Genomic DNA, 285,880 nt, shown 5'->3' on the forward strand with positions numbered 1-285,880 from the left:
CCTTCTATGGGAAAGGACTCGCGATCGAGATGAAACGGACCATTCGTAAACGATATCACCGATATCTAGGGCTGTAAGAACGTTGACGAGTGACAGATCGTTGACATGATCTACAGGAGGAATGCAAAAGGAGAAAGCCGCTGAGAGTCGGTGACAATCGAAGGATCGAAGCCGACGGCTACTAGAGAGGGCTCGTACCCTCTCGAACGGGTGGTGACATTTTAAGCGGGTCATTAGTTTACAACCGGTGGCACATTAGTTCGCATTAGTACACGTTTGTTTACATTACGTATGTCAGTCCCGGGCCGACACACACAGAAATCGACGATCTCACGATCGGACTCGTGCAACAGCTAAATGGAAAAATTATGCCCCGTCGAAATTCGTTTCAGTCTCCTTTTCCACTCGACCGCGCCTCCTTTACCACGACTCTTGAAATTCATGAACCACCGCGAAGATCTCGATCGCACGATCGAGAGAGGCGCGCGAGTGTCGCCGCGTCGCATCGCATCGCATCCGACATTAGTCCGCGCACGGAAATTTACGTAATACCGGTGTAATTCTCAGGCCCGATCCGATTTGGGATAAATATAGGTCGCACGCCCCCCGCGCTTTACGGATGACCATTATTTCGACGCAATCGCACGACGCATTAGTACGATGAGGCAATCGTACGACTGTAATAAAGCGTAATGTGTCAATTAGAAAACCATTAATCTTGTAAATTTTAAATGTGTGTTCAACTAAAATCTTCACTAAACTCTATAATTACGCGGTGAAACAATGTGCCATTTATCATGTAGAATTGTAAATAAACGAAATGCGATAAAAGTAGTAAAAAAAAGTGTCGATCTATTTTACTCGAATATTGATCTGAGAATTCTCTAATTTATTAGAAAGAGAATATACATTCTATTTTGTCTTATTTCGAATTAAATTAGGATGATTTGAGGCGAGATTACGGATAATCATGCGATCTCATGTTATCGAATGCAAATTAGAAGTAGATTAGGACGAATTACAGCGTCCGGCGAACGTAGTTCCAGAATGTCAGAGGGCATAAACGGCTCTTTGCGGATTTTAGACCGACATAAGCCGGAAAAGCTGATATCATTGCTGATAAAGCAACCAGCTATAGGTCAAATAAGTTCATTCTTGCATTTATGCATTGAAAGCGGTCAAGTGAAGCAGATCTTACTTTTATTCAAATCATAAGAGCAGTACGTAACATTGCATACACAGTTATCAGATAGATTATTTTGATAGAAGATCTTCATCAAATATAGATAAAAATTTAAAAATTTTTATAAAAAAAAATCGTTATTGAAATATATTACACATTTGCAAACTTAAATTTAATTTCCTAAAAACAGTCTAAAGATCATGTGTATATATGCGTGTAAATATAACTATTACAATAACAACTACTATAACTAATACTACAACTACTATTGGAAAAGGTAAAAGTAAAAAATAAAATGTAACATGGCACAGAAACGAGTGAAATCATGAGATTTTGGCAGTAAAATCTTATTCATTGTTTTTAAAGAGAACAGATCGAAATCTGTTCCAGCGTCGTCGGCGAGGTATTATTCTAATATCTACGGTTCCGACTGAGAGATTTGTCGCAGCCGATTAAAAACGGCCGTGCCGCACCGCACCGATGCGCGATGCGACGTGGCGCGGTATCAAAAGGCCCGTCGTCCAACGCCGCCGCCGCGCCGACGACGTCCAAGCTTAATGCATATGGAAGCAGGAAGCCGGCGACGTCGAAAGGTCACTCGGCATTTCGCCGGGGTGACGAAAGGTTATCTCTCGTACGGCAGACGCGGATGTGTCAAACGCCACGAAGTGGCGGCCGAGAAATTCCTCCCTCCCTCTCGTGCCTGCTGCTCCTCGACCCTTTCTTTCTCGGTGCGCCGCCGGTAGGCATGAAATTAAATTCAATCTTTGACTACGCTGGATTTGCATACTTTCCCCGCGCTTCGGAAGCTCGAACGACTGTCAACGCATAAACACGGGATTACCATAAGCGGGATCTATTCCCGGAGCGATCCATTTTTTCGGCCGGGCCGGACCGGTCAAGCTGCCAAGCTTGGCTCTCGGCGGCCTGGATGATGGTTAATGGATCGTATAAACGATGTTCAAACCTGTCCGAATTTACACGGATATCTTCTGAGATTATGTAAAATGTTATAAAACGATCGACATGATTGATATTTTTATCACGCGCGCGAGCATACCTTTCATGATCATTAAAAATATCTTGGTTAATTTGATTTGTATACAATAATGAATAAATTGTAATTCTGTTGCCGTGTATCTTATTCTTTCTGTTTCTTATTCTTTCATATAAAATTTAGCGATCACTGATGTTCCAGTCATGAAAGACAAAAGCTGATGGCCCGAGGAATAAAGAGAGAAGCAAGTCGATTCGAAGGATATGGCGAGGACGATGGCAAGCGTGAGACAAACAATCGTGAAAAAAGAGGAGTAAAGAAGAAGGAAGAAAAGAAAAAGAAAAAGAGAGAGAGAGAGAGAGAGAGAGAGAGAGAGTGAGAGCGAAGGATCGTAGGATCGTCGTTCTTGCGGATGATGAAGTGGCCCTCTTGTTATCCCTAAATACCATGCGCGGCTCATGAGCAAACAGCGACCGCAGTGAGACAGCCCGCCGGTTAACACCGCCGGTCCCTATGGGGGCCCATAAGACCCGCGCCTTAGGGGGGCCGGAGCCCCCACTGGCTTCTAGCACCCTTGTTCAACCCATTATAAACAAGGCCTGTCTGGACCCCAATGCATTATATTCCGATATTCCTGCATCAGCGCTGGATTCGTAACTCGCGCGGCGGCGGCGCCCATACCCCCTTTCTCGCCTCCCCGACCCTCCCCCATCTTATAATTCTTCTATCTTTCGATCAAACAGCTCGTCCAAAAAAAGTGTGCGAGATAATCGATATGCCGATCATTCTCACAGCGCATTGTTAATTTGTGATTATACGCTGGCCGCGAATTAATTGCGGTTATAATAGAATATCCAAGCAATAAAAGAGAAATAAGTTTAAGAAGAAGCAAGTGCAACAAAAAAGCTATGCTTCTTTGACGTTAAACATAATGAATCAATTCATTCTAATCCGCCGTGGCATCGAAACATGTACAAAGAACTACTCGTTAAAATCAAGTTACAAAGTGATTACAGCGATTGCTTATTGTAACGAGACGATAGAGGCTCATCGTACCTGCTAGCGCGTCACTGGAATAGAATGGACCGAACTGGGCCCGCCGGTGCCAACCAATCATTGACCTCCACCATTCTTCTGTGACCCACGAGGGGCCTGTCCGATATTTACGGAGGGCGCGCGAAGAGCGTTGATTAAATATCGTACTAATTAAATAATTTATTACACCCGCGCGCCCACGCCCGACTGATAAACGACGGTCCATTCTTCTGCGGACCGTGGCGGGCCCACGCGGAGCGCTCTCTCTCCCCCGACTCCAAATAGGATTTTCTCTTTCCTCGACGTTGGCAGTCGGCGGGTCGTATCACCGTTTAAGGGATAAAAGATCATCAGCCCGTGGAATTAATCCTCCTCGGACAACGCGCGCGCTTTAACGCCGAGAATCGATATGTCCGGTAAAAAACCGGCATAAAAAATTGTTCAAATATATCAAGCACATTGTGGAAGTCAATTTAGTACGAGAAGCTTGAACAGTGTCAAACGTTATTTATAACTATCGCTTTCCCTCAAAACAAAATCCTTTTGTTGACGCAACTTTTGATTAATTTCTAGTCGAAAGTTTCTAATAAAAAAATATTATATAAACGAGAATATCTCTAATCAAAAAACCTTATGAGCAAGAACATTTCTAATAAAAAAATATTATAAACAAGAGTTGAACAAACAAATATACTATAAATGAGAAAAAAAATTCGGTTAATACGATGCGCGATGGCTATTATTCTTAGCCCTTTACTCTAAATTGTCCTTAAATCCTCTCTTCAGTTTCGACAGGCAGATGCGACGTACATGTAGACCTGATCTTGTCATGCCAATCTTCAACGTATAATCCCGGCTTAGGAACATTGCCTACAGCAATGTGACAGAAAGTGGCATAACGATCTTTAGGCAGATGTCGTCTGTCCGAATTGTTTGCAAACGAAAAGCAACCGCAAGCGAAGGCTCTATAGAATAAACTCTCACAATAATTACAGAAGAAGATATTTATCTCACGAAAACTCACTACCAATTACTGCAATATTAGTTATTTAGTATTTTTTTATATCCAAGCCAATAATTTTAGAATTAAAATTTAGAGTCCAGAATAAAGTTTTAGAATTGTAATTAGAATTTGGCATTAAAATCTCAATGTATTTTTTAATGTATCTTTTCGCTTTAAGTATGTGATAAATATGGTACAAAAAATCACACAATATTTGCTATTAATAAGAATAACGGAGCAGTTTGTCACGGTTTAGTAATATATGTATCCCTAGACGACTTGTCAGTATACTCCTATTCGCTACAGTAGTATAAGCTGCGTCATTTATCGAACGATAAATTAACAGTAACAGTAAAAGGAGACCCCGTTCCTGGATTGAATCGTTTCCGGTCGGCGCGTGTTTCTTCCCCGTCATATTACCGAGCCATTACTTCCTCGTGGACGACCCAACATCCAGTCCCCATCCCGAGTTACTAAAGAAGTCACCCTTCAAAAGATCGCACGAAAGTAAACGCACACTCAATTCATTGATAAGTTTATATCATCAAAATTTATCAATCGATATCTGAGACATGTTATAGTTATGAGATTTTTTTCTAATTTTTCAGAAGCAAAGAAAAGATAAAAGAAATTTATTCATAAATCTGTAATAAATTTTTCTTTAGCTAAAAATATTTTACTAAACTTAAAACTTAGACTTTTTTTCTCAGGAATACCATTAAATAAATTTTGAAAATCCATTAAAAAGAAGCGCATGTTATATTTCGTGTGTGCTCCGCTGTGTCTATATGTAATAAAATAATATAACATATGTCTCCTTCTTTACATCTTCAGAATTTGATTTGCATCACTTCTAATCTAAATTTATTCATAATGTACAATATCTTTAATGTTAGTTAAAAGCACAAAGATAATTTCTAGAGGCAGCACTTTAAAAATTGCTGCCACCTCGCCAGAGAGTCACCCTAGCTGGTGACGATCCGGCCTAATAAAACGTCACGGGACTCCGACGGCGATGTTGCGGAAACGGTCTCCGAGAGAGGGGTCACACCGGATCAGAACGAATCATTAGTGCCATCGCGACACAATGGCACGGCCACGTGGACCCTCAGGAAGTTTAGCGCGGCGGAGATTGCGAAACGCGCCGGAGAGAAAGACAGAACTCTCCGCTCACCCCGCTTTCCTTTTTTTCCTCCTACAATGCATACACGTGATATCTAAATCTAAGTATCCGAGATCCCGGAACGAAAGCGGATCCCGGACATTACCGGGAATAATTTACGATTTGTTATTCCGTTCTGATGTGCTCCAGTCCCGGGGGCGCCGGATGCGTTCCCGGCTTTTTAGCTGACAAAAAGCTCATTCAATATCACGATAGAAGACAACGTGTATTTTCTTTAATACAATTAATTTATCAGAAAAGAAATCAAAGAATCTTCTTGTTAATCAAATAAATTGAGAATAAATAAATCCATTGCTTCAGTTAAACTCAAAGACTTTCAAGAAATTGTATTTTTTAGAAGCAAATATTTGAAAATAAAAAAGTTTTATTATTATTAGTTTCTTAAATATTAAGATTAGTGGCACTTCCAAAGATAGCGTGTGTATAAAAATCATTTCTGTCCAATAAAATTATCACTAAGGAAAAATTCAATGCATTCTCCGCACTTCTTGACTTCGACTTCGACCACAACTTTCTAATTTTATTTAGTATCTTGGTATTCAGCGCCCTCGCGTTCGCACGATTCGAAATTGTATGTGCGCGATCATCATGTCCAGCGCTAACCGAAATAGGAGTGCATTCAGAGGCAGCGCTGGACCGTGAAGACGTTCGAGGCGCTCGATGCATCCCATCCCTGCCTCCAGAGGATCCCGGCTTCGAAATCACGGTCGGAGACTAGAAAATATTTCAGTATCCCACGTTTGACGTGATGGTTTCGCGCGCAACTACCTTCTCTATCTCTTTTCCAATGGTTACCTCCGCGACGCGTCGCCGGCGGACAAAAATGTACGCCGCGTGTAAACACAATGGCGCGTTGGAAAGCGGTCCTCGATTTTCGGGCATTGTGATCGCATTCTGGGAACAACTTTCCCTCCCGCTCTTCGCCCTCTCGTGCGGTAACCCCCGGAGCAACACGTCAGAGGGACAAATTTCACCCCTAAACGCGCAAATAAAGGATAAAAGCCGCTAAATTAGCCCAGCGAAAGCGGCATAAATCAAAATATTAGAAAACAGCCGCGTGGATGGAAACGGTCGGTGCTGGATGAAGGATTTATGGGGTCGGTTCGGTATATCGAGTCAACGCAAAAGCGAGGGCGTGCCTCCACCATCCCCTCCCTCTCTCTCTCTCTCTCTCTCTCTCCCCCTCTTTCTCTCGCGTCATCTCTTTCCTTTCAATGGCCTCTCTTTTCGTTTACACCCCCTGCACCCTCTCTGATGCATCCTGCAGCGCGGATCAGCGCGACTTTTGTTTAAAACATGATCTATCGCTTAAATACCTAAAACCGGACTATTTATGGGTCTGCCACCTAGGGAGGAGAGACGTCACCCCGGCAGGACAGTGGCAGGATCCTCCTCTCCTCTCCTCTCCTCCTTCCTTTTTTTTCGCCAAGAGCGATGCGCTTATGCAGGTGAAATCCCACGCCTTTGAATTCTCTCTACGAACGTGAAACGTTCCCTCGTCCTCTCTGTCTCCCTCCCTATCCTACCCCCTTTCGTCCTCTTTCATCGACGAGGAGCGCCCTGCGACTCCCCTCGAATGCAATGAAATTTGACACGTTCCCTTTATAACGGCAGATATTCTTTTATCATTTGGACACACTTTCCTAGCGACGCGATCGAGGGTTTGGGACTCTCTCTCTCTCTTTCTCGTTTGTTTATTCTTCACAACCTTACAAAGGTGCTATCCACAGTGATAGCAATGACAATATGGATCCTCGAGCTACAATAAAGCTATACACAAAGCGCGGTCAAAGAGCGAATAGAGATAATATTTCCTTGGACATGCAAATATCTGTCGCGCAATTACGCGCTACTGCGCATTTTTTAAGTGCATCGAATTCTAATCTCGATGTGTGGCTTTCAAGTACCAAAAATATAACATGTAAAAAATACCCGGTAGAAAATTTCTGTTTTAATTTTTAGTTAACTCTAATATTAATAAAAATGTGAGTATGCGAGGGTTCGGATAAAGGAGTGTATATTTCAAACGTATAAATATTTGGCATAAAATAACTTAAGTTAGTAGACTAAAGCGTAAGTGTAAACGTAGATGTCAAGTCGCGTATGAAATTGTCAAGTTGACAGATCATGCACCAGCTGTTTAGCGATGATGCTATTTTCTCTCGAAAAATCAGTGGTCACACGATGTCTACACACAAACGCCCAAGTTCCGAATATGCCAGAAATGCATGTGTGGGCGTTTCTGGCACCTGATCTACCTACTCTCTACGTTCGTTATTTTCCCGTTTTCTACGGTAGATTTTCCGGGCGATACATGTCGATTCTCGTGGCGCGATAAACAAGATGAGGAAGATCGTTGTTTCTGCGACAAGAAGCGCCATGCACACGTATCCTTTCTTTCTCTCGCCCCTTCGCTCCTCCGTTTCTTCTCGAAAAGAGAGAAATGAGGAACGCACTTTAGATGGACGCGTCGATAGATCAACGAGCTAACGAACGAAGGGATCTCCTCCGCGACCGCAGCGAAATAAAACTGTCGAGATTTGCGGCGCAGATTGTGTCAACTTGACTGCGGAAGCTACGTTCAGATTCATAAATTTCGGCCGCTTAAGTGCTTGTTGCATCGACCTCGTTGAACGCATCATGCGCATCTTTATGTCATGTCCTGCCAATTAATCGATTAATATGTTATGACGGTGCGCGCGAGACGGCAGGAAACGGAGCGCGGGGTGGCGGGGTCTTTGCATCTCGGCGTGCTTTATTTGCTGAAAAGAAATCGCGAACGCGAACATCTTTAGACTTTAATGCGTCGCTCCGAGGTGTAATTTTACAACCGCAGATGCGTATGCGCGCATTGCGTCGAAATTATACAGGAGATCGTCCGCGGGCAAGCACGTCGCGATTGGTATTGCCAAGTAGGCGTCGTAAAATTAATATTATTGCGCAGTCATTAAAGCGGATTAATCGGCGTTTGCTAACGGCGGATATTGTCAAAGTTAAATTTCAAAACAGGAACCAGTTTTATGAATTTTTTCTCACCGAGAGGTGGAATATTTTTAGAAAACTTTAGGTAAAAATTACAACGTTTTTGGAAGAATGCTGTAAAATAGAATCATATCAAGTTGCTATTGCGAAAGAATATTGATGTACATACAAATAATCGAAGATATTGTTATATACTTTTTGTTTATAATGTCAACAATGCAACTTGCTAGAAAATGCCTATAGAACCACATTCACGGATTAAGAGTCAATACAAATTTACCTTCATACATAAAGTGACGGACAGCTGTTATTTTAGACAAATGTCGCTAAACTGCGTAAAAACAGATTGCGTGTCATTCGATTGCGGTGCAATGTGCAATCGCTGCCGTATATCTCGTTTTCACGAAGTTATCGCAAGAGCGCGGCGACAACAACAGCAAGCGACGTTCGCCGCGTTGACGGGCCCTTACGTAAAGGTACCAAAGAAGCGATACGGCGACGCCGATAAGACTTCGGGCCACGCATTGTCGCGGCGATACGTAATATGCGCGAGCGCGGCGTACTCGCGTGAATAATGTATATAGCTCGCCGTTATATACGTGGCGACCGTTCGCCATCGACGCGGGATATATAGCGCGATAAGGAACGACAAAATCGGACAGCGGCCCGATGTCCCGGGCTACCGCGAAGATAAGCCGCGAAATAGAAAAAAGATCCGGAGGCGGCGAAGCGCAAGGCGCGGTAAAAAAAAAGATGAGGAGGAAAGTTGAGGAGGAAGAGAGGAGGAAGAGAAAAGGAAGGCAAAGGACAAGGAAAAGAAGTCGTAAATGCATTTATGTATCTCGCGTGATTGTGATCCATCGATGGTCGTCTCCATTCTACACGCTTCAGCAGAACGTACGTCTCACCCAGGACCGCTTCGGGCGACAAACGAGACTTACGAGGCATCAGTTAAAGACATCCAGCTAGTCACGGTGGCATTATAAAAAAAAAACTTGCGTGGCATAAATGTCATTTTATATTAATCGTGATTTAACGAATCCTCTTTCCTCATCGCACGCGTAATAGAATTGTGATTGAATGATAAATCGAGATCGTTTTGATCATGGTTGATTAATTAAGATTATGATTATAACTTTCTATATATAATATATAAAAATAAAAATATGCAAACTTATAGAAATATATAAAAATAAATATCCAACATAAATATTGTAACTGCTGCAAAAGATAAGTTCGATCAAAATAAGTTCGAGAAATATTAATATAATAGGTGTCACAGAAACTGCGACTCTGCTCTCTCCTCTCTCTTCGTTCTCCTGACCGGGTCTGTCTCGCACTTCGATTTTTTCCCCGTTGGCAGTGCGACGTGCGATCGCGTTTACGAACTGCGTCGAGAAACCGCGCGGCATCGATCGCTCAAGATGTATTCACGAAGGCTCGTTTTACAGCGCAGGATACCAGGTCGACACGAATCTACATTGCGTATCGTGATACGTGGTACACGCGGAGGAGAGGACGGATCGTTTTGGGCGATCGATCTCGGGAAAATACAGAGTACCGTCCATGCGCGAGACCATCACACAAGTATATAGTCACTTCGATAAAGATCAGTCCAAACGTCATTTGCAACGCAAGTTTCGTACTGGCATTTCAAAATATCAAGCTTGAAAAAAAAAAGAGATAAAAAATCTCAAGAGGATTAGGTTTTTTAGATATGAAAAAAAAGACGTTGAAAATTAATTTTGTGGCAAGATTCACAGATAAGATAGAATTAAGAACGAATACATTCGTATCACAACTGACCGTAAACGTTCACGGCATCACGTACGGCCGTCTTCATGGCAAAAATCCATTTTTCACCGAGATCGCGTTAGGATATGGCGCGCGTTTTATCTGATTCTGACGGAGAACAGGCGAGAGACAAAACCGGGCAGGTTGACCGCGAAGAACGTGCCGTTCTCGCTTTCCGGTATATATCGGGAATCGTCGGGTGCGCAACGAAGTCGGGTTCCCTTTTTTTTTCTTTCCCCTGTTTTCCTCCGACTCTCGCTACCCCCGGATAGGATTATCTGATCTTTGCTCTCATCGCCGAAAGAACAAAACGCAAGTGGCCCTATCCGGCCACCATCGTGGTTATGGTACATGATCTACGCGCCGCTGTCGTTATCCTCTGCCGATCGAGGATACTTACTCGTTGGTTCCGAGAGAGAGAAATCTCTTCTGTCCCTCGGGACCACGGCTACCATCTTGCCGAGATCGTACCTTGCCCGACGTGTCACGTCGGAGTCGCAAGCTGGTGACAGATATAATGGATGTTCCGCTCGCATACAATCCGTTGTTCTACAAGAACCACCATGTTAATTGCTCCGATAGAAACAAAAACACCCGGCGTTATTGTCGAGGTTGCTTTTCTTTAACAATACTTTGTACGAAAAAGAGAAACGAGACATCTTTCTCGTAATAATTGAGAAAGATCTTTTATTTTTCCCTAAGATGTAAATAATTATTTAATTAATTTAAAGTTAATTAATGTTTTAAATGACGACTTATATAAGAAAAGCGGCGGGACACACATAATACATTTTTAAGCGATGTATAATTAAACACGAAAGGTGACATCAGAATATCAATAATTAATAAGAATGGATAACGTTCGATATATGAATGCGTTACGTTTAAGCAATTCGCGAACGTTTAATATTTTAATGATCTGTCAGAGAGCGGTGAGACTCGATTAATTTTAATAACACGCTTCACGGCGATACCTGTCTGACAGTGTTAGCGCTCCGAGGGTGCGACGTCGCATATCAGCACCGCCAGCACCGCCAGCGCACGACAGGTTATCCTGGGTGCTTTCCTTCACGGATAAAGGCAGCGTCACGGCGTGATGCGTAAAGCCGGAAAAGTTCAACCCACGTTGTTGCACCCCGCAGAGAGAAAAACGATCCGTACAGGTGCGTCGGAAATCGCACCTACCACAGGGACGACAAGCGCGCCCGTCAGAGATGTGATAAGGCCCGTGATAAACGCTTTCTTCGTCCCATTAGCGGATGCAACCCATTTAAGATATGTTTAGTGACCGACCATAGTGGTTGCAGTACGGATTAAAATTATCTCTGATAATAGATCTAGTTCTACGGGAAATTATATTATCCGTCATGTTTTATGGCTGGTGAATGGCTGACGGAAAACTTTTAACTAATAATTAATAGTTCGGCTTATTTTTATCTAACTCTTCCTCGTTTCTTCTCTCCCTTCCCCTCTATTTTTATAACCTAGTTTTTAATTATATTAATAGAAATATTGAAAATAAAAAGTATAGATTATTCTGTTTTATTTATTAATGAAAGTGTTTCTCAATTGCATCTTATGCATTTCTTTGAACCAACATCGCCACAAAAGCATTTTTTTAAAAGCAATCTTGAACGTCATATAATATATCAGAATAAAGTAAGTAGCGGTCATGTCAATCCCGCCGCGTCCTCGATGCCGTTAATAAAATAAAATAATGTGAAACGTGTAACTTGGAGGAGGACAACTGGCAATTAAATGCATTTTGGAACAAGATTGCTCGAACGTGCCTTTAAAACGGGCACGTTTCGTACCGCCACGAGACACTTAAATGACAACCACCGATACGATACAGATCGTGGAAAACCGTCGCGATGCGCCGACTGCCGGAGGTGAAATTGATGCAATGACAAAGTAGATTGTCCGTTACGCTGCAGAATTCGGAGCTACGACAAAGCTATCTAATCTTCTTCATGGGTCAGGTCGATCACGGTGGGATCGTGAGAAATCGCGACGGAGGACGTGGGTAAGCGTGGAAAGGAAATCCACGAAGCGAAATTAAGCCCAACGGGATCGGACGTTCGTCGAATTCCGCGGGGTCACTTATCCGAGGCGAGCTATTCTGTATCTGCCACAGAATTCAACGTGTTTCTTATTCGCATTATCCGTGGGCATTTCACGTTTTCCTGTTCACGCGAGATTTTCAGAGTTTTCCCGGCAGCGAAGTAATCTCTCGATGAGACTGCTAACGATTAGTAATCTCGTATATTCTACAATCGCGCGATTATGGTTAAGGAAACAATGTTGCTTTTAAAAGAACGACTGCAGTCACGTTTGAAATAAAATAAATAGATCGAATGTCGCTATCTCGATGTTAAAAATAGTTATTATCAGTTTCGGGAACTATTCGGTCCAAAAGACAGAAACTTCCCACTAAAAGATATCTTGGCCATACATATGTATCAATTTTTATAAATTATTATGTACGTATTAATCAGAAACAAGCCAGTTGGGAACTAGCCGCATACATAATGATGAACGCACGGGTGCAGTCGAGCGATGAAAAATGTTTAAGCTCACTTTTCGAGGATTATCAATTTTTCGCTAAGCGCACGTACATCGTACGTCAGTCACGGTTTTATCTAACGACCGTTATCTGTCGAACATTATCTAGCCAGTCTATTTCAGTACGACGCGACCCTGCATAGTCGCAAGTTGAGTCTTCCGCCTTTTTTCGCCTTCAATGCGAAATATTCTTTTTTTTTTCAGAATGGTATTGTATTATATGCATAAAATACTGGAAAATATCGAAAGCAAATAAAGCCAGTCTTTACAATGATCGGGGGCTTCTTTTTTCGATGCCGTTAAAGACACGTGAAGATCAGGTTAAAAGTTTTAAAATCAATTGACGGTTTCCACGAGACTCTACCTGCGGTTGAACGATACTTCATCAGCGTCACTAATTGTAAGTGCCTTTTAAGACTTCGAGAAGGAAAGCGACTAACCATATTTTTTGACGAAATTATTTTAAATGAGCGTAAAAAGAGGATAATTATGTCATTTTTACGAAGCTATTAGCATTGTAAGCGTAATCAAATATAATTAAACTAATGTAGATAAATGTTTATGTAAATAAATATTATAGAATAATGTACAATAGAGAAGCATATCTGTTACTCATTTTAAATACCCGCTAAAATTTGTCAAAAGCGTTTTTATGCAATGTTTCCTCTCCTTTCCTTGATGATTCAAAAAATTACGTACACACAGAATAGAAATTTTCGTTTTATGCAAATAACTAACTCAGGTTAAATATTCAAGAAACCGATTACTAAAGATACATTTTGACAAAAACAGCGCATAGATAGAATCGATTAATTGATAAGAAAGAGACTTTTAAAAATACACTGAATATGTATTTGTACAAAGCACAAAAATATTATGTTAAGAATGTTAGACACTGTTTTGCAACAATATTAATGCTCTTAAAGCTGTACAAGTTTCGGTTAATAAAGAAATTTGATTTTATACATATCGGAGTATCACTTTTACACTAATCAATAGCGCACGGTTTTCTTAGTAATAATTCCGTTCTGTTAATGAGTAATATCTTAAGCCGAGATTTCATTCGGAACGTAAGACCGAAGATCTTTTTAGCCCCTAAACAATAGCTGCGTCGCATCAATTTTCTCATAAATTTTCCCGCTCGCCTCATTTAGAGACCCTGAGGTTATCAAAATCACATAGACCACAGTAAAATTTTCTGTAGCAAATACAATCATCCTTTGATTCTAAAAAAACCAACACTTTTCTGGATAAAACATATAATTTTTTTATTCCTCATAATTAATACAACACAATTTTGCAGAAATTTAAATTGTTTCACAAAAATAGTGTAAATTTAGCGAGTTACGCAAATGTTTTATATAACGTGGCTGTTCATCGTAAAGAAAGGGAGAATAAATTTCATGCACTTTCGGAAAAAAGAATCGATGGCGTTAAATTGTCTGAGAAAGAACGAAACCTATATGACGAGTAATGATACGTTAGGACAAATCTTTCTTACAACGTAGTTTCGGCAATAAAGGACCAACCAAAATACAAATAGAAAAGCAAAAGGGAAGGGAAAAAAAGGAAAGAGAAAGATGAAGTAGAATAAACAGCGATAGAATCCCCAAAGGTCCAGGTAGATGCTAATAAGCGCCTATTGTTTTTTCCCCATCGTTTCCCTATCCGGCATTGTCCTTACAACGGATTCTCAGCTCCCTGCTCATCAGTTAACATTGTCCACAGCATTAGGTTGTCCTTGTTCCAAATTCGAGGTGGAGTCGTGTGTGCGCGACCTACCCGCTTTCGCGGAATGCAACGGCTTGCCCTCGAAGGGCCGTACGACCGAGAAAAAAAACACGAACGAGAAAGAAGAAAGCGGGGTAGGAGGGTGGGATGAGAGCAAGACAAAGGTAGAGGACAACAGGCTCGTGGAACTCATGTAAACGAGATCGTACGAATAGCGAACACCACCATGGCGAAGACGAGGGTTGTGCCACGAGTAGAACACGCTTCCGTCTCATCTATTGCCTGGTCGGTTTGTGTGTTTACTTTCGCCGCGGTAAAACAAACAAGTTCATTTTCATACCGCGTGAAAATATTTCACGCGTCGATGCAAATGCGAGAATAGACCGATTCGTCGAGGTGTCGTCCCCTGATCCCCATAATTAACCCTAACGCAACGGGGATCTGAAAATATTGTGACTTTATGGTGATACAAAGGTGGCATTTAAGTCAAAAGGTATCATAAAGATGAAAAGATATTGTAAAGATGAAGTTTTTGCTCAAGATTTTAAATATTAACGTTCTGATCACTTACCTAAACTGTCATCAATGACATAAAATTTAAGAAAAATATCTAATACATTTTCCTTATTCGATTAATTTCCATTATACTTTAATCACCACCAAGAAAGAAAGATTATTTAACTTTCATATTAATAATTGCAAAAAAAATATTTAAATTTTATACTATTAATATGCTTTTTTATATAATGCACATCCTTAAGAGTATTCGAGTAAATCGATTATGGTTCTGTCTACGAATGGTACAGAACGTGATAATCGCGGCTGTGGTGCTAATTCGCAACGCGCAAGATTGATGTCTTATCTCAAGTCAGTCCCGACGAGATGAGACTGCCAAAGAAGACGAAGTGGGTTAGGAAGAAGAATGAGAGAGCTAAAGGATGGCAAACGTGCTTCGGGCGGCTTCGGGGAAAGGGGGTGGTGTAGTTGTCTTTTAAACGGAGCAACGTTACAACCCCCTGACGAATGGACAGGAGGAGGTGCCGATATCTCAACCGTAATTTATCACCCAGCTAGACCAGCTAGAAAATCGACGGGCCCCGCCACACGGGCCCACGGGAGGAGAAGAACGCGAACGGAAAATAGAGAAAGAGGAGAGACACGAAAAAGGGGGACCGCGCTCCGTGCTGCGCTGCACTCTCTTAGGGCCCCTCAGAGCCCCGGGCCAACCCTCATTACCACGCCTCCAGACTTCCTAGTCATTATCTGGTGGTTCCAATACCGAGATCGAATTTCATCAGGAATCCTGACACTGACATTCCACAGAGATAATCACACCCATCCTTCGCTCATATGTGCAAAGTCTTTTCCCGTGGAATCTCGATTTTTTTATAATCGGTGCACAATGTGCATTACATTTCATAGAATTATGCTTTAAATAGCATCGTTTAAATAGTTCGCCATTAACGTTTACTCGATCGATGTAAGCCATCAAAATGAACCATTTTTTAATATTGTAAAGCATTGCAAATAATTGCGAAATTAGAATATACAAAAAATGATAAATATCGATATAAAATATAAACATAAAAATTCAAAAATTTTCAAATAATTTTAGTAAAAAATAACAGCAAGAAAACAAACTTACCCATAATAATTTAATATTGTTATACACTTCTACAATATTATACATTTATATACATTTCTTTCTTTTATAAAACAGCTGATCAACCGTACGATACAAATCAGACCGGTGATGAAAACTTAATCGCTAGTTGACGCGCGATCTCAATTTTCCCAAAAATTCCTGAACGCCCCGAAAGCAGCAAAAATTTCTCGGGATAGGTCCCGGAAGATTCCGCTCGTGGGCTGGTTGTAAATAATTAAGGAGGTCCGACAAAACAAATATATCGTTTCGCGCAGTGTGATAGATGATGTTGCTTATTCAGCGTCCTGGGTGAAAAGGAAGAAGAGATTGGGAGGAGACGGAGACGGCAGTGGGATACGTGAAGGAAAAGAAGTACCGAGGAGAAGAAGAATCAAGACTCGGTAGGTTTTTAGGGGCCTTACGTAGACCCACGAGAGGGTTCAAGGGCGTGCTGGATGTGGATGTTGCCGAGGCAAGGAAGGCGAGGCAATTAGGAAGCGCAGCAGGGTGCCAAAATCTCTGCCCTCTTCCTCCTCCTCACCCAAATCGAACCACCACCTACACCCACAGACTTCCTTCTTCTCTTCTATTATACTTCTTCGACGAGCTGCGCCTCCTCGACGAGCTCATCTCCGCCGTTGAGATAAGTCGTCGTTATACCTTCTTCGCGCGAACAGTATCCTTGATACTGTCACTTGACTTTTGATAAATTGAATATCGTAATATCAATATAGAGCTATTATTCTACATTAATATTCTTGCATTAATTCAGAATTCGACACGTCCCGGAAATTTCAAAGCTAAATTATAATTTTTATAAAATAGTATAATATTATTACCAATTTCGATTTGGCATCTATCACATACAAGTTTTGTTATTCTTAAGTTTGTATGCCAAAATATTAATCTGATTCTGTTTTATGACGAATATTTATCTTACCACAGTCAGTCAAACATAAAGTCAAATAAAAATTGCAAAAGTAACCTAAAAAGTAACCTGAAACATCTATATATTAAAGAAAATAAAAAACTACGTGTCAACTATTCAATGTAACTCTTCTGAATTCAATGCATCTATGTCAGCGGGAAATCAATGATTGAATAATATGATAGAAAAAAAAGATTTTTTCTGCTTTCAAGCCATTCGTACCTGACATCATAAACATTCTGATGACACGTGAAGTAAAATTGTATAGTATTGTCTGATACAGTAATTGTTAAAAAGAAGAATCATTCAGACAGAAGATTACCGCGATTTTCTTTTGATCTTTGACTTTAAACAGTTTTGTCGGAAACAATAGCTTGGTCGGTGACTTGATACCGACAAAAGAATTTTACTTCCTTTGACATCTAATCATTAATTTTCCGCTGGCACCTCAGAAAGGATTATATTGAGCAGTTGATATCCCAGAAAAAATTTTTTCATATATAATTATACTTATATGGTCCATATACGTTTTCTTTCTCTTATATAATCTTCGTATATATGTATAAGAAAAATAATTTTAAAAATAATTATAAAAATAACGTTTGCCTTATTTTTTTATAAAAAGTAAAATTACGATAAGATTATACAATAGTCTACATATAATCACATTTTATATACATTATTATTACATTCATATATGATTAAATATAGGCAATTTGTCTCATTTCTTCAAACTTTACTTTTTTGTAAAAAAAAAATGCAAAAATTATTCTTTTAATTATTTTTAAATTCTTTTTATTATTCTTCTTGTATATGTATAAACAGAGATTATACAAAAAAGAAAACTTATACAAACATATTTTATATATAATATATATAAAAAAATTTTTCTCAGGATGTGTCATTTTTTACCTCCTTTGATATACAAATACTTCAGATCACTTTTGTGGTTTCTGAGTCCACTTTGTATATCAAAATATTTTCAAAGTAATATTTACTGCCTAACTTTGATGCGCTGCTATCGGCAGTAGACGCAACCTGATGCCTAACTCGGTAAAGTAGAAAAGTATTGGTTAACACCCGGTATATAAGTATCGATTTTGTCTTACCCAGTATAGGTAAACTTATCGACTTGACTCAAGGTAGAAATCAACCTTTCATAGAGCAGCTTTGATAAAATAAAGAAAATAATTTTTTTAAATTATATAGATAATTTAATATACGACGACATAATTAAACAAAATTAACAACTTTAAAAAATATTACATGCATTAAAAACTATTTTCAGCATTAGTTTAATTAAAGTTACTCCGCCAGATTACGCCACGGTTACATTAAAGAACAACAAAACAAAATTCTACATATACGTATATTTATATATTAAATTATTGAATTATGTTGAATCATAGTTGAATTATATATAAAAATATATATAATTTTAATAATTTTAAAATTTTAATTTAATTTTAATTCTTTAATTTTGAATAATAAAGTAAAAGATAATATCCTTTCCCCTTTCATAAATAATAAATCAAACTTTAAATTTGCATACATAATAATTGAGAATCATGAAATGCAGATTACGTATCTTGGATACGAAAAGTAGCAAGTCAATAAAGGGAATTTCAGAGTTGATCCGTTTCCATAACGACGGACACAAAGAGTCCAGTAGCGAACAAGAACAGTCCTGAGAAACCTTCTTACGAGAGGCTAGAAACGCGGGGCACGACATCAATTTCAAAGAAAAATTTCTGCGCAATTAAATTGTGCGAGAAGAAATTAACAATGATTACAAGAACGACGGAGCAATGCCGAATGTGCAATCGGGGATTGCAGTCTTACAATATACCCTTCGATACACACGAGAGGAAGGACACCTACACTTTCGTAAAGAGTCCAAGGGCGATATTACACATTCAAAAGAAGTACAGAAATCCTCCAATGTAAGTACAATCAATCACTTTTGATAGCAGATAATAATGTTATGACATAATAATGACATAACGTTATTTAAAGAGACTCTTCTGAAACTCGAAAAATTGCTTGGCAAACATCGGCAAACTTGTAAATCTCGAATAATTTTCTAAAGTGCTAAATAAAACAATTTATCTATAAAGAAGAATTAAGGAAATATGCATAATTAAGATTTTATTGTCGTCCTTGTTTAAACACACATTAAACACACACACTTTTTTGCGATTTCGTTTCTAGGCAGCTTAATTTGTTCCTTTAACGTAATAAAGTGACACAAAGATCGTAATTTCGCGATAGTAATAATTGGTAGTCACTTTACGCGATTAATAAAGAATATCTTTTTATATTTATAGTTGCACATAAAATTGTCATGTTGTTGTCGACGCAACAAGTGTACAATATACATATATTTGTAAACCATTTTATCCGTTTACGATCTTGTGCAAATTTATGCCCTAAACATTCTCTGAATTAATGATTGTGAACATTGTAAGTGACGGAAAACACAGATTATTCGCTTCTCTACGTAACCGCGGCGGTAAAGCAAGCTCTACATATTTAACACTATGCTAAGTTTACGCGAAAGTGTGAACTTTCAACTTTACAAAAGATGTACACACATATTAACGTCAAAATCTTATTCTACTTCTCGCAAGTTGTTTATTTATAGCTTTTTTTTCACTATTTCTCAATATTTCTCAAATATCAATGTACCAAGAAAAATCCTTTTTCTGAAATTTTTCTACCTTACAATTCTCAATAAACTCATTTAAAACAATCTTGTTAAACTAAAAAAGACCGTCATTATATATCGATAGTAATATATATTTTATTAATTTCTCGAATAAAAACTTATAGACAACTTATAGAAAACACTTTTTTTTCTTTTCATTAACTTACATATTTCGAGAAAATTATTAGGAATAAGATTTAGAGAACTAGAAAAAGAGAATATATCAATAACTGGAAAAACACAGCACACATAGATAATGCAGCAGCCATTTAGTCTATAGATCATGCTTATAGACGACAAAGGGAATGACCGCGGCGGTTGATTTTATCGTTGACTATCGTACACGGAAGAATACAAAATGTGTGATGCTATGTATTCGCTTCACGCGATTTCTACTTCTATCAAAAGAAAATATTTATGCTGTACAGAGTGTATAGCTTAGAAATAGAAACGCCTCTTTCGTGACAGCTTGAGAACTTAAAATAACTTTTTTTATTAAAAAACTCAACGAAAATTTTTAATGGAAGCCAGGATAGGATTTGCTTTTGTGCAAAATTTTAAATTTCGTACAACTTTCGGAATTAAGATTTATCATGTGCATTTAATCCTATATAAATATATTTAATTATCAACCAATTTGTTATTAAATAATATCACTATCAACTGAAAAAATATTAAATTGAACAAAATTACACGACTATTATTCTAGCATAATTCAATATAACAAATTAAGATATCGTTAAATATGGTATAATTCGTCATAAAAAACTCAAAAGCAACCCATATCTACCGTTCTGTAAAATAAAAGTGCAATAGTATTATCTAAAATAACGTTTTTCTGGTTGCTCTCATTGCGCACTATATTTAGCATAAAGCCATTTGCATGTTGCATAATAAATATCCAGCAAGTCATATTGATTAGGATAAAGAAACGCATGCTTTATATACAGACGAGACATTCAATCATAAATTAATAATAATAATCTCTTACATAAAGCTGTCTTGAACGAGAGAATGTCAATTCTCTTGATAAAATAATTAAGAGATAAATCAGGTATATATCTATATATATGTACACATACATACATACATATATTATACACCATGTGTTATTAAAGAAATTGTAATATTAAATAAAATTATTTCCCTAATTTTTTTATTCGGATGAATTAGAAAAATTAAAAAAAAAAACATAAATTCATATATGTACATGAGTGTCCTACTTATTTTATTGATTTTCTAATGACAAATATCGGCGCCCTAAACACATATAATCGCACGCGACGTTTCACGCAAAACGCGAGAAACCAAAGAGAAACTTCTTCAAAGATTTCTGCAGCGTATTAATACAAAATACAAAAAAAAATGACAGCTTTCATCGAACTACAATTTAACTTCTTCTAAATAAAAAGATTAACAAACAAATTTTTTATTTACCTGACACAGTCAGCAAGGAATAAATCTTTCTTGTCAGAATTATATGAAAAATAGACTGGTGGTCTATCTAAGAAATTGATGGAACGAGATAACGTTTTAGTACCGTAAGCTACTACCGACGATCGTAAACAGCCGTAGATCGCTATTTCCGATATTATTCGAGTATAGGTTGACCAATCAGACGATTACGCGCTCATGCAAGGACGAGAAACACTATCCCATTATAACACCTTCTACAAACTTCGAGCGAACTTGGACATAAATTTCTACATGCAAATCTTTTTTCCGTATTATCTGTTATATTTTACAATATAGAATCTGTAAGATGTATTGAAATTATGCAATCTGTGATTGTGCGAGAATTATGTCTAAAATTGTTTGTACGAATTCTAACACGATGTCACTCATGTAGGTCACTATTTCCGGCATTATTCGGGTATAGGTTGACCAATCAGGCGATTACACGAATTCACTCGTGCAGAATTCATTATACAAACAATTTTTATAGAATCTTTTTGAAGAATAAACTACTTCAGCCCGCTTCGTTTGCTGAGATTTTACAGTTAGATTAATAAGCGTAATAGGTAAACGTCGGATGGAATATATTTTCGAGCAGCACGAAACTATACTGCTTATCGCAGTGATAAATGCGATTGCGATACTTATGATATAAGAAATACAATGGAGTTGTTTAATTAAAATTCTTCAAAAAGACTAAAAGTAATACAATGTAATTTACTACTATATGTTGTAATTTACTATAATTTAAAATATATTATTGTAAAAAGTGTTATTACACACGTTATTACAGAATATATGTTTTATATTCATATTATGTCTGATTATATTCTGAATCTAAATTTTTATGTACTTTATTTGCATAAGTCGTGTGGCAACAAAATGCCTTACTCATCTCATAATTCATTTTTCTACCTACGTCTATCGCGCGCACACATGTACACACTTGCATTAGTAAATAGCTACCCCTACAAACCAGAGCAACTAGCAATATATACCTTCTCGAAGAATAAGAAACCTCGACGCCAAGGTTACCCGAGCAACTGCAATCTTTTAGATGCAGTAAAAAAACATACATATATATTTTTTTATTTTATTAAAAAAAAAAGAAGAACGAAGGAATATATATATAAAGAATGTCGCATGTCTGTATCTGGAACATGAGTGTCGTGTTTTCGCGACAGGCCGACGCGACGTGATCAAAAGTGCGGTTTCACCTTGAAGTGTTGCCAGGGTTGGAAGTTCCCGAGTAGGTTCCCTAGGCAGGTAAAACGGCAATATTCCACCCTTTGTCGGTGGACTTAAGCATGCGCAACGTTCGCAGTGGTCAGCGTTATTGAGTGGCCGGTCGCGGGGTGAAGATATACGTGCAACTTGGCCTATGCGGTCTATATCGGTCGATTCTAAGGACATTGTCCAGTCTCTGAACTCCCCCGAGCCAGTCAGTAATGCCGCGGCTACACTCGGCGAACGATCACGGCGTTTTTCCTCGATCTTCCGCGGCCAGCAAAACCGCCGGTTTGGCGTCAGTTTTGCACAGTACGTATTGATGTGAAGCGATTGTAAGAGGGATTGAAGTTGATATAATTTCAAAGAACTCTAACTTCGATATTATAAACACGCGAACACAATTTCTGCGTTTATGTAACACGAAAACGCGATTATGATATTTTCTTGATTGTAACTTCAAAACTTTAATATGCGTCCCTAAATTGGCCTGATAATAATAAAAATGTTTTCGAACAAGTTGTTATCTAAATAATATACATGTATGCAAATAACTCACCAGATCTTATTACGTTTTTCACAAAATTTGCAAAAATCTTCATATCTTATTATTTTTATCAGGATTAATAAAAATATTTCTTCTAACCATGACTTCACACCGTTAACTCTCGCAAATTGTTGTTCAATTAGATAAACTCGCTTATATAGCTACACCTCTCGTGACTTCATCGGTGAATAATTAAAAAAATAATTGCGAGCGCCACGATCACGTTTCAGCAACTATATATCGTGTTCTCACTTCGCGAAAGTACAGACAACAATAAGCGATCAATAGACTCTGAGCTCTGAGATAATAGCTTCTGAGATTTTCGAGGCACAATTACTTTTCTCTACACAATATAAATGCATAATGAAAATGTAATCTTCAAACTTTTGAAGGGGAGCGCTTGAAAAGTTAAACACGACGCGCGATTTTAATCCTCTTCGATCGATTCACCATGTCCGCCGCAAAATCGGGCGTCTGAAGGAATCGGAAAAATGCCGGCCGGTATTTCGACTCTGGCACCGTCGACGGATGCGGAGTCTTTCGATTATGAGACGAAGGACCCGCCGGCCTTCACGATCTTACAGAAGGATGGCCTGGACTCGAGTCTGCCGCTCTTACACGTCAACGAGGACGATGAGATAAATGCGTCGCAACTCACCAACTTGAGGAACATGAAGAACGCGATAAAGAATAATCTCTGTAATCGCAGACGCATCAGCAAGTCCAATGAACATCTGGTCTTGGCTAGTCTACAATCGCATCAAGTTAATCCTCTGAAGAAAAAGCATCAGAGTAAAAGTCAAGATAGCTTAGAGTTGTTAGCTGAGGAGAGACCGTTTACGGCTAAGCCCAGCATCGTCTTATCAACGGAGGATTTCAATGAGGTGCTGAATGCGAAACTGAAAAAGATCCAAGAGCAAGCCGAGGCGGAGCAAGGCCGCAAGTCGCCCAAGAAATCGATCCAGAAGAAGCCGTTCATCACGACCGTGAAGACGGGGGAATTTCTAATGCCGCCGCCGGAGGTGGCGGCCTTGCTCGGCATCGCGCCCAGCAAAAATGAGGAGGAGGCGGCGGACGGATGTCCTCTGAAGAGCAGATTCAAACCACTGATATCGCTAGCCGGAGACAAGAGGCCGGAGGTACGTCACAATAGCCACAATGCCCGATGTCCAGCCGCCCTAAAGGCTACCGTAAACTTTTCCCTCGGTATGATGAACGCCACTACCATCGCCACCGCCTCGACCTTGAACGAGCAGGCGAGGAGGTTCAAGAGGAGCGAGCCAGCGTAAGTGACGCTGAGATGACTCAGTATATAGCTGATGCCTTTGTAAACACCGTTTAATTGGCATGTCGGTGTCGTGATTGTTGTCTTAAAATCAGGAGCGGATTTTATAGAGAGAGAGAAAAAGAGAGAGAGAGCTGCCACGATGTTTCAGAAAAGCGCAAAACACTTTTATTTGCAAGAACATTTGTCGATTTTTTAAAAGTTGTATTACATAGAATAGGAATATTACCTTTTTAATATCTTCTAACTTAATATTATATTCTTAAAGAGCATTTAAAAATTATTTATCTCAAATCACAAAAAGTAATCCGCCCCTGTTTCTATTTCTTTCGTTCAGAGTGACGATACAAATTTTCCCAAAGAACATTTTCGTAGATGCAAATTGCAATATATGAATCTTACTTTAATTTTGCATCGTTCTCATCAAAAATTAAATATTTACGAAATGAGATAGATATTGCAGAAATGTAATCAATCGGTCTACTAAAAGAGGCTCACGGGAAGAGCTTATCGCCGGCACGCGTCTCAAATTTAAAAGCGTGAAAAGTGTCTCTGTCCCAAAAGGCAAAATGCGATTATAAATTCAATTAAAGCGCGTGAATGAAGATAATGAATTCAATTGAAGCGCATGAATAAAGATAATGTGAGGCATTCCGAGAGTATTAGAGAAAAAGGGTGTGTAAGAAGAGCGGGAATTGTTTTTCTAGCAGATTCCCGCAGACGCCGCGAGCTTTACCAAAAAAGTTGGAACCGATCGAGGGCATGATGAATATGCTGCCGAGCCTCCGCGGGTAACGAAAATAACCTTACAAGTCAAGTGATACCACACTTATCACTGCTGGTCTTTTAGTTGATAGCAGCTGCTTTTTCCCCGCTTTTTTTTCTTCTCGTCGGCCCGACGATTTATTCTCGTGCGCTTGTGGTCACGTTCGAGTTTCTCTCTGTCGTCGCTTCTGGTGCACCACATTCTTGAACGAAAATCGCGTACAACGTGAAACAACTGTTCTCAACCAATAATATTAACCCTAGAGCCTCACATTGGGGTCCACTAGACTCAAACTTCACGCATATATTTTAAATTATGTAATTGAAACTGTTGTGTGAATCTCTTCATTCTACTATGTGACTAGTCATTTTGTTTCTCCAGTTGCTTACTGTGCGAGTGAATAAAAAAAATTTGAAAAGACCAGTATAAAAAAATAGGTAGCTAAACAAGTAGACAGAGGGTTAATTTTTACTTTTCTTCTATTATTAAATGGTTTTCATAACCATATGGCAACTACTCTGCATTAATAAAATATAATCGGATAAAATACAAGACTAATCTACTCTTTAGTAATTTTATTATTTTCTTCTAATCAAATATAAAAATTCAATCTTGAATCTTCAAAAATCTTCTTTGAATATGGGTAGATGGGTTCAGCATAATGTTGCAAACGTTTTATTGCGTTCACGATAGAGACTGTCGTGATTGTTATCGAAACCATTAGCGTGCAGCAGGGTCGTAGACACCATCATCGTGATGTTTTGTTACTAAGCGATTGAAACGCATGCTTCATTAAGTGCTAGTAGATAGATATATCTCGAATATAATCTTTAATATAATGGATTATTTAAATTATTTCTTTTCTATATTATAATTTGCTGCGTAGCGACACGTATAATCTATTTTAATATATATCATATAAAATTATATTACATATATATATATACATACATATATATATATACTATTACATATATATATATATATATATATATATATATATTATTTTATCTCTCTAAATCTAAATCAGTGAATAGTCACTGATATCAGTTCACTGATTCAGATTTAGAGAATATATGTATAAGAGCTGTATATATATTTTTTTCGATAATAGTCGATGAATTCGTTTTTGAGATTTTCTTACGTAATTAAATTAAAATTGAGGGCTGCGCTCCTACACCCCAAAGAACTAATCTAACCCAACTTAATTTGTATCAGTGTGATAATGATACTGCTTATTAAAGCAATATCAAATATAAATTTAAAATATGAAACTTTTAGTAAATATGTACATATTGACTAGTAAATGCATACATTGACTAATAAGTGTATACATTTACTGATTTCACGTTTTTACTGTGTGACATATACAATTTTTAAAAATTCATTATTTTGTAAAGTTTGTCGATGCTTGCCTAAGAGATGGCCGTTTCATAATAATTGTTTCTCAGCATGTTCAGCTGAGCTTTTTTTAAATTTGTTTAATGTTACCATTAAGAATTGAATTTTACTACAAACACAACGTTATTTTGCAGCGATCAATCGGTTCCTTTCGGAAATATTATGTTTGATCGCCGGGTGGCTCGCGGAAGCACAATCGCTTCCGTTCCTACTCTCGTAAGTACCTCACTAATTTTTCGAAACAAAAGATCCGTATTTTTTTTCGAGAAATTCGTATTTATCTAGATCGATGAAGAACAATCGATAGCAGCGAGGCAAGCGGAAGCGAGACGAAGACATTTGGCAAAAAAACGTGCTCAAGTGCAAGCTTGCAGAGCCGTCTGCAGAACGGGTTCGCCTCCTCCGGTTCCTGGAAGAAAACACGAACCGGTGCAAACTGAGATTTTTCTCGAGGAGGTTAATTGAGAAGTCTTCATTTATATATTTCTTTATTAATAAATTTTTGCTTTGCATTAAGGCAAGCTAAAGCATATATCAAATTTTTAAATGTATATTCAAGCTAATAGAGAAACCGGACGAATCCGAGGTAGCCACACAAACCGATTATTTCTTGGAAAAACCAGTACTGCCGAGCTATTATCCAGGCAAAGTTGGTCGGGATGTGTGCACTCAAATCGAACCCGGGGAAGTACGTGCTCTTAATATTTTATTGCAATAGTGATGTTTTATTATAGTCAGATCGATCTGTAGAGCAAATTTTTTGCATCGCGATATTTCCAGCTCTTCGATTACGACACGGAAGTCCAACCGATTTTGGAGGTGTTGGTAGGCAAGACTATCGAACAAGCTCTAATCGAGGTTCTGGAAGAGGAGGAAATCGCTGCTGTTAAGGAGCAGCAGAGAAGATTCCTCGAATTGCGCATGGCTGAAAAAGCTGAAGAGCAACGACTGGCGGAAGAGGAGAGGAGACGTAGAGAAGAGAAGGTATATCGACTTTCTATTTTGATCTTTTAATATTTCGGCACTCTAATCCTTCAAATCCTTCATTTACTTTCTTTACATTATCATAAATAGAGAGCAAGAAAATGTGTGTGTAAAATATAATAAAGTAAATTCGTTTTCAACCCGCAGGATCAACGCCTGAAACAACACGAAGAGGCGGTGAAGGCTCAGCAGGAGACCGAGGAACGAGTCGCGGCTGCGGTATTGTTAACAGGATACATCGCCGAACTTTTGCCCGCGGTTCTGGAGGGTCTGAAGATGTCTGGCTATTTACTGGACGAGATCAAGGCTGGTTCGTGAGCTCGCAAAAAACACGATTTTTCTCTTTAATAATTGTAAAGGCTCTTTAACTTCTATCTATATATTTATCGATTCTATTTCTATTAAATTTGTGTTCATTTCCTCCCTCCCTCTTAATTGCCTTGCTATTTATTTGGACGATAATGTATCGCGCATATATTTCCAGACGTCGAAGAAGGTTTCATGCCGTGGTTAATGAAAGAAGTAAAAAAAGAAATGGGTAATATGATTGAAAGCAGAGAATTGTTAATGGGTAAGGCTGAGCTTAAAGTAAAGAATCTTTAGAAGGCATTCGTAACTGTACTTTCTCAAATTTTATTTTTTAAAAACCAAATATGGAATAGAAAAGAGATTTATCTAATAGCTTTCTATAGGCAATAGACATATACAAATGTATAACGATCATTTCACAGAAATTATTAGAGAAATCTTGGAAAACCGCGCGCAGACGTACAGGCAGCTTGGTGAAGAATATGATATTTCAAGAAACAAGAGACTAGCAAACGTATACAATTTGGAAGGAGGTGAAACTGATAGCGATTTTGTGAACTACGAATCACCCGCGATAGAAAGTCATCACGCAGTTTAGCGTGATAAATAATTTGGTACGATATCCTGTATATATTTGCGACATAAATTAAAAATTTATTTTACCAGGCAAGTTGCTGCAAAATTAAAATCTCAGCAAAATTTTATTTAACTATTAAATTAAAATGAAAATAAAAGTAAAATATGAAAAAGTGAACGGAGATGTAAAAAATGCATATTATTATTAAATCATAAATATTTAGTAATGGTTCGGTAGCAATTTTTTGATATGTAATTTTTGTTATCGCTAACTGCACTTTCGTGCAGTTTTAAGAACGTTAATGATGCTGAAAAATGGGCAAACCCATAGTTAACTTTTAGATAACGGGATTTACTTTAACCAGCACAAAGCAATATCCGAACCCGGTACCTTCTACATTAAGCAGTATACACAGCTGTGCAACAAATCCATCTCCTTCGCTTGCACCCTCTGACAGGTCACCGCAGTGCTCGCAATCCCTATCGCAAACAGTAACCGCCGAAAGAACGAGAAAGGCCCATCAGAAATTAATTATCGATTCTCGAAATCAACGCGGTATAATCGCTCTCGCTGTCATAGAAAAGATGCAAGAGCTAAAGATAAGCTTTATCCAAATCAATTTATCTTAAATCAAAATCTTTCTAAATTATACAAGATTTTTCTTTTGCTGAGGTCTTAATGTGTACTGTGACGTAACACGTATTATGACATTTGTAGAAGACAGATATTTTTCTTATACAATATTAATGTATTATTTGTAATACATATAATAATTCGTCATTTATTTGTTTGCAGTTTAGATTAACATGGAAACGCTGCACAACGCTTTCAAGAATGAGAATAAGAAGCTGATTATATTCTAAAAAGTAATTTGTAATTCCAGAAATCTAAAAAAAAATTTAAGTACATATTAAATAAACAAAAATATAGAAAAATTCCATACGCGCAACGAATATTTCTCACATTAGAAATTACTCCTGTTTACCAAATTAGGATATTTTTATTTTTTAATAATAATTCACGATCTTAAGATAAAATTTGTGTCTCCCTCCCTCCCAAATCAGTTATTTTAAAATTCGCTTCCATTCTCAATTAATCAGACAGTCGTGAATTGTCGTCCTAACCCACATTGAAGAGCTAACACAGCTGAGAATATTTCTCCTACGTCGAAAATAACAAATGCACTGTCACTAAAACAGGATGTGTTTTTACAATCGTTAGTCAGGCTAAACCAGCACGCTAAAGCAACACCGCCCACAAAGCCAACTACTCGGAATAATCCAAGCCTCGTAGGAGAACTTGCGAAAGCCTTAAAGTATAGAAAGATACCTGAGATTGATGAACTACAAAACGAGCTGATAAAGTATGGAGGGAAAGAACTATAATCGCAATTGACGAAGCTGTTCCAGAAAATACTAAACAGCGAAACTATCCCAAATGCCTGAAAGAACATTACAGACATTCAAAGAAGAAGATAAAAAGCGGCTAGAAAACTATAGAGGAATAACTCTTCTGCACTCTAGTGCAGTGATGAAACTGTTCATCAGAATCATTAGAATCATTCTTTCGGAGCTGATATACATGAGTGAGACCAACAGGGTTTCCAAAAAAATAGATCACGGACACTATATTCGTTGCCTGACAGATAATAGATAAATCAATAGAGAATCAATAGATTCGACAAACCATTTATGTACCTACCTTATAGACCTGACCGAAACATTCGATCAAATTAGGTTTTATAATATCGCTGACAAACTAAAAAGAGCGAACATGCCTATGGATATCAAAGTAATTGAAGCTTTGAACTCTAACACGACTCGTATATTTGTCAATAATAGACTGACAGAAGAAATATTGATACCGACGGGAATAAGACAAAGAGACTCTTTAAGCTCGTTTTTCCTCTTCAGTCTCATTATGCACAGATAATAGCAAAAATAGCGGAAATGATAACGCAGGCCATTCAGAACACATGAAAGGAAAACACCAATCTTATGTTAAGTAGATGACGCTGTAATAGTATCCGAAAATAAAGACGAGCTACAAAGATTACTACATCAATTCTATAATCTGACGGCTACGTACAACATAGTGAAAAGCAAGAAAACTGAGGTTCAAAGTTAGACAACAAAACGGTAAGAATGTCGGGATGTTTAAAAGACCTTATATAGCAAAACAACTACATGAAACGAGAGGCCAAGATCAGAATATACAAAACCTGTGTTTGACTAATAATGACTAATGAAAATGACTTATGCAGCGGAACTTGAGCCGATACAAAATTAAAAGCATAGTATTGTACAAATGAGGAAAAATCTGTGATATTCAGGACATCGTCAGGTAAATAAGACAAAGAAGAGAAGCCTGGAATGAGCATGTATCAAGAATAGAACAACAATAGAATTGTAAAGGCAAGGGACGAAAAGCTACAGTTCAAAAGACCACCAGGCAGAAATCCACTAAAACGCTGGAAAGACAGATGAACATCAACATCGCAAGAAACGCCATAAAGTCGAAAACAGGATTCAAGAGGATAATTCCAGAGGAAGAAAGAAAAGGAAAAATTAGCCTATTATTTCAACTAACTGAGATTTCAATATGAAACGTTCGTATTGATCGAAGTCTTTGTTATTTGAAATAATGTCATATGCACATAAATTAATTACATCGATAAGAACAATTAATAAAATTTTCTAATAGAATTTGCTAAAACGTTCACAAAATTAATATATATTAAGCATTTATTCCAGGAAGAAAAAATGTGTATGTGTAATCCTATATTAATACACACATTTTGTATTTCTCGTACGTATTTATTCGCAAAATATAACATTTATTAAAACGTGTTTATCATTAATATTAGTGCATTTTTGTGTTTATCTAAGGTACGACAAATATTGAACAGAGATTATTTCTGAAATTCACCCCCTAGACACGATCATAGGCCACCGATACACCGCCAAAGTAAAAAACCTGTCCGCTCCAATCAGGATTAGACCGATCGTAATGGGATGAGGTTTCACGCTGAATTGAGATCGGCACAGTTTTAAAAAGCCACCCACCCTCTTTAACTAAGCCCTCGCGGGTGAAGGGTGGAAGCGGAGTGAGACAAGGGGACATATTGTATTGGATTAAATTAAGCAAGGGGAAGAACTGCTTTCTCGTACCGTGCATTATATGCACAAAAATTGTGTGCCAAGTGAGTCGTGTTTTTGGAGGAGAGGGAGAAGGGGTGGTCTACCGCACGCTGAACAAAGAGGGGTAAAAGATGTCCAATGCACCGGGACTGGTACGTCACGAGGGCCCCGACATTATTTTGCCATGTGATTCGTGTCACCTGCATCTTCACGTAATTTTTCTCGTTGCGAATACGACACGTGCAAATTTAAGAACTACTGTAAAAATACACATCAACGTAGTTTTTGAAACAAAACATATTTTAATTTTTTTTTTTAAATTTAACTTTACGGCTCTTACAATAATTTTATTTGCGATAAAACATTTTTACAATTTATTATATTATGTAATTTTATATTTTATAAAAATATTTTCCCGCTCTCTGGGGCTGTTGGCTTGAGTGAAAACGAAACACTATCGTATTTTAATATTTACCCGTGGACAATCATGTGAATTTGATTGACTCTTAAAATCAAGTAAACAGTTCCTAATGGTTAAATACTGCCACGCCCGGGGCGCGTGGTCGGAATGGAGAATATCCGTGGGGTATTCGGTGGTCACGTGTCGTGTTACATGGCACTCGTTTCTGCGGGACGCGAGCAATATGTCGACGTGGCACGTGGACAGCGGAAGTGCACTTTGACTTTTCTGGCATGGAATGCAATGCAGAAAAATTTGCGAAGCACATCGATTAAATTAATCTAGATTAGATTATTAAAATATAATAGAAAATTTTCTTTATATGTAAAATTTTACACAAAAATTATCAACAATTTATTATTTAATTATTAATAATAATTACAGTTGTAATAATTGTTAGCAATATTACAATTATTATTATAATAATTGTTCCAACATATTTTCACAATACAATAAATAGATATAAAAATTCAAATAAAACAAAAAATAATATAAAATTAAATTAAAAAATTCCAGAAGATAATTATTGGCAATCTTTAGCTTGCTGTAGTTTATCCGACAAAACTCGCCAGCTAAACCAGTCTGGCCAGCGCAATTTGCAGCGAATATTAATAATACATAAGCCACCGTCTCGTTCGAGGCAGCGTTAGACTTTTGACACTTGCAGAACCGAGACGAATCACCTTTATGACTGCCTCCCCGCAAAGGCGACCATAACTCAGGATTTCAGCAAAGGGACACAGAACAATGAGATTGGTTCCGTCTCCCCGTGGCAAAAGGTTCCAAGTCTACGCGCATCTCTCGTCACCGACGATTCGCATGCATGTGTCTCTATACGCACATTTAAATGTATGCAAAATATACTTATCGTTAATGATTATATAATATAGAAAGTTCATAATATATATGGTGCACGGCTATATCAACGTGTCATACATATCACCGATATTATAAAATATCTTTTTTTAAATCCCACTTGTTCACGAAAGAAAAAACATAACAATGCGTACATATCGAATAGATTTAAGATTTAAGATTTAATATCGTCATAATGACTGTACCCAATAATAATATAACATGCAAAGAATTTGTACATTGTATGACATTAATGTATTATTAAAAATATCTCATCGGTACGCGAAATATCATATTTATAAATTATTACTTTTAAAAATTAATATTGTTTCTCCTTTCACTATAAAAAGCTTTTCAATTTTTAATATATAAGGTAGAATTTCCTAGTTAGAACTGAACGGTATATCCTGTGCAAGACCGAAATGCACTTGCGTCTCCTCGTGCATCGTCACACCGGGTGCTTGGTGCACGGCTTGGTGCGCGAATACAAGATCGCGGAGGGGTGCTTCCGCATAGGCTTATTTTGAACATCCCACCCAGGAGGGTGCGGCGATAATACGTAGATGATAATCGCGATATTAATATCGCATTGGGAAGCGCACACATGCGTGCAAGGGACCCATTGGTCACGGCGGAACACTTGCTCGCTTGCTGGCTCCGCGGTTGTCTGAATTGCACCCTGATTTTAGAAAGAGACGACTAAAGGGAACGACCCTTCGCCGCAGTGCGAGCAACAAACAAAATTTATCAGCAAACTGCGAGAAAGGTGAGTAGGTGTAATATTGTTAGTATTCTGTGCGATAATTTGTTTAAAAACGAGAAAATCTCGGCAGATAAATATCATAGTCAGAAAATTAGGTAAATTTTGCGATAGCTACACCTTTAACAGGGCCTTTACAAGTTCCCCGAATCTCTCATACTTCTGCTTCCTACTCACGAATCGTGCGCAAGGGACTGAAACACTTGCCGCGTACATTTTAGGGCGCGATAGAATGGTGAAACACTCGTGCTCGAGTTTCCAGCGATTCGGGGAGGGGTTGGTGCATGGGATGGTGCGGCTTGTGAACACTCGTGTCATTCCCTGCTCCGACATCCACACACGCGGATGAATCACGTCATTCATTGAAAGAGATTCGCGGCCTGAAGGAACCATGCCCCTTTTCTGGTCCCGAATCAGACTGGTGAGCTACGTGTAGCTTCAAAAACATATCTTAAGAATTCGTGAAATATCGTATTCGCGAGAGATCATATTTAAAGTCGATAGTGGTTCACAAAACATTTAAGCAATTAAATACAAAGTCAAATATGTGTATATGTAAAATTCGTTTTTATCCATTTCCAAAATAAAATATATACGTCATGCAAAATGTATTGCTTTAGCATTTGTATATATCAATATTCAATTGATGTGCATAGCTAATTCATCACATAGACGATTAATCTTGTCGTTAAAACGATAAGTACCGTCGTGTCCGGCGAAAAGCGTTTTACGAGATCATCTATTGCGTACATAAAAAAGAGAGAGAGACACGCATTGGCAAGATAGCGCCGAAATGTACTAGGCGCATCGAGATCGACGGACGATTAGACAAATCCGAACGATATCGCGCCTACGCGATCAATGGCATGGACCACCGGGAAGAATAAGCCACTTAATTTCCTAATCAACCGTTGATTCAGATGCACCTTTCGGTCGATCCCTCGCATTGGTAATACGGAGACGCGTAGTGGGCCGCAGCTGAGCCAAACAATGTCTTTTCACATGAAGCTTTTATAGCCCTATCGAGAGTACGGAAGGTCTGTCTGCTCCTGGTCCTACCCTACCGATCCGCAAATTGCACGCGTCTTCATCAAAATCACAACTATATTTTGCACTATACACTTTACAATAACACGAAAAGTCACGACGCAATTAAAATCAAGACGCGCAATACGTTGGTTACTATTTTTACAAAAATTTTACCTAGATGTAATGCAATCTGTATTTAGATTAATTTTATTAATAAATAAATATACATATACGTATACATATCAATTTTTAATTGTTGCTCCTATATTAGCAAACGTACAAGGCGTCCTTACGGTAATACCACGTGACGAGAAAGTAGCACCTGCCACAGCAGGCAGAAAATCCCCGAAAGCGAACCTACGACCAGCTAGCTCCTCCCATTCCACGCGGTTGCACCAACGACATGATTCGCAAGCGACCGAAGGGCCTGTCTACTACCGGCCCTAAATACAATTACGTATACGTATCTACTCGTACGGGGAAGGGTAGAGGGGAGAGTACATGCAGCTAAACCAATGACCAAAATCAGGCACCACCTCCAGTACAGATTTAAAGCATGTATGAAATATACCTCTATCTTAGTTGATATCTTAACTCGCGACTATGCGGATCGGCGTACAACGATTCAAGGTACGCCTTGAAAAGACTTGGCACTGTGCACTGTGACAATCGACATCCGCGAATGTTCTGCAATACTTTGTGAAATGTTATAGTGCAACTTCAATTTCATCGAATATATTTATTGTAATCGGAAAAATATCACCAACGTTCTGACGCGTTTTCTGAAAACATAGTTTAAAAAGAGGACTGATCGATGAAGAACTAGAGTTTGTGAGGAGAATTTCAAAGTGTCCAGTACCTATCGAAATTTCAAAAAAACTGCCCTACAGAAACTTTTAAAGAACGCGCAAGTGATGTATCCCATAGTATCGGAATACGAGGCGATAACAAGAAGAAGAAGCGAAGAACCAGAAAGAACTAGTTTATCTCAAAGATACCAAGTACAAAAATACTTAGCGCAAGGATATGTCAATTTATCAATGATTGGAAGGCCCAACTTCCTCACGAGCAGACCGTTCGTTCGAGCCGCTGGACTTCTTAAAGGAAACTCCACGACGGAAATTATCCCCGTCAATACGTTGCCCGAAGGAAACACATCAGTCATTCAACATGTATGTGGTGTAAAAACTTTTGTACAAATTCTATATTATTTTATTTAAAGAACTAAATTTCTCTGTCTTGAGTTTCCGTTTTAAAAAAATATTTCCGACGTTTGTGATAAACTGATTTTAAATGCGCACGTTAGAGTATAGAATATCTCACAGAATTTTAGTTTTTTACAGTTTTAACTTAAAATCTATTGAATATTAATGTTCTAGAGTGTCATTGAAATCATCGACATTGGCGGTCGTCTTCACTGTCTCAATGGATCTATAAGCCCATCTTGTTGGCTGAAAATCATCACCTTGGCGACGGATTTCCAAAATTACAACGTTCTGCTCACGATTAGCAATGGCGGACTCGTGTTAAAAGCAATAAAAGACATAGCATCAGGAGAACCATTATTAATGTGGTTTGACGACTGTATTTCGACAATGTTAAACATTCCATTTTTAACACCGATAAATTGCAACATTCAAGGTAAGAGTCTCGGAAGAGAATTTTTATGCATGGTCTAATTTTTCCGCATGATGTCATCAATACTGGTTAGAATCCTTCGCTAGTTTTCCGGCGATCATTAAATATCATAAAATACAAAGTTAATTACAATATTAGATTTCTTACTATATTGTTTCAAGAATCTAATCATTTCATATAATACATTATTAAAAAATTGAATATTAATGAGCAATTTCGCTACTCTATTTAGTATTTTTAAATTAGTTAATAAAAAATTAAAAAATGTTTTTCAATAAAAATGTTGTAGTCTATCAATGTAAATTAGTGATGGCACTTCTTTAATTTAAACTTGTATTTATCATAGATCTCACCATTAATTTTTATTAAAAAACTAAGTTACAAGGCTATCTCTAGCAAACAGAATTAAACAATAATAATCTAACAATAAGTCCACTATCTCATGGCTAGGCACTAATTCAACTCAATTTTCATTCAAAACAGATCTTAATGGTCTCACGGTACGGTACTCAGAAATTATCAACTTTAATGATTAAATTTAATGATAACATTTGCAAAAAAAGTAAACTCTTATAATTATAACTTACAACTTACATAATTCTAAACTGCATTAATGTACTATAATAATGTAAATTAATAAACGCATATTATTAAAAAATTGATTATTAATGAACCCCATTTATTAATAGACGATTGATTTAATTATTGCAGGTCAGGTTTACATGTGCCATAACTGCAACAGCTGTTTCAATTATCCAAATCCTCTGAAACTGCACTTGGCGTTGGATTGCAACCGAATGGACAACAGTTACATTTGGATACTTTTGGCGAATAAGATTCTTAATTCCCCGAGAACGGATTTATCCTTCGGTCAAGCAGGCAGAAGCTTCACATTTGAGCTGAAACCCTTGCCCGTTTCCAAGCCGATAGCATTGCCGATCGGTATTCCAGCGTACCCGGTGCAAACGATTGACACTACCACCCGTTCGTTGAGGAACGATTCGCCGTGCTCGTCGAATCAATTATCGTCCGTGTCCTCGAATGGTCCCTCACCGGTACCCCCGTATTCCTCGGTAAAATCCCCGCCGGCAGAGATCTTACCGAGCACATCGACCTACGAATCGTCCATCAAGAACATGGAGAGAAATCGCTACTTGGCATTGAGGCCCTACGAAGCCCTGATGCATCGAGATGTCTACGGGAGTAGTTTCATACCCTACGACATGCATTCTAACATGCAAGCGGAATCCAAGAAGAAGGATCCCGCGGAAGTGGAGACACTTGCCAGCGACATGGGCAAATGCGGTGCCGGATATAGATGCATATTTTGTGATAAAATATACTCGAGAAAGTACGGGCTGCGGATCCACATTAGGACGCATACGGGTTACAAGCCTCTGAAATGCGACTTTTGCCAGCACAGATTCGGGGATCCCAGTAATCTCAACAAGCACGTGAGATTGCACGCGACAAACGACAGTCCTTACAAGTGCAATATATGCGACAAAGTCTTGGTCAGAAGGAGAGACTTAGAGAGACACATAAATTCCTGGCACTCGGAAAAGAGCGACACTAACGTTTCCAACGTCGAGGTCAATGACGGAAATTAGAAGACAGCGAATTTTTTGCAACGTCTTTTATAATCTTTGACGAGTGATTCAGGCTTTATCTCACGATACTGAAGAAATGTCATTGTCTGTGATAAATAGATTATTTAGAGAAAAACCGATAATCGTAAACAATGACATTTTTCTCTAACTTTAAACCCCGATTTTATATATTAAGATGTTAAATAGAAAAATATATTATTTTCAAACTAGTCGTAAAAAATAATATCGTTCCTCGCTATTTCTTAACACATTCACAGCAACTATTAATCTTTCATCTCATTGAAAATTCCCCCGAATATAAATAATACAAATAAATAATTATAAATGTATTTTTGTAACTTAAATCAAACTATAAATCACCACTTGTTTATGGATATAGCTTTATGCTATGCGCATGTTAAAAACCGATTTCTCTATTATATACAATATGTCAATAAACAAAGTCAGCGTATTTTATTATATAAGATTGTTGTTATTGAAAATAAAAACTTATATGCATCATAAATTTTTAGATGTTTTAAATGTATTATTTTCTTGCATTGTTATACGTTCTTTAAAGTTAGTGTTATTGCTACAATAGTATATTCTCAGTTATTTGGGATACTGAAGAGAGTGCCCAGGTAGAACGGAAAGTCACAATGAAGTCAAAATAACATCCAAATGATGGTATAAACAAAAATCGTCATTTTGCCATCATTTTAACATTATTTTGATTTTATTGTGACTTTCTGTTCTACCTGGGGCACTCTCTCGCAGTCTCCCAAATAACTGAGAATACTACTGGGGAGTTAATAAATGAATAAGAGCTCAAAACCGTGTCTTGAAATAAGATACGCTACTATGAATTCTCCCTATGTTTAATTCCTTATTTCTTATTCCTCTCATTACGCATGGGTCCTAATCGTATGAAAATCTCCTGGTGCAGCAATACGACAATCACCAATATTTTTTTCTACCTTCTCGATGGCTACACGCCAATTTTCTCACAAGTAATTTAAAATCATGATCCGAATATGACAAGACTAGTGATTTTCATAACGTAGATATATTGTATTATACACTGCATTATAATTAATTGCAATCGCGGTTTTAATCAGAAAAATAAATATAGGTAGTGACCGCGACTGCGGCAGAAAATCATCGCGAATATCGTTAGTTACTATCGCACAATTCGATTAATTCATATACGTAATCGGTTTATAAAGATTCCATAAAAAAATGTAATACGATCGCACGAAGCTCTCACTTGACGAAACCATCGCGCACTATTGCAATATGCCATATCTAATGGATTCCACGTCAGATTTTCAATCGCATTTGGAGATTTCGAAGTGGCAAATCCACCATTGATACATATAATTAACTTTCGTCTACACGCTTATAATTAATCATGTAATAATTATAAATTCACTCACCAATCGTTGCGTCGCCTGCGTTGTCACCGATTGCCATCGCTACTCCGGCGCCGGATGCTAGAAAAAGGAAAGAGATAAAAGATAAGTACTATAAGTTACGGAATAAGGCCCAGTTCAACAGTGGCCAGTTATAGCTTAACTAATAGTTAACTCTCACTCCCCGTCTCCATCCAATAACCTTTGAGTTAAAAAGAGACAGAGAGTGAGAGTTAACTACTAGTTAAGCTAACTGGCCACTGTTGAACTGACAATGAGCCTAAAGAGTATTAAATCTTAAAAAGCCATTCACATCGACCGTCAAGATCCTTTTTTCATACCACATCAAATATCGCTTCAACACACACAGACGTTTCACTTTAACCAGAGAGAAGCCGGGGAGAGGCCATATATCTCGGCCTTTTTCGTGGGACTGTCTCGAAAGCCCCTGTACACTACCGCCAGTATACGTCCATTTTCGAAATTGGTACTACGTAGCCACGTTCATTTTCCGACGCTATCGATAAAACATCATTTTGGTGCGCGTCCGTGCTACATCTGCAAATGTAATATACGTATATATATATGATGTATACACACATTTGCAGTTTGCAGATGCAGCACGGACGCGCGCGCACCAAAATGATGGTTTATCGGCATTGTCGAAAAGAGAAAAAGTGAGAGAGGGAGAGAGAGGGCTATTTATTTTACTCCTATTAGATATTTAAAAAAAAATATATATATATATAATATATATATATAAAATATAAATATATTAATATATAAAATAAGTTAATATTTATCGATACATGTAAAATATAAATATTCTCGATTGTAATTAATTGAGCAATTGATTGTTTTATATACCTATTTATATTATATGTTAAATATCTAACAGCCCCATCTCTCTCTCCCTCTCTCACTTTTTCTCTTCTTTCACTTTCACACTTCCCAGACGGCGCAATGCCCAAAATCGGGATATAAAAAGTTAGCCATGCATTTTTCCGTACGACATCTGAAAAATTATCTAAAAGATATCTTTTTTTTTTAGACGGCTCATGTCCCGCTTTTGTACGCTGTCCGGGTTATTTCAAATAAAAGATATGTATCTCCTATATCAATTTAAAAATCCGAATACGAGACGATAAGCCTTTATGGAAAATTTTGGAATTAAAACGAATAATATATTCGACCGACGGTTTATCGTCTTTTACGGTATATGCGCGATCACCGCGCTGCAAGAAACGATCGCGACGAAATTTTTACAAACGACGATACAATTTAATGTTGATTTTCCACAAAGTTAGATCAGGAGCACATACAAATAAATTTGAAATATTTGTAAACGTAACGAATTAAAGTACGTGAACGAGCAAATTACGGGTCAGTTTTTGAACAACGTACACACACGTTCGAGCTTGTGTAATTCGCACTCTCGACGTTCGACGTTCATATCGCGCGTTTTGGAGCAAGCTCGCTCGCTCCCTCGTTCGCGATCGTTCGCGATCGCGACAAGCAAAGTGAGAACGCCAAACGCGCGATCATTCTCTTTAATTACTCAATAGGTTATCAATTCCCGTGCTTGACGAGAGGTACGAGCTATTCACCGAATAAGCGTCTTTCCAACGCGATTCACTCATTCGAAGTAGAAATCGAAACCGGAGGCAAGAGATCCGAGAGGTTGTATCGTCGCGCCGCGACACGCGGGACAACGATTCTATTGAAGATTCGGATGTAAATCGCGCTTCCGAATAATCATTTGTCTCTCATGCACGATTCACTTACCGATCGGCGATCAGTGCGATCACGGCACATTGCGGGAGACCCGTCAAATCACAACCGGGAGGAGCGGGAGGGTGGATACGTACGGGCTGCCAGCACGGCACTCGGCGTTCATTTCGGCCATCCCACTCGTTGTAGTCGACGCGAGAAGAAACAGAATACTCGGCGTACATTCAGCTCGCGACACACGCACTCTGTAACCGGAGGATTTCTTTTCGCTCGCGAGAAATATACTATTGCACGAGCGACAACGACTCGCCGCGACTCGTATACGTACCGACGTTCAACGAGCTTGCGTATTTACTTGCGCGCGCGCGCCGCGCGACGAGTCGAGCCGGGAGCCCCCGAATTCGGCCGAATCACGTTCGGCGTTCGGGCGCCTTCGGCCGCTCTCGCCGGCGCGGCACGCGGCACGCGCGGCACTCGGCACTCGGCGGCACTCGGCACTCGGTTATTCGGCCGCGGGCCGCAGGGGGAAGTGATCGCGCGGTTCCTTGTGGGCCCAACGAACCTACACGGCTTCGTCCCGAGTTCAAGACACCGCGGACATACGCGTACAATTACACATACGCACATGCATATACACCCTGGCCATTATTGCCTACGATTGAGGCAGGTGCCAGTATTAAGAAGAAGAAAAGAAGATGCCACGACCGTTGAATGAATCCGCTCCGATTTCGGAGCAGCGATACGTTCAAACGCGGCGCGCGGACGATTGTTTCCATCGGCGAGACGACCTTGCTACTTGTTTTCGTCGACGCTCGGAAATACACCGTTACTTAAACCCGCGGATATGTTACTCAATTCATTCTCCCGTTTGTGTTCCGTGGGTGCTGTTATTCGAAACGCGCGCTCGTTCGCGCGATTGGCATTCCTGCTCCTCGTTTCGCGGGAATAATCGACGACGCGCTCAATGATTTGCATCAAGTGTATATCAAGTGTCCGCGAATGAACGTGTCGCGCGAGTCGAATCGCTCGCTCGAGGCGGAGATGTCGAGGCGAAGGCACCCGCTGGTACGGCAATATTGTGAGTTGTGAGTGCGATTTGCAGTTTCGTCGTGATAATCGCGGGTGATGATCGCTCGACCCGCTCCGGCGGGCCGCCGTACGTTTGGACTATCGAATGCGTGCACGACATACAAAACTCTTGTTCCGCTTGGATAAAAATTCAAAGACGGGGAAGCTAACGTATACCCTCGTCCGCCGATTTAATATTGAATGAACGAACCCGCAGCCGGTTCGTCGCGTTTGCTTCGGGAGTGACGTTTCAAAGTAATCGGACTAAAGGACTTTTTTAAACGCGAGTGCCGCACAGTATCGCGCGGAGAAAGACTTTTACTGAAGTTAGTCCGCGCGCGATTGTATAGTTTATTATCCGCGAGTGTTTCTCGCGAGTGTCCTGTGCGGCGAGGAGGTGAGAGAGGAGGGGGCCTGATGACGTCCTGAGAGGAGGAGGAGGTCTGGGAGAGACATCGGGCCCCGGCGGAGCAACCTTGAGGTGAATATAATCTGCATAATAATTCTTTTTCATTTATTTAGATTGTTTTATTTTGAGATAAGTTGAAAATAATTAGAAAAAGAGAGAAATTATATATCTAAAATTATGTTTTTGTAAAAGATCTTTTTCGGTGAATAGATAATAATTGTTACGTATTGCTAAATATTTCATTGAAAGACGAATTAGAGGCGCGTAAGAATTATTTTTTAAAATATCGATAATTTTGAACGCTTCTTTAACTTGAATCTTATGCTTGTATGTTACAGTAGGATCAACGTAGCTATTACGTAGCTGCATAACTCCGCCCGTTGCGCATCGGATCGGTGAGTCAATGAGACATTTTTTAATTGAGGTGACGAATCTATGAATAATCAAATATAGAGCAAAAATATATCTCGATACATGTCAAATTACAGTAAATTATAGTATGAAAATATTACACATCTCGTAGATCCGTTGCCTTAAAATGGATAGGTTAAAACTGATTATGGCAAATATTTAATCTTGGTCACTTTGTTTGTTGATGTATTGTGCGATTTTGCTTGAGGAAATCCTCGCACATGTATAGCTTGCAAAGAGCTCATTATTGTTGAATTACGTTGACAAACCTTCGCGTTCTATATAAATATTTTTTTAAATAAAATTTTAAATTTTAAATAAAATATTATATCGAATCAGAATTTTATTTCGCGAATTTAAGTTAGTAAATTACACAGTAAGTAATACATTTTTGAAATTTTTTTACGTAAATTAATTCTACTTACAATTAGAGTAATAAAGTAAGAAAAACACAAAGAAATAAGAAGTAAAGTAATACTATCGCTATCACACACACACACACACACACACACACACACACACACACACACACACACACACACACACACACACACACACACACACACACACACACACACACACACACACACACACACACACACACAAAATTAAAGTAATGATTTTAAAAATATAAAATTTTTATTTAGATCTTTTATAAAATTATTTTTGTCTTATTTTTTTTAAACAAAAAAGAAAAGTATAAGATATTTTTTGTGTAATAATAAAATAAATAAATAAAAATTTCTGTAGATAGGGAAAAATTATGAATTAGTTAGGATTTGTGTTATTTATATACCCTTCTATTCCTTTCCATATACTTAGCCAAGATTAAATATTATAAAAATCGATGCAAGGAAGCAATATATAATGAAAAAGATAAAAAATATATTTTGGTTTTATTATGCAATTTATTTTATAGAAAACGCGATATAATGGTTATTAATTACTATTTATTTTAACAAAGCACCGATTTTACCCTAATTTTTTGTAGCCTATTCATCTATTTTTGATTGAGAAATTAGCTTTGTATCAATCAAATAATATATGACGTGAGATTCTAATTGTTCTGTTGAGAAACGCTGAACCTTTTTAAATTATTTTAGACATGATCGTATAGTACGATTATTTTTTCAATTTTGCAGTAATATATATGAATATACATATCAAAAATAATTTTGGTAAAAAATGAAAAATATAATGAGATATATTTATATCAATATGTAAGTTTATATAAAGATTTGCATATATTATTCAATTAAGAACGCGATTACTGATTAATTGTAATATACAATTATATCAATTGTGCCGGGAAGTTACTTTTTTCGGATCTCACGTCATTTATTCTGTATATAGTGTATATCTTATTTGATATATTTTCAACATGCGTGCCGCATGAATAACATGCACAATCACGCATCTTTGTATTTTCGCGATCGGTTTTCGCGGTCAGTTTTTACATCGAGAAATTTTCTCTTATTAATTTTTTAATTTCGCTTACATTATTCAATTTTTCGCGGAGTATAATTGAGATTAATATTTATAACGCGAAGTAAAATTTTTTCTATACTTGATTACAATTTCAAATTAAAAGAACGAGCCACAAGAAACGGTCAATCATTAGTATTCTCATAAGCAAATAACGGCATTAGTGCACGAAATATTTTTTATCAATGTTTTACAGTCAATTTTTATAGATTAATATTCTTTTGTAAATTAACTTCTTGTTGTGCATTTTTCGATACAATTAATGCTCACATATAATTCGAATCGAACGTAATGATATCTGTCAGCGATGATAAAATAATCGTCATAATGGAAGGAATTTTTCTCCTTCATTGATTTGGTCGAAATACGACCAGATTGTACATGGCCAGGAGTAACAAAAGTAAGTCCGATCTGGCCCGACGAAAGAAAATTGGATACGATGAAGGTAAGTGATCAATATTGACCACAATGGTGTAATGCATAAGGTAACATATAAATTGATTTTATACAATATGTATATACATATATATTTATTTGCCCACGGTAGGGCTATTTAGAGTATTTTCTCTATATTTTGTCGCATATATATACGAGATTAAAAAACCCCAATTAAATTTTAATCGCGCGCGTGTTAAAACTTCCAATTTCACATTTCCCATATCTAAAGTGATCGTGTCACTTTCAGGTATCCCGCTGGATTAACCAGCAAATCAGGCTTGTTACAAATCGCGATCTTAATTAAAGACTTGTATATTAAATTGTAACACGGGTAGGTAGGAAAATGGATAGGTAGGACTATAGATCGGAATACGGGTAGGTAAGTAAGGATACGGGTAGGCAGGGACAAGGGGATGTGTAAATCAGCGCTGAAAGCATCGCTCCATCTTTATTTGATATTCAACGTGCAACGAAGACAGAATGATGCTACAGCGCGGAAAGCGTTAAAAAGGAACGCAGCCTTATAGTGTGCAATGTCTAATTTAAATACTTTAAAAAGTTTAAGAGTATGTTTAATACTTCTAATAAGCAATGTGTTAGCAATAAGCTAGCAATTTAGTAACATATTTAATGAGACATTTCGATAAATTTCAATCAAATTGCATCTGCATTAAGCTTATACCTAATCTACTGGTGTAAAATTTACTGATACTCGGCAACAAAAGAAGTGAGAAAAAATATCACGAATAGGTTACAATGTAACTAATGCCTCGAAGGACAAATGAGTGAATCTAATTAATAATGCTAATTTTTTTGTGTGCTTTAAACTTATTTTGTGCTGTCATGTCTCTTCTTCATGTTACAGTCTAATTTGATACATTTATTTACTTCATCTTCTGAGATATCTCTGAGATCTCTGATGATAGAAGACAAATAATTTATTTGAGTCACTTCTTGAAAACTTTTTGTTTAGCTCGCGCGGAAAACAAATACGTAAATGATACCGTTAGAATACAAACAAGTATATATATACAGATACACATCATATATATCACAAATAACGTAATATTTAAAGAGATACCTACGTTTTAAAATTAAATAATTTTAATGCAATTTAATCTAAAAATTTAAGAACATACGAGAAACCTTTTTAGTATATAACGAGTTAGTAACATGCTAGCAGTTTGATAGCTGTCAAATATTTAAATAATTAACGACAAATGTATCCGCAGTAAATATTCTAACGCACGACTGAACCGCGCAAAACAATTATAAGTTTATATCTACAGAATATCCAGGATAAAAAGTTGTTTGTTAAATGTGACATTTTGTATTTATAATAAGATCTGTTATTATCGTTGTTAGTTTGCGACGACCTTGCAAAAGAGTGAGATCGTAATCGTCAAAGGTATATTTTCAGTAAATCTTGGACCATCGTTTGTTTAGCTCGCGCACGTACGGCCTTAGACCACGATTTCAGTAAATTATCTCGACATTATCTTGTTTCGCGGTAAGTGGTAAAATAATATTAATTATGCCTCAAAAAATGATATAACTTAAAAAATATAATAAAATAATTTTAATAAATAAGATGAATTGTTAAAACTGTAAGGCTTACACATAGATTCTTTTGAAGAATAAATTGTCTGAATTCAAAATTGTCATTTAGAGTTATCAAAGTCTATGATGTTCCAATCAACATCAGGAGTCATATATTGCATGTTTTAGGTAGCGAGAAAATGATCAGGAATACATGAAATCATTTGCGAGTTTAGTAAAATACAGAATTTTAGATCAAGGTAAATTGCAACGAGACAACAGTAAACACCATTTTCAAATCTGAATCTAAACTATTATATTTCATTAATATAATGATTAGAATATAGTAGAAAGGTTATAAAATAAATAATTAACATGTTCGTTACTATTTTACATAATGGTTGTCTATTAATTGGACAAAAACTCTATGCTACCTTCATTACTAATTGTCAATTTTCTGTGAAGTAGAAACGTTTCTGCAAGTTCTTGGATGAAAAGTTGATGCAACATGAATCTGAAAAACATGCGCAGCACTTTAATATTTGTCATCGCGGCAACCATTCTTGCCGGTGGCAAGTCGCAAAATAGTTTCAACATTTCAATCAAATCCATCCGTTTATCTGTAAACTACATGGTACCGATCCACTACAACATAAAGCTAATTCCAAATACCCACATACACGATTCCAATAAGGCGAGGCCGTCAATTATAATAATAAATCATGGCCATGTTTTATTTGATGGCGAATCTAGTATAACTATAAATATCTTACAATCTACACAATATATAAAATTACATGGATTAAATCTGCTGGTATCTCTTTCGATAAAGTTGTTTAAAGGAGATGGCTTAATGTATAAAATGAGTAAATTTACATATGGTTCTGAACCAGACATTTTAGTGTTTCACTTTAACGAAATATTATTTCCCGGGCTTTACTGCATGAAAGTGGATTACGTTGGTCGAATGACAGACGACGACACCGAAGGCTTCTTCAGATCTTCCCACGTAAACAAAAATGGAGATACAGAGTAAGTAGATGTGTTAAAACAAAGATTATTACATCGCAATGTTATCTACAATGTAATTATTACTTATATTTTTTACAAATTGTTCTCGTAACAAAGATACAAAAAAATTTAAACTATATATGTCTTATAAAATATAATTAATATTATTATTTAAGGACTCTTTAAATCAATTTGTTTACTTCTATAACAATTTTTAATACCAATCATATTGTAGTTAAAAAGTTAATTATTTCACAATAATATATATATATATATAAAGGAATTATAAAAATTAATAAAATGTGATAGGAACATAGTAGCAACACACATTCAGGCGACTGGAGCTCGACGATTATTTCCCTGTTGGGACGATCCGCAATTAAGAACCACATTTGCCATCTCTGTGAAGCATCACCGTAATTTTACAGCTTTATCTAATATGCCGATAAGAATGAATTATACAGATCAAAATTATACAGATCACAGTTTAAAGTGGACACACTTCTTAACTACTCCTCCAATAGCCACTTATCACGTTGCGATTGCAGTGACGAATTATATCCCCATTCGCATTAATAAAAATATTTATTTGTGGTGCAGAGAATATCTTAAAAATTACTTTTTTAAGTTGGCAAAGCGAGTTATTGAAAACGTCACGTGGCACTTGGAAACTGAATTTCCAAGAATAGAAATTCCAAAAATGGATCATGTTGCAATTCCAAACTTTCCACGAGATGGCACATCGAAGTGGGGACTCATTTTTCATAGGTAATATATAATTCAGAAGACATAATAATCTATCAAATGACTAATCTGTATTATTCAAAATTTCCGGAAATAACCATATATACATTACTTTCCTGCGATCAATGTATCAATTAAAGTCCATAATACACGTTTACAATTTAATATAATTGTACAAATTATTGTGACATATAGGGAAATGGATCTTATCCATGATGAGCAATTAGATCCAGTTATGCGTAAAATAGAAGTCGCACGTGGTGTAGCACTTAAAATAGCATATCAATGGTTCGGTAACGCAATTAGTCCATCACGATGGTCTTCTTTTTGGCTACATGACAGTCTTGCCACTATATTCGCAGAAGAAGCTGTCGATAAGGTTTTTACATTTATCATCGCAGAAATATTAAAGACTATTAATTTAAAGTTTTCATTCGTTTTTATTTCTACAAACTTAAATGTGGATATTATAAACATTCAAACTTTTACAAAGTCTGTATTAAAAGAAATTTGAGGCAAATTTTTATAAATACATTTAAAACAGAATAATACAAAAATATCTTGTAAAAAATTTGTTTATTAATTAATTGTTTTGATATTTTTTATATTTATATTATATTTTAATAATTCCTTATTATTTCCAAACTTAGTTATAGAAAGTAGAAAAACTTGTTAACAAAGACGTATATAGTGTGCAGCAGTACGCACTAGACCATATGGATATATCATTTGATCTAATACTGATATAAATATATTCACTTGTAAAACTTTGTTTTTAGATCTTTGTTAATTCTGGAATAATGGATTTTTTTATAGTTTGGAATCAATACGAGTCTCTTCATTTGGATTTTTACTTTAATATGAATCCTCTATTAACGAATAATCTGTCGGAGACCAATTCATTTTTGAATTTTCTTCGTTACATCAAAGGTAATATTACATATGTAATTAAACAATTATATTTAAATTTGCAAAAATAAATGTTGAATAAGAAGAAAGAATGTAAAAAAAAAATTTAATTTTATTATATTTGAATATACTTTATATATCTTTTTCATTGTGTGTGTGTGTGTGTGTAGCACCTATTGTTTTACGGATGCTCCAAAATGTAATAACCACTGAACTATTCCAAAGTGGTGTTCGTTTATATCTATATAAGTAGTGAGTAACAATTATATTATAATAATTACATATTATAAAAACAGAAATAGCTATAATAGCTGCCAAATTTCCACAAAAAATTTTCTCATTTTTTGTTGCATTTTTTACTACATCTCTGAATATTCTATAGTGTTATTCCAACACTTTTTTTCTCTTGATTGTAAGTAAATTATATCTAATTCTACTGTTTTGTATCCTTCTTTCTATTTTTAATTTTTCAACATTTTTTAACATTTGAATTTCTTTCTCTCGTCTTTCTATTTCTATAATTTTTATATCATTCCGAATTCCAATATTTTTTAACAAACTATTATTTTCAAAAGTTAAACTGATTAGAAATTAAATTGCAAATTATTACAAATCATACTATTATAATGTTTAACACAGATATTGTACAACATATGTTATATGTATTTGTAATATGTATAACTATAGTACAGACTACAAAGTATAATATATACAATGTATAGAAGTTAAGTTGTACTTTTATGTATTTTTATACTCAATTAATAATATCATTAGTTGTCAATAAACAAACACTGTTAATAAAATTTTTAATTTAGCGTACATAGCTCACTGGCTTCTTATCAATTTTGGTCCATACAAGAAGACCTAGCTAATAAATACCTGTTTAACATATCAAGATATGATTTCTCAGCTTGGATAAACAGCAGGCATTATCCTATCTTGACTTGGACACAAAAAAATTCTTCCTACGGAACGATGGAGCAATATCTTAATAAAACACATTACGGTAAATGGTGGATACCTACAAGGATAATTACAAAGTCTATTTTGCCTAACAACATCAGAATACAAGTAAAACCACAAACGTTTTCATCTTTGAATTACAATTTTCGAGATGATTGGGTAATGGTCGACATTCAGCAAGCTGGTAAATATTTATCAAAAAACTTACACACATTTCAATATTTTTCGTGATCATATTTCCGCGTATTGAGTACATATTGCTATTTACTTATAAATATCAAAAGTATTTCACATGTTGCGTGAATATAGTAGATAGTATATGATATAATTATGTATAAAATATTATTTTATATGTATGTGAAATGGTATACACATATTGTGTACTGTTTCAAAATTATTTTTATAATACAAAAAAATAAAGTGAGTAAATAAATTTATACAAAATGCTATACATTTACACTTTAAATCTCCAATCAAGTTTTTTAAATTATCAGTAAAATAATCATTAAAATAGTAAGACAAATGTGCATAATATGTAATCATTTCTATAGTTAGGTATACTGCTTTGACGTTCTTGTAATATAAAAAACTGAAAGAAAATAATTGGGAAATATTTTTTTAAATTTAATCGCGCATGCATATAGATCAATACAAATCTGCTTATTATACAACAGGATATTATCGCATTAGCTATGAGGATAAAAACTGGAACAAAATTGCACATTACTTGAATTCAGAAGAATATGAACATATAAGTGTCATCAATCGTGCTAAAATAATTGATGACGTGTTTCACTTCGTGATTGCACGCCGGCTCAATATTTCTATGTTCTGGAAATTGACAACTTACTTACGGCAAGAGACAGATTACGTTGCATGGTATCCTGTGATCAAAATGTTTGAATATGTATCGAATGTGATTCCATTTGATACAAACGCAACTGGTTTCAACATTATGGTAAAAAACGTATATATTATTTAATAATAAACATAACTTATTAACTATTGACTTTGTATATAGACGTGTGTAATTTCAAAATTATTTTTTACTTCTTGTTTTATACATTGTATATTAAACATTTTTTGTACATGGATATTAATTTTAGAAAAGATTTGAAAAACATTAAACGCGCGCACAGACATTAGGTACGTTTCTTATAATTCATGTTATTTTAGAAAAATTTGAAAGAATTGTTGGATGGACTTTATGAAATACTAAAATCAGACAACTTTATACCGAAAAATGACCTTACTATATGTTTAAGACAAGAAATCCTAAAATGGGCATGTACTTTCCGTCATGTTCCGTGCTTGGAAATGGCCAAAAGAAAGTTACTATCGCATTTCGACAATCCTCTAAGCATGTAAGTATCTGCAGTATACTAGCTCATCGCTAATTGAGCACATTTCTTGCATTTCACACCGTGCTAGTTACATTTTCTCACCGAAATACAAACAACCAGCACGATTATTTTATATACGTTTTTTTCCAAATTAATAGAGATTCACCAGAGTGGAAGGAATGGGTATTTTGTAAAGGTTTATTAAAAGCAAATGTATCTGTGTGGAACATCGTAACGCATAAATGGATGGAAGATAAACGATATGAGCTTCTACCATACCTAACTTGTACTCGATATTCTTCTATTCTTTTAGAACACCTTCCGTATATGTTCGATAAATGGAATCTTACGACACATGAAGATACTGCAATTATCCGTTCTTATATAAACATTTTTCATACATTTGTTACGAAGCATGTTAACAACTATTCTATCCTTACGAAGATTTTAGTGAATCTTGAGCGAATAAAACCAAAGTAATTATATGTTTTAATAAATAAACACTGCTTTTTGTAATAGATACATTTTTAATATAATTATAAACATCTCTGTTGCTCTTACAGAAATATCAGTATAATCGTAGCATTAACGGACATCATTAACCATGTGTATTCTAAAAAACATCTTAATAAAGTAAGTAAAATAAAGCCAAATATATATACCACACGCATGCGACGTACGCACACATATATACACACACAATCAGAAGAATAAAGAAGAGAACGTGCGTACGTATGAGTGTGTTAAGACGCACGTGTGTGTATGTATATGAGAGGGGGGAGGCGTAGATGTGGGAAAGAAATTTGCTTTTTCGTATAAATATATGAATGTGCATATGCATGTTCGCAAAAATATCATACGTACGTGCGCGCTAGCATCACGTAATTTACGTTAAAAACATTTTTGTGCAATAATATGTTAAATTTAACTTTTATTGTGAAATAATTGTAAATTATTTAATGTAAATGTAAAAAAATAAATTTTGTTTCAGATACTCATTTATTTGGAACAACAAAAATGCATAACTGATCAACAAATTGCAGAAATTCAACGCAAGATACAAATACGTTCGTCTGAAATTAAAGATCAAATAAATCATTTTCAATTTTTAGTTTGATTAATCTAAACTGAAAAATCATATATGTATAAATTTTGGTGTATATAGTATCTCGAATCATTTGAAAACAATAATGCGGCTAATATATTGATGCCAAATATCTCTTTCAATTTTGAATATTTTTGTTACATTATTTTTGTTTATTCATAATTAGATATTACTTGTGAATGTTACTTATTTTCTTTTTATTAGTTTCATTAGTTTTATTAGTAGTTTTATTAGTTTCATATTATTAATATTACTATTGTTCTTGTATGTATTTTGGTATATTTCATATTTATATATTAAAATCGTTAATATTCCAAAACCTACAACGTAAAAAATGCATGTTATAATTAATAATAAAATTTTATAATAATTCTCTTATGTGTCTTTGTTCTTAAATATTCTTGTCAAATTTATATAATAATCAATGTTTTGTTTGCATATATAACAATTATAAATTACATTACAAATTTTATATTTTTTACAAAACCATTATTAAAAGTTTAAAAGTAGTAATAATAACTTATTATTTTAATAAATAGATTAACTTTCTGTCTTCATATTATTGTCTCATAACACATTTCTGATAATAGAACAAAAATTATTTATTAAGTCAATATTCAAAAGGTTCTTGTTCTACCTGTGTGGAAGGCATGGAAAAGATTCCGTTAAGACACAAAGAAGTGTATATGCTATAAATAATATAGATACATATTTAAAAAAGTAGATAACATTTAAAAATTAAATAAATGTAACATAATTTAAATTCCAAAATTTGAGAACGTTTAAAACTTTTCTTGTATAACAGTTGATAACAAAATTGAAATAAATTTAAAAGAGTTAAATATAAAGATCTCAATTCAGTCTTCTAAAAAATACAGAAAAAAATTTCATTAAAAATTTTTTATAGTTTATGTATAGGTACCTATATGCGAGTACATACTTCGAGCCAAATAAAAGCTTTTGAGCTTTAATTATTAAAAATATTTTTGTACCGTGTGTAAGGGATTTAAGAGACACTGTCTTACTTCTATTATATCTTTTTACAAAACACAAAACATCCGCATGGAATATTCATTGGAATATATTGTTATTAAATCGTTTGAATGTATGCTGATTCGCAGATATTAATTTCTCATTAATTATATTGAGAAAATTATTGTCCAATTTTTTTTACTCGCTCTACCTATCAACGAGAAGTAATACAGTTATTATCAAACATCCTATGATATGAATATCATAAATAATGTATAAATATTTAAAAAGATAAATACATTTTAATATAAAATAATTGTAATATAATTTTACTTTCAAAATTTTAAGAACGTGAAAACTCAAATTTGAATAACCATGTTCAGCATTCGTATTCTAACGAAAAACCCAAGGATATTATGTGACAAGGAAAAACGACGCGCGCGTGAGAGGGGAGAGAGTGAGAGTTCTTGCAAACCGACTAGTGTTATATCGACTAATGACATTCTGTATTTATTATGAAATCCATTCCCCACGACATTGTTAGTCTGTGGCGACCTACCGAAGAAGTAAGATCGCAACAATCAAGAGCATATATTACCAACGTTCATATTTCAATTTGCAATAATCACAATTATATAAATTATAGCCGAAAATTATTTCGTAACAGATCATTTTTAATCAGTAACCATATATTCACTATTTTGAGTGCTATACCTAGACTACAGACTGTGAGGAGTGTGCAGCATACTATCTGACAATGCTGTGAGATACGAAATTTAAGGTAAGTAAAATAACTGAGGGGAAAGAAACGAACTCTTTGAAATTCAACATTTTTGCAACAATGTGACAAACGCAACTGACACAATATAAAATATTACTAAAATTGAAAATGTCAAGTGTCATTTGAATATGTGTAAACAATATGTATATATGTTTCAATTCTTATTGTAAAACGATTTCTCATGTAATAATTCCAATGGTATCTGAGCGTGGCTAATTAATTGCTACTATAACCCTATTAGCCGAATTATTCATTTAATATAAATGTTCTGGCACAGATACTTGCAACAGAAATTGATTCAACATGAATCTGGCACTGACAAGTAGCAGCTTAATATTTATTACTGCAATAGCTATTGTTACCGGTGAAATGCTTAATAATTCCAATATTGCAAAACACTTCCGTCTACCGTCGAACGTTGTCCCGAAGCGCTATGACATACGGATAACTAAATTTATCGAACAATATGATTCTACAATGGCACAGCCGTCAAATGTAAAACAAGAATACGGCAATTTTCTTCTTTATGGAGAATCCAATATAACCATCGATATCGTGCAGTCTACCCAAAGTTTACAAGTGTACGCAATAAATATAAGTATAGGATATAATACGAAGGCAACGTTAATTAAAGACAATACAAATTATAAGAGTTATACATCAGATTATTCTATCGCTGAGAAAGACGTTATAAACATTTATTTCTCCGATGTATTACATCCCGGGCTATACATCCTAACATTGGAATTTGAACCTCAAAGTACGGATAATAACTGCACAGAAAACTTCTTTGGAACTTCTTACATAAACAAAGAAAAGAGTATAATGTAAGTAAATATCGATAATATACATATAATACATATAGCTAACATATGTATACATCCACTCAGCACTGTTCTTTAGCATCGACATTATATACTACTGAACTGTGCCATCCAAATTTAAACAGTGTACCAAAATGGTCCGCGTCACAGAAAAGGATAGAGCGTATGTGCGGCCCAATCTCTGACTCTTTTCAACCAATATTACAATGTTGGATGGAAAGAGATATAGATATCATTTTCACGTGGTATGCGCAGTCCAGTAGTATATGTCGATGACCGACCGTACATCAGTGAACAGCGCACCAGCTAGAACGAGCGCACACTCAGGCACGCGGCTAATTGACATACGCTCGGCTATAAAAGACAGTACTGGTTGGATTGACTTTACTCATTAATTACTATTTTACTAAGCATTATATAGAAAAAAATGGCTCAGCACTTTTCAACTCAATTTTTGATAAAGAATATTGCTGTGTAATTAGTGAGCACGAGAATTTGATATATATATATATATATCGGTGTAGATGTAGATTACGCTGGGTCGATCTCATGTAATGGCGGTCGAAGAAGCAATATTATGTATCTTCAAAGAGTATGACTAATTCCGGAGTCATCATGACGGTAGAAAAAAAAAAACAGAAAAACATACCTTATAGATGCAAAACTGTATCCTGAAAATAAATGAGAGCAGATCCCATCAATCTGTTAACGCCTTTAACGTTCTCAATAGAGATATCTTGCACACACACACGGCGATCGTTGTAAGCGGCATGTCCATACCATTTAATCTTTTGCCTGATGAACCTGAATAAAAAAGCAACTCGTAAAGAAAACCGAAGAAGATCGAGACTCGCGCGATCGTACCTCATGAGAACTTCGCGTGTATTTCACTCGACCTCTCGATATATGTCTCGAATTCTCAACTCTCTCAGTATTTTTAAACAATTTTATACTTATCTAATACTTACTACTTGTAGCACATAGAGTTTTATATTGCGGTTGCAGAGATTGAAATAAAAATATTTTTGAGGCCGTCATCAGCAATTAATTTTTTTATAATAATTTATATTATATTATATAAATTTATATTATATATCATATTATAATGTAAATATTTATGAAGATAAATATCTCATGATTTCTATTATAGTTATACATGGTACAAATCATTGATGGGGTTCTTCAACATGTGGGATACGAAGAAAATCCTGATGATGACGATATCACAAAAATGCTAAGGTTAGATGCCACGAAATGGGCATGCAGGGCATGTACCGTCGGTCACGCGGAATGCAAGAGAAGGGCCGCCGTTAAATTAAGCGAACATTTCGCGGATCCTGATACTCACAAGTAACTCGTTTTATGATCATGATTATCTCATAATTTATATTTGTGCGTGTGTGTTGCGTATGCGCGCGCACGTATATGCATATGGATGTAATCGATTCCTTTTAATTCTTCGAGTCGTCGAAATCAGACAGTCTCTTTATTGTTTTTTCTCAATTTTTATTCTTGTTTTAATACATAGAATAAATACGCGAAACAAGTAAAAATATAAGTATATAATAACAAGAGACGTTATCGATGGATTCATCTTTCATTTATTTATTCATTCACTGTGTTCACACGTAGTCTTATGGTCACGTGGCAAATATAGAGTGACAGAACAGCGCGCGACAGACACTTAATTTTGCAAAATAAGATTTATCTAACAGAACGGAAAAAAATACGAAACTTGATAAAATAAACCGTCGGCTATGCGTATGAAGTGCATGTACCTCTTTTCCATAGACACATATGTATTTTAGAGTTCCACAATGGTGGCATGATTGGACGTACTGCTTTGGTTTGGCGGTAGCTAATAAGACTACTTGGGATAAAATGATGGAACTATATCAGCGAACATCTGATAAGAAACTTTGGAAAACATTGAATTGTGCTGAAAATCCTGATATCATTATCAACTATTTGAATATTACAGCATCGAATAATACATTTCAATTTAATTCTTGAAAACCATGCACGCAACGATTTGGTCCTTGACTACATATTAGCAAATTTTAATAAAATAAAACCCAGGTAATACATATCTCTTTACAAATATATATTCTATTCTTTTTAAATAAATTTATCTTATGCATTAATTATACAAATATATTATTTTGTTCTTACAGATTATTTGCTCCAACACAAACGATATTTAATATATTTCAGAATGTTTATTCTAACGAACAATTGTCCAAGGTAGATTTTATGATTCATACTTATATTTTTTTATTGATAATTTTTTAACTGTAGCGCGCTTAAAATCAAACGTTCGTCGTGTTTGGAATTATAGATTAATGCAACTTTACATAATTAAATTAATATTTATAATTTATTTTGTTCATATTTTTGGGTTATATATTTGTATCTTATAAAACTGTGTTTAAAATTGAGTAATACTAGCGCGTGGTTTAAAACTAAATTTTTATAATATGGTAATTAATTCTAAGAATATTACTGTGTTGTGAATTGATAATTGAGTACTGAATATTAATATACATGTACATATATGTATGTGTGTATGCCTTCTTTAGTTAATAATAGATTTTCGTGGATGTTAATGTATATATTTTCTGCACAAACAGAAGACAATTTTATATATATACTTCCACAGTTAACCCTCGATTAGCACACATGTGCTAATTCGCACCACTTTTTTTTGTTCAGCACTTTATATATTTCAATTTTTCATATAAAAATAATTTTTTTTTCCTAAAATAAAGTGCACTACTCGATTGCCAGGGAAATTTTACATACATTTTTATTAAAAATGACTGAGATACGATAGTTAAAAGTTGTCAAAATCTCAAATCGCACTAGTGTGGCATTTGAGGTAGCCCAACCGAGGTGTGCTAATTGAGGGTTAAGGGATTAAATGTATTTATATGCATATCATGCACTGTTAGTGTTATGTCAAATCAAAAATTATATTTTATAAGATCGTTGTATAAGAACAAATTACTACTTATTATTGATAAACATCTTCAACTAACCTGTTTCAGGTGAACACATTTGCGAGAAATTATTTCCATCGAGATCCAGACGCTTCGGCACAAATTACATATCTGATAGAAAAACGTAGAAATATACTTAAAGCGTCCGTAGATATTTTTACAAAGCGATTTGGAAAAAGTTAAACTTTAATAAATCAATTACAAAAATATTAGATTATGATGAAGAAGACGTCAATATTGGGTTGATCAATCAAGACGTAACAATCAAGATCGATCAAGACTTATCTGCATAATTTTTTGAACAATACTATTTTTAAAGTAATTTATTGTAATTTACGTTATATTATTGTTATACTGTTATAATATGACATGTTACTGTTCTGTAATTAAAAAATAATTTATAAAGTATTAGACTTGATGCTGTTTGATATCCTTCGTAAAATATCTTTCATAAACGCATTTTAGTTTTATTACATTTGATATAGAGCTCATGCGGATGAATTTTTTAAATTGAATTTATAATACCTTGTAGACATTATGTAATAGTATTATTTGCTAATAATGTACTTAAATATTAATTATAATTATAATTATAATCGTGTTGCTAAACTTTGAATAAAAGACATGAAATAATAACGTCGTATTGTACTAAAAACTTTATTTAAACATCAGTATTTATTACTGTATAGAATAAAAATTTCTGTTCATTCTTCAAAGTTTAATATTATTTACAACCCCCATTCTCATTATTTTATTTATTGCATATATTTTCATAGCTGTGTGTGTGTGTGTGTGTGTGCATACAAATAAATTTATACTACATATTAATGATAAACATCCTTAACATTCTAACCTGTTTCAGGTGAAAAGATTCGCAAAAACTTATTTTCATCATAATCCAAACTCTTCGGCAAACATTGTAAATATGATAGAAAAGCGTAAAAATAATCTTAAAGAGTCCGTAGATATTTTTACAAAGCGATTTGGAAAAAATCAAACTTAAGTGACCAACTGATATGATCAGTAAAAAATATCAAAGGTGATGCAAGACATACAATTACCTACATAATTTTTCTAACAGTATCATTTTTATTTGTTACTACCTTTTTGTAAATAATTTTTTGGTAATTTTTAATTATTTCTAATACTTTTAATTTTTTATATCTAATATTTAGTATTTTATTTTTTAATAGTCTGGAAGCTATCGATAAAATCATCTATGAAATTTTACTGTTTTATAACAAATAATTTATATATAGTATTAGATTTGATGTTGTTTGATATTTTTCGTAAAATATCTTTTATAAACGCACTAACATTGATTTATTACTCAGCATAGGAGATTATGCGAATGAATAGTTTCAACTGAATATATAATATTTTGTAGATATTATGTGATAGTATCATTTTCTAATAGCGCTACTTACATATATGTTAATAATAATTATATAGTACAATTATAATATATACCTTAGACTAAATTCGATTTCTCTTATTAGTTTTGTGTGAATTTCTGACATTAAATGGCTACAAGTTATACAATATAAATATATTTTTTTCAAAAAATGTACTATAACTGTAATAATTATAAGCTTAATTCTCAATAAAATTTTCCTTTCCAATCGTTTATAACTCAGGGACTCTGTGCGCGTTTCGATGTTTATTATCGAAAACAAAACATTTTTATTTCAAAATTTGATAAGAGACATCTTCTATATCGACATGATCTTACAGCTAGTATTTAACGACAAATGTATTATACAAGTATTATCTAACTGATTCGAAGAAGCACATCAACTGACGAAAACGACTTTTTAAAATTAACATATAAACAAACACATATTATTTATTATCTATGATCTTCTTGTAGATATCTTTGACCACAAATATTAAAAAAAATGTGTAACGGTACGAGTCAAACAGTTGCGTGAGGCACTGTGTATTTACATGACATACCTATATGTATTTATCAAAACTTCGAAGATTGACATTGGGAGCAATCCAGCAAGCGACACAAGTGTTGTTTTGTTCGTTACTCATTGCAAAAAAGCAAAATAGGACGACGTTAGTGTCGACTTGTGTCGTTTGCTGGAAAGCTCTCATATTTTAGTCAGTATTCGGTGTTCTTTCGAGATGGTCGAACGGGTCGAACGGCATGCAGTTACGCTGAACTATCCTTCATATTAACGGTTTTCGTGGCGAGAGCGCATAATTAATTGCTGCAAAGAACTGTAGCTTAATCAGCGTACAAGTGTAATACACAAGGTAAGTCATTAAGAGCAATAATAATTATAATTAGTTATTATATTTCGTTGAAGAGATACAAAGAAATGTATAAAACGTAATTTAAATAATTTCGACAGACAAATACACGATGAAATTTATCTTTATTTCCTCAACATTATACTTATACTCATAGATTGCAGTAAATTTTCATTTTAAATAAAGTATTTTTTTAATCAGTCAACATATTTGTTTTTATCGTTCTGCATAATGAAAACTGGAAAGCGAAAAATTTAATATAAATTTTGAAACGATCTTGATACACATAACGTTCCGAACGTAGAAAAAATGTTAAACAAAAGACAAAATTATTATTGTTATTAACAAATAAATAGAATTAACGGTCATGCGATAAAAAATGTTAATTACTTTCGTTCTTTGAAATAATTCAAATTCTACATATTATAACAATATTTACGTTTTTTACTTCCAATGAAATATTCTATATAGCCAAATCAAAAATATACACACGTCGCGTTAGATGCGTAAATTCCTTCTCAAAAACTGAATAAAATAATTTTCTCTTAATTCTAAGAAAATATAAGAATAACAGAATAAATTTATTGCGAGTACACATCAAGATATACATCCAATATTCTATTAAAAAATATTCATAATTTTCCGTGAAGTAGGTCGTACATGTAATCGCCTTGATAAAAGTTGGAATTGTGTTTTTCTTTTTATTTTCTTCTGTTTCTTTGATTTTTATATAAAAATTAATATTAAATTTCAATAACTTGTACCGCATTGTATTATTATTTGTTTTCTTTTTAACGAAAAGTTACAGAAACCTAAGACGAGTATAGACATGAAATTCCCAAAATTGTTATTACATATCGGTTTAATATTGGCCACAGTCACAGACTTTTCTATCGCCGATGATCCAGAACATTTGCATCGTTTACCCACCAATTCATTTCCATTTGATTATAACATTAGTCTGATTATTCCGGATCTCGAAAAAAGCAATACTTTTCACGGTGAAACCAGAGTCACTCTCACGATTGTTCGCAAATCGTTTACCATAAGCTTACACTCGCAAGGATTAGAAATAGATGAAACGGCGACAACATTGATGAACGACACAATCTATCTACCATATAAACCGTGGAAACATGCTTATGACTATAAAACGAATATATTATCGCTACATTTCGAAAAGCAATTGTATCCTGGTTCCCGATACACCCTGAACATGAAGTTTGCTGGTGAATTCTCTCAGAAGGATTTTGGCAGTGGTGGTTTTATGAAAATTCCGTACACAGACGAGGCAGGAAAAAAAAAATATTACAGGACGTAAGCGCAAATATTAAAAATATTAAAAATATATACTTTGTAACGCGTACATACGTAAATACTATTGTTGTTACCTTATTTATTTGTTACTTTTACTTATTACCTTTTTTTATTTACTATACTTTCATCGTTCTCGACTTACAACATATATAAACCACGGCGAAACACAGTTTAGAATGTGTATCCATTTTATTATTATAAAACCGTTTTCTAGTATGTAAGTATATTTACGATAAAGTATTTGCAAAAAGTGGATGTAATGTTTAAAAGAATATTTACTTTGGCTCAAAATGAAACGACAGCAGAGTACAATACTTCTGTTTCTACTCTCAACAAAATAATAATTACATACAATATAATAAACATATAATATATAAACAATAACTAGTGTTCCTTAACTTCTCGTGTCCTTCTCGCTATGAGTGGTAAGTTTGTACTATGAATGATATTTTTGTCCTTATTTATAAAATTGTTTAAAATCACAGGTTGGCCGCAACATACCTCCTGCCGAATAAAGCCAGACAAATATTTCCATGTTGGGACGAGCCAGCGAAAAGTGCTTACTTCATTATCTCCGTGATGCATCATCAGAAATACAATGTATTGTCAAATTGGCCGAGCCAAAAGGACCATTGGGAGGACTACGTAGCAAATGACATGAAATGGACACACTTTAACCGCACTTATCTAATGCCCACTTATCTTGTGGGAATTGTGATTATATCAAATTTTGTTCGCGTTACTAACAACCATTTCGTTAATGTGTGGTGCAGATCGTCTTTGACATCGCAAGCAAGATTCGTGCTAAGCATTGCCGAACGGTTCACGCCGCTCTTGGAGGAGTATATCGGTATAACCAAAGGGGTACCGAAAATAGATCACGTCATGGTACCAAATTATCCCAACAGCTCCATGGGAGATTGGGGAATTATCATTTACCAGTAATATTCATAACTAAAGACATTTATTAATATGTACATGAATAAAAAAAATTAATATGAAGCTATTAGAACTGACGAATAACTTCTAGCATTCAAACTTTGATAATTAACAACGATAAAAAAAACACATGTGTATTTTACGGATATTTAAATTTCATTTACATATATACATTCTTAGGCTGTTTTAAAACAAATTGACGTGTTTAATTGATGTGAATGTCACCCTTTCTTTCAATGATATATATATATATATAAACACATTAGACTGCATGCTAACGATGAAAAAAAAAACTGAGCATTTTGAATATTATGTTATGTTATGTGTTATGTCTTTTAGAGAATCGAAAGTTGTCTACGATGATAGCAAGAATCCTACATTTCAGAAAAGGAATGTAGCTTCTTTTGTAGCGAATGGAATCGCACATCAGTGGTTCAACACTTTCATCACCCCATCTTGGTGGACTGACATATGGTTAAATGAAGGATTTGCTGTGTATTTCCAGGCGTATTTCCTCGACAAGGTTGTTTAATATTACTAATGCAATGAATTGCTCGTTAAATAGAAAAGTTGGAAATGCACTTCATTCTCTAAGATCAAAATAACATCCATTAAATATTTCTATATTCTTATAAAATGTATCAGGACAAAGCTAAATAACTAATGGCAATTCTTTAATTTAGAATTATAAAAAAGATTGTAACACTGTTCTCTCCGCGAATAACTAGAACGAAACATTTAATACCAATTTCTATTAAAATTCGAGAATATTATGTTCTCAGCACTTATCTTTTCCCAAGCTCATATTAAAAGATTTACTATTTTTAATCTCTTATGTTTCAACATTATTTTCATATTTGACGATACAATGATTATTATTGTAATAGTTTTATTAGAATTTCAACGTATTTTATTTTTTGCATCTATATAACAATAAATAATTAACAAAAAGAATTTAACTTCTAGAATTTTTATATCTTGATTTTATCTTTGTATATTCAGTAATGTACATTATCTTAAAAAATAATTGAAGTATGATCTTCTCAAAAGAATTTATATACGTGAAACGCGCGGTTAACATTTAACATAAATAAATTATAATAAAAATTAAAATAGCGAAGTTATTAAAAGTGGCGCACAGGTAGGTTTGTATCCCTATATATATATATATGTATATACATATATATATGTATATATATGTAGGTCCAGAGGTATGTTCCGGGACTGTTTACGTTTTTTGAAATGTACAGTCCTGGAATATAACGCATATATGTAATCAGTTTCAAAAAACTGTCCCGAAAAGAGCTGTAGGACTTCAATTTTTTCCAGGACAGTCCTGGAAACTGCCAAATGACCCTGCATATACCGATACCAAAAATAAAAGTCCCGGAACATACTTCCAGACCTACATATATATATATATATATATATATATAAATGCGAATTTATCTTTGAATTTTTATATTTAGTCATATAAAAAAATTGTTTTCTTGTGATGTTATAGACATTTAAAGGCTGGCGGACAATGCACTTATTCGTTACTGGAGCCATGCATCTTGCTCTCCAACTAGATGATGGCTCATCGGGTTCTGTTACATTGAACTTCGGCGATCACTTGAATAACCAACTCTTTGTTGATCAAGTTCGTAAAAAAGGTAAAATTATGTAAATAAAATGAAACATCGTCCATGATTAGCTTAATGTAGAATAGCACGAAGGACAGAGGCGGAACAAAAAGTGACTAGACAACAAATTCTCGTTTTGCGCAATACGTTCACATATGTCTTAATTTTATGTATACAAGTATATAAAATATACTTTATATGTATTATTAATCAGTATTTTATGCTGTGTATCGTAGCTCCAGCTATATTGCGCATGTTACATCATGCAGTGGGCGACCAGGTATTTCAAAAGGGTATCACCAAGTATTTCGCTACACTGTAAGTATGTAGTCTATATATAGTTATCACATATAGCAACATTAAATATCATAAGTATAATGTTTCTTGCATTTACGTTGGAAAATATAGTACGCCATATCAGAAATATAAACTTGTGCGTTCAATACCCAATGCTATTCGATTAGAAGAGATCATACTTTGTTCCTTAATTATAATTTGACTAAACTAGTTTTAAGTTATATTTTTAGTTTCCACATGTGTATTAATTAAATTGTACATTAATACTCACGTTTGATTATGTAATAGTAAATAAATACCTACGACGTATGTGTTATAAGCTATAATGACAATGTCATATTTCAAATTCAGGCAATATAGGGTGGTCGTTCCCGATGATCTCTGGAGCGCCATACAAAGTGCTAAAGACGAAGCTTCTTACGACCCTTATATGCGAGATCAAAAATTTGGAATAAAAGAAGTAATGGATACATGGATAGTCCAAAATCGTTATCCTGTGCTGCATGTAACGATGAATTACAAAACTGGTGACTTAGCAATAACGCATCAAAAAAATTTCCACGCAACTGAAGATATCAATAATAAATGGTGGATACCCATATCCTACGCTTATGAGGGCTCTCCGTATTTTTCCAATACTATGCCCCATGGTTGGTTAAAACCAAATGAAACTTTTAGAGTGCAAATTATTACGAAAGGTTGGATTATCGTCAATCTACAACAAACTGGTATAAATCAATAAATTTTTCGCTCTTTTGTATCTATCTTATTTGCTTTATCAACACAAAAGTTTAAGTTCTTAGTATATTTTTTTATTAAAAAGAAGCTTCAAAATTTTTATAATTATAATATTCTTTGATACATTGGTGAATTACATTGATAAATTCATTGGTGAAGTACATTGGTAATGTACATTTTTTTGTAACAATTGTAAAGTGCAAACATGAAATTTGTTTATTACATAATCAAAATGTCAGTATTTGAAAATATACCTTGATAATTTCAAACAAGAAGATCTATAATAATAAATTTAATGGATAATTCGACAGCATACTGTCGTGTCTATTACGATATCCTAATTTACGAAAGAATCATACCTTACTTGGCCTCTCAACAACACACGAAAATACACGTTCTCAATCGTGCTCAAATTATCGATGATGCATATGCCTTTTTGCTAAAAAATCAACTAGATAGCTATATATTCATAGATCTTATAACTTACTACGAACTAGAGAGAGATTATGTGGCATGGCGTCCAATGTTCCGAATATTAAAATGGAATCAGAAGTACTTTTCACTGCCAGAGAGTAAAGGTTTCAAGGTATGTAATAACAGATTTTATAAAAATGAAAAAAATATTTGGCTCTTTAATTTGGCCAGTTCTGCATTTACACATTCACCGCTTTGTCATAAAGTCTGTGGCGGTCAGTTTTATAATCGTACAATCGTAGGAAACGTTTTAATTAACATTAATACGAATGGACATTAGGGAAACTTAGGCGCAAACTCACCAATAATTCTTGTGAATTCTAGTGAATGTTTTAACAATTAAGGCACTAACGAAATATATATATATATGATTCACGTCATTTCGCATGTAGCAACAAACCAATATAAAATTCAATATTATCTCATGATTTCTAGTTATACATGGTACAAACCTTTGATAGCGGGGTTCTTCGAAATGTGGGATACGAAGAAAATCCTGATGATGACGATCTCACTAAGTTACTAAGGCTAAATGTCCTGAAATGGGCATGTACCGTCGGTCACGCGGAATGCAAGAGAAAGGCCGCCGTTAAATTAAGCGAACATTTCGCGGATCCTGATACTCACAAGTAACTCTTTTTATGATCATGATTATCTCATAATTTATATTTGTGCGTGTGTGTTGCGTATGCGCGCGCACGTATGCATATGGATGTAATCGATTCTTTTTATTTCTTCGAGTCATCGAAATCAGACAGTCTCTTTATTGTTTCTTCTTAATTTCCATTCTTGTTTTAATACATAGATAGAATAAATATGCGAAACAAGTAAAAATATAAGTATATAATAACAAGATTTATCTTTCATTTATTTATTCATTCACTGTGTTCACACGTAGTCTTATGGTCACGTGGCAAATATAGAGTGACAGAACAGCGCGCGACAGACACTTAATTTTGCAAAATAAGATTTACTTAACAGAACGGAAAAAAATACAAAACTTGATAAAATAAAACGTCGGCTATGCGTATGAAGTGCATGTACCTGCTCTTTTCCATATAGACACGTATGTATTTTAGGGTTCCACAATGGTGGCAAGATTGGACGTACTGCTTTGGTTTAGCGGTAGCTAATAGAACTACTTGGGATAAAATGATGGCACTATATCAGCGAACATCTGATAAGAAACTTTTGAAAATATTGACTTGTGCTGAAGATCCTGATATCATTATCAACTATTTGAATATTGCAGCATCCAACACTACATTATTTAAAGATGAGCATCATGCATATATCTTCAATTTAATTCTTCAAAACCATGCACGCAACGATTTGGTCCTTGACTACATATTAGCAAATTTGAATCATATAAAAAGGTAATATATTTCTCTTTACAAATATACATTCTATTTTTAAATAAATGTATCTTATACATAAATATGTTATTTTGTTCTTACAGATTACTAACTCCAAGTCTGACGATAAAAAATATCATTTCGAACGTTTTCTCTAACGAACAATTGTCCAAGGTAAGTTTTATGATTCTAGATTCATACTTATTGATTTTCTATTGATAATACTTTGGAATATATACGCTTCATACACATATGTGCTTCCGCAGTTAAGGGATTAAATATATTTGTATGCATACCATGTATTGTTATTATGTTAAACAAAAAAATATATTTCAAGAGATCGCTGCGTAAAAATAAATTACTACATATTAATGATAAAAATCCTTAACATCCTAATTTATTTCAGGTGAAAAGATTCGCAGAGACTCGTTTTCATCAAATCCCAAAATTTTTGTCAACCATTATAGATCTGATAGAACAGCGTAAAAGTGATGTTAAAGAGTTGTCAGATATTTTTGCAAAGCGATTTGGAAAAAGTCAAACTTTAATTGATCAATTACACAAATTTGATTATGATGAAGAAGACGTCAATAGAGGGTTGATCAATCAAGACGTTGCGTCTGCTACAATCACGATCAATCAAGACCTATCTGCATAATTTTTCAAACAATATTATTTTTATTTATTATTACTGTTTTGTAAATAATTTTTTAATCATTTTTAATTATTTCTAATATTTTTATAATACATAGTATTTTATTAATAGTCTGGAAGCTATTGATAAAATTAATTTTTTTGAATATAAAGTATCAAGTATGAATATTTTGTATCACTTTTATAGATCACCTATGTTACAATCGCAATATTGAAAGGCTTTATTTCCAACCTTTATACTAAAGAGTACAACTTGACAAGGTATATATTTTATAATCACAGATTTAATATTTATCGGATTTTTATTAAATTTATTTTTCTCTGTGTATGCTTTATATTTATGTACTATAGTTAGCTCAAACTACTTGTACCGTACGAATCTAAATTAATACATAATCTATTAGCGTTAAAATATCGAAATAATCTTAGGAATATGATTATAATGGTTTCATTAGAATCTGAAAACATTTTATTTCTTTTACAGCCGCTACACTCAACAATTAATAATATAATAATATTCGCCACACTCCGATCAGTAAGACCGCTCGACTTCATCAATTTGTCACATTGTCGTTTTCATTCTAATTAATATTTTTAAGCTTGTACTGTGTAACTTAGGATAAAATATCATAAGTATAATGTTTCTTGTATTTACGTTGGAAAATATAGTATGTAATCAGAAATATGAACCAATGCTACTGCGTTCAATATCCAATGTTACTCGTTAGAGGCTATATATTTTGTTCCTTAATTATAATTTGACTAAGCTATATAGTTTTAAGTTATTATTCTTATAGTTTCTAGTTATGTATTAATTAAATTGTACAATAATGCTTACGTTGATTCCATAATAGTAAATTATATTGTAAAGTAAATTGTAAGAGAAATAAAAGAAATGATGGAAATGTGAAAAAAACGTATTGTAAATAAAAGAGGACCGCCGATCGAAATTGGCGGGGGCGGTGGAGGGCCTCTATAAGTTGACCTGTTTCTAGCGGATGTTAGTTAAAATCTAAGATAAAAATAACTAATATTTAATTTATAACTAAGAAAATGCGAAGTCCAAAATGCATTTAATCGCAATGACATTATTCGGTACAAACAGAACGGGCCTTTAAAATATTGCTTATATACATATACCTTTTCCTTGATACTAGTACCAGATTAAATAAAATTAAATTGTACATTATCAGATGAAACCGCGCAATTTGCAGATGTAGCACCAAAATGATGTTTTATGTCGGCAGTGTCGGAAAATAAACGTGGCTACGTAGTCCTAATTTCGAAAATGGATATACTGTCGCTAATATATGTACAGGGGGTTTCGACGGTCCCATGAAAAAAATAAGACCTGGGGCTCGATTCTTGAATTCATTCGCGAGAGAAACGTATGCACGAATGTTGTTCTTACAAAAAAGTTGCAAGTCGATTGGCCATTGCATATAGCTTTTAGCCAATCAACTTGCAACGTTTAATTCCTGTAAGAGCAGAATTTTCGCATACGTTTCTCTTGCGATTGAATTCAAGAATCGAGCCCCTGGGGATGGCCCCTCTCTCAGGCTTCTCTGACTTTACTCAGCACTCCACTCTAAATACTAATTAAATAGTCTAAATTCTAAATGTGCAGAAAGTGGCGGGAATGTGCAACAAATAGTGCAATGTATTCCTGAAGCGACGTCAACGGCATCTGCGGCACAATCTCCGAATCTCGTTATCGACCGCTTCGTTACTTACGCGCGGTCGATCCCAGATTCCAGACCAGATCCCATCCCAGTTGATTCGAGTCGCGGACGCGAGTCGCGAGAATCACCTGCGCTCCTGCAACACATTTTATGATACTCGCAGGATTTTAAACACAGGATACAGACAAAATCGCACACGGTGAGCACAATAATCTTATTGCGAACGAGAAACGTGAGACCTCGTGCGAAAATTCGAGGCCGCTCGCACCCCGTCGTACAGCAGCGAGAGCTAGAAAAATGAGGTTATACTAGGTTATCCGGGTATCCCGTAGTGTCCCGTACTTGTGATGTAACAGCCTCGCCGTAGTCACTAATGTAAAGGGCGACGTATTTCTGTCTGTGAAAAAAAGATCGATCGTTTTCAGTGTGCCGAAATGTCCAACCTCGCTCGCACTTTACGCCCTTTCCTGAGATGCGTCCGCAGCCAGAGGAGAACCTACGCAGACGCGGCCGGTGATCAAATGAAGTTTACGTTCGCGGGTGCTAATCAGGTATGATTGAATGAAAATTGCAGGGAGTGATAAAAGTATCGTGATTGTGCAATGTTTAAATATCCTCTTTCTTGGACACCAGGTGTTCTACGATCAGGCTGCAATCCGTCAAGTCGATGTACCTTCCTTCTCGGGTTCCTTTGGCATTCTACCAAAGCACGTGCCTACACTGGCGGTCTTGAAGCCTGGTGTAGTTACAATCTACGAAGAGGATGGTTCGACCAAGAAAGTTTTCGTCTCCTCTGGTACCGTTACCATTAATGAGGATAGCAGTGTACAGGTATATATCGAAAGTTTCAGTAAGCTCAGTATATTAAGTTTTTTCATCCGATTCTAAAACAGCTTGTTATTCTGTAGATTCTAGCAGAAGAAGCCCATCCAGTAGAAAACCTTGACAACTCGGCAGCAAGAGATATTCTTAACAAAGCTCAACAACAGCTTTCCTCGGCATCGTCGGACGTAGATAAGGCTGAAGCAAGTATTGCTGTTGAAGTTGCAGAAGCTCTCGTGCAAGCTACACAATAAGTGTTATATATAAATAATATGGAATTACATATATATACACATATATACCTCGACACGCTATCAGTTAGAAAGAGGCATGTGTTCGACACATTCTTGTCATAATATATTGTTGTATGACAGTATAACAACAATAAAAATGTGTTAAATCACGTATATTTATTTAATTAAAAACAGTGTGCTAAATTTTATTTTTACATTAAAATTAATATAGATGTAAAAAGAAGGAAGTATAGAGGATGGTTGTTATAGATTCTTTATTGAGTTAGCTTTTATATTTGTTCATTAACAACATAATAAATATGCTGCTATTTACAAGCTATTTTAGGTACATTGATTTTATTGCAAGTACTTGTAACAGCCATAAAAATTTCCACGCTAAAATTGTTAAAAATTAACATTTCTCCAATCTATTCGTTACAATAATGCAACATAAAATACTAAATTCTAGTTAAAACCTAAAACTTAGTAACGTTATAGCAGTAACATTATAAATACTTTAGATGTTTATAAGTATTTGGCACTTCCTGATTAACTGAGGAAATATCAAGTTCTCCTTTACTAACGTGCACTAGCAAAAGCTTTTTCTCGGAGATATCGCGAATATTAACACTAAAGTAAAATAATATTCCTAGGGTTAACGCTATACGATCTGGAAACAAACATTCACGAGTTAAATAAATAAAATTCTTAAACATACAACTATTACATTATTCTTGTATTTATATAAATAAAAATTAAAAAAGAAGATATCATTAATATGCTGTACATATTTTAACACTCTTAAATTTGTGACAAGTTTCTCAGCAATATTATAACATGTTGACTTATAGATCAAAACTATATAAGAAACAGCATACTTGTGTGATTTAGATATCAAAAAATTATACTATCTATTCATTTTTGCGTTGCACAAAAAATTATGAAACCGGATATATTTATAAAACATCATTTGTTCGTGTCAAAATAACCTATTTTTATAAAAATAATTGTATCGCACGCATTTTTCCTAGCATTCCTTGCATATGTATGTTGTCAATTGTCAATTTTCTTTTTAAATTACGTTTGTGAACGATTATTTTGAAATTGCGGACATTTTGTTTATTATTATAAATTATGCAACGGTAATTTTATACGTATAAACACTTTTGTAAAAAATCTACAAATATTTGGCACAAAATATATATATAATGCATAGAATACATTATATATAGAATATGCAGAATCCCTTTAACAGACTCTCAGATATAGCATGTATATGTATGTACAGTCGCATATTCTCAATTCGTCCTAGATAAAATATTCGAAAGGCAAAAGTTGCCTAATATTTAAAGCTATCGGGTGTAAAATCACAAATCTTTTTTGGGGATTAGCATAGAGATACAGCATTATTTTTTGCGTGACTAGTTAAAATTAGTAAAGAATATTTATGAATCACTGATTCTTGGCTAGTTGACATTTCATCAAAGATGGTAACAACTTTTCCCTACAGCATGCATTTGTAGCAGCATTGCTAGTATTCTTACAACAGTTGCTAAATATTTTCTGTAGCTGCTGCAATGTCTTTAGACAGATTACAACACAGCAAGAATCACAACCACCGGACTCGGCGTTGCAGGAACATTTATTTTGCAAAGATGACACAAAGTCGTTTACGATTTGTGCCGTGTCTTTTTTCGTTACTTCCGCCGGGTTATTTGTGCGGTTTTGACAATTTTGTAAGTTGTCACATTTACAATCAATACATTTACATATATCAGCATCTGCCGTGATCTCCTGAAGAATATTTCTATCCTTGTTCTTTACATTACCTGTCTTATGTTCATATTCTGCAATTTTTTGGCTTTGTATATCGACGTTTGCCGAAGTGTGCTGCGTATTCATCGCGTCGACATTTTTCAAGTTTTCCGTAGGTAATTGAGTCTCCATCTCTAGCGGATAAGGCTCTGGACCTACTAAATCCACTAGAGAATGAACGGTGGGAAAGGCATTTAACTCTGACCAAGATTGTGCTCTCAATGCGGGTGCGGTTGCCAATGCCATCACATCTATCCAAGAAGAAGGTAATTCCTCTTCAGTCGCTATCGCAAGTTCAACGGCTTCGGACTGAGCGTTTGTAACAGCGTTCGCGTGCAAATCATGATTTGAAGCCGCAATAAGAGACTCATTTTGCAAATTTGTGTCATTTATGAACGAGAGAGAATCCATTCCGCTCTCGAAAAGGTGGGCTTCGTTCGAGGAACTTATAATATCAGTAATATGACTAGTAATGCAATTGGCATCGTATAACGCATTGCTGCTGTTATCAGATATATTTTCTGCATTTGACCGGTTTGTAAATACATCGTCAGAAGCAGTAATAGGTTTATTTTTAAACTGTTTCATATTATTCGTGAAACTTGTCCCCTCAGAAATATGTGCTATCGCATTTTGTAAACCATCTTGCATAATCTTCTGTCCTAAATTTATCGGGATAGATTGATCCTGTCTAGTTATACTGTCACTGTGCGCTTCTGGTAACGAAGCTGACTTGTGCGGATGATTCTGATGCCCGACTACATCCATTAAATTATCATGCTGCGCATTTGATTCAGTCATTTGATTAAATACTTTAAATTCGTCATAGTTCTCATTATTGTTAAAAACGTTGACTGCGTGTTCGTTGAAATTATCTAAAACGATATCCGGTGCAAGAAGCGCAACTCCCGTAGTTCCATTCGAGGCTTCTTCGTCTTTGGTAGAAATATATCCGAGCTTTGCATCCAACTTGCGATGGGTCATAATATCCATTACATTAGTGGAAGTTACTTGTTCTGCTAAATTTTTCGCAGGCACATATGGCATGTTTCCATCATTTTGCATAAGATCTGTGGATATTGGTATGACAGCGTACGATGGTATAGTGGTGTTGCTTGCGCTAACCTTTACAAGTTTCAATTCTAATTGAGTTAACTTCTTCTGCTTCTCAGCCACATCATTACTTCTGTTATTCTTATGTTTCTGTAAAATTAAAAAATTAAGATTTAACATGCTTAATGTGAGATACTCTATTGTTAATACCTCTATTATTAATACTTACCGTATCATTATTCACAGTTTTGTTATGTGTTTTTATGTGGCTCTTTAAGCTATGAGGAGTAGTAAAACGTCGTTTACAACTTTCAAAGGTACAAACGTACGGCCGTTCGCCTGTATGTGTCCTCTTGTGCGTTTTTAAATGGTGTGAAGCCGTAAAGGCCTTTCCGCAACCCTTTTCTCTGCATCTTAAAATAAACGAGAAATGATAATCTTAAATATTTGTAAAATATACAATGTGTAATAACTCTTTTAAATTAGCCGAGTTTTATGATTTGTTTTTCTGTCGATTTATTTAACGTGTTCGAAATAATGATTTTTTTGTAATGTCTTTTTTGTTTTTATAATCATAGGTAGTAATCGAAAAACATACTTGTACGGTCTTTCTTGAGTATGAGTACGTATATGTTTCTTGAGATCGCTTAGAGTAGTAAAGAATTTAACGCATCCAGTCTCTTCGCAGTTGAATGTGTTGCCACTATGAAGTCTTTGGTGAGCTCTCAGTCTGTAAAGGGTATTGAACGCTTTCTCGCAGCCTTTGTGATTGCATTCAAATGGTTTTACTTTTGTGTGTACCCTAATGTGGATCTTTAGACTGTAGGACGTGAGAAAGGCCTTGCCGCAACTCGGCTCTGCGCATTTAAATCGATACTCGCCTGAAAGTTTTGAGAATTCCCTCCGCATAAAAAGTTTGCAGGTCTATCTATCTCTTGCAGTATCTGAAAGCCATGCAGGTCAAAGCGTTCCCTTTATGCCACCATTGATGAATTAATAATATCAGTTGCAGCAGAAATATGTAAACATATTTTTATTGCTAGTGTCAACACGTGATAATGTAGCTTTTAAACTTACCTAGATACTTTCACCCATGGAATATGCAAAAACAAGAGCACATACAATTTGTTAGTATAGCGTATTGAACAAACTGCATATTGGACAAGCACAACGTGCAAAGCATGATGATTATAATCATATCAGGTCAGACATTTTATAAATGAGACAACATAAACAGGCCTGTTCTTGTTAACTGAACTTCTTGCACGGTTTATCTTTCCTCTTTTTCTTTTCACGTTGAACCGTGCAAGAAGTTCAGCTAAAAAAAAACAGGCCTAATGATATAATAAAACTTATTGCCGAGATGAATATTCTAAACAGGATGAAAAAAAAAAAAGACTTAAAAAATATTGAATATATAAACTGAAAAATATATAAAGAATAATTGTATATTTATAATTCGAAGTATAAGTTCCAATGGAAATCCGCACGAATATGGAAAACGGGCTAATCAAGAACCAGGCGCTGTAAATAATGCGCAAAAGTTTTATTTTTATTTCTATTTTACATATCTCAAGTGTTTGAAGTCTGACAAATTTAGTCGGCACGCAGTCAAGGTTGAAAGATATGTAAAATAGAAATAAAAATAAAACTTTCGCGCATTATTTACCGCGCTTGGTTCTTAATTAGCCCGTTTTCTATATTCGTGCGGATTATATATTCATGATCATTTTTATCAAGTTATATTTTTCAAAATAAATGATATGTTAGACATTTTGTCATGAAAGTTTTCTATTCTAATTTTATCACATCTATTATTGAAAATCCCATAAAGTATATATTGATTCTTCGTAAAAAGTTACTCTAGAAACTTACCTTTGTGTGTTTTCATGTGAGTACGCAAATTTCCAATGGTACTATATGTTCTGGTGCAGCCTTCGTATTGGCAATTGTAACGATTGATATGCTTTTGATTAATATCTGGTTCTATACTTTCAATCATGACAGTTTCGAAGGGATGTCCCAAGGTAGCACGATCCTCAAGTAACGCATCATCCTGACCTCGATGAATTCGCATATAAATTTCATCTGAACTGGCATGATGGATACGCCTGTAAATATAAATATGTACTTACTGATATATACACATATGTACATACGAGTACACATCCTTTTTACATTATATATATCCCCCAAATTATATCCTTTTCCGCTTTATACAATTCTGTACAATTCTATACCACTCTACATGACTCTATACAACTATATTATTTAAATAATATTTCTTGTTGAATATATATATATATATATATATATATATATATATAAAGATAGAACTGACAATAAATTACATTAGCGTTACTATTTCTGAGACTTAACAATTTTTAATAATAAACAAAATGATATGTGGGCACTTGTGCCAATTTTACTATTGGATTTTGCTAGCAGGTGGAGTATATATAGTAGGGTAGTATGAGTAATACATTTGGTATACATATAGACATCATCGAAACTAAATTTGTAACAAATATAGCATCTCGTGTTCAATAGGACGACAAGAGAATGCAAAAGTGTCAAATTGCCAATAACATCGTGATGCACGTACAAATAATGTTCTTACAATAAAATAGAAATAAAATATAATTATTAAGTAATATAAAAGAATAAAAAATCACACATATTTACAAACTTGCGGTTCTCATTGCCCGTTTCCATGAATATTAAATTGTCAACAAACAGAGCAAAACACAACGCGGTTCTATACTATTGTTATTAAATGCGTAACAATACATACGTGACATATGGCTTATTTTGAATTTGTTACAAAGTAACCAAAATTTAAAAGGTTCCCGGAAGCATAGACGATGAAATACATCGGCGATAATAACCGTCCCAAGATATATCCGCGCATTGTTCCAACGACGATTCTCCTCAAGCGCGATTTATGAATTAAAGTTGCCGTTTCAAAATTCATATAGCCTTATAAGGCAGGGACGAGAAATACCGACGAGGGTGTGCGAACGAAATATCGACGGGACGAGTAAACCGATTACAAGAGCGACTCGGCGACGTGGAGAACGTGCGCGCGATCGGGAAACAAGAACGCGTGAAAAAAAAAAAAAAGGTAAGAATCGTCAGATCACACACCCGGAAGATTATTTTTCGAAAAATTCGTCGGGACTCACTCGGCCGTGTTGTCATCGACAGGTAGCCCCTCGTTGATAGCAGCATCGTCGTCGGAGTACTTCCCGTAATCGAACACCGCGCTCTGCTCGTAGACCTTCTCGAAGCTGGACAGGTCCAGCGAGGTGTCGTCCAGGCAATCCTGCAGATCGTGCGTCACGAGGATATTGTCGAAATTGCCCCCGATACCGTCCGCATTCTCGTCCTCTTGGAACTTGTCGCTCTCCCACATCGCCATACTTTCTTCGGGGCCGGGGGCCGGGGGGCTGCGCGACAAACAAATCGCGCGACGAGCTTGCCGTCCGTGCTCTGACATAACCTATCAGCCTGCGATGCGATCGGCAAGACAGGCCGCTGCGCGCTGATGAAAACTCGTTATCTATATGCCATGCGGGAAAAGATGTAGCCCCGCGATAAGCAAAGGGAGAATATGCCATTCGTGTGAATTCCTGATTTCTTATTACATTTTTTCAGAAAATGTTGAGTAAATCTATATACATACTTATACATATATATTGTCCTCAAATACAACAAATACACTTATCAATAAATTATATAAAACGGTAAAAAATATATACTAAAAATTGTAGTTTTAAGTATCGAAAGAGCCTCATATATAAATAATCATTATGATTAGAAGAAGCAAAATTTTTTTGGATCAGATAATAACAGTAATTTTTATTAATCGAATTTTAAACTGCAGCTGTGTAAATATAGTCCATAATATACGGATATGCGATGGATCTGATTCGAAAGAAATCAACTTCGAGTGATACCTTCTGTATAATACATTATACAAGTCCGGCTCTTTGTAGCTGCACTCCGTTGCACTTTCCGCACTCGAAAATGAAACAATTCACACCTTCAGGCAGGAGAGGGAAAGAGAAAAAAAAAGCTGAAAAGTACGAGAAATTAGATGCAGCTTGAAAGGAACAGACCTTGCCCGTATCTTTTTTCCCTTTCTTGAGCGAAGATAAAGGGAACAACGCGAAAGAAGGGTACAGTGCCACTCAATCGGTACAAAACGATGGTCTCCCTTTTGACATTGCGACTTTCGCGTTTTATCATGCGTTCCGTGTGAGAAAGAAAGAGTACCTTCTTCTTCGTACACGTATTTTCTACAAATTTTACGGACGTCAACCTGCGTCAACCTCGTCTTGTTATTTTCTATTGCGTACTTTAACTTGAGAATGGAAGACGCAGAGTGTTTCTGACGAGTAAAGAGGATTCATCGGAAGACATCGAGAAATTTAATATACCCTTTGATAATAAGCATTTTACAAGATTTCTGTAACGCTCCAAATGGATGAGAAGCAGACAGAAAATCCGTAAGTTTGAGAGGGAGACTCCGCCTCGAAAATTTCGCAGGAGTAAATTTTTATGATTCTGTTTTCCTTTCATGATTCGTAATTCTTTTTACTTGATTATTGTAAAGATTATCACTCCGTTCCAATTTACCTTCAAATATTAAGATATAAGATTATTTTTTTTAAGTATGAGACCGTTCTATTTTTCAGAATCTCTATCGACCGTTTAGACAATACTAATGTACCTGTGATAACAGCTGACTTAGAGATGCTTACCATAGACACTAATCCTCCGCCTACAGAAACCAAGAGGGTTCTTAGGAAAAGGATGCCAAAGCCTGTTTCTACGGAAATCCTTAATCGAAGGTAACGAATATAATTTTATATCGGACTGTGGTAAGCTTTCACGTGTGTTTCTCATAATACCTCGTGTATCAATAAGGTGTATCCTCAGACCAAAAAAGAGGAGGATCTCTGAAGTGGAGGCACAGGAAGAGACCATCAAGGAGTATTATTTGGACAGAAACATAAGTAAGAAGTCAAATAATCTCGAAACGATATACGAAGAAAACGACACTGCAAGCGATGATACTGCGATACGTATGAGTGCAAAAAGATTTAAGAGAATGTTGATGTTCTCTCCAACAGCTTCCAAGCTGAAGAAGAGACGCGCGAAAATACAGAGAGTCTTCGGATCTAAGATCAGGTATACGAGACGTGGTTCGATGCAGGCTCTTGTAGATAAGTTAAATACTATCAGAGAGAGCTCACCAATGAAAATCGATAATGAACTCAAATGATACCAGATTCTTCTATGACACGTTTAAATGTCAACGCCATTTTTTCTAAGATCTCTGAAGATACATCTGCTTCAGGATTTCGTGAACAACCGTTTGCTTCTATATTTCTCGCACATGTAAGAATATAAAAAAAGATTGCGTTCGAAGCATTCAAAAGGAATCAAGAAATCGTTTTGTAATAATATTTAGATGGAGAAATCTGCATTTCCATCTATTATAATGTTATACCATATGGAATTCTACAGGCATTTTACTCGATTCTCGCAACATGTTCTGAAATACATCAACGCAAGCGTATAAGGACCATAAATGATGTGTGAACGTATTTCTATTTGAGCATGTTTGAGATTTATCTCGCTTATATTATTAAGAGCAATATACATGTCATATTATAAGGAGCAATAATGTATCTTTTAGTCCTTTAGAGCTCCTACTTCCTCACTGCAGCTGTAAACTTGAATTGTGCCATGAAAAAAGGAATAATTTAACACTCAAAAAAGAATTAGTATCTATTATTTTTTATTTATGTAATTCAACCTGGTAATGAGGAGATAGGAGCCTTCAATATGGTTCGTACCACATATTGCATTTGTAATTCAGGTTCAATTCAAAATTTATATATATATATATATATATACTATTAAGTAGCAATGGGGGGAAACAAACATTTTCATAAATATATTAAGCTCTTTTATGTGTAATGTGTGTCCAAAAAAATCACGTTTTCAACATTAAGAATAGAAGCAAAAAGACTGATCATTTGAAGATTTAAGTACAAAACTTCATTCTTTCAGGAATAAAATCTTTTTTTTTAGTATATGTTCCATTATATATATATATATACATCATATTGTCTTTATGTATTAAAATAAATAAAACTTAAAAATTTTATCTATTTTAATATTAGCGCTCGTATCATTGAGTTTTATACAAAAAATATTGTATTTATCTGTACTTTCATAAAAGGCGCTAACCGTAATGAATACAAAATTATATAAAGTTAATAACTTAAATCTATATATTTTCGCATTGTGATATTATATAAAATATGAATATATCTGAAATTCTGCAGATAAAGACACTGCATAATTTTTCTCATGTCATGTCTTATTCCTCAAAACGCATTTTGTCGCGTATTTCTCGCAGTCATTGTATTCCCTCAATCTAGCTTTATTATCTTCGTATTCCTTACTATCCAGGTTAACGCAAGCGCATCTAGACGATGAGCCCTGCGCGCCTGCAGTCTCGAACAATTATTCTTGGTACACCCGTCCAGTCTCTTTCAATCCCACCGCTGTTAAACAGAAAGGAATCATAATTGCACGTTAGAAAATGTATTCATCATATATCTCTAATTTTTCTTTGAAGTTAAATCTGCTAATATGAATAATCGTTGAATGATTTCCTACCTTCTTTCAGTACACCAGAACACAGTACCAGTATCCCGATTCCATTCTATATTACAAAGTGGAAACATCCTTTCCTGTTTCTCCTCCATTGCTTTCTCCCTTTTAGCAAGCAACAGCTTTTCTTGTACCTTGTGAAATTCTGCGGTTGGGCTACCATCTCGATTATAGTATCTACCGTATAATTTTCCTGAAGAAAATACGAAATATTTTAGAAAGCGTCACATGCGAGCTGATCCATCTCGTACATCATCCACAGATCACACAAAAACATAAAATGTTTCTTTTGCAGTAAAAATTAGAATAGAAGTGTACCTTTTCCTTATCCTTGCTGAGCAGATCGACAAGATAACACAAAATTATTTTGGCTTTTAGGATAAAGTTCTGAGATGGATCAACTGCTTCTACGTGTCCCATGGCAGTTTATTAAGTAATTGTACCTTTGTAGATGTAGTTAGCGTTATAAAATTGTAGCCAATCGTCCAATGACTTGACTTGTCGCTGCGATAAACTTGATATGTCGTCCGTTAAACCTTGATCGTCAAATTCTCCAGTAATAAATGCCAAGGAAGCATCACGGCCTACAAATAAACAAATAAATTATACATATATATATTTTGACACATGTCTAACTGTCTTTTGGCATCTTTATTAGATTCTTTAATCTAATTACCAGTGAAGGCGTGATAAGTTCCTCCAGGTCCGTAATGCTTTTCCCCTTTCGTTACATCAAAGACTTGGCCCAAGATTGCGAGATACAAGCCGTTCTCCAGATTCGTATATCGCTTCAATTCGTTCGTAGTGAACACCTTTGGCCCGCCAGAATTTTCATTTAATCCGAAATATATCGTGTCAGCTATGTTTAAATGTTCTTTCCGTCAATAAGTGGGACTTAATCTCCTCGATAAAGCCGCGCGAATATAAGAAGTACACGATTATCAATAACAGCGACAGCCAAAGGTATCTGGAGATCATGATAATGTTGTTTACAAACGCTCGGAGATCTCGGATCCCAGCATAGGTGGATCACGTGAATTTCTGTTCTGTGAATATTTGTAAACATATTTCGGATTTACTAGGTTTATTCCTTTTGCACCTGAACTCGGCAATCGTTACGGATGATACGTGAGGGGGATGTTTGTTGCGGAAGAACACTGATGTTTGCCGCTTGGTCATTTCAAATTACATTTATCACGCAGTTTCATTGTGGTTGCGATCTCGTCGCGTGTGACAGACAATCTTCTCCTCACATTTCGCCGTTTTTCGCGATCCGTTGAACCCTGAAACGGACATCGAGCGTAACGTCGAGTCGAAATTCCAAATCCGTTGTGAGTGTCGTGACCGCGTGACAGCGTCCATCGATCAGCGTGGTTGTCGGTCGTAAGTACGCGCGTTTCCCTAAACGCGATAAAACTGTGTAAGCTGATTGTGTACATATACAAAATAATAAGCCATCGATGCGCTGTTTCTCGATTTTGAACGCTCACGTGTCTCAAGCTAACTCGGTAACTACAAATTTTTTTTAGCCGTATTGTCCTCGGTAAAGAGGCAGGAGCCAATGACAAAGAAGGAAGGAAGAAACTAGTTTTAGATCGCGTAGATCCTGAAAATAGTCGGCCCGAGCTCGTGCGGAGAATTACAAGGTAAATATGGCGGTATAATTCCTGGGAAGTTTAACGCGTGGTTCTTTTCGTCATATTTACGTTCGATCCCGACGACGATAGTTTATCAAGTGTTCCTTGGATAAATCCAAGCCAAATAAAAAAGAAGACATGCTCGCTTTGATTTCCCAAATCTCAATAATTATCCCGAATCATACTGCCCGTAAATAAAAGGTGTGTTCGCGGAACGCGCTGTTAACGCTATTGCATCGTTCTATTTATCTTTATTGCTCATTAGATGTAAAACATAGACACAGAATGACGCAATAGCACTAACAGCGGCGCTGCTCCACAAACGCATTCCAAAAGACGATCGTAAAATCGAGGAATTGTAGTTAATCTCTAATATTCGTCACGCGTGAAATGTAAAGTAAGCAGCAGAAAGTTCTTCGTGATAGCGTCTTTCTTATGCGTATATGCAAAATTAATAATATATTCAGTTGCAAAGTATAAATTATAAATTATTGCGATAAATATGTAAGTTGTTAGATGTGTTTCTCGTTTTTTATTTACCTTTTAAAACATCGAAAATATATCATTTTATGAAAACTTGTGAAATATTGAATGATCAGATAATTGAATTACGAGTCGTTTTAGACTAGTGCAAAACTAAGGGGCCTATTCTGTAAACGTTAACATCATTACGTTAAACGTTCACAGAATATGTAGTCTCTTATATATTTTAAGTCCATTTTTATTAATATAGATGAATTTTGATCTGGGTTTAACTTTCTTTTTACTTTTTTCTAATTTTAAGCATCGATATTGTGCATCAAATATATTTCTCATTACATTACAACTGTTACAAGCATATAAAAAAAGGTGCAATAAACGCTATTGAATTTAATAATTATCCAAATAAATTCACGTAAAAGAATACAAAGGAATTGGTCAACCAAACTTTCTAATGTAAAAAATGTTACGTTGCCACGTTCGGTGCATAATATATAACAATAAACAATATATTACATAATGGTTCAGCGTAATAAAGATAAGAGTTGTCAATTTTTGTCCGTTGTGATTGTTTTTTCGAGCCTTCAGATTTCGGGGTGGCGTACGTTTATTTTACCGAGATCTTTGGTCTGTGATCGATTGATTCGTTTTTGACATAAATATTTGTCGTTTATCAAAATCTCTGTGTAATCTCACAGATCTTGGCTTTTGTAGTTTTTTAGCGTAAAATGGAATGTAATCTATCTCTCGGCCATGCAAAGGTGATGTAAAGAAATATGAATGTTTTCGCCGTTCAGTTTGCAGCAAAACAAGCTATGGCGAAGAATGCGCACAAGTCTGAGAAGGCAGTACCCTGTTGTTCAGCAGTGGAACATCCTGAATTAATCACATTGTCAGAAGAACGTCGTAATTTAATCTCAGTGGCCAATAAGGTTTTCGGAGAGGGCAAATGGAGTCATACTGTTGTCAAACAAATATTAGGTATATCTGTCGTCAGCTGCATAAATTCTTATAAGTATTAATAGTCAGGTGTATAAAAATGAGTTCGCAAATTTTTACAGACTTAAGGGGGTCATCCCGTGTGATGACCGTTTTTTTAAGGTTTTTTCGCATTTTTTTGCGGCGAAATGAAAAAATACAGAGCTTCTAAATTTTTACTATATATTTATTACATCTAAAACTATATGTGTAAATTTTTTTATTTGAAAATATAGCGTCGATGGCGAGTTACATCACTGGAATGGCACCCATGTAAAAAAAAAGCAGACAAACGGTGTCCACGATTCCGGCAGACTGGTTTATCTGAAATAAAAAAGCCAAATTGCATTTTAATCTATAGATAAATGGCTATCGCGGGAACTAGGATTATTTGAAAATATTAAAAATTCAATTTTTTGCATGCTTTTAAAAATTATAACTCAAAATAACATGATTTTTTGCGACTATTTTTTTATGCGGACAGAAAACGGTTCAATATTTTTTAAAAATTCTAGTTCCCGCGATAGCCACACATGTGCTGAATCTACCATTCAAATTTTATTTAAATCCATTGAACCGTTTTCGAGAAATCATGGACACCAGTTTAAAAAATACAGTTTTGAGAAAAACGCGTTTGAAAGCGCCGAGCGCTCAACTGCGTGCTTAAACACCTTACCTTCTCACTGCTGTAACTTTTCAATGACTTCGAATTTCGGAAAATTACTTTGCCAGTATATTCTATGCATGCTCTAGATTAGATTTATGCAAAAAAAAAATCGATTTTTTGAAGCCGTCACACGGGATGACCCCCTTAATTTCCAACGGTGCAATTGTCGACGACGAATATTTCGACGATGTTATCAATCAAACATTAGGTATATCTGCGTCATGCTGAATAAATTACTTTAAATATGATTAGTCAGGTCTATATAAATAAGAAATAAACTGGCGAATTTTTGTTGCAGAATTCAACAATGTAGATTCCGACGAAGTAGATTCCAATGATGAAGATGAGATAAATGCTCGAAATAAATACCGTATTATATGCGTCAGTTACATCAGGCTCCAGCTTGAGAATGGAAACTGTTACGAAAACGATGGTTTTTACATTGCAAAGAAATCTACAGGAGGCTTGGCGCAACGTAGCGCCAGGATTGTATGCGTTTGTCACTTGGAAACAATATGTAGTGTATTCTATTTTGGTTGAATAATTAAGACATTTTTGTTTGCGCAGGGTTCTGCTGTAAGTGTCTTAAAAAAAGTTCTCCTGTCGTTTGGAGACAAAGTAGAAAGAGAGCTGCAACAGCTGCAAAGACAGATTAGTTCTGAACGAGGTAACTATAATGCAAATAGATGTAATACAGTTATTGGGGTACGCCAGATTTCAGAAAAATTAAATGTTTTAGTCAACACGTTTGGTACTGCAGAACCGATGGATTTAACAATAAATTTTCACGATTTAATCTCAGTGGCCAATAAAGTTTTTGGAGAGGGCAAGTGGAATCATACTGTAGTCCGCCAAATCTTGAGTATATCTGTCATCAGCTGTATAAATTCTTACAAGTTTTAATAAGTCTATAAAAATAAGCTCGCGAATTTGTTGCAGATTGCTACGAAACACATGACGATATTTCAATTGACGAGGATGATCGAATGAAATACTGTGTTGGCTGCGTCAGTTACGTTAAGATCCAGCTCGAGAATGGAAACTTTCACGAGGATATTGGTTATATCAACGCAGACAAATTTACAGAAGGCTTGTCGATACAAACAGTTAGAATTGTATGTCAGTTATTTTGGAAGAATAAGCAGTGCATTTTATAGTTTGACTGAATGATTAAGGGGGGAAATCACTGTGACGGCCGGAAAAAAATGATTCATGAATTTTTTTCCACGAGAAATAATAAATTTAATCAAATTGGTCAGTCATTTCTTTAAAATACATATATTAAATATATTGTAAAAAAAATCATTGAAAAATATTAATATTTGCGCCTTCAGCGTGTGGTGCCGTGTACATCCGTAAAAAAAGCTGGGCGATTGCATATTTCGGTCAATTTTTATCTGAATGACTTGGAACAGAATGTTTATAACAAAATTGTATTTAGTTAAGCGTACAACTTTTTTGATTGGACAATTAGTTTTTGGATAACAATTTAAAGAGTGGCAAAATTTTTGTCTAAATCTCGAATTTTTTTTAGAACTGCGCCATTTCATTAAAAATGAATATTTCAAAAAATCCGTACGCTTAACTGATGACAATTTTGTTATAAACATTCTGTTCAAATTTCAAGTCATTCGGATAAAAATTGACCGAGATATGCGATCGCCCAGCTTTTTTACGGGTATACACGGCACGCTGAAGGCACAATTATTAATATTTTTTAATGTTTTTTTTACAATTTATTTAATATATGTGCTTTAAAGAGAAATAACAAACCAATTTGATTAAATTTATTATTTCTCGCAAAAAAATTCATGAAAATAGCATTTTTTTTCCGGCCGTCACAATGATTTCCCCCCTTAAGACATTTTTGTTTGCACAGGGCTCCGCTATAAATGCTTTATTTAGAGTGCTCCTGTCGTTTGGAGACAAAGTGGAAAGAGAGCTGAAATTACGAAAACAGATTGGTTCTGAACAAGGTAACTATAATACAAAGAGATCTGATATAGTTATTGGGTAAGCAGATTTCAGAAAAATTAAATGTTTTAGTCAACACGTTCACTGCCGCAGAACCGATGGATGTAGCAATGAATTTTCATTATTTAATCTCAATGGCCAATAAAGTTTTTGGAGAGGGCAAGTGGAATCATACTGTGGTTAACCAAACCTTAGGTATATATCTGTCATTAGCTGAAGAAATTTTCATAAGTGTTCATAATAGTCAGGTCCATAAAAATGAGCTCGTGAATTTGTTATAGATTTCATTGACACGTATGACATAAATTATGCTGCTATAGAGAGACATGATCAAGATAAATGTCGTATTGGCTGCGTCAGTTTCGTTAAGGTTCAGCTTGAGAATGGAAACTTCCACGAGGATGTTGGTTATTTCAACGCAGAGGAACTTACAAGAGGCTTATCGATATATAACGCTAGAATTGTACGTGACAGTCACTTAAAAAGAAAATAAGCAGCATGCGTTTTATATTTGGGTTGAACAATTGAGGCATTTTTGTTTGTGCAGGGTTCTGCTGTAAATGCCTTAAAAAGAGTTCTTCTGTCGTTTGGAGACAAAGTGGAAAGAGAGTTGCAACATCTACAAAGGCAGATTAGTTCTGATCAAGGTAACTATGTACAAAGAGAAGTGTGTTACAGTCATTGGATAAGCAGATTTCAAAAAAATCAAATGCTTTAGTGCTGCATGTTTGCTACCACAGAACCCATGGATTTAACAGCGGATTTTCCTGATTTAATCTGTACGGCTAATAAAGTTTTTGGAGAGGGCAAATGGAATCATACTGTAGTCAGCCAAAACTTAGGTATATCTGTCATTAACTGAATAAATTCTCATAAGTGTTAATAGGCAAGTCTGTAAAAATAAGCTTGCGGATGTTTGTTATAGATTTCAATAGAGGCATGAATTGGCAAGGTGCCATACATATTTCACACGGATATTGTACTGGCTGCGTCAGTTTTGTTAAGATCCAGCTTGAGAATGGCAACTTTCACGAGGATATTGGTTATATCAACGCAGACGAATTTACAAAAGACTTGTCGATACAAAACGCTAGAATTGTATGCGTCTGTTACTTGAAAAGAAAATAAGCAGTATGTTTTATATTTGGGTTGAACGATTAAGGCATTTTTGTTTGTGTAGGGTTCTGCTGTAAATGCCTTAAAAAGAGTTCTTCTGTCGTTTGGAGACAAAGTGGAAAGAGAGTTGCAGCAGCTACGAAGACAGAGTAGTTCTGATCAAGGTAACTATGTGCAAAGAGATGTGATACAGTCATTGCATGGGTAAGCAAATTTCAGAAAAATAAAATGTTTCAGTCAACATGTTTGCTACCGCAGAATCGACGGATTTAGCAACAAATTTTCTTGATTTAATCTCCGTGGCGAATAAAGTTTTTGGAAAGGGCAAATGGAATCATACTGTAGTCAGCCAAACCTTAGGTACATTTGTTATTAGCTGAAGAAATCCTCATAAGCGCGCATAGTTTAATCTGAAACTAAGCTCGTGAATTTGTTCTAGATTTCATTAGCAATTATGACAAAAATTATGGTATATTTACCCAAGGTAAATATCGCGCTGGCTGTGTCAGTTCAGTTAAGGTCCAGCTTGAGAATGGAAACTTTCATGAGGATATTGGTTATTATAACGCAGAGGAATTAACACAAGGCTTGTCAATACAAAACGCCAGAATTGTATGCGCCTCTCACTTGGAAATAATAACCAGTGTATTCTATATTTTGGTTGAACAATTAAGGCATTTTTGTTTGTGCAGGATTCTGCTGTAAATGCCTTAAAAAGAGTTCTTCTGTCGTTTGGAGACAAAGTGGAAAGAGAGTTGCAACAGCTACGAAGACAGATTAGTTCTGATCAAGGTAACTATGTACAAAGAGACTGAAAAAGATGTGTTACAGTCATTGGGTATAAACAGATTTCAAAAAAATTAAGTGCTTTAGTCGGCATGTTTGCTACCACAGAACCGATGGATTTAGCAGCGGATTTTCCTGATTTAATCTCTGCGGCCAATAAAGTTTTTGGAGAGGGCAAATGGAATCATACTGTGATCAGTCAAACCTTAGGTACATCTGTCATTAACTGAATAAATTCTCATAAGTGTGAATAGTCAGGTCTATAAAAATAAACTCGCGAATTTATAGATTTCGAGGACGCGAACTACGATGCTTCTAATGATCCACGTGTATATCATACTGGCTGCGTCAGTTTTGTTAAGGTCCAGCTTGAAAATGGAAACTTTCACGAGGATGTTGGTTATTTCATTGCAGAGGAACCTACAAGAGGCTTGTCGATACAAAACGCCAGAATTGTATGCGCCTCTCACTTGGAAATAATAACCAGTGTATTCTATATTTTGGTTGAACAATTAAGGCATTTTTGTTTGTGCAGGGTTCTGCTATAAATGCCTTAAAAAGAGTTCTTCTATCGTTTGGAGACAAAGTGGAAAGAGAGTTGCAACAGCTACGGAGACAGATTAGTTCTGATCAAGGTAACTATGTACAAAGAGATGTGTTACAGTCATTGGGTAAGCAGATTTCAAAAAAATAAAGTGCTTCAGTCAGTATGTTTGCTACCGCAGAACCGATGGATTTAGCAGCCGATTTTCCTGATTTAATCTCTGCGGCCAATAAAGTTTTTGGAGAGGGCAAATGGAATCATACTGTGATCAGCCAAACCTTAGGTACATCTGTCATTAACTGAATAAATTCTCATAAGTGTGAATAGTCACTATAAAAATAAACTCGCGAATTTGTTACAGATTTCGATAATCACATAAATTACGCTGGTAGAGAACGTGAATATTGTGCTGGCTGCGTCAGTTTTGTTAAGGTCCAGCTTGAGAATGGAAACTTTCACGAGGATGTTGGTTATTTCAACGCAAAGGAACCTACAAGAAACTTGACGATGTATAACGCCAGAATTGTAAGCGTCACTTGAAAACAATAAGCAGTGTATTTTATATTTTGGTTTAACAATTCAGACATTTTTGTTTGCGCAGGGTTCTGCTGTAAATGCTTTAAGAAGAGTTCTCCTGTCGTTCGGAGAGAAAATTGAAAAAGAGCTGCAAAAACGTGTTATTCCTAAACAAGTTAGCGACATAAAAAGAAATGCGACACAGTCATTGGGTAAGTAGATTTCAGAAAAATTGAATTTTAAAAGACGCGATTAGTGTCTCGCGCCAAGTCTAAACGCAGCAAGACACTGACTTTGTATTTATATGCGTGCCAAGGGAGTTGAGATACCCTTAGATTATCGAATTTCAGTAACGGCTGAATTTGTTTAGTTTCCGGCTCATTTGATAGAGTGGATTTGAGTTACATAATAAAAGTGTTTTTATTTTTCGTCTACGTGTCCTGCGGGCAGAGATATTACGATGCAAAGTCTAAAATGTATATAAATTTTACATTAAGACACGTCACCCCTAAGAAAATCCAATACAATGCGGCTCTCGCAAGCGCGTTTTCTCTCTAGCGGTGCATTGAAAGAAATTGTTGACAATGGACATTGTCACCAACGTCTCTATATCAACGTTTCTATATGTTAACTGATGTTGAAGGCTGATGGCAGAGAACGTTTCCGCCCTAAAGGAAAAATTATGTGATCGACCCCCTGATTTCTTTTTTCCTTCACTATGTTCCCTATCACTTTTCTGTTTTCCCTACATCGCTCTTTGTAGAAAAAGTATCTCAGTTAACATATTTCTGCCCTTCGTTCTTGGCTTTAACTTTCCAATGGGAATGCTCTATTATATAAGGAGCGAAACGAGGGAACGTGTGCGAGGGAGCGAAAAACAATTTTAACATTTTAAAATTATGAAATGTTGAACAGCCTTTATTATTTACCTAAACATTTTTCTTATGGAAATTAATATCATTTATGTTGCAATGCATAATTATTTTATATGTTGATTGAATGTATTAAAACAATTTTGTACAACAGTTTTTCAATATATGATTGTTTTTCATACTGGCTTGTGTACTCGGTGACTTTACATTTTTTTAAGAAGATAATTTTTTAATAATTTTAGTTGACACGTTTGTTACCGCAGAACCGATGGATTTAATAGCGGAACTTCCTGATTTAATCTCAGCGGCTAATAAGGTTTTTGGTGAGGGCAACTGGCGTCATACTGTTGTCGAACAAACATTTGGTATATCTATCATTAGCTGAAAAACTTTTCATAAATATAGTTAGGTATATAAAAATAAGCTCGCGAATTTGTTATAGCTAACAATTATGATGCTCGAGGAGAATATCACACTGATTGCGTCAGTTACGTTAAGGTCCAGCTTAAGAATGAAAATTTTCACGTGGATGTTGGTTGTTGTATCACAAAGGAACCTACACGAGACTTGGCAATACTTAATGCCAAAATTGTATGCGTCAATCACTTGAAAAAATAAACAGTGTATTTTATATTTTAATTGAACTATTGGGGCTTTTTGTTTGCGTAGGGTTCAGCTGTAAATGCCTTGAAAAGAGTTCTCATGTCCTTTGGAGAACAATTTGAAAGAGAGCTGCAACAGCTGCAGAGACAGATTAGTCCTGAACACACTGACGACGTGCAAATAGATGTGGCATAATCATTGGATAAGCAGATTTCAAAAAAATCAAAGGTAACACATTTTTCAGGTAACACATTCGGTTCTGCAATGTGGTTCGGAAATCAATAATAACGAACGTTTTAAAGTATTTGATGTGAGGCATGTTAACGAGTATTTACCACTTCGATTTGTTTCTATCAATAAACTTGCTTGAAACGATAATTCAAATCTGTTAATTACAGTGTTAATTACAATGTTAATTACGGTTTGTAGGAAATAAGTACGGAAGTATGAGTTTATCCTGTGGACAATTTTCAAAAAAAGCTTCCCTTAAAATATTTTATGTTTAATTTTTCTCTTAATTCAATTGTTCAATACTTTAGAAGAATCTGCCTTTTCTTTTAATGATTTTATATGATATATGTTTGTTTACAATATAAATGAAGTGTATTAAGCATATTTTAAAGAAATTGATTTTAAAGAAAACTTACTGTAATTCTAAATAGTTTTAAGAACTTAAAGAAATTACAAATATTTGAAGATTGAGTTATTGCAGTTTTATTATAAATGTTGTCTATCTTTAAATCGTTCTCAGCTTCTCCGTTATAATGAAACTTTTAATGCATAAGCAATATTTAATTATATATATAGGTAACTCTCAAATAACACGATTAATTGGTTTCGTGTTGTTGAAAACTGTGCAGTTCAAGACGCAAGATCTGTATGAAATTGGGCATTTAGTTTTAAGGGATTATTTAAAAAAGATTTTAAAAAATAGCCTAACGTTATTACATATTTTTAGTCCTATAAAAAAGACGTTAATCGAAGAGATAGTGTAAATAAATTATTTTTTACTTTGGCTGTTCGAGACGCGTGCAATTCAAGTATCGAAGTATGTTATTCGTAGGTCACCCTATATTTAGATCCTACTCTCGTATCCATCGTGAACGCGCGCGCGCGATACAATTATTGAGACTAATCCATTGTCATCTGTAAAGGAGTTTCAAGATTTGTTGAGTCCTCGCCAAATAAAACAAATTTTATAAGTGAATAAAAGTCGAAACCAGGTAACATTGAAAATTTGTTAGTCGTTATTAAATTTTTCCTGCGCAAGAATGTGTTTTATTTTTAAACCCTGACTGTCTTAATCCTTTGGAGTATTATCTAGAAATTCTAGAAGCGAAATGCTATGGAGAGAAAGAAGAAACGAATGGAAAAACAGATGGAATTTAGAAGACGTATGATGGAAAAGGAGAGACTGATTAATATCCAACGGTGATAACAAGCCTATTAATCCTCCGTGTGCATGTGTGGGTCTACGGCGTTCTAACCGAAATTATATCTGCTCGTAACTGTAAAACTTGCAAGCCTGCCAGAAAACATTAAAAAAACAATGTTTATCAAGATGACTATAAATTCGTCAACTACAATGTAGATAGATGTTTTGTGAATTTTTTCAGATTTTTTAAAGTACTTTAAGATAGGGAAAAATAGCGTCGAACATGAGAGACTTACGTATGCACTGGGAAGGTACCGAAAAAACGTATGCACACGGAGGTTTGAGATATTGTAGGTTGTAAATCTAGTATATTATGCATAGAATTATCGTAGAAATGTCATTATGCACAAAAGTTGTCTCTGCTTACAATTAGTGGGGCGATTTCTTCGATTCATCGATCTGCAATACAACTGGAAAGTCAGTTTTTTTACAATAGAAATAAATTATTTATTTATTAAAAAAACTTACAATAAAAAAATAAGATTTGCTGGCATGATCAAACAGCAAACAGCTAAACGGCGAAAAACTGACGGCAAAATTATGCATGGTATAATACGATGGTAAATTGGTACAGCATAAATATTGAGCAAGAATTGCCATTATACGCATATAGCTCGATATCACATAAAGGTAAATGACACACCTCATTTATCTTTATTCTTACTTCATTTATTTTTAAATATGGTATACTTAAGAATATAATAATACTAGAATATTTTCTGAACATTAAATTACGTGGATTTTCTTCAAGAAGAACGAAATTGTTTAATGAGAATAAAGTCGAGGTCTAAAGAACTACATAAAATAAAGATAAATATCGATATATTAATAGTCTGAATGCCATAAGCATTATAGGTATAGCGGCGCGCGTCAAGTATCACTTCCATACCTTATATCAACATTATCAAGAGATACAGTATAGTGTCTCGCGCCTAGTGTACATACATGTGTAGCGCGAGCCGTATTGTCCTCTGACAAGAGGCAGGAGCCAAAACAAATAAAGAAGAAGAATGTGTAGCGCGAGACCGCCGTGACTCTTTTACGCGAACGCACGAGTTTCCAAGATTTTGAGATCTTTATCATAACGCGCATTCGTCAGGATACCTAGACCGCATTCGAGGAGCGACGCAGCCCTAACGGGATGAAAGTACAGCATACGTACGTTGATAGCTTCATAGTCGCGCGGTAGAACGAGTATGTCGTAAGATCATAATATTATGACAGATCCAATTAAACCGACCAAAAGTGTTACGAATGAAAAATAATATTAGCTCTCAGTGAGATACCTACGCGGAGACAGTGAAGTTCGCGGACCACGGAGCTTCAACTCTGTCTTCCAGCTCGCATCAGCATCAGAATTAAATAAATAATTAGACATCAATTTCAGTTAATATAATTAATTATAGTAATATATTAATTACAATAATTTTTTTTCTTCTACTCCTGTGTTATTACACGCATAGTTTAGGTGATCGGTGAAAGTAATTAACATTATGTCTACAACCTAATAAATCAGAACCTAAAAAGAGAAGAAAGCGGTCTGAAAAATCATCTAAGGATTTCGGGCGAAGAAAGAAGAGAGAAGGTAATAATTTGTTTGACAAACTTAACGTGTTTGCTCCGATCGGATGAGTGATTAAATAATATATCGAGTCTGTCAAATAATTAGAAATATATAATAAGTTTTTATCTATTAAATTGAGATCATTTTATTGAACTCAAACCAGCCAAGACCCGTTTTTCAGATTTTCGTCCCGCTTTCTGTCAGCTTTCTGGATCGCTTCCTCCGGTTCAACGCTGCCAGGAAACTCACATTCGATCGGCTCGAGCGCTTTATCACGATCGATAAGCGGCGCACATACATGTATGTTTGACGTTTGAGCCTACAAATCTTGTTTGTACCAGCTGATACTACGGTAGCACCGGCAGGTCCGGGCGACGGTGAATGACGTCTAGAGGCAGGAGGACGATGGTCACGCTTGGCTAACCAAGACAATCGGGATCAACGGTCAGTCGCGCGCCGGCGTGTATCCTTGTTGCACCGGGAGTCGTGCACCCGCGACTTTCCTCGTGCTTTCTATCATCCGTGCGCCTCGCGTCATTTCGCTCTTCGCCGACACGGCATTTAAGTGGTCTGTCCCATCGCGTCCCAGTTTGGAGATTGTGATCTATCTGGTGCGATTGGTTCTCGTTATTAATAAATTGACGTGTTTTGTTTATTTCAACGCGCGCGACTGCAACTCTATTTCGCGCAACTCTCGTTTTATTGTTGTTTGTTGTAAAATCAATTTGGAGTTTACGACACATAATATGGTTACGTGAAAAATTAGTGAGACGCAACGCGGAGAGTTTTTTCTGCTTTGGGATAAAATTTGTAAACACTGTACGAATATGTGATTTCCCAAAGAATCTGCTTAATTAGATTAAATAATAACTTCGCATTTTGTGATAGATAGCGATATTTAGAGAAAAAAAATAAGGAAGAAGTTCAAGATCATGGAGAGTGTTTCTATATCTGCTGAAATATATGATGAGGAACAATAATGTCCAACTTCGTCCAAAGAAACAGTTTCTCGGCTCTTCCTTAATTTCTTTTCCTCAGCAAAAACCAATAATGCAATTTAAAGAAACGGTCTTTGTGTTTCTTAATTTCTATTTCTGAATGTACGAACTGTTTCAGGTCTTTAAAAATCAAGCTCAGTAAAATTTAGAAAATTGCCACTATAAATACGTCCTGTTCGAGGCACGACCTTCGCGATATATCTTCGTACGGAGACATCACGAAGAAAGGCAGCATCAGATAGGCGCCGATAAGAATTCAATCTGTCCCGATCAGTATAGTTGCTTAACGCACACTCCAGGATAGAATGAACGACGGCGAGCATTATGCGCAACTTACCGCGGCTCGTGTTTATCCTGTTCACCGGTACGGTGACTGCGATTTTCTGCATGCTGTTACTGTCCTCGGGTTTTCTTGCCGCCGACAAAAGGCCTTCCGTATCGCGGAAAGAACAGATGTCCATAAGAGAGGAAAAAGAAGAAAATGGAAAATCCGTTTTTGCTCCTGCACTACTGGCGCAACAGCAGTTCGCAAGGACGGTACATTTGGATGCGCACCTCCTGGGGAGAGGTTTCACCGACGAGCAGGTAAAATGTCGCATCACCTTGTATTCAGTCCTTTATCCTTTTCGGACCAAATTTATAATGCCGAATGTTCCGTCTTAAATATACGAAAAATAGATTAACGATAACGATCAATTTCTATTGTTTGAAGCTTTTTACCACAATTCTTTAGAACATTACGTAAAAAAAGCACTATATGTGGAATCTACATCGATATAGAATAGAATTGCGCAAAAAGGGTCGACAATGATATAAATTTTATTCGCCACGGGAAATTTAAATAAAACGTGCGATTATTGTAGGAACGCGTGTTATGTTAACCGTTATTATTACTTTCGAGACGTGTCCGTATTAATTGTTTTGGTGGACATTCGATCGAACTCAAGGTTAGAGTGGTCGTTAATTGAGACACGCTATAGTGAGCAAGACAATCCGAGTAATAGTAACGGTTAAATAGACGTGGCGCACGTTCGCAAATTTTTTTTTCGAAATACTTCTCTTGCAATAAATCGTTCCTTTCATTAATTAAACATCTAACAATTAAATAAAAGTCATCGTTTTTATTTTTTTGACTATCTTTCACATTCTGCCGACCCTATTATTTATTCTTTATGCACTGTATAAGGAAAAAAACCTGGATAAGTTTTCTCCTTGGATAAGCTGCGACGCGTTTTCCTCAGGTAGGGAGTATGTCTCCCCTCGGGAAATGGTTATTGGCGCCGAAAGGGAGTCCACCTCCGCGGTTAAACGCCGCCAATAAAACCTATTTGATCCTGATTTGGAAGCACGGGCAGTTCCTAGAACGCAGACACCTCAGACGTTTCACTTCCACCAAGTCAGCAAATTCTAAATTCTCTAACGCTTTTTTTTTTTAACAAGTATAACTCTAAATATATAAGGATACTCAAAGTAATACGCGAGGTAATATACGAGAGCCGGTATGAGGGCATGAATATTCATGCGATGTAATATTTATATACGTATATTCACGTGCTAATTTAATTTATACGTATATTCGTAGTGCTAATTTCGACCGTTACTTATTAAATCCTCTACAACGTGATATCAACTATTTTATCTTTTCTCTTTATCTATTCTTATCTTATTAGTGGGCACTTTATTTATACAACAGCACACATTTAGCTTGAAATCTATTTTATAAAGATAAATTCGTTCTATCGGTAGGAAACCATATCGGCCTTTAGCCGAAGAAAATATAGTATCGATAAAAAGACGATTTACACATCGACAGAAAATTTACGTAGAATCGCCGCGTTTTAGGTTTTCACCGTGGGACCAATGTTCAGTACGGAATTGTATGCTGAGTTACGACGAAAAGGATCTGCATCGAGCGGACGCCGTGGTGTTCCATTTGCATTTCACGAGGAGTCCGTCCGAGTTGCCAGCGAGAAGCCGTACGGATCAACGGTGGATCTTTCTCACGGACGAGTCACCCTTCCACACGTTTTTGCACGGCCATCAGAGACTGTCCAGCTACGACGGTCTGTTCAACTGGTCCATGTCCTACCGGATGGACAGCGATGTGCCGGTTCCCTACGGAAGAACGATACGAGGCAACTTTTCGACCGAACGTTATTGGAACGCTGTCGTGAGAACCTCCAAGACCAAACTGGTCGCCATAATGGGCAGCAACTGCGGCGGCCGTAACGGACGGTGGTCTTACGTGAGAGCGCTCAAGTCGTCGCTCCGCGGCGACCTGGACATCTTCGGCAGATGCCTGGACGGCAACAGAACCGTCTGTCCGGGTCATTTCGATCGGGACTGCGCCGCCCTGGGCGCGTACAAGTTCTATCTGTCGCTCGAGAACTCCAATTGCCGGGAGTACCTGACGGAGAAGGTGTTCTGGAACGCGTATCGCAAGTTTGCGGTCCCGATAATAATGGGAGCGTCGCGGCAGGACTGCCGGCGACTGTTGCCGCCGCACTCCTACCTTCACGCGGACGATTTCGCGAACGCGAAGGCGCTCGCCGACTACCTCGGATATCTGGACCGCGACGACGTGCGTTACCTCGGGTATCACGAGTGGCGCGATCGCTACCAGGTGATAAACGAGCACGGCTACTTCGGCAGCGTCTCCAAGCACTACTGTCGCATATGCGAGGCATTGCATTACAATCCCACGAAGCCGAAGGTCTACGCGAGGCTCGAACGCTTTTGGAGCAAGGAGAGGGACTGCGCTCCAGCGAGCGCTTAAAGTTTCCTGCGTTTATCTAGTCTTCGTAAAATGTAGATGAATTAACATAGATGAACCTTTCATCGGTGACTTTACGGATGGCGTCGGTTTAACGTTGAACCGTCTTTTAAAAGCATTTTAAAGTTATAGAGATTGCAGAGAAAAAGACAAAATAATTATTATTGTAAGACGATATAATAATTATTATATTGCCTCTCGTTATTCTTAATAACGATGAAGAAAAATGCATTTTTTAAAAATAATCAAATACATATTAAAGAAATTTAAAACAGCTACAAGTTATAAAACTGTTAAACCTTCGCCGAGATGGGAGCTTTATTTTTGTTCTATTTTCAATTAATTATGAACCTTTAAATTAGGTAACATTATTTCAATAAGACTTATTTAACATATGCACTATTTAATATTTAATAAACGCAATAAATGTTGCAATATGTAGTTAATAATTGACACATTGTCCATTATACAAAATGCGTGTAGTATGTCCGATGAAAATGCTCGCATGCGTAATACCTAGATTCATACTTGCCGCCTGAAACGGAAGTTCTGAGAAGCTTCGAGTTCGATATGATATCTTTTCGATTTTACCCGCGTGCTGCACCGAAGGAAATCCGCATTTTACCGAAGCTCGCGGGGAATCTTTTTAGATCGATGCGAAATACATCCAGAAAGATCTCCCCTTTCATTCACGCGGCGTTCATTCAAAAAAACGAGGCGTTCGTTGATCTCCTCTCTCTCTCTCTCGAGGGTTCTTCCGCGTCAAGTCTCGGCCGAGATTTCGAGAAATCGCCGTCCGCCGCGTTCACGATCGAGGAGAAAGATCAAAGATGAGTGGAGACGAGACGAGTCAGACGAGCCGTGATTAGGGAAAAACGAAAGAAGCGACGAGGGAAAGAAAGGAGAGAACGGGGACTCGTGGTGCCGCGCGAGAGACGATGATGACGCGTCTCGACGTCGTCACCGCGGGGCGAGAGGGGGACGCGGTGCACGAGGGGCGGAAGTAGAGGAGCGATGAGCGATAGACGGCGACTCCGTACGTTCGTACGTTGCAAATGGCAGATGGTGCGCGATATACCTGGGGTACAGAGCCGTCGCATTTCGCTTGGCGTCGCGTCTCGTCGTGATTGTCTCTTTATCGGCGTGTAAGTCGCGGACAGGAGCCCATCCCATCCCGTAGCCGCCCCGACGCGTCGCGCCGTCCACGTAGGGTCACGTCAGATCGGGTTCCGCCGATCTTAGCAAGGGGCGAGAAAGCGGCCGGCGAGCTGAGCGGGCGAAAACGCCTTCGGCCTTTTCGCGGGACGACGGAATTTCACGGCACCGGGAACGGGACGACCCTGGGCGGGGGAAGGCGAACGATGGCGAGGCTGGTGAACGTTTGGCGGGACGACGATCCGGTGGAGCTGGCGAGCAAGCAAATGCCGCTGATCGTCGACGAGAACCTGACGGTGAGCGCGCGCGCGCACTCGCGCCCGAACGCCCGCGCACACGCGACGCCGATTTGCCCCGACACCGTCGTCGACCGGCGCGAGTCCTGGAATTCCCAGACGACGAGGACGACGGCGACGTCGTCGCTTCGCGTTAACGGAGCGTCCGTGCTCCTCGCTGGATCGGCCCTTAAAAAACACCTACAACTCGGAAGTCGGAGGCGGGGAGAGAGAAAAAAAAAATGAAGCGAAAACGTTGAATCGCGATTCTGGAGCTCGCCGAGTCGTCTGTCACAACTGTCACGAGCAATCGACGATCGTGACAGTCGATTGTCCAACGTGGAGCGGACGCGCCGTTAACCCAATGATTTATTCTCGTAGCATACCTGCGTCGTACGCGCACTGCGCACACAGACACATTGGGTCTGTTTTCTATTGCTGAATTGCTGGCTGCACTAGTTAAAGAGTTTATCTTTTTTCCTTTCGATGTGGAGTAGAAATAGAAAAGATGAACTCTGAACTAGGGCAGCCAGGTTCAGCAATAGAAAACAGACCCATTTTTCTTATTTCTGTAATTCGATTGTCTCTAACTCGATTGTCAACCTTTTTAGGCAAGGGAGACGAGAGAAGTAGCATTATTGCTTATTGCAGATTATTTTTGTTATCGTTGGAATATTCTTAGCCCCGGCGGAGCGTCGAGCGAGAATGTCTTCGAACCGAATGTGATTTATTATTACTCGATACTACGATTTATACCGTGATACTTATCTGTCATTGCGTTCTTTTAGATGATTATGGACATAAGTGATTTGGGAGCTATCTGTGATAATCCCTTGGTCAACGGTAAACAACTAGAAGAGTTCACCAAGAAATTTGCTTTGCTCACTACGGAGGAGATCAAAACGTCCTTCGAAGTTACTTGCAAGCATATAATTGACATTTTGAACGAGGCAGAACCATGCGTCGGTTGCCGAAGAAGGTGATTATCTCTTTTATTAGACTAATTGGATGCAGTTGAAAAACAATGAGAAACCAACTCCAAAACCTTACTTTTCCGCTAGAGCAAATTTCGCGAAACATTAGAAACAAAATTCTGTACAAACGTAATCTCAAATATAATGACCGAGCTACAAATCCTTCTCGAATACAATTCCATGTGTTATACACATTTTCAGAAAATCTGTCCACGTAATGTATTAGGACAAAATAGAAGCACTTCAATGGCACTTGGTTCCCTATTGCACTGTATTCAATTGGAAATAATTTTTTATTAGAATGATATATATCATTGGTAATATCATTAAGTGATTGTAAAATATTTTGTGTTCAGCGTCGAAAGATTGTTCTATGATCTAATGAAGTCGGGGCATCCTGCATTGGATCCACTGGTTATCACGTCCAATGGTATGCTGTCTATAAAAGATGACGTTTTGAAATCGCCTCAACAGCTCTGTACACTATTGCACGGACATAGGTATAGATATACAGGACGCGAGAATGTTACCCTAAGACAGGCGTGTAAAAGAATTATCATTATTTCCATCTCCGCAGCACTAGGTTAAATAATTTAATGGAAAAACAACAAAGAAATAGAAAATCTCAGCGATGCGTACTGCATACCTTGGAGATCCAGCGGTTGCCGCCGATATGGAACTCTTGGAGGGAAGTGTGGGATTGCATGGAGCTACCATGCCGGCAGGAATTGACTTTAATAGAGACGGATACGCTTGACGAAGCTTTAGATACTTATCTACGTAAACATAGGTATGTAGCTTCACGTAGATTTATTCCGTAATTCTTTCATAACGCGATTGTGATTGTCAGGTTTTGCGCCGAATGCCGTAACAAGGTATTATTGGCATCGTCTCTTCTGACACGAGAACCCGAACCTACGAAAGAAAAAGGTTACGTAGCAATTTTATATTCTGGAATTAAGCGTTGCATAGCCGATCATCACGTTCATCTGCCACCCATCACGGAATACATGACTACTCTTCTTGGTCGCGCGCAACCGTGGGCGCTTATAGGAAGGTACTGATTTTTTCAAGATTATATAGAATATATTTCAAGAATATATATAGAAATACATTCTCCGGAATATAGTGTCTTGGAAGAAGTAATGAGAGAGATATTTCCGAATTTCAGGGAGCGCCATGCGAAAACGCTGGAAATTGCTCAAGAAGAAGTACTTACGTGCTTAGGTATATGTATCGCGGAACGATTGCACAGAATACATCGACGAATGAAGGAGGAGGAGACTGTGTGCAAAGTATTGGCCGCTGTTGCGGTGGACGCGTTGTCTAGAAATTTTCGGGTAACAGATTTTGTACAATAATATGCTCTGTTTAGTGTGATATTAGAAAATTACATTCACGCAATGGATCATTTTGCAATGAAGCTACTATTTTGTCTTGGTTAGGTGGCGGTCGAAAAGAAACAAGGTATCTCTCAGTTGGAATTATTGTACGAGGAACTCACGAGGGAAGAAATAGCGAAACAGAACAAGCGTGAAAAATTACGCCTTAAACGCAAGAAGAAGAAGGGACGTCGCAACGAAACAGAGGAGAAAGAAAACTCTTGTGATGTACGTTGTACTTGTATGCAAGACGTTTCTTCATAAACTTATTGATTTTTAATTTCTCTTTACTGGAAATAAAGTAAATTTACGTAAATGAAGTTAACGTGTTTGTGTCTACGCATGACTAAGTTGTATATTTTACCTTAGTGTTCAAATGAGAGGCAAAGTGAAACCCCTTGCACTTGTGCGGACTCAAAGCCGACGACGCAGAATATCAACCGACATAAGGTGTGAGACCTAATTTTACATACATATATGTATGCATACTGTATACTATCGCCTCTCTTTGATCTTAGTTGCAGGTCCTAGATCCAAAAAATAAAGGTCCGCCGACGTGTAAATGTCCGGATTGCTTAAACAAGTCGAAAACGCCTAGTATATCGCAGTCACGAAGTAAGACAGAATTAGCATTCCCTGTGAAAAAAGGTTCACAGAAAGTTATAATTAAAAAGGAAGTTATAGCGAAAACCTCCCAAACAAAGAAAAAACTTAATGCAAGTCAATCGAAACAGAATAGTACGACTTGCAAACAATTATCTCAGGAGGATTCATCCGATGTTTGCGAGTCGTGTAAGGTAACTACAGTTGTCAATTTCGTATAGCTATAGTGGATGTGTCGAGCTTTCTAAACTAAAACGTTTCGATTTGTTTCCTCTCTCTCCAAGGATGGTGAGAAAGTCGATGAGAATCAGTGGCATTATACCGATAACTGCAAAGATTCCGTGACTAACGAACTGGTAGATGCTTGGATAACGGAACCCAATGAAACTAAATACATGTGGATAGAGATGAAGAAACGTTTCGAAATGTCCGGGAGAAAAAACCATTCCTTAAGCGAGCAATCGTCTCAGGATTGCGGATACTCTTCCGAGCACAATATCAGCACTTCTTCTCTTCCTAGCACACCAGAGGGTTCCGAAGTTGCTTGCAACGATGAATGGTGTGACGGGGCTTGTCATGATAAACTTAATCATTCCAGTTCTAGCATCTCTTTACTGCAAGAGGGAGGTCCGACACTTACGCAAATGTTAAAGGTAAATTCGAGATAACAGAGATATATAGGGTGCTTTCTAGCAATAGAACACAGTCATTCGCTGTGTGACTAGTAGCTGGGGAACGCTGCTTAACTTTTTTACTACACTAAAGTGCAGAACAGTCATTTACATAGTTTTTTCACAAGAAGAAGAGACAAAACGACACTGTCAAAAATTGCATTTTAACTGTGTACGATTGTGTCTACTTGTGTCGTAATGATAAAGCTTTGGGTTGTACACTATGTTACACAGAGTCACCTGTGTGTATTGCTGGAAAGCACTCTAAATATTTAAGAATTTGTTTTCTCTGTAAAGAAGTTTAATATTTATGTGACAATCCTGTTTGGTCCTCAGGATTCCTATTTTTCTGACGACGATGAGAAGGAGAGTTATATTCCAGCGGAGGAAGTATTAGAATTCAAATCGAGGGTATGTCAACTCACGGAGAAGCGGCTAAAACTCCGACAAATGCTTAGAGAACGTTTTGCTATGTTGTGCAGCCATCATACACCACTTAGCATTCTTCATTAAGAATTCCTAGCTATGGTAATATGATATCTCCGTCTTTTCCCTCTTTTTTTTTTACTTTTATTTACTGTCAGTAGTGAGACACGAATATAATAGATGTATTTTGAAGGAATTGTTATCATTCGAAGTCGACCCTCTGATGTGAATAAAATGCTGAATATGTGTATACCACAGAAAGCCAAAAATATTATACAATAATATCTATTATTATCTTTACGAGCAGAAAAATTGCATCTAATAAAAAAATACCGAGGAATTAAATAGTTTCATATTCGATAGTTAAACAATAACGTCGGCTTTGAGAAAAACGCAGAACACAACGCAAATCAAGGTACTATGAAACTAGTATACGGAGCAACTTGAATATTGATGTATATTTCGAAATTGATTGTATAGATTTTTGCAATTTAAGCAAACGTAGGTATCTTGAATGAACATGCCTTGGCCGTGAAAATATGGCAGATCCGATTTTGCAGTAAATGCAAGTTGTTAAAGACAAGTTTTTCAATGATTTGAAAAGTAATGTATTTTCTTGAAAATTTTTATTTTCAAGATTGTTTGCGGCGATATGACCATGATGGATTTCGTGTCGATGTGTTGTAATAAGCAGAGGATGCGATGTAATATTGTCGGAATCTTAATATTAAAATCAATGTTGCATTCCATTATAATATATATATATACATATATTTTATTATTCCGATGTATATCCTTTTTGTGTAACTTCCATTACACGCACTGTAAAAATACTTTATGAGAAGAATTGTCGTAAATCTCATAACATATATATTGTATGTTGCATAAAAGTTATTAAAAATATTTAAGCCGCTATTCACTGGTGATCAGTTATGTATGATTCAATTCGTCACCGAATTTCTTCTCTTAGGCCTTGTTGGTTTTATACATACATATGTACATACAGGAGCAGCGTCTCCATTTTTATCAATTAAACCGAAATATCAAAGGATCCATAGATCATCTGCTTTCTAGGATTCTATGTGTTTCTCCTTGAATATTTTTTCACTTCGGTCAATGCGTTTCAAGGAATGACTAGTAATTAATTCTATTAGTGTTATGTTTTTCGTAAATTCCAAACCTGATTAATTGACATCTTTTCTCTTTTTCCTCTTGGACATTCACATCTTTAGGGAGATACACACTTTATTTTTTCCAGACTATGAGAAGATGTGATAAAATATTGTAAAACACTCTTTCATCTTCTTAAAGCGGGCTACACACATACACACACAGAGATATGTATCAATAGGTGGTATCACGATATCATTTATTGATACATATCTCTGTATGTGTAGCCCGCTTAAAAATTATAACTTTCGTCCTCCACCAATTTCGTAGATCGCCACTTTTCAAAAAGTTCATTCTTGAAATCCTTTTACAAGCATTTCAAAAAGTGAGTACGATATTCTCTCACCGAAGAGATAGGAATACACATTAAGAGGTTCTTTTCGGACTCAGTCGACGTATTGCGTGAAGCACAAGCATGCGTTCGTTCCACCGAAGCCGAACGCGTTTTTCAGGGCCGTTCGACGCGCCGTCGTCGCGTTCCACTTAACTTTCGTATGCGGCGCAAATCGCAAACGCGTCTCCATATCCAAGTTGTGCAGATTCAATGTAGGCGGTATGACGCCCTCCTTGATTGCCAGGATCGTGAAGACAGCCTCCAGATTACCGGCGGAACCCAGGAGATGACCGTGCGCCCCCTTCGTGCTCGTTACCGTCACACTTTTGCTGTGTTCGCCCATCAGCGACTCGATCGCCTTCACCTCGATCGCATCGCCCAGCGGCGTGGACGTGGCGTGTGCGTTTACATGCGTCACTTCCGAGGTCTCGATACCGGCGTCCTTCAGTGCCCGGTCCATTGCCAATAACGCACCGGTGCCGTCCTCGCTGGGCGCCGTTATGTGCGATGCATCGCCAGACAGACCGTAGCCCAACACCTCGGCGTAGATGTTTGCATCTCGGGCGAGCGCGTGGTTTAGCTCCTCCAGAACCAATATAGCGGCGCCCTCGCCCATGACGAAACCATCGCGATCGCGGTCGAAGGGCCGTGACGCCTCTCGCGGCATATCGTTTCTCGATGTGCTCAGCGCGCGTAACCGGCAGAACGCGGCGATGGCCAATGGACTGATACACGCCTCCGCCCCGCCGCATACCATCACGCTTGTCTCGCCACCGCGAATAAAGCGGAACGCATCGCCTGGAACGATTCGTTACTCTCAGTTATGGAAAAAGCGTTAATCACAGAGTGCATTATAGGAGGGTCTGTTTTCTATTGCCAAACTGGCTACACTGGTTCAGAGTTTATCTTTTTTTACTCCACATTGAATGAAAAAGAGACCTGTTTTTTTTTTAGCTGAACTTCTTGCACGATTCAATTTCTTTTTTTTTTTTTCATGATGGAGAGAAAAAGAGAAAAGGACTGTGCAAGAAGTTCAGCTGAAAAGAACAGGCCTAAAGATAAACTCTGGACTAGTGCAGCCAGTTCAACAATAAAAAACAGACTCAATGTCCATTGTTTTCACTGATCAATTACCAATAGCATCCGCGCCTGTCGCACACGCAGTTGACACCGAACGATTAGGTCCACGGAAGCCGTACTTGATGCTGATCTGACCAGCTGCCATATTCGGCAATATCCTTGGCACGAAATATGGACTGACTTTGCTGTATCCCTTTTTCAGAGCTTCATACGTCATGCACACGTCTACCAGGTCTATCATGCCGATCCCTACTGAGACCCCAGTGTCGCGCTTATCAGCTTCATCGGTTGGTTTCCATCTCGCGTCCACGAGTGCCTCCTCCGAAGCTATCAGCGCAAATGCGGTGGCGGAACACATTGTGCGTAGCTCGCTCTTCGTAAAGTGGGAGTCAATGTTGAGCTCGCGAGATGAGTTTCCTTTCGGCACCGGTGCAGCTGGTTAAATACAAATCAATTGTCATTTAATTATTTATCCACAACACAGTTTTGGGCAACAGCAATTGTAATATTAGATACCCGAGGTTGATAAATTCTGTTTACGTATAGAACAATTATATGCAAATCCCAACATAATATATCATTGTACACGTTTGCAACGATGAATGTCAGAAATTGCTCACCTACTTTACACGGTAGCTTGTCGTAGTCCGGCTCGGAGAGTCGCGTGATTCCGCACTTGGAGTCGACGAGAGCCTCCCAAGCGTTTCGCGTCCCGACTCCCAAGGGGCACACGGTCCCCATCCCGGTCACGACGACACGCCGCTTGGACCTCGCGGCGGTCGTCAACGACCGGCTAACGTGCAGAAGTGGAATGGACATCGTGATTTGTGAAAGAAATACTGCAGCCGCTCTTCAATGATTAACGCGAAATTCTATGTTTCATTGATAATAATCCGTTTGTCATGATCGTCCAAATATAAAAACCATTTACTGGGCACACCGTGAAAACAATCACGTTGAGGTTGAGGTTATGTCACTGTGTAGCGTTGTGTCTGTGTATACCGAAACGAGAACTGCGAGAAGATGAATGATGAATGATGAATGAAAAATTACAGGCGCCCTACTTTACCAACAATATATTTTGATATTTTGCAAAGTGTCTATATTTAGAATAATTAATTGTAAGAGATAAAAAAGAAATTGAAAGCCTTCTCGAGTGGAAATGCAACAAATTTATAACATTGCTGACGCTTTTTTCCGCAATTGCATACTATTTAGCTATTTTAATCTCGGGAAATAAGACAAGTTATGCGAAATGATTGGATAAGCGGTCAAGTTGTATGGTTTCATTATTGAGTAAACGGTATAATAAAATGACATAGGCGAGAGAATACGATTAAAAACTTTATTTTGGTTTGCTTTGTAATTGGGAAAAATATATATATATATTTATACATATATATATGTTGTATGTACCTGTAGGAACTTTGGGCTACAGATTATGTCAGGGACAGTCATCGTCTGGGGTAACATATCAATTTTAAAAAATGTAAAACATGCGAATATATGTCACCAACGGAATAAAAAAAACATCTTACTGCTAATGCTAAAACTAACGGTATTTTTTTTTTTTTTTTAAATTTATACATACGGATTGGTAACAAATATAAAATGTTGTTGCATTTGTGGTAGATTCGTCTCAATATACACAGGCCCTGAATCGTGCTTACATGGTCTGCGTCTTATACGCGGAACTCATGTAAATCGCGAAAGATAAGGAAATAACTGGACAGAGCTTCAAGTTCTTGGGAAAATGGATTTTAAGGGAACTGAAGTTATACATGCGAGAAAGAGCGAGCGAGCGAACGAACGAGAGAAAATGAGAGAGGAGACTGTCAAATATTTCATTCTGATCATAATACACAATTTGTCAAATAAAATAAAATTAATTGCAATATATCTTTATATAATCTGTATACAATATAACAAAATTGAAGAATTTATATATATATATATATATATATATATATATATACACACATATATATTTGAAACAAGATATATTATACGTTACTGTGTAATATGCAAATATATGTATTGGATATTTAACAAGGAGTACATCTATTTAATATTTGTTTTTTGTTTCTTGGTTAAATGCTCTGTCCAGGAATTTCTTTTACTTACAATGTAAAAAACAATGAAAAGAGAAGAAACCAGAATAATAATCCATGATTGGATATAAAAAAATACTCAAGTTATTTGTCTAACTTGAGCATTAAGGTCAATTATGGAAAACGAATCTTATATATAGGGGCGGATTGAGCAAGCAGAAAGTATCTATATGGATACGCATACGTAACTTGAAATAATTGGACATTAATCATTTGCAAACAATAATGTCTAGTAATATAAAACTTGTCATAGTAAATGACAAACCAATTTTACCTGAGAACTGTCAACAGTGATTTTGTTATAACAAGGTAATCTTGTTATTGTAACAAAATAATCTTGTCATTATAACAAATCACACCATGTTAATAAAATTTGTTCTAATAACAAAGAAATCTTATGATAAATTTGCTTTATTTATTATATTTGCTATGACAAATTTTAATTTCACATCGCTCGAATTCCTTAAATTTAAAATATCTACAATTTCTCGTTGAAATATTCTCTAATAGAAAGTAAAAAAAGTAAATACCTTTCGATATCTCTTTCGAAACTGATGGTCTCAATCCACCCCCGATCTTACGCATGGCACGCGATTAATCGACGTTCTAAAATCCGACGCTGTATGATCAATTCTCTTAAATTGTATAAAATTATATACAGCATCGCGTTACTTAGTATTGTGCTTCACTTCCACAAAAAACGCCTTGGAAATTACTTATTCCTTTTCCTGCTCGTTTTTCGAGCCCTCAAAAACTTTCGACTAGTGTATGTAGTAAAGTCTAAAAGAAAAAGAATTATACATAACACACGAGGCTCATTAACCCAATGGCATCGAATATCCTGTTAATTTTCGTCATCGAAAGAAGACAATTTTTCTTCATCTAAAGCTCGAGTAAAGTGCAAGAAATTTCACGAATTCGTTCTGCAAAGAGCAGGACGTGGTAGCGTGGAATCTCCTTCGAGATGGGAGATCAGTAAATGCTTGTGATAAATAGGACAATATCATCCATTTGCTTCGACAAGAATCTTCCCGATACTATATCAATACGACACACACACACACACACACACACACACACACACGCACACACATGCACGCGCGGTAATCCCTCTTCGATTCTCTCCGCATCTCATTTGTCGCTCCATCTGAATTACACCCTTGAACCTCCTTCCTTGACTAGATTCGTACTCAGTTATGCTGATATCTCTCGCCTGATGCCATTGTACACACCGGGCGTCCAGGGACCTCGGGCGTTAAACGTTGGTCTTGGTTTTGTTATTCTCGGGCTCCGGCGGACAGTGATCGGAGTGTGTTGTCCACGCAGCAAGCTGTCGATATTAATACAATCTTATTATCATCAATGATCATTAATGTAAATCGTAGATATGTGAGAATGGTATATCATACGTAACTGTGCACTTGACATGACATGTACCTGACATGAACGACTACAGTACCACTGATTTCCGCATCCGGCGCAAACGAACTGTGCAGGTCGAATTATGCATCCCTGACATTTCGGCGGGGCGCTTGGTGAAGGTGGATTGTCCTTTACTACTTGTTTACCTTCTCTTCCGACCATCGAGTTCCCTTTCCTATCCCTATCATCAATTACCGTTGTTTCTTCCTCTACATCCTCCTAAGAATTTAACAGAATGGTCAGAAGTCAAACACGCGCAAGAGCATGCTATTAACAAATTGAAAAAAAAATTTACCACTTGAATTAAATCGTTGGAGTGAGATTGCGCGGGAGTGTTAACAACAGGGGTTATAGTTATCTCTGTGCGAGCCTGAAAAAAAAGTCTTAAGTTACTAAAAAAAAATAAAAAGATAAATCTATCTCTCGCCTAATTGCTGATTTAACTTAAAGTTTTTCAAACTCGCATCTCCCGAAAAAAACTCGTATTATTTATTTATAGATTATTTATATACTTATTTCTATTTATTTATGTAAATTATATAAGATCAAGTTACACTGCTGACATTCGAATGGTGCAATAGTCACATTGTTTAAAAGAAACTGCGGTGTTCTGTGTTGAAGTAAATTGCGAAAAAAGTAATAATTACAAGAAATGAAAAAGTAAAGAACCTTGGAAGAAGATAGGAGATCATTTATAGAAACCAGATTAGAGCCTTGGTATGCCTGCAAAAGGTGCTGGGTCGTGGCGCTTTGCTGCGACATAGACGCTGACGCTGCCGCCGCTGCCGCCGCTGCTGCGACTGCCGGAGAACTCCTTTCTCTTTCAGGCGCGGTGAGTAATCTCGCTAAAGTAGGTGAAAAAGTCGTGGATCTCGGTGTTTGCGCTTTTGTTAGAATTCCGTGGAGCAATGAGCTGGTCGGCTGAGACGTATTCTGGGCAGACGAAGGTGTCACAGGATGAAGCGTCACGTCTGGATAATTCTGCGGGACCTTGATCGATTCACCTAAACACGAATAATTGCGAATTGTTTTTTCGGTGTTCACGATATAAATTCAATCAATTAAAAAAAACTGTTACTGATGTTACCTTGCTGACTTATCTTAGCAAATTGCACTAGCATGTCTTTGTAGTTCATAGAATCGCTCGCGCTTGGATTGCTCTTGCACGATTCTGTGCTAGACGGTCTCGAATCGGCATTGTGCCCAGTTTCGACCATGGCGCCGCCAGCACCGAGGTTGATATTCACATTTGAATTCCTCATTCTTCGACCTCTGCAATTGAAAATTATGCTTGACAATCCAAAAAAACAAAGTTGTTTTCACAAAAGTTTATTTTTCTTAGCCCAATATTCATAGTCGGATCTTATATTTAAAATCGTCTATGAATACACCAATCTTAGTGTTGTATAAGTGTTCATGGTATACAATAAGAGATCTCTGTTGTAGTATAATCAAAATCTGTGTATACTTAAATAGCAAAAACAAGTCTGTTTCTTTAATTGTCAACTTAATCTTATCTCTTTATTTGAAATTATATTTGCTATAAAAATGTATTTCAACCGTTTAAAAAAGTGATTGTGAAATATCCCCTTTTTTCCATTCTCTTGCTTGTAATTAATTACCTTCTTGGTACAGTTTCCGGATGCTTGAGTCTATGGTCGGCGATAATAGATCTGACATCCACTATCGCACCTTGACGACCTTCTCCGATCTGCCGACTTTCCGGGCTCAACGCGTCATTCTGTTTACGATTGCTTTCGCCATTGGTTTTCGGAGGAGTCGCCCGTTGCTGCGAGCTAACTCTCCTGGTTTTCTCTTTCTTCGAGCCCGATGAGTCTGAAGATCTCTCCCCCAGATCCTCCTTACATCCGAAAGATCTCTCCTTCGATATCGAAGTGGCGTTGGCGATGTTCTCCCATTCGGCCGAGCCCAAAAACGACCTAGTGGCCGGCAAAGTCTCCGACAATTGACTATCGTTTTCCATGTAGAATGTTGTTTGTATCTTCCTTTCGATCCTCATGTATGCCTCCTCCTTGAGCTTCCTCTTCCGCAAGATCTCGTTCCATTCCATTTCTTTGTCATGTGCTAAGTTTTGAAGAGCCTGTGGATAGACATACAAATATACTGTTTAGGCTTTAAGCATATATATGTATATGCTTAAAAAGAAGTGATTTCACTCTTAATGAAAGATCGCAGCTCCGAACACTCACCAAAATATCGGCTCGCAGTCGATCGGCCTTTGCCACGAGGTCAGCGATGCTTTCATTGTCGCCCACGATCCTCGAAATGTACTCCTCTCGCGAGGAGTTGTCGCGAAACTTCTTCCTGGGATTCCCGAGGGAGATCAGCTGTCCGTTAGTGGACTTTCGTTTTCTGATCTCGACGGGCTCGGACGCCGCTTTAACGTGACGCGGCTGCACAATGTCACTCGGAGTCGTCGTACTCTGCCGCGACGTGCTCGCAAGCAACTGCTTGTCTTTCGTGTCGTTCGGTGTCTCGGTGTCGCAGCGCGACTCGTCCTTCTTCTTAGGGCGTCCGCGACCCACCGACGCCGCCGGCGCCGCCGCGGTTTCCTCCGGAAGGGCGGCGCCGTTCTGCTGGCTCTGGGGTACTTTCGGCGACGGCGACGATCTCGATGTCTTGTCGTCCTCCGCGGTGTCCACCTTTCGCCTGCTCTCGGCTGCACCCTCCATCGCGTGCATCTTGTTCAAGCTGCGAACACACAACGGTGTTTTCATCAGTAACAGAATTCTTTATTTAAGCTCACACTTCAAATATATTATTCGTATCGGAATGCAAGATAGAATTCCGTTTATAATTTTGTGTACCGTATAACACGAAAAATATTCGCAAAATTTGAAATGCGCAAACAAATGTAAACTATATATTAAAAAACACATACATAAAACATACAAAATTTTGAATAGACGTTTATCCTAAAATCTAAAGTAAACTGTAGATCGTCATCTGGACTCAATATGTATTTTATGCGTGCGTTTTATACTTCAAATGCTCTTCGTATTACAATTGCACATGAAATTATAAATAGTATTCTGTCATACATCGTGGATTGTTCAAAGTGAACGTCAAAAAGAGGATCTGTAATCTTCGGATCAAATCGATTGTGTCGAGTCACTATCACTGGCAAGAAAATAAAACTTGGATTGTACCAGAGTTTATTATAAATATAGCAATAGACTATGACTAGAAATAATATATAATGTTAGAAACATCATGAGAGTTTTTTTTTATAAAATGTCTCTGGCCAGGAAGATTAACTATGAAGTATGTATGTAGTCACTTAAGAGGTTGTTTTCTCCGACTTTCTTAACACAAAGTTCTTGAGAGCGCAATATATTCATAGTTATTCTACGATCGCAGAATAAGATGGGTCGAACGACATTTTAGGTTTTCTCACAAGAAAATGAAATATTTCGCTTTTGCTTGCAATAATAACATCTTGTCTGCTCAACGAATTCTTGTATATGTTTTATCGTGTACGATATACTAGGATTTTCATGATCATAAGCATGCATAAAATGATAAAATATTGTATATGATTAAATAATATAATGTAGATAGTGCTATTCAAGGTTGCGTTCAGAAATTCAACTTGGGTAACTCTAAGCTCTAAGCTATAGTTTACGTCACGTACACTAACATTAGAGTTACCTAGGTCTGCCTAGACGTAATTTCTGAACGCACCTCGATATAACATCCTTGAAAATACAGTCTAATGTTTATTTCTACCAATGTAGATTAATTTTAATCTCGGTTTGACTTACCTTCTATCTTCTTCTAATCTTAGAACTAGAAAAAAGATACAAAGCAAGTTAAACCGAGATTAAAGTTAATCTACATTGATAGAAATAAACATAAAACTGTATTTTCAAGGGCATTTCAATTATAATATATTGAATAGCACTATTTATATCATATTGTTATCTATGCTATTTACGATACTTATTGTTATGGCCAGTTTCACCAACGTCGGTTAACTGTAACCTTCGGTTAAACTCACTCTTCATCTCTTTCTAACTGCTCTTTTAGAGAAAGAGACGAAGAGTGAGTTTAACCGAAGGTTACAGTGAACCGACGTTGGTGAAACTGGCCCAAAATTTTATATTATATTGCGTTTATCTTACAAATGTTTTGAGAAATTTTGGTAATCCCGGTCATCAGTGATCACCGGAGCGTCGCTAAAAAATCAGGCGTCCACCACCGCGACAATCGTCACGGCAGTTAACAGATCAATCGTGCAAGACCAATAGGTAGCAAGTATTGTGGAATACACCGTGCATTACCTTGGTTATCAATTAATCCGAGTGCATTGAGTAATAATCGTCTGTGATTATTTTTCGATCAAATCTATGATTCGTATTTTCCAGATCCCAATTGCCGTATCCCCCCCTCTCTCTCTCTCTCTTTCTCGGTAAGCGGTGTCTCATGATTAAAGAATTGTCTTACCAAGAGTTTCTATATCGATAAGATAGCATCTTATTCAAGGGAAATCGCGCACAGCGCACAACTATATGAGCGCTCTTTTTCACACTCCTAATAGCGTTTTTCACTGGGAGAACTAGTGCGCACTGAGTGCGCACTCGTCATGGGCAACGTGTTTCACTGGGCATTTCGGTGCGCATGAAAACGGTGCGTGCTGTTTCACTGGAAAGTCTAGTGCCGAGTTTTCGCACTTTAGTGCAAGAATTCGGCACGAGCTCTGAGAGACGGTGCCAGTTTAGTGCAATATGGCTGGGCGGGATGCACGATTAATATTTGAGCTGTTAGATTTGCTTTCATCATCATCATCTAGCAGTGATGAAGATAATTTTTTACAAGAAAAAAATCCGCGAAAAATTCCAAAGATTGCAAACTTTCTTCAGGTAGTACATAACCTTACGGATAAGGATGTAAGCATACATATATGTACATTTTATTATCTTTATATTGTGACGTGACAAAAGTCGCGTCCCTTACCCCAGATGGGAGCTCGGCCGAGGGAGGCGTCAGGGATGGTGCCTCCGCCCGAGGCGGGCGGAGAGCGAGCCTTTAGGTTAGGATTAAGATCTTTTGCGAGCGTTACAGGTCGAGGGAGTGCGGAGCAGATGGCCAGGGTCACGACGAGTGTAACGGCTTATGCCGCGTCGAGGGACTTACGGCTGGACAACCAGGAGCTTCCGAGGGCGTACGATCGGCGGGCGGGTCACGCTGGGGCCTACAGCCGGCAGATCAGATGACCGGTCAAGGCGTCACGGAGGGCACGAGAGCACTGCAGCCCGGATACGGGGGACGCCCCGACGAAGGTCCCCGTTAAGGAACGGGGCCACCACCGCTGAGTACCGCGCCCGGTCGACGAGCCATGGCCCGGCCAGCCTGGCCGTCGAGGAACCGGACGATGAGACGCGGCCTGGACAGCCGGTCTCAAATAGGCGGACTTTAAAACTACCGCCGGCGGATGGGCGCAGTGACGAGGGGCGCTCGCGAAGGGCGCGACGATCGCCTAGAGGGATCGCTGGCAGACCAGGGCGCAGCACCGATCAGGCTAGGGAAACCGGCGCGCGCGGGCGCGCGCGGGCCCTGCGTGGTCCCGCCGGATCAAGGAAACGCCACTGTCGAGCGAGCCGCCATCCCGATAACATCCAGCCCTGAGAGCGAGTGACGAGCCGCCGGAACGAGACGAATTTGTAAGGCCGCTGCTCAGCCTTCCTCGAAGTAAGATCGCGAGAATACCTAGGCCCTCCCGGGAGTCGCGTTGTGCCGCGGTAAAGTATGAAATCGGCTGTAACGAAAGAATATCGAGTGCCATACCGCGGGAGGGCCCGTGCGGCGAAATGATCGCGAGTGCCCGCCTCGGGGATGAAAACGTACGGCCGCCGACAGTCAGCGTGCATGTAATTTCGTTGTGATATCGTTTCGTGTACTTCGTTGCGTATGATTTCGTGGTGAGTAATTTCGTTTGCGTAATTTCGTTGCGGGTGATTTCGTCGCGTGGAATTTCATGAACGCCGTTGGCTTAACCGTGCCGTAGTTTTGAGAAGTGGCTCTCGCGCGTGAGAGAGCCTCGTAGTTATCGTTGCCGGTTAAGTTCAGGCCATTTGTAAGTAGCTATCCGTGCGTTTCATCGGGATTAACGGCCCACGGTTGTGTCGAGTTAACGGGTGGGGCCATTCGTGCGTTTCGAGGGGAGAGAAGATCCCCGGCGTTGTCGCGGTAGACCGTAGGGAAATTGCGTAATTGTTAAGGGAGATTGCGTTGGTTATTTGTTAGCACCTCGCGTTTGACCGTCCGGGTGGAATTCGCTGCAACTTATGTTGGGGAATACTTTTGTGCGAATTCAATCGGGATTGCCGTGCAGCTCAGCGACGGAATGAGTATCGCGCTCGTGGGGTGACACGTGGCGTGTACTCGAATTCTACTTGTTCGCCGTGGAACTCGCTATCGTCCACTTGTTATCTGCCTTAACCGAAATATAATTTAATGTTTATGTATTTGAGTGTGATGATTGCGCTACGCTCCCTCTCCTATTCCACCCGCGGTTGATCAAAGAAGCCCACGCCTGAGAAATACTGCGATCTCGTGAATCGTGGTGCGAGGAATCGCACCTGGCGCCCAACATAACATCTCTAAAATACTCAGTCGAGCTACCATCGGGGTTTCGGAGAGAAAAATAAAAATTTTTTTTTTCCTTAAAAAAAAGGGGAAACCCCCTGGAAAAAAAATTTTTTTTTTTTAATTCAAATTTCCCCCGGTTTTAAAACCAAAAAAAAAAATTTTTTTAAAAAAAGGGTTTTCAAATTTAATTTAAAAAGGGGGTTCTTTTTTCTTTTTTTTTTTCTTTTTCCCAAAAAAAAAAAAAGGGTTTAAGCTTTTGGGGTTTTCGGGTCGAGGGAGGGGGGAGAGGGCCGGGGCACGACGAGTGAACGGCTTCCGCGCGGGGGACTTGGGGGGGAAAAAAGGAGCTCCCGGGGGGCGTAGATCGGCGGGCGGTCACGCGGGGCCTACAGCCGGCGATCAGATCCCCCTTTCAAGGGTAGGAGGCACGAAGACGCACCCCGGGAAGGGGGGGACGCCCCACGAAGGCCCCGTTAAGGAAGGGGGCCACCCCCTGAAAACCCCGCCCGGCGACGAGCCTGGCCCGGCCCCCTGGCCGGGGGAACCGGACGATGAGACCGGCTGGACGGGGTCTAAAAGGGGATTTTAAAAACTCCGCCGGGGATGGGCGAGTGCGAGGGGGGGGCGGAAGGGCGCGACGATCCCCAGAGGGTCGCTGGAGGCAGGGGCAGCACGATCGGTAGGGAAACCGGCGCGCGGGGCGCCGGGCCCCGGTGGCCCGCGGATAAAGGGAAACGCCACTGCGAGGGCCCGCCACCCCCGGAAACCCCCCAAAGGAGTGACGACCCCCCGGAACGGACGAATTTGTAAGGCCATGCTCACCCTCCTCAAGAAGATGCGGGGAATACCTAGGCCCCCCGGGGAGCCCCTTTGGGTGCCGCGGTAAAAGAAAAATGGGCCCCGGTAAACGAAAAATTCGGTGCCTACCGGGGGAGGCCCGGCGGCAAAAGGATCCGAGTCCCCGCTCGGGGAGAAAAAGTAGGGCCCCCGACAGTCCGTAATGATTTGTTGTGATATCTTTCTGATCTTGGTTGTTTTCGGGTGGTAATTTTTTTCTTAATTTTGCGGTGTTTTCGTGGTTGGAATTTCGAACCCCGTTGGCTTAACCCCCCGAGTTTTGAGAAGTGGCTCTCGCGCGTGAGAGAGCCCCATGTTTTCTTGCGGTTAAGTTCAGGCCATTGTAAGTAGCTATCCGTGCGTTTCATCGGATTAACGGCCCACGGTTGTGTCGAGTTAACGGGTGGGGCCATTCGTGCGTTTCGAGGGGAGAGAAGATCCCCGGCGTTGTCGCGGTAGACCGTAGGGAAATTGCGTAATTGTTAAGGGAGATTGCGTTGGTTATTTGTTAGCACCTCGCGTTTGACCGTCCGGGTGGAATTCGCTGCAACTTATGTTGGGGAATACTTTTGTGCGAATTCAATCGGGATTGCCGTGCAGCTCAGCGACGGAATGAGTATCGCGCTCGTGGGGTGACACGTGGCGTGTACTCGAATTCTACTTGTTCGCCGTGGAACTCGCTATCGTCCACTTGTTATCTGCCTTAACCGAAATATAATTTAATGTTTTATGTATTTGAGTGTGATGATTGCGCTACGCTCCCTCTCCTATTCCACCCGCGGTTGATCAAAGAAGCCCACGCCTGAGAAATACTGCGATCTCGTGAATCGTGGTGCGAGGAATCGCACCTGGCGCCCAACATAACATCTCTAAAATACTCAGTCGAGCTACCATCGGGGTTTCGGAGAGCAGTATCGCGAAGATTGATAGAGATTATAGTGAAGAAAGCGACGGCGCGCTCCTCCACGGCCGGCGAGACCGTGAGGACATCGTCGTCGTCGTCATAATAGATTATAATTTGTATTATTATTGTATTATTATGTAAAACAATAATATGTTTTGTATAAATTAGTATCAATATTACAAATAATTATATTATTATAGTTTAAAAGTCATTTTCGCGTTACACGAACAACAGCCTACAAGATAATAGAGATGTATGCACATTCTGGATTCTATCCATCTGATCGGAGCAAAGGAGGTAGCGAACCTACCACTCCAGAATTGGATATTTTGTCATTTTCACAAATTCTTTGTAAATTATCATTGATGTCCGATAACTTTAAAACTCATGAATCATTGATCTTTCTTGGAATTTCAGTAAAGACATCAATCAATCTTTTTCGTGCATCACATATATCCTGTAATGTAATTGCAGGAATATCGTGCCTATTATATATGTGTGTATATATATATATATATATATATATATATATATATAGCATGTATGTCAATAATTGTTAACACTAATTTAAGAATTAGGCGAGTAAAGTATATATAAATTAAAATTATTTATAAAGATATATAAATTTTTAGGTTGCTGGTTTTCCTAATGTGATTGGTTGTGTCGATGGGACGTCGATTAAAGTTCGAACACCAGCACATAAAATAAAGTCCACTTACGTAAATAGGCACGATATTCCTGCAATTACATTACAGGGTATATGTGATGCTCGAAAAAGATTCATTGATGTTTTCACTGGGATTCCAGGAAAGATCCATGATTCCCGAGTTTTAAAGTTATCGGACATCAATGATAATTTACAAAAAATTTGTGAAGGGAAATTTCATATATTGGGAGATGCGGCATACCCTATAAGGGAATGGCTAATGATTCCCTATAGGGATTATGGAAATCTGTTCGATAAACAGAAAAAATTTAATAAGAAGTTTTGTGCAACACGAGTACTGATAAAGCTTTCCATATTCAGAGCGACAAATATGCACAGAACTGCACTGAGATGTTTAGCTGGAAGCGCAAGAAATTCGCACTTTCAGTGCACTCGGACAGTGCCATCTGAACTCAACGAGTTTTCGGTGCGCACTCAGTGCTATCCAGTGAAAAACGCTATAAGTCTAGAAGGCCGATCCTGCAAAACAACCGTTCGCGAGGCGATGTCATTGATAAACCGATAAACATACACCGCAGATGGCGTAGGGTGGCCTTGCCTAGAAAATAGTCATTCGCCGGAGGCTTCAAGGACGACGCTGCGATGTGGTGCCTGTGGTGGTGAAACACCACGGCGGCGCGGCGGCGCGGCGGCGCGCCGCTACCGTTTCCCCGCAATATAACGTGCTCTTATAAGTGCGTCTTCAGTCTTCACGCACGTATATCGCGGCGTAAATAAAATCTTCGTATCACGACCTGATTAGCCAGCCACTATAATTAGACGCCGCGCGACTTAATCGGCGCACCGTCAGCGTCCCGGTTAATTAATGCGCGTAAGCGGAACGCGAAAGTTTCATCAAGTTTCGCCTCATATGCATATAAGTTTCGCGTATAGGAAAAGGGAAAGAATAACTGGGGTGGTCCCCTTACCTCGACGCAATCGATATAACAATTTTACGGAAGTTCGGCGATGAAAGGGCACCGAACGAACGGGAAGTGAATCTGTAGCATTGTGCTCGCTTTCTCATATTCAAAATCAGTTTACAGTTTATGGAAATTCTTGAAAATATCTTCTCTCTTTCTCTCTCGTTCGGGCCGATGCTCTAGATCGCGAGATTCCCCGTGTCCTTCGGACAGATGCGCATTCTATAGAAAAAAGGAACGAAAAAGTGTCTTCATTCATATACGTTATAATTAGTTAATCAAATTCTCTCATTTAACTTAATTTGTCCAATTATTGATAAAGTTAGACAAAATTGATATTTGTACAGTAAAATTTAATTTAATTTTACATTAATTATACATACGCGTTACGTGCAAAATATTGGGTAAATGGCGATTATAACGGATGGTAAAAAATAAATATTTTCTTTCCTGCTGTTGAAAAGATTGATGGTATTGTGATCGAATGCGAGGAAAGTCCGCTTCTCTTAACGCAATCACTTTCAAAATATTTTTAACAAATATTTTTTGTGATATTGTTTATATCGTGCTTTAAAGTAGATATGACCATGATCCATTTGTACTGTTATTCTGATTCAGTAGAAAGAATAAATTATGGACAGCAAGTCGCATAACATGTTATTTTTGCATTAATGATCCTTTCAATATGATCGAATTTTAATTACAAATATATTTTAATTAAAACCGTGTCTAGAGATCAGGGCTGCACGTATTAAGGTTGATTCACACTATACGGCACGGACCGTCACGTTCCGGCAACGACACGTACCGGCACCGGCACGACAAATTTTACGTATATTCAGATTGCTTCGGCACTCGACCGTCAGTTTTATAACCGTCGTCAGTTTTATAACCACAAAATGGATGGATCATTTAGCGATGATGAATTGGCCCTTCTGGCCTTACTTTTAGACGAAGATGAAGGCAAAGTGAAAAAAAATGAAGAAAAAGAATCGAAAATAGGTACATCCTATATTAAAAGAAAGAAAACTTGAAGGAGAGCATTGGACATTATTTCAAAATTTATTAAAATATGAAGACAAATTTTACCAATATTTTAGAATGCCGCAATGCAAGTTTTTTGAATTATTAAAATTAATTGAACCTGCGAGATACAAAAAGAAAATACGTCGTTTCGTGAGGCAATTTCACCGACAGAAAAACTTGCAGTTTGTTTAAGGTAAACATTTGTTATTAAATTTACATTTTCTGTGTATAATCTGTTTGTTCACTGAGATGTGGCATTGGAATTGACATATCGTAATATGATGGCGATGAAGTTGGAGCTCTTAAAGATGAAGGAGATGCTGGTATAGTTGACATTGACGGTGACGATGGTGATGATGATATAAATGATATTGATGATAAAGGACGTGATACATTATACGGCCTAGTGTGATATAATTCGGCAGGCGGCTGAGGGTTTTTTCCGTGTTAGGTTGATTCACACTATACGGCACGGACCGTCACGTTCCGACACGGACCATCACGTTCCGACACGGACCATCAAAACATTCTTTGCGATAATGTCTGTCAATGTCGGTACGTTCCGTTGACGGAACGTGCAGGTCGGTGCCGGTTAGTGTGGACAGTCTCGTTAAAATGCATTGTTTAATGTTTTGTCGTGCCGGTGCCGGTACGTGTCGTTGTCGGAACGTGACGGTCCGTGCCGTATAGTGTGAATCAACCTTTATGAAACTTTTCGGAATGGATTCCGATCGGAATTATTCCGTTTTCTCTAGAAAACACAATAGAAATCTAGAAAATAACCAAACAATTCCGAGATCGGAATCTATTCCAAAAAGCTCCATGTAATACGTACCCGGTTTAGAGTCTTCTCAATTCTCATTTTTTGGTCTACTTTTACCAATACATCTCGTATTATGTCATCATTTAACAGTAAAACAACGGGGAGCGATCGTTTCTTTTTTCTGAAGTTATTCAATAATCAATACTTCATTTGCAAGTTTAATCTTTCGCGCATGCGCGTATAAACTACCATTTTAAAAATCATTTTAAGTGTCGTCTCAAGATTCTATCCAGTAAAATGACTGTAGAGTGTCTAGAGATCGTACTCAAGACGATTTTAAATATATTATAAATCTGATCATGAATCCCACCCCTAATTGTTTATATGAGTTATTAGAGTTCTTGTCTATGTCTATGCCGCAATATCTGACAACACACAAAGTTAGCACCTAACAGACCAGTTTGTACCGGAGCAGACGCGTGTAAACAGGATATATTGTTTCTCTTCCTCTCTTCGATCAATCTTCTTCTCGGGGAAGGAATTGTCGCTGATTCGCCTTCCGCGGCGTAAAACAAGCGTTAGAATTTCGTGGCTCCGAAGCGCTTCTTTAGATTAAAAAAAAAATAACAATAAGTTATCTGATATCGTCGAGTTGATATCATATTATTGGACGCATTTAACATTCCTAGTGCACATCGGCTAAGTACTAAGCATGCATCAGATGACTCATGCTACGTTGACGCTATCGGCAGTATATACCCTCGACGTCGACGCGATGGCGGTGCACTCGCCACGTCGCGTCGCATCGTCGTGTCGACGTCACAGACAAATCGCGATATAAATTAAGAAAGGTTATTAATATCCTATATTTATTGTTACACTTAATACGAAATATCGAGTAAATAGAATATCGAATAAAATATTTTTAAACTTATACTCGCAAACTGATTTAATTTTAACACAAATAGTAGAAATGCACTTTTAACGTGTGCCTATAATAATATTTTTGCGCATACATCTTTTTCCAGCTTAGCAAACTGCGCGCCAAGAAATGTCGGTTGAAACGCAGTCTCAAGCCAAAGCTAAAAATAGTACACGTGATTAAATTAATGATCAATTCAATAATGTTGCTAAACTAGCATTTTTTAATAAACGAACTGTGAAAACAAAAGTATTAATCTGTGATATAATTCATTAATTAGAATTATCACCGGAAGCAGATGCGCGGATACATTAAGTCTATTGTTTGCAGCTGCATTATGTTATATATTTTCTAGAAACATGATTGAACATCGCGGAGAAAAGGAGAAAAAGATGAAAAGTACAAAAAAATCAATTATAAAGAACAACAAACTTTGTTAGTTGTGTTAAAAAAATATTATCGTTTAAAACGATTAGATTATGACAACCAAATCTGACACATATTATGGACACGTATTGTGGAACTTTTCGGAATGGATCAAAATTGTTTAGTTATTTTCTATAGATTACTCTATTGTGTGTTTTTTAGAGAAAACGGAATAATTCCGATCGGAATCCATTCTGAAAAGTCCCATAATACGTGCCTTAATAGATTTAGAAGTAACAATCACACGTAAGCAAATTCAGATAACATATATGACTGTTGTGTTTTCTGAACATAATTAATCCAAAATTAATAATTTATTCCATTGCAATGTGCCATATTTTATACGTGATTTTTTGTTCTTGCCATAAAAAAAGCATTCTTTGTTACAGTATTGACAGACGCGGGTCTTATGTGGGATCACTGTAATAATAATAAGATTTTTTATAATCTTTTATATTAGAGTTACACAATAATAAAATTAAATTACATATTAATTACGATATTTTGTTCGGTATATCAGACATTTATTCGATATAAGTACTTTCCAAACTGAAGAATATATTTAAATTTATTGTTTTTTCTCGATATCGACATCTTTAACGCGAGCGACGAGCGACACGCGAAAAATGAGCCTTAACTCGCGCGCGAGAGACCAGATCGCGCTTGATACGAGTCGTAGAGAGAGACAGTGAGAAAGAAGGAGATTGGGAGAAGGGATGCGATGATGACAGTCTGCGGGAAGGGGTGTTGAAAAGAGGAAGGGAGAGCCGGAGGGAGGAAAGAGAGAGAGAGAGAGAGAGAGAGAGAGAGAGAGAGAGAGAGAGAGAGAGAGAGAGAGAGAGAGAGAGAGAGAGAGAGAGAGATACGAAGCGGAGTTCGTTGCACCCGCTCGCGTTCACTGCGCTTTATAGATGCGGATATATAGGATATATAAGGATATATAGGTTTCGCGGTACCAATTCTGAAAAGAGCGCGAGACTCTTCCTTCGGGTTGGAGAACGCTGTCTTATTAACGATTAGATAAGAACGCCCATTTCTAGAATAGACCCCACCATATTAACCGTTATCTCTCCAACAGTCATCTATTTGGACTCCCTAAAACATTAAAAAATTGTTACCAAGAACAATGAACGCTATACATAATTGCGTTAACTGATGGATTAAATGTAAAATATCGTTAAATATTAATATAATTATTTAAGATAATTATAATGATAGAAAATAGGAAATTTTGACTGTGTGTAGGAAGCAGCAACAAAGAAAATCTAACGATTTTTAACACGAAAGACTATTAATTAACAATTGAGACAAATTTTGCGCGAATATTCCTCGTTGGCGTCGGTTCAGGTAACAACTCACAATTAAAAGTAAAGATCAATACCAGAAATCAATCAGGTATCGAAAGAGACATGTTCAACACCACTTATCGAGTTGCAACTGTCAGCCCAAAAAAAAATATTTAACTTCACTTTCGTTACGCTTTTACCTTCCTTATTCCTTCACGGCGCTCCGGCTAACAGGTGGTCAGCGCAAGCTCGCTTTTACGCACGACGATAATCAACTCACGGACGCGTGCATAATCAGAAGTCGTTTATTCGGAGTAGTGCGTTCAATGCTTCGTAAAATATGTCGCGATACATAAATTGCCTTATGAATGCGCAGGGAAGTGAAACGATGTCAAAGTACAACGATACCGATATCTTTCGTCTGAAACGAACAAAGTGGCGTTAACGCGTCGTAGAAGAAGAGAGGGGCAAAAGGGGATACACAGGAAGCGCGCGACGAGAAGAAAAAAGAGAAAAGGAAGACACAGAGAGGTGCAATGTGAAGAGCGGAAGAATACCCGCATGCTTTTCGTCTTCCTCGAGACTTTTTTTTTTTTAAGGCAGGTAATTTCGCTTCAAGATCTTCGGAAACCCTCTCGTCGTTCGGAAACGTAAGATGCCCCTCAAGTGTACCCGCAGAAACTCGATAACATTTCTTTACGTTCCCACACCGATCTGCATAGGACACCAGTCTTCTAAAAATCGATCCTTCGCAAAAACAGCGAACTCCTTACTCCGTTAAGTATATATTCCCTATCGTTCGGAAAATTTTTTAGGTAAAGGGCATCTCGTATGCGAGGTATAGCCTACATTTCCGAACGACGAGAGGGTTTTCAAGATTCTCTCTAAATTAAAAAAAAAAAAAAAAAAAATCGAGGAAGACGAAAGGCATTCGTATTAACGTTATATTGCACCGTTCTATCTTTATCACTCAGTAGATGTAAAGCAAGAACAGAATGACACAATAGCGCGCTGATAGCGTGTGCCCCGCGGACGCACCCGAAAACTATATATGCGAGCCTTCTTTCGCGGCGAAAGGGAAAAGAAAGCGTCGATTATACCGAAGTATGGATTCTCGCGAGATGCGATAAGCGGTGAATCGGTCGAGGCACAATCGACTCGACGATCGCGAATATCGATCGCGACCGCGGTGGGCCGCATACGCACGCGACGCGAGACGCGCGCGTCGCGCAAAATTGTCGCCGCACTACGGTCGCGCGAAGGAGCGCGCCTCCGCGTTACCGCGGTCGCGACATCAGCCGGCGCGGTTGACGACCCCGCCGCGTTTTAAAACAATACCTACATTTCGCCGCCGTGCTCTACCTTTCACAACCGGTCGTCTCGCGCGAATATATTAACTTTCCTACACCTTTCCGCGGCGTAGCGATTAGCGAAAGCGAGGGGAGAAAGCGCGACCGTCCGGTCCCGTCCCGGTGGGCGGCCACTTTCTTCGACTCCTGCGAAAGCCACGCGAAACAGGAAAATACAGATATCCCGTGAACGGTGAACGGCGAGATTTCCGTTATAATTGCAAGCGCCAATCGCCGTCGGATTCCTGCGACCGCGGCGAATTTTTTCTCGCCGCGCGCGCGCATGTCGATTTGAAAATTTTAACGGAGACGCGGGAAAAATGTGTCTCTTCCGGACACACAAGCCGGTAGGGATTTTTTTTTTTTTTAATGTGTGTATACGTAAATTTATATATTATTTTCTAATTCGCGCTCACCGATGATCCAATGATGCTCTCCGCAGGCTGAAATTTCGACGGAGAAATACGTTCCGCGGCGGCGCAGCGCAATTTCTTGAAGATCCCACAAGTCGGGGGCTCCTCCGACACACATGGGCAAATAAATATATCGAATCGCTGGCGAATCGCGCCGGAGTAGTCCATTAGAAAGCAGTTTCGATATTCTTTAGAGTTCCGCAAAAGCTATTTGTAGGGCATTTAGTACTTCGGTCACTTCGTCCCCCGAGCTTCCTTCGCAAAATAATCCGCTCGCCGTACGCACATACGTGCATATACATATATACATACATGCACATCGATGTAATTTATATCTTCATTAAAACGTTCCCACGACGTTTCGGGGGCATCGTTCTCGCGCCGCGGTCGTGCACCATTATTATTAGATCGTCGTCGCACCGATGAAACCGCACGGGCGGCGCACTGCCGCGAGAGAGCGGGAAGCGCAAAGTTAACTTACGGCCGTTATAAGTAGGCCGAAACGATATATCCGTCCGCTTTGCGGCACAATCGTTTTACGCGCGGCGCGAACGACGAGTACGAGGCACAACGAGCGGCGGCCGCCCGGCGTCGGCGTCTCTCTTTTTAAACGCGCGCAGATCCGCGTCGCGCGTTCCCCGCAATCTGCAACAACGAGCGCACGGGAACGCCCGCGCGCCGCGAGATAGGACGGCACGGCAGAGCGGACGGAAGATCCGCGACGCGAGGAATGCAAGAATGCACGCACGCACGATCGTTTCTCGCCAACGACGCCACTCCACTTGCACTTTTCACCGTGCGCGCGACCGTGCGTCTTTCCTCCTCTCGTTCTCCGCCCACGCTCCCCGGCGGATGCAGACTGATCGGCCGATCGGTCGGCCGGTCCGCCGGTCTCTCGAGGGCTCCCTCCAACGCTCCGTCCTCGCTCTCGTCGGCTCAGGTAGAGCGGGCGAGGGAGGAGGTCACGAAAGGTCGCAGCGCGTCGCGCGACGTTACACAACGTCGCTCGCTTCGATCTTCGTCGGCGAAGGTGTGCATGGGTTTCTTCCCTTCGAAGGAAATGGAAGACGGCCTGATGGTTTTTTCCGCGCGCGACGCAAGTCCACTCGGCAGGCATGCAGGCGTTCCACTCTCGAGCGACGTCCTCGCGGAGCGCTCGCGCTCGCGGCTCTAGAGCACCAGTCTTCTCTTTTCCTCTCAAGGCTACGACGCGAAGAGGAAGACGCGCGGAACGCGAATCGTGAATCGACCACGGCGCGGTATCGGGGTCGAGAGTTCCACGACCGAGCGCAGCGGGCCACCTATCTACCTACCTACCTCCTCCTCTCCTCGGCCACGACGGCGGCGACGGAGGCGGCGGCACGCCGCTCTCGCTCTCTTCTATCCGCGCCGTTCACCTACTCTACGCGCCGACACGAGAAACGGCGTTCTCGCGCGCTCGCGATTGGCCGGCGCACTGCCGCGTCACGACGCGGAGCGCGTCGCCGCCGGCCGTCGTCTCGGAGTGTCGGAGTGTCGGAGTCACTGCTCCTCCTCCCCCGGTGCGCTTGCGACCCGGCGTGAGCGGCGAGGACGACGAGGGCGACGTAGCCTTCTCGCCTCCTCGCTCAGCTTCCAGCCTCTTAGCTTCGCGCGCTTCAAATTCTCAGACCGGCGACGTCTTAGAGATGAATATTATTCAAGTCTCCTTGGCTCGAGAGACTTTTAGCTTGAAGATGCTTAATTTCTGCGTTTGATGAAGATCTCGCGGAAGATTGTCATTTATTTTCGTGACTTTTTCAAATTGTTTGACTATTATATATATGTATTTTCGGGAGCAAACTAATTCGGAAGCGCGATAACTAACTTAAATTAGAAATGTATTAAACTTCTTAGCTTATCGTTCGTTAAACTTTGCGCGTTTCGAATTTCGTATGGATATCTTACTGTTAGAAATGTACAATGGCGAATTTAGGTATACAGATCGGATTTAGACTTAAAAAGTTTTATGGCTTGTACAAAAGGAAAGAGTTTATAATTATTTAAAATTTTCAAATACCTCTCTCAATTTATTTCAGTAACTGTGTATAATTTATTAGACATAAAATTTCCTTACACATGTTTTTATAGATTTACTTTATCATATATAAAATGTTATAAAATTTTAATAAAATATAGTATAAGCACCCTCGAAATATTGAAATAAGAGATGTAATGGCTATAAGGGTCAGTGGTGAAAAAAAAAACGGTGTATAATTATGGAAACGTTGTAAATGTTGTGGTGCAATGTCGTTATGTAAACAAAATTTTAAAAATCTTATTCGAATTCTGCTTTTCGGCGGCGGAAGAAGATCGATCTCGGGGAGCGCGAAGAAAAGCGAGGTGAGAGAATCAGGGACGAGAGAACAATTCTCGGGAAAGAAACAGACTTTCGAGCAACGTTGGCCCTCGAAGAAGGTCGCGGCGTGTTAAACGGTTACGAATGCGTATCCTCGCGAGGAGGCGTACGCGCGACATAAAATATGCGCTTCGCCTTCAACGTTGCACAAGCAGATGGCCATTACGCATGGACGATGACGCACATCGCGGACCTTCGACGGAACGCCTTCGACGAGGAAGAACGGAAGGGATATGCGCGTAGGGAATAATTGTGCAGCTATAGAGGAATGCGATTTCCGATATATCGCCGTTATATTAAGTTTCCACTGACAATAAGTCCCGCTCTGTGTGTGATCTAGCCTCGAAATTACTACAAATAAAAACGAAAACGCCGCTCTTTCATTTCAGGGCTTCTTTTTGAGTCTATATTTGTTTATAGATATTTAGCAATAATATACGTGTCTTCACATGTTCTTAATTATGTTTTCCTTTAGAAAAAGAAGAACAATTAAAAACGTTGACATTCTTGAAACTTATTACACAAAAAATGTTTTATCTTTCTATTTTATTTATCTGAAATATGGAACTCTCTTGCTTCAAATTAGAATTTTTTCCCATTCCGAGAAATCAGCGGTGCATCCTGGCATCGTGCCGCACTAACCCGGAGGTTCAAGGTCAATCGTAGAAAAGTTCGGTGAAAGGAACAGTTTCCTGAGACCCCGCTTGACTAGTCCGTGGCAAATCGCGAGTATTAGGTGCAGTTTGCATAAATTAAAATAAAATAAAGCGCGTGCGTACTCGTACTCCGGGGGATTCTGGAATAGCGTGTGACTGTCGGAATCATAAATCGAAAATAATTGGACCAAAATCCAGTATGTTCTCCAATCAATCGACATCGAAGACAATGATCTATTTTCATATATCCTACGTTATTATCTTGCCTAACTTGCCGATTTTCCATTCGTGAAAACTCGATTCCAAGCGATAAACGCGCATGGTCATAACATCGACATGCTATGGGGCGTTATTACATGTTAAAAAAGAAAAAAAGAATTATGTCATTCTTGGTCAACGTACTTATCTGTCGGAGACGGCGCGCGGAACGCAAAGAGGGAAACCTCAGAGCGAACGATCGAAGTCACGCTATTATTATATGGACGTTGAATCGGTTACGAGAGAGGTCGAGTCTCGTTCGCGTTCGCGTTGCCGTCGTCGCCGTCGTCTCGACCTAATTCGTGGATCTCGCGCGCGGAAGAGAGCGGTCGGCCCGCGCGCCCGAGGTGTCCCTGAACGCCAAGGACACGTTCTCGAGCGCGTTAGTCCGAACCATCAGCGCACGCTTCGCCATGCCGAGGTTACGCCGCTTGCAGCCGGCTGCCAGCTTAGATCGAGGCGTAGATCCAAGCGCGGAGATTCCCGCCAATGACAAAAAGACACGTTTATTTTTTCCTCGGTAAACGTACCTCGACTCACTTCGCCCGACCTCTGCTGATAGAACCGAAGAATCTTCATGAATGAGTTTCAAGTGTTCGAATCATGGGAATACTTGAAACTCATTGAGCAACGATCTCTGTAAATTTAACATCCCACGTTCAAAATTCTTATTTAATTTGTAGAGTTCTGGCTGTCTTCCACAGAATCTTAGAATTCTTGATACGTTTCAAAAAGAGCCCTGGCGTTATTTAAGTACATAAAAGTGAAAATACGAAGATGCAAAAGATTATTTTTCCAAGAGAAATGTAGAAGAATCAGAGAAGTAGAAATTCTCCAAAATGTTTGTTGAAAAAATATCAAATTGTCGGAAATTTTTTTTATCCTTATTGAGAATGTTTTCTCTTCCTTTGATTTTTATTTCTAGAGACCTTAAAAATTTCAGTTAAATTAAAATCGCCAAAATTGTTTTCTTTCATATTTTTACAAAATTTTCGCCCTTTTTTTTATTATTTTTTTATTTTTTATTAGGAGGCTTCAAATTGATCTTGGATAAAACAAAAAAGTTATAACCAATTTTCGCATAGAAAAAAATTGATATTCACCTTACATCTTTGGTAACCGTACATTTCGGTGTACTTAATCGCTAGAACTTTTTCTGAGACATATCAGAAATTTTAGTTACAAGTTTGGTAAATTATAATAAATTATATTAAAATTTTGAAAATAAATGGCCAACCTCACAGAGATCGTAATGCATTTATATATATATATATATATATTCACACAACATAATATATTAATATATATATATATATATAAAATATAACATATAAAATAAATATAATATTATATTGTATAATATATAATAATATACAATATATTGAATAAAAATAAATTTGAGAAACAAGAATTGAAATACGCAAAGATGAGAACTACACAAGGACTTTAAGAAATAATAACACATGCTGCACCTAAATGTTAGGAGCGAAGTAGATATTCCTCCCCAAGAAGCCTTTTCTTAAAATTTACTATGTCGCACGACATGGTCGACTTAAGTTACTTTTCTGCAAAGCCTGCCAATGATTGGTGCGATCGCTTAAGCACGCTTTAGGTGCTTCTATCCGATATATTCTTTTCAGGCATAATTATAGTGACTAAATAAAAATGAAAAATATCTATACGACTAGTGTCGTAAAGGTCGACGAAAGAGCAATTTTGATTTTGCTAAGTGAAACAGAAGTGCAAACGATGCGTTGCAGAAACGCATGTCGCAATCCTCCGCGAGTTAAGTGTCTGTTCAACTTTGTGCCCGATCGATCGTTGGGTCGACGGCGTCAAAGTCCACGGTGCGACCACACAAGCAAACACAATCGTGGCCTCTTCGAGGTAACGTGATTACGAGTGCCACCGTTATTCAAAATCTTTTTTCTTTTGTTCAACGTTCTTCTGAGAAAAGTAACTTGTAAGAATTCATTGTGCAGACATTCATCAAATCCCTTTGTTTTCGCAAACTTTCTCTTTATTTCTAACTAACTTCTTTGATGTTTAGATTGATGTTCAGGATTGGTGATTGATCAAACCACAAATTACCGGTTAGAACGAACAAAGAAATATTGGGAAATAATGAGAACAACATGAAATATTGCGCCTTCGACATTGGCATCCGATAATTTGAAAGGTCGTAAAAATATATTTTTATTAATTCCAAATTTTCAAAAACTGTCTTTAACTTTCCATGAGACCATGAGCTAAGTGATTCCTCGAGGCCTTGAGCGCTCAAGGACGCGCAAGAATTGTCGAGAACTCTCTTCCCCTTCTCCCACTTTGCCTCTCCTTCTCTTTCTTTCCACGTTATCTCGTCCTGCCTTATCCGTGCGACGAACACAGTTCTACGAGAAATACCGATATACCACGAGAAATGGAATGACGAAAGGAGGACGGTCGATTCACGATCCGAGGTTAATTCACGCGTAGGTCAAATAATCGATGGGAGAATCTTCGGATGCCTAAGGTGTGCACCAAAGGTGACCGGAGTACCCTTTTTGACCATGTTGCAATTGAACAGGTACCCTCAGCGACCGAATTTTTTCTGGGCCAATCAGATCAACCAACCATTTGAAGTTTCCTATTCTGACTATTTTTTGAGTTACTATATTCAGTAGATCATATGTTTAAACTTCTAATTCCGGCTGTGCATCCGAATAATGAATTTATTTTTAATCTTGTGATTCAATAAAGTATCGGTGTTTATATTTTGAGAACTGACGAGTTTCTCAATCATATATTCGATATCGAATCGCCGTCTGCGTCGCTCTTTGTGCAAGACCATATGCGGTATTTGCACATTATTTTAGAATGTGGCACGAGCGATAATATTTTCTTCGATATCGATAACGCGTACCAATGCAACGCTCTTGGATTCGAGGTTAAGACTAGACGTATCGCGTAATTTATATGCAACGAATTATAGTAACATGAGTCAACTTTATTAATCAAAGTGCATTTCAAAATGCTAATGAAAAGGTGCCAAGTTAAGCATTACTTCTTTACTTTACTTCTTTATTACTAAGCATCATTAAGCAAACGCAACAGAAAACATCATGCTTCAGTGACTAAATAACTAAATTTTTTTTTTATTAATGCTAGAACTACATTCTATATTTTTATATACATAAATTTATACATTAGATCTATTAAATGCTGCTAGATAATTCTGTAGCAAAAATTTTTTTCCAGAAGAATTTTTTCCAGACATCGCAAAATACGATTATAAAATCAAAATTTACGATTGTTCGCTAAATTGTAAAATATAAACTTTTGAACAATTGGATGTATCTTTTTCAGCTCAATTTTACACTTTTTAAAGAGTTTATGTAATTTCGGTTCTAATTAATAGAATCTTTCTTTTTTTTAATTAAAGTTAAAACTTTATACTAATATATAGAATAGAAAAAAAGTTGTATTTTAATATTATAAACAAGATTGCAAGAATTCAGCTCAATTTTTAACGTCAAAATTTTCGGAATTGTGTGTGTGTGTGTGTGGATATGCGATAATATTAAATCAATTAACGTTTTCAATCTTTCCTAGTAAAATAAATAATAATAAGCACAAATATATACGTAAAGAAAATATATTTCATTGGAGCGGTCATAACCAATTTCCAAAAGTTTCGTGACATACCCGTAACAATTGCTGTAACCGGTTTTCCCTAACATATCTAAAACGTGTTTTTCCGCATTTTCTATAGCATCCTCCGCGAACGCACCCCTATACATAAATAGAAACTAAAAGTGCCTTTTCACGTTGACGCTCCACGCTCATTTTCAACAAGCAAAAATCTTCAGGAATAATATCTTTTATTTATATATGTATCCATAAAATATTATTACTTGAAGATATTACTTGAAAATAATTAATATTTTACGTATTTCGAAATCTATGTTTGATTGTACTGAGACGATTAACGACAATTCACCGACGACGCTGAATATTAAACAAATTCAACTTGTATTTCTTTGACGCTAGCGTCAAAGCGATACCACCATGTTCACCTTGTTGACGCTCATTTTCAGCGTCTCGTGAATTGGCACCTTTAAGGATTGTGATGGATTATCGTAACGTTTTTTGTTTAAAATTTTTTCATGACCACAGCAATCGCAAATTTTGCAACAGCCAACGCAACAATAAATTTGTGAAGGCATGTTTGATACAAGCGATAAACTAAACCGTGACAATTATTTTTACGTTTGAGGAATATGATATACGTTTGTTATACATGATCACGTGTGTCAAGTATCAAGACAAGAGTTCGACACTACACTAATTGACCGCGTGTGATCCAACGCGCTTTAACAAGTGCGTTAGTCGAGATGGTGCATTCGATCGGGATGGGGAGAGCAGGTCACCCTTGCGATCTTTTTTCTACGACTTGTCGGGATCTCCTTCGGAAAGATTAATAAATAATCTTCCACTAAAACACGGCAGTGTTCACTCACGCGGATAAAATATTAATTTTGAAAAGTTTATTTAAAAGGTATAAAAAAATCACGTTTATATAACTTTCTCGCGAGCGCGTTTTGGTCTTCACGCGGTTGATTAGTATGATGAGCAACCAACTTATAAAAAATTCCACCAAATTTATTTATCGATCAATCGATCCTCTAACCAAGAGTCGTATTGGGCACATAATGGAGTCACTCCGACTCACTGAAGTCGCGAATGATATATTTTTGCGGAATATAATTACATCACACCACACCAACAACGATATACGAACCCTAAACTTATAATCACATGTAATTTTATATTTTACTGTGTTATACAAGATATACTTTCTGCTCTGGGAAAAATGTTTACCGGCACAGTTAAGCACTTTTTGGTTAATGCTCCTTAAGTGTAAATTATCTTTGCGTAAGTGAATATCGACTGAATTAATTGAGAAAATTGACTAGTATAACAATAAAAATCTTAGAAATATATAACTAATTACAATTTTTAGTTACGCGGTGTTATTTCTAGTTCAAATACGTAAAATTAAGGTTACAATATCTAAATAAATAATTTGATTATTATAATCGTGGGCCCCAAATTTTTCCCGTGGGCCCCATTTTTATTACGATCCTTGCATCGTCCTCGATGCTGTTCCGCGCGACTAAACACGATATAGACCTTCACACGGAGTTCAACGAAAATCGAATGCAAGTCCGCGGAAAGCAAGCCCGCTGTTTTTCTCCGAAGGACAACGGTAATTTCATTTAAAAGATTTCTAACGAGCAAAAGGCAAGTTTGATTCCAGCCATTTCTCTTATGATATATAGAATTGTGAAAAATATTATTTCACTGTAATAGAAACAATAACCGAAGATAAAAGGAGAATCAAGTTGAAGACTGGGTAAATAAACTGTATTATTGCGTCTCTTGGAGAACGGAAATCCAAAGAATGAGAGTTATAAAAATAAAGGACTCCTCTCGACAAGTATGTTAAGATGCGTTCCACTTGGCGTTCGCGCAACGAGCATCATTCTTCCTTGTTTAACATTTGACAAACAAGAAGGATGAAATGATTCTAAGCAGAGTCCCTCTAATAAGAGTCTGGCCAACTTGTGCCAGTTACGCATCGAATTAACCAGATTACCAAAGACCACCAAACGACCACGGGTCGATACCAATTAATGAAAATTCGATACATTAAAGTTGTCCGGCCAACGTCACAGAAGTGTATATTTCTTTCTCTCTCGCAAAATTTTGCCCAGAACTGGCCAGACTCCGATTAGAGGGACAACGTCTTATGACACGTGTTTTCCACGTAACGCGTAACCGCGTAACCAATCACAAGCGTGAATATGCGTAACATCAGAAAATGCAAAACGCTTCTGATTGGTTACGCGGTTACACGTTACGTGGAAAATACGTGCCGTGGAACTTTACCCTTAGTCGGTTGCGCGTAGTACGTATGCAGGTGCACGCTGCAACGTACCCCAGTAGTTTCAAGGTCAGTCGCGATGCCCCCACAGATGATTAGGAAGAACTTCACCCGTTCTGGACTATCCGGGTCTAGTTATCAATCATATATAATTTTGTAGATAATAATAATAATATTAAAGAAAAAATAATTTTAGATTTTTAAACTCCTTTCCGGAAACACACACACACACACACACACACACACACACACACACACACACACAGTTCTGACCTCCTAATGATGTCATTTTATTCGTTTGATGGCTCATTATTATCAGAGCTATCCAAGATGAAAAATGCATCATTGTTATGCTCAGAAGATATGTGTATATATCAAAAAATAATAATAAAACAACTGATAAATCCGCCGCTTCATGCTCTCTCCGCCCACGACGGACCTCATTGGTATCGTTGACATGGGCATCACTGTGTCACTGATTCCGAAATAAATAAACGATATGTTCTCACGCTTGCAACCAACTGATAATTTTTTATTTTATAGTTAAACATGACTCCTAGAATTTTAGTTTTTGTTTTTATTCTCGGCTAAAGATTTCTTTTTGCGTCCAAGCTACTTTTTCGTGACAACAGCGATAACAGACAAACGTTGAATATTTTTCGGTATATATATTTGTTGACGCATTTACTTGGCTTAGTTCTTGGTTTTATATTTGATTAAGTTAGACAGGCATTAATTTTACTAATTTATTATATTGTCATGGTAAAAAGAATCGGAATTAGTGACACGTACAATCAGTCCATACAACGAATAAAGTCCGTCCTGGGCGGAGAGGGGGGGGGGTAAGCATAAAGCGGTGGACGTTTTTTTTTAATATATAGGTACTGTAGCATAGCAATGACGCACATTTGTCGTCTTGGACAACTCTAATGATGAGCTATCGAACGAATAAAATGACATCATTAAAAGTTCAAAACTTTTTCCGGTGAGGATTTAAAGATCTAAAACTTTTTCTTTTTCTTTAATACTACCATTATTACCTACCTACAAAATTATGTACGATTGATGACTGAGGGCCTAAATAATCCAATACCTCAATAGGCGAAGTTCTTTTTCCCCCTCGTACGCCTACCAGACGCCTGCCATTGACATCTACACTGAGAAAAAAAATTGTTAATCCCAAGAAATATTTAGTCCGATACGTTCAACTGAACATTTTAGTTAATTAACTAAAGTTGTTTCAACAATTTATTTCGTTTCTTTAATCAAGAATTAATTAATTCAACTAATGTTTAGTTAACAAACTAAAATGTTTAGTTGAACGTATCGGAGTAAATATTTCTTGGGATTGACAAATTTGTTTTCTCAGTGTATATATTCCTGGATCAGCAGAAAAACTAAAGTAGCGGTCCCGCGATACTCGTCTTGGCTCGCCTAACAAGATCGGTTCGCAAATTAATAATACATAATCGCTACACAACAAAGGCGGCGCAAATCTTAAGGGGCCTTCTCTAGGGGTAAGAGAATTCCAAACAGGAATAAACGCGAACAGATTGATCGATAACCTTAGTAGGCTATTTTCGAAAATTTACTTGCAGTCGTAATTTTCACAATAAATATATAATGAAAATATATAATTATTTTTTCATTCATGTTATAATCTGATGTCCGATAAAGTACCGTAGAATTGTTGTATTTTACATTTAAATATTTGTGCATGTGCATTTTAATATGGTTGTAGAATTTCCAAGATAAATTTCAAATCTAAAAATTTTTAAAAGAATGTATGCGTGATACCACTAATATCTATGTATTGAAACGTAATAGAATTAATTGAAAATAAATAAAATTAAATGTAAAATTACTCAAAGTTTTACAAGTAACGTAAAAAATATTAAAAATCAGATATTTTATTTACCTTTACAGTACAAACATGCGAGTATTATCCGATCGACTTCTATCCTTTCTACATAACTTTCTATATAAAAGTTTCTTGCAATTTTTTAAAAAAGGTCCCCAATTATATTATATTTTTTACATTATACTTAATTTTTTTTCCAAAATAAAGTACAGACATTTGTTCTGGAAACTTGAAAGTATGTTCATAAATTTTTAGAGATTTTTTGAAATAGATGAAAAAATAATCAAACACGTGTTGAGACATGGATAAGATGTCATTTCTCACATTGTACTGTAAGAATTAATTAAGATAAAATAAGTAAAAATTGCTTCATATTGTACAAACCATTCTGCGTCAATAAAGATAATTTTCAATTGTCGTAATAAAAATTATTATTAAAAATAATGATATTGCGTTAATTAAAATATAATTCAAATATTTAATATTGTTACAAAAAAGAACGCTGAGTTTTCTTGCATTAAATTTTCTTATTTCAATATCTTTTATTTAAAATTATATTTTGTTTAATAACATATAACGAGAATAGAAAAACCATGCGCTTATTGCTTAATGGCGGCGGAGCGATCAAAAAGAAAACTTACCACATAGTGCTCACGTGGACGAGACCAACCGCCATTAGAAAACATTCTTTTTTATCCAATTTCGAACATTTCTTCTGATTCTTCCGTTCAGCATGTTCTTTGATAATAGACAAAACTGTTTTAGCGTCGTTATTTTCATCATCTTCGCCACCTTCGTCTTCGCGAAGCCTTTTACAAACGGATTGTCGAGTATCCACTCGATCGGCAGGAACAGCCGCCATAAGCATGTTCGCCATTTTAGCACGCGTGCGCTTCCTTTCAGTTTCCTGAAGTAATTTAAAGCAAGGCTCCACAAGTACCGGCACGTCTATCGTAGGCACCGCGCCCAAGCGCAGCCGGTTCCTCTTCTGATTGCCCTGCAAGATCTGCTCCCTGCTTTCGTCCTCGTAGAACTCCTCGAGGAAGTGGCGTGAGCAGATACGCGCCGTCTTGATATTGAATGGCGGCTCTCCATTCGCCAAGGGAGCACGACCGCAAGCACGCACCCATAACTCGCGCAATTCCTCATTGTGCGGGAAACGGTGGTAGCGCACCGACTGCTTGCGAGTCCGGCGATGGCTATTGCGACACGTGGCCACTGCGCACTGCGGCATCCCGACAGCGCGATCTCCCTCTTATCGTCGAGAACGGTCAGGAGGCGCGCGGAAGGACAGGGCGACGATTGAATCCGACGTGGTGACGCACACGCGCTCGCACGCACATATAAAACGTAATCGCGAGCGTGAAGAACGGAAGGGCGTGTGATGGCGAACGGCGGTGGATGAGAAACGCGACAATCCCCCCGAGATTCGCGCGGGACTAATTGATGATGAACGGCGAATGATAAGCGACCGCCGCCAATTCGTCCGTCCCCGGATACGATTCCTCCTCTGCAAGCTCGATTCGTTCCCGACGAAGACCTTGATCTGACTAAGTCGCGAGTCCGCCCGTGTGTAACCACCAGTCACCGAGGGAACTTGATGAAACCGTGGTCACAGCCGAGCCAATCATGTCTAAATGCTACAGAGCCCTTCGGACAATCCTCGGTGGCAAGTACAAAAGCGGAGAACGGAGGGGATGTGCTTTTCTACCTAAGTGAGACAAAGTAAAAAATGAGAGACAAGAGATAAAGATTCGAAACGGACCTTGAAAGCTGAAAAGAAAACGAAATAGAGAAGCGTCGACAAAGGGCGTTTACTTTGAACAAAAAAACCCCTCCCTCTCTTTCTCTTTTAAAATTTTAGAAGCGGAGGAATTAATGTTGCGATGGTAAAACTGACAGAAAAGTGAGAGGTAGTGAGAGATGAAATTCGCGTGTTAACACGCACAGGAAGGATGAAGGAGGAGGAAGAGGAGGAGGAGAAAGGGAAGCAGATCGAGTGCATGGCGTACGCGAGAGGTGTCGCCTCGGTGTGGATCACGCACGACAATTGACGCTACCAACAAGATGGCGTTGGTGGTGAGCTGGTGAGGAACGAATAAACCGAGCCGGCCGGCACACAGAGCGCACGAGACCCGGCGAGAAATAGCGTGGAGAACGCACGATCAAGAGGAGGACACTACGAGATGAACAAAAAGAGCGAGAGAGAGAGAGAGAAAGAGAGAGAAAAAAAGAGAAATAAAGAAGGAGCGTGAGAGACTCACCTCTTGCGATGGACGTTGGCGCCGGAAGTGAACGCGTATATATTGGGAAGACGAGGATGGAGGAAGCGAGGGGTGGTTGGAGGCATGTGAAGAGATAAGACCGAAGCGCATTTATCTCGCGTGACACGACGCGACGCGACGACGACCACGATGACAATGATGACACCGATGATGATTGAAAATTGTGATGATGATGGCGATGGCGACGACGACGACGAAGATGGTGATGATGATGACAACGACAACGACAACGACGACGACGACGACGGCGGTGGCGGTGGCGGCGGCGACGACAAATTTACCCGCGTTCGCGGCGCTACTCCTCCGAACACTGGCCTCTTGCTCTGATCAGTCCGCAGTGCAAGAGGTGGCAGGCACGGCAGCTGCGTGTACCTCCTCGTGCCTGCGTGAACCCGGTGAACCAATGATCGTGCTCCACCGTTGCCGTCGCGGCAGGGATGACGAGGACGTCGTGGAGGGGGGGCGCGTAACCTGGGGTTGCAAGGAACTGCCGCGCGCGCGAAGGCCGTCGGCGAAGGGGGGTACGCGGGGGAGGGGCGGCGGGAGGTCACCGCTACCATGTGCCGAGGGTCCTTTAGGGGGTTCGCCACCCCTCGCGCACGCCGTCGCACGGCGTCTTCCGCGCTTATCCGACGCGATCAACCACTATATCGCCGACTTGGCTTTCACTCTCTGCTGATATTCTTATATATATCATTTATAGTTTTCACTTTACAGTTATTTATTTCTTCTTATTAGTCGCTTCTCTCACTAACGTCATCTTCTTACGCTTCCTTACATCCTTTCGCAACATTTGCGTATTTAATTTCGAGCTAGTAAAAACATGGAGAGAATAGAACTTCCAAGCATAATAGGTGTGGTATCATCATCATTATAACATCACTGTTATTAGGAGTTGTAATGTCACTACTGTGTTTACATTCTTCTGATTTTAGTTTCTATATATAGTCTTTATCTTCTTTACTCGTGTTATTATTTTTATTTGATTTCATCGCTTTGTGATGAGGTGACAACAAATGCATTTTTTGTAAACCTTCCGAAAAGTGTAAAAATCAAACCAACATTTCCGCTTTTAAACATACTGACGATTAAGCTACTCTCCGTTCATCCAACGAAGCATCATCGCTAAATAAACGTTTCCTTTTCTTTCCTTTCACGCTACACATCTTTTGTCTTATCCACAAGACCACAAAAGTGTGTAACAATTCTACGTCCGACAAAATATCCGTCATGTGAACGACCGTCCCATCATATTCGTCCCTTTCTTTTTTTACTTTAACTCTTAATTACTTCGAATATTTATCCTTGTAATCTTGTCATATTATCATTTGCAGTTTTTCTACATATACGCTTATTAGTTGCTCTCAATAAAGCGTCTATCTATCTTCTTTTTTCCCTTTTATTGCACAATATTTCTTTGTCGCGCGTTACTCCATTCGTCTGAGTGACCTCAGGTCCTCCCCCTCGCGAGGCGTGTTGAGTTACCCGCCGTTCCTCCAGTCGCGCACTCTCGACGATTATTCGTAATACGAGTACGGTACCAAGAGAGAGATGAAGAAGTCCTTGCCGACGCAGTAACCATTGTGTCGACTAGCGATTTAATTATCACGTACTCTCGATGAGTAACGTATCGAGATTTTGTGTACATAACGAAGTAAATTTTTTTTCGATTTAATTACAACAACATGACAACCGTTTACTGTTTACCATTCTTCTGATCAACAAGAAAGTAGAAATATATTTTGTGTACATAACGAAGTAAATTTTTTTTCGATTTAATTAAAACGTAACAATCGTTTGCCATTTACTGTTTACCATTTTGATCCACAAGAGGGTAATAGAAATATAAACATCTGTTTATTGCAATAGAATTAGCTCTTAAAGTAAGCTGTCAAACTATAGGTAAGTTACGACCTTGTGCTACCACTATTTATAAACATATATGCGCAGATTTTATGTTCAAATCATCGTGTATGACGGCAATACTTCTTTTAATATCAAAAATCTCAATGAAATTAATTAACACTCGGTATAAAGAGTATATAAATTTATAATGGTAAAACATTTTTGATAAAATAACGCTAAAAAATTATAATTAAAATTTCATTTCTTATCACACACACACACACACACACACACACACACACATTTATCGATATAACTTCATGTCTTATGATATCCAAGACCGCATGAAATTTAATAATTTAGAAGATATCGGAAACAAGCTTCCGAACCTATTTTGATAGCGTTAAAATCTCTCACCATCAGAGTGACCCCACCGGGAACGTTGATTCTCGCTATTTGCATGGAATCCTATCACGCTATAAACCGCGAATCATTTCTGCCATTTTCATCGATCATGATATCTGTGATAGTTTGCGCGGCACCAAAAAAAAAGAAGAAAAATTTGATTGCACCTAAAATTATGTCGGACTAATCACGATAACACAGAATTTGTTTCATCGAGCAAATTAATATTGGAAATTGAAGATAAATTTTTTAATGGGCAACGCGTTGGTTTCTGCCCGCATTTTCCCCTTTATGCGACCTGTTCTTCACTTTTAGAGCAGAGTAATGTGTTAAGCGGCGTTTTATCGAATCTCTCGTTACGACTTGCGTGAAAAAAAAAAAAAAAACAATGATCTGTTTAAGTTCTGCCAACAAAGAGTTATACGTAATTATAAAGATGTCAAATAAAAATAATTTAGCTATTTTTATTTAAAAGATAAAATTGTAAAACAAAATTAAAAGTAGATAATCTAATGTGCCTAATGTAAAGACATAATGTAAAGAATTCATCAATTATACATTTCTCGTAGTTCATGCCCTCGAGAAGATAAATAGCATAACAAGTCAATTCTTTCTTTCCCCCAAAACTAATTTGTTATATCCGCCATTGCCTCGAGGTTTTGTTGACAAATTATTGGCGCTATTGCTTTTCCGTAACATAGCCGAGGTCGATCATAAATGAAACGTCCGAGCAGAGCTAACGTAGGTGTAAAACGAGGAGTCTTAAAAACGAAAATTTAAAAAGGACCTCTTAAATTTTAATGCTACTCTGTTGCTAACTCATGCTCCAACTGTTTCATTTAAAAAATAGTTATATGTAAAGTGACTAATGTCAAAGCTTGATTATTATTATTATCTTGATTATTATTATCACTGGAATTTTATATTTTATCGTTCAAATAACGATAAAAAAAGTAAACAATACCTAGTTCTTAAAAAATATTCACTTAATAACAATTATTTCCAAAAAGTATCCGACATAATCATTACAACGGAAGCATTGTGTTTATCGCGCGCGATTGGCACATATATATATATATATACATATCTATATCTACATAACACACAATTAAACATCCGTTCAAATTTTATTTTTTCGGAAATGTTGCACTGGTACCGCGGTTTTTCTCGTGCGATCTCGAGCACGATTTGGAGGAGTCTTCGCGGAGGTTCCGTTGAGAGCGTTTTTGCCATCTTTCTTCTGCTTCTTCTCTTTCACTTTCCTACTCTTGATTGCGCGCTCTCCCAACTGAGCGAAGGGAAGAAGTCATCGAAAGGAACGGAGAAGACCAGTACGTAACATGTACAGAGGAGGCTCTCTTGGTTTCAGTGCCATCAGTGGTAGCTAAGGCCTTAAATAGAGACAGACCGATTTCCTGCCCTCCTGTTTCTTTCCGCACGTGAATCTCCGGGAGACTTCTTCACTCAATCGCGCGGATCTCGGCACGAGCTTCAAGTTCTTGCTGCGAAATTTTTTCGAGGAGCACTTCAATCGTGACATTTATCTCGGACATTAATCCGTATTAAGCTCATGAATTATTTATTCAGAGAAGTGCTTAAAGAATTTAAGCGCATCTTCATTGCAGGGAAAATTATACCTTTCGAAAAAGAGATGTTGATTTAAAAGAATTGAATTAATATCGTCGCAATCTACGATGAAAAAATAAACATTTTTGTAGTTTATACTTTATACTTTATTAATTACCGCAAATTCATGATTTTACTTTGCGGCGTATCGAGAAGCTTTTTAAGTTTCATAAGATGACGGCGAGCCTAAACAAGATCCGAAGCTTTCCCTGTATCTACAGTCGCCTGTATGGTACCCGTCATCCGACTAATCTGAATCATTCGGCTTGCTGGGAATACCGGTGGACCAAATCAGCGCCGTTAGAGTTCCTTCGGATACCTGGTTCCGCAAATATCCAGAGGCCTGCTTGGAGCCTTGTTCCATCATCGGTTCTTCGCGGCCCTTCCCGCCGGAGTATGCGACCAGAGAGAGAAAGAGAAACGGAAAGGGAGGGAGAGAGAAAGAGAGAGAGAAAGAGAGAGAGAGAGCTTCCTTGTCTCTCTGTCTATCTCTCTTTTAGCTCTCTTACTCTCTCACAGCCACCACCCGGACACTATCCTTCGCCCTCCCGCGGCTCTCATATCCGTGGCTGCGCTCTCGGTTCAACTCGGCCTGCCACCACTGCCACTACCACCGCCGCCGTCGCCGTCGCCGTTGCCGATGCCGATGCCGAGGCGCACAGCTGGCACAGGAGGGAAATGGCTTCGATGGGCCCGTGGGCCACCAGACGCGCGCGGAGCGCCTGGAGAACGACGAAGGATGGATGCGCAGCTGCGACGGACGAGGACGAAGTGGGGCAGGTCGAAGAAGAATTTCAACCTCCGCGGAAAACAGAGGAGAAGCGATATCTTGTACGGCGGCGGGGGTAGGCAGACAAGTAAGCAGGCAGACACAGTCAAGGCATCGCCAGACCAAGGAATTTTTGTTCTAATGCGCATCATCTTCCTCAACCAATCTTTCACGAACGAATACTTTGCTTTTGATTTATTACAGGTCACTTCTTGATCGTTCGAGCGAATTCGGACGATCAACGAAATGAGGCACAATATAAACAGACGAGTCGGACTTTAAATTAAAATTGTTTTTATTTAATCTGTACTAGTCCATCTCTCTTTGCAAGTCACCGAAGAGAGAGGATATCCTTTTAGTCTCTGTCATATTTTTAATAGACTTCGAAAGATTCTAAATTTAATTGTTTTCAAATGAGTTCATTGAGACAGGAGAAAGAGAAGAGTATCGTACGTTCCTTAGATATCCGCATTTGTTGACGCCCGGATAGTAACAAGGAAGATAATGAGACGAGATACGGTCTCTTGTCGAGGGGAAATAAAGGATCGACCATGGGTCGAAGCGTCGACCAACGCGATACACATCCTTCTCTCATCCTTTCTGGGATGCTCATACCATAGTTTCACATGCTAAGGCAATTATATAACGATCAAGCAGGAATTAAAATATTTCGCGCCACGATGCGACAGTCTATAGTTTTGTTTTATCATTTAAGTACATCAATATATATACATGTATAAATTTAAACGCGCGCACGCGTGGTATCGTGTTTTTATCGTGCGACCGAGAAATTATTTTTGTAGTTAATATCGTATTTACTTCGACGACAGTTCATGCACCTGCGGCAAAATATGCAGCTGCGACTGCATCGACGCCATCTTCATTGCATCATACGAGCAAGTTTGCAAAGACAACTATTTGACACAAAATATTTCTTTCCTTTTATGAACGCGTAATCTATTTTGTAAAAGACATTTCTTGTATAGAAATTGTATAGTCAACTTTTTTTTCCTTTCTTCTCTTTTGTATAAAATTTATTGTCTGAATTGAAAGAGGTATAATATACACTAAAAATCTGAGATTTTAAGGTAACAAAAAAAACAAAATAACGTATTATTTGGGATTTCAAATAATAAATCACAGTAGTCACTTTTTGTATAGAAATATAACATAAAAAAAAATTTGCAGGTGCAAAAGCTGTTAATGACTGTTTTCGTTAAAAAATGTATATACAGAACTCTTTTCTTCTATAAAAGAATTAAAATTTCTATTCACTAATAGATCGCATAAATGCTATAAATTAAAAATAAACTTGTTTATACATGACTTTTATGTATCTTTGAACAGAGCTTTTATTTTCGTCATCGCAATAATCTGGTATGTTAATAATTATAATATAATAATAGCTCAAGCAGATATATGTATTCATACATATACATGTTTATGCAATACATATATTTATACCAATATGTTTGCAAATACTTATGTTGCCGAAAATTTGAAAACTTTAAAACTTAATCCGGGAATAGTCACCTAATTTTTTTTGCGTAAACGATTATCTAGAATAATTTTTATACCCCAATTAAAAGTCATTGTTATTAATTATATATTGCATATTTTTTATTGTTCTCTAACTTATATTTAAGAGCAAGATATATATATATATTTTTTTTTCCAGAAAATGTTGAGTAACTCTATATATATAGTTACTCAACATTTTCTGGGAAAAAAAATATATATATATAATAAGAAAAAAATATAAATAAAAGAGAATAAACATATTAAACAATTTACAATATATCTAAAAATATGACAATATTTCTAAAAAAATAAAGATATCAGTTGATAACATGCTTTTATATCGCAGGTTTCGATGGGACTGCATATTTAACAGTTCGTAAAGAATAGTTATTAAAAAAAGGATATGTTATATAATACTCATTTTATAGCAATTTAAAACAAGGCAAAGTCGTTATCATTATAAAGTAATTTATATGATAACGACACTTATATAATATTGAGTTTGCTCTTCAAGAATGTACAAAAATGTTGTATTTGTTATTAACAAAGTATGTTTTGCATTAGATAAAATTACAATTATGTTATTACTTGTTATGCTTTAAGCATTTACACATACGTTTTCATTCAATTCTTATTTTTCATATTTTATATTAACTGTTATAATTATATGTTATTTATTTATTATAAACATATTATAGGTACTTATAACATCATTTAAACTCATTAAATATTATTTCAAATTTATAACATGAACTTTTATCATACTCTTTATTAACTTTTAATAACGTAAATGATCACGTGATTTCTACACCCTAGCAAGTTTCAAAAAGTTAGTACTTATAAATGTACAAATATAAATTTCTATCCATTATTCCTAGATTAAGTTTGAAAAAACAAAAAAGAAAAGTAACTCTGGATTCTCTCTCTCTCTCTCTCTCTCTCTCTCTCTCTCTCTCTCTCTCTCTCTCTCTCTCTCTCTCTCTCTCTCTCTTGATCATTAAACAGAACTACTGTTTCATTTTTTCGACGCTAGAGTGTAAAGTGAGAATAGTCACCCCAAGTAACTATTCTCAGGTTAATTCTTATATTTGTAGGAATTTCAAAAGCACGAATGCCCGTTTTCACCAACGTCGTTTAACTTGAACCTTATAGTCCACTCTTATAGTTCACTCTTTGTCTGTTTCTAAGGGAGACTGTTAAAAAAAACAAAGAGTGAATAAACTAATAAACTAAGATTCAAGTTAAACGACGTTGAAAAAGGACATAAATAAATTATGCTTTACTCTTTTCTTTCTCTTTCTCTCTTCCTCTTTTTGACAAAAAATTATTCCGTTTTAAAAACTTTTGCTCTTTCCATGATTTTATTTTTGAAAGTTTGCAAAATATAAAACAGAATAGCTAAGCATTTTTATCTACACTAAGAAATCATATTTTACCTGAGTCTTCATTTTTTCAATTAGTCTGTCGAGAAAATATAATACGAATTAATTGAAAGTAGTAAAAGCATCCTAAATGATTCTAAGACTTTTTTTACTTAGAATCATAAATTCTGCGGATATATTAATTCTGTTTAAATTTTCAAGAACAGAAAAATGTAAAATAAAATACTCGATAATTTATCTTAAAAAAGTTCTCAAAAATTATTAAAAGTAAAACCAGAATATAGATATAGATTCAATATATGTTTATATAGATTCTATTTATAGATCTATTTATTATATAGATTCAATACGTTTTTCTTTTGCATATCATAATAATTTAATCCCATGCATTTACATTCGAATTAAACTCGAATTAAATCAATTTGATACGAATATAGCACTTGGTATGTACACGTGTCAGAGGATCAGTATAAACAAACCACGCAGGAAAGTTCTCTGAGAAAATTCTCTTGTCAGACAATGAATATATATAGGCAATTCATGAAACATAACAGCAGGTAGGCAGAAAATAAAAGACGTAGAAATGTCTTCGAAAAAGAATACTCGTAGGTCACATAAAATAAAATATTGATAGCAAAAAAAACAGTTTTCTGTTCTTCCTTTCATCGTTTAATAATTCCAAAAAATTAAACCCAGGTGTATATTCTTTGCTTCCCTAATATGGATCTACATTTCCAGGTATCTCCTATAAAGGTCCAATGGTTTTTCGAAGGTTTTAGACTGCTCATTACAAAAAGAAAAAGGATGATATCTTTGGTACACACGGATGTACGCTAGGTGGTTCACCCCTTTCCCTCTCTATTTCTTTATCTTTCTCTTTTGAGAGCATACTACTCACGTGGTTCCTCTGCTCTCTGTGTCTCTCTCTTCTCGCCTGCGCTTCCTCTCATCGTTGCCGGCGAAAGAGTACGTGAGGGAGAGGTAGGTAAAGAGAGACAGAGAGAAGGCCGCGCGGTCGAGAGCGAGAGGGGAGACACCCTTCATCCTTGAGGTGGGGTCCCAGCCACCCCGCTGCTACCGCTTCGCCGGGATCAATACCCACCACCCCGACCAAAGTCCAAGCCACCCTCTCTCTTTGCCTGCGCCGTCCGCTCTGTCTGCCTGCCAAACCTGCTAAGTCGCGCGCTCGAGTCTCCAGGGAAGACTTCCACGAGCGGCCGCCTCTTCCAGGCTTGCGCTTTTGCGATCTAGGGATCGCTCATTCACGATCAGGTCGATTAGGTCAACCCGTTTGGTCCTTCCAACCTGGTTCCGAACTAAAACTCTCTTTCCGCCTACGTTGTGACGGCGCGATGCAGCGGTCGACGTTAACCTCGTTCGACCTGTTGCTCGCATGATGGAAAAATGAATCTACTTAGCGATTTAGGTCCATTCAAACGGTAACGAAGAATATATCCTCTTCGTAGATAGTTCGTGTATCAACCGATATGTGTGCCCTTGAGAGCCTGGTTCTCCGGAATATTTACACAGCGATACGGAGTGGAGCATGTAATGATCTCCGAGATCCCCAATGCTAGCGGCAAACAGTGACTCGTGCTACTATTCTTTGTATCGCTGTATCACAATCAAATATGTACCATACATAATCTCGAAAATCTCATCGTATAATTGATAAAACGAATAAATATTCGACATTGATATATTTCCATTAAGGTATAAAATTAAAAATTGATTTTAATCACAATTCACAAAGTCCGTATTGTTTAAAATGCATCTAATAATTTATGATATTAAATTAAAATGGCGCACGTGTCAACGAAGATACGAATTTCGAAATTTAAACGCACGGATAAGAAACGAAATGTGATATTTCGATAAAGCATCAACCAAGTTGCATCTACGTGTTTACATCCACTATGTAGATGAATCGACACTTTCCTGTATATCGTTTGGTCCTTACAACAAAATCCTGTTCGAAAAATCCGTGCACAGATTCCTGATGAAATCTATTTAGAACTGGGAACTGACGAGAAGGATCTGGTTTCACATTCGGGTTTGACGAGTAACAGACGAGGCTCCGCGTGTGCCTTTCTGCTTCATAAATGCACGAGATGCAGCAATACTACGAAGCTCTAATAATAAGAAATTAAATAAATCCTCCAGCTAACTCGAGAAAGGTCCAATTTCGATTTTAAACTTCCTGACGTGTTCGATTTTATTAATAAAGTCGAATATCGAATAAGAATTCTCTTCTTTTCTAACGATAAATGAAACGTCGTAATAGTCATTTTTAATTTTCTTAGATAGTAAGATAGTAAATGACTTCTCGATATTTTCTATTTTAAAGAGAGAAAAATCACAAAATTATACTCAATAAGACATAAGCGTGACGAATATCTGTCACATTCTCTAAACATTGTGTTTCACATTCGTGATGTCGATACAAAAATCCGTCGAAGAACGAGGAACGTCTCAAAGATAGCTAGTATTTTGCACGCATTCGTGATGGTCTCGCTTCGGTTCAGGAGCCTGCTCTATCCGGCTCTCGTTTTAGCGGCGGTCGCGGCGGCTGCGGCGACGCGAGAGGGGTCAGAGTCCGTTCAGAGGGCGACGAAATTGCAAAGGGGATCGCCGGAGGGGGCGAGCGAGAGAGAGATAGAAGAGGGGCTGAGAGGGCGGCTTGATCCGAGGGTGGCGGCGATGCTGGTCGTGACGGTGCGCGGTGGGTGGCGGTGTTGGTGATGGTGATGGTGATAGTGGTGATGGTGGTAGTGGCAGTGCGCGATGGTAACGGACGGTTACCGGCCGCCGGGCCTTTGGATCACACACGAATGACGTCACTCTCTGGCGTTACCAGGATACCGGGGTTCGGAAGGCGAAGAAGACGCGCCATTGCCACGCAGCGGTCTCCGGATCTCCACGCGATTAATCGTGATTGTAACCTACGACGTTTCGTAATTCGACGATGATGCGACGAATCCTAAATTAAACAGCCTAAAATCTGGCAAAAGTGAATAGAAGAATTTTCTCGCAACGCTCGTCTGGTGTCTGATTTTGTTTAAAAAAAGCAATTTCTTTGTGAATTGTTCACTCGAGAGATATAGAACCAAAAAATAGAATTAGAATTCTTAATGATGTATTACAAGTTTCCACGAAATAATTTGTCAATTTCACAAACATATCTTCTCTTGGATTTCTTACCTATGAGTCTCCAACGTTCAACATTGAAAGTTTTGAAAATATCTATGAAAACTTGATACAATATAAAATGAGAAATGATAATAGTTTCACAAATGTAACTGTTCTCCATTTAGAAATCTTTTAAGTATAAAAATGCTTTACAAAAGCGGTTCCATAAAGAAAAAATCTACTTCATGCTTCAATAACAAGCCGTTTCTTCCAAACACAATTTTTCACACAGGTAATATTTTAGAAAAGCTCAATTGTGTAGTTTCTATTCTGCTGCGAAAAACTGGTCAGAATTTTCTCTACCTAATTCTTTCCACCTGCGAATATGTTTATTTTAGGGGGAAAGGGGAATTTTTTTGGTACATAGAAATCTACAAACGTTGATCAAAGTAAGTGTCTATTTCGTCCACCAAATATATTCCATTATTTCATTAAGTATCAGAATTTTCACGCAGGTAATAATTTCACTAACTCTGTTGTCAATCTAAATTTGCACATACTAATCGACTTTTCTCGTAGCGAGAGAAAGCGTGTTCAAGTTCGGGGAAGAGAAGCGGGTCTGGAATAGTACTTCCCGCCATAGTGGTACCGCACATGTAAACGTCCTGCACACAAGAGAGGTACACGCGTGTGCGTGCGTTTATGTGAAAAAGTGACGCACGCAACACACAAACGCGCCACGTACGGTCGAAACTCTCATCACTGACATCTGGTTACGGTCTCCTTCGCCCAGGGGACTGCGGACAAAGACTTTTCCCTTTTCTTCAAGGTCTTTGGACTGGATTATATGCCACGAACGGTCGACCGCCAAGTTCCAGCGAAAAGATGAGACCGTTCTGAACATGAAACACGCAGGCCAAGTAGGAACATTGTTCGATTGTGAATTCTACTTTTTCTTAATGTCTGCATTCTCAATTACATTATTAAACTAAGGTCGACTCTCTTAAGCTCAAGTTAAATTAATGAAATCTCTTTCATTCTCGCCAGTAAAGCGCGAGACGCTGTTGCTGAGAAACACCCGTGAGAAAATATTAAAATATCGACGAACGCAAGGATTGAAGATGCGTAGGTCGATCGTGGATAGGGCCGTAAGGTCGGGATAATCGAGTCGAAAGGCTGGATGGATCGAGCCCTTCCAGTCGGTACCGGAGTGGTTGGTCTCCGACAGGCATGGCAGTGACTGCATAACGACCCTAGCGGTACCGTTTCTATGGTACCGTTCGTGGGGATTAACGCCCCTCTTGCGTCGTCGCGGCCGCTCCACTTTCATCCGGCGGCGGCGGCGGCGGCTGCTGCTGCTGCTATTGCTGCTGCTGCTGCTGCTGCTGCCGCTGCCGCTGCCGCTGCCGCTGCCGCTGCCGTCGCTGCGGGGTGAGACCAGCCTTGGCCTGGGACCATGGAAACTGGATAGCCTTCCCGTAAAACACGCGCGCGCACATATTGGTCGATCGCGTATTATAATTATCCCAAGTCTTGGCTACGCGGCACTCCGAGAGGCACTTGGAAAAACTCTCGTCATCGATGTCGATCCATCGATCAAAAAATAAATCGCGTCTCCAATATGATAGCTCTTCCAGAAACTACCTTGGATAGACAGTACAAAGTTACCCACGAAGCTGATAAAATATTATCTATAATATAAAAACTCTGTGGAACGTTTTATGATAACAAAGAGAAGAATGGAAAAGAGAGTAAAACATATTTTTAAAAAAGCCAGTTTTATATCAGGAGAATGCGCTTTACATGCTTAGATAAAGCGCATCTTTTTAAATAACTTTCTAAAACTTTCAAAATATTCAATCAGTGAATCATTGCAGATTGACGAAACAAAATGTTCTTATAAAACAACAAAGAACAACGAAAAAATTTTTATCGACAGCAACATGATGCCAAAGAAAAGAGTCATTTTATTTAGTTTTAAAAATATATTAGGTAACAATCAGTAGGTGATAATTCAAATAAATAATAAATATTAATAAGTATGTTAATAAAGAATTGTCTATTCAGCGGCGATATAATGAAGAATGACAAGAGCGCAGAGGCATTAAAGGAAAATTCCAGTTGAAGATAATGCATTATGGTGCATCACCATTGTTGGTTTCTATATTATATGGAAAAATAGCTCTACTATATATTAAACGGTAGACAGTCCAGTGTCAACTGACAATAACCATGAACCGAACATGTGATACGCAATCATAAAATAAATAATCGTACGTAATGTTTTGTTGCTTTTGTGCTAAATGACTGGCTATCATTGTGGGTACATTTATGTAATATCAAATATATATACCTATATATAATTATATAGAAAACCAGATAAATTTAATTCCATAAATTGCTCATTGCCCACGCTCGAGCGTTTCACTGGCTCAGGCGCGATTTATTTTATTTTATTTTTTTGCCAATGCAATGTATCGATGTGTACACGCATCGAGGTAACGTCTTGATAGCGATATCATAGACGAGACGCAGCACCGCTCAACTGCGAGGTTACGCATGGCGTCATCAACAACATATTGTCACCGTTTAACCTTCGTGTCATCGAAGCATTGATACCGTAACTATATACGATACGGTAACTGACAAAATTATTTATTTACCCGCCTGTTCGAACGATATCTTCTGCGTGCACCAAATATACATTTATTTAAAAAAAAAAAGAAAAAAAACGTATTTCACGATTCATATTCAGAAATGAATGTTCTCCAGTGGACAAAAATTGGCGATACCAATGAAAAATATCATAACTGCAGCAGAATTGTAATTCTTTTAAAAGATTTATTGTAATTTTCTTTTCAAAAGTTTGTTAATTATAGCAATTAAAATAGTGAAAAACAAAAATGTAAATTACATAGATTATAGTTGCGATATCTTTTTTGAAGTACTTTACTACTAAAATAATGAAGAAAAATGATTATAAGTGAAAACATAATCACAATGCTTTTGATGTTGCCGAAAATTGCTGGACAAGTGACTTTCTCAACACCTATCATTTATCATACCTAGACGCAGGTACTAGAACGCGTTTGTCTTCGAAAAAGACCGACAAGTAAACTTTCAAAATTTTTTCTACGGTGTAATTTTTCTATTGTAAGACACAGTTTTAAATTTAAAACGTTATGGAATAATGGGGCGTAATTTGATCTTACAATTAGATACGTTCGTATTTGAAAATAATCTTCAAAAGAAAATTGATAAATTTTATGAGTCACCAAATGTTTAGTTAAGTTAATTGATTTCCTATCTTTTCATGTGGTAGACGTTAAATAGAAGACATCAAGAATGTGAGAAAAAGGGTAATAACATATTTACGATACAAACACAGAAAAATAAGATGCACGCACGCATACTATCTTGCAGATAAGCGGAGATTGGAGAAGGAGAGGGTGCGTTGCAGAAATAGTCATCCCGTTATCGACACCACCGTACGTTTGCTTATCGTTCCACGGTCAATATTTCGCTCCCTCCGGCTCGTTTTTTCTGCAACTTTGTCTTCGCCTCACCTCTCTTTCTCTATCCCGCTTCCCGGCGTCGTTAGCGTGCGTTTGCGCGCCCATCAGTATGCTCACCACTTATCCCAGCTTTATCGGCCGATAATACCAATATCTCGGCCATCATCAAAGAACGATTATAAGAAAACGGAGTAATATTCTCTATATTGTAGAAACTCTTTCTGGTGTACAAAATTCTTGCGCTGCTGCGCATTAACGTGCTCGCGAAATTGCGCAAATAGATACGCGATCTTCGCGATGTTCAGAAAGAAGAAATCGAATACGATTGAATACTATTCGCGAACGCGAGTTTAAAAAAATTATCTATAATAGAATTTTTCAGAATTTTTAGTTCTCTCTCTATCGTGCAAATAATATTAATAGAAAATATATTTTTGTACCTCTTCACATCATAGTATTGCAATTTTATACTTGGTTTTGAGAAATGTTTTTTTTTTTTTAGGAGGTTCGATGGCTTCAGCGGAGAGAGTAGTGGGACGCGGGGGTTCTGGAAACAGCGCACTAGCGTTTGTAGTGGGAATGAAGGGGATTGCTCTGACTGGTCGCCGCGTGCGTATAATGCGTGCTGCTGTTCACGTCGTTCACGACCGTGGCAGTCTAGCAGACGAAAAATTAAGCACGTTATGCTTTAATAATTAATTTTTCTACGAAATGTGCGGTAACCTTCCCTTTTCTTTCGCTCATTTATTTGTAAATTATTAAGTTACATGTGCATATTTTTCTTTCGTTATCATTTGCATTTTTTCTTGCACTTATTTCATTCTGAAGGTATAAGGTATATGCAATATATCATTTCCCATAAAAATCTATGTTAAAAATGCAGTCAGTTTCATGAAATCTTAATATGTTGTTCTGGAATGCAAAATAGAATTATGTGAATTTTTTGGGAATTTTTCACCGTCCCGTTTTGAAAAAAATTTAATCCAAAAATTGTACTTTTTAAATTTTTGGAGTAGTTTTTTTCTCAAAACGGGACGGTGAAAAATTCCTAAAAAATTCACATAATTCTATTTTGCATTCCAGAACAACATATTAAAATTTCATGAAACTCTCTGCATTTTGTTGTAGCCATCGAACCTCCTTAAGGTAAAACCAATTATTTAATTTTTATTTAGCTTGAGAGATAAGAACGATTAAAAATACAACAATTAAGATAATAGATTTTAACAGAAGTATTCTGTTACCTCCTATTTTCTTGTTTTCGATTTCGATCAGTTGATAATCAGCGGTTAACAATCAGTAATGAATTAAACATAGGGTACTCACCATTTAATACTCTTCTTTATGATGTTGCTTACGAGCTTCTGCGATTTTCTCGACGATACGAACGGCGGGGTGACGCTACACATCTTTCGTTTCTCTGCCTCGTTCGTCGTTTTCTCAACTTTAGATTCTTCAATGATGTTACTCTCTTCGTTCGCCTTCAGTACCGAGTTTTTAACCCACTCTACTATGTGATCCGTGCGATCAGTCGATAATGTAGAATTGTTAGCAAGCTGTTCTTCAATAAGTTCGCCAATCGCGGTTGGAGAACGGACAATTTCTAAATTTAATTTCTCTTCTGTCTTCTCAGAAGATTCTATAGAGTCTCTTTTATCTTCTACGGACACGGAAGTAGTACATTTTATTGCATTGCCAGCCGCATCGTCTGTCGAAACGTCATCTTTCTTCTTTACCGTTTGTTGTTCTTCTTCATTGTTGTCTTCGTCACTGTCTTTAACTGTTGCAGACTTGTCAGCGTGCTGGAGCATCTCCATCGCTAAATCTCCATGAACAATTTTTAAGATATCGTTTAGATTGTTCTGTTTGGTGGTAGGGCAAAAATGGTATTCTGTAACGGACTCGTTACTCGTTTCTATAGAAATGTCATCGGAATTCTCTCTAGATTCAAATTCGGTAGTTTCAGATTCAATCATTTCTGAACTTTCTACCCCGTCGAGATTAGTTGTCTCTGTCAAATCTCCATTGCAATCGGTTTTAGAAGCATCGATTTCAGAAGCATCGGCTGTAGGAACATCGGTTTTAGAGGTATCGGTTTTAGAAGCATCGGTTTTAAAAGCATCTTGTTGGCTTTTAGACCTAAGTAAATCTGCACCTTCAATTTTCTCTTCATCAGCAGTGGCGGCTGAAGCTTCTTTAGAAGTAGATGGTTTGTCAAGGTCAATGTCAATTTGTTCACGATTCTCCTGCTTATCAGGGGAAACTGCTCCATCGTCTGTCAAAAGAACCTCTGGTACCGAAGACATCTCGTTTTCCGTTGATACAGTAATACTTTCTTCTGTATTTTCTGCCATTGTTGCCGGATACAGAAATCAGTTTTCCGGCATCTTAATTTGATGACGAATGATGAACTTTTAGTATTTTAGAAGACACATTGTTACCATCTGAGTCGTCTTGACCATCTTCGGAGCGAATGGAGGAAAATATCTTCCTATGTTCTTCACAACTTTGCCTTTCGATTACCTCTTCGGTTCATTCCTATAATAAAACAATAAACTGTTAAAAATTACTACTTATAAACGATGCATACTTAAAATTTGATACTTATTGAAATAATCCTATATTTTTATTTAACGCATGTATTAGTATTGCTATCATTAATGCATTATTGATGTATATTATCATTATAAGATATATATTATTTCTATTATAAATGTATAAGGTTCAGCAACAATTTTTGTTCAGATAGATCTCTACATTATCGAGGGAGCATTGCGAGGTTAGGAAACGCCATGTACTAGACAAGATACGATTTATCGTTTAATTTCACGTAAAAGCCGATGTTATTTCTCATTTCGTATAATATTAATCGTATCGATTCTCCTCCCCCTCCTAAAAAAAAACGTTCAATTGCAAACGCAATCGCCGCGCTACGACGTTCCATGGCCTGACATTAACTACGCACGATACGTTGTTAACAAGCAATTCACAGCATGTTTAATAAACACTGAATGTGCCGTCGCGCAAACTCCATCGTAATTCTCAGCTACGTATCTTTCCGCGCAAATGATGTCCCAGACAGGTTGTCACCATTTCCGCGACGAAGGACAATGGTAGTAGGTTCCTTTTTTCCCGGTATTTACTCAAGAAATACGATGAATTCCCAAGGACTTACGCTTGTAAGGCTGCCGGTGAATCATGCTCCTCCGACCGTCATTTTACAGATTAAAGGGCATCTTCGGAGACCCTTCGAGGCCCTAATGAGAAGTCGGTTTCTTTTCTACCTGACAGAACGGTCCTAAAGGGCTGATTAACCTCCCGCAGAGAGTTCGTTCCATCGGCAATCAACGAGACATCAGCCGTCCCTCGTCCCTTTCCAAATCGCCTTTTCCACTTGCGGTGTGGTCGACACCGATTCCGGGTTAAGAATTGTCACGGCGCGCAACGGACGTTCGATCGCTGCGCGAATCTCATCTCGCAGCTCGCAGGACGCAGGAGGCAAGGAACAACGTCTTATATCGCAGGAAGGTAGATGCGCGAGAGAGCGCGCCCGCGCGCGCGCGCGCCTAACCTCTGAAGTCTGAGGTAACGTAACCGGCGTCGATGGGACGGGACGGGTGGCGGAGAGGGAGGAAAATGCGGCGAGATAAGATCGTCGTACGTACCTCGACCACGTACCACGTACTCGGGAGAAGTCGGCTCCTCGGAGCTGCGGGAGAGAACTCGCGCGACGTGTCAGCCGTCGACGTCGGCCCGGAGCTCGTCCGTGGGAAGCGGACGATGACGACAGCTTGGATTCGCGATTCGCGTCGGAAATGGCAGCGGAGACTGCGGAGAGCGCGAGCGACGAGCGAACGACCGACCGGACCGACCGTTCGCGGCGGATCGACGTGGCGGGACTCAGGCGGGAGAGAGAGAGAGAGGGCGAGCGCGAAAAAATTCACGAGGAAACGCGAGAACGCGTAGAAACACAAACCCGTATACCGGCGAGGCTGGTGACCACTGGTGACGGTGACCTTACTGAACTTTATCCGTGCTGAAACGCGCACTACTGGCGCTCGAAACTCGAAACGTCATCCGAGAGAGACAACTTCACGCGCCGCGGCGTTCCTTCTCTTTTTCGCGCGGTACAGTCCTGCGAGAAAGTTCGCGCCGTGTAGGATGAAATATGGCCGGTATCGCGAAAATTGATTAAACTTCAGCGAGGATTGTACGCTCATTGTAATATACGCTCTCAATCTCAATGCGCATGCCATTCTCTCTCCGGGTATTCTCTCTTTCTCTCTCTCTCTCGTTTCCCTCCTCGCCCCTCTCTCTCACTCTCTCTTCGCTGATTTTTCTGTTGTTTGAGAATAATACACGAGAGGACATTCCAAATATGAATAGGATCGATTCAATCAGACCTTTATCAACTGCTGTTAACCGCAGCGAGCGATATATTGATCGAAATTTACGCAAATTTTAGTTCGACGACCGAAACCGTTTCAGTCGTTTTGAGAACGCTCAAATTGCAGTTCTTATGTTTTATTTTGTGTGTATCAATAAACATTTTTAATATTTAGGAATTTTAATTTTGATTTGTAGATTTACACTTGACAAATCAATAAGGAATCGATAAACAGGTTTTTGAGATTCTGGACTTTCGATCCAGATTGTAGAGATTAAAGTGTACAGTTTTTATCTAAAATTTCCTCGAATCGAGGGCGAGCGCTGCTCTTTAATTGGATTTATTACTTCGTGTGTGGAATTGCAAGAATACGATAGTGAAATCTGAAGGGAGACAAAGAAACTTACCGAACAATGGGGCAGCAACGGCGTTCGCGCTTTTTTTTGCGCAAAGTTCATTTCCCCACATTTCAACGAGGCGGTCTATTGAGTGAAGTCATCAACGGAATAATATATATAGCCGAGAGAGTTTAATTTTCCGTTCCCGCAAATTTTATAGCGTTCGCGATTCTCGCGTCGATTAGAATCGCTGCATAACGCGAATTCACGCACAAATTCTTGGTGAAATATCGCATTTGGCGTTTAAGATTCACCGACAACATGGCGATCGTGTCTTTAGGCCCTTTAGTGCCCTTTAAGCCAATTTAGGCCTTTTCGCTTCTCGGTCGAATTTGATAGGTTTTTTTCTGAGCGAATAAGTCATCAACGGAGCGCTCGCGCGTATAGAATGAAGTATATAGTGAATTCGATTCTCCCCGTTGCTGTGAATTTTCGCGAGTTTATATGCAAGTTCGCGCGGATTGTATATCGCTGCCGATAACCTTATTCGCTTTCGGGATCCCCGTCAACGAGACCGTCGAATTTCGCGCGCGAATTTACATAAAATATATCGTCCGCGTTCGATCATCCACTCTCGCGTTGCTTCAGATCGCCGATTCGCCGTCAATATAGTATGGCGGCACGACACCGATCGTTCTTGCCGTGGTGTGTTGTCGACGCGTATATAATTTCGTAAATTCGCCGGTGAACCTGGAATTTAAATCATCAATTCATCGTGCTGAATTTCTTAAAAAACGGATGGTTGAACTTGAAGAAATGTCGCGGCGATCATCGGACGTGTTTCGAATCGATCGCTCCACACCAGCTGAGGACATCGAACAGACGACGCATCGATCGCATATTTCTTCGCGGAGCAGATCGGCAAAAACGCAGAAAGCGGCGATAGATCAAGGTAAGTGGCAGCGATAATCACTCCAGCAATTATCGTCTCCTCCGGTTGGTGCAACGTAACGATAAACTCGCTAAAGACTTGGGTTAAGACACGCACGCTTAAATCGATTTGGAAAAATCTCGGGATGAGAGGAGCTATGTACATAGGGAGAACTCTCGAGAGATAATTTTATAGGAGAGACACACGACACTGCGGTGTTCTCTCGTATATTTACAGATTATTCATAATTCATAGTCAATAGTAATTATATATATATATATATGTATATATATATATAATATGTATATATCAACAAAATAATATTTTAGTCATTTTTATGTCGCTAATAAAATCTAGAGGCTAAACAGTCACAGGGTCTCGATCATCTAAAAGTTGGTGATGTCTGCCTAGCCGCGGAACTTCGCGTCACATCCGCTCTCTACCTAACAATAAATAAACAAACAAATACGAATTTATACATTCCGCGCGCGTTACCGCACTTAGTGAGGGTAATAATGATTAATATCGTATATGCCACAGTCGCAGGTAACGAGATATATCATCTCACGCGACGATCCTTTCACGACCTATACGTAATAAGTCACGAATTAATTCTGGTTCTAAGTCTCGCGGATCATAATTTGTCATTAGCACCGTCTGGGTTCGAATATGGAAAGAATAATGAAGCGTAAATCGCGATTAAACTATAATATCTAAGGAATATATGCCGTGTTATTTTTTCCCCGCAATCGACATTCGTGTGAGCTCTATGATTTTCACGCAATTTTCCAATCGTATAAAAAAGAAATTGTTTCTTTACTAAAAGAAGATTCGTTAAAAACGTTCGTATGGAAGGTGAAAAGCATTTTTTTCGCGTTTCACACGTGTAAAAGTTCCGTCCGATAAAAGTCTCTCGCGTGTCGGTTATGCGTTATAATATATAATCGGATTTTATATATTAATTCAGCCTTGACCCCAGGCTTCTGCAATTAAAACTTCCTCTCGAATTGGGAACGAGGTAAGGGAGTATACACTGCAGCCGACTGCGTCGCGCTCGAGAAGCAATTTTTTTTTTTTTTTTTTTTTTTTTTTTTACTACCGTCGAGTCTCGTTCTCGCTGATATAGTCTTCTGCATGGCAGCGCGCGTATATCGCCTTACCGATGGCGAAACGGGGACAGAACAGTCGTTGTCTTTGTTTTTAACCGCAGTGGTATATAGTGTGCCACGCGGTCTGTTGTCGTCGGTCCGTTTGTAGGTGTGTTAAAATTGCGGCTTCTAAACGGGGTCGCCGCGGACACGCTAATAACCGCCGTCGCATTTCCGTCGGAATTGGAACGGCCGATGCACCGCTGGCGCTCTGGGGACGATCGCCTCCGCGTTATCTGCGACCGTGGGACGCAAAATTGGATGCGAAATTGCATCGTTTCTACTTTGCACAAACAGCTGCTGTTCAGCAGTACTCTAGAGCTCATTCCGATTAATCCGTGATAATTAATACGTCTTTCTCTCTATATCGCAGTCGCGGTCGTGATATAAATATAAAGGAAGGTTTATCTCTCTTTCTCTTTTTGTGTAAGCGCGCGCGCGCGCGCGCATGTGTGTGTAATTAATTCAATGCTTAGTTATTGGCTCGACTAATTAAATGATTGACAATTCTCTCCGATCGTATAATAGTCGCTCTCTGGATCGTAGCTCCAGCTATGATATTAAAGAGAATTCCCTCCACGATCGTGAGCCATGTATCCCTGCACGCTGTATTAAATCTCGGTGTCGGATAAATGATACGGTTGATATACGCCTCATTTCGGGTTGTGATATTCAGTTCGACGTCTCTATAGCAGTTTTTATCGTCAAGTCGTACGTGGTAATATCTTCGTAACATTATTACATCAGATATTTGAAGTCACGTGGTTTTGAGAAAGAAAGAATATTATGAAATATATCTATAGGATAAAATTTTATCCTCTGCTTTTTATGCTCCGCGCGTTTTATCCTTTATATCTCTATTGGAGTTTTCGCCACGCCTAATTATTCGACATACGTTATTGGTATATACATGATATAAACTAATCCGAAGCTCGAAACGTTTGCAATGTCACGGGGATACATATTTCACGAGTGGGACCGCGGAATTTGGTTGACTATATATAACGTTAATCCACGTCGGAGAGACGACTCGAGGTAAATCCAGCATGAGAACTGCGCCAAATGGTTGCGGCGAGTCACCGCGCGAGGAATTCTCCTCGTCGTGGTTACGCCGGGGTATCGGATTTCGACTCCGATAAAACGGTAATCGGTATCGCGCGCGGCGGTGTCCCGTGCATTCGTGCGTTGTCAACGTGCGCGTGTGGGCACACGCTGTCTTTTTTTCGGGCACGCGTGTACAATACACATCGCGTATAAAATACCTTTTCCCTACCTATAAATGGACTACCTATACACGCATTCGTCGTGGCCCTCTTTTTTTCGCCATCCTTCGTTCCCCGTTCGCTTTTTTTTAACTACCGAATAGCACCTATATTCTCCGTCATATATATTTCACGCGCTATACGCACACCTCGCGTTCCCGTTTTCTTATTTTCTTCCGCTCTTCCTTCCGTGCGCGCGCATCAATCCTTTGTTTTCCTAGATATTTTCATGTAATACGGAAAATACATACATATAGGATACATACATGGGTAACATGTAAAAATTAAGCAGTCTGTCAAAAATTATTTTCACATCTTTTTGGCGAAAGCTGGATCGTTGTACGGTATTATACCTGTCGGATTGCAAAGGATCGATATGCGCTCAGTCTGTCGATGTGATCGCCGAGTTTACACGCGGCAACGACGAGCCTTCCATTCTCTAACGTCGAATTTCGTTCCATAATGCGAGTAACGGCAACGGTATTAGATAAGGATTGCACGTTTACATAATAAATGACCATCGGAATACTAAAGCGTGACTATTTCGAAATGGCTGATCTCTAACATTATTGTGTCTCTGAAATTTTCCGGTGTCCGATGGAAATAGCCGCGTATACATATGCAAACGATAAGTGAGTTAAACAGTCGTGATCAGTTTTTCATACTTTTTAATTGTCCGCGATATTTTTAACCGGAATAAACTGGACAAACCGCATTTGAAAGAATTATTTTCAATATCGTCATTCATCGCTCGTGACGCATAAAGAAATGATATAAAAAAAAAGAAAAGAAAAATATGGAAAAAACAATCGTGTAAAGTTTCCAGATTTATCTCGAGATATTAAGATAAATTCAGTTGACGTGCACATGTGCGATCGTTTGTTTTTAAAATCGTAAATTTCGTCGCGCTATCGTATATGAGGTATTACATAAAAGCGCGTGTAATATTTGTTCTATCTAAGCAAACGTTGTCCGTAAGCGATTAAGACTTCTCATTTATGGGTGGTATATTATCAAGCGATGTGAAGAAACAATGTTTGCAAATCAAATTGGCAAATAGAAACAAAAAGAGAGACGCCGACCAAAATAAATAAATTAGTGTTGACTTTAATTCTCCGTGAAATAGAGAACTGCACCGATAGATTTCTAGGATAGCGCATTTACCGTTTGATACTCGGCGTTTCGTAAAAAATTTAACGCAACGGGGAGCGACGAGATTTTTACGACGGAAATTAAACGGCGAAGAATCAAAACTATCGGAGCGCGGAGAGCTTAAAACGCATCGTCGTTAATCACGCAGATGGAAATTGATCGCTGCTTGTGTAAACTCGGCTCCGTAAGTCGTGGATATAAATATTTGATCGTGACGCAACTAATTTCTACTTTGCCGAGATCGGGGGACTAGTTACGATCGCCGTGACGCGCAAAAATGGAAAATATTACGCGAATGCATATTCTATTAACGTTAAGTCGATAACAGACTGTACAAAGTAACAACTGGGATAACAATTAGCGAGAGCAAAAGAAATTGCACTAAATAATACAAAAACAATCAAATACAACTTTAAATATAAAACTGTATCTATAATGAACAAATTTGATTACTCATCCTTTTATTCGCTAAGAATCTAATTATAAGACTTATGATCCAATCTCTACCTTCTCAAGAAGTAAGATTACGTGACGTGCTTCACGCATATAGTTTCGTTTTAAAAACTCATCTAAATAATTAGTAATAGATAAACTTTAGCCTTACTATTGCAACAGATAACATGTACTAAACAGAAAAGCCTCATCACGGCGTTCGCATGTCATTGCACTTGTGTCAAGGGTTTTTTTCTTTTACGGGACTGTGACGATGAGAGAGAAAACCGCGGAGTTTATACCGTAGAAGCAGTGGTGTAGTCTTACAAAAACATCACATCAACGAGTCCACATCGAGATACTTGTTCTTGGTTTCCGTTATAATTGCGTACCATAGCAAATTAATCGCGTATCGGTGTTCTATAATTTGCAACCTTATCATGATTAATTCTTGCGTAATTCTTCACACTTGCACATTTGATGTGTACATTATTTATATACTGTGGTCCTACGGCTTGGCATTATATTCTGCACAGATATGAGAATACATCTTTTTGTTCAGTACAAAAAGTCCAACAAAAAAATATATCGACTTGAACTCGCGAAGAAGTTTGCCGAGTTCTTCAGTCAAAATAGATTACCTCTAATCTACTTTATTAATTGGTTATCGCCTACGTTCGCATATGATTTTATCACATGATTTACGCCTTTATATAATTTACGAATGTTCATCGAGTTTACTAGGATCGCGTGTCGTATAATTAATCTTAACGACGCCGTCAGTCTCGCTCGTATATATTTCATCTCATTCTTCATTATCTCGCTAATGACATTCGTAAAAAAATTATCATAGCTTTAAATCCTGAATACAAAATTATTCAACACCGTTCTCGATAAAGTATTAGTTCCTGAGATTGTAATTATTATTTCCCATGTATAATTTATGCGCATACAATAATTTCGAATGTGACGTATATATAACAACGGACGACTAACGACGGGTTAAAATAAAATATACGAACGGAATCGATTCGACCGCTTCGACTACACCACCGCGAAGGGGGAAGGGCACGCTTCTGCGGGTGTCGTCCAGCGGTCATTCCGCGAAAGTCCTCGCCGGCCGGCGTTTCTTCATTCGCATTTCTCCGCCTCGTCTGCGCGAGCAGCCTTCGGCGAGTAGCCGAAACCGCGTAAGAAGTGGCGTCGCGGCGTTCCTCGCGGTTCCTTTCTTCTCAGCCTTTCAGAATCGCTGGACTCGCAGTCAGGGTCAAGGTCACGGTGGTCAAGAGGCGAGAGTGGTCCTGTGCCAGGAGGCGTGTTGCTGCTGCTGCTGCTGTAGCTGCGACTGTGGCGGCGGCGGCGGCTGCTGCTGCTGCTGCTGCTGCTGTTGTAGCTGCGATTGTGGCGGCTGCAGTTGCTGTTGCTGTTGCTGTTGTTGCTGCTGCTGCTGCCTCTTCTGGCTGCACACATGTAACAAGGTTGCATTTTATTACTTTAGTCGACAAATACGAATATGCGTAGAGTATATCGCTGTATTTTATATATTATCCGCATTATAAAAAATTACGTTTATGTAACTTTTATAATGTCATGGGCCTAGTTTACACCGATCTCTTGATACGCGTATCAAATAATATAGTTGAACTGATCAGCCAATCAAATTAATTTACTACTTATTTTTTATTTAATACGCGTATATCAAGTGATCAGTGTAAACTAGGCCATAATTATTATATTAAAATGTAAAGATTAATTAATTATATTGTTAAAATATAGAAGATGTGATGGGAGATAAAATCGATGCGATATAAAAAAAGAGGCATAAAATAAACAATTTTAATGCAATATAATAGCAATCTATTTTGTTATTTCTCGCGGAATAACGCGCCTAGTTCGTCACAGATAACGGAGAAGATTCGGATCGTCGTTTCCTCCGACATGTATCTCTTCCTCCGGACACGCACGTGCTCGGTGCGTTGCTTCTTTACGAAATCAGTTACGAAGCCACGAATGCGCTGAATTATGCGCATACCTTCGCGAAGCTCGATATTCGCGAGGATAACGCGAGCGTACGTATATAGTAGCTCTTTTCCTGCGACGAAAGAACTCTGGAAGATGCGAGATGCGACGTCACCGTCTCTCTCTCTCTCTCTCTCTCTCTCTCTCTCTCTCTCTCTCTCTCTCTCTCTCTCTCTCTCTGCGCATAATAGATACGCGCGTCGCTACAAAAATAACGAATATCGTCGTGTAGTTATCCAGTACGAGCGTCACGATGTCCACGTGAGCGAGATTACGGGCTTTAGATTAGTAATTATAACGGAATGCAAAACTCGTGTCGGTGGTTCAGCGCCAACCGGCAATTATTCGACTTCACAATTTAGAGATGTATCTGCATATCTTTTGTTAGCGAATGCGTCAATACATCATTGATAACGACGAATCTTGTTAGAATGAAACTTATTAGGAGACGTCACTGTTCCAGCGACAGAATACTTTCATCAACATACATGTAGGATAAAAATATGACTCTTTAAAAAAGAACGATTGCTCGGTTAAGAAAATAGAAATTCTAATTATTCGAGAGATTTAATCTTTCGAGAAATAATTTTTCTCGCAGCATTACCTTGGAGACCGGTTCTCAGTACACTTTATTGTCGACCCGATGGAAATTTCCAAGCCGTTACTGTTATCGTGAGACGGCTGTCAGCCGCACACACAGTTCCTATAACCGTAAGCAGTTTAAGAAACCGATTTTTTTTAAGAGGCGCGCGGTTGGTTCGAACAGTTGTCCAAGTCCAAGTCCATTAAATTTCAACGTCTGCGCCGCGACGTCGCGTTTGTTGCGTTCGCGAATGATATCGCAACTAATCCCTCGTGTTAGCAACCGCGCGGCTGTTATCGCGACTGGACGTGCTGCACGCGTCGAGAGAGAGAGATCAATTAGGACGCACCGCTTAATTAAGAGCACTTTTCCTACATCATAATGCAACAATAAGCAAAGGTAATCGGAACAATTACTCGCACGCGACTTCCTCGACGCTGGAAGTCGCGCGCCCGTCCGCGTTACCCCCGGCCGCACACCGGCATATGGCGCATTCTCACGGCGTGAAAGAAACGCACGAAAGAAACACGGTGGAACGGCTTGAAAAGATAAGGGAGAAAGAGAGACTCGCCTTCCGTTTACGCTGCCGAGAGACGGTGCACCGCGCGCGGAGCGTACGCGTCCGAAAGCGCTCTCCTTCCGAGGCTGTAAATAAAGCCTCTCACGGCGTCGAGAAATAATTACATCCTTTCCTTAATAGTCGCTTTTCTTTCGTTTCTGTCGAGACACAATGCGCATTTTTTCGCCATGATTGCAATATCCAACGAGACGGTATATAGTCTCTACGCTTGGCAACGCGACGTTACGAACATTCTTCGTTAGGGTCATGCCGTGGACAGGCTCGCGGAGATCGGCCATCAGACAACGCAATAAGACGTCTTATGTCCCGATTTTGGACATTGTGTTGTCTGACAATGAGCGGTGGTGGTCACCCGTTTTCCCGTCTCCATATTTTTCGGGCAGAGATTTAGGTATTCACGCGAAAAATTTATTGTCGACCGCGCCTTCCTCCCTCCGACGAGAGGGGAGGGATGATATTTGCGGCTCGTCGTAATTAACGGTCACGGTGCGGTTGTTTATTGTAATCCCGGCGAATTGAACGAACGCGCGAGGGGCTCAAACAGGACAGGACGGCAGGCTGAAAGTTGTGCGCGCACAAAGCGAAGCGCGCCGCCTCTCGCGAGCTATTCTCCCTCTCCGAGCGAGCGAGCAAAACTTTTTTGCGTCTGACTCGCGCCGGCGACTTCTCCTTGTATAATGAGACGCAACGGTGAGGACGCGCTCTCCTCGCGCACATTCAACGACGATAATCTATCCGCTGGGCGCTCGCCACGATTTGAAATATAGATGGCCGAGTTTCAGAGGCGCCGTGAACGATGTGTCTCGGGGTCCCGTCTCGTTTTTCTCTTTCTCTCTCTCTCTCTCTCTCTCTTTCTCTCTGGAACGGGTACGGCGACTGGCATATGAAATATGAATTCTCGATCGAAGGCGCTCCAGAACTTCGGACTTTATGTCCGACACGCAGGAGGAACTCTCTCTTTCTCTTTCTCTTTCTCGCTCTCGTTCTTTCCTCTAAATGCGCACGATAGGGGTGAATGAGTTCGGTATCGACTGGATTACTGCTGCGAAAACGTCGCGTCCGTATGAATAAAATTCGCTTGTGCGATGAGTTAGCGTCTTAAGTCGTTTCCCTTCCTTTTCTTTTCGCGGTGAAGGAGACATCACGGCCGGCTATGTTGATTATAGGTCGTCTTTTTCTCTTTTTTTTTTGTGTCCCTGCAAATTATGGTTCTCAGCATACGCGCCATATCGATCCTATTCCCGTTCTGACATATACGCACGTGGACGTTCCTCTCAATGCGATATATTTAAATCTTATACCGTGCAACGAATATTATCGAATATGTCAGAGAGGTAGACGGAATATGCAAAGTATCACGTATGCGACGCGGGAATATTTAATGTCGCGTTTACGATTGGACGACTTTTGTCATCAATGCGGTGCCCCCGATTAAACTTTGCTCGCCCGAAGTGACCTGTTTCGTCTCTTTTAAGCATCGGCGATGACAATTAAGATGCCCCGACACTCATGAAATATTAAGCCAACCAATAATGAACTATAATTTCCTGGCTAAGGGAGGCGTTCACCCGTTCTTTTTATTAGGAGATATCGATTCTATAATACGTAAAGCGTCGAAAAATTGAGATAAATATTCTAATTATAATCTCTGGTAGATCGTTTATGACTTATTATTCGCGGAATCAATTATAATAGAGGAGCAAAAATTACTGCAAACCTATATAATTTTGCGATACGCATTATGTATCTCACGCTATACATTCACAGAAAAATAGAAGTGTTAAATCAACACTGATATACTTGTATACACGCAAGAATATATAATCTTTTTTATAAGAATTTTAACTTTTTATTTTAACTTTTTTTTTTATATAAAACTTTATTATTATTAATTATTATTTAACTATATAAATAACTTTATTCAAGCAAGTTTTCTTCGTTTAACGCAATATAATCTCGAATTTCAAGATTATATATATTCTTGTATATACAAGTATATCAGAGTGTTAATTCGACACTTCTTTCTTTCTGTGTTAAATTTGCGAAAATCTGGTTTTTTATACCTTTCACGTTACTACGTTAAATATTTGAGAAAGATGTAAAATATGAAATAGGGAATAGTGAGAGACAATCGGAGCCACGAGCGGTAATTATTGCGCAATCAAAATTAGTCAATACATATATTCGGGCGTTTCGACAGTTTCTTTGTGTCATCTTCAGCGTGTAAACAAAATTAACATACATGCATGAAAATTGCAAACGATATAAAATTAACGGTCAAAAGCGATAAAATGATATACTCGATCGGTCGACAAGCACAGTCAAATCGATAAAATAATAAAAACCATACGAATGTTCAGTAGTCTGTCAGGCTGCGCAGACGGACACGGAAAGTTTACCGGACACTTATTTGAACGTTATTGATATTAGGTAACCAAAATTTTAGATTCCTTCGTTGGTAATATTTATTCCCACCGTTAACCCATGTACACACCGCTTTTATTATTTTAACCTTCCGATTTCTACCAAACGCTTCACTGACTCACGGCACGTCAGAGTGACAAGTACATTTTAACACTGCGACTTTCTGTTCTGTAATGCTCCGTAAGTAAGAAATTGGAATTGTAATCCTGTGGATTTTAATAATGATACATTACGTTATTTAATAATATATTGCGACTCCGATTTACGCTTTAGAAAGGACAATCGAATTTGAATCTCTCCTTTCTTCCTGGTCTTAAGCGTCGAAGATGCGATCGATTTGGAGCAATTGCATACTGGCATATCCACAGCCTGACAGACTACCGAACATTCGAATGGTTCTTATTATTTTATTGATTTGACTGCGCTTGTCGACCGACCGATTATATCATTTTATCGCTTTTGACCGTTAAATTTATATCGTTTGTAATTTTCATGTATATTAATTTTGTTTACACGCTGAAGATGACACAAAGAAAGTGTCAAAACGTCCGAATATGTTATTGATTAATTATCATTTTGATTGCGCAATAATTACCGCGCTGGCTCCGATTGCCCCTCTCACTATTCCCTATTTGATTTATTCAGGAAAGCCTATACATATAGTTTATTAAAATATGAAAATAACTTTATAGTCGATAGGCCTGTTCGTTTTAGCTGAACTTCTTGCACGGCTTATCTTTCCTCTTTTTCTTTTCACGTTGGAGAGGAAAAGAGAAAAGATAAACCGATGTTCAGCTAAAACGAACAGGGACTCGCGTCTTGAATTTATTCGCAAGAGAAACGTATGCGAAAATTCTGCTCTTACAGAAATGTTGCAAATTGATTGGTTAAAAGCTATATGCGATAGTAAATCGACTTGCAACTTTTCTGTAAGAACAACATTTGCGCATACGTTTATCTTGCGAATAAATTCGCGAAAGAATCGAGCACCAGTCCTTACGTTTTACATTTCGTTTTATTTGGCGTATTTTATCGATGCTCTTCATTGTCTGCTACGGCTATATAGATTATATTATTATATAAATGATGAGTAATTTACATAATCTATTTTAATATCACAGCCCCTCGGGATTTCATGCACGGCTAATTCCAAATTCGATGCAGGGATCGAAGTTAACGTAAATTTCTCAGCTTTTGGAGCTTTATTACACACGTTGCATGTCTATACCTTTGTGAACGATAATCTTGTCAGAAATAGACTCGCAGCGAAGTAAAAAACGAGTGATATTGCCTAATAACTTCCCCCGATTTACTTATCTCGCGAAAGTTTGCACATGTGCGGACGCTTGTGTTTAGTCTGAAAGAAACTTCTGAACTTTATTTGGGAAAGTTCGCGCGCGCGCGCGCGTATAAGAGAGAAATATGTACACATAATGGTTGCGACCGCGTGAATGCCGTGTTGAAATTTTGATGAAGGCTTGGAGGTAAGGTGTTCCTGATGGGCGAAATGTCGGCCGAAACTTTTGTGCCATTTGCCCTAAAAACGTCAGTGGGTTTCATCACCACGCGGAGAACTTCCGGCCAGGAACTTTTTCCTTGGCAATGTAAATTTCTCATTGCAGGTCACTTAATACGAGCACGAAGTTCAAGGACATTCGTCGATTGACAAATAATAATCTCATAATCTGTTTTTGGATTCATTATTGGAAGTTAATGATTTTCTATAAGACTTTTCGTATTCCACCATTTATCATTTTGCATAAATTAAACGAGCTGTTTACTTGTACAGTGTTAATAGATCATGAAGTCAAATTATATCCCAATATATATAACTTAAATTATGTTTATTTATGTAATGCATATAAATTATAAACGTTAAATAACTATGACTGGATCAAAGAAATAGATTTTGTATGCTCTCCCCGTAATATAACATCATATAATTATGTGTTTTTTTCTATATATTTCAATAATATATTACTCATTATATTATAAAAATTGTACAAGTGTAATTTTTTAAATCCTTATAGCCTAATATAAATAGCCTACTGAAGATACGATAAGAGATAATATCCAAAATTGACCCTATTTATTTAACTGTATAAATTGTTTTAACATTTTCGGTTGCGGGTAGATTGAGGTTAGATGGTTATTGAGGTCATCTGTTGATAAGCTAAGTACTTTTTCTCGTGTCACTGATCGTCTTTCCAGCTAAGCCACCGTTCAGTCGTGCGAGGTAAAATATGGGTCGCTTTGAAAGGAACGTGCATTATTTAAATTATTTTATGCTGTAGATAATATTTACTCTCAATATCTGGGAGAGGCTATAGACATAGTTAATATATATCTATTATTATTATTATTATTATTATTATTATTATTTATCACTATATAAATATATAATAGAAATATTTATAATATATATATATATATATATATATATATATACACACATATACATATACACACAATATAATGTTAATAATTTTTAAATATTTTGTTCTTCAACTATCCGGTCAACGTTAACTTGCGCTAAAAATTTAAATTTTTGAGTTTTCGCAAATCGGATATTTGTTTTTCGAATCATTGGCTTTTGGTAGATACGAGACCGTAGACTTCGAGCAAAAAGAAAAATCATCTCGTACTCTTTTATCTCGCGTATTCGAAAGTATCGAGTGCGTACCGGTGTGCTCGCTAGTCTTCGTGCTGTAGTACGGATCCTAGCACTAACCGAGACACTACCGGTACTCAGCTCGTAACGACTCTGCAGCGACGAGGACGATCGATCGAGGTGCTCTCGGTTCGCACGTGCGCAGATTACGTGGTTCTCTCTCTCTCTCTCTCTCTCTCTCTCTCTCTCTCTCTCTCTCTCTCTCTCTCTCTCTCTCTCTCTCTCTCTCTCTTCCTCCTCTGACTTTCCTTTATCATCCTCTATTTCTCTCTATCTCCGTCTCTTCCACCCCATCGTTCCTGTCTCTCTCCTTCTCCATTCCTCTCTCTATGGCTACCACCACACAACCACGTCAGTTGCACGTCGAGGTAAGCCTAACGTAGCTATCCTTCCATAGAGTCACCCACGCGCTCACGTACGTGCACGCACACGTACATAAACACGCATGTACGTGCACGCGCGTATACGTGTCGATACACACATCGATCGGATAGGCGAGGGTGTGCGATGTGGCTTCACGGTGGTGCCGAATGCCTCGCAAATCTTAATACAAAGGGTGGTGAATACATACGCCCGGAATAAGAAAAGCCACGTGGCCACGTCAGCTCAACACGTGCATACCAGTCACCCTTGTTTGCAAATCGCCTTTCACACATATTATTCAGCAATTCAATGTTAATCGCGAAGGTCAATCGATCTTTTGTTTAAATTGATTTAAATTCATGCATCATTAGTGTACGCGTTGCGTACGAAATACGTCATAGAAAAGAGATAATCCCGGGTGATAATCTCCTGTTATATCTTTAAAAGCAGCCCTGGGGCTGCTTCTGAAAATTTTCTGTACGGATTTAGTACATCGCAAAGGCTGTATTACCTTTACCTAGAAATACGGGGATAGGTACTCGTTTTCTACGTAAATTTTCCTCGCATTTAAGCACACGATATTTCCCCATAAGGGACGGAGCGGAGATCCCCTTTGGTTTTACATCAGGCGATACACTTTTTTCTAATGAAAAAAACGCTCCGCGTCGTCGGCGATCAAGCTCACTGTCTTCAAATGTTCAATTCTTCCTCGCTTTACAATCCCCTCCCTCGTTCATTTCATTCCTTTTACTTTCATCGATCGTCGCGTCTCCGACATCGCGCAACGGCATTGACGCAATGACGTCGCCAATGAAAGAAAAAAAAATACGGTGGATGATAAGACATGTTCGTTCGTCTTTTTTTTCTTTCGAGTTCGCTTGTGTGCGCTCGCGTACGTGCGTCGAGTTCGCGTTGCCAGTACGAGCGAATCTTTACCTGGGTTGTCACGATTTCACGCGATGGTGACGTTAATCCACCCGAGGAGAAGCCACGTGAATCGAGCGACACGCGCTATCCGTGTAATTCCCGACTGTCGTTCGGGCATAAGTCTGCGAGTGAATCTCCGCGAACGGGGAGACCCGTCAGCCTTGTTCGACGGACGATTGAAAAAGAAAAAAAAAAAAGATTGTTTGCGAAGCCAATAATTGCATATTGCGATAATAGAACGCCGGTGCTGAAAGCTCAAAGTACGGCCCAGGTGAGCCGAAATAGCCCATCTTGTATCTACAGTCATACTTTGCGCCGGCTATACATAGACATCGATCCGCGAAAGATTCCACGTCGACCGTTCTATGGCGAAACTAAAATCTCTGGGGGAAAAAAAAAAACTATTATACAATATGTCGCGTGCGTGTTATTCGTCGCGGAATAAACGCTGCTCCGATTTTAATTATTAAACGGACACCTGCTTTACGAATTGTTGGAAGGAATCGGAGATGTCGACGTAAATTTGTTTCTCTCCGGTGTTGCACCGTGGTTTACGTACGCTTAAAAATTTAATCTGAATAATTGAAATTTTAGATTTAACGTACAGAGCGAGAAGATAACCCGCAAATAATGCTGCACTCGCGCGATGCTACGTTTTACGTTAATTATTGTAGGCCGGTATCTGATTTCCTCGTGCCTGTGCATTCGCGATCCCACATATGCTCGGCATTAGAGGGACGCATTTAGCGCCGAATGAACACAGAACACAGGCCATTGTTCGCGTCGTGAGAGTGTGCGTCGTGTGCGTGCATCGATCCGCGAGTGCGGCCGTGTGCTAATGAAGTACGAATCGCCGCGGCGCAAGGAGCGATGGCACGTGGCGACGTGGTCGCATGCGTGTTCCCGTTCCGCCTTGGCTCCCTCGTTGCGTAAATACTTACAAGGTCGCGTGACAAAGTTGGCGTCATCAACCCGGCCGGATTTTCCGACGATCCGCGTTGTCCGATTTCCTATTTTCATTATTTAGCGCCGCCGCGCGCGCGCGCGCGAATAGCGGACGGCCGTCCCTCCGGTGCTAAAATAAGAGACAGAAGAGGCTCCGAGTGTACGCCGTTAATGAATAGTACATCGAACGCGCGCACTCTCGAGCAACAGAACTCCTTACTCGACTCCTTAGCGAGGGACCGTTGAGACCGGGTAAGCGAGGAACGCTTCGCCGATCGATTCTGCGCTCCTCGCACACACATAGATTTCCATTTCGCCTACCTGGTCTATCTTTAAGTCACTTATCCTATATACGCTCGACGTGACGTACTCTCGTCTACAATTCCCTGATTCCCGTCGAACGAATTTAGATTGTCGTGCGCATCGAGTTCACCGTTTCGACCGACTCTGTCGTTACTTTCAGTCTCGAGTTGTCTCGTTCCGCGTCCTGTTCCTCAGAAGCGACGGAACTTGGCGGCCAACTTTCTCCCGAAGTTATCGATGTTGCGCGATTGTTGCAATTTTACTTCCTGCGAATAGTCGCGTTATAAGTTGAGTTCTTTTCTATGACGTATAGTCTCCATTTTGCCGGCTATACATTCCTCGATAGTATTTCGGCTTCATGGGCAATCGATGCTTCTCTCGTCAAATATGCACGTGCATGGAATATAAATGTGGGATTATTTTTTCTCTTCAGTCCCGAAATCTGCTTTTCATTCATCTCCTTGCGCAACAATTTTCGTTTCCTTTTCTTAGTGAAAATTGAATTGTTTCCCGTAAACCATTCTAAAATGGCTTCCAAAATTTGGTACTATCACCCATTCGCACGGAACGAGCTGCGATGTATGCGCGCTTCCTAGTGATCATCGATCCGCTTTTAAAGGGGCGTTCACATTGGCGATATACCTATATGACTGGCGTTGTTGGCGGGGAGATGCAGGGCGGCGAAGAGATAGTAGAGAAGGGGTCTGCCTGTGGCAGTCCCAGGGGACCAATGACCCCTAGGCTCGATCACTGTGTCGCGATGCTCGTCACCGACACGGACGACTTTACAAGCGACACCGCAAACTCGGGCAGCCCGGATCGCGAATGTTCGAAGCGAGTTATCGTTAGGCAGGAGAAACGGTGAGCCAAAGGCAATAAGAAAAACGGATAGAGGAAGCGAGCTGAAGAAAGTGAGGTAACGACAACGAAAGTGGACAGAAATAGGGGAGGCGGAAGGAAGAACGAGAAAGAACGAAGGAACGAGGAAAGGACAGAGAGAGGATAGACAACGCGATCGTATGAAGGGAGTAAGAACGAACAGGAAGAGAGAGACAGACAGAAAAAGAGAGAAGAGAACGACGAAGAGCCGTCCCTCGACTTTTTCTTCTTCTAACTTTAGGTCGTCTTCTTCAGCTCTTTTCGCTCGTTCTTGATCCCTCTCTCTCTCTTTCTCTCCATTCGTTTTCCCGATCCCGTCTCTCCCTTTCTCGTGCGGTTTCTTCCTCTCTTTGCGGCGGGAACGTGGGCGTGGACGTGGGCGAGGTGAGTCTTCAGGGCCAGGGCCGGCGAGCGTCGGCCGATCCCGGACCGGACGTCTCGTAAATCGTGCGGACCCTCGGATTCTCTCGTCCTCCCATCGACAGCTACGTCCCTGCCGATCCAATTCTATGGCGGGAGATCTCCTCGGGAGATTCCATCGTAGAGCAGGACGGAATCGGGCACACACAGGAGTGCGCAATACTCCGCGAGAAAATATCGCCGCGGCTATTATATCGCAGTTACGAGCGGATGCGCGCGAATTCGATTAACTCGGCCTTTCGATCGGGATCGAACTCTATGAAGTCTTCGAAAAAAAAAGCATCCGGATCCGGACTCGATCGAACGGTTGCAAGTTGAAAAGTTTAGCAGGTAGAATTATATCCGACTATATCCGGATATATATTTAAAACATTCGTGTAATTTTTTTTTTTTTTAATAGATATTGTGTATAAATACTTGATGCTTTCTTCGCGTGATTTGAGCGCAGGCTTACTTCGCCATTACGATAGACCTATGCTTATCAATATATATGTGCCATTACGCTTTTCAAGATGCGTTTATGATTTATTCCATCTACCGGCACGTAAATTAATTATACGAAGGGCAGGGATGTGCGCGACCCTTCCCGCCGTTTCCTGCGTATCGATTCGTCGTTACATCATCGAGAACGACACCAGAACTGTCTATTATTTTTTAATTATCGCTTGATTACTCGACGTTGCACGAGCGTCTCGGGCGCCTTCTTGCAACATGCGCAGAAAGTCTTATCAACGAGTGATGTACATCCTGTTGATTTATAAAGTTGCACGACGAATACTAATCGGAGCGATACTCTCTCGAGATGTATTTTTGCGACGTTTGCCATACAGGGAATGACGCGATTATGCAAGCTAATTATGCAAGAAATACCGCCATATGAGCAAATAATGGGAAAAATATTGTCGTTACATGCGCTCGATGTAACTCGAAGATAAGGTATCGTCTTTTGCTTACGTAAATAGTGCACTTTTTGTCAGCTACATTTCTCTCACATACGTATTATATACTTTCTCCAGATCTCTCTATTTTTTATTATAATAATATAAAATCAAATTAAAATAATAAATAAAGTCAAGCTCGTCTTTGCAAAGCAACTGGAAAAGACTTGGGTCATAAAGCGATTAGAGCAGGTAATTAGAGATTAAAACAATAGCGCTTTATTATCGTTTAGCTGTCGGAATGCGTTTCGATTACACAGCTAGAGTCTTTATCAGCCGACAAGAAATATCAATGAATAAATAAATAACGTAAATCGAGTTAGTTGAAACGTATATGTTGAAATGAGAAGTATGTATAAAAAATATTCAAATAAAATGAAAAGAACTAATTTAACCCGCTTCGAAACGTTCCGACAGTTAATAAACGATAACAAATCGCTATTATTTCAATTTCTAACTCCTCCGCTCGTTTATTATCCCATGTCTTTTCCAATTAAAATCATATTATTCTTTGCATGTAATGGAACTAAAACCCACATGTTGTTCAGCGGAGAAACTTGAAACCTGAACTGCAAATTGAAATCTAACCATAACAGTAGGTATGAATATTCCGAAATATAAGAAATATGAGACGATTCTTTCGGCGAAATCGTTACGCCGGAATAACAAATTGATTTCTCCCACCCTGCCTCCCTTTGACCGCCCGCCCGCCCGTTCGCTCGCGAGAGGGTTAAACCCCGGTGAAATTTTTGCTTCCTGTCCGGCGTTTTCCCTCCTGCTCTCCGCGACCCTCCGCGCTTTTGAATTCCCCGTGCCCTGTGCGCGATCGATGAACGTGTTCGTGTCGACGTCACACAACGACAACAACGACGACGAGGGCCCTCTCCTCTAATGCCTCTCCCTCTCATTAAAGCCGTCCGCCCGCGCTCGGCGTCCTCGTCGGCGGAGAGTAGCATCCTAATGCTATTTACACAAGTGCCTCTGCCGTGGCGAAAGGGCGTTCGGGACCCCGCGCCTTTCGTCGAGGCCGTGCATGTGGCACACGTAGCCGCTGGTGCTCGTGTTTACGTCGCGCGGAGATCGCGCGATCAAGCACCGTGTAATCCCAAACGCGAGAGAGACCGAGGGACTTCCCGGCCGGTCTCTCTCTTTGTCCCTTCTGAGAGACCCGCGTCTGTTAATTGCCGACGAAGTCCTTTTGTCCCTCGCGTTTCATTAGCGCGACACGAAGAGATTTAGCGCAAGCTACTCTCCCGGCCGGGCCTGTGGCGAATCGATAAACTTGCGGATACCGATTTCCGTAAACGTTACAAAGACGCGAAATTTTCGTCGGTTTAATTTACATAAGTAATTTCTTATTTCGTATCCATTATTTACCACGAAGGTGTCAAAACAAATATAAATTTAGAATGTTTTTATTGTCTATCTGTTGAAAAACATGTTTTCATGTTATACGAATAAATATCTATTTTTGATGACGATATTGAGAATGGGAAATATATTAACAGCGATATATTAATTAAAGTTATAGGTATTAATTAAAGTTTATCGCAATGTGACATATGGTTATAATTTTTCCTCAATGAGGGGGAAAAAGTAAACGAGTAGAATTTAGACGCCACTTGAAGGACGAATGAGAAAGTCGTGGTCTTATACCGATCAAATTAATACAAGGCTGATTTATCGAGGCAGCTTCCAAGCTTGCCAAGCGGCCTAAACATAATATAAGTAAACGAAGTGATCCTTCACGAATAACGACGTCGGAGACGTCCTTCCTGACGTGACCGATGAAGAGAATTAGCATACCTACCGTCACCGAATAACCTTATCCTTTCTACCCACGTATTGTTATCGATCCTTCGAATCTATACCCGAGCCTATGAATCCTAAATATGCGGGACTTGCGCAATGGTACTTTTCCATTGTCATCGTCGTCGTCGTCGTCGTCGTCTTCGTCGACGTCGATGTCGAGCTTGCGAATTAGGCATAGACAAACGAACGTGATACGAGAAGTCGAGAAGCGTTGCCACGACCCAGTTTCGCATTGTGCCAATGCAGCCGATCGTGCGGCGGAGCAGGCGATCCTAATTAGAGAAGTCTCGATCGCCAATTAGCGATCGAGAGCGTTCGCCGCAGGATCGAGAGAGTGACGACTTCCTGATCGAGAGTTCCTTCGCAAGACGAATTGCGCGTTTCCGAGCGAGCGCTGCCAAAAATTTCGGTGTACGCTACGTACAATTTCGGGGGTTCTATTCTAAGCTGTACTCGAATAGGTGGCGAGACGGTTGAACGCGGCGCGGAACCATGTAGAATTTTGTGGACAGTGAGGATAAAAAGGGTCGACCTCTCGAACACGAACGGCGAGAAAAACGAAACGGAACTTTAGGTGAAAACTTTCGCTATCGCATGGCAATTACTTTTTTTTTTTTCGAGGCGTCTATTTATTTTCGTTACCAATTACGTCTAACGACGGTCATCAATCCTTCCTCGGACGCCTCCGCGGGGGTTGGTATAGTAGGTCATGCTCGACCTGTCGACGTAGGAGGCGTGATACCAAGGCGCCTGTCGCGCACGGGCGTACGATCTAATTTAAATATTTAACAGTGTCGATGTACGTGTGTACGACGTGCGATCGGTTCGTTATAAGCTCGAGTGGCAAGCCCGAGTGCGGTGGAGTTTGTTAGTCACGTCGCGATAGCGCGCGGTCGCTACGTCGGTATTAAGATGCAAATGAACCCCGCATCGTCGCACCGACGACCACAGTCACCATCGCCAGTCGTCGATTCCACCTAGGATCAGCGAATCAAACGGAATCGCGAAGCAGCAGTCTCTCTCTCTCTCTCTCTCTCTCTCACGCGCGCGCCTCGCGATTCGTATGCATAAACATGACGAATCTCTCGGGGGTGTGCAGACGGTCGATATAAATGATACAAATTTAATCGTCCTACGAGAGACGGGGACGGCATTTCAGTCATTTCACATGCGTGTGAACATGTCGCCGGGTGTTAATAGCACGGAAGGGATCAACGTGTACTTCCTGCGATTGCGCCCGTCGACTCCGACGTCGATTTTCTTCCAAACATCATCGCGCTTCGTCGTCTCTCTCTCTCTCTCTCTCGCTCATCTCTCGCATCTTCCGTGCCCGTTCGACGAAAACAACATTGTTTTCGCGCACCCGGTTCGTCACGATCGTTATTAAGGCCGACCTATTTGCGCGTGAGTTACGCGAAGCATCGATGTGCCACTCTTTGTTTATTTTTTTTATATTTCCTCCGTTCACCTCTTTCGCTCTAAATATATCCGAAGTGCCGGCCGCCTCGCTCTAGCACGCCCTCCGTGCGTTTCAGCGGATATATTGCGCTCTGAACGTTTGATTATATCAAATACCGCACTAGCGTAATTTATATCGTTAGATAACTCAGCGGGAAAAATGTGTATAATAATCATCATTATCGACGCTTCGTCCCGATTATCCTCGAGCGGTCTCAAGTTCATTAGTCGCCCGTAATTTTCTCAGCGCAACCAATTGAATTGTTTACTTCGAAAGAAGCAATCGCGTGATTCATATTGAACCGTATTAATTTTAACCGTGTATTTTTTATCGAAATCAGTTGTGTTTCTTTAGAAGTCTACTTTTCAAATAAACATATTTTACGAGCTCTTTTAGCTTTTATGTGAAACATTCTAACATTCTAACATTATGTAAAAAATTCTAAGAAAAAAATTGAACAAGATATTTTCTTAAAAAATTACGAATAAGTTTAGTCTTTGCACACTGGAGTCTACTTAGATTTCAGTTGATACTTCTATGTTTCTTTTATGAAATTTAAACTTTTTTATATATTATTATTTGGCGATGCTATTTGCATGCTCAGTCATTTTGCTTTTTCTCGCTCGCCAGAGTCATTACGTGAATCAGCAAAAGAAACTTGAGACCACGGTGTGAGGTAGAAGGCGAACGCAAAAGCAAACGTAAAAATGAATTTTTACCTGCCGAACAACGGATGCCATAGCTGCGATTCATCCGGCGAGCTCGCGGTAGAGCTCACTTCCGACTCCTGCTTGAGCAGTCCACTGCGCACTCTAAGCAAGGACGAATAGGGGTTGACGCGCGTTCGCCCGCCGTTCGATAGGTCTATGGGCTGCATCGGCATCAGCGTGCAGATCGGCTTGCAGCTGAGTTTGGGCCTGCCACCAGTGACAATGGTGCGGGTGAGTCCGCTGCCTCTCACGCCATTCCCGTTCGTCGAACCGGACAGTCCTTTGTTAACGGCGCCGTTAAGGGCGACTCTAGGTTGCTGCGGTAACGAGTGCCGCGACCTGGCGACCGGGCCTTCGCCGTGGTCCAGCACATGCTGCAGATGTGCCAGCGATATCACTAGCAGATCGGGGTCCCGGAGAAGATCGGGCCTGGTGAGGGCTTCGGGCAGCCTGAGTTCGGGCCTGCTGGACAGTAATTTCGGTATCTCTGTCGCCGGCGCGGCAGCCAAACCTGGCAAATAGTCGCGAGGTACTAGGAGAGGATCGGGAATCAGGTGGCCGACAGTCTCGATCAGTTCGCGAAGCTGTCTGGCCGGATCCAAGAATTTGTCCATGCTGCTGGACGTGGAACAGATGATCTGATCTTGATCGGTGAAGTGGCCCCTCGTTTTACTAACGGTTTTTTGGTAATAGGCGACCTGGCTCTTTTGCCGTTGTCCGGTCGCCGGTTGCCACTCGGCGGACATCGGTCTCTTGGGCGCGGCGCGTTCCGCATAAAAGGTACTGTGGATATCGCCGCTGGACATTGGCCGGCCGGAGTTTCTCGCCTCCTGACTGTGAACGTTCAGACGTTCCTGGAAGCCGCGCTGATTAGTCCTTCTCGCGTTCCTATCGATGCTCGAGTGCACGGGTCGAGAAATAGGCTGATCGACGCTCTGATCGGACCGGATCGGCACTATCTCCTTCGCCTTGTCATAATCCCGCGGATCCGCGCAGCTAGACGAGGCCAAGATGCTCTTCAACGTCAATTCGCTCTTGGCGTCCTCCGAGCAGGAAACCGAACACGGCGGACTAGGAAGTAACCTCTCGAGATATGCCGACGACGGTCTCCTGGACGCGGGAGAACAAGGAATTCCACTGGGCTGCGGCGAGACCACGGTGCCGCGGGATCGCAGCTCCTCCAAGACCTGCTCGTCAAAGTGCTCGAGATCTTGATATTTACCTTTGGCCTGCGCCTCGCTGTTTCTACCAGAGCCGATCCAGGCGTGATCGCTCTTCGTATTCTCCAGCGGGGTTTTGCGATCGTCCTGATTGCTTCTGGTACCGGGCCCGTTATAGTAATCCGCGTCGATACCGTCGTACGCCAGTGAATCCGCCTTCTGCTGTCTGAGATCTTCCAGAACTTGCGAGTCGCAGTCGTCCTCGTCTTCCTCCTCGTCCCCGTCCTCCTCGTGGGGAAAGCCGTCCACCTTCATTTCCTCCGGATACACGTCGGCCTTGTTGAAACTAACGGTGCTCTCGGGCGACTCGACACGACGCTTCGTGTTCGGCGAGGCTGTTAGCTGGCCGGAGACACTCTTGTAGCGGTAGCTCGGTATAACGATCGATAGACCCGGCAGATTGCGAGGGGAGCCGTCGCGACCAAAGTCGTTCGCGTTCTTCAGCAGCTTCTCGACACATTCCGCTTGAGAATCTGGCGATCTGCTCGACGAGGATGCCTTTGAGGGTGGTCTCGCGGGCGGCGCGATCGGACTCTTACCGATTTCAGGCGTGTGGGTTCTCATTACGGACACCGAGAGCCCCGGCGTATTCCTCAGGGCGTCGAGGAGCTTCGAGCTGTCGTAATCGAGCTTCATCGGCTCGCCGGGTTCGTCCGGCGCCTCCTCTTCCTCAGTCGGTATGCTCGGCCTCCACGTGACGAGAGAGTCCGATCCGCATTTCGGTCGATCGAAGACGAAACCGCCGTCGGCCTCGGCGACTTTGCAGGAATTCGCAGTCGTCTCGGCGTTATTCTTCATCGAGAGCAGCCCGAGATTGTCCTCTACCCGGATCTTCTCGTCTTCTACCTCCTCCTGCAGGCAGCAATCCTCCAGAATCTTTTCTTCGTGCACCTCCAGCTTATCGTCGATCTCGCCGTCTTGGTCGACGTTGAGATCCGTGTCCTTGACTTGCTCTCTCTCAGCGGATTGCTCCTCGTCGAGGACCTCGTAGGTCTTAGTGGAGTCCACCGGCAGATCGGCGCTGGGAGTATCAGTAGCGAGAACGGGCGAGGCCGTGGCGTCTATCATGTTCAATATGTCCTGAATACCCGCCTTGTTCATCCGATTCGATTTCTCGCTATTCTCCTCCTCCTCCACCTCCTCGTTGTCCATCTCTTCCTCTCTTTCCTCCTCATCTTCTTCCGCCACGGTGCTCTCCTCATTCTCCTCGTTCCGCTCGTTATTTTCCTCTATCCGCTTCGCCTCACTCGCCGTCGCGTCCTTATTTCTCGTATGGTGAACGATATTTTGATGCGTGCTCTCGGGGAGTTGCGACAGTTGCAGCAGTTCCAGCACGACGCGCGGCTGGAACAGCTTGTCCATCTGCAATCTCTGCAGGTTGATCCAGCCGTTCAATCTATGCTTATTCTTCAAATTGGACAGACGATCCTTCAGCTTGCTATGCTCGTGATTTTTACCCTCCTCGCCATTTTTCTCTCCGCCCTCGTCATCGTTAATTTCATCGCGCGCCCTCAAGGGAGAGGAATATCCTCGACGATTCGTCTTTTCATCGTAACCTCTTCTTTCCGCCTGCTTCTTTCTGCCTGCGCCTTCGCCAGTAAGCAAACCGTTCGTCGTGCCGTTCGGCGAATACATTCGCGGATGGCACCGAAGGGAGCTCGCCGTCGCGCTTGCCGGTTCTTGGAGACATTGCTTGCCGTTCTCCTTCTCGTCGTTGGACGAGACCGAGGAGGCCGGCGACGTGTCGGCCATGCCCGTCGTTGTCTTCATGCAAGCGGCGGCTTCGGCAATCGCGTACCCGTTGGACGTGGTGCGCGGTATCGAGCGCCATCCTTGCGCGGTCTTGGTGAGCTTGATGCGATTACGTTTGTCGTAATCCTCGCATCTCACCTCGACGATCCTCTGCTCGCGCTGCGACGCCCACAGGAAGATCGGGTTGATCTTCGGTCGCTTCTCCGCGGGCTCGTCCAGCGTCTCGTCCCGTGGCGCTTCGTCCCGGACGCGCTTCTGATGCTTCTGATGATGATGGTGGTGGTGGTGGTGGTGATGATGGTGGCGTCTTTGACGTCGGGGCACTGTGCCCCGCGCAGGGGCCCCGCTCATTACTCCATTCAACGAACGGTGATTACTCTGTCTCTCTCGTCCGACGGAATCGCTTCCGGTCCCCCGACTGCTGACCGATCGATCGATAATGACTTGGGCGATGACCGGGCGGTGACCGTTATTGAATTATCGCGACCACTGCGTAATGCGACACGCGATTTTCTTTGCGCGCGCGCGTATCACCTTCCTACGTGTGTGACTTACAATTAGTCTCGTGGTTCACATATTTCCTGTCGCGCTTCCGCACGTCGCGGCGACGTACCTCTTGAACGTGATCGCGACCCGGCGTTACCGGACCGGTTACCGTTCCGCGCATCGTGGACACCCGGTAGGCGCGCGCGCGCGCGCGCGCGCGAAACGATCGCGCGGCGTGTGGATCGCGCGGATTCAATCGCGCCAGACCGAAACCCCGGAGACCGTTCACCCGACTCGCTCCCGCGCGATCGATTCTCAAGGCCACCGCGCCATTGTCGACCCGGAACGAAGCTTCCGCCGCCGATTCGGGACGAATCCTGTCGCGACACCACCACCGCTTTCGTCCCTTATCGTCCCGACGCGGCTGATGCGAGCAGCTCGTCGACGTCTGCTCGTACGTTCCCGATCCCGAGCTCGGTCGCGCCGCCGACGTCGCTGACGCTCGCGGGGTCGCCGGCGTTCATCCGGCTATCGAACCGTGACACGGCGCCTGATGTCGCGCCGCCGAACAGGGATACGCAAGAGTGACACGGGCGCGGGCGTCGATCCTCATCGAAGCTCGTTGCCGCGGCGCGTCGACTCGCGCGAGCTCGCGGCCGCTGACGACGCTGGGCACCGAGCTCGACCCATCGACCGGCCAACGAGCCTCTCGCCCGTTCTAGCCCGTTCTAGCCCGGCTACAGCTTCTCGCCTATAGGTGTTTCTCTCGAAGCGGGGTGTTTCTTTCGAGGAACGCGAGGGCACCGACACCACGAGGAAGATGAAAACGTGCCGGGGAAGAATCGCCAATAAGATCGAAACTTGGCGAACGATCGTGCGATTCGCAATCCGTACGTTCCACTCCGCGGCGGGGTATCCCGCCACGTATATATTCACTTTATATCCTCGGTCTGCGCTCGGTCACTCGCGCTTACTCCACGCCGTGCGAATTCGGAGCACCGCCGCCGCGTCCTGGGATTGTCATCGATGACATAACACACGGTGCGGGCGTAGCAGGCCGCCCACCGGTTACACGCTACAGACGGAGTCACTGCCTGGGAGCTACTGGCGGTCTGGCGGTGGTGCCTCCTCGTTGCCTTCCTCTACGCCGTCGCGGCCGCGGCCGCCGCCGCCACCGCTGCCGCCGCCACCGACGTCGTCCTCGCCGCCCCCGCTCCGCGGGATCGCGACGCAGGTGCGGCTCGAGCGTACGTCCTCTTGATATATCGAGTTATAACTCGAGAGGAGACCGCGACCGCGCGCTCTTCGATTAGGGACTCTTCAAATGCATCCGTTCGCCTAATTAGCCTAATAGGTACCTTCGATCTTGAACATTTTTCTTAATACGTAATTTGTATTAAGAAAATATTGTATCTTAACCCTCTCAAGCGGTGGGATCTTTGGATCCCTCTCCATCCACAGTTTGGTTTAATAGAACAAAGCTAATCATGTTATTTAATAAAAATGTCAAATATTCTTTTCATTCTATACATATTACATATGTATAAGTACATGGAAAGTAAAATATTTCGCAATAGATGATGTACCTCTAATATTATAAGAATATCTTACAACACTGTCAGCATCTTTTTAATGAATGATATATTATGAAAATCTTTGAGAAAACTTTCTTTTTTTCAAGTATACACATTTTCATTGACGTCGGTTTGCACATGCAATTTATTAAATACCTCTTTCTAACTCTATTAAATATACATTGTACTTTCGTTATAAACTAAACGTGATACAGAGTGAAATTATAATAAAATTCGTGCTCGATACTCGGAACTTTGGAACAGGGTAAGGTGTGGATAGCGACAGCACTGCAATGGTAGGCTCTTATCCCTCGCCCCGAGGCCGAGGCAGCGGCTCGCGAGCGGAGTACCGACCGTGAAGAGAGGAAGAGAGACAGACAGATAGAATGGTGGAGATAGATAAGGTTCCAGCGAGAGATAGATCGGGAGAGAGAAAGAGAGAGATTGAGAGGGGGGAGGGGAGGGAAAAAGAGGGAGAGCGCCTCTGCACTGTATATGCACGCGTATACAGAGTGTACCGAAGGTAACATCGGCCACAATAGCGTCGATTGATTGCTGAAGGTCGGGAGAAGTTAAGCTTTTACGATCGCTTAATCGCCTCGACGACATCGTGTCGTACTCCGCGAAACAAAATCCGTCCACCCCTCCTCTCACTTCTTCGTTTTCTCCCTTGTTCAAAATCCCCGTTGCATAATGCACACGCCTATACAGTGTGGATCGAAGATATCTAGAATGGTTGCGGGGGGCAACGCGCTCCGGTTGTGGCGGAAGCTCCGTTCGCGTCGGAACTCGAACTTTCGAGAAGTATGAATATTCTATAATCGGGAGATAACACGTTGGTATCCACCTTGCTATCTCGCTCCCTTTTTTAAAAAATAATAAGTCTGATTTATCGCGAGCGTCAAGGAAATTTATATTTTTAGTTACTAATTAATGGGGTTCGCGTATATGTATACGATAACACAACGCGATAAGCTACTTATTTTAGCTTAATTTTCGAGCGTAATTATGATACGAGCGTATAAAGGTGATTAAGCAGCTTATAGTTAATAGCTTTATCATCTTCTTCATTTTCCTTTTTACAAGTTCTTAGCGTCTTTTAGCACATTTTTTTTTAGCGCGTGCGACCTGCGCGGCGCGAACGCGATGGTATGTCGGTGGGAAAGGGCGCCAACGAATAAATCCGAAGTTGATATCCGCCTCTCCCCCGTGTCCACAAATCGGGCACACGTGTCGCCAACTACCGAACCACTCCACTCCGGTCACTCCGGAGTAAACCGGTGCAATTCCTTCGTGCGTTGCGCGAGGGAATCTCGTAAAAGGGCGTGCGAAAGGGACAGATTTCTCGGCGCGAGCAACGAGGGTATAGTTTTCGATAGACAAATACCTTCACGCTAAGTGCTTCCAGTGAGGGGGACCCCGAATCGCGTTCACTCCAACACCGCGATACGAGCGATCGAGCGAGCCAACGAGAGAGCGAGAGAGAGAGAGGGATGAAGTCGGGTTCTCTCGAGTAGGGGAAAGGGCCACGGCACAGGGCCGAGGGGGAAAATATTTTTATTAAAAAGGGCGCGTGGAGCGGGAAGGGAGAGAAGGGGGAAGGAGAAAGATCATGGCGGTCCCCGGCGAGGCCGCATTAAGCCATATTTCCGTACCTGCGATCGACGCACGCGAACTGAACATTAATTGCATTATCTCGTATGAAGGGATTTTAAGAGATGCAATCTCGTGACAGAACGAAAGAAGCTATTCAGGATGTTTAGATTGTATCCTATTTATTTAATTGCTGGACAGTTTCTATTGAAAAAGAATTGCTAAATTTTTCGAGGAAGACGATTCGTACACGAGAAAGAAGGTTTAACAGTCGTAGAAGATAAATCTGATCAATTAATGATCTTTTCGCAAGTAAGAAGTAGGGGCATATAGAAAAACTTAAGCAGTAAACAAATTAACAAATAGCTATATCTTAAGTTTTCGAGCATACACACAGAAAAAAAAGAAGTGTTATATCAAGACTTGTATACCTGTATATAAGCAAGAATCTATAGTCTTCTTATAAGAATTTCAACTTTTTTTCTTAATTATGTAATTTAGCGCAATTTATATACCATCTCAAGATTATAGATTCTTGCTTCTCGATTTAACACTTTCTTTTTTTCTGTGTATTTGACTTATGATTGGTCAATTTACTTACCGCTCAAGTTTTTCCATATGCCAAGGCCTTTACTTTAATTTAAAATGACTTTTGCTGTCCAAATCAATCATCTACTCTTGTACTGCGCATATTTTTATATATAATTTCTGATGCTATATCGTAACCCGGGAGAGCTTACTGATGCGTCCCGGGACCTGATAACGCCTGTTGCCGAGTTTATTTGCGTGTTTAAGGCAAACACGAAACAAACAAAGTACGTTCGCCAAGGTCGGGTGGACCATGTCAATGCATGGTCACCGCGAAAAGCGCGCACGATGCGTGCACGGGCACGGCAGAGGAACCGACGACGTCACTGACCGTGGATGCACGCGAGACTCGCGACAATTTCGCGCGTGACGTCGCGTTTCGGCCCTTCAGCTTCGAGAAGAAGCCTTGAATCCGGTTCTCGAAACCTTGCGATTGTATCCCCGCGATCGCACGAACGAATATTCCGACATAAAACGAAGAAGTTCCCGCGTCGAGTCCTCTAAAAGAGCTCGTTTCTCTAACTCTAAACTAGACTTTATCGTGTATCGATTGTAAATGAGTATTAAATTACCGTTATTGTTATTATTATTAGCTTCAGAAATTGATCTTTACGAAACGAGAGGAGATGCCAGGGATAAACGTTCGCGGAAATGCGTTTAGTTTTTATGTCGCTGACGCGTAATTTTTATTACGCATGCAAATGACTTCGACGAATCGAATTATTTAGTTAATTTACGCATCGTGTGCAGTTCCCGATAGGATCAAAGAGCGCGTCGGCCACGACGGTGCGGGTTGATTTATGGACAAAAACCGAACCCGATAAAGACGCGAGTGAGACGGCGCGAAGCGAAATAGAGAGAAGAAAGATATTGGTGATGTAAACCACGCAAAGTATACTTTATGCACAAATATACAAATGCGGGCAAAAACCTGCTGACTCTGCGCTTTAATAATTCGTGCGGAGTGCATATATGAAGGAAAAGGCACGGAGAAGTTTTATGTCCCGAAGTTTCGCCCGAGAGAAAGATTTCAGTCGCCGAGGAACTAGAGAGACCCCTCTGCGTGTGTGTGTACGCATGTATTTATAATATATGCGTGTATGTGTGACTTCGGCGGACCTTGCAATAAAAACTTAGGCGACCGCGACGTACTTTTACGCGACGTAACGTATAACTCCGGTACGGTTTTACATATATTAATTCGAGCGTCCTTATTGAATTACGGCATTGCTGTTTAACGAGTGTCTCTGACCGGGTATTTGAACATTTTTCCCGAAATTTTCGGCCATTTGGGAAGCGCCTTTCCCTCGAACGAGAAGCTAACGCGACGGTTCGTCGTCGTTCACGATTGCAGTTTTTCAGATGAAAATGCTTAATAAGAAACTCATTGTCTACCACGTAATTACGCTGTGTTACCGACCGTTTGTGAACCTCGGAGTCTGCGGAACACTTTAACAGAGAGCAGTATAGTTCGCGAGACGAGCTCGAAGCGGATATCAGACAGAGAACGGCATTGAGCTCTCCACGTGAATATATTAGCTTCATTCGCTTTGACTACATTAACATAAATCTTCCTAGTCTTTATTTTGCTTCCTCTTTACTTCTCAGCGGAAAAATAAAACTCTAAAGAAAGAAAAGTTAAATTATTTCAGTTCAATTCTTTAAATAAATTCTATACAGAAGAGAAAAATATTCTTGATTTGAAAATATATTTAGTTTTAACGTGGAAATCTTGAAAAAAAGTATATTGCGTTAAACGAAGGAAACTTATTGCTTGAATGAAGTTATTATATAATGTATAGTTCTCCTCTCTCAAGAAAACTTCATGTAACCAAGAAAATAATGTTGAAATAAAAAGTTGAAATTTTTATAAGAAGATTATATAGTGATCTTGCTCATATACGAAACAATCTATATCTTCTTATAAGAATTTCAACTCTTTATTTCAACATTTTTTTTCTTGGTTAAACTATGTAATGACTTTATTCAAGCAAGTTTTCTTCGTTTAACGTAATACAATTTCATTTTAAGATTTCCATGTTGAAACTGAAGATATTTTCAAATCAAGAATATTCATTTTTCATGTCTATCATCAAATTTTTATTTGCACTGTAAAGGGTCCTCTTCTAGAATCTCGATCCAAATGAGCCGATGTCTTTTTCAATGAAATCTCATTTCATTATCTTTATTTCTCGATATGAGGTTTCTCGGAGATTTATGTACCTTAGCGTGAAAATTCCAAAGGAAATAATTAAATTGCAATCATCTACGTCAAACTCAAATCGAACACCGTCATTTTCTTGCTATAGGTATAGAGACTCGCTTTGTGGGAATTTTAATGGGACTGATAGCGTCGTTCCTTCTTCCTACGTAAAACGCCGACTCGGAACTTCCATCATATGTAGGATGTTCTGGACGTCACAACATGGATTTCTTAGTTACGCACCTACGCGCTTCTCTCTCTCTTCGCGTCATCGGTTTCTCGCTCTTTCATCTTTCATTTCGCCAGACGCGCGTACGCTTACCTCTTCTCCTCCGCCGCCGAGTGTAGGAAGAGGTTGCGCATTCTGCGTCAAGCGTATATTTATAGCCTAGTCCTAGTCCCGAGGCCCGTGACTTTATCAATCGTCATAACGACATATATATTATCGGTACGTGATAGTAAAACTTCCCGAAATCACATTCTAAACGCAAAACCGATACGATTGTCAAATTCAAAATTACAATTTGTACGACGTCACGGCATGTCTCTGTATCTGATTTTTGGTACGGTAACCCGGGTTTAGTAAAAATGCCCGGGCCGGCTAAAGTAAAATAAAGAAGTCACCCACACGCGAAAGTCGAATTCACTTCCGAACGATGAATCCGTCCGTTCGAATTTGGATCGTGTAAATAACTCTTGCTTTAAAGTTTAAAAGAGTCTTGCAAGCTTCGAATCCAAAGCTTGTTCAGAGACAGAGAAAGAGAGACGATGACGCGAATCACGCAGTTCGAATCTACATATCTATGCACTATTAATAGCATCAAATTGCATTTAGATAACAATCTATGTAAACGTCGATCTTATTTTTTCCTCTAATTAACAGAAAAACTGCTCTCTCAACATGGGTTTTCACGCAACCCAAGCAATTTTTAGATATTTGTTATTTTTATCCGGGAGTTCTCTGTAGCTAACAGAACTTGCCTCTTTATCTTTTCCTGTCAGTTCGACGCAATGAAAGAAACGAAAAATTAATTTCAGACCGTCGAGTCTAAACAACCGTTTATAATAATATCGCAATAATAACACTGGTCGACGTGTCAGCTGCGGATTGGATTTCTCGAGTCGTTTCCTGTAGATTTTTGGCCGCTGAATCCGAATCTGTCATTAAAACTTTTCTATCGCTCTTAAATTTAAAAAACAAACTTGAATTGGATGAAAATTGTGAGTGTGGTGTACTTTGAATTCATGTCTGATTTTCCTCAGGCCCTCAGCCAACGGCTGGTGAGGCGTAAGCGCATCCCACCACAAAAGAACGTTAATTGTAGCTCGCGATGGATGATTGCGGATTAATTATGGGTTTGCTTAGCTTAAAGTATATTGTCTAACCTTCATTTTAAGATTTTTTTTTAATTTTTTGACATATTGGATTCATCATCTATACTTGGTCAAAAATGGCTAAAAACACCTTTTTTGCACATTTGACCTCAATTTTTTCAAAAACCAGATGCGATGGAAAAGTTTTACTGACAGATTCTGATTCAGCGGCCAAAAATTTATACGGGAAACGACTCAAGAAACCCAATCCGCGTCTCACACGTCGACCAGTGTAATGTGTAATGACTCTTTGAAGAATGAATCGGAACGTTAGACGTGTGAGTTGTTTCAACGTTTGCATCCCACCGACCGAAAATAGAGACACGGTCTAAATTTTATGCTTTGTCGCAATACCTTGCGAGGCCCACGCAGCCCAGCCTTCGTTTGCGCTCCGTTTGTTGCACCCCGCTGCGTCTTGTATGTATACATAAAGCCTGCAGACCATGCGGAATAGACACACCCCGAGGAGGGAGAAGGCCTGATCGATCGAGTAGAATCTTCGAAGAAGCGCCAATAGGATTTCTCGCGATCGTTGAAATATTAATAAGTTCACTGGAGGCTTGAACCGGCAAATGACGTGGCGATGCGCCGGCCGCGATTACGTCGCTTTCAAGAAATTTCGTCGACGTGGTTTCCTAATAAGATAGACTGGGTATCTACTGGATAACTTGTAGTTTATTTTCTTCTTATCAAAAGCGGACTAAAAATAGAGCTCGCGCAAAGAATACTTTGTCTTCTTAGATAGAGTGAAACGGTTGCACATCTCGCTCTATGGAAGCGCATAAAAATTCCTAAAATTTTTTGGCTGCGTATTTACATTGTTCTTACAATCACGGTAATGGTGTAATCGTGTAATGCAATAACGTTGTTATAATGCTTGAGTGCTCGGGTTATCTAAAAGAATATGTGTACGTTGCGTCAGATGTTCGAATTGATAAGGCTAGATTTTTTTTCGAGAGGAGGCCGGTATCGATTCGGCGAAGACCGTATAATTTTGTCGAATGTTAATGAGACGTCCCTTCGGGCGTACCTCGTTATTTTTCATTGAAAAAGCTTTTAATGAATGCGCCAACGCGCACGTGTATGACTCATGTAAGTCACACGTGACACTTTCTGCAAACATTGACGTATTTATATTTTGTATGCCATGTGAGAATCTACGTAATTATAGCGCAAGTAGATTAGTTTACGATTTACCGGGGGCATAATTTACGACATACGGCGAACTTATTTATGAGCGCTGCGCAATAGAGCAGTGGGAGATAAAATTAGTGAAGCTTCCCTAGGGAGATGACTTCGACTAAACTCCGATTGACCTAATCGGACCGATTGATTCAACCAACAGAATTGCTTACAGTGCATTTTCTAACTATACTTCGCTGTCCCTGATCTAATCTATTTCTCAGAGAAGAAGTTTTTAATCTATCTTTTGGGTCAAAAATTAACACAATTCTGTAATCAATAAATTACATGCTAACAAATTATCGCATTGCTCGGCGGGAAGTGAATAGCGGATCAAGCTAATTGGGGAATTTATATGTCACCGCGTAATAAGGGATAGGTCTTTCCGAGAACGGCGGGTTACGCGATTATTTAGCGAATCGACCAGATCGAACAAATATCTGTCCCAGGGGATCGATAACGCCCCCTCCGTGAAATACTTTTGGTATACATCACGTTCGAACGTACGTATATACGAGCTTAGCCATCGGCACGTTCGTCGGAGTGCGTGCATCATGTTCTTACCTCTCTCTCTCGCGCTCTCTTCTTCGATAAAGGCACCAGCGGATCGAGGTGTCCGGCCAGTCAGTTCTCGGACGTCGATCGTTAAAGCTGCGTGCCGCGTCGATCTTGCCGATCGCCAGGCACCAGGCACGCTGTCGATCTCCGATCGTCGAAAGGATCTCCCACCGCTTAAAGTAAAAATTCAAAGTAATTTTTCGCGGAAGATGCTCGCGAGTAACGCAAGGAAATCAGTTGGATAAGTAAACGATCTCGCGGAAGGCTTGATATAATATCAAGACTTTTAATGTGGATAATCACGTTTCGACTGAGAAAAACGACGACTCGGTGAAGATCGGGCGATTGAGCACGTGTGTGTATGTGTGTGACTGTGCGTTCGTGGGTCCTTAATAATCAATCAACCGCTGTACACGGTGTTCGATAATTCACGAGAGAAAGAAAGAATCGATCGCGCACGTGGGTGCCGCGGCGACAACGAGGATCTACGAATTTCCGACAGTCTCACGTAAGTTCGCCTTCTCGGTGCGCGCGCGGAGACGATCAATTTCGAAGATTCGGCCTAACGGTCGAATAGGAGAGGAAATAATATAGACTGAGTTAATGAGCGGAAATCGCCGCGGGACTACAATAAAGTTCGTTCTCGAGTGACGAAGTATAGCGGGAGTTGCAGGTCAATGACCATTCGTCATCGGTTGCCTATCTTCTCCGATACGGCACTCCTCCTAATTCTCGAAAGTGACGTTTCCGTCGCGCCGACGAGATTGCTTTAATTAAATTGCTTAATCCGGCTCGGACTCCGAAATAGCTGCGTATATTAGCGAAAAGATCTCCTTTCTTTAAAAGTCTCGATATCTTAAGCCTAGGCTCGCGCCGGGCGATGTTACCTCACGACGAAATCTAACCGACGTCCTAACCGTATGATAAAATCTTCATCGCCGTAGGTGTTTCGGATCGCAGGACCCGGCAGGAATTTCCGGATGACTTAATGCTCACACCGACATCGAGTGTGATCGATGGCACGTGCACTCGTGCGAAGAAACCGCTGAAAAAGGTCGGTGCGTCGTCGGTGAGAGTGCGAGATAACGAAATGTATGGGTGATCGTTGGAGAATCAACCGATAACGCATTGCTAGTCTCGATTCCATAATTCTCGAGAGCTTCGGATTTATCCGTCTGACTAACTGAAGGCTCAACTAAAGCCGGCGGATACAAGAGAGGAAGAGAGAGAAAGAAAGAGAGAGAGAGAGATAAAGAGAGAAAGGTGACTGAAATCTTCAATTAAAACCGGCATCGATCAAGCAAATAACGCCGGCGTTGCACGGAAGACTTATCGGCGAGTGTAACCAGGGTGTGACAAGATAAATGTGCAAGATCTAATGTGATATCGAGCTGTGACGAAAGAGGAGCGAAAGCGCCTGTCTCGCCTAAATGTCGCCGAGACAAGTGTCGCATAGCGTAATCGTAGCGTCGGTACATCCGGACCAAGGCCGAATCACCATTTCCGTTCGCAAAGTACGATAATTGAAAAATTCAAAGTTCGATTATGCTCAATGCGAAGTGCTTTGACGCGCATTAATTCAGAGATAGACGCAGTATAAATCTCGAGCTCGACGCTCAACATTGACTCGATAGACTTTGATAAGGTGCAAACTCATTCAGGATGCGACTCATTCACGTTTGCGTCTTTTTCGTGTCTTTATTGACGCCAATTGCATGCACGAGTGACGTGGTACCCACTATATATCCTATCCTATTGGTAAGTGCACCTTCGACCTTCGACGTTTATGACATACCAGATTTAGGTTTTATATTTATTTGCCTGAGCTTCACGTATTTCGCATCTCTCTCTCTCTCTCTCTCTCTCTTTCTTTCTTTCTCCCTCTCCCTCTCTTTCTCTCTCTCTCGCTGAATTATATTTAGATCGAGTAGTCACTATTGATACCAATTTCTTGATATTGTCCAGATAACTTCGGTTGTAAAAGCTCTACGCAGATATCTGATCTTTACGAGATTGCATAGGAAATCGAGAAGCTGAGAAAAACAAAGTGTAGTTTCTAAAAGAAGATATTCATTCGAAACGCGTCTCGATGCATATCGGCAACTCCTGTATGCAAATTAATATAAACAGTACAAATTCTTCGAAAACCTGCGATCAGTTTATCAATTTACAGATTGCTATATTAGGTACTGTTGTTTACTCAACGATCTATGTTTATTTATATTATACATATATAGAGACTGTTTCATAGAAGTTCCGAAGTTGCGAAAAAAAATTCAAATTTTCTTTGCCCTTTGTCTTCGAATAATGTCAAGTCAATTTCCATAATGACAAGTTCACAACGCCAACAACGCTAACGTTTTCTGCCATCATTTACGTCATTATCCTCTTATTTACGCTTGCGACGCGTCTCGAATGCTTGCATTTTCTCCGAATTTTGGAACGTCGAGACAACGACAACGTCGTTGCTACAACATCGGCAATCGCAAAATACTTTCAATATGTTCGTTTCAGCAAAATGAGACCGTAGTGCCGGAGGAACACAAGAGTCTGCCATTGGCGGGGAAATGTTGCCCCATAGGCGAGGTCCTTGCAAAAGATAGGAACAAGAATACCGTTTGCGCCTCCTCGAACGACACGGTGTATTTTTCACCTTTCTTCAGCAACTTTAATCGCACCGGCGCGCTGGTGCCCGGCGACGAATATAAGACATTCGTCGCTATCGTGGGAAATCCCTGCAGTCTAAAGTACGTATAATGTGGAATACGAGGAGGATCTGTGAAGATTTGAATGATCGAATCTGTCGAGAGAGAGCCACGTGTTAACAAACCATCTTACCGAAGGTCGTCCGTTACATAATATATAAAATGCGTAGACCTCGTACTGTCGATATCTTTATCAATAGATCGGAATGCCGTGGTTGGTCACATTTTACGATAAGACTCTGTTTTCGCGTTGTGGCCCATCGACTTAAATACTAGTCGACTCAAATATCAATTTATCAATTGCAATCTATTGTATCGATTGTAAAATTTGGAAAATCCAACCAAAAACCAATCGCGCGAAATATAAACCTACTAAGGCCTTACGTAATCGCAAGTTAAGTATCTATATCTTGAAAATTGTAAGATGAACTTATTTATAACACTTTCTTTGAAAAAAGTATAATTGATATTATGAATTGATAACTGCACTCTCGATATTACATTTCTCGGGTACTTATGATATATCGAACAAGCAATTGTGTATCTTATTGAAAGTAATTTACAAGTTTGGATTCCACGCGCGCGCACTTATTGCCGGCAGATAACGTATCGTTAATAATTTTTTCCTTTTCCAATGAAAAAAAAATTATATCGTATCGTGATAATCGGCGGAGATGAAATCATAAAGGGACGTTTAATCGCAGCGGATGTGTAAAACAGCGATAGATGACAGTGACATCGCCGCGTTATTGTTCATGAATTATTGATAAAGGGTACTCACACATAGATAGAGTACGAACGGATAAAACGTAACAGCGTGTGAATTATGCTTGTATAAACAATGAAGATACAACGCGTGAATCCAGACGGATTTATAAAAACGTCAGGTTGTCCGAAACTTGAGAGGCTTTATTCCTCGCCAGAAAATGTATAAGAGATTTCAAGATGGAATCTTCAAATGTATAAAATAACAAGAAATTGCAGAATAAAAGGTAGTACGTAGCTGAATAAAGAGATATCTGTGTACATATAAAAAAATATTGCTTTTACTTTTCTTTAAAAATCGGCACAACTTTTCCGGACAACCATGTATAATTTTTAATCAGGTTTCGTTGTAGATAACGTTATTTTTATATTGAATAATTGGCAAAATAAAATTTGTTATATTCTTGTAACGTGGTTCAATGGATCGATTCGAGTGATGATATTCAGGAGCGACATTCAATCGTGAATTGTGATAAATAACGCTTTATTCCGTTCTCTTCCTCCGTAAAAAATATTATCGCGATTTCCGTAGCAATTAGACAGAAATTATTTCCTCGTGCACAAGCAAAACTCGTTTCTCATGAGCGATTGATTACAGAAACGCGCGTTTCTCGGAAAGATATCTCCTGTCGCGGTGTGTGTATCCTGGTGCGGGTATTCAAAGTAAATTAAAACTTCATTTACTTCTCGAATACTCGACTCTCAAGCACCTTTCTCAAGCCCGACGATCCGACGTTTGCACATACGAGCGCGCACGTATTTGACGAAGCGGTTTTCAGGTACATGCTACATCCGGAGGAAAGCGAGGATGAGTATTACTTATTGATGAATGGTTCCATCTTCGCGCCGCGAATCGATCACGTACCGATTATGCTGATGCCCGGCAAAGATTACTGTATGGAGGTCGTGCCCGAGCTGGGACTTAGGGCATTCGTTTGTTTTCAAGGTTCGTACGGAAGGAACTAAATGTAAGATCAGAAAATCCTCCCGAACTTTTCCTAACTGTGTTTATCTGTATCTCTGTTTTTCCATATGAAGACATTCGATCTTCATTGATAATCCTCCTGAATCCTTCTGTGGGATTTCAACTTAAAAAAATAATAACGTATCATTTTTATGTAACAGATCCACATATCACCAAACAAAAATCGACAGTTACTTGATATTTAATTTCTTTTGAGTCTCCTCGTCCTTAAGTCTTTAATGGAACGCAACGATTTTGCAGACATCGCCGTCCCTACCACGGATGCGCGAGTCATCATTTACGCCTGCGGGCTCCTAATCTCAGTTCCTTTTTTGATACTCACCATCGCGGCATACGCGATAACGCCGAGGTTGAGGGACATCCATGGGAAAGCCCTTTGCCACTATTGCGGCTGCTTGGCACTGGCCTTCACTACTTTGGCCATTACGCAACTGACAAGCGAGCAATTAGCACCTCAAGCCTGCGTTAGCATGGGTAAGATAATTAATTATCAACAAAAAAAATATTGTAAGTGTGACACCGTTAAATAAAAGTACGTAAGTATACATTTTTAGAAAATTATGATTTTTGATTAGTAGAAAAATCTCTCTCTTTTTAATTACGCTGCTGCTTGAACGTTTAATCGAATTTAATATTTAAATCAAATTTATTACAAGAAGATTGTTACAAAAATTTGAAGATAATAAAAAGTTGTAATTAATAATTTTTAAATGGTAGCCTATAATTTGAGGGTTGGACTTTGAACTGTCACTTAATTTTACCGAGCGGTATAATTTCGGCGGCGTCGTGTAACGCGGCAGGTTCGCTTTAGGAAGTATGACGACACACGTGAATGACAGGCAGATTGATTGAGAGACCGCGGTCGGTGTCGTTTTCAGCATTCGTCATCCAATTCTCTTTCGTGGCCTGCTTCTTCTGGCTGAACGTGATATGCATCGAAACGTGGTCGTTGGTACGCCATCACGTGAAGCAGTGCGCGCAGCGGAGAATCCAGCCTAAAATGCTGTTTTTCTACTACTCGATATGGGCCTGGGGCTGCCCAGCGGTCCTCATTCTCGTCTCGATGGCAATGGATCTCAGTCCTACAATACCCATGACCTACGTCAAGCCCGCTTTCGGTAGCGAGAGCTGCTGGTTCAAGTGTGAGTCTCGATCCATTTACAGAACTCGTAACACTGTTAAATAAGGATGAAATTTAAATCAATACCTTGAGTTAAATAACATATTTTGTTATTTTTAACCATCACGCGTGTCAAAATTTATTATTTCAACATAAAACAGTACTATTTTAACTCCATTGGGGGGTTTAGTTAAATTAAATTAAAGATATATTGAATGAAAAATTGTTGTAATTCGAGCCTTCCGTCTTTCCGCTTTGCTGAACAATTTGCTTCGCCAATATCGGGTATTAATTATTATCGCTCTTTCTGCAGCCGACGCGGAAGCCATGCCGTACTTCTACGTGCCGGTCGGTCTCCTTTTGTTGACGAACACGGTCCTCTTCGTAATCACTGCCATCAGGATCAGCCGCTACCAGCAAGAGCTCGCGCTGAGACGGCTGGCGAGGAACCAGCATATCGATCGGCACGATCAAAGGCTCTTTCGCAGACTCAAGCGAACCTTCATCGTTTGCCTTGTCCTCTTCTTTCTGATGGGTCTCAACTGGATGATGGAATTAATCTCCTGGTGGGTCGGCGGCGATCCCTTCGACTGGACGGCGTTCGATTTGGTAAACGCGCTTCAAGGTGTCCTCATCTTCGGTCTGTTCGTCCTGAGGAGGCCCATCAGGGACTTCGTTTGGCATCGAATACAGAAAATACGGGGGATAGACACCACGGAACTGGACGTCGGGAGCATGGACCTGGCGTTACTGCCTGTGATAAACGGCGATATCCCAGAGAGATCGTTTAATCATTCTTAGAAAAGTTCTCAGAAAGAAAGAGAGTGATCTCTTTCTGAACGTATAAGAGGACGATACATTTAACGCAGGCGGTTTGGCCGATAGTACGTGATATCGGCTGTAAACCTGAAGCAATCGATAAACCGATAGACCGGTGGATGGAAGGAGCCGGGATCTCATGACGACGATAAAAAGTTATTTTAACTTCGCTATGTGCAACGGCGAAATAGAGCGGCCTTCTCGATGACGCTCGATGAAGAGACACGAAATATATATTATTCGTGCAATTTCGTTGCAAACCCACTCGAGTTAGCACGGAATTAGCCCGCGAGATCCGACGCGCGGAACTTTCGCCCGAAGGAGATTATTTATATTTAATTGAATCGCAATCGTGCGTTATATAAGTAATAGTTCTAGTCCTCTTTTTTTTTGCAATATTATCTGCAATCGTAAATATCAATCCGCGCGGCGCATGTTTTATTTCGAGTATAATGCATTCACAGGGATACGTATACAACACGACGCCGCGCGCGTTGAATCGCAGTTCAATCGTGACGTTATGTGAAAATAAATTCTTTTCTGCAAGGTAACGTGTTACACAACGCATTATTCGTCCGCCTCCGCGAAATATATAGCGCACGCTGTGTCGCATTGTGTTTCTGCGCTAATTATACAACCGTTGGGGAAACGGGTAACTGCTAGACCTCACTCAAGGATCTCAAGTGATAAGAACGCAATCGCGGCATAATTATAAATGTGAGAACCGGCCGTAATCGTAAATCGATGTTTATCGAGAGTGCTACTTGTTAGTACTAATTATGCATCGTAAGTCGAGATGTTGCGATAGTTGTACTGCTTAAATTCACGCCGCAAATCGATGTTCGCGTCAATAATGTACCATTTATACCTTTGTATTTACGCGTCGTGCTTACTGTTGAACAATACAGCAACATTGTTGGTTAAAGCCTTCATTTCATTCAAGTATAACGCGTTATGTTAATACATTGCACAGTTACGTCCAAACAAAGCGCAGGATATTGAATAGGCTACGTCAAAACACGTTCATACACAACTGTAAGTTCGCCACAACACATCAACATCGCGTATTATATACTGGATTTGATGAAAAACAGGTTTTACACATATTGTTGTTGCATCGTGTTGTTATGTTCTGTATGTAGTTAGCACATATTATTTATTGTCGTGGTAGATATTAATTTATTGAATATATCATGCATAATATATATAGAACGACGAGGCACAAAAATGAATCGAGACGAATAAAAAATATTAATATCCTTTATTCTTGCGTTTCCTTTTTAAAACCATAGTGTACATTTGTTCGTTTACTTTTTTTTCGACAGCGCGCTATATATATACATATAACAAACAATATAATCTTTATAGTACAAGCGTACTTTGCCAGAATCCAAATTAGCTGCGAAAAATTATACTACAAAAATAGTCATGATATATAACGTGAGCGCACTCGCATAATCCATTAACGCTCGAGAGGCAGGAAAAAATAATTTTATACCTATCCTATTCTCTAATAACAGCGGGCGTCAATGAATCGAGGAAGATCTCGCGTGTAGAAAAACGTGCACTCACCGTAAGCTCTAAAGCGGACGTTAAATACACCGCTGCGCACTCTAAGCGGCAGCCTGAGAGTGCGAAAACCAGGTACCAAAAGTAACATTTAAATCCTACGTGCAAAGCATCGTTTTTCGTATGTGATGCTTCTAATTTATAAACTTATCACACCATACCAAAAGCACCCTCCGATTAAAGGCCATATTTCTTGATTCATTTAACTTCCCAAGTCACAACTTAGAGTAGTGAACCTATTTCACCCTTAAAATATTTAAGAATTCCCAGAAGATTGTGGTAATAAGACCACAAAAAATCAAGTAAAAAAAATATTTTCATTAATCTAGAAAATTGACCAAAGTTTGATATTTAATCTCTCGGTAAAACGATTACCGATCACAAGCGCAAGCTATTTTTTAAGTAAATTGATTGTTCGCTATAAAATTTATGTAGCTAAAACACACTGTTCGATTGATCTGCGAGGGCCCGAAAATTCCGGACTCACACCCAAAATCTCCATGAGATCTCCTCGTTGAGCTACATACACCAAGCAATACATTTCCGACAGACGAAGTGCCGAGTCATTGTATGATATTTGTTCCGTATTCGCGTGAGGTTCGTCAGAAACTGATGTTGGTTTACCTACATATTAAATAATTATTAGGAACATCAGGAACGAATGTAATGGAACGAGAAACTTACCGCGGCTAACGTATTCGTAAATGATGTAATCATCTAAACTGGAAAATTCGTTAGGAAAGAGACCTATCCAGTCTCCGTTGCTTGGAATGAAATCTCTCTGCAGTTTGTAAGATATAAAATTTTCCTCCACGGTACAGTCTTGAAATTCCACAAAGTGGTTTTCTACATTAGGTCTGACCTAAAAGAAAAAAATTTGTCATTCACATGTAGCTCGATAAAAAGGGGTGACGTACTACAAGACTGTATTTTTACCACGATATTGAACTCTCCAGTTACAGGTTTGTGATCGGAAACGCTATAATTGGGATGGCTCTTGTAAGTAAGCTGCTCGGTGTGAATTTCTATGTCGTCGTATATATCTGCCGCATTTACTTTGTATAAAATCCTGTCGGTCCAAGACGGTCTACGCCTGCGTGGCAAATTAATTACATAACATATTAAAACGCTAGTTCCATTAAAAAGAATGTAAATATATATCACATACGTAAATGTATATCTGAAATTTATAATTACTATACTTTCAGATTTATATAAATTTACTTGAGATCAAATTCCTGGGACTCAAACTCGTATTTATAAGTAGGCGGGAACGTGATGCTACTTTCATTAAGTTCGGCGAAGGCTTGTTGCTCTTTCATCACCATTCTCAACTGATCTCTTTCGAGAAGTTCCTTCAATTGCTTCTTCTTCACCAGTAAGTCTATATCGGCGGCGGTTAACTCCTCTCCATTAAGTCGAAAGTTCAAGTCACCGATCCAAAATATATAGCTAGTAAGAAGCGTATATTACATAACATTTACTGAGAACGTTAATTCTATTTGAATGATATGTAATGCCTATTTCAGCATAAAAATATCCATACTCGTGATATAATATTCTCGATGTAAACGGAGCGGTAAAAGTATGATCTGTCACGATGGTATTATAATCCGCTATTCTATCGGCTAGCAAGTGGTCATGAGGAGTCAAATGCGTGTTCACCACGCAAATGCTGACTCCGTAGGCATTCATTCTTACGCTCACCGCACCCTTGTTTCCCTGAAGACAAGTAACACGTTGTTAGTAGAACAGCAATTGCCGTTGTCACATTGCTTTCTTACCCACATGCCACCGAAACCCGTTTTGGTATACTGAGCTTCTATCAATCTTAAATGCGTCAAGTGCTTCCTCAGACAGAAAGCATTCAGAACAAGACCCTGCAACCGTTGCGAACGTATTTTCACGTAATCATACTTCTTCAGCACATCTCTGCAAACATGTCAGCATTTAATTTTCATCTCCTAAATGAATATATATATATATATCGAATAATTACATATGTATGATACAAGTTGTATCGTCCTAAGAGACTTACCTAAAGGCTTTAGTCCACGGATCCTCGAATAGTATATAGTCTAACACTATATTTTGCGGTTGGGATTTAACTTCCTGCAAACTAAAAGCACACACGCTTTATCATTAAATCTGACACACGCAGAGAAACGTTTTAAACGTACCCGATGAAATATAAATCTGGCCATAGCTTTGACTCGTCGCAGGCTGCAATGCCCAGAAGCTGCTGAAGGTCCTGTCTGGGATCCGGGAACCTCGTAGCCACATTGTACGTGACGAAGTAAATTCTATGCGGCGTGAAGAGAAACGCGTCAAGACACAGTATACATTCTCTGCGAGATATAACCTATATAGATCCGGTTACTTCTTTTCGATTTACCTGAGCCGTTCCACCGGACACGCCATTTCAGGGGCGCTCGACGACACAAGGAGGGGGGGGGCAAGGGGATCCTACGAGGAATTTACGTAAATCGCGTAGCTAAGGGAAACGGATTCACATTGATTCACATCGCGATGACTCCGCACAACGCTGGACAGCTCGGCAGGTTAGGAACTCGCGCGCATCGCGCGTTCCCGTTCCTCTCCGATTCCTCGTACTTTCACCTTTCACCCGCGGCTATGTCGGCCGCGATGTTACCGTCGCACCGCCAGCGAGACTCATCGCATTCGCTGCCGCGTGCAACATCTGGTCACGCGATTCCGTACGACGTATATACGCATCGTCTACGGAGCCATACTGTTGGTGTTGACAATAGGTCTGTTTTCTGTTGCTGCACTGCTGAACTAGTGCACACTGGTGCAATAAGTTAGAATGGAACAGGTATATTTTGTTTTACTTTAACTCACTGCACCAGTGTGCACTAGTTCAGCAGTGCAGCAACAGAAAACAGACCAATAGACAAGATGACAAGTGACAAGTGCGGAGGGAAGACAGCTCCCCTCCCCCACCCTCCTCTTCTCTTCTCCTGCTACGTGACCATCCCCGCCATGATCGTCGTTCCATGTGACTGTGAAAGTGTGACATATCTGTCATTACGCGCGTGCTTTTTTTGAGATGATTATCCTGAAGGCAAGGAAAATAAAGGTGTCTTCTGCTTCTTCTTTAGGCAATATGACATTCTAGTTCTATAACTTTTTAACTCTTTTTACTCTTTCTTCTTTAAACTAATAATAAACTCTAATATCTCTATTTCTTATACTATTTACTAACATAGATTCCCACACAGCACACTTTATCTGAAGGGACGTCCTCCAGACATCATTTTGGGATATCTCAATAACCGCAGGACATTCCAAAATGGTCTCAGATATATAGGTGCGGATATCGAGCAGACGCACAAGTGTCCGGCTATTAATTATAGTATCGGTGCAGACATCTTAGACGACGTCCACAGGATATCTGAGGCAGACCGAAAAATGTCGCAATAAGATATTAAAATTATATAGTACTCGCGCGATATTATATGGATATTATATATACAATGAGTCGGAAATTATGGTTTAACCAGAAGGGGATAATTGTACAATCATAGACAAAAATATTAATTGTTCCTCTTTTAATTGTGATAAATTTCGGAATGCATTTCGTCTCGCGTTAAATCTGTCATGGGTACTTTACCAGACAGGATAGACTTTACATCATGCGCTAATTTTCTGAGTTTTTTTCGGCAAACCACGCGATGCAATCTTCATCGCGACGAAACCGATACGCGGATAACGAGTCGTCGTATGAGCAGCGCACGTAGTGTCCTATTAGTCATCCAGTCAAATTAGACAAAAAAAAAGGCTTTTGCTCGGAAGTGAAGCGGTATCAATGAAACCTTTTTAGGGTTGTTGGGGAGATGTAGAAGAGCTTATTTCTGAGTTGTCGGGTTAATCGGACCGATGGGTTTTTAAGGGGGGAGAGGGGGAATGAAAAATTTCGTTTTTTCGCAATAACTCGGCGAATTTTGACCGTACATGATTTACTAACCTTTCATTTTGTAGCTCTTTTAAAGCCCTACAATTTATTTCCCGAAGACCCCAACTTAAAATCAATATTTGTCGAGTTCTAGCCGGTGAAAGTGGGAAAAAATGTATTTTGAGAGCCCGAACTTTAATCCTGAAGTTTAACGCTGTTTTTGCGAAAAGATTCTCGCTTGATTTTTATTCTTTTAATCGCTCCAAATATAATTTTATTGAATATATTTACTTATTATCCGTCTTAAGGAAAGTCTTTCTTTTGTAGTTACGCGCCATTATCTATTTATAAAAGAACAATCCGTCACACACACACATTGAAGTGTGGACACATTGCCCCATCAAAAATAGGACCAGATAGCCCCGACCACGTTTTTCAGTCTTTAACATGTCGCTTTAGATTATGCGGAATTAAGATTTGATGCTTCTCGCGCCTGATAACTACACATTAATTGGTAATATTATATGAATTGCTTACCTTAATTTTAGTTAAACTACTGTCGCGCAGCAAATTTTTCGACCGTCAAAAAATGTGAATAATTGCTTTCGCTTTTCATTTAACGTATGCGTCTGCGAGAAGCATCGCAAGAAAGCAAACAACTTTTGAATCTCTTACGTAGAGCATTTTTAAACTATTCGTTACAATGGTAGAGACGTCTGTCTCTTAAAACCTCAGATAGCAGTACTGTGGACACATATAGCCCCGGTTTCCCCATGTTCTCAAATACTAAATTATAGAATATACTACAAAATATGCAATATGTAATTAATAACAATGACTTTCAATTGGGGTGTAAAAATCATCTCGGGTAACCATTTATGCAAAAAAAAGAAAAGAGAAAAAATTATAAGCGCTCGTTTCCCGGTTAATTAAGGAAACTTATCCGCCAGCGAAGTTCCTTATCGAAGATATATGAGTGGAAAATAATGTGTTTCTCATGTAAAAAAAATGTGTCGTAACATTTATTGCGTTATTCCGGAGACGCGTACACTTCCAGTTCGAATCTCTCGCATATCGGCGATTCGCAGCACGCAGGATTGCTCACGGCGATCTGCAATTGATCGCGTATACGCCTCTCCGGCGGGATACACTCCCGCGATGATCGTCCAAGTTACAAAGAAGCACGCGCAGAGTCGTTCACCAAGTCTGATATAACGACGATTATTTACAATAACGAGAGAGATCAACACTCGCGCTTGTCGAGTTAATCTAATCTTAAGACGCGACACGCATACACGAATCTTGTCGTCGACGATAAGATTTTCGTCTCATCGTCAGTACATCATTCCGGGATGGGCAGCCCTTTGGAAGAACACGTTGGGATTGGCCGACAAGGTCGTGTAGAGATTCCCGGCGTCCTCCGGCCTCAAGTACATACCGGGTGGCAGAACGAACGTCTCCATCGGTCCGTGTACATCTGGAAACAGAGAGATACGTGTTTGCGTTTCGTCCGATAATGTTCAAGTATTCTGAATAATCAGTTTGCAAAAGAGAGAATCAAGACTCCGTTCTCGGAAAACTGGAGCAAACCGCGATTCCCCCTACTATATACGCATCGCCTCGATTTACATCCACCGGAAATGCTTTTTATTATTTAGTATCGATCGGAGATGCGCGTATCCGGTCGTAACTTTTCGTCCCGCGTGTCTATATAGCGCGGCTATCATTTTCCATACCCAATTGTGGGTATCGAGTATACGCAAGAATCGAAATCGCGCGTTATGTGCATAACCGGGACGAAGCCCTCGATACGCCGTACGCGTTAAGCGCGACTGTAATTTAAAATCGCCAGCTTAAAGTAGGTCTCGTTGTTCGCAGCTGTCGTTACAAGGCGATTACGCGAGTTCGTCTTTGCCTTGACACGCGTATAGCCTAATCTGTAATTAACTAACATAATTTCTTAAGAAAAATTGAGGAAACCTTTTTTTGCAGAAATATTATAAAGCGCAGATAATATTACTTTTTTTTATTCCCTTTTTTATACGGAGAAAATATTGCAGAGCAGGAAAGAGAGGAGTATAAATTATATATGAAATATATTTCTTTATAATGTTCTGTTGGAATATAACGACACGTTATAGCATTTATTACTATAAGCTATAAATGTCAATACATCGTTAAATTCGTAGTGTCAAATTATGCTCAATTTGAATCACTTGAACCAGGTCGCCACTGCTCCTACTCAATATGGTGTTAATTTAACTAAATCAATGAAGTTAAAATAATACAGTGTGTTAAAATAATAAATTTCGACATAATTAAAAATAACAAAATGTTATTTAACTTAAAATATGACTTAAATTTCATCCTTTAAACAGTGTATGTAATATTATTACGTTAATATATTAATTTAATACCAACTGACAACCAATTATATATGTACATATTTCTGATTATATTATCTGATTAGCTAAAGTTACAATGTATATTATAAAAGATTGTATTAAGTATTTTTTACTATGCTATATGTAAAAAACTGTATGTGATATAAGAAGTTATAATATGTATATAGCAATGCTTATACGTTGTAATTATAGATGATTTTTTGCTAAAGCTGCTAATTATAAGTTGTTCTCGTTGCAATTTTCATATACTCAGGTTACAAGATCTCTCTCTCTCTCTCTCTCTCTCTCTCTCTCTCTCTCTCTCTCGCTTTAGTGAAATCTGATGGTTGTTTTAAATTGTACATTAAGATAACTCGAATAATTATAATAATCCTTGCAATGCGAAACGATATAGATAATATATTAAATAAAAATAATTCAGTTTCCAACGCAATGTCGCTATATTCCCAGCAAAAGTTTTGCTGCTATTTCTATATATTTTTCTCGTATTTGCATTCGTTGGTCTGCGCGCTACGGACTAACGATAAAGGAAGCTCCTGTCACAGCGAGATGTCGTGCCTCGCATAATGAGAATCGTGAACCAGCCCGTCGTACCCGGTCCGAGGAGGCTAGCGACCTTCGCCTCTCTCGTAATCTCACGCATATTTCACGCCTTGCTTGCAATAACGAGCGTTTCTCGCAAGAAACGCGAAGGAAAAATCGTATATATCGCGGCCGGGGGGATGCGCGTGTGCGATCTATCGACGGGATAACGTCCGCTCGGAAAATTTCTCGCTCTTACGAGAACGAGGGCCCCCGCCGCCCCCGGTTGTCGAATCCTCCGGCGAAAGTGGCGTGTTTCTCGATTTCTCGAAGATCCGACATGAGGATCGCGCGGCTTAACGGCCGCGACGTCGGCCGGTTGGCGTAGCCCTCGTTTACAAAGTGTGCTACGTCGTTCCCCGCTGAATGGACGCGCGCGAGGGTTCTTTAACGTAAATGCGTATCGCGCGTGGGTGAAAGTCATCCCAGGTGTGATTTACGATCCAACGATGATCTATACGCCGTCCGTGCGTGTCGTATGAATGCGCGCGCGCGCGCGTTTGAGAAATTAATCGCCGATTCGCCGATGATTCGCATCGATGGGAGGCTTTTTCTTTCTCGTCTTTCTTTTCCCTTTTTTTTTAATTGTTAATTTTTTTCTCTTGATTCGTTTGTAATGCGAGTAACGGCGCGACCCCGTTACAATGCAATGGCGCGTTCCCTTCGAATAAAACTGAATAGGATCTAGAAACTCGTACGCGCGCGCTTTTCCATTATGTGTCTCTAGAAAGTGTGAAACTCCCGCTTATACGGCATTGTTGCTCTTTCCAAAGGGAAATATATCTGGAAACTCGGATTCTCGGACGAGGAAAGATGAGGAAAAGCCCGCCGCTGCGTCTTTGTAAAGATATTTACTAAGATATCCGTCGCGCGATCGTTCCATTCCATTTTAGCGGCGTATTTTTGTCACCGCGATTAGCGTCGTCGTTAGCGACACAATCCAATCTAACGGGATTCGTTCTCCCTCCCCCGCGCGTCTCCAACATCGCGAAGCAAGAAGCGATTGACCTCCGCCTCGGACTTTCTCCCTCTCCGCCCTTTCTTCGTCGCCGCGCGACCCGTGTCCCCCGCAGTCTTCCCCCTTCCGTCGCTTTTCCACCCTTTCGTTCGTTCGCACCTCGAGGTGAAGGTCGCCGAGGGCGTTAGCGTGACGAAGGAAAAGTTTCGGGCCAGGAAATGCGCGCGCGCGGGCAGGACAGGAAGTGTCGAGATTCTGCGGACGATACACCGCGCGATAACGACGTATATACGGCGAGCGAGCACTCTCTCGGTGGAAGAATATATGTTTAAATTAATTTCTCTCAGCTCTGAAGATGAAAAATGGAACGGGAAAAGTTGTGCACAGAACGGCACACTGCCCCCGAAATTTTAAAATCAAATTCTTTCGAAACAAAAAGTCCGATCTCGAAGAATATAATAATGATGTCATTTAACTGTTTCACGTCCGACTTTTTTTTTTTTTTTTTTTAGAAGAGGAGCATATCTAGGACAATTAGTTTTTAAATTTTTTACGGTCGTTGGAAACGTAAAAATTTAAGATAACGAATCTTATATTGCGGATGCAAAAAATAAAATATCTTTAAATTCTAAATGAAAGTTTTTCTATTAAGATGATTTTAAGATTGCAAGATTTAATTTATCAAGCGAGATAAAAAAAATATGATAAAACGTATATCCGGTATAAGAAGTGTGCGTAGTAAAGTACAACAGTTTTCAACCCATATTCTATATCTCGTATCTGAAAGTATTAACTATGACTATGATAATAAGGGAATATACATGAGGCTCGAAAGTTTAATTTATAGTATTTATGTATAGTGTAAATATCATCAGAATTTTATGTTTTTAGAATTATATTTCGTCACGCGAAAGTAACGCTGCGCGCTATTTCAAAGCTTTTACGGTTAATCCGAGAACTTTCCAACTTTATGCAAATAACTTGGTATTTCATAACAGTATTCATCGCATATATTCTTTTATCATAGAGTTTAAAATAAAATCCCCCTAAATAATTAATAACCCTATTTGACCTTAGTGACTCAATACACATATATCACCGAAATTCGATTTTTTAAACATGCTAAAACGTACATGTTTCCCTGGACGTGAAATAATTAAGATCGTTACGCTAATTATAACATATCATATTTAGATCGATGTCACGTATACGTTTGTCGGTGCCTCGTCACAGGCCTTAACGCGCTGTTGCGTGACGCGAAGGACACCGACGGTGAAAATCCCGGTGAACGTCCCGGGGCACCTACACGACGGGGTCTTTGCGCCGCGATACGTTACGACGCGCAACAGGGTGGTTTTATACATACGGCACGTAATAATGATCAATCTGATTCTGAAAATAAATAATGACGGCTTACCGTCCGAGTATATGGGACTTCCTCCGTGCCTGCAGGCGCTGCATCCGGGTATCCCGGACGAGACCAGTGCGACTCGATCTATAATTAGAAGTTTCCACGTTATGATAATCCCAAGGGGAAGAGAGAGAAGGTAGGGGAAGAAATGATTACGCGAGATGCGATACTATCTACTCTGGAGACCGCTGTCTTAGTCGATCGCCAGTTAATTACGCTCGATTAAGCTCGTCGTCCCTATTCCATGATTCACGATTCAAAGGGACAGGATCTTCGATCAGATTTAAGCGAAGTTTATATTTGCACTTGATCCTTAAGTGACGCACGCGTACCTTCGCGTGCAATTATCGTGATCGCGAATATTTCCGCGTCATCGATCGCGAGAATTGCCGCTCCATTTTTTTTTCTTAAACGAAAATACATGTTCCGTTTATTTACTTTCTCGTTTATCCATTTATTCACGTTTCACGCGCCGACGATCCCGCCGGTCGTGACCGCATTTCCGTTATTCGGCGCGCGATTACGTTGTCCGCACTTTTATAGCGCGGGCTACCGCGCGTTGACCTGAAGATCTACCCCGCGGGTATCGAACAAACGAATCGGAACGAGAAACGTTGCGCGCTACAGCTCCCGAGAGGTGTAATCGCGAAACGTACTTACGTGCGTGCGCGATGAGAGAAACTTGGATATTCGGATAAGCAAAAAGAGAGAGATCGTCGCGATAATATTGTTGCGCATCTTCTGTTCAACGTATCATTATTGCGAACGGCTTCATTCTCGTTATCCGTTTATTTAAAAGGGCACGACCTACCGGCACTGTGGTAATGCATCTTCCTCTTCAGGGACGCCTCCGCGGGCTTGAAGTGAAAGAAGGAGGGCGAGTAACCGCTGCCGGGGAGGGAGCTGAGGCCGTCGTCGCGATCGCGAATGACCGCGGCGGGCCCTTCGCGACCCAGGGCAGCTAGCTGACGTCCCTTCGGCAGAAACATCGTGAGGAAGACGAAGAGCGACGTGGCGAGCAGGCCGTAGGCCAGCCAAGCCTCTCGATCGCCGTCGCTGCCGGCCGCGAGGGTGCCGATCCCGCTTGAGATCCAAATTGGCAGCGAGAGGCCGACCGCCAGCCCGATGAAGGCCGCCTCCCGATTATTGTCCCGAACGCCCCGCGCACGGATCGCTAAACACGCCACTGCCACTAATAACGCTCCGGGATACCTGGAATTCACGTGGAGAAGACGGTTCACGTGCGGAAAGAACGGGTTTCGTTTACCTATAGCGATGGCAGTTACCAGGATCGTCAGGCTGAGTCGCGCGTCTTGAGGATATTAATCAATTTGAATAACAATTTGATCAAAGTATGAAGAGAATTAAGGACAAAATGTTGGAGAATAATAGCGGAAGATTATTAAATAACGCGAATGACGCGGTGATAGATTGGCTTGATCGATTCGACTACTTGTTTCTCGAGCGAATTGGGGAACGGAGAGAGTTTCAGGTATTCGCAAAAAGTTTACCCGAGGGAAGCCATTATCTGTCCGAGCGGGGTCCTGCAGGAGGTGATGGACGTTGGCGAGCTTTGGCCCGTCGCTTGCTGCTGCTGCTGCTGCTGCTGCTGCTGCACCTGGATCACCGCAGGTGGTTCGCCGTAAAACCATTGCCCGACAATGGCCACCTGCACCAACACCGCGAACACCAGCACCAGCGCCTGCAGCATCGAGAACCGAGACAAGAAAGGCCCTCGCACGATTACACTCTTCCCCTCTATATATAAGATTCACGCGGCCGTCTACCCCTGGTCGATCGCTTTTAATTAAAGGTGAACGGCCTGCGGTGACATCGGCACCGCCGGCGTGCATTCTTTTAACGCCGTGACGTCAGACGCCGCCGTGACATATGAGAAATAGGAATGGCCTACTCGAGGGATATACGCGTGGAAAATTTCCAAGTTTTAACCGTATGTGTATGGCGTTCTCCTCGCCTGGAAATTTAATCTCTCGCTCTTATATATCCTCGCGTCTTAAGGACGCACGGAGAAGATACAAGGGCTACAATTACATCGTTAAAATCCTATTAATGTCACTCGCGCGTATCGGCCAGCCACCGCTTTCCTCTAATCAAACATTTCAACGGCAGCGTTCTCAATTACGCGAATGTAATTACATTTCACCGGGTAGTAGGCGCATCTTGTCAGCCGCGTACAGATCGTCCCGATTTCGTTTACGTGCGGTTTTTTTTTTTTTTTAAGAAAAGTTCTCTTGGAGACCTCGTAAAAACGATCCACCGAGAAGCGCCGGAGTAGGCGAGAGAGAGCGCGTCGAACGTGAAAAATGGATGTTTATCCTGTGGCGAGGAGGCCTCCGCAGGGCGAGAAGCGCACGTCCCGCCACGCCTGTCATTCAGCGTGCGCACCAACGCACCGCCGCGATAATTGCCTCCGTGGTTTTTCGCGCTCGCGCGCTCGCCTATAATTAATCGTCGCGCGTACGGTACGATGACGCAACGCAGGGAAAAGGGGAAGTCGAGGGGAGAAAGCTGGATGGAAGGATCCGGGACTCGTTCGCGACGATAGAAATGGCCATGGGAGATGAATATCCGGATCGGTGCGCGCGCGATGAAAAAATCGACGGGGATCGTCAGCGCGTCGCTCCGCTGCGCGGAGTTTCTCTGCGGGAGAAGACGAATAAAATGACATTGTAATTTATATATTTGTGTGCATCTCGTGATGCCGATTTTGATTAGCCGTGTAGCGTCTTATCGATGATGTTCCTCTTTCACGCGTTCTAAAATGATTTCGCCACCTCTTCGACCGATATGGACTCTTCAGTATCTTTTTAACTTTCAATTCTCCATACTAGCTATTTTGATAGGCTTCGATGTTCTATCAAAATAATTATTTGTACGAGAAATAAATTCTTGATATCAATGGGTCTTCGTCGCTTATTAAAAATACGGTAGTTGTATGCTAAAACGTATGCTAAATTAGTCGATGAATCCGCTTGCGATTCTAGAATACTCTGTATATGATTGCTCACCTGATAGGGCGCCGGCAGGTACACCCCGCTGTTCAACGAGAGCAGGAAAACGCATTTGACCAGCAGAGCGGCGAATACGAGGGCGGCGGGGAGACCCACTAACCGGAAAGCGGCGCAAGACAGCGGATTTTGGCTGAGAGAGGCCGCGGCCGAGAGACCCGCCAGGAGGAAGAGGCCCAAGAGCAACGCCTGACCCAGAAACAAGTGTCGTCTGTTCGGTGCCGTTGCTCTAGCCTAGAACAATGCCATTGAGAATGATAAAAAAAAAAAAAACAATTATTTTGCGAATTAAAAAAAAATAATTTTTTAATTGCAATTTTTTATGTTAGCTCTTTGAACAAGATTTCAAGTCGCTTGTTATAATTGTAGTGTTATAATGTCGAGATGCTGATATCAATGTTCTGACTAATTGATTCTAAATATATCCACTGTTCTATACTTCGTATACCATACATTTTTGTCATGCTATACGTTTACATTTAAAGTACAAAATGCACTTTCGTCGAGTTATTTGATATGCTCGGGTGGTTTGGCGCGTACTCCGCAAGATACAAGAGTGCATCTTCAAGTGTCCTGGAAGTACCGATCTCCATATCGCTCTCACGCGATATTAATTCCGTAAAGAGGATCGAGACGCAAAATGCGAGTCGCGCGGAGTGGACCGTAACAGCTCGCGCGTCATAATTATGCGCGGATTAAACTGGAAGTGAGCTCACGTGGAGCCGATGTTAATTTCACCGATTAAAATAACCGATATTCTTCTTCTCGCTGATTCGCTTCATATTTACAAATTAATCAGTTGTTTTCCATACCTTTTACTATTTTTTACTACTAAAATTCCATATTCTTCCTTTATATATAATATATGAATGAAGGAAAAACGAGAACAACATATATTTTCATAAATAAATCTTCATAGCTCAAAAAGGACTAATATAAAATAAAACGCTAAATTTTTAGATAATGTTTCTCGAAATTTTTAATGGATTTCGTGAATTCGGTTTTAACATAAATTTTTTTTTTTTAAGCGGTCTGATAGATCATGGCATACTTTGTAAATTTTTTGAATTTTTGCAATATCTTCAAAATTGAAGAAAATATAGTACACGAAAATGTGCTCTGACGTCATACCTTATATAAAAAATTACGTTATACCTTTTGAAGTTGCCGTCATCAAAGAAACTTTAGCAAGCTATAACTTTCTCAAATTTAGGTTTTTTTTTTAATTCAAAAAGTACTAAAAATTGGTTTAGATTCTCTACATTAATTATGGATACCGGTTATATAAAAAATAAAAAAAAATTGTTAAAACCGAACTGTGTTGTATATCATCAGTCATATTAATCAAACTTTAATTTTATTTGTTCAATCTCATTCTCGATATATATATATATATATATACTTTCTCTCGAATTGAAAAATCCCGAATTTCCGATACCAATTAATTGGACAGCGTTCAGCTAGCTTGGCCTTTCTCGCCGCGAGTGCTCAATGGAGCGCGACGGAGGGTGCGACCGGGATAGAAAACCGGGGCCGGTCTGACGTGAACGTAAACTGGGCCTAGGTCTCGGGCGAAATTCCCTCGGCGCCGGTTACTGGAGCTTGTCGAAACGAAAACGATTAATAGTTGGTCGGCGAGGAGAGTTCCTTTCCGAGCTCTATTAATCCCGCAGTTGCGCGATCACTAAGTGACAAATCTTGTAGATGTTTATACGCGTTCCATTTCACCCGTGGGACCGCTTCGGACGCACACTTTTCGATCGACGCGGAAAAGTGAAATTAGGATATCACGACAGCTAACAACCGGATGACAGTATTTTATTATGCTCTAGAATAAAATTTAAAATAAACGTTGATAAAATTATAAAAAAAAAATAGTAAATAGACAGGCAGAATAATTACATGGTGAATGTGTGGAGTATAAATTGATATGAGGCGGAATGGATTGAGAGATGGACTTGTGCGAATAAAACAGATATAATTTAAAATCAAATATAATAACTCAAATATAAAGTAAGTAAAATAAGAAGATTAATAATAGAAAGATTTTCAAATGATGATGAATTAATCGAAAGTGATATCATTTGCAAAGTCCAATTATAAAGATACATATGTAATACTGTAGAATGAAATTTCTATATATATACTGACTATACTCATAGAATTTCATTTCAGTAAATTTTCAATATTCATTGAGAAATCAAAGGAAAAATTATTTATCCGCTAGGCAAGAAATATATAAAGCATTCACAACGAGCGAACAAAGAGAACATATAATAAATGCATTAATTGTTAAATAATTCCGGACCCACCTTGAACAACACGAAGACCTCAAAGCCGGCCATGAGGAGCATCGCCGCGGCGCTGAGCGCGGCGAGCGGCAGTGCCCAGGGCCGTTGCTTCAGCAAAGACTTCGCAGTCGGTCGCATCTCCACCTCCTGGCTCTTTCTGACGCCCGGCGGCGTCCTGAAGACGGTGATCGTCCGATTCGGTGCCGGCACGCTGATGACGCTCGCCACGCTCGCCAGGCCGTGCCCGATCTCGGACGGCACCAGGAAGAACTCGGTCGAGAGCTCGTAGTCCCGAGAGCGCGAGGTCCGCGCCATCGCCGTCGCCGTCACCGTGATTCCGCTCGACGGGCCCAGCCAGCCGGCCGTGGCCGTGGCCCACGACAGGATAATCGGGCCCAGCCTCATTGCGGCATCGGCAGCTGTCTCTGGCTCTCTATTTCTCTTTCTCTCTCTCTCTCTTTTTCTTCTTCTCTCTTTTCTCTCTCGCGCGTGTACACGTGTATGAATACGTGCGAGCTCGCGTGCGTGCGTGGTCGTGGTCGTGGTCGTGATCGCCGTCGTCGTTGTCACCGGGACATCACGCACCGTCTCCTGCGTGCGCGCATCCTTGCAGTCACGCACCCGTGCCCGCGGTCTCGGTTAGGGTTCACCGGCTGCGCCTGTAAAACCACACTTGTGATTAAATGACACTCGCATGTCTCCAACCGATCCAGGCCGATTAGTCTCTTCAGCCTGTCCTACACGAATTCTTAATTTATTAACGAATTTCCGCGAATAGACGGAATTTTTATTGAATCACGAGGTTGCTCGAACAAGGATTGTTTGAACGAGATTGTTCAAACGATTTTCTATGTTTTTTACACAAAAATTAAAACAGATGTAGGCAGTAAGCAAATATATTTGTAAAACTACATGATTTATCTACTGTTCCAAGCATTGGGAAACGTATTTATCAAAGCGGTAGATCAATTATGTAGAAATTGATTCCACTTGAAGCTGATTGAAAGGCGAGCCGCGCGAAGCTTAGTTGGCTGCTCTTGATGCTCAACATTTGGGAAAACCATCAACTCCGGCTTCGTTTCATGAGAGGGGATCTTATTAACGGAGGAATGCCGGATCGCATTAATGATTTATGATCCCCCTTCCGTTGCGCTCGCGTGTCAAATTCTCGCTCGTGTGCCTAGGCGTGTGCTAGGCTCACGCTCGAGCCTTTCGAATATTTTCAATCATATCATCCCAGTGCACATCGAGGTTATCAGAGACGCGTATCAACTACTCTCGGGAGCATTGCGACCTGATGAGACTTAAGCCAACCGTTGCCGTTCGCCTCGCGAGTAGTATGTTCCGGGTCTTTACAAACTGCCGGGGCTGTATACAATAACGATAATATCCGACGAAGTCACGACCGAAAGCGAAGGAGGGCAGAGAAGATCGATGGGATCCCCCGGTGTTAATGATCAATTAGGACCGCGTCTCGCGTCTAGCGCCGGATAGTATGCGTGTAACTTCAACGAGCGATCTGCATGCGCCAACGCCGTTAATTACAACGTCGTTAATTATGAGCGTGTTCAATTGCGCGCGGAAATTGTTTAATAACCGGCGGAGCGCTCTATGGCATTACTCGCGGACGCGAACGGATACCCGAGAGTCCGCGTATGTACATACTTATCGCCGGGGCCAGGCATGAGTAAACCGCTGCCACGCATTCGCCCAGGTCTAACGCCATTAATTATTACGAACAGGGTCAGCCTCGGTAAGTAGAGTGAAGCACGGACGGAGTGAAACACTCGACGAGGATCGAGTGGAGTCGAGCGAGCATCGCGAAACGCCAGGCTGCTCCTCAGATTCGCGCCAAAACGGAAGAAGAACCGGAGGTTCATCCGTGCGCTCCGCTTCATTCTTTTTTTTCAGTCGATCTCGAATTTCGATTAATGTAGCTTCGATCGTGGCAAAGGTCTGTAGTAAAATCAATCACGGTTAATCACTAGCACTACTTTAAGGATCGCAGCATGATCGATTTGTATCGTTGTAAATATGAGTGCCGTGGATGTAACGGGGAAAACACATCGTAACAATCTGTCTGGAGAGATTTAATATCTCTGTGTGTCACTAAAACTCACATATATTAACCTAATTATTTATAATACTGGAAGAATCGAATCATTTCGGTAAAAAAAAAAAGAAAAGAAAAAAAGAGAGAGAGAGTTCTTTATCAGAGAAGACTCTTACAGGCTCGTTTTGAACATCGAGCTTCTTTCTCGTGGATTCGCCGAATTATTTGGACTCATTCCTTCCAACCCGGTCACATGCGGTATCCTGATTCGATCCACTCGTCACAGGATCCCCGTCCTTCGTTCGCGCGGGGGCGCACACGCGCGCGCGTATTCTTTGAATCTTTTTTTTTTTTCGCTCTGAGAACGATAGGACTAGGACGGCGCGGATTGGGGCAATCGCGTCTGATCGCCGGGAACTTTATCCGAGATAACGAGGACGACGATCGCGTGTTCGGAGCGGTCAGCGAAGCGCACGTCGTGAACGCCACGCTCTTACTGAGCTCGACGCGCTGGCATTCGCGATGGCCAAACCGAAAGCAGACTGGAGTCAGTTCCGTTCCGGAGGTGAGGCCTATCCGTTACAGAGAAGTCGGGGAGATGGTGATGACGATGCAGAGGCGGCGGTGGTGGCGATGGCGAGCTGAGCAGGAGCGGATACTGAAAAGAAATTCCATCTCGGACGACGCACCGCGTGCGATTAAATAATATCAATCCAGGCGTAAGGGAGAAGATGTCGTTGCATGGAACAACATCGGTTGTTACATCCTTGTCCAAAAATATATTTGTTCAAGACCGGCGAGTGAGTAGCTGATGGTTCGGTATCGCACGTTTTAAATATTTTCATGATACTTTTGTCAAATAGTTCAGAAATATCGAAACTGATATAAATTACGGACCTATTGGATCGATATTTTAGGGAACAATGTGTTAGTTTAATTGAGCCTAGATAAATTCGGTAATCGGATGAGAAAGATATAAATTATACAAAAAACGTGAGATTATTTTGAATATTAAACGAATTCAACGATCGTTTATAATTTATAATAATTATAATACTAACTGACTCTACCATAAACAACTTTTGAGAATTTTGAACGTTTCAGATATTCAAACATTTTTTAGGGAATATTTTTTGAACGTTGAAGATTCTCAAGAGTTTTAAGACATTTGGAACTTTCGATTCGCTCAATGCTTTTAGGAATTTCGGTTTCAAATAATTTTTTAAGTAATTCAAATCTTTATGTGATTAAATCGTTTAAAGGTTTTCAAACGAAGGGCTCGCGTCCCTATAACTATAATGAGGACTGACCATGTATGCGATTGCACGCATTGCAAGATCGCGAATTGTCTGCCACGCTGTAGTCCGATCCGCCCCTGCTGAGCGGAGCAAAAAAACCGGGAGTGAGAGAGCGAGGAAGAGCCCGAAAGAGCGAGTGGGAACGACCCGGTGGAGCTGGTCCTTCGACGTCGAGGACCGACCCCGACCGGCGACGCATTTACATATCTCACGTGTAATAACCTCGAAAAAGTTTTAACAATGGCCCGAGGTTCGCCGAGGTTCCGAGCGAAAGGCGAGAAGGCATAGAGACGAGACTGCGGGAAGCGGAGAGAGTCGGGATGAGGGAACGAACCGTCTGAAATCTCGAAGGATGACACGGAGGGCACGTCCGAGGGCGGATGCTCGCTAATCAGAAGCTTTCCACGAAAGTCATTTATTAATCAATCATCGAAACTATCTTTCAACGAGATTTGTTCTTCTTTTTAACCCTTCTTAGTCACACTTGAGTCATCAATATGACCCACACTCATTTGAATCTAAATATCAGCTAAATGCCTATCTTAAAATTGGGCTTGGTTCACCACCTACAAGAGTTTGAAGTATCCTCTATAGATAGAGACTATTAATCATGTACTCGTTCACGATTTTTTTTCAACTTGTTGCCATTTGATTTCTCACAAAAACGCAGTTGTTATGTTTTATATTCTAGAGTGTTCAAGGTATGTTCCAGAATTATTTGAACCCGATCGGACCGATACCATTAAAATACCAACCGTTAAAAATCGACTGGGTCAATATACGATCCAGTGTGACTACCGCGGGATTCCAGAGAAGTGTGACTACGAAGGGTTAAACAGGCGCTTCAAAAGGTGATATATTGTAATGTCAGCCGTAAATTTTCCGTTGAAGAACAGTCGTTAAATTTTTCTCGGTCAAGCGTGATCTTATCGAGCTACAGGTTAATTCAAAGATGTGATCCTTCAGAACGCGCTACCGGTCTCTTCTGGTACGCCGGTCGCGCGCAAAAAGCATGCAAAAATCGCAATCGCCGTTCCGCCCGAAAAGGGTTGGGTCACTCCCGTAAAAGGGAGGAAACGCATTCGGAGCTTCGAACTTTCAGACTCGATATTTATGTTTCCTGCCAGCCTGTCGGTGATCTGTAACATTGTTGGCGGGATACGTTGTTTCGGGACGTCGGTCGGCGCGTTAAGAGTGTACGTGGAAAGAAAAAAATAAAACGCGCCTAAAATTCCCTCTTGCGTATCGCGCCGTAAATCGGCCCGAGAAAAAGGGGCCCGCGGTTAAGAAGCGAGGACCCCGACGACCGCAACGGTATGTACTCGCCAACTCCGCGTTCGCGTGAAGCGGGCGAGCAAGAGGTAAAAACAGCGTCGAAAAACACAGCGAATGTGTACCGTAAGTAAATCTCGTAACAATGAACACGCTTATTTTTTACAACCAACTGTTTGTCCTCGGAATTCTCGGTTTCTCCCCAAAACGAGCGTAACAATATACGGAAGACTTTCTCTCCCGTGACATTTGATTCAAATTTCAAAGAAAAATATTCACTTGTCTATCCGATTTAGGTATTATCTTTGTTCTAACCAAATTGCATTGTTATAACTGCGTTTAATCTAATCTCAGAAATGAGACAGTTCGCGTTTGAATTTTGCGAAAGGGAGGCTCGCCATACCGGCACGGCGCGGCGGCGCGGCGGTGGCGGCGCGGCGACGTTGTCACGGGAGAGGCAAGACACGCGCGAGGTATGTTAGGCGTTATTGCGGTATGGCCAGAGGTGGCCGACGTACGTACGTACGAACGTACGGTTTGTCCGGTTTTCGAGACAAAGAGTTCGTCGAACCCCGGCCGTTCGATCCGGCGACGGCGGCGGCGGCGGTGCGGCTACCGAACGCGCCGACCGTCGTCGGTCCAGCGCGTGACGTGCGGCGCGTGCACCCACGTGCGATCTTAGCGCGCGCCGCGCTCTCGCACGTGTCGCGCGAGAGAACGTGAGAAGAACGAGAGATACATCTCGATCGCGATCGCGAAGAATCGAGAGCACCGCGATGAATCAGCGGCACGAGGAAAGATAATTATCTCGAGATGAGGAGTAAGGAATAATTAAAAAAAAAATATATATATATATATATATGTGTATCCCCCGTACACTCAGAGAAATGGACAGTTCGTTCAAAAATTAACAAATGGATAATCCGATATTTTTAGTCGGAATTATGAAAAGCCGATCAAGATTAGAATAATGTCCAATCAATGATATAGTCGGATATCATTGATAATAATTGATCAGCTTTTCATAATTCCGATTAAAAATATTGGATTATCTATTTGTTAATTTTTGAACGAATTGTCCATTTCTCTGAGTGTACTTATCATCTATTACGAAAGAATTTAGAATAAGGCAAATTGAGAAACACAAGGTTTTTCGAAGGAGAACGACTTCTTTCACTGCGCATGTGCACATATATAAGCGCGTCAGAAAGAGAGAGAAAGATTGTCTCCTATAGAGTAGTAATGCCTGGCCACACCCGGCCACTTTCTCCGCCGGAGCCAAAGTCATTCCGGCACCGCAAGTTACTACCCTTAATGACGCAAGCTGCCCACGCGATCTAGCGTGAGGCACGTAGCACGCTTTCGTTCTGGACGGAGATCCGCGAGAGGTAGAAACGAAAATTACAGGGCGCAAGAAAGAGTAATTAAGTGGCCGGTGGCGGGCACACAGGTAGCAAATTATCCGATCGACCCTGACCGAATTTCGATAGAGAAGCGCGAGATCCTTGTCCCTGTAAGCAATGCAAATAATAGAATCGCTCGATCTTATCGAGTTATTTTTGAATTAATTGTATACTTTAATGAATTTACCTTGAAATATGTGTAAAACATACGTTTAATCATACTCAGTACTACATGCACGACGAATTAGAAGTAAATAGATAACTCTTTATCCCCCCCCCCCCAAATCGAACTACCTGGTGATAATCGGTAGCGACTAACCGCAGCGTTACCTTAGCGATAATTTCCGGCTGAAAGAAATGTGGACGTCCTCACGATGCCGCTTTATTCGGCCGTGCGAAATTCCTTCCTGCGCCTTGAGGGAACCCTAAAAGTTGCGGTGCGCTGGACCGCAGCATTCCTCCTTTTCTCCCAGCACACTCCCTCCCTCTCTCTCTCTCTCTCTCTCTCTCTCTCTCTCTCCTTCTTTCTCGTTCTCTCTCTCTCTTTTTCTTCCGAATCAGAGAGTGGAGTGGAGTCGCTTGCAACCGGTTTCGACCAACTAAAGCTAAATAAAGGCATGCACGCACACACGCACGCACGCACGCACGCACGCACACACACGGCGCAAGGGTAGGAGACCGCCGTGTCGTTAATTGCGCTCTCGAAAAACTTCGCTCGCGAATTTTTGTCGCGTTACCGTCGTCTAAGACGATCCCGATGGTACCAGCGACGCTCGCGTTATTGCGGAAACATTTGCTGCGCGCGGATGAAGAATGCGATAATGCGTCTTGCAGGAAGTCCCGATGACGTGCCGTTAATTCAACGTATATAATTATAAAACATAATGATGGAAAAAAAATTCGGGATTCCGAGGAAGAGGCACACGTTACCCCGCGCCAATCTTCGACTTCGGCCGCGAGATCGGTAGCCCCCCCCCGAGCGGTGTAACATCAGCGAGCTCGAGCGAGCGAGGTAAGGATATCCGGCTTCTTAGGCGCATCCTTTCTCTCTCCGTAACTTAACCCTTTGATTTTCCTTCCTCTCCCCGACCTGCGCAACCCGCATGTGCGCTACGGGGTTTGATGGGGCGTCGATAAATCGTGGCTTCCATCGCGATTCATTTGAATATAAATCCGACTGACTATACGCGTTACTCTCCCTCGCTTACTGTAAAGGAACCTCTCGCAGGGATCGGAAGGAAACGATAAAACGCTGTAAGGACGGAGAGGAGCGAATGGGCGAAGAGAGAACAAGACAGAGAGAAAGGGAGAGAGGGAGATAAAAAGGAGAGCCCCCTTTTTTCTGTTGCCTGTATCCGCGGTAACCGCAAGTCGACCGCGATGGTCGGCTGGAGATTCAGGGCTTTTTCGCGGTCTTATTCGGCGGGTCCTCCTCGCGTCGCCTCCTTTTCTCCTTCTCTCTTTTTCCTCCGCCTCTCTGTTCGGCGACGGTTTTAATGCTCTCGCGTGATGTCCACGACTCGGGCGGTCCTCTCGGACCGATCATCCGAGCGCGAACACGTCCCGACGAAAATTCATTCGGACAATTTTGCACGCGCGACCGCATCCTCATTTGAAATTCCATCGGCCGCGCTTGCTCGCCGACGAAGATGAGGAAGATCGCAGCGGACGGCGTCGGATCCACGGTCCGCGGCAGGATGCAGCTGCGCCGCGTAACGATCTCGTAAAATTCCGAAACGGTTATTCGCGGCCGGGTCGCCCTTGGGCGAAATTTTCTCGCCGAGATCAACCCGGTATGCAGAGCGGATAAAAATGTACGAGTGGAATGCAATATGCGTAAGGAATTGAAAAAAATATTCACCTTCGCCGGAACTTGAAGTCAGGACTGTCCAATCTTGTATCCCCATCGTGACTGTTAATTGATATTGTCAAGTATGTAGATCGAGGAAGAAAGACGAAGGAACCTAAAAGAGCAATGCATTATTCAAGAGTTTAAAATAAGAATGGTTATTATAATTTTGCTGTATTAATTTCGACTGCAATGTATATATCTCTCAACACAAAAAGCGCCAGTTCGTACATTTTTGTCAAAAATAAAGCAATATGCGATGGCCGGATGACTTTACATCCATCGTATAAAAGTAAAGAAAGAAAAAACTATGGTACTGTAAACTAACATGCGATATATTAATTGTTGAATAATTACTATTAATAAGTAAGTAAAACGAGTATTTAGAGACAAATTAATGTCTAATACATGCGAATAAATCTAAGAATGTAAAATAACAAATTTCAAAATTATTGTCACGGAGCTCTCAGCAGGAGATGCTGGAAATCATTTTCCACTACTCTTGTCTTATTACGGCTTTGAACACGATACTTATAGCTTCATTCTTCTATACGTTCTTTTTGTTATTCGTTAAAACTTAAAATGAAAAGAATGATTCTGAATTCCGAACTGGCTTACCTTTTTGTGCATATAATAGTTTAATAACTTACTCCAGCAAGGATCTCAAGCATCATTTACACTTTACAGCATTATGCCGATTGGATACAGAGCGTGTATACTGAATAGGTAAATTCTTGAATTTATTCATACACGTGCTAAACATTAATTTGTATTTAAATTGTACCTCACGCTTCATTGCTAAATATTAATTAGGCAGTGATGTATTGCAATATTGGTTTTAGCCGCGTTTTATGTGCGGCGTCGATGCACGGAGAGCGCGGCGCGCATTATTCAAGAAACTTTTATTAAACCTAAGTAACCGCGGCCAAGGCCGAAAGCTCCGCCGCCGCGCGCGGAGGAGCCGTCCGAGGAAGTCGACGAGAGGAAGGCGTGTACTGCGCGCACGCGAAAGGGCCGTCTTCTTATAACCATAAATATCGCGCATAAATGCATATAGCGCGATGCTCCATAAATCCGACGTCGTAGTCCGTCGCGGTCGAAAAACGAACCTGCGCTGACCACGAGGGGCGTTTGTAATTAAACATGCGCTGTTTCCAATCCGCATTATTAGCGATGTGTACTCTCTCGTCCTTGGCTTTTCCAGCGGACCCGGAGATCCGTGACTGTCGGACGAACCTCATAATTCAAAAGTGAGGATCGAGAAAGTCGAGGGTTTTCTTAAGCTCGACCGGGAAGGCCGAATCGGCCCTTCACGAGTCCTCGACGTGTATCGACTCCGTAGGACGATTCGATGGCACATTTGACGCGGTGTACGCTCCTTCCATACATATATAATAAAATCTCCGGGGCGGCGGGGAGGATAGGAAGAAAGAAAGGGGGGAAAAGGGGGCCCGCACGGGTGAGCTCGCTGCCCGCGTGTCTACGCGCGCTCGAGACGGGCTAACGATATTTATTATACGTCGGCGATGAATTATGGGCCGTTAAGTCCGCCGTCGTGACGGGACGGGACCCGGGGCCCTTCGGCCCCCGCGCCCCGCGCGCGCGCGTAGCGAGCTGGCATCGCCACCGCGTCCCCCCCGGAGGAAAAACGCGCGGGACGGGGCCCGTACGGCCGCGCCGCGCGAAATGAAATATTTATTCCATTACGAGACGTGCAGAGCCCGTATTGTAACGCGCTGAACCGCGTGGCTGCGCGCTTTCGCGGTTCCCGCCTGTTCCGGCGGCGAGTCGGGTTATCGCGATTCCGTCCCGAAGGAGTTGCAAGAAAGGCTTGCCTGCCTGATTATCGCGCCGATTTCTACCGAGGTGCGTTCGCCACGATGCTCTCCCGCGTCACGCGCTTTACTATTGTTCATTCTAAAATCTCTCTTCTCATAAATTACCAGACACAAAGACACAATGATGAAAGAAGCTGACGCGAATCGAACTGCAGGTGTCAGAAGTCAGATTGCAATTGAACTAATTCGGAGCAACGTAGATGCAAACAAAAAAAAGGAATTACAAATAAGTCCCTAGAGAAAAAAAGAATGTCGCACTAACGGTACACAGAAAAAAAATAACTGTCAAATCAAGACTTATATACTTACCTCCAGAGAAAAATTTTTGTTTGTTTTAAGACCCTAAATGGCCTAAATTTCAAGTTTGGCGCGCCGTTTAACCCGGGGAACATCTTGTATATTATTGCGTATATACGAGTATATAAGTTTAGATATTTCACACTTTTTTTGTATAGCGTGGCTCACGAGCAGAGGTTAGCAAGATTTGACCAACAATAATAAGCTCAAGACTCAAAAGAGATCAATTGACAATTGACAGTTGACAATTACACGATCTGAACTCTGAACCACGTAGTCTATTGGTTGCAGTCCATTTGGTGCTACAAATGCTTTGAAGCGTTCTTCTTCTTCTTTCTTCACTGAAAAAAAGGAGAAGAGGAGTGGTTCGAACCATTTGTAGTGCTAAGTGGACCAGTCGCACTAGTAAATCCTGACGCAGATATTGTCGATAATGGGGTGTTTCCGCAAAATTATTTGGTTTGATACTTTTCTTACAATTAGTATCACGCTTTATCCCATCAGAATCAACGACAAAGACGTGCTGAAACTTCTGATCCTGCTTTAATGCATTTTTTCCTATAGATTTTTGAAGCAAATCTAGCAAAACTGATTTTTTTTTTTTATTTGAAAGGGATGAGGATGTTTCAACACCAAAACATCCCTTTAGGATCGACCTCGCGTGGAACGAAAAGATCGGGTCATTTCGCCGGCTATGTTTTGGCTTCCGGGAAAACCCTCGGTGTCTTCCCGCTTCCTCGTGGTCCGCTCTAACCCGTGGGAAAGCGCGCGCGGACGACGAGATCGTTTAACAGTCCTCTTACCCAGAGGTAACGGTATAACGGCGGAGTCGCGCGGCAATCGCGAAAAGTCACGCGCTTCGAGCGAGCGGTTGATGACGAGGAAACGGGACGCGCGTTGATGTCCGCGGAGTCCCGTAGTCGATTTTCGTCGAAAACCGGCTCCGCGAGCGGTTCTTGGCCGCCTCTCGCGCGCGCGCGCGCGCGCGGTTACGCCCGTCCGGTCGAATCGCGTGCGAGAGGCATAATCCGCCTCGCCGCGCGTCAAATCGCGCGTTTACTGTTACGAGACGATCCGCGGAAAATTATAGCGATTGAACGTCCACCTGGCGTTTCCCGGATATCTGCCTTGCTCGCCCGGCAAGGCGGAATTTATGAGCGACTCCCGAAATTAATGACACCCGCGAGTTTCCGCTCGCGATTTTTGTATGGCGCAACGAGTCGCGCGCGCGGACTCGAGATAAGTAAAGAGACGCGCCGGATAACTTATCTCGGCGCCGAGATAAGTTTTAATTAAAAGTCAAATGTTAATTTAAAAGAATTAATCATGATTAGGGGTCAAGCGGAATTTTTCTCTCTTCGGCGACGCGGTCATTAACCGCATGGCCAGTGGTATTTCTGAAAACTTAGCGCGAGGGTTCAGTGACGTTTAAGAATGCCGGCTTCTTGCCGGAATCAATTGGAATTGATATTCGTTCTCGCGCTGCTCGATGCCTTGTGTAATCGACCAAACGGCTGAATAAGCGGAAAATCTATGATCTCGAGTTGTATCCGTGTGTAAAAGTAGAACTCCCGCCGGTTATAATCCAAACGACACACCAGTTGGGCGACATTCCACAGATCTATTAATCTATTACGCAACACACGCGATTAGCTCACGACGGGTATACGATAAACAGAAACGAGTCCCCGTCGAATGGAAACGTTGAGATTTACGGAAGAATTCAGTCGACATCATGGAGAGCCTGGGCGAAGGTGACAGAGCCGTTCTGAAGACGATCTTCGATCCGTTTCACACGCTCGGTCCGTCTGATATTCCAGACTTTCCGGCTTTCCAGGAAGTTGGTACGTGGCTGGTGACAGCATAATTAGCAGTTATTAAAATCCGTGCTACGTTATCTATCAACTATTAAAATCTATACTATATTATCTAAAACGTTTAAAATAACGGCTTTTTCACCTTTGTTAGGCTACCGAGATCCAGTCCGGATTGTAAAAATGATATTTTTCTTTCTAATTGATTATACGTCATAACAGTCCTGATTTACTTTATTATTTTGTCAATATTATTTATTCGTATATTTATAACCGATCTAAAGATATACGTATCAGAACTTCTTTAAACCTTTAAGTGTAACGATTTGAAGCTGAAGATGATAACCATGGTAGTCGAGACACTTGTTGCACTAGTTGGACACGATTCAAAACCGCAGGCTTCTCACAGATCGCTCGAAAAATCCGCGAGCGCTTAAAGCCCGTGGGTAACCGCATTCGTCTGGCGCAAAATGTATTTCGGCGCGAGTCATTCTCACGCGAGACATTCAAATTGTCATGAATATGCAAGAACCTGCGCGATGCAATAACAGAGATAAGTTTCTTGTTGTTGTATCAATTCTCAAGGCTGCGCTCTGTCGAGCCTTGAATAAAATTATTGTTTTACGCTGCCACTCAATTTCTGTAAACTCTGTATCATATATTATATCCAAATTAAACTAAGATACATATACAAATAATTATATAGAGTATACTTAATTATAAGTAATCAATTATTTTAATACAAGAAACAAATAAATTTTTAAGCAACGTTTTTATTTTGTTAAGTACATATTCTCCATTTGATATTGTGCTTGTTGCGCGTAATTTTAAAGATAGTGGGGAAAAAAAGGTGCATCACGGACAGCCTTTCTATTGTCGCAAAAATAAGAACGCAGAGCAAACGCAACAACAACAAAAAAGCAAACCACAAACGTGAAAAGATGCTAATATGCTAACCGCATCTCCATTTGCTGCTAAAGCGCAACGAAACCGATCCATTTTTTAAACGAATAATATCAGACGATGAAAAATGGATCATTTGCAACAACATTGAGCAGAAAAGATCCTGAAACAAGCAAAGCGATCATCCGAAGAAAAGTTATGCTATGCACGTTTGATGGGATTGAAAAAAGGTGGGTTTATGATACAGAGTATACAGTCGAAGATATTTGTGTATTATGGGAATTATTATACCATATATGAGCTCCTGCCATCGAATCAAACGATTAATTCGAATAAATGGACCAAACTATAGGCAGCAATCTACGAGGAACGTTCAGAATTGGTCAACAGAAGGCCAGGGCGTTGTGTTCCACAAGGACAGTGCCAGACCGCATGTCGCTCTGGAAAAAATTGTTGTTTGAGATGTTCTATATCCCATTCGCCATATTCATCTGACCTTGCATCTTCAGATTACTACTTACTCCGATCTCTGTAAAATTCCTTTAACAAGAACTACGTTTCTTTGGAAAACTGCAAAATCTGTCTCGTGAGCACTTTCTCGCTTAAAAATTTAGGGAATTTGAGGGATGAAATCATAAAATTATGTAAAAAATTGTCAAAAGTTATTAAAAAATATTTAAAAATTTATTATTTCGATACATATTTGAATTGTGAATTTTGCTTGAAAAACCGAACAAATAATACATGTTACACAAGCCAATGTTTCGTATTTTATATCGTATCAAATTTTGTAATTTGATATTTTGTAAATCATTAATTTTTTAAATTTAATTTTTCAATTTTTGTAATCTTACTTTAATATTTCTATACGCAGAATGATATTTAGAGCAATCGTATTATATGTATAAGAAAAATCACATAAATTTCATTTAAAATAAAATATTGATAACATACTGAAACACGTGGTATAAAAAACTTCTTATATGCATTATATTTTTTCCTAAAACTGTGAAATTTTTATTTAAAATATTTTATTCTGGAATGGGAAACAAAATTGAAATTTGGGATGCACAATTATAAGATAAAATTTTCCGTATATAAAAGCTATGCGTGATACATATAACATATATATTTCTTTTAATATTTTGTTAAGAAGAGACGACGGATGCCTTTGAGGAGGATCGTTTAGAACCGAATGTACTAGACATCGTGAAGAAGGCAATAGTCTGCGCGGAAGAGAAGAAGTTCGACGAATCTTTTCAGCTTTTCCACGAGGCGTTAAAACAGGCACCTAAATCGCCGTCGATCTTAAATGATAGAGCGCAAGCGTTACGTCTGGCGAATCGAGACGAAGGTACTTTTAGTTACGTCAATTACGAATATCGAGAAAAAGAGTTTCTATATAAATTTCACAGGAGAGAACTGCAATTTCGATTATCGTGCAAATTATTTAGAAGCGTTGAAGGATCTGCATCAGGCGGTGGAGTTGAGCGAAGGAAAAGGAAGAGCTGGCATTCAGGCACTCTGTCAACGAGGTGCCCTTTACCGTTGGATGAAGCAGGACGACAAGGCCAAGGAAGACTTCACTCGTGCGGCCAAGGCTGGCTCGAGCTTCGCTAAATCGCAACTGGTCGCTCTGAATCCTTATGCGGCCATGTGCAACGCGATGCTGCGCAAGATGACACTCAAGGCCAATCGACCGTAATCTAACATGGAACTAGCAGGTCAAAGCAATGACCACTTAAAATAGATATATATAACGCTTTATTTTATCTTTATTTCCATATAGATAAATCCACGAGCGCGGATCCACAAGACCTTACAGATCCTGATATAATGACAATCGTAAAAATAATAATATAATAATAATATAGCAATAACAATGATTATCGTTGGAAATTTCGGATAAAAATATAAATTATTTGTATTAAACCCGGAATATATATATTCATCTGTAAAATCGGGCCTAATTTCTTCTAAATAAAAAAGGAACTCGCGCTAAATCGCCGAACAACGAAAAAAACGTCAAGTTCTGTACCCGTAAAGATTCCTTCTCTTCCAGCTATAAATCAGTCCTCTCTAGATTCAAAGATTTAACATCTAACGGAGAGAACTCGGTGCGTATTTATTAATTAACTACATTGTCGGTAGACATTGATCGCATTGAGAGATTTGAAGACTTCGAACAGTACCCACAATTTATTCAACGGAAACTGATAACGAAATTACGTCTAATACGATTTCCTCATATTACACATATATGTTTGTATAGATATCTATGTATGCATAGAATAAAATATGTCTTATATCACGCTTACGCTTTTTAGAGACAATACTTTACATTCACGCCAGTTACGGAAAATTCTCTCCATGCAAAAAGTCACAAAGCGATTTTCCCACTCGTTCTCGTTCATGAACGCGCGTACCCTTAAATGCAATAGATGTGGAGAATTCGCTACGATCGGTTTGCTAGATTCGTGCGTCGAATTCGACGCTCGGATTAACGCACCGCAAGCATATGTATATCGATTTCAATGATGATTAATGTGACAATTAATATAGCTGTTTGTCCCAGCAAACATGAAGCTATCTACTGCCCGGTTCTCACGCGCGCGCGCGCGCGCGCACGTTTTAAATCATAACAAAATCTCGACTCGTATTAGACTTCTCGCTCTCCGAGCCTTCCTCACTGCCATCCTCTCCTTCGGCCGAATCGGACGAAGTTTTCCTCTCTTCGCTAGGCAAAGATAACTCTTCGTTAGATGCCTCCGTCGCTACAGGTTTTTCTTCTCTGAGGACATAAAAATATGTCGAATCAGAGATTCGTATTATATTTTATTAAGTGCCTAATCAAGTATAAATCACAAAACTGACTGAAGTAGTGGCGCATCCTCGGAGTCAGAATCCTTTTCTTTCCTTCTTTTCTTTTTGTTCGCTTTCTTGTCGCCGTCCGACGTGGGACCATAATATTCATACTGTAAGGAAATTTTTGAATCAATTAAATTTTAAATGTCCGTCACCGTGACCAATGAATGAATGAAAATGAACGAAATAAACTACTAACTTGATATAATGGCCAGAAGGACGCGAAGAAGCCAACATCCGCTGTCAGATTAGGCAGCAGCCATAGATGACATCTACCCAACGTGGGTACCCACAGAAGACAGAACACGATCATTCTAATAATAGCCAGTGCTAATATAAATACGAGAAATCCCGCAGCCGCGACGCTTAGATAGTAAACTCCATGACGAATGGTTAAGGGCCACAGCGGGAAGAGACAGACTCCTATCGCGCCTAAGACTACGAGCGTGCCGAAGAACCAGTAATACACAGGAATCGGTTCGTATATCCACACGTACGCATCGTTACAATCCACAAAGTACTGTTCCATGTGCATTTCTAGTCTTACCTGGAAGAACGCGTATTTCTCTCATTAAAAAACGAGATAAAGAAAAGAAGTTTTGGCGGCACGCGAATGATCTTTTACCCTTACTTTTGGCTTTTTCTTGTGCTCCTTCCGTTCGTCGCTTTTCTCTTCGCCTTTCTCCTCCTTCGCCATTGCCGCGTCTTTGCTCTCCTTAGCGTCCTCTTTATCCGTGGCTTTCTTGTCCTCTTTCGCGTCCTTAGTCTTCTTCTTAATGCCCCGGATTTTGTTAAGTTCCTCCTCCGAAATCACCACCTTCTTGGCCCGGTGAAAGAACTTGTGCCTGAGCATCAGGTCCAAGAACTGGGAGACCTGCTCGCGGTTCTCAAACACCGTGCTCCAGGGTGAGTTTTCCAGTAGGGCGTCAATCGCGCGCGACCCAGTGAAGTATTCGACGACGTGGGTCCTATCGAACTTGGTCTTCTTCGACGGTACATTGTTGCGGATCCACTTGGCTACCGCGTACTCCTTCTTGGACGGTTTGTCCTGGGCGACCTTGGTGTCCAAACTGGCTACTTCCTGTCAAAGAAACAATGACGTCCGTCCGTTAGACAGTTCATCCCGAGGGAAACGGGAAAGGGAGGGAAAGACGCGAGGGAGCACGCGAATTCGACTGACACGAGGGGGGGGAACGCGAGAAAACGCGTTCCCCAGAATTCCTCCCGTTCCGGGAGGATCGTAGGAAGCATCTCGTGGTCTGTCTACGTCACACGCACTCGGCGCTGCGGCGCACGTCAGCGCTGACACGTTTCGCGAATCGACCTGGAACGCGCGGGTGCGGGGTGATCGGTGATCGCGGCGCACGACGACGCGAGACGCGCGAGTCCGGCCGATCGCCGGAGCGCGTTCGCGTGCCACGTCCCGCGCGCGACACGCCGCCGATTCTCACCCATATGCGTCAACGCTTACATCTTTGCGCTTCCTGCTTTTCCTGCGCTCCGCCATGCTGCAAATCCCGTGTCACGCTTGCGCGCACAGAGATCCGCTGCCGCTGCCTCACGCTCTGCCGGCCGCCGAAGCTGCTGCTGCTGCTGCTGCTGCGAACTGGCATCAACTGGCATATGCGAACACCGCGGACGCTGTCGGACTGTCGCACGCCTGTACCCCGAAGCGAGCACCGTGGGTGGCACGCGTAAACGATCCCCTCGACGCCGTCCACCGTCCACGTTTGCTGCTCCTCCTGCCTCCTCCACTCCACCTCCTCCCTTCTCCTTCTCCTTTCCTTCCTTCGCCCGCCCCGCTTCTACGGAGATAGCCTGAGATAGGTATGTACTCCGGACTCCGGATACTCGTTTATTCCGATTCGCAAACTGGGAAAATAGCAGTATAGTAGCGCCGGTCTCGAGAAGCTCAGTGGCGCATCTGGGAAGCTTCTAGGTCGTGGAACTGATGACGCGCGCGATCAGCAACCAGAAACTTGAATGGATCATCGGGGAGGGTAACTGCGAGAACCGATATCGTCGATGCTTTTGGTCGCCCCGATCGTGGATCGAATATTCGTCACCTACAGTCACCTATCGAGTTACTGTTTTTATTTGCCTACTTACTACAATTGTTTTATCGCCGTTTTATCGTGATTTATATTATCTACATATAACTCCAAATAAAGATTGCGAAAATCACGCATTGCAAAAAAACGGCAGTTAATTGTAATATACGACGTACTAGAAAAGATAACATATATTCGGATTTAATTTTAAAAAAAGGGAAGATAAAAGGTGTTGAATAAAAAACGTATTAGATAATTTTTAGAATATATTAGGTTTATTTATTTATGAAAATTATTTTTATTTTATTTTTACAACATAATCCTTGATAAAGAAAAGAAAATATCTTCCTTTTAGCGCAATTTATTTTTTCTGTTACGCGCTAATAAGCTAATTAATCGAGACATGTGTATAGAATACATGTGTAAGTCGTTTCTTCGTCCATTATAGCTGAACTGCTTCTATATTCGTTCCATCTTTTATCTTTTTCTCTTTATTGTGTCTAATTATATAACTATTTCAATTGGCGCAGTTATAAAGAACAGATCTTTTTTTTTTATTTTATCCAGATCCAAACAAATAGAATTTTTTCACTCATGCGTAATAGTGGAATATAAAAAGAGAGAGAGAAGTTCTAGAGCGGATATATGCTCGCATTTTAAGTGGATGCCCGTCCACGGCGCCTCTGCGTGCACAAAATGTGGACATTGAACTACTTATACGTAGCCAATATGTCCACAAATATTTTCAACAGGTAACACGCTATATCCGCACAGGCTTTCTTTTTCTGTTCTGAAACTCCGACGAAATAATCTCTAGCCTCTTCAGAGCCCCTTCTATGCTTCCTGAAATAATTTGCTATAAAGTCGTATAAAAAAACAAAAATTGAAAAACAAAATATATTATGGAACATCAGCTTTTATTATAGTGTCGCCGGAGATACATATTTCTAACAATAACAATTATGTTTGATAAAAGCAGAACAAGCTGCAGAAAAAAATTGTGTTTCTATTTTACAACTTTATTTACGCGTGTACGTATACATACAATAAGACAAAATTCGTTAAATAAAAAAAAAACAATGTCTTTTTAGGCTTAAATTAGCTCGAATCTGTCAAGGCGTCACGTGGTCGGCGGTGCACCGGGCCGCCGGCACCGGGTGCACGTGCACGTGTGTCGAGAATTCCACAAGATGGCGGCACGATGTTTGTTTTGCTCCACGATTCCCACGTGCTTGCATGATTGATAACCGAGATATTTAAATTGCATATGGTCCATTTAACAGACGTTTCTTTATAAACGAGGTGGAACTAGAGAGCGAAAGTGGGATGAAATCGAAAAGTTTTTGTGAACTGAGGTTGGATGATCGACTATTGAAGGTAAAGCCGTTTAATGGGTTTTTTCCAATTCCCTCGGTTGAGGGAGGTTAAGGTGTCTTCTACTCAAAGGTAATTTGACACAAACAACTCTAAGCTCAATATATATATAATTTCAACAACCTCTTTTACCGTCCATCACTTGCGCTATGCAACAACTTTTAAACTCTTAGGGCTAGTTGTTCCAGCCTGTTGGTAAACTACCTAATAGTTAAATCATATGTACGTCTTTGTTTATCCTTTACATTGGACAAAGATAGACATATGATTTTACTATTAGGTAGCTTGCCGATAGGTTGGAACAACCGGCCCTTAAACGGATTATTAATCCATATGGATCTTTAATCCTTAACTTCATCTCTTAAAAGGTATACGGCATACGTGGGTTGAAGGCCGGGTCGGAATCGAACCACGGACCTTTGAGTTTCTAATCACTCGCGAAGCCACGGAGTTACGCGTCATCCCCAGTAAAGCCGTTTAACAAATGGTTATGTTTAGATTATACACAAACTGTGAGAGGTTCAAAAATTACTTCGAGGACAATCCGTGAAATTTGCTGGAATTGCAGGTACGTGCACCAAGACAAAATGTTGCGTTTTGTGAAACTGTAAACCTATTTAACGAACGTGTTTGTGTGTGATACATAGAAAGAATCGAAAAATAGAAAAAAAAATAGTCTCAAGGATGCTATAGTTGTAAATTATGTCCCCTGCCAAATCTAGTTTGCATGTCAAATCTACTGATCAGTTTGCAGATATCGACGAAATGAATTTGCAAAATTAATTCGTCTTTAATCTAATATTTCGATCTTTCCGTGTAAGCAACAAAAAAGCTTATTATTCCACGTTAACAAAATAGTATTGATAAATTACTTGATAAAAAATTAATCGCCGATTAATTATTTGGAATTAATTGGAATTTAATTGCTCCAGATGCGGTGGATATCCAGCGGCCAGCTTTAGTAACTTTTGACGTCTGTAGGGAGTGCTGCGCACGCATCGCTCTCGAGATCCCATTCGCCTGCCGATCTCTCGTCTACGTTGCACGCGCCGGAGAGACGTTCACGCTTTTGTTTGTCAGTGCTGTGTGCTGTTACCGCTGGTGCCGTTCCGAGCAGCTCCGAGCGTGCGACTGCGTCGCGTTGCGTGCGGTGACAAAGTTGTGGGTAAACAAAGGCGCGTATATTCGGCGTGCGCCACCGGAGTTTTATGTACGGCGCGAACATGCGCGAGCGCGAGGAGTTCTCGAGGTGTTTCCTACCGGGCCAGCCGGCCCAGGTCTCCCTGCCGCCGCCGCCGCCACCGCCGTCGCCACGGGCCCCAGGCTTGGACGCTCTGCACAGTCTCTGCAAGCAGATCTACCCGGACCAGAGTAATCCGCTGACGGTTACGGCGGTTATAAAATACTGGTAAGAACCCGACCACGGCAACGGATGAATGTCGCGAGACCGTTTATTTTACCGAGGGTCACAGGTGGCTTGGTCCCGCTGGTCAGTCGATTAGAATCAATTTTGTGCGTACGTCTTTTGACCCTCTAGCGATTATTTTATTAATCGTATTTAATTAATTAAGCTTGTTCGATCAAATTAATGTATCGATTCTCTCTGTCATTGTTTTCTGATTATCACGTGGAGATGGTGGAATGCTTGCAGATTTTTTTTACGAATTATAGTATCAATTTTATCAAGCCAATGTACCGAAGTTATGAACCGTACGAAATACGTTTATCTGAGAGGCATCGGCAGGAACTCGGTTTTTCTATTCCACCCTCGCGAGAAAAGGCGATTACGATGACTATATTTAGCCTCCCCTTTTACACACGCGAAACCGGATATCCTGTCAGCTGACTCGAGTTTTCCCTTTAGGTTAGGAGGACCTGATCCCCTCGACTACATCAGCATGTACGCCAATTCGGGGTATCCTGAGCTCGGTGTACCTCCACACTGGCACTACATCAGGTAAGAATGCGTTGACATTAGTGCTACGTGTAAGCTCTATGCAGGGTATCTCAGATTACCAGAGACTCATTTTGAACCTGAAGATTTGGAGCGAGCAATTTGTTGCTCCAATTTTATTCAAACCTCAGGAAACGAGTAACTAAATAAAAAATATATAAAAGATATTTATATATTTTCCATTTTCACACATGTCGATTTTTAGATAGATATCGCTATTCATTGAGCGCTCGACAGTGTTCTGTCAAGCGTTAAAACTAAAATACATTGATTAGTTACATTTGTAATATATATAGTAAAGTATCAAAACTTGTTACAAAAATAGAAACCAAATCAATACGAAATAAGATAATTAATGAGAAATTAATAAGAAATGATAAAAGAAATTATTAAAAGCGAGGAAAATAAAGAAAAAGAATGCAAATAATAAAAATAAAAATAAAAATATCTACATATGCATGACGGAACAGTAAAATGAGTAATATGCGAATGTGTGAATATATGTGTGAGCTTGAAAGAGTAAGGTACGCGGCAAATGAATTTAAATGTATTATTTGAGAGACGTGCTTGCATTAAATATGGGATATAAGTCAAGACTCGCGCGCGTTCGTTAAGTTTAAGTGGAATACGAACTACGGCAGATGCGCGATATGTCGGCGCTACCGTTTCATTACTACGTTTCATTGGAATCTGTGTGCGGAATGACGAATGATCTTCCGCCAAAGGGTGCGGGCTCTTTCCCCCCTTTTTTTTCTTCGCGCTGGCGACCCTTCGCGTCTTCAATTTCAGACAGCTGTCCTAATACTACTCCGCGGTCTTCGTCTTCTCTATATATAGAGAGCGCGTAGGGTGCAGGAGAAACAAAGTCGTTTAAAGCGCGGGGAGTCGGAAATAGAAGCGCCGGACTTCCCCTTTTTCGTCTGCGCCGGCTAATTATACTTTCGTCATCGACGAAAAGTCTACGTAGTTTTTTGCGAGATATCGTTGAGCATCTCTTATTCTCTTGTACGCAATAACTTTTTAACGTTTCCTCAAGTGATTTTTATTCCTTCCTGTAGTAGAGGAATTATCTTTAAAAAGAAAGGTACGAGAAAAATTGCGATATACAACGAGAAAAGAGATATTTGTTTTACGTTAGCTTTAGCCCGTTTGTTTAAATGCAGTTTAGGACTGTCCGATTTACACGGCGACGGCAGATTACATCCCAAACCTGGTCCAGGCCGTCCCAGCGGATTCGGATTCGAGTTGACCTTCCGTCTCGCTCGTGAAAGGGACGAGAAGACGCCGCCCACGTGGCCGGCAAACGTGATGCAGCAATTGGCCAAATATGTTTTTAATTCCGGGAACACGCTGATGCCGGGCGACCACGTCTCTTGGCACGCTCCACTGGACGGCGGAAACGGTTGTATAACTCAGATTTTGATGGGACAAGACCCGCAGCTTCCAACGTCGATCTCGACGCCCCACGGCGACGTACGTGTAAAAAGCCCGTATTCGCCGTGAAATATGATGGTTTCATTTTTGAATTCCTTAAGATTTTTACATCAAATAAATAAAATTTGTAACTTAGTAATTGCATTTAGCTTTAAATCGCGAATTAAATGGATATGGTGCTTCAAATGTTCGAAGATGGGTCATTGTTATGTTCCTTTATTGTTAAAAACAGGTCTCGTTCGTTCAAATCGTCGGCGTTACTTCTGAGGAATTGCAGGCGGCTCAACATTGGAATGGCTTGGGTGTGGTTAATTTGCTGAGAAGCGCCAGGGGCTGTGGCCCATGGTTGGTTACGGACATGAGAAGAATGCATTCCGCCATGGAAGATGATCCCTCCATAGCGGAGAAGATACAGTGCGGCATCGAAAGAGACGGGTCGAACACGAGTGGCGTGTCCGCAAAATGTTGGTAAGTGATGACAACTGATCGATAGTATCGGAAAACAGATTGAATGTCAATTGGATTTGAGTTTAAAACCGTTGTTTTATGTATCTGGATGCAGGTGGGTGCAAATAACAAACGACAGGAGCGCGGAAAGATACAGGGAGAAAAGAGACGATTCCGACGATGACGAAGACGTGAAGCCGATCGTGAAGACGGAGAGATTGTCGCCGTGTGAGCAACAGGATGCCAACGTCTCTGACGAAAATAGTATTAGAGCTCTGTCCGGATTACACCTAACGTTCAACCTTGAGGCTGGCTCGTTATTGCCGTTGGCGATAAAGTTAGTCACGATGAAAACAATGTTCACGCGGCAACGTCGCGGTGGCGACGTCCAATGAATAATGCAATGTTGATATTGCAGGGGCCGCGTGATGCACGGAAGGCATTTCACGTTCAAATCCATACTGTCCCACTCGGCTGTTACGATAGTCGCGCCATCGGTTACGGGCACTTTCGTGTCCAAAGAGAAGCCGTATGTCGTTCAAGGACCGTGGCTGCAAGTGCTCCTCTCGGAAGAACTGTCTGAGAAGATGGCCGAAGAGTTTCAAGTTTTGAACGCGCCAGACAAGGTAATGACACGCGAGATTGCTTTGAGATTATTAAAACGATGGTGTATATAGCGTGAATTTAGTTACGTCCAATTATTTCAGGTTATCGATCTAAAAAATAAAAGTGCTGAGATTGCCGAATATTTTATATGTATGTCTTAATATATCTTATTACAGATTCAATTGCCAAAGACGTTTTCTTGGCCGGAACATAAATTAGTCATCACCATCATCAACGATTAAAACTGTCCATCGATGCAATCTACGAAGATCACTCTTCATGCCGTTTCATATAGATTTAAGTTAAAGATAGGACAATGAAAGTATTATCGAGCCTCGTTACAGATCGAACCTTTTTATTTATGACTTTTTCCATGACTCCCTAACGTAAGGTTTTATAATTTATAAATGTTATCCTACGCGTTTAAGATACTTGAGCCATTCATCAATGTGCGAAAGCAGAGATTTGCGCACATTCTCAGATTTTGAAAAAAAAACAGCAATATATTTTTCTATACACGAATGTTCCAATGTCTCTCTTTTACAAATTGATGCCTGCTTATATTATACATGAAAAATTTCTACGACACTTGTAAAATTGTTTAAATCGACAATATTGTTATCTCAATGCACAAAACGATATATAAAAAAATGTTGCGAATTTTTTATGTATACTTTACTATGTATATAGTACGATATAAATTATATGCTATTTTACGACGAAATTTGAAATGCGCCTTACATATTGTTATAGATAATAAACGTTAATGTAAATATAGAGATATTCGTACTTCACAAAGGGAATCTTACGTAATTATATCAGTTATTCTTTCGTGACGCTGATCGATATCGCCTGTTATATTGTCGCTTTAGTCTTCTTCCCGTCTTTCTCTCGTGAAGACACGCATCCTGGCTATGACTCCTCGCCGTCGGATTGTTGTTATTATCGCTCTGCGTCACGCGTTGCCCAAACATGTCGAGCAGCCTTGCGTGGGGATTCTGAAGTATCGATATGACATTGAATTCGACATGACATTGAATTGCACGTGTCAACGCGTCGAATTTGAGCAGTCTGTCATTTTAATACGTGAAAGTGAGAAATCGCGGTGGGAGCGATACACGATGATACTACTTCCCATGCAAATCGACGACTGTCACGATGAAATAGTTTCGCCGTTGGGTGAGTTTTGCACTTTTACGCGTAACATAAACAATTAACGGAGCCGTTTAAACGTCCGCGTTAAAGAAACGTTTAACGCGACGTTTTGTCGGATCAAAAACCAGATAATGCAGATCATGCTACCACGCGCGGATCTTTAAATCGCGATCGATATATCAGTCGCAAGAGTAGTCTACGAAGTAGTTTACCTGGTTTTTGCACCGCAGCCTTCCACGTCACACGGCAGGGATATTTCTTGCGAGACACGCGCACGAACGGTTTAAAATACCTATGCTTCGCCTTGTTCGACGGTTCTAAAAAGCAGGGTACCACATTTGCAGGCGGTCGCTCAATAATGACAATGGGAAATGATATTGGCCAGAACGGGAATATATCCGCAATATTTCATATTAAAAATTTTTTTTTAAATTGCATTAATAAACAAGATATAACTTGAAAAAGATCTCTTTTTTATTTATTTTCTTTTTTAAGTGCAAAGAGTCCCGTTTTGGTCCCGAATGAATGATAAAATGAAGTATGGGATTATTATATCTAAAACTGGGACTCTAAAAATTGAATATTTCAAATACAAATCTAACAATTTTTTTATGTACTTATTGTTAGAGTTCAAGGCTGATAAGCGCGGTTGTTTATTAATTCGCGAGCAACTCTTAATAACCCTTCGGATTATCCGGGTGCGAATTGTCCATCGTTGATAGTAACGATTATCGCGAGATATACTCTGTATATACCCTCTTGAGAAGATCCATGACCATCTTGACGGCCCCGGTGCACAAAACAACGACAATGCAGGCGGAGGCGAAGTCCTCGATGTCGTCGCAACTGATACTGCTAATGACGTTAACGATCCCTCGGAAAACATTAGCGAATGTCTGCATCGCGTCGATGCATAAATCCCTGATGAAGCAGATTACCTAAAAATTCAGTCGCTTCTTATAGTACTCGCTCGCGTTTGTGTCCGTAAAATTTTCCTCCGTTTTCCAAGGAGGAGAGAGCAATATATCCATTACTCATATAAAAATATATACCATTCTGTTCATTGCGCACGTTTTTCATCACTTGAAACGAATCAGAAAACGCACTTTTAATTTTAATTAATTATAAGATCCTTTCTATTCTCTCGAAACGAAAACGCGTCTCTGATTTTAGTAAAAAAAAATTATTTTTTCTTCGTTTTGAATCGATGGTCTACAATCTTAGGAGCCTATTCTATACACGCTAGTAACGAACTTTTCTATGGTACATTATATATTTACGCAAGTCACGGTAATGATGTCATTAACGTTTACCGGCCCCTTATTCGCAATATATTGGAAAAGTAATTACTGTGGTACGAGCGGGTCGTCACCTGAAATATTAATTTCATCATCACGAGTATTAGCTCAATTAGCCTCGCTAAGCAGTCGAATATGACGATTAGGATGAGCTCGATGGTCTCCCAGAGCCAACAGGCGACTCGCCACAAGAGAATTACGAATTGATCGGAGACGCTGGACATTCGACTTTTCATGGTCGGTCATTGCTGTTAAAATTTATACCTTGCAATAAAAATTTCACTAATCAAAAACTGAAACAGTCGATTCGTCCGAAATAACAGAGAAGAGAGAAATGGGTTCATTAAAATTTGAGCGAAACAAAAAGTGGAGCTTATTGCGCTGTCTGAAATTGCCCGCATAATTTTTACAAGAAGGAAAAGGACAAAGGATAAAGAAGAGAGGGTCCGTTTAACAATTTCAACATATCCTTTATCGATAACAAGCTGTAATTATATAATCAACGTATCGCACAGTGATAGCCAGTGATAAATTAATAAAGTAAATGGCGCGTGGATTGTTGCTTAACGATAATGAGACTATATAGAGCTTAAATTATATTTATTAAGTCATCTGGCAGTATATTGACTATGTGGGTTTGCTTGAAACATCATAAGCTTTAATAACAAAGATTGTTAATATCCACTACACGCTCGCCGTTGTACTCGATCTCTTCAATGCCGCCATCCGTCTCTTCTAGATTGTCCCATTTTTCAAAATGACGTTCGATCGGCCTCGCGCGTTGCGGAACGCCAAATGGATCACGCGAGTCCCGCGAGAATCGGCAACACGAGGGCGATCAGCGGCGCGAGATTCCTCGACGACGCGTTGCACGCATCCGCATCGCTGCAGGACTGCACACACCCGCGCACGTATCTGCGAGATGTTCGTGAATGTTTAAGATGATAAATTTTTTAAAAGAATATTATTATTTTTTTTACCAAGATCCAGCTCGGACTTTAAATGGCAATTTTTCTCCGATGGCAAAATTCATTCAGTTGAGAGGAATTTCACAATAATTGCACTAACAATAAGATGACCCGCCTGATGTGACTGTTTTGCTACCTATATACTACTCTTTAGGAATAATACTATTTAGAAATAAATTGTGCAAATATTTATTTATCAATATTTTATGAAAGGTCAAAATATTTCTACAAGTATTGTTGCAAATATTGAGACATAATTGCAACATTCCAAATTTCATCCAGATTTCATCATATATTAATTGATTGCATATTACATCTCGCGCGCGCCCTGTTTCACTGAATAATAAATTTTCATTCCCGGTCTCTCTTTCTGCGGCTCCTTTCGGTATTACAATATTTGTCTTACTTGTCGTCGAAGTAGAAACCACCGCAGTGGGACATTCTGATAATCTCGGAGTCCGTTGTCAGGGTTCCGCTGTCCAACGCGCAGCCCCTCACCATCAGACTCGCACCGGATTCATCTAAACCGTATCGAGTCAATTAAGTAAAATATAGTTTAATATACTCGTCAACGCTAGATTCTCTCGATTTTGACATAACGGAGATATGTGAAAAAAAAAATGAATAAAAATAATATATCGTAATTCAGTTTACCATATATGCCGGCAATCTTGAGACAAGCGGTCGCTGGGAAGAGGCCATCCCGGCCTTTCCGACCCCCTAAGCAGGGCGACTCCAAGAGAGCGAGGCTCCCATTGTTATGAAATGGATCATCGCAGGGTTTGTTGTCGCCGTCGATCGAGACGCACTTGAAACAATCGATGGCCCATCCTGCGGGACACACAAGTTATTGCGTTTAGGACATCTCGTTTACTCGTTTCGTTCTAAATACAAAATTTCATTTGCCAACGATAAGAAAATAAGTGCTAAGGATTTTTATGTTGATAGAAAATTTTTTTACGTCAAGGCTTGTGAACGGCACCAAAGCGAGAGCTATTTTTACGTAAAACCGCACGAACTATACACATATCGCGCGTTAACGACTTGTCCTCAAAAGCGATGTGTGCAATCCGGTTATCGATCTTGCTCGCGCGCGAGATTCGCAAATAGAGCCCACTCTGATCTCGCGATATTTGAGAAAGATCAGTGCGACCATCTCGGTGCCTGATCGTCTACCTCTTTGGAAGAAGGCGAGGACGGTGAGGGCGAGGCAAACGATTCGGGGATTCCCTACGTTCATGCTTCGGCGATCCAGAGCCCGTTTCGTTTTTCCCGGTGGAATCGCACACTCTCGTCGACGTTCGGGCTTCTACATCCCGAGCGATCCCGCCGGCGACCATCTCAGTCGCGAATAACGTTCTCCAATCGTTCCCGGCCGATCGTTTAACATCGTCGTGATCCTCGTCGCAGGGTAGAATGCGATCCACACGGAACACCGAGCGACTGGCCGCGACGGCTCTCCCGTTCACATAACTCCCCGTCAACGCTATTAATACCATTAAACTTAACGTAGTATAGTATACAGTGTTATGACGGTCGGTTGCCAAGGCGATCCGCGGGCTCGCGGTCGTGTAGACCTCGATCTCGCCGGAGATTTAAGGGTGATCGATGAACCTTAGTCGAGCACTCGGCCGTCGTCACCGACGGCGAGGATCGATAGGTCCTTATCTGTCATCGTTCAGCGATCGTGGCGAGAACGTGCCGCGAGCTCGGGCGCGACCCTGGTCTTTATATACGCCATCCTGAACACTCCTCGCATGGTCCCGCTGCGCTCCGGGACACGTACGTGCGACACGCGAATAGTGGGTGCGCAGTTTAGGATTTACGATGATAGTGCGAAGAAAATAATGTCGACGAGCATATAGATTCGTGTGATTCCTTGCTCACTTATTCCGTTATACCTTCGTAGTTTGTCTGCAACGTGCTATGAACTTTTATAACTGATGTCCCCAAGATGCTAGGAGAAACTAAGCGCATAAGTACTCATATATGTTTCCATTTATTTCGGTAAGGCTGAGATTAATAGCAAAATAGAATATATGAGAAGAATGCAGGAAATTTTTTAGGATCTTGAACTTAAAATTAAATGACGATATGTAAGAATGATTGCTAATTCAAGCATGACTGAACAGACACGCTTTTTGGAATAATTACAGGATTATTCTGTTAAAGAAGAGACTCAATCTCTATTCTTTAGAAAACTAAATTACATATCTATTATACACACAGATATTGCCGATATTGCGCACTGGAAAAAAACAAAGTCAAAAATATTTTTTGGGGTCAGAAGTGTACATTTGGATAAATACTTATGGTCTTTTAATTGTCTGAATAATGTATAATTCAAGATGATTTTCAAATTAATTAAAATTTAATCTAATTTGAATTAAAATTGGAATTAGAATGCATCCGTGATTAACTATTAGAATTAATGTAATTATATTAATTGCAATGCTCTTGACCTTCTAATGCGAATCTTGCAAAAACTCAAATTGCAAAAATATTTTTTACTTTATATATATAATAATTTTTAATCCAATATATAATGTCATAGCGTGCATATATAAAAGTTTATGCTCGATTGAAAGTATTGGAAGAATATTATAAAGTGAATTCAAGATAGACTGAAATATAATAATTTGACTAACAATTGTATGCTACACATTTATTCTTATACAATTACAAGACTAAAAATTATTAACCGATATTAAACGCCAAATATTGGTATAAATTGAAATTTTTATATATATTTCCTAATTTTTTAAATAAAAGATATATAAATACAATTGTGATTCAACAATGTAATAACAGCATTAACAGTACATAATATACCGGTATTGCCGTAAAATTATCTGTATTACAAAATTTTCAATTATACATCTTACGTTCAATACGGCGCGTATAAACTAAAACTTTTTCATCTAGCGGTAAAGTAAAAACATGGAAATATACACGATAAAAAAATCGATAATATCGCTAATGAAATCCCAAGGACAAAGGCACGAGCATCCTCGCGTCAGGATGCGGAAGAATGCCAGCATCCGCCGCGGCGCGGCGCACACCTGCATCACCGTCGCTCTCTCTCGAGGAGGAGGAATCAATTTCGGCCCTGCGCCCGCGCCTTGCGGCACGCCGCACGCGCGCCGCGGCCGCGCCGCGTTCAAAACGGCGCGCTAATCGGCGCGCACGCGCGCCACCGTCGCCGGGCCAATCACCTTGCGCGGCGTGCGCGACCGCCGGCGGCGCACTGCGCAGCGATGCGAGTGCGGTCGGTCGTCCGCCGTCCCGTCCGCCTCGGTCGCCTGCTCGTCGCCTCGCCGCCGCGTAGCGACACCGCGTAGCGGATGCCAACGGATGCACCATGCATCGTGACCGTGATTGACAGCGATCCGCCGCCGCCACTGCTGACTGCCGTCGCGCCGTCGTCGTCGTCGTCGTCGTCGTCGCGAGAGATGTGCCCGTTTCACGCGCGCCCATGCGACCGCTTTTTCACGTGAACCCTCGCCCGCCCCCGAGCACCGCCGCCCTACGACCTGACGCAATTGTCTGCCGTCGTCGCAGCCGCCGCCGTCGCCGTCGCCGTCGCCGTCGCTGCCGCCGGGCTGACAACGACGACGATGGGCCAATCGTCGAGCAACACCGGGCACAGCGGTGAGTCCCCCGAATCACACACAACGCTTGAACGTTTTCTCGCGTCCGGCGATCGCGTGCTGCTCGCCGGCCCCGAATGCCTCCTTTTCCGTGCACGCGCGCGCGCGCGTGTCATGTGTCATGTGTCAACCGTGACGACGATCCGCAGCCGACCGCGACGTTCGGCGTCGTCGCGACGACAACGGGGTACCTGGTTTCTTTAGTTGCGCGGAATTTATGTCGAGGAGGTTATGTTCAGATCTATTGGAACCACTGATTGGAACATTGGATCTCCTTTCATCCGCCAGCGCGTTGCTAGGCGCGAGATGAGTCCCTTTCGCCAGTTTTTCTCTCGAGAACTGGAATAAAATTTCGATTTGATAATGTGACGTGATAGCGATAACTTGATAACGTTAGTCTTGAAGGAACGATCGTTGCACGTGTTGTTGTTTTTTTTTTTTTTTTTTTTTTTCCATGATTGCACGTGTGGCGAATTTAAATCCTTAAGTCACAGTTGTTAATTGATATCATCAGCGCTCGTTAGCGATTGTGAAAGCGTACGAAGAGATACGCCGCGTATATTTTTATTTATTAAATTATTGCAAAATGAGAAATTCGTTTAGAAAACGTTTTTAAAAAATCCAAGAATTTCTCTTTAATGGAAATGGAAGTCAAATTAAGATGTAAATTATAATGGGGTCTAAAAAATAAGTTAAATCTTAACGAGAAATACCTATAAACAAACACTTGATGTATGTGCTAGCATATCCCGTCTTAAATGATTCTTTATTAATTATTCTTCAACTATTTTTTCTTGGATATTTATTTTATTAATGTAAGAGATGGTTTGCCAGTATTTGTTCGAAGTGCATGATTATAAAGTATATATATACTCCATCCCCTATTTCATGTTACCAACGTATATCTTACCTATATACAGAAACTAGAGTTCCTCAAGTAAAAGTTTGAACACCATCCGCCCCTTTTAGGTTAAATAAATATGCTGCTCTTTTTTCAAAAGCGCTGAAGTTAGTTTAATATTTGTACGGTTTATGAACGGTCGCGTTCAGCAGACCAAGCCGCTCAGTAGCGGTCGAACATGATTGGCTCTTACTTTTAGAACCAACCAATCGACGCCGAGTGTTGATAAGACGAACTCAACAGTTGTGTCTGCTGAACGCGCCCAATGAAAAATGAATTTAATTCAATTGTTTATACGTATAAATATTATTGCTACTTCATAATAAGTAAATTTGTAAAATAAACTTAACAGTGTAAAATCTCTTCGTAAGTCTCTCTTTCAGTTGGCCTGAAATAGCGAATTAATTAGAAATTATCTAAATGCATCCAAACTCTTAGAGGCTGCGCACAATGAACAGGGAACAGTTTAATATTAACATATTGATTGTGCATATAGCATACAGAAATAAAATAAAATATCATCACTGGTTCTTAGCGCTATTCCTCTGTTCGTCTAGTCTGTGTTAATAACGTACATATTTTAATGAATTTTACATATTAATATTGAACTGTTCCCTATTCCCTGTTCCCTATTCTTTTCATTGTGCGCAACCCTTTACTTGATAAGTTTTATCAGACGCTGTCTGGGAGCGACATCTGCATCGAGATGCAGCTTGCTCCGTTGGTAATAAGAGATGAACACAATCTATCTCTTTTCTCTCACTTTCTTTTTCTTTAGAATTATAATCAACTAGGATATAACAAAGTTAACATTATTGCCATTAAAATTTTATTTGCGAAATACGCAAGTACGAAATAAGAAAAGTCGCGTTCCTTTTTGCACATAATTAATCCGGATCGATGCAAAACGATTAACGATCATTATTATTATAGGAAATTGTAAAAATCATACGAGAACGTTTGTCATAGACAATCAAACGCGATTGTGCATTTTCTTCTTAATTAACAGATCTCCTGCCATTGCGTGAAGCAATGACTTAATTTACTCGGGTTTCGCGCATTTCATATGCCATACAGCAATATCCGATGCAATAACAATCCACCTCGGGTCCGTCACGAGACAACGTCACGCGCGGCGCAATGCTCGGTGCGCGATGACCGACGCGGCGTTAAGGCTATTCTACAATTGCGTAAGAGTAAGGAGTAAGAGTAAGAGTAAGAAATTGACCAATCACAGTGAGAATTTGAGGAAAATAATCGACTGTGATTGATCAATTTGTTACTCTTACTCTTACTCCTTACTCTTACGCAATTGTAGAATAGCCTTTACGGAGAAGACGCGTTTCGGCGATTGCGCGATTATTTTTGCCAGCTGCATCTTTTCTTCTGGCCTGCGGCAGGGCGCACCTTTCGATTCCGTCTCTGAAAAGGCCGGGGGCTCCGCAAGGCTTGCAAGATGCTCCCGCACCCCCGTCGTGGCGCGTAGCTACCTATATCCCGCAGGATCACCGGCGGTATCCTATGGTCTGGTCGCCCGGCATGGGCCGCGCAGATGGTATTGTCATATGGCAGACACACAGGGGCCGGTCTCCGAAGACCTGCCCGGTAAAACCGCGATTGCACATCCGCACAAATCCACGACAGACCCGGCGCGGCGCGGGTTTCCCGTTTCCCTTCCACCGAATTATCTAATCGACGTCACGCGAGCGGTCGGCCGCGCGTGACGTCCTCTCCTTTTTTCTTTTTCTTTTGTCTCATCTTGCTAAGTACCTCGACCAGAACCTTCCTACGTTTCGGGAACGACGAGTGGATGGCGTTCATTAGTTGTCCCAGTCTACAATAGGTGTTTTAAGCCCTAAGCTCTAAGAAATTGACCAATCACAGTCAATTATTCTTCTCAAATTCAACTGTGATTGAACAATTTCTTAGGAGTTAGGGCTTAAAACATCTATTGTAGGTCGGGACTTAAACTCTCGCGCGACTTTAGATTAGGACGCAACGGAAACCAGAAATTCTAAGTACGGAAGAGACTGAATTAAACTAGAAAACATTAATAAAATATAACATTATTAGATTATACGTTTTACATTATTAGAAAATGAAACTGTTGAGAAATTAAATATTGTGTTTGTACCTGTAACATACGAAACGGTTCTAAGAGCTATCAGAATCGCCAGTAACCCTCCGAGAACACAAGGGCTCACTTTGACCTTTTTTTTTTTTTTTTTTTTTTTTTGGCCAGAAAAATTTTTAGCCAGAAATACCAAACATAAAAAAAATAAACATTTTTTCGTAAATTAGATGTACTTGAAACATTGTTAAATCAATTGATATAAATAAAAAGTGCCGTTGGAATTTTTTACATATTTTAAAAAATTCAAAAAAAATTATAGTATTTTTTAAATTATCTTTTTTGAATTTTTTTAAATATGTAAAGAATTCCAACGGCACTTTTTATTTATATCAATTGATTTAACAATGTTCCAAGTACATCTGGAAATTTTTTCAAGCTGATCGCACTCGTCAATTCAAAATGGTGGACGATCGAAGTGTGTGTAGGGTCAGATTGACCCAGAGTGTTCTCCGTGAATGAAAAAATAGGTGTGTTCTCGGAGGGTTAAAATCTCTCGAAAGAAAAACGCCGAAAATCGCTCTCGCGCGCTCGGGATTCGTAGACGACACTTCCGGGGGGGGGGAGGGGAATTAACGAGGAAGAAGGATCGTAGACGGGATACGTGGTGGCCGGGGTTCGGGGCAGCGACCCAGTTCTCATATGTATTTATAATACCAAGAAGACGCTACGCTGGCTGCGTGTGGCCATTTTGGAGACCCAAAGAGAGAAAGAGGGATTACACGGCGACGGGGAAAAACGAAGAGGAAAAAGGGAGAGAGAAAGGAGGCCTCTCCGTGCGTCACGGGACGCGACGACGTGACGCGACGCGACGCGCTCCGGCGCGAGTCTAATGACTCTGGAAATCCAATTCCGGTCGCGTCGCAACCTCGAGATCGAGATCCGTCGCGGCTACACTTTGAGGGATAATTTCATTACCTCCGGAGATGCATCAACGTCGCGGTGTCTGCACGAGGCACGTGACTGCAAAATCAGAAGAGACGGATCTTCGAGATTGCCTCGCGAACACGCGTTTATAGTTTAAGAACGGCATTGTCAAATATTCACACGCTTCGGCACTGGCTGGCAAGAAGGAGAAGACCCAATAAATTTCAATCAGAAGATCCCACGTGCCCGCGTCGCGCAGCTGATCTTTTGGTTTAGGTAACGTCGCACATTGATTCGCTGTAAAGACTCTAAGGTCGTCTTTTGTGCGTGCGACGTGGCGTGGCAGAAAATTCGGAGAAGCGTCGCTGGCGCTTGAACTGTGCAGAAAGATTTCGACAGAAAAATCGTATTGTGCAAGCCTCGACTGCGCAACTGTGCTCGGCAACCTGAGCGAGAGGTAGCAGGTCTATTGTACACGGCATTGATGACTCAGGTCAGGTAGAGCGTGTGCGACGTTGGAGAAAAAACTCGAAAACTACCCGCGGAAGTTAAACTTCTACCGAGGAAAAAAAGACCGTGAGAGGAAAGAAGCCTGTTAAGTTTTCCTCTTCCCTCGACGAGTCTTAATTCCCTCGCGTCGAAGAAAATGAGAAAATTCGCCAAGAAAACGTTCACGGCGCGATCGGTCCGAAGAATGAGAATACGCGCTGATATGGAAATTTATTTGCGTACGCGATCGTTATCGTCAAATCGTACAAACGCGGCAGCGTCGAGAGAGCAAGGTGGAGGGGCATAAAGCTGACGGTTACGCGACGTTGATAGCACACAGGCGTAAGCAAACCTTATTTTTGGGTTTCGCGAAAGTGAATCCCCCTCACGTTTCGTTGCTGCACACGCTGCATTAAATCGGTGATCCATTTTCGTTGCGATGATCTGTCAATAAACTCTCAACGTTTCGAACATCGCGAAATATGGGTCATTACGGATGTTGTTCGGGAAGGAAGAAAAAAAAATTTCTTTGTGTCTACTATTTTTATCCGCTGGTCTGCCGCAATCTTGATAAACTGGAACGATGCGCCTCGAACGTTTGTTACCGCGTTTCCGCGATCTGTTCTATATTCTATATAGTTCAATAATAAGCACAAAAGTTCTATAATTTGTTTTTTAATTAGAATTGATTAGTCGAGAGTCACACAATGGCGGGAACTGGCGCGGAGAGGAAATCCTCGAACGCGGAAATAAATGAACGGTACATATACATATTTCGGCGACATGTGCGCGGCTCACGTATATGCGTCTTGCCCATGTATGAATAATGCGTAATGGAGCGTGCACTGTTCGTACCTAAAGACGGCGGCTATTTCTGACACCAGATACACACACGAGTTGCGGTTACTGCATCCGTCTCTTCATTTTTTTTTATCCTGGGCTTTTTCTCTTCAAATAATGATGGCATGCAGGAGATTCGCAGGTATATGTAACACCTCGGGAATATAAATCTCATAGAAAATGACTGTATTCGCAGGATTTTCATTATTGTTTCTGAGTCTGTTTTCTATTGCTGCACTGCTGCACCAGTGTGCACTAGTTCAGCAGTGCAGCAATAAAGAATAGACCTTACGTTTAACAATTCATAAATCTAATAATTATATATGTATTAAAGTCAGTCGATCTTTTCTCAGCAAAAATTTCGAGGAGTACCATAATTATTTATATTAGGTTATCAGTTTTTTTATTTTGATTTCATTATTAAACGGTAAAGATGTTTAACAACTCGTGAAGCTAAGCAATCACATTTCGGTTAAAATCAGTCAATCTTTTGTCAGCAAATATTTCGAGGAGTACTATATCGTTTCATACTGGATTATCAGCTTCCTCATTTTCGTTTTTTTTTTTTAATTAAATTTTAAGATTCTGTTAAAATAAGAATCTTGTGACTCTTGAAGCTCAAGTTCGGTCTTCCCCTTTTTCCATCGCTCCTGGGACCGTAATTCTCGAACCTGTCCTAATGAGATCTTTGTATGCGACTTTCTGTTTGAAAAGCATTTAATTTTGCATGCGAGTTTCATGAAAACGATTCGAGAATAGGGCTCCTGTATACCTAACTCGAGAATCGTTCGTTACTCGATTCGCTTACCTTCGCTTGGGAATAACCGTTTACGAATTCATTGGCGAACTCTTCATTAAAAATACATGTTCACGACTTGTGGGATATACTCGGGCCGAGTGGCAACACACGGCCGACAAAGTCGATTCAGCGGCACAGTGGCCGGTAGTCGGCCACCGTCTATTCCCAGTGCGTTGCAACACATAAGCGCGCGAGCGATCTCGCCGCGTTGTTATTCTTAACCTGACGGCGGGGCGAGGGACGGGGTGAAAAAAAGGGCAAAAGAGCGTGTCTATGACGTCAATTGGAAAAGGTTCCCGTCGTGCCACGGGACGCGAACCGCGCGCGATACCTACTCGCTCTGTTCTCCCATTCGCCGTCCCCCGTCTTCGTCCGTCGTCGACGCGAGAGCGCCAAAGAGCCAGAGGCCTTTTTTTCCGCGCTCTCGTCCCCTTTCGTTCGCCCCCGTCATCCCCCTCGCAGCGCCTGTCCACCGCCAGCACGGTTAGCACTGGCGAAAGTGCGTCCGCGACGGCATCCGCGGGATTCGCGCGCGTCAGGCAATTGGCCGCACGTCAAGCCCATGCCAGCTATTTGCAACCCTCGTGGATTAATTTTAAGAGGGAATGACAATTTGGGAACTATCCGCCCGCCGTCACCGCCGCCGCGCCGCTCTCCTCCTTCTCTTCCCTCCTCCTCCCTTTCGCTTTCATCAACGCCGACCGCCGTGGATATCCGTTTGCGATTTAGCTCCCGAATTCTTCTCGGGACGTCCAGTTGAATGAAACGTTTCGTTTTAAGGTGGCAACGCGACGCCTTTCAAATGAGATTTCTGCTGCGTCTTCGTCGGCAGGGCGCTTCGTCGAATACATCTAATTCAAAAGAATTCGTACTCCGGTTCCGCCGTAAGATGAAAGTAACGAAGCAGTCACTCTCGTCATTTATATGTAGTTGGAGTGCTCGTTCGCATTGAGACGCGGATCGATACCGCGCGGAGGAGCCGGCCGAACAGAAACGCGAGCGGCTTTTATCTTGCCTGCCTTGTGATTAATTATGCGGGCTTATTCGTTCTCGCTGTCACTGCAATTAAAACGCGCGCGCACGTTTTCGCGGGTGTAGGTGAATGTCAGGGTCGATGTACACGGCGGGGATGTCGATCGAGGGGAACGGAGGGAGAGAAGAAAACTGAGAGGCAAAAGGGCTTTCATCCGTCGTTATAGCGTGATGCTTGAAACCCTCGCATCTACAGAAACCGCACCCTTGTGCAAATCCGATAGGGTCGCGGGAGAAAGCTCCCGCTTGGCTGAGGAAAAGAAACAAATGCTCACCCGAAGGCAGGGAGGCTTTTTTTGCGCAAATATGAATTTTTTTTCAGCATTGCAATCCTGAGAATATTCAAATTCTCTGCAAGAGTTCTCTATTCTGCAACAATATTATTAATGGCTTTCTTTTTATTTAATTTAATGTTTTTAATACTAATAATATATTTATGATATCATAAAAAGAGCATTTATTTTATTGTGCATGATATCAATTTTTTGCACACTTTGCATTAAATATTTTAGAAACGAAGCTAGTATTCGAAAGAATGCCATTAATAAATGACCAAATATATAAAATTTAGTCCGTATATATAACTCGTGTCTCTCAAATATATTATTACTTTGTAAGATTCAACCCTATAGCGATACGTGCGTGAGTCTGGGTTCACGTTTTTTTGCGATTTTTTTTTTACGATTATCTGAAGGGGTGAAACATGCGTGCACAGATTCGAAACGTCGTAACTCATCAGGGTCGCGGGAACAAACAGTGGGAACGGCAGCAATTGTCCACGTAGCGAGCGAGTGCTAATGACCAGAATTAACCCCTTCGTCATTCAAAGTACGCGATCACCCTCCCTTTTGGAAATTTACGGTATGTTAGGTTCTGAGACACATCAGTCCTGTCCAGTGCGTCCTATTCGAAACACTCTCCTCGGCCTAAACCCTTTGCGGCGAGTTTTATATTGGCGAATGGCGCCAGTGTTTCGTCAAGTAGATTTATATTTTATATTCCTTCCTCGTTTGAATTTCTGCAGAATTGAGTTCAATTACTTGAAATTTCTTATAGAAAGCCGCGAAACTCTTCTCGGCGGCGGAGATCGGTGAATGAATTTCCGGGACACTCGTGCGAGCAATAATCGACATGAACGGGGCTAAATTTAGAACGCGACGTGGTCGTTCTAAATTTAAGACGACTTAAAAAACTCGACGATGCCCCGCCACCCCCTTTTGCTCGCTCCGCGTGTCGTAATTGCACCGCGACAGCCACTTGGCAGCCATTTCCTGACATAATTTCTTCCATCGGCGGATATATGCAACAGCTCGGTAGATTCCGTTATCTTTTATAGTTGCGATCTTTAAGTATTAGACGATGCGTGCGCGTCAAACGTTACGAATAATTTTCCGTACACGGAGAGAATTTTTTGTTATATTTTACCCTTAAATTCACTACAAACTTGGGACAACTTGGCAACCAAGGAATTTTTAAAATATATACAAAAGACATTTTACGAACAACGTGTTAAAAATTACCAAGCAAATTGGTAAATTTTGGAAAATTATTGAAATTTCTTAGATATATATTTTAAATCAGTAAAATTAATCAAACATATTTTATATTTTAATGTAATAGATATTAATATTTTTTATTATGGTAGATATTAATCAGAATAGCTCGCATAAAATTTTTGGTGGTAGGTACATGTCCCACAACTACTACATGATTTCAGGGTAAATTTTAAGAGAAAATTCTCTTCGTGTAGCTTTCTATGTGACCGACTTGTATGACGTAGACGTCATTAAAAAAACATAAATTCGAAAGAAATGACGCTAATAATTTATTGGAGACAAATACCTCATTTCATCGTATGAACATTATTGTTCGGCGTTAAAGTAATTACCAGCTGGCTGATTGTAAGAGAGCACATTGCGCGTTCTTTCCCTCTTTTTCTCTCTTTCTCCAAGTGCTCCGCAGTCGTGCTCCGAGTGACTCGAAGAGATATGTTCTTTTTTTTTTACCAACCACCTGTTTGTGGCGAGCCTGTCGCATTGTGCACACGCACATGTAAATATCTCTAGCTCGTTCGTAAATTGAGCAACGAAGAGCGCTCGCTTCTTCTTTCAGAGCGACAAGAACGGCTCTTTTCTTCGGTTGTTAACTTCGTGACATATGACATGAAACTAGAGATTTTCGGGAATTCAAAAGGATATATCAAAATATGCATAGCATCCCCCACGAGTCGCAATCTTAATTTAGATCGTAGATTCCCCGTATTGGGAAAGTCAGCTTTCCTTTCTCTTCTTCTTCCTTTTCCCTTCTTTTTTCTTTTTACGTAACGAGAGGCTAGCGATAAGAGATCGCAGAAATTGACGGTAGCATATAAGAATTTGTGTCATGCTCGCAATTACGAGCCGCACGAGGCGCAGCCTCCCTTAAGGCAAGCGTGCGCCATTTTTCCCCCGCCATGGTGGCGATTCCGACACGCGCCTGTCGTACCGTTGTCGCGTGGCGCACGTCGTTCACCGAAAAGAAATACACACGGGACGGGCGAGAGCGACGGAGAGGAGAGATCACGCGACGGGGGTGCGACGAGGACGTGGTGAGTGCGGGAGCGCGTTTGCGAGAGGCGGATCGAGCGAGGAGAGAAGAGGATAGATCGCCACCTGCCACCGACGAACAGGCAGATGTTGCCTGGGTCCGGCTTGACCGGCTTGACGTCCTCGAATCGCCTCCTGATCACGCGGAGATGCCCGAATCGGCAACCGGGAAAATAAACTTGCCGGCCGGCTTAAACGACATCGATATACCCGCGTCGTGTCGCGAGCGATGCAAGAGAACCGTCGTAGATTTTCTTTTTACTCATAATATGCGTTGCGCTTTGCAACAAGAGCGCGATGGTACAGCTGGTCTCGATGATGGAAATGAACTTTCCTGAACGGCTTCAAAGTAAATCAATGGAAAGACGTTGAGATTTCGTCGTCTGCAACGAGTTCCGCGAGTATCGCGAATGGTCCCAGTAACTGAGTTGTCGCTTCGAAATAGCAATAAGTTCGAGATAACTTTGGGCAACTCCGGAGAAATCCTTTCTTACGCCGTGAGCGTCTTAGTCCGTGACATCATCAGTTCGCGGCTTCCGCGAATGGAATTAACGCGTAACTAAATAACTCTTCGGGAAGTTGAGCCGTACAGGCGAGAAATAAGCTCGGGAGAGATCCTCGTTTCGACTTTCATCCAAGAGAGAACTTCGGGGATTACAGGAAGCGGGCGAGAGGGTCGTCGTCGGGATGTGGCTGCTGTTACCAAGTGAACGTATTAACGGCGGCGGGTACGCGGTGGTAGGAGGTATGACAGATGTTGAGAATTTCGACCTCGAGAGCCGGGCCGGCGGCTGCTGAGAGAGAGATGTGATGTTGGCGAGAAGACAACGGAGCATGCGGTGGCGCGTGGCAGCATGGGCACCATGGTGGGGATAAATATAGGGTGTATAGGAGACACTTAAGACGACGATGATGGTGTAGGGGAAACGGAGATGCTGGGGAGAGAGCGAAGGAGGGTGAGAGACGACAGGCTATCCGAAAGCTCGAAGGGCGTTGAACCTTTTCTCTAAGTCCGATTAAATCGGGGGCCCTTCGAGGTGTTTGAAAATTTACCTTCTTTCAATGCCGTTTGTTTCTTCCACGTTCTTTCCAATCGAGATAACGATTATTTAAAAATGAGTGTTCGGCGAAAAAAGACAGTTTTTGCCGAACGACGAATCGACCGATTAAGCGGATCGCATCGTTTATTTCGTCATGTCGGTAGCGAGTTCCTGGGCAACGGAAGATACTGCGCGGAGATAAAAACCTGCTGCATCGAATCGAGGACGTATGGGTACCGATCGGTATTCTTCACCAGCTGACACCCCGCCCTGGTGGCGCGTGCCGCCGACTCTTTTATGAGAAACGACTTTCGTCTCTACGTTAACGAGGCTACCACGTGTTCTTCGTGATCCATATAGGCAGATATCCTTAGAACGAGGGATTTTTTTGCATCCGCGTTTCGCGAGATCGACGGGTATCGATATCGTCGCGTTGCACGGCGCACGTAGTAGGCACAATAGTAGTAGGCACAAGATCCACACTCGAGATACGGGCATTATCAATCGACTGACCACTGTCCGACGTCCCTGTTGGAAACGGACAATGCGTCAATTTGCCCCAAACTCCACCTAAACGACCAGACAATCAGACCAGAATGATCAGACTCTAATTCGACAATTGCCCCAACAATTACGTTTATTCCAAATTTGCAAAATATTTATAATTTATCGGAATTTAAATAACATGATGTTATTAAATTATACAACATGATAATTCTTTGTTATGTCTCTTATTAAAAAATGAATTAGGTACAAGCTTCAACGAAGAATAAACTCGCAAATTAGAAAAAAAAAAATAATGGATTGCATTGACTGGAGAGATCTCGAAACTCTCCCCTTAAGGGAAGAGTTCCGATTCGGGAAGAGTGACAGCTTCTTCCGCGGACCAAATGGACGTTAGTACTGTTCCGGTTCCCCTTTTCCGCCGGTCGCGCGCGCCGGTGAAGAAGGCGCACGAGGGCGGTATAAAGTGGGTGGATGATGTGAATAGGATATGTTGTGAGCGATTCGGTTGAGTATTGTTGATCGAACAATGGCGTCTGGCTTGTACCCCGCTGAGGGTACCCCAGGAGGCAGCTGACATTCCCTGACTGCGACAGAGAAACGGCACCGTTCGGCTAGGAGCGAGTGATCAATTTTTATCAATACGATATCGGAATAAATTCTATGTGATTCGCGGAAAATCCCGAGAAAGTCTGGAAAATAGAATTCGAGGAGCGTGACGCGACAAGAGAAAACGAACTTTTGCATTAAAAGAAAAGGAAACGATCCTATATTATGTCAATTGAGATGATTATGTGATGAAATGTTTTAAAATTTTATATAACTACTTTTAAATTGTTTAAAATTTTATATAATTCCATACACATATAATCTCTCTATATATAATTGTTGTATATAAATATATAAATGTCATATATACATAACATAATAACGAAGGAAATAAAAAGAAGAGTAGGCATTTCTAAATAATACTTGAATTTTCGAGACACACTATCGATTCGTGAATTACTGTATTATACACTGGATTATATATTAAACATGAAAAAAAAATTTCTAAAAACTGCTTTTTGTATCAGCGTTTTATACAAGCATCTTGCTTAATATCGAAAGGACTTTTATTAATTTTATTACATATTAAGGAATATTCGAAAGTTGGAAAGCATTACAAGCAGTACAACTAAATTTCATTTCATTTAGACAATGAATTCTATATTTCACTCGTGTGTTCCAAGCAGAGTCGTAAAATTGCTGCCGTTAGTTTGCTTTGTAATCAAAATTGGAGGACACTGCCCTATTCATAATTAGCAAGACTATTCATCCGTTTATAAAATTATTTACTTGATTACGCACGCAAACCATGTCGGTTACACAGAGCTGACGAATTAAAGACAAATGATTTTCGATTTTTTCAATTTATAACGTTACCTATATGTCTAGTAACTTACAATTTGATCTAAATTTTTTCTATAATTGAAAATATAATTGAAAATTATTATAAAAAATTTGGGTTCTGCGAGCTCGAATCGGTCCTGAAATAATTTTACAAGTACATTTTTTAGTCGAGTTTCGTTTATTTCATGACTTGCTGTGTCGTAAAATCACTCTTCTTTTATCTTTTGTCAATTCGTTGTCTGGCACACAGCTGTGTCGCTGCTTCAGCATGACCAGCGTGCATCGCCGCAATAAAATGTGCATCGGGAATCCATTGAAAAGCACACCTTTGGCGGAGTATCGGCGAACAATTTAGGCACCCGGGGCCCTCTCGTTGTGTCGGTGCCCTCCTGCATAAAATTGACACCTGGTAAACATATGCCGAATCCTGCTTTTCATATTTTCGGATGCTCCCGACACATGGTTTTCTTTTATCTTTAACTTATGTTTTACGGCGTTCGCGGTGTGTAATAAATCGCCTTTCTGTCTTTCTCGTAATTATTACGCATAGAAATGAAACTCTTTATCGATGTTGTTCTTTGTTCGCAATCAAAAAGATGTAAATAATTATCTTGTTGTAATAATTAGCCATATTGCCTTCTGTTTAGAGATACGAATATTGTAGCGTATTGACAAATTATAATATAATCAAATTCTGAAATTTTTGCATATAATTTTGCAAAAATTGTTATATTCGTCTAAATAATTACAATTTTTTTTTTTTTTTTTAAGTAATTATTTGCACAAACTCCATAAACTATGTTCCGTTGCACGTATCTTCTCGACAAATTTTATTATCAAAATAATTATTTTTTTCCGTAACGACGTGTATCTACTAAATAATTTCTCGACGGATACGCGAGAATGATGGAAATTTCTCTATGTGCAACAGGCAAAGTTTAGAGGGTTGGAAAACGGGGAACATCTGGCGCCAGGACGGCTCCCCGTTATGAACTGTATCGGAATCTATCCTGGAGAGAGGCAATAAGGAATACGAATATATTTGAATAAAACCAAAGGTGATGCGCGCTCCCTTTTTCAATCCGGTCAACCCCGGCGCGTTATTATAGCTATCTTCTGCATTTTTCAATCCTCTGCGAGTCTCTATGGATACTGGTTAACGCTTTTGATTATATGACGAGAACGTTTCAAGAGAATTGAGAGAACAGGACACGAAAAAGCATCTGTACCGAAATTTATTCCGTCAATCCGAAAATTGCTGACATATTATACGCACGTCTTTTCGCGTTATAATACATTTATAAGTAAAACAAGTGTTAAATTAGTTTCTTCATTGTTTTTCTTTTTTTTCGAGGCATGTTATAATATTTGGATCGCGCGCAAGTTATATTTAAGTTTACTGCAGGTTTGTTTACGTCGTTTTTTCGTTCCGCGCCGGGATAACGTCCTCTCGCGCCTGACGCGACAGACTGCCTCGTGAATACTTAAGGAGGAACGTTTCTTTCTTACGGAGAAGATTTCGAAGGGACGAGCGAACACTCGACGTGACTTGACCGTGCCCTTTGTGCGACCGGCGATCATGAGGTAATGAACTTTGTTTAAACGATCACTTGGTAAACTCCGCACGGACAGAACGCATAGCACGTGCCGACTTCTCCCGCTTCTCTTCGCGTTTTTCCTCGGCGCGCTTTCTCCTCGCGCAGTGTACACGGCCTGACCGAGTGAGTGGACCAAGATCCGTAGGTGTCTTCGGTTTAGCATCCATTTACTCTTTACACTGACAGACTTTATGACAGAAAAAAAGACTCCGTTTTTAATAAAATATGAAAACGCGAAGACGTTATATTTTCTGGACTTAACGGGGACAACAATAATTTATTGGATCGGCCGACATGTACGCGCGGATGTGCGTTTTATTGCGATATAAAGAGGATCCGGGGCCGTTAATTTTCCCGACGTTATTTCCGCGTAAATTTCGAATTTTTATCGATCGATCTACACGATGGGAACAGGTGCGAGGACGCGAGGACGCGATACTGAAAGTGATCGGGCGACGCGTACATGCCTCGAGAATGAAGTAATTACTAATTACTCTTGGGAGTCATCGCCAGTTGCAAACCGGTGACAGTGCGAGAATAAACGTCGGTTTTTGAAACGAGCGAAAGTGAAAATATTCTCGACTTTTATTTTTGTAAAAAAAAAAAAAAAAAAAAAAATACAGGAGGAAAAATGAGCTCCGTAAAAATAAACCTCTTCTTTAATCGTTGAAATTCGACAATAGTTTGTTGTTGAAACGCGGCGGCGTTGTTAAAGACGGTTTAGATAATGTAGTTTTCGTCTCTAACATAAGTTCATGCGTATAGCATAATTGCCTTTCTACTTGCATAAATTCCATCATTATACGATGTCCGTCCGCAGCTCGGCAGCCTGTAAACAGAGCCTATACAACGCGATCGCCACCCATATCAGGTGGACGATAACTGGACAGCATAAACGTTCCCGTTTCAACGTTAATCGCGTTTTTATTCACCTGTCGGATTCGTCCGCGGGCTCGATTCCAATTAAGGCATGATGGGCGATCGGTTGGACATCGGCACGAATCCTCGAACCGCGAGATAAAAAGAGCCGAAGAGCCAGTTTTGTTGTGCCTCGTGTCAAAATATTGTGGATATATAACATCCTTTTCTTTATATATATATTTTAAATCTAATCATCAGAACGATTATCTGAGGCTAATCACGCGCAACAAATGTTTTTTAAGTTTTTTAAAATAGAGAGAACGATTTAAATGCTTGGCAAACACAGTTACGTTACATGCAGGAACTAAAGGAGCACGTATTTTTTTTCTCAGAAGACACCGGTGCGCTGAGCAGGCAAAAACGGTTGTCGATTTGCATGTGCAAGAAATGAGAAGGCGAATTCCTGCACCTCGGTATCTTTAATATGGGTGGTGTCGCGTCGCTCAACGATTCGCGACGATTTTAATCGAGCGTGTGCAATTAATTCGCGAGGGTTTCCTTTTTTTTTTTCGCCAAGCACGATTACGTATAAGGGAAGCGTGTATAGCGGGGGAATTCTGTCAATGGGATCGAGGCCGGTGCAAGGTGCATCACGGTTCTCCTTCTCACCTTCTTTTCCCCCTTGTCGTCTTATGCGAGTTCCTTGGTACCTGGTAATACCGTATACACATGCACCACCGGTACGGCGACCGAACACCATTGGACGACGGGCACGCGCACGCACCTGCCACGCATCTTTTTCGAACGGCCTTTGTCGAGCCGCCTCGGTCGGAAGGAACACGGCAGCGGGAAGAAAGTTCCGTCATGCAAAATAGCCGAGAGGGATTAAAGAATGGCGGAAACGCGATCCAGCGCGAGTACAAGGCTTATATTTATAATTGAGGAAGTGGTGAACGTTTGACAAAATGCGGTGCAGCCGAGAAAGGAGTGTTTTAATTAGAGAGTTTACGTATGGAAGCTCTGCATGATTATTATATTGCTAGCGTGAACACGTGCGAATAAAACACATTATAACTATAATACACACGCATATACATACATTTAGAGTATATGGCACATAATATTAATTTGTATTAATGACTATAATAACGTTAATTTGTGATATTCGTAATTAGTAAGTTGTGAGCGGAAATTAAGATCGATGATTATGAAGAATATACCCGCGCATAAATAAAAATGGCAGCACGCGTTTAGTACTTTAAATAAATGTGATCTAGTTAAATATCTTGAACAGCTTCGTTTTAAATAGAAAGATATTGAAAGGGACAGTCTCTTCAGTTGGAGAAGCGGTCTCGTAGGCGTGACCTCAGCTGAGGTCTTTTTACCTGCTCTGATGATTTAAAATCGAGGATATTGCGTCGCGTCGTCCCGAAAAATATTACGCCAGTCTCCTTGCCAGGTATAAAGGTCGCCGTTTAAAAGGATACGTTTCATATCGCGTCACGTCTTACGAAACCTAATATCGAGAGTTCACTTAACATTACAAATTCCGTATTGACATATTCCACATAATTTGGTACTTCCGCATAATTTCGATATTACCTAATCGCGCAGGTACCGACTTTCCGAGAGGCTTAAATTATCCTTTTTAAGTAATATGACGTTATATGTATATTTTAGATAATATGAATAATCACGGTGTAGATGGAGGAAAGAAGTCTCCATAACATTCTGTGCATTTCCTTGAAGTCGTTTCACATCGTAAAACGTAATTTTTTTGCTTGTGTTGAAATTTCTAAAGACGCGATTTTCGAACAGTAGCTCAGTGGGTGCAGCTACCTGCATCCTTGCGTCTGCCAAAGACGCCGATCTTGTCGTTTCGGATCACGTCCTACGATTCTTGACGAACACGAAGGCCCTATAAAAGATTTTCGACTATACACGATGATTTAGGAAGCTATTATCGAACATGTTGATCCACCGGCGTGACTACCATAAGCGTGCTTGCTATTATGGCAGTGACAAAACCCATGTCAGGCAATCAGCTGCAAAAGAAAAAACAAAATTAGCACAACCTATAGCATCAGAAAGTCACGTTCAAGATTTCGAAAGTGCGCTGAATTTTTTTTCTATTTTTAATAGAACATATTTATCTTGTAATTTCTAAATAACCGTCGATTATATACGTAAAACCGCAGATTATAGAAGACTGTAGAGTAAAGCCAGTACTCTTTCCCGTATAAAGATCGTCTCTAAGTTCCGAGAGGAGATTTTTTACAAGCACCTGTTCTTCGTCTTGGCATTTTTTCAGGGTGGGAAGTCGATCTTCATCTTTTAAGATCGAACATCTGCTTTGCGTAACTGCCGGAACGCGAACGCGATAGTGAATGAACTACGCCGTCTGGCCGTGTAAAAAAAACTATTTTCGACGAAGCATTTAGAATTCTAATTTGTCCGTTTCACGCTACAAACTAAAAAGAATTCGCTCGATACGTCAAAAATTGAAATAGACTAAGAAAAATTTGTTTTTAAATGTCTGCTGCTTAGCGTAAGCTCTCTAAAATAGTGATTTGTATATTTATAATTTAATTATATATTTCATTGATTGTGTGCAATCGAAATAATTACATTTCTTTCACCGTTCACGGTGCTGGCCAGGTGCACTGGATCACTCACTCGCTCGCTCGCTCAACAACGAAGCTACATATGCCGTTCGCTTTTGGTGTAACTATTGCGAGGCACGCACGTGCTTGCTTTTCCGTGCAGTTATTGGAATGTTATAGTTTGTTAGCAAACGCTACCGATGATCGCGTGCACGACCATGCGATCTGCGCTCGGACTTCCTGGCGCAAACTCGCAAAGGCGTATCGACAACGTTACGCTTTTCGTCGACGTTTCCTGATGGATGTCGCGTGGTCGTTGAATTGGTTCAAATGTCGTTATCTGAATCAGCTGCCATTCACAAAAAGGCAAGACAAAGCTCGAGCTTTTTCCGAACTCTGCTTTGAAAATGTTTGAAAATACGCGTTTGTTTCTTTCAATAAATATCATAATATCTTTAGTATTATTATTGAAATAGTCTTCACAAAGTAACTTGGAAATAAATTAACATTAAGTAGGTGAAAATACTCAACGAATCAATTCCGACATTTCTAATTAACATTGCTCGAAAAAAAAAAGAACTATTTTCGATAATAGTGGCGACCTACATGTTTTTGCATAAATCGATTTTTTTATGTTATTCTACATATAGAAGTATTAAAAAATATGTGAATATTTTGCGAGCTATCTCATTTTGTATCGCGATAAAATATATTGTAGTAAAATATTTCAGATATTAATTATAACGTGTTTGCTTTTTAATTATCTTATCTATGATTACTTCTATTTGTGACAAGGTTAATTTTTTATCCATGTTGTGATTAGATATCTTATTCAATTTAATAAGTGTTTCCCAAGTCGCGAACTTTTTTTCTTGACGTAGATATGCATAAACGATGACGGATTAGGAAAAGTCGTTGCGTTGTACGTGCTGAAGATTACTTTTGGCGCGACCTATTCAGGCTGCAGCGGGCGGCGATAAGCGGTCTATTTGAGCAATGAGATAATGGTCTCCTTTGTCGCTACCGAAAAAGCCGATTACGCCCGTGATTGTCTCTTAACAGTCATCCGTATTATCTCGCGCGCTTTTCTCCCGTCTTACTCGCTCTAATCTGAACGCCTTTTATAAACTTGCCCGACAAACCGCTCTCTTCGTACGCACTTTGAGGTCCACACTCTCGGTGCTTCTCGCGTCGCCGATCAAACGTCTCATCCGCGTGTTTATTTAACATTGTCTTAAATTTATAACGCGTTGTCGAGCGCGCCGCGTTTCTCAGATCTTTTAATCTCGAGCACGACGTTACATTGAGGAAGACGCTGCTCTTATCAGCTTCGCAATGCAGTCATTCTCATTTTAGAAACTTTGTATTCGCGCGGCGCTTTTTTTTTTTTTAATCGAATTTTAGACTCGCCGAGTATCCGTTATAGATTCATCTGTTTGAATTTATCAGACTGACCGATAAAAGAGAGGAGGTAGCGACCCGCATGAGCTGGGGTAAAAAAAGAAGGGGGTATTTCCTTAGGCATCGACGCTATTACGTGGCGTCGGGAGTTTCCTGGCATCGCCAGGACAGGTGCACTTAGGTATTGTCCGCGGCAACGAGAGACCGGGCATTTCGTTGTCTCGTCTCGAATGATATGGTGACAGCTGAAGAATCATTACGCGACAGAGGATAACGCCCGTATGCAGCTGCCGGCGGTACATTTAATTGTACCGCAAATAAAGTGTTTGCGATTGTTCTTTATGTTTCTTCGCTGGTTTAGGGGTTTCCTGTTGTTTTGTAGATCTCTCGTGGAGTACTCGCAGGGATATCGGGAAAAGCGACATTAATCTGGAATGCGAGGTGATTAATATCAACATTGCCGTTATTCTGCAAAGAAAACAAGCGTTTAGTGAAAATTAAAATTAATCTTTACAACACATATGTGTAATATTATTGGAATTTTATATTTATTTTTATATTTCTAATTTAAATATTCCCTTATCCTTCAAGAAAGTTTATGACAAATAAAATATAAATACTTAAGTGAGAATAATCGATTTTTACTTACAGGTGTATGTTTATGTATTTAAATTTATAAACTGTACCTAATATATATATTTTTTTAGTATTTATATTTTATTTGTCATAAACTTTCTTGAGGGACAAGATATTTAAATTAGAAATATAAAAATAAATAACTCTTGTTCTACAAATATTTTCATTCATCACTATAAATGTGTACGCACGTATGTATATGTGACATAAATGAAATTAATTGGTTGAACCTGCTTTCCTATAATAACGTTCAATATGTGATATTAAGCAACGTACTTTCTTTACAAAGTCACGTACCTACATGTGCACGACATCGTGCACCGGTACAAATTGAGTGATAATAGAATGATTGTGGTACAATGAGGTCAACTTAGTCCAGAGACTCGTGTCTTCAGTGTCGTGCCTCTAAAAGCACCGCAGTACGTCAAAGCATATTGTGCTTCAATATCCATAATATTGCATGTGCGTCACAAAAGCGAATAAATGTCGCTCCGAAAAATACATAAATATTTCGCGCATAATTTTTCCTTTCCACGCATCTAATTTTGACGGTGCGCAATGACTCGTTTCTCTCATTTTATCGATTACGATATAAAATTCCGATAATCTATTGCTTCAAAGCGATTTATGAAAAGGATAATAAAGGGAGGGAAATCACTTTGATGTTCTTTCATTGTCCTAAATCTTGAATAAGCTGCCTCGTTGCTCCTCCGGAAACGTTACTTTCGAACGCGGCACGCAAATGCCGAGTTGTGAATGGGACTGAAACGCCGCCGAGGAAAAGCGTTGCATGCATACATTTCTTTTTTCTTTTTTTTTACGAGAAATCGTGCGTAATACCCCAAATTTATCGTATAGCCGAACGAACTGCTTTCAGACGCGTTGCCCGTTCGACGCGAGAGTCAATTTCGCCTAAGGGTTGCCAAAGCGTATCTCCGCTTCCTTGCTCAAGGCAAGCGGAGACTCCAAGTCGGTCTTGCTGGTCGTTGCGCGTTTCATTATTTGACACTCTCACCCAAGCCTAGCCTAAAGAAAGTTACAAGACCCAGGTATCATAATCTTGTTAGGTCAAACAAAAAATATCAGCGTAACCGTAATTTCACTTGTCATTTTTTTATAGTTGGTATATGTATATAGCGTCGGTACAAACTCTTAAATAACGATTATGTAATGGACAGCGAATTCTCATTGTATTCTAATCAATGAAGTTGACCGTTGAGAGATACGTTTGCGTTAGGAAATTCGAGATTAGACGAAACCAGCTGCGTTGAGAGAAAATCGAGAGCCGAAGTGGTGAAGTTAGCGACCGTTGGAGGATCCATCGTCTATCAGTTTCCTCTTCTTCGGGGGGGTCGCGTATAGTAATCCGAGCCGGCGATACACCTCCAGAGAAAATGCCCCCCTCTCCCTTCTCCCTTCTATATTTTCACGAGGGGACGAGGATGCGAAGAACGGTTCGCGCACGCGTCGGTTTCTCCGACTTCCTGCCATCCTGCCTTGCTTCCGCTATTTCACATTATGTTATATGCATACGGGTCGCCACGCCGCTGACATCCTCGCCACCGGGAATCCCTATTAAGGAGACGCATCTGCGCGCGATCCGAGCGATTCTTCGCCGTCGTCGCCGCGCCGCCGCTTGCTATAACGGAGGGGCACACCGCGCGGCGCCGAGACGACATGGTAGACAGATGCTGGACCGAGCAACCCCTTATTTGACGCTTCGCGGAACGAAGGAAATTTACAAAATGCGGCTCTTCGCAGCAAGCGTGCTATCAATTCCTGAAAATGCAATCGGAAACTCGAAACCCGGCGCGACCGGAAAAAGGGGGCCCAAGGCCCCAAATAATCAATTCTCTTGGAAAGCACGAAAAGATGTGCTTTTATGAAGCATTTTGCACTTGTAAATATTAAATTCTAATTTTTTCATGCCGAGTTCCTTCAGTTGAGGGAGAAAGACACCGAGTAAATTGTTCATTGTGTATTTCTCCGAGCGTTCTCCAAAACGTATCGCCGCCTCGGATTTTAAGTTCCGTGAACGCGTCGAGTGAGCTACCGAGGCGTGTCTCCGTTTCCTCGAGGTTACGGCCGGATTTGCGAGGCTTCGCGTTCACCTCCGCGAGTACGCGGAGGGCACGTGAGCTACGCCGATTCACTGGCGTTGAAAATCTCTGGCGCGAAGAACAGGGGAAGAAAATGTAGCACGTTTGCACGAAAGTGTCTCGCCCCGATAGACATCAGAAGCAACATCCGGCGGGGATACATTTCGTATATTTTTGTCCGATTATTTAATTTGCACAAAACACTCGTGCGTTACGCAAGACTCAGATTTTACTTGCGACGAACGGCGACAAGTTATATTTTTACTTCACCAAACGGTAAAGAGGTTGAGTCTGTCAGCTTTTTTTTTTTTTTTGCTTTCGTCGAGAAACTTTTCTTTGCACCCACGTCCTGAAATTCACGCGTCTATGCGTTTGCGGTCAACGAGGTGTATTATCATCATCGTATAGCGACGCGGTGAAGAAAAGACGTGCTCGCTGCGCGCACGCGGCCACGCGTGCATATAAATAGCTGCATATGGGCCGCGTGCGTCCGCGCGCGCGTGTAAGTAACAATGTGTGCGGTTTTCACGTGCGCGCGTGCGCGCGCGCGCGCCCCGCGTACAGGCGGGGATATAATGAGAGGACGAGCGGGGAATTAATTGAAGTGGCGATGTAAGAAGCATACTTTCGGACGTGTCTGGCGTAATTATTCTCTCTTACGGAACTGCTGCGTTGTAATTAAATCGTTAAATCGCCCACGGGAATGAAAGGTTCGAGTTACATGTCGCGTTCGTTATAACAGAGCTGTTTATCGTCCGGGAGAAATATAGGCTGTGTCTATATTTTATTATTATCCTCGGACATATAATTACGTGAAAATTATTACAACATAAAGTGATCGTTTCGATTTTGAAACGGACGCTTCCGTGTATCTCCGAGAAGCTTTCCGCGGCTTATCTATCTATTGTATATTTATTGAATAGAGGGCGGACACACGGCGGGCGCCCGTTACTACCGCGCGTAACCGTTTATGCAAGAGAGACGTCGGGCACCCGACGAAAAGGATGTGCGAAAGGAAACCGCGGCCACGGTGCCGTGGGCATATTTCCCATCCGAGAGAGAGAATGCCGAGCCTCCCGACTCGTTTCCTACCTCTCCCCCGCCGCGAATGAAATGTCCGCGACACGCACACACGTGCGCCGGGAGGAGGGACACCGCGCGCGTCAAAATCGCGCGGCGTGACAAAACCCCTTTTCGTCTCGAGAGCCCCGCGCGCGGTCGCGCCGGTTCGTTTTGATTTGGCTTTCGCGCTTATTTACCGAGCGTATTCGCGCTTAGCGGAAAACAATGTCGCGTCCAGTGGCGTCTGCCTATATCCCGTTAAGTGCTGGAACAATGGCCGACAAAGTGACATCGCGACGCCGCGCGCCGTTGTCGAGGGTCATTGTTTCACGTACAGTTTTATTTTTTCTTTCTCCTTTCCGACGCGGTTACGTAATTCTTTCATGCGAGCGTAAAATCGATAGGGCCAGATAACGGCGAAGGACTAAAGCAGCGACAATTTTTATTCGGACTGTTGTAACGGCACCGCGTCCTGTGGTACTTCGCAAGGGTGCATAATATTGTGCACATCGCATGCACCTTGCGCGAATGCCGCAACCTGTCGGCGAAATTTGAGTTATCGACGATTGGGGTCGCGGAGAATACGAGTCATTTAGCGTCGTTACCGGTACACAAAGCCAAACGGGACGGGGGGAGGCCGTCGTTAATATGAAGGGGTTGCGCCTCTGCCAACATGTACTTATATTATAACGACAAGTATTTTCATTGTAGTCGTACTTCTCCCTCTCGCGAATAATAATCGATACATTTACAATTGATATTAGCTCCTTTACATTATATTAGTTCCGCTTGTGCCATTGAAGTTTTCGCGTACACGCCGAAGGAGCCGGAAATGAAGAGCGTCGAATTCTCGCGAGTATCCGTTGTATCGATCGGTGAGATTTCATCTCGTCAACTCGATACAGATCCAATTCTCTTCTCTCAAGCCATAACGACGTTTCTTTTCGCACGTAAATTGATTCGGTGTCTCCTTCGCGCAAATTGAATTTTACTCGGTAGGAAAAGATAGTTCATCTCTCCCCGAGGATCGCTCTCTTCTCTTTCGATATATCTTTTTCTACAGCGATCACCATTAAGCGTTATTAAAAAAACCTCGTTAATAAATTATTTTTGTGCGTCGTGCCTGAAAGTGCCCGCATGGAAATTAAACGAAACGTCGGACTTAAGGGATTGAATGAATTTCGTTGTCCTCGCCCGTGACGGATTAAAGGTATATATGGGTACCTGTATGAAGTTCCTTCGCGCATGACGCCGCCGTGCCACGAATATCATTTTTCTTCCCTTTTTATTTGTCATTATGTAATTTGTAGTTCGCGCGGCGATCTTGGTCCGCGTCGTCATGGGATGAGAGACGTATCTCGAATCCCATGGAAACACGATCTTCTTGATACGCTTCGAGCTGCGCGCGGTTCCAAGTCGGGAATCAAAACGCAGCGCGCTCGTGGATTTATTGCTATTCGATTCGATAGAGGTAATTCATCAAGTTGTAAAGTTAAAAAGCGACAACAGGTTCATTTTAATTCATTTCAAGTTTCGAACTGAACGATCATACTCTCTTAAAAGGTTTTTTTGATTAAATTGTTACACGATCGCGGAGACCCTGTCACTAATCATTCCGTATTCGTCGTGATACAGACGTGAACGACAGTCTCAGTCGACAGAATGGAATTGTATTCCTAGAATTTCATGGGAAAAGAGAATCGTGCGAACCAACGTTAACGATCCCTAGTCCAGAGGTCGAAATTAATGGAGAGGAGTCGTAGTTCTCTTCTCCAGTCGGCGATCGCTTCGGCATACCCTAACTCCGGGCGACGATATATCCCCGGCCTCGCGCGTTGGGGTGGCCGGGTGCATCGCGGCCAGGTAAGGGGCAGCTGTCCACCAGGTGCCAGTCCACCACCTCTCCACGCATCCTCCACCTTCGGGACGGTGGGGATCCGCCCGGTCTCATTGGATGCCGGCTCGCGCGCGTTGCGGCAATACTCTCGCGCTCCGCGACAGAAAACAGTCAGTCGTCCCAGGGCGCTCGACGGGGCACGCAGGCGATCTGCGATCTACGTGGTAGATCGCCCCACTCGTCGCCGTGACACGCGGTTCTTGTTCGCAGTCTTTTTCCTCTCTTTCTCTCTCTCTCTCTCTTTCTCCGTCTTGGGTTTAGGGTTTGCACAGTGTGATCGCGGCGACGTCCACCCGTTAAAAACGTCGCCGAATGAACAACCAGTCGCGTCTGGACGGGAAAGGATTACGGAGTCACGTTTAACTCAGTCAAGCTCATCACTGTCTCATCGGATTTTCCTCGCGTTGAGATTTTCGTTTAGGGTAGTTTCACGACGTTGACGGTCGAGCGTAGTGGTGGTGAAGGAGAAGCGGAGGGCGTAATCTCGTCTTCGCGTCTCAGTGTCCGAAAGTGCGATCCTCAGTGAGCCATCGGAGTTAAGTCCGTCGTATACCTCGAACTCCGCGACCGTTTGTCCCTCTCAGTCTCCCATCTCCATCTGCAACACATCTGTAAGTCGCGGCTTGTCGCGCCTGACTCTCGCGGGAGCAACACGGCCACATTTATGGGGGTGTCCGGCGAGTGCGCGATCAAGGGCAGCAAAAGCAGCCACCCCTGTCACTGCTGCGGCCACGGCGGCAGTTCCGGCGCGAGCGTGCAACAATCGCAGCAACAACAGCAACAATCCTGCGAGCCGTATTACCACCACCACCATCAGCACCATCATCATCACCATCATCATCACCATCACGGCAAGCACGCACCGCCGAGCGCGTCGCCGCAGCACAACAACAGCGGCGACAACAACATCCTGGCACCGTTGCGCAGCAAGATGAAAGTGCTCAAAAAGCTCAAGCGCAAGATGGGTCTAGGTGAGCCACACCTCCGTCATTTCCTCATTGTCTCTGATGCTTTTCCGGTCACTGCTCGGCCGATCATGCGACTAATCGATCGATCACGAACGCGTTTCGCGAGACACTGCCTGATTTTGTCGGTCAACGACACTCGGACAGGCTTTCTTCGAGAATGAGGATTATGAGCAAAGTGTAGGTTTAATTCGTAGGTAAACAGACGGTAATTGGATTTACCGACGTCTGTCTGATTTCACGTATCTGTTTATTTACAGACCTTAAATTTTAGAAATTTATTGCGAAAAAGATTGACTCCTTCCACACACATACACACACACACATTTTCATTGGTGTTTTATTGTAGAATATCAACTAGTATACCATAAATCACACACCCCATTGCGCAAGCTCTCGCCAAAGCGATCTGTATTCAAATCGTCGTTGTAAAATTGAATTCATCGAACGCCCCCGATGAATATTGCTGATGGAGCCGAGCGGCGAACTCTCGTCATCGAGGAACGAATATCTAAACTCTAAAACGGCGATAGAACGGACGGGGAAACTATTTTGGTTTTTATTCCCCGTGGTTCATCGGCGGTTTATCGCACCGCAAGTTCAATAATTGTTGACGACGCATCTGCTATACCTCCAACTTTTCGCTATATTTCGGGAGAGTTTAATCATCGCTTTTCCCGTATTATTTAGGAAGGTATACTTGTGTAGCGACTGGCGGTTTAAAGCTCTGATAAAAAATTAATACACATTTCGTACTGATGGAGGAACTGTTTAACTGGTGGATAAAACGAAATAACTTCGAGGAAAGAATCGTCTTCCAGCTCAAAAGTTATTATTGTTGTCGCATATGCTATAGATTCGCAGAGCAATAAAATCTATAGCACGTGATCGATACCGAACTGGTGCGCGATATAGTAGAAGCTGATTGAAAAATACTGGCCACGGGCAGCTTTGTTTCGTACGACTGCTGCCGACTGTCCCGATTTCCGAGTGCATCGTCGTCGCGCTCGTTTCCATCGCGCGCGTTCAGTAAAAGCTCATTTCGCGGCGAGCTTATGGCCCGAGCTATGTTTCGTTGACCGACTTTTCCTTCAATGGACGATCCGCTGGATTCCACGAGGTAGCCGCGGCTGCGAAGGGGCATATCGCTTCTCCTTGGCTTTCTTCTCGGTCTCGCTTTCAACATCCCGCGGCGTTCTCATCAGATATCCTTCCTTCGCGATTCAGTCTTTCGCGAATGTAGCATTGTCGACGACAGTTTCTCACAACGTAACTGGAAACTACTCCTCAAACCCTTTGCTCACGCGACTTTTGTCTTCGATACCCATTGCGCTCACTCTCTTCTTTGTCTTCCGTATGTCCATCATCTTGACACAGAATTTCGAGCGCAATAACGGAGACAAAAGCAACGTCGTCGAAGATGTTTCCGATTGCTATTTCTGCTTCTTATGACTTTGATTTTTTAGAAAGGATTAAATTGGAAGTCTATTTAAATAATAATAATACATGGAAAAAGAAATTAATATTCTTAATTAAAATGACTCACGATTTTATACATATATATAAGTAAAATTATATACAGAAATTTACATGTCTAATTAATGATATTAATATGTATATGATAACGCTTGAAAGATGTCTGTAGGAATACTTTTTATATTACGCATATTATGCGCAACATGATTCCAAGAAAAGGTTTTTGTTTGTGGCTACATTCTCATTGATCTGTACATTCCGATGTAATCTGATGGCCGAGATCTTAAATGCTTTTTCCCGACGAGATTTGTAATAAACGGTTCTTTACTATGAGACAAAGCTTTAGTTGTTGTTGATTAAAATCGAGGTTAAAGGTTACGAGTAGAATGAAGTGGAATGGAGTGGAGTGGAGTGGAGTAAGGAAAAAAAGAGTGGCTTTCCTTACGTGATAAATTTTACGTGTCAACGACTTTCTTCCACCGGGAGGTTTTAATGGACCAACGCAATGCGAGCCCTTTGTGGGAGGGCTCTGAACCATTGAAGATTTGGGAAAGGGACAGTGTGTTCCTGGGATACTTTATATTGGAGAAGAATTGTTTTCAACTAATTCTTGCGTAGCTTGAATTATATGATTAACTAATAACAATATAATATTCTACGAAGATATTATAAAACTGTCCTAATCTTCAAGTTTATAATTTTTAAAATCTGATTGGCAAAAGTTTTGCAAAGTTTGTAACCGCATTCTTGTGGTTACATCTTTCGCCGCATATAATATGAATTAAATGAATAAGAAACAATACGCAATATGTCGCAATATTTGTATCTCGCATTTATATTTCACATTTAATTATCAAGGTCTCATTATTTTTCAATCGCCAAAGATTTTAAATAATCTTTTTTTCAAGAATGATATTTTTTTTCCGGAGCCGCGATTGTTCGATCAATCCTTTCTCCATTTCTCGTGCATGAGAGAAGTAACTTTTATATCTCTGTCTCTCCTTTTTCTCTTTCCCTCTTCCGATCAAAGTAAACTGGAGCAAACAGCTGACGCAGCCACCTTGAAATTTTCAGAGTTGTCTTGTTGGTTGCTTTGCATGAAATGTTTGGTCCAGTTGATAAGCGCGTTTATATGTATCCAATATTTCACTTATGTACTTCGTTATGTACCTCCTCATGACCAGAGTTTTACTTCGAGAAAAGAGGGAACGAGAAGAAGAAGAAAAAAAAGAAACGCGGAAAAGAGGGATATTTTTAGCGGGATAGAACACTTTATATTTTTTGCTACGATCATCTTCACGGCATAAGCGAAATGAAGAAAGTAAGTCATCGTATCGCTTCTGGAATATCACTTCTTTGGCTCTTGCTCCTTTACCTCTTCTTTTTCCCGTTTTTTGCGGTTCGGTGAATCACTCGTTTCTCGGTTGTGCAGAGATTCCCAGCCTCTTTACTTTCTCATCCTCGTCGCGACTTCTTTTTTTTTCCCCGCTCTCTTAACGGCCACAGCTGAGCTACCTCTCTCTTTCTCCGTCTTTTAGAAACAGCCTGCCTTACTGTTTCATCTCGTATTCATTTTTTTTGCCTGTAATCGGGATATATCGTGTTGTTCGATCGTCGACGAGACGAAGAGGAAAAAAGATTCGTAACCTCAGAGGATTTTCTCGTGCGATCGAGAAATGCCGGTCATGACTGGGTTGAAGTTGATTTACCTGTTCGAGGAAAGGGTCCTTTCCCCCCTTCGATCTGAGTCACTGAAAGCGATTGGTGACGCATTAAGTTGCTGACCGTGACGAAACGTTATTGCAATGTAAATTGCATAATGTTGCGCTTACGCGTGCATGCAAACAATGTGCCACCTGCGTCGGATATGATTCAAGGATCCCAGAGAAGTTTCCCACAAGTTTCACTTTGTCACATCCATTGAGATCTTGAGCTTCAGCTATTAACATACTTTCGAATCTACAACAAATGTTAACGTCTTGTTTTATCGATTTATTTAACGTTCAGTGAAAAAGTTAGTTGAAGTATCATTACGTTCTTGGAATCTGAGGTCTTGATTGAGTTTCCTTTAATTAACTTATTTACAACGTAACTCGACGAATAAATAATTCATCAAACACACACGCATATGTATATAGACATGCATACAGGCTCTGTTAAAGCAATTACTATCATCTAGTCGCGGATCTCTCTCTCCTGCTATCTCCCCAATTATGTGGAAATGAAATTTCTTACGGTTTCCGCGTGTCTCCCCGAGTCCACCTTCCGGTGCGGGTGTGCCTCGCAAGTCGTTCGAGTCGTCTCGTAGAAGATTCAGCCAAGAGGCGATCACTGACCGTCCTCACTGACTCGACAACCTCGCACAACCCACCCACCCACCCACCCACTTTCCGCTTCGCCGTGTGACGTCAGAGAGTGAGCCGCGGGACGGAACCCGTCTTTGTTCCCACAAGCGTTTCGCGAACCGGTTTTGCGATTCACGATGCCGCGTTACTACTTCCTGTCAGCTGGTCGGACCGCTTAATCGGGGAATTCTCCGCTTATTTTAAGGGTTCGGCGGCCGTGTCCTCGGGAGTCAAGTCCCTTCCGAGAAAGTCCATTCATCCTTCCTCCCTGAACGACGACCGTAAATTAGCGATAACGCCGGCATGCGCGTGATAAACATATCGAAATTCATAGCTGCAGTGCATTTATCGTGTTCTTATCTCGACAGACTATCCACGTAAATAATATACAGGTGTATATACACAGACCGCAAGATGAGTTTCGCGAACTTTAAATAGATTGCAATAAAAAACAAACTAAATATCAGGCGATCTTCTCGTCGAATAAATTTCTGTTAGTTAATTTAGATATTTTCAAAATAAGAATCGTTGTCTCGCTTGAAGTATACTTCGATGACGTTCTTGTCTCTGCAGTTACACCTTCTTCGTTCATGCTGACCGATCCGGAAAGATAATTTCGACGGGGTATCGTCTGCAACATCCGGCACGTCGCGAGCGGATTCAAGAACGGAAGTCGACATTGATAGGACACAATGGAACACGCCGAGAGTTCCGTTTTCCTGGATCGCGTTCCCCTGCCACGGCCTTTTTGTCCGAGACGAAACGCGTCGCTCACGTCTCAATTCTACATTTCATCCGAGCTCTCGATAACGATTGCGGATCGCCTCGGGCGCGTCGGCGGAACGGAGATCCCGCCGTTTTCCGTGCGAGTCCGCTTCGCGCTCCTCCCTCGCCGCTCTGCGGAGGAAGATCGTAATCTCGGTTCGACGCGGACGTGTGGAAAGTGGACCTTCGCGGAAGCAAGGTGCGTGAACACCCCACGTGGGTACGCAGCGCGTGCACCGGAAGCGGTCTCATAAGCAGGACTCGTGCGCCTATCGCGAGACGCTCTCGGGCTCGGCTGCGTGGAAATTCGTAAGATCACCCTGCCGTGACGCCGATTCGTTCTGAGCCACATTCGTCTCGCCTTACGTGGCTGCGTAACGTGACGTAATTGCTGAATATTTTTTGAATATTTAATTCCACGACGGATATAAACTCGCGTTATCACAGCTCCGTCTCTCCGCGTTCGAATTAATCGCGACGAGTATCTTAAAACATACATATTTTCTTGTTTTGTCTACTGCCCGCGCGAGACGATCCCTCTTGGTCCCGGTGGGCAGAGTCTGTTTACGAATTAGACGCGCCGTTGCGAGCCTCCTACCGATTTCCCTCCGCGAGTCGAGTCGAAAAAGCGGTGTAACTGCTAAACATCTGTCGTCGGTCGAAGTGTTTCCAGAAGACGTGGCCCAGAATACGAGCGGGAGAAAAGTTTTCACGAGTGCTTTTGAGAATCTCATTTGCTAAGCTGAGGCTGCTGGCTGCTAACGTAATGGATTCCCGAGTGATAAGGCAGGTCGTAGATTTTTTGTAAGAAGAAGAAAAAAAAAGACTGCCGTCGACTAGAAAATATCTCGTGACTTTGCAAACAGGCACGAATAAAGCACGCCGAGATTCAAACCCACTTGAATCGCGAGATAACGAGTTAATTAACCAGTCTCAGGTTTCACGCGAGCGATCTTTTCCGTTAATTAATTTGTATTGCGGCGAATTTTTTTTCTTTGCGAGGCACATTTAAACGTAAAACAGAATTAAACGTTCCGTTTTGAAATCGCGTAATACTTGGGATTTATTCGACGCAAATTATCCGAGGTAGAGGAGCACGGCGATGAGGGAGAGTTGTCGGTGCGATCTTCACGCATATTCTATGCATAAATCTCCTAGCTACGCAGCGAGACGTCCTAACGATGCGTTCTCCTTCGCGTGATCCTGAATACGCCGGGGGCTAATACGGCGAGCGAGCTCCCTTCGCCGAGATTTATCGGGGCCTGCCTTTTTAAAGCTTTCTTTCCCTCCAGTGGAGATGCTCTCTACTGCGCCCAAGTGCATTCGCCGTGCTTTTAATGCTGCTTTATAACGGTGAGACAGCGCCGTGTCGCGGAGCCATTTCTCAATTTGTCTGGCAGCTTCTGGGGCTTCTCTTCTCGTCCCGATCCGCGCGGCTCCTTGTTCGGAGAGCCCTTCGAACCGTTCGTTCTCCCGCAATCGGCACGTACTCGATACTCTTTAATCGCCGTAGAAACGAAACTACAGTCTGGAATTGTCTGGAAAGCGTCGCGTTACCAGCTGCTCGAGGGGCGTTAAAAATAGAATTATAACGAGCTTTAGGGACTTTGACTTCGAAAGATAAGAACGAAAGTCGCATAAAACGAAGGACGCAGAAATAAAACGTTGTCGGGCAAAAGGCTCCGCTATACAGACGTTTGCACTTATTTGTTTACTGTTATCTTTCTTTATTTTTTTTTTTTTTAACACTAGACATCACAGACGCGCGTTTCGCGCGCGCTATTTAGCTTTAATATTACACACAACTGTCAAAATATGCTATGACAGCCGCTCACGAAGTTAGCGCAGCAACAGAATCAATCAGCATCGCGTAGAAGAACCAACAAAGCAATTCGAGACTTTCGAGAAGACTTCGAGAGATGCGAGTATCGATTTAACATGCCTTTTTTTTTTTAGAAAGGATACACCGGTCGAAAGACACGATGATTCACTTCTTCCGATCGAATTGCGGGTTCGATCACATGCGGCGCGATGGCTCCCTCAATTTGAGACTGACTTTTTCGAAAGACAAGAGAGAAAGAGAGAAGCCCCCAGAGCCCTTCACTCGCGATACACATATTACTCCTGGGAGTCGAGAGCCGCCTCTAGACTTTAATGGAACAAATGTTGCGAAACCACATCGTCGCTCGCCCCTCGAGCCATCTCGAGGGCCTCAATGTCGATGCAATTTCGACGATGATAATATCGCAGAATTCATCGGGTGCCTTTTAATCGAGTCTACTCTATAACGATTCGATCTGATGCAAACAAGAGCTTTCCTTAACAATCATTATTCGGAGCAAAAATTTTTCGGATCTTTTGAATCTTCAAACTACTTGACACGAAGTACTTCGTTGCGATAACGAGCTCCAGATCGAGAGCGAGGACGTCTGTCCTTGAAGAACGCCGAATAATCGCGATTCGATCGTGGTATTATTAGCATATATGAATGGTCATTCGGAAGCGCGCATAACGGAGCAGGAGAGTCCCCCTCGTCATTAAAATTTCCCCCATTCTTACACTTATCCTCCACACTTGTAATCACCGGAAGTCGCCGGTTGATACTCGTAATTTCTCGTTGATTACGGTAGAGGTAACCTTAACGCCCACGAACAAAACCGAGGATCGTTGAATGAAAGAAAAAAAAAGGAGGAAGGGCCGTCCCGCGGTGAAAAATCCGACGTGGTCGTCCTACGCGCAATTCGCGCGGCGTGGCGCCTCAACGAGCGAGTCAATGTCTGAATGAACGACGAGATGATTTAATTGCCGAGTGTCAGAGGTCATCTCGACAACGTGACTGTCGTCCGACCAGCGCCTCTCATTCTCCACGCCACCCACCCGCCCACGTTGGCCACACGAAATCGGCCTAATCGCAGGAAGTTCGGCTGACCTCCGCGATTAAATTCAATTAGCTGGCGACAATATTTCTCGCGAGAATTTCTCTCACGAAATTGTTTAATTGCTCGGCCGAACGTACTCGCGAGAATGTATTGTACTTTCTCGGTGCTCTGTAATAATCGAGGATTATCATCAGAACTTTGTTAATCAATGCTTCAGTTAAATGCAATTTCGTCTCGCCGAGTGACGGCGGCAAAGTTAATTTTTCCGTCTGCGATCGGCTTCCTCGAAAAAGCACCCACGTGCACCGGCGATCTCGCGAAAGTACCGGTTTTACGCGATAAACGAAGCCGCCGATCGGCCGATATGTAAACCGCGGCGGCCTGCTGGCGTTCATCGGCATCGGCGGAGCCGTAAACTCCCACGACTTTTACTCGCTTTTCCCGTCGTGATTTACGATGTAATCCGCGATCCGCGAAATTTCGCCGCCGAAACTTTCGCAACGCGTTCGCGGCCCAAATCCATCGATAAACGCGACGCTCTCTGTTATCGCATTGTTCCATCATCAAATCCGCTTCTAACTGTTTGGAAGGACGTTTATGCGATCGCCGATGGCTGTGAGATCATTGTAAGTAACTGACAATCTTCTCAGCCTGGCGTTGCAGCTTTAGCGTTTTAGTTAACGACGGAGATTTTTTATTTATAATTTTAGTAATATGTGTCTTAGAATTTGGATCTGCAATTTCGCCGATGATAATACCGCAGAATTCGTCGCGTATTTTTTAATCGGGTCTACTTTATAAATAATTCAATTCACGTCTGATGCAATCTGATGTAAGTAAGAACTTTCTTTAGCAATCGTTATTGGAATTTTTAAATTATTTAAATCTAAACTGCTTGAGAGAGAGACACGTTCTTGCGATAACGAACTTCAGATTGACAGCGAAGATCAGAAAATGGATCAAATCAGAAATTGGCATATTGATATTTCGATGATGATATATTCGCGATCCATATGTTACTCCGTTACAAGCTCCACGCTCGCGATCGGCGTGTTACACGCGTATAATTTGTGAAAACAATCGGGGAGGGTTATAGAACGGTAATTATCGCGAGGAAGCGACGCCGCTCTCCATCGAGACTCCCCTCGCGTCGCGGATCGCCGTGCACGCTAATTCGCATCTAATTTAACATGAACGGAATCTCGGAGGCGACGCTGATAATCGCGCGCTTTAACGAGCTTCTCCCACACGCGCCGCGTTCCTGCCTTCCAGGCATTGTCTCAATTCCGCGGAGAAAATTACCGATTTTCTCCTACGTACGTACGTACGTACACGTACGAACTTACGATTAACCGAGATTTCACCGTAATGACCCGTCGATATTTCACGTCGGTAATAATACGGCCGGCGAAACGGCGCTGTAATATTTAGAATCGAGGCGAGTCGTATACGTATATGTATCTCGCGCTTCTCTAATCAAGATCCAGAGCGTAGTAACGTCGTTCGCGGCGCACAAAAAGAAGAATCGGACCCACTGGAGAAAGAGAGAGAGAACGGCGGCGGCCGGTGGGGTACGGCGGGCTTCCCGCTTCATTCGTCACGGTTGAGAGCCACGGTGAACCGTCGACCTCTGGTGTAAACCGAGAAAGTTCGCTCGCCGAGAGCAACCGGACCGGATGAATTAAAGACGTTAAGGTCGTTGCCTTTAATCCTTTTGTCGACCAGTTACGTCTTTCCCTGCGCAATTTGGAAATTGGCGTAATGACGACTCGCCGCGCCGTCGCCGCAAGGTCGAGGAGACGTTCAAGAATGCATGCGAGTAGAGAGGAGCGAGCCTTTCGGATCCGTTAACCACATCGGTTTTTTCCTTTAACGCGAGAATTTGCACGTGAATTCCCACGGACTCTCTTCGGTGGGTTTCATGTTGGATATTTTTTTGTGGAAGGGGAGGATCGAGCCGCGGAGGAAGGAAACAGGAAGGAAAGGCACGCGGGGATCGCACGAGGGGAAACCGACGACGCGATCCGGTGGCTTCCCTCCGGGATATTAAGGACAGACAGATGGACCGTGAAACTTATCGCCGTAAGAGCATTATGCGATTAAGGGCTTGGTTTCTATCGAGTCTATTCTCAAGATGTAATACCAATGACCGTCACCGCGCGTCGCACATCTCTTTATCATTCTCTCTCGTCGTGAACGTCGGCTTTTAAATAAATTCGGCGAATCGTATATTTTAGGGATTCGGGCTCGTCGTCATTTTCGGTGTCGACGAGCTCGCTCAAAATCACTCGGAGCTTTCACGCGAAGCCGCACGTACATAGCGCGCGTGCCGAGCTTTGCATATCGCTATCAAACCCCTGACAACGGCCAGTCTGGCTGTGTCGGGGGCCGGGATCGATAGAGCTTCTATTGCGATATCGCGCGCAAACCCCATGGGCGAGTATGGTGGCGACAGAGGTCGGGATGGTGGGGGTACTCCGCGTCGCGGAGCCACCCCCACATTTCTATGGAAATCCTATGTAAAAAAAAAGGACACACGCATATGTAGTGGCGCGTTCAACCCCTCCACCCCCCCCCCGCCCCCGTCGATTCCCGCACCCAGATTTTGCAGCTTCGTACACCTCTTCCGTACCTCCGGCAATGTTATTAATTCTACTTGCTCCGAATTGAATGCATTTTTCATCATCTCGCCAATCGCGTTTGCTCCGAATTATTGATTCACGCCGATAAATGCGATACGACAGTTCTAAATAGTGATTAATGTTTCGGGCGCTCATATATAATTCCGTAACGTTTGACACGCTGTTCGAGTAACGACCCCTAATCGAGAGAGTAACGACTCCCTATACATAACCGATCAAATATGCTAATGTCCCGTGAAAATCGCCGAGCCATGAAGCTCCGTACGGGATACGCGCGGATCTTTCGCTCACCCGACTTTTCCCACCCTGCAAGCTCGCTCTTAGACAATTTTCCTGTAAAAATATATAGGTCGCTGCAGTTCCCTCCACGCGCGCTTAACGCGCGACACACGTGTATGAGCACAAGACCAAAATACGGCTTCTCCGGATCATCGATCGGTTTTCAGGACGACCGGGAGGGTGCCGGAATGCCCAAAAGCTTAGGGTCCTTTTGTGTTTTCCCCTCTCGCTGATCTTTTTTTAGATCTCGTCCTTTGGCTAACGAGAAAGAGAGAGGGAGAGAGCAGCTACGCCAATGCCGGTACTGGCTGGCTGGCTGGCTGGCTGGCTGGCTGGCTGGCTTTCGTCGGGCCAGGTGGTGCGCAACCGTTGCTACGGCATGCATCGCGCCATCCCCAAAGCCGTGTGTTCCGCTCCTGCGAGCAGCTGCAGCTGCGACATATACATAGCGACGTCTGTGCGCGCGCGTTGCGTGTCGCTCCTCCGCCATCTGAGGGTTGAACTCGCGTATATTAACACTTGAGACTTGTATTCACTATTCGTACTATCGCGCGTCTCCGACAACGTTCCTTGTGCCCCGGGGGGCTAATAGTCTGTGAAGAGCCCATTTTTAATTGGTCAATGTCGCGCTTTATGTTACTCTTTAATAATTAGTTATTCGCAATTGCGTAAGAGAATGAGATGCAGATGAAAAATATTGGAAAAGAACAGAGAGAAAAAAATTAGAAATTTTGTTATAATTTTAAAAATAATTTCCGCAATAGATTACCGCGATATTTTATCAAGTTGATCATCAAAGTACCCTCGGATAATATATCATTATCAGTTTCCGTTATTCGTGTAAATTCCTAATAAGTTCAACGTCGTCGCACAAAGCTTTTTATCATTGTCACGCGCGCGCGCGCCGTTACGCCTTTCGCTAATATCGGCAGATAAGGCCGCGCCTTATCGACGGCATCCGCAAGGTGAGATCCTCCAGATATATCCGCCTTTCCGTTCGAATGCCCCGCTGCCACGCACAGCTTGTCGAAGTCTACGTGTACGTATGTACGTGCCCGTGTATTGACGGATCACACACATACACACGTAATGACAGCGGGGAGTTGGTCGGGGCAGCAACCAACGCAGCAGATGGGGAGTTTGCTTCTGCAAGCCAGTCGTTGTAGCGGCGTGGCTCAGGCTGCCCGCCTTTTCCCGGCAACTCCCGGCTTGTAAATCCACTCGTGTTTTCCTTTCACCATTCTTTCTCTTCCTCTCGCCATTCGTCGTTTTTCTTCCGATCCGGAAAATCGGGAGGGTGAGATATTCGGAAGACAATGTGAGAGAGCGCGCGCGCGTGCCACCTTCCCACCCCTCGTCGTCTTCCCTCAACCCCCTCTCTTTCCCTTCTTCACCTCTCGATCACCCTTCGCCGGATCTGGAACGGCGTTCATAAAGATCCCACGTTGAGGATCGATCGATCCTCTAGTTGTTCTCAATCTGAGTGAGTACTCGCCGAGAGATTCTCTTTGTCTCAAGCTCGCGTCAAGTAAATTCTAACGTTTTCGTTGCGCTTCTACTACTAAAATCGCGGACAAAGGGTTCAATCACGGAAAAACGTATACGTTTGCTTCTACATATTGTACATTATTTCATTTCTTTATTTCGTATTTGGTATATAATTTAATCTTTCTATAATTTTATACACGATTATTCGAAGTTGCTCGAAGTTGTTCAAAGCTGTTCGAAGTTCGAAGTTCAACTATTAGTTCGTCTGCTCCAGATCCTCTCCTGTTTTGCGATTTACGTCGGAAAACTTCCTTGTTGAAAAGAAAACCCGTATTTTTCTAAACAAACTTCTTCTAAGTGCGGAACGTTCGTGTTTGTTCCTGAAAATCGCCGTTGTTTTGCGTTCCAAGATTCAAGATGTCTTTGTCCTGCTCTAAGATCGAGGTGTCTTTGTCTTGTCAACGATCGAGGCGACCATTGACAGTCAATAGGGCCACCAGAGTGGCACAATTGCGCCTCTCGGCACACGTTCTCGGTGAGTACAAAAACGCATTCGTTCTCCTTCACGTCTCCCTCTCTCCGTGAAATTTGTCCCTCCCCGTAATCTGTCCCTCTGAAACTCCCCTGCTAAGAATCAGCTGCTTCCACATCGCTGGAGCACAATGTGCCGAATCTGAAAGGTCTCCATTGTTATTTATAATAAATATTTAATCACTGATTTTTTAAATCGACAACATTTAAAACACAGATATGCCTTCTTAACATTTTTCAGGAAACATAAATGCGATCAAAGTAAATTTTTCTTGCAAGAAAACGACAACGTGACGAATAATAATAATAATAATAATAATAATAATAATAATAATAATGTCGAAACTTAAGAAACTAATTTGCAAGATTAAAGAAATATTAAAATTCGAAGTATAGTTCTCCAATGGAAATCCGCACGAATATAGAAAACGGGCTAACTAAGATCCAGGCGCGGTAAATAATGCGCGAAAGTTTTGTTTTTATTTCTATTTTACATATCTTCCAACCTTGACTGAGCGCCGACTAAATTTGTCAGACTTGAAACCCACAGCTCTGGTTGGAGTAGTAAAATCTCCCCCCCCCCTACACCTAATTAAATCGATTCGATTTAATTTTTGATGCTATATGCATCTAAATAATTGTAAAGAAATCATTGCGAAAGATATGTAAAATAGAAATGAAAATAAAACTTTTGCGCATTATTTACCGCGCCTGGTTCTTAGTTGGCCCGTTTTCTATATTCGTAAAGAAATATTAATTATCATTCAATTTGCAAAACTGTATTAATTCAAATACGGTGACCACACATGGCGACTAAGTCATTTCCACTGGTTATGTCGCCCGTAACTCCTTCGAAAAGCTTACGTCAACACCGTTCTGTCTGACCGTTGCGTTTCTCCGGTCTATTCGCTCGAACGAGCGCTTCCCTAGCCGGTTTGTGCTCGAAATTAGCGCGCAGGGCACGATTCCGGTTAAACGACGAGTGCGAGACACGCGTTTCTTCGTCGTACGAGGAAGCGGAATTTCATTAACGCGACCCCGCGCCTCCGTGAGTCATCGCTCGCAGCGCGACGATCTTGCGGACCGTTCGCGACCCGATGATACAATCGGCAGCGCGGGGTTCGCCTTCCTTCCTCTCTCTTGGTCGTCGTGCATTAGCGACATGGCGCAAGAAACCTAATTTCAACCTCGCTTAGGATCGTAACTGGGTCGACGATACCATCGTTACAACGCGGCAACGACCGGCGTCGTCTTCGAAACGTCCGTGCCGTTCCTTTTACCCGCGCGTTTATTTCGCGCGCGCAAACACGCCCAAAACCGTTAGCACAATTACATTGCGCGATACCATATATTCCCCGCGGACTTTCTATCTAATTAAAAGCGAGCACGCCACGTAGGCAATGGCCGTGGCTCCAACACGATACTAGAATTATCCGACGCACTTGTTTCTCTACTTTCGTTGTTCATCGCGTTTCATCTCGACGTTCTCTGATCGCTCAACCGCCGGTGCCTCACTTATAAATCTGTTGATTCGCTGAGCTATGCTATAGGATTCGCGTGCATCTAAATTGGATCTTGTTAATTCCTGCATTAAATATACATAATCGGATATGTGTTGGATCGGACGCTAAAGATTTCGTTGGAGCCAATTTTCCGTTCAATTTAAGATCGCAGTTCAGACTTCAGACTAATATATTATCAAAGTCGCATACTTCTTTTTCTCTCCTATTTAAATCGACCGAGAATTCCAGAAGTTGCGTCATTGCTTGTCGATCGCGAGATTAGGGATTGCAGTTCGAGCCCCATGATCGCCCATGTAAAACAGCTCGAGCGTGGCTCGAAACCGTTAATCCCGTGTCCGCACGGGGAGACGCGAGAGAGAACCGGTCCGGTTTCCGTTGTTTTCCCTTTCTTTACACCCCCGCGAGTAAGTCGCTCGCGGCGATCCCGCGTCGTGCGAAGCGCGACAGATGCGGCGCAACCCCCCCGCCCCCTCGGGTTCCGGAGGGATAAAACGAAGGGTGCGGTATCTTGTGGCCACCCTCTCGTTTAACTTCGTTAATCCGATTGTTCGTAGATGGGCCGTGGTGGCCCGCGTTAAAAGCGCCGCGATGGGAATATACACTTGTCGTCGTGGGGGCTTCGTTACACACCCCCGAGTCTAAGAAGCTTAGAATATTCCGGTCGCGTTTGCAAAACGGCTTTGCCGCACTTCGAGGCACTCGCTTCCACAAACTTCGTCGATAACGCCGCAAATCAAAGGGTATATGAGTCACGCGCTTCTCGTCGCCGCCTAGTTCCTGCGGTCAAGTAACGTCGAGGATTAATAGTACCGGGAAAGGTTTCGAGCGTTCACCCTGGGACGTTCGCGGGTCGCCGAAAAGCGGGTCACCGAAGCTATACGCCGCGAGGGAGACGGCGAGCTCTCTCGGATAAAGATCTCGGGCGTTCTTCCATCAGGCGTGTATGTGTATACGACCAACTACTACGCCGCATACCAGCGGGGCGCGTTCCTTCTTCCTCTCCGGAGGCTGATCTTTTATTCCGTCCGTGGCGCGCGGGCCCAATTCCAGATAGGTCGCTTATGAGAAACGACACGTACACAATCCTTCCGCCGTTTTATTACGAAAGCAGAAGCAGGCAAATGGCAAGGCATCAAGCGTAATTACGAAGGAATCTTGTACGATCATCGATCCAATGGCGCTGACCGCGATAGAAGGCGCTATTGTGCCGCGTCAGGCTAATTGCGCGAACATTACGACTTAACGTCATCGCGATCTACATGATTAGGGCTAGGGACCCTTATCTTTATCGCCCCGCAGCGCAAATCTCGAGCCGCGATCGCGGCGATTAGGGGGGGAAGACTTGTGGAGTCCCGCGGGTTCGACGACCCTCACCGCGCCCGTTACCTATCCGCTCCTAATCGCGATTCCGAATCGCGTGTAGATGGTAGCTTAATGTACCGATTGTTTACCGCGTGCTGCATCACGCGCACGCGAGGTGTGCTCTCCGTAATTACGTTAACCATGCGCGCGCCATCCCGAGAGCTATATACCTTCTTCTCCGCGCGGACGGCTACTTTTCCATCTCGCTCGCGGTCGTGGCCACCTCTCGTTCGCGCCTCCGGGCTGTGTTCGCGTTATTATTATTTCAGCATGACGAGAGAGACTCGCACATTGCCATCTTACGTAACGCACGTGATGGTGGAGGGCAAAACAGAAAGAACGGCGGAGAAAAAGAGAGAGAGAGAGAGAGAATTGGAAAGAGGGAGGAAGAGGAGAATCGGCTTGGGTAGGGGAAAGGACGCGGAGCTCCTCCGTGGGGAAAGAG

The 285,880-nt window shown here is 40.5% G+C and overlaps 23 protein-coding genes and 3 long non-coding RNA genes across 72 annotated transcripts in view; 14 read left to right on the forward strand and 12 right to left on the reverse strand.

Annotated features, from left to right (window-relative positions):
* The first annotated feature begins 22,612 nt into the window (after nt 1-22,612).
* Rsph3 (Radial spoke head protein 3) lies at nt 22,613-32,149 on the forward strand. Of its 3 annotated transcripts, none has more exons than XM_077407860.1 (11): nt 22,613-22,747; nt 23,375-24,267; nt 24,975-25,058; nt 26,569-26,650; nt 26,720-26,890; nt 26,994-27,122; nt 27,215-27,418; nt 27,566-27,728; nt 27,903-27,989; nt 28,150-28,341; nt 29,100-32,149. In XM_077407860.1, the coding sequence occupies exons 2-10, from the start codon at nt 23,474-23,476 to the stop codon at nt 28,323-28,325; spliced, it is 1,890 nt and encodes a 629-aa protein (XP_077263986.1). In that variant the 5' UTR covers nt 22,613-22,747; nt 23,375-23,473; the 3' UTR covers nt 28,326-28,341; nt 29,100-32,149. The 3 variants fall into 3 exon arrangements, with proteins under 3 accessions (XP_077263986.1, XP_077263988.1, XP_077263989.1); XM_077407862.1 differs by having other exon boundaries at nt 24,978-25,058; XM_077407863.1 differs by lacking the exon at nt 24,975-25,058 and having other exon boundaries at nt 29,100-32,147.
* A 3,313-nt stretch (nt 32,150-35,462) lies between these two features.
* Nucleotides 35,463-37,796, forward strand: Prdm13 (PR/SET domain 13). The gene is made up of 3 exons (XM_077407691.1): nt 35,463-35,720; nt 35,928-36,189; nt 36,898-37,796. Exons 1-3 carry the CDS (start codon nt 35,463-35,465, stop codon nt 37,794-37,796), a joined length of 1,419 nt encoding a protein of 472 aa, XP_077263817.1.
* Nucleotides 37,797-43,555: 5,759 nt separating this feature from the next.
* LOC143898415 (aminopeptidase N-like) lies at nt 43,556-52,613 on the forward strand. 10 transcript variants are annotated; one of them, XM_077407866.1, is made up of 13 exons: nt 43,558-46,239; nt 46,458-46,645; nt 46,737-47,300; nt 47,589-48,047; nt 48,219-48,402; nt 48,803-48,953; nt 49,103-49,184; nt 49,748-50,079; nt 50,570-50,862; nt 51,072-51,259; nt 51,397-51,714; nt 51,802-51,871; nt 52,230-52,611. In XM_077407866.1, the coding sequence occupies exons 3-13, from the start codon at nt 46,777-46,779 to the stop codon at nt 52,353-52,355; spliced, it is 2,727 nt and encodes a 908-aa protein (XP_077263992.1). In that variant the 5' UTR covers nt 43,558-46,239; nt 46,458-46,645; nt 46,737-46,776; the 3' UTR covers nt 52,356-52,611. The 10 variants fall into 10 exon arrangements, with proteins under 10 accessions (XP_077264001.1, XP_077263992.1, XP_077263994.1 ...); XM_077407868.1 differs by having other exon boundaries at nt 46,458-46,622; XM_077407869.1 differs by having other exon boundaries at nt 46,458-46,528; nt 46,734-47,300.
* A 1,157-nt stretch (nt 52,614-53,770) lies between these two features.
* On the forward strand, nt 53,771-58,427 carry LOC143898400 (uncharacterized). Of its 2 annotated transcripts, XR_013257190.1 has the most exons (6): nt 53,771-54,096; nt 54,374-54,923; nt 56,071-56,270; nt 56,729-56,999; nt 57,095-57,164; nt 57,968-58,427. It is a non-coding gene; the product is annotated as an uncharacterized LOC143898400 (long non-coding RNA). The 2 variants fall into 2 exon arrangements; XR_013257191.1 differs by lacking the exon at nt 54,374-54,923 and having other exon boundaries at nt 53,846-54,096; nt 57,968-58,420.
* A 1,532-nt stretch (nt 58,428-59,959) lies between these two features.
* LOC143898336 (aminopeptidase N-like) lies at nt 59,960-68,834 on the forward strand. 3 transcript variants are annotated; one of them, XM_077407729.1, is made up of 14 exons: nt 59,961-60,184; nt 60,984-61,498; nt 61,984-62,439; nt 62,777-62,960; nt 63,942-64,092; nt 64,299-64,380; nt 64,711-65,087; nt 65,409-65,683; nt 66,007-66,200; nt 66,651-66,947; nt 67,031-67,100; nt 67,333-67,624; nt 67,768-67,841; nt 68,065-68,833. In XM_077407729.1, exons 2-12 carry the CDS (start codon nt 61,011-61,013, stop codon nt 67,582-67,584), a joined length of 2,826 nt encoding a protein of 941 aa, XP_077263855.1. In that variant the 5' UTR covers nt 59,961-60,184; nt 60,984-61,010; the 3' UTR covers nt 67,585-67,624; nt 67,768-67,841; nt 68,065-68,833. The 3 variants fall into 3 exon arrangements, with proteins under 3 accessions (XP_077263856.1, XP_077263855.1, XP_077263854.1); XM_077407730.1 differs by having other exon boundaries at nt 59,960-60,184; nt 60,990-61,498; nt 67,333-67,841; nt 68,065-68,834; XM_077407728.1 differs by having other exon boundaries at nt 67,333-67,841; nt 68,065-68,834.
* Nucleotides 68,835-69,307: 473 nt separating this feature from the next.
* Nucleotides 69,308-70,487, forward strand: Atpsyndelta (ATP synthase, delta subunit). The gene is made up of 4 exons (XM_077407736.1): nt 69,308-69,461; nt 69,688-69,813; nt 69,896-70,093; nt 70,171-70,487. The coding sequence occupies exons 2-4, from the start codon at nt 69,697-69,699 to the stop codon at nt 70,336-70,338; spliced, it is 483 nt and encodes a 160-aa protein (XP_077263862.1). The 5' UTR covers nt 69,308-69,461; nt 69,688-69,696; the 3' UTR covers nt 70,339-70,487.
* Nucleotides 70,488-70,577: 90 nt separating this feature from the next.
* On the reverse strand, nt 70,578-76,692 carry LOC143898337 (uncharacterized). Of its 2 annotated transcripts, none has more exons than XM_077407731.1 (5): nt 76,371-76,692; nt 75,061-75,296; nt 73,784-74,066; nt 73,415-73,598; nt 70,578-73,335 (listed from the first exon to the last, which is right to left on the reverse strand). In XM_077407731.1, exons 1-5 carry the CDS (start codon nt 76,682-76,684, stop codon nt 71,770-71,772), a joined length of 2,583 nt encoding a protein of 860 aa, XP_077263857.1. In that variant the 5' UTR covers nt 76,685-76,692; the 3' UTR covers nt 70,578-71,769. The 2 variants fall into 2 exon arrangements, with proteins under 2 accessions (XP_077263857.1, XP_077263858.1); XM_077407732.1 differs by having other exon boundaries at nt 76,333-76,474.
* A 513-nt stretch (nt 76,693-77,205) lies between these two features.
* On the forward strand, nt 77,206-78,977 carry LOC143898340 (uncharacterized). Of its 2 annotated transcripts, none has more exons than XM_077407735.1 (3): nt 77,206-77,696; nt 77,886-78,041; nt 78,130-78,977. In XM_077407735.1, the coding sequence occupies exons 1-3, from the start codon at nt 77,671-77,673 to the stop codon at nt 78,473-78,475; spliced, it is 528 nt and encodes a 175-aa protein (XP_077263861.1). In that variant the 5' UTR covers nt 77,206-77,670; the 3' UTR covers nt 78,476-78,977. The 2 variants fall into 2 exon arrangements, with proteins under 2 accessions (XP_077263861.1, XP_077263860.1); XM_077407734.1 differs by having other exon boundaries at nt 77,216-77,696; nt 78,118-78,977.
* A 104-nt stretch (nt 78,978-79,081) lies between these two features.
* LOC143898338 (neuferricin) lies at nt 79,082-80,974 on the reverse strand. Its single transcript, XM_077407733.1, is given in 6 exon segments — nt 79,082-79,728; nt 79,730-79,769; nt 79,885-80,071; nt 80,322-80,462; nt 80,555-80,756; nt 80,758-80,974. Coding segments are annotated over 6 exon segments (822 nt in total). The 5' UTR covers nt 80,857-80,974; the 3' UTR covers nt 79,082-79,575.
* On the forward strand, nt 80,975-91,315 carry LOC143898334 (uncharacterized). 12 transcript variants are annotated; one of them, XM_077407719.1, is made up of 27 exons: nt 80,979-81,261; nt 81,408-81,524; nt 82,793-82,976; nt 83,939-84,129; nt 84,208-84,307; nt 84,380-84,502; nt 84,580-84,755; nt 85,520-85,616; nt 85,687-85,809; nt 85,896-86,077; nt 86,162-86,261; nt 86,355-86,456; nt 86,540-86,712; nt 86,795-86,894; nt 86,968-87,090; nt 87,170-87,342; nt 87,423-87,522; nt 87,604-87,726; nt 87,805-87,971; nt 88,052-88,151; nt 88,221-88,343; nt 88,422-88,585; nt 88,662-88,788; nt 89,691-89,813; nt 89,891-90,039; nt 90,118-90,279; nt 90,859-91,315. In XM_077407719.1, the coding sequence occupies exons 3-26, from the start codon at nt 82,811-82,813 to the stop codon at nt 90,244-90,246; spliced, it is 3,234 nt and encodes a 1,077-aa protein (XP_077263845.1). In that variant the 5' UTR covers nt 80,979-81,261; nt 81,408-81,524; nt 82,793-82,810; the 3' UTR covers nt 90,247-90,279; nt 90,859-91,315. The 12 variants fall into 12 exon arrangements, 10 of the variants coding, with proteins under 10 accessions (XP_077263853.1, XP_077263850.1, XP_077263849.1 ...); XM_077407718.1 differs by lacking the exon at nt 90,859-91,315 and adding an exon at nt 90,481-90,833; XM_077407724.1 differs by lacking the exon at nt 90,859-91,315 and having other exon boundaries at nt 80,977-81,261; nt 89,712-89,813; nt 90,118-90,834.
* A 1,914-nt stretch (nt 91,316-93,229) lies between these two features.
* On the forward strand, nt 93,230-97,256 carry LOC143898385 (alpha-(1,3)-fucosyltransferase 7). Of its 3 annotated transcripts, none has more exons than XM_077407831.1 (4): nt 93,230-93,350; nt 94,167-94,633; nt 95,290-95,444; nt 95,891-97,256. In XM_077407831.1, the coding sequence occupies exons 2-4, from the start codon at nt 94,373-94,375 to the stop codon at nt 96,822-96,824; spliced, it is 1,350 nt and encodes a 449-aa protein (XP_077263957.1). In that variant the 5' UTR covers nt 93,230-93,350; nt 94,167-94,372; the 3' UTR covers nt 96,825-97,256. The 3 variants fall into 3 exon arrangements, with proteins under 3 accessions (XP_077263957.1, XP_077263956.1, XP_077263955.1); XM_077407830.1 differs by lacking the exon at nt 93,230-93,350 and adding an exon at nt 93,360-93,494; XM_077407829.1 differs by lacking the exon at nt 93,230-93,350 and adding an exon at nt 93,528-93,661.
* LOC143898396 (uncharacterized) lies at nt 93,540-95,372 on the reverse strand. Of its 2 annotated transcripts, none has more exons than XR_013257188.1 (3): nt 95,244-95,372; nt 94,386-94,706; nt 93,540-93,658 (listed from the first exon to the last, which is right to left on the reverse strand). It is a non-coding gene; the product is annotated as an uncharacterized LOC143898396 (long non-coding RNA). The 2 variants fall into 2 exon arrangements; XR_013257189.1 differs by having other exon boundaries at nt 93,546-93,654.
* A 446-nt stretch (nt 97,257-97,702) lies between the features above and the next one.
* LOC143898382 (gametogenetin-binding protein 2-like) lies at nt 97,703-103,222 on the forward strand. Of its 2 annotated transcripts, XM_077407823.1 has the most exons (12): nt 97,703-98,272; nt 99,040-99,230; nt 99,582-99,725; nt 99,803-100,015; nt 100,076-100,282; nt 100,397-100,565; nt 100,671-100,835; nt 100,977-101,057; nt 101,126-101,404; nt 101,495-101,863; nt 102,218-102,409; nt 102,501-103,222. In XM_077407823.1, the coding sequence occupies exons 1-11, from the start codon at nt 98,183-98,185 to the stop codon at nt 102,392-102,394; spliced, it is 2,085 nt and encodes a 694-aa protein (XP_077263949.1). In that variant the 5' UTR covers nt 97,703-98,182; the 3' UTR covers nt 102,395-102,409; nt 102,501-103,222. The 2 variants fall into 2 exon arrangements, with proteins under 2 accessions (XP_077263949.1, XP_077263948.1); XM_077407822.1 differs by having other exon boundaries at nt 97,705-98,272; nt 102,218-103,222.
* Nucleotides 103,057-106,076, reverse strand: LOC143898387 (3-oxoacyl-[acyl-carrier-protein] synthase, mitochondrial). The gene is made up of 3 exons (XM_077407833.1): nt 105,512-106,076; nt 104,946-105,326; nt 103,057-104,609 (listed from the first exon to the last, which is right to left on the reverse strand). The coding sequence occupies exons 1-3, from the start codon at nt 105,708-105,710 to the stop codon at nt 103,864-103,866; spliced, it is 1,326 nt and encodes a 441-aa protein (XP_077263959.1). The 5' UTR covers nt 105,711-106,076; the 3' UTR covers nt 103,057-103,863.
* Nucleotides 106,077-106,222: 146 nt separating this feature from the next.
* Nucleotides 106,223-156,112, reverse strand: LOC143898379 (uncharacterized). Of its 6 annotated transcripts, none has more exons than XM_077407811.1 (9): nt 155,812-156,112; nt 153,473-154,684; nt 110,635-111,136; nt 110,047-110,525; nt 109,512-109,696; nt 109,094-109,428; nt 108,720-108,794; nt 108,417-108,643; nt 106,223-108,332 (listed from the first exon to the last, which is right to left on the reverse strand). In XM_077407811.1, the coding sequence occupies exons 2-9, from the start codon at nt 154,498-154,500 to the stop codon at nt 108,197-108,199; spliced, it is 2,967 nt and encodes a 988-aa protein (XP_077263937.1). In that variant the 5' UTR covers nt 154,501-154,684; nt 155,812-156,112; the 3' UTR covers nt 106,223-108,196. The 6 variants fall into 6 exon arrangements, with proteins under 6 accessions (XP_077263937.1, XP_077263938.1, XP_077263936.1 ...); XM_077407812.1 differs by having other exon boundaries at nt 108,462-108,643; nt 155,322-156,112; XM_077407810.1 differs by having other exon boundaries at nt 155,322-156,112.
* A 2,755-nt stretch (nt 156,113-158,867) lies between these two features.
* On the reverse strand, nt 158,868-183,412 carry LOC143898378 (uncharacterized). Its single transcript, XM_077407809.1, has 2 exons — nt 178,839-183,412; nt 158,868-163,256 (listed from the first exon to the last, which is right to left on the reverse strand). The coding sequence occupies exons 1-2, from the start codon at nt 182,150-182,152 to the stop codon at nt 163,079-163,081; spliced, it is 3,492 nt and encodes a 1,163-aa protein (XP_077263935.1). The 5' UTR covers nt 182,153-183,412; the 3' UTR covers nt 158,868-163,078.
* Nucleotides 164,427-231,124, reverse strand: Trp1 (translocation protein 1). 2 transcript variants are annotated; one of them, XM_077407838.1, is made up of 6 exons: nt 230,978-231,124; nt 230,138-230,587; nt 229,706-230,053; nt 229,516-229,616; nt 229,257-229,432; nt 164,427-164,437 (listed from the first exon to the last, which is right to left on the reverse strand). In XM_077407838.1, exons 1-5 carry the CDS (start codon nt 231,011-231,013, stop codon nt 229,273-229,275), a joined length of 1,095 nt encoding a protein of 364 aa, XP_077263964.1. In that variant the 5' UTR covers nt 231,014-231,124; the 3' UTR covers nt 164,427-164,437; nt 229,257-229,272. The 2 variants fall into 2 exon arrangements, with proteins under 2 accessions (XP_077263964.1, XP_077263963.1); XM_077407837.1 differs by lacking the exon at nt 164,427-164,437 and having other exon boundaries at nt 228,389-229,432.
* Nucleotides 191,374-199,148, forward strand: LOC143898383 (G-protein coupled receptor Mth2). 2 transcript variants are annotated; one of them, XM_077407825.1, is made up of 7 exons: nt 191,374-191,867; nt 192,226-193,117; nt 193,874-194,106; nt 195,609-195,775; nt 196,055-196,288; nt 196,693-196,956; nt 197,248-199,148. In XM_077407825.1, exons 2-7 carry the CDS (start codon nt 193,022-193,024, stop codon nt 197,733-197,735), a joined length of 1,482 nt encoding a protein of 493 aa, XP_077263951.1. In that variant the 5' UTR covers nt 191,374-191,867; nt 192,226-193,021; the 3' UTR covers nt 197,736-199,148. The 2 variants fall into 2 exon arrangements, with proteins under 2 accessions (XP_077263951.1, XP_077263950.1); XM_077407824.1 differs by having other exon boundaries at nt 192,304-193,117.
* Nucleotides 198,996-202,069, reverse strand: LOC143898388 (inositol polyphosphate 5-phosphatase K). Its single transcript, XM_077407834.1, has 9 exons — nt 201,718-202,069; nt 201,503-201,625; nt 201,361-201,441; nt 201,107-201,254; nt 200,869-201,044; nt 200,547-200,774; nt 200,259-200,415; nt 200,007-200,184; nt 198,996-199,946 (listed from the first exon to the last, which is right to left on the reverse strand). The coding sequence occupies exons 1-9, from the start codon at nt 201,741-201,743 to the stop codon at nt 199,750-199,752; spliced, it is 1,314 nt and encodes a 437-aa protein (XP_077263960.1). The 5' UTR covers nt 201,744-202,069; the 3' UTR covers nt 198,996-199,749.
* LOC143898384 (uncharacterized) lies at nt 204,239-221,969 on the reverse strand. 2 transcript variants are annotated; one of them, XM_077407827.1, is made up of 7 exons: nt 221,802-221,969; nt 213,936-214,573; nt 211,624-211,857; nt 210,106-210,296; nt 209,406-209,806; nt 208,601-208,678; nt 204,239-204,715 (listed from the first exon to the last, which is right to left on the reverse strand). In XM_077407827.1, the coding sequence occupies exons 2-7, from the start codon at nt 214,317-214,319 to the stop codon at nt 204,573-204,575; spliced, it is 1,431 nt and encodes a 476-aa protein (XP_077263953.1). In that variant the 5' UTR covers nt 214,320-214,573; nt 221,802-221,969; the 3' UTR covers nt 204,239-204,572. The 2 variants fall into 2 exon arrangements, with proteins under 2 accessions (XP_077263953.1, XP_077263952.1); XM_077407826.1 differs by lacking the exon at nt 221,802-221,969 and adding an exon at nt 216,144-216,521.
* On the forward strand, nt 225,596-229,158 carry LOC143898392 (tetratricopeptide repeat protein 36-like). Of its 5 annotated transcripts, none has more exons than XM_077407842.1 (4): nt 225,600-225,768; nt 227,795-227,995; nt 228,057-228,342; nt 228,431-229,158. In XM_077407842.1, exons 1-4 carry the CDS (start codon nt 225,660-225,662, stop codon nt 228,432-228,434), a joined length of 600 nt encoding a protein of 199 aa, XP_077263968.1. In that variant the 5' UTR covers nt 225,600-225,659; the 3' UTR covers nt 228,435-229,158. The 5 variants fall into 5 exon arrangements, with proteins under 5 accessions (XP_077263969.1, XP_077263968.1, XP_077263966.1 ...); XM_077407840.1 differs by having other exon boundaries at nt 225,602-225,768; nt 228,057-228,365; XM_077407843.1 differs by having other exon boundaries at nt 225,596-225,768; nt 227,798-227,995; nt 228,057-229,158.
* Nucleotides 231,125-231,191: 67 nt separating the features above from the next.
* Nucleotides 231,192-238,096, forward strand: Su(fu) (suppressor of fused). The gene is made up of 11 exons (XM_077407832.1): nt 231,192-231,333; nt 232,125-232,309; nt 232,649-233,003; nt 233,300-233,499; nt 233,864-234,339; nt 234,796-234,888; nt 236,049-236,358; nt 236,552-236,787; nt 236,882-237,103; nt 237,185-237,392; nt 237,549-238,096. Exons 5-11 carry the CDS (start codon nt 234,140-234,142, stop codon nt 237,612-237,614), a joined length of 1,335 nt encoding a protein of 444 aa, XP_077263958.1. The 5' UTR covers nt 231,192-231,333; nt 232,125-232,309; nt 232,649-233,003; nt 233,300-233,499; nt 233,864-234,139; the 3' UTR covers nt 237,615-238,096.
* On the reverse strand, nt 237,754-240,088 carry LOC143898395 (uncharacterized). Its single transcript, XM_077407848.1, has 3 exons — nt 239,900-240,088; nt 238,740-239,465; nt 237,754-238,370 (listed from the first exon to the last, which is right to left on the reverse strand). The coding sequence occupies exons 1-2, from the start codon at nt 240,059-240,061 to the stop codon at nt 239,256-239,258; spliced, it is 372 nt and encodes a 123-aa protein (XP_077263974.1). The 5' UTR covers nt 240,062-240,088; the 3' UTR covers nt 237,754-238,370; nt 238,740-239,255.
* The window catches only part of Neur (E3 ubiquitin-protein ligase neur), a 59,912-nt gene continuing 12,259 nt past the window's right edge, over nt 238,228-285,880 (forward strand). The window contains exon 1 of one of the 4 annotated variants that reach the window (XM_077407817.1): nt 238,228-238,551. In XM_077407817.1, the coding sequence (XP_077263943.1) occupies nt 238,287-238,551 (265 nt within the window). In that variant the 5' untranslated portion in view covers nt 238,228-238,286. Of the gene's footprint in view, nt 238,552-244,240; nt 244,445-269,280; nt 270,152-281,688; nt 282,555-285,880 lie in introns of those variants that run through there. The other 3 variants (XM_077407821.1, XM_077407816.1, XM_077407820.1) reach the window with 3 other exon arrangements.
* Nucleotides 240,275-242,741, reverse strand: LOC143898393 (uncharacterized). Its single transcript, XM_077407846.1, has 4 exons — nt 241,970-242,741; nt 241,448-241,624; nt 241,200-241,314; nt 240,275-240,740 (listed from the first exon to the last, which is right to left on the reverse strand). The coding sequence occupies exons 1-4, from the start codon at nt 242,031-242,033 to the stop codon at nt 240,626-240,628; spliced, it is 471 nt and encodes a 156-aa protein (XP_077263972.1). The 5' UTR covers nt 242,034-242,741; the 3' UTR covers nt 240,275-240,625.
* Nucleotides 271,792-274,260, reverse strand: LOC143898413 (uncharacterized). Its single transcript, XR_013257199.1, has 3 exons — nt 273,857-274,260; nt 273,454-273,580; nt 271,792-273,372 (listed from the first exon to the last, which is right to left on the reverse strand). It is a non-coding gene; the product is annotated as an uncharacterized LOC143898413 (long non-coding RNA).

The sequence above is a fragment of the Temnothorax americanus genome, unplaced genomic scaffold (genome assembly GCF_048541705.1).
Source record: "Temnothorax americanus isolate GAGA-0224 unplaced genomic scaffold, ASM4854170v1 Scaffold23, whole genome shotgun sequence".
NCBI classification, from domain to species: Eukaryota; Metazoa; Arthropoda; class Insecta; order Hymenoptera; family Formicidae; genus Temnothorax; species Temnothorax americanus.

Bases quoted from the DNA above. Each gene is read 5' to 3' on its own strand.
- Rsph3 (XM_077407860.1), top strand. From the start codon at position 23,474: ATGCCGGCCGGTATTTCGACTCTGGCACCGTCGACGGATGCGGAGTCT. The intron at 26,651-26,719 runs GTAAGTACCTCA...GTATTTATCTAG, and splicing joins TCGCTTCCGTTCCTACTCTC to ATCGATGAAGAACAATCGAT. The intron at 27,123-27,214 runs GTACGTGCTCTT...CGATATTTCCAG, and splicing joins CTCAAATCGAACCCGGGGAA to CTCTTCGATTACGACACGGA.
- Prdm13 (XM_077407691.1), top strand. From the start codon at position 35,463: ATGTATCCCATAGTATCGGAATACGAGGCGATAACAAGAAGAAGAAGC. The intron at 35,721-35,927 runs GTATGTGGTGTA...TTAATGTTCTAG, and splicing joins ACACATCAGTCATTCAACAT to AGTGTCATTGAAATCATCGA. The intron at 36,190-36,897 runs GTAAGAGTCTCG...TAATTATTGCAG, and splicing joins GATAAATTGCAACATTCAAG to GTCAGGTTTACATGTGCCAT.
- LOC143898415 (XM_077407866.1), top strand. From the start codon at position 46,777: ATGAATCTGAAAAACATGCGCAGCACTTTAATATTTGTCATCGCGGCA. The intron at 49,185-49,747 runs GTGAGTAACAAT...TTTTTAATTTAG, and splicing joins CGTTTATATCTATATAAGTA to CGTACATAGCTCACTGGCTT. The intron at 51,260-51,396 runs GTAAGTATCTGC...CCAAATTAATAG, and splicing joins TTCGACAATCCTCTAAGCAT to AGATTCACCAGAGTGGAAGG.
- LOC143898336 (XM_077407730.1), top strand. From the start codon at position 61,011: ATGAAATTCCCAAAATTGTTATTACATATCGGTTTAATATTGGCCACA. The intron at 61,499-61,983 runs GTAAGCGCAAAT...TTAAAATCACAG, and splicing joins AAAAAAAAATATTACAGGAC to GTTGGCCGCAACATACCTCC. The intron at 66,948-67,030 runs GTAATATATTTC...TTGTTCTTACAG, and splicing joins AATTTGAATCATATAAAAAG to ATTACTAACTCCAAGTCTGA.
- Atpsyndelta (XM_077407736.1), top strand. From the start codon at position 69,697: ATGTCCAACCTCGCTCGCACTTTACGCCCTTTCCTGAGATGCGTCCGC. The intron at 69,814-69,895 runs GTATGATTGAAT...CTTGGACACCAG, and splicing joins CGTTCGCGGGTGCTAATCAG to GTGTTCTACGATCAGGCTGC. The intron at 70,094-70,170 runs GTATATATCGAA...GTTATTCTGTAG, and splicing joins ATGAGGATAGCAGTGTACAG to ATTCTAGCAGAAGAAGCCCA.
- LOC143898337 (XM_077407731.1), bottom strand. From the start codon at position 76,684: ATGTCAGAGCACGGACGGCAAGCTCGTCGCGCGATTTGTTTGTCGCGC. The intron at 74,067-75,060 runs GTAAGTTTCTAG...CAAAACTTTCAG, and splicing joins TCACATGAAAACACACAAAG to GCGAGTATCGATTTAAATGC. The intron at 73,599-73,783 runs GTATGTTTTTCG...GTTTATTTTAAG, and splicing joins ACTCAAGAAAGACCGTACAA to ATGCAGAGAAAAGGGTTGCG.
- LOC143898340 (XM_077407734.1), top strand. From the start codon at position 77,671: ATGGATGAGAAGCAGACAGAAAATCC. The intron at 77,697-77,885 runs GTAAGTTTGAGA...TCTATTTTTCAG, and splicing joins GAGAAGCAGACAGAAAATCC to AATCTCTATCGACCGTTTAG. The intron at 78,042-78,117 runs GTAACGAATATA...TGTATCAATAAG, and splicing joins ACGGAAATCCTTAATCGAAG to GTGTATCCTCAGACCAAAAA.
- LOC143898334 (XM_077407719.1), top strand. From the start codon at position 82,811: ATGGCGAAGAATGCGCACAAGTCTGAGAAGGCAGTACCCTGTTGTTCA. The intron at 87,972-88,051 runs GTATGCGCCTCT...TTGTTTGTGCAG, and splicing joins CGATACAAAACGCCAGAATT to GGTTCTGCTATAAATGCCTT. The intron at 90,040-90,117 runs GTATGCGTCAAT...TTGTTTGCGTAG, and splicing joins CAATACTTAATGCCAAAATT to GGTTCAGCTGTAAATGCCTT.
- LOC143898385 (XM_077407831.1), top strand. From the start codon at position 94,373: ATGCGCAACTTACCGCGGCTCGTGTTTATCCTGTTCACCGGTACGGTG. The intron at 94,634-95,289 runs GTAAAATGTCGC...CGTTTTCCTCAG, and splicing joins GAGGTTTCACCGACGAGCAG to GTAGGGAGTATGTCTCCCCT. The intron at 95,445-95,890 runs GTCAGCAAATTC...GCCGCGTTTTAG, and splicing joins AGACGTTTCACTTCCACCAA to GTTTTCACCGTGGGACCAAT.
- LOC143898382 (XM_077407823.1), top strand. From the start codon at position 98,183: ATGGCGAGGCTGGTGAACGTTTGGCGGGACGACGATCCGGTGGAGCTG. The intron at 100,283-100,396 runs GTACTGATTTTT...TCCGAATTTCAG, and splicing joins CCGTGGGCGCTTATAGGAAG to GGAGCGCCATGCGAAAACGC. The intron at 100,836-100,976 runs GTACGTTGTACT...ATTTTACCTTAG, and splicing joins AGAAAGAAAACTCTTGTGAT to TGTTCAAATGAGAGGCAAAG.
- LOC143898387 (XM_077407833.1), bottom strand. From the start codon at position 105,710: ATGTCCATTCCACTTCTGCACGTTAGCCGGTCGTTGACGACCGCCGCG. The intron at 105,327-105,511 runs GTGAGCAATTTC...GTATTTAACCAG, and splicing joins CAAGCTACCGTGTAAAGTAG to CTGCACCGGTGCCGAAAGGA. The intron at 104,610-104,945 runs GTAATTGATCAG...GAATCGTTCCAG, and splicing joins GACAGGCGCGGATGCTATTG to GCGATGCGTTCCGCTTTATT.
- LOC143898379 (XM_077407811.1), bottom strand. From the start codon at position 154,500: ATGGCAGAAAATACAGAAGAAAGTATTACTGTATCAACGGAAAACGAG. The intron at 110,526-110,634 runs GTGAGTGTTCGG...GTCTATCCACAG, and splicing joins GACTGCGAGCCGATATTTTG to GCTCTTCAAAACTTAGCACA. The intron at 108,644-108,719 runs GTAAATTTTTTT...TTAAATTCTTAG, and splicing joins CCAACGATTTAATTCAAGTG to GAGGATGTAGAGGAAGAAAC.
- LOC143898378 (XM_077407809.1), bottom strand. From the start codon at position 182,152: ATGAGCGGGGCCCCTGCGCGGGGCACAGTGCCCCGACGTCAAAGACGC. The intron at 163,257-178,838 runs GTAAAAATTCAT...ACATGTGTGCAG, and splicing joins TGGCATCCGTTGTTCGGCAG to CCAGAAGAGGCAGCAGCAGC.
- LOC143898383 (XM_077407825.1), top strand. From the start codon at position 193,022: ATGCGACTCATTCACGTTTGCGTCTTTTTCGTGTCTTTATTGACGCCA. The intron at 195,776-196,054 runs GTTCGTACGGAA...ACGATTTTGCAG, and splicing joins GGCATTCGTTTGTTTTCAAG to ACATCGCCGTCCCTACCACG. The intron at 196,289-196,692 runs GTAAGATAATTA...TGTCGTTTTCAG, and splicing joins TCAAGCCTGCGTTAGCATGG to CATTCGTCATCCAATTCTCT.
- LOC143898388 (XM_077407834.1), bottom strand. From the start codon at position 201,743: ATGGCGTGTCCGGTGGAACGGCTCAG. The intron at 201,626-201,717 runs GTAAATCGAAAA...CACGCCGCATAG, and splicing joins TGTCCGGTGGAACGGCTCAG to AATTTACTTCGTCACGTACA. The intron at 201,442-201,502 runs GTACGTTTAAAA...GTGTGCTTTTAG, and splicing joins CCAGATTTATATTTCATCGG to TTTGCAGGAAGTTAAATCCC.
- LOC143898384 (XM_077407827.1), bottom strand. From the start codon at position 214,319: ATGAGGCTGGGCCCGATTATCCTGTCGTGGGCCACGGCCACGGCCGGC. The intron at 211,858-213,935 runs GTGGGTCCGGAA...GCATTGTTCTAG, and splicing joins AGGTCTTCGTGTTGTTCAAG to GCTAGAGCAACGGCACCGAA. The intron at 210,297-211,623 runs GTGAGCAATCAT...TCGATGCTGCAG, and splicing joins ACCTGCCGGCGCCCTATCAG to GCGCTGGTGCTGGTGTTCGC.
- LOC143898392 (XM_077407842.1), top strand. From the start codon at position 225,660: ATGGAGAGCCTGGGCGAAGGTGACAGAGCCGTTCTGAAGACGATCTTC. The intron at 225,769-227,794 runs GTACGTGGCTGG...TATTTTGTTAAG, and splicing joins TCCGGCTTTCCAGGAAGTTG to AAGAGACGACGGATGCCTTT. The intron at 227,996-228,056 runs GTACTTTTAGTT...TAAATTTCACAG, and splicing joins TCTGGCGAATCGAGACGAAG to GAGAGAACTGCAATTTCGAT.
- Trp1 (XM_077407838.1), bottom strand. From the start codon at position 231,013: ATGGCGGAGCGCAGGAAAAGCAGGAAGCGCAAAGAT. The intron at 230,588-230,977 runs GTAAGCGTTGAC...TTTCTTTGACAG, and splicing joins AAAGCAGGAAGCGCAAAGAT to GAAGTAGCCAGTTTGGACAC. The intron at 229,617-229,705 runs GTTAGTAGTTTA...ATTTCCTTACAG, and splicing joins CCTTCTGGCCATTATATCAA to TATGAATATTATGGTCCCAC.
- LOC143898395 (XM_077407848.1), bottom strand. From the start codon at position 240,061: ATGAAAAGTCGAATGTCCAGCGTCTCCGATCAATTCGTAATTCTCTTG. The intron at 239,466-239,899 runs GTGACGACCCGC...CTGAATTTTTAG, and splicing joins TGATGAAATTAATATTTCAG to GTAATCTGCTTCATCAGGGA.
- LOC143898393 (XM_077407846.1), bottom strand. From the start codon at position 242,033: ATGAACGTAGGGAATCCCCGAATCGTTTGCCTCGCCCTCACCGTCCTC. The intron at 241,315-241,447 runs GTAAACTGAATT...GATACGGTTTAG, and splicing joins CAAGATTGCCGGCATATATG to ATGAATCCGGTGCGAGTCTG. The intron at 240,741-241,199 runs GTAAGACAAATA...AACATCTCGCAG, and splicing joins GGTTTCTACTTCGACGACAA to ATACGTGCGCGGGTGTGTGC.